A 227,575-nucleotide genomic window follows, 5' to 3' on the forward strand; every position below is an offset into this window, starting at 1 on the left:
TTTACAGTCCGTATAAAGAAACTGATTGAATTTTAAGAATAGAGTTTATGGGCTTATTTCGCAGTCATAGATAAACCTTTGTTCAGATGTACTTTATTTTCGGCACTGAGGTTTCACTGGACAGGTTTACATTATGTTTGAAGTTGGAAAACTTATGTTGCTTTCTTACTTTCTGCTGTGTGGTAGAACTTTCTCTGCTCTCTGTAGTTTACAGTGGAAACTGATGAAGACCAACAGGGAAATTGTGAGTGACAGAGTGGCCCTGTGGACTAGTTACTGACCAAATGGAGAAACAGAGGAACCACGAATTGCACTCTGCAACTGAACACGTGTGAGGCTGTGGGTGTAAACCGGTGGCACTAATGGTATTCCAATACTACACCTCACTAGACCATAATGTCCTAAGTGGAGTTTAAAAGTGTCTTTCAGTCACACCGACACAGACACACAGTCTGACACTATTATTACAGCTGATTATTGTCTGTTATTTTAAAAAATAACATGTTCATTCACAAAATTACTGATAATATTTTTATTAAAAGTCACAAAGAGTGATGCATTGACGTAACCCACAGTGTGATTTATGCAACTTACATGAGGCCACACATGAGGATTGGTCATATGGCAGGTTTTGAACTTGGCAGCAGTTTTACCAGCCATTATTCATCCAACTAAAGTCCTTTACAGGAACTAATTGTTCAGTCTGAGGCCAAACTATTAAGTCACCACTACTGTTGAATGACTGCCCTGAGTGTGATCTTCTTTACAGTGAGTCAAAGAACAGTCACTTGATCCATGTGACCACACTCACATTCATGTTTCTAGAGATTCATACAAATGTATGTGTGTTTGTAGCAGCAAAGAGCATCTGGGGAAGGTGGGGCTCATTTTAGCTACATTTACAGTTGGCTACTTTTCTTGAAGTTGTTGCCAGCCTGCGCCACAGTGTCACTGGATAAAACGAGGGACTTGCTAGATGACTAACGGGATCGGAACAAAGTAAAACACTGTTCTGCTACATACATGCCAATTCGTTTTTCACACTTTTATCTTATCTTTGACCTTTTTTGTAGAATTTCTTGTTAAGATGAAAGAGTAAATTTCTTTTTGACACAACTTGTAATTATTCATAGACGTCTGAAACACGGGGTTTGAAATCATTGATTTCTGCCAATCAAACGCTTGTTGCAGGTCGAATTTTTCCCCCCATTTTGGACTGGTCTTGTTTTTGCCAGACCATTTTTTCATACGGAATGCTCTGCTGAAACATGCTATCATTCTGCTGTAGGTGAAAATGCCCTGGCTTTTTTTGTATTTCTTTAAAACAATCACAGTATTCACGAGTAGGGCTAAATGAAGTATGCGGCTTTGATGTTCCCTCAAAATAGTGATGGGCTGAATTGTTGTGGTGGAACATTTTCAAGCAGGGTTTCGAGAACTGGGAATAAAATTTCCAAAGCACCGACAAAGACAAACAAAAAGCAACAAACTGTGCTGGATTACTGCATTAACCAAATCCTCTGAAAAAGTTGAAATTTTCAGTTGGTATATTGTTGCTTGGAGGTCGTTGTTTCCTGTCGTGAAGGGGACTTTGAAAACGGTAACACACACAAAGTGGAAGAAGAGGAAGAAGCCCGTTGATGGTAGTAACCATTGGCAGTCTACATCTGGTGAGTCTGACTAATTTTGAACATTCACTAGCCAGCTCCAGTCCATCACATCTTATGGGTGGTGGTGGGCCAGGTTGCTGCCATGGAGGTCCCCAGTGTCGTTCTACTTCCTCTCTCACATCAGCTGGAAACTCCACCTCCACCATCTTGGACTGCTGCTGGTGACAACGGTTGGCTGTCTCAACACAGGAAGAGTTTAAGGCATTCTCCTTGTGTTCTACAGGCTCAGTGAACTTGCCAAAGCAGCACATGAACCAGTTCTTCTTCTTCTGCTGTAGGTTAGGGTTAGAGCGGCCCTCCAGCTTGCAGCACATCCTCTGGAGAGCAGGACTACCGCTGCAGTCCAAGATGGTGGAATCCGTCTACATTAGGAATCACCTAAATGACATCAAGGGCCGCCATGACAGGGATCTGACAGGTAGACAGACACAAGACAGGATGGGACAAAGGAGCTAGTTACCTGTACCTAGACTTTCAAATTAAAATACTTACACGTAGCACCCTTAAAAAGACATGTTTTGATTCAATGAATGGGCCATTTCCACTTGATAACGTAATATTAGCCAGCCTGGTATGCACCAACAAACTATTAACAAAAACTCAGCTCTCACTATAATGATTCTGTTAAGCTCAATCTCAACAATCTTATCACATGAAACGAGTAAAACTGATCTGTATAGGGATGTTTTGACTCTGTAGATAAGACCAACCTGTGCACAAACAAGCTGTTCCTGAAGTGCGACTGTGTGTTCCAGTTTGACCAACTCTTTACTACTGAGACCAAACTAATCAACAAAATTATAGTTGAAGAAACCAATAAATTTGCCAGCTGGGAAAACTTAAGGTGGTCGATGGCACAGAGCCGCGTCAGTGTGGCAGAGCTCAAAGGTGAATAAACTGTTTACTCAACTATTCCGAAGCTTGAAATGATGTGGTTGAAGAGTGAGCTTAGTCTATATGGCAGCCTTTCTAAAATGATGGGCCGGCAACCAAAATGGGTCACTGGCATGTTTCAGTGGATCCCCACATGCCAAGAATACTAATATGCTTTAATGAGTGAATGTTCCAGCCTCACTCAGTATTTGCTCAGTTTAGCTCCTTGGCTGGAGAAGTTTGAAATCCCTGCTGTAGCTGCACCGGAGGCACACTCAGTTCAGCTATGAAACAATAAATCGCACTTACACTATAGAAAAGTGCACTTGAAAGGGAAAAAAACATGTTCTAATATTGTTGGTGCTCTTACATGCAGGACCACGGTCAGATTTAACAGGCTGCATGCTATGTGTTTGCAGCTGTACTGCACTCTGCTGGACATATAATATATTGCAATACAGATTCCATATATTTGGGTCAGACTGAGAAGGTATAATAATGTTACAGAGGTGAGATGTCAGTTTTCTTAGAAGAAAACTGTAAACCATTGGGTAAAACTTCATAGAAATTGAATGAGGATTGTATTTGTTTCCAGCATTATTATGAGGCTGTGATAATCCAAAGGTCTGCTGTGTATTTCGGAGTTGAGCCAAAATGACATACTTTAATTTCACTCTTTAAAAAGAGACCCCAAATGTTACTCTTAAGATCTAAAGTTTGCTCAGTAATGCCGGTTTTGGCAAAGGATTACAAAACATTTCCTCCCATTTAAACCATAGAAAGAAAGAACCAGGATCTAGTGGTTTTACACTCCTCTTCATTTTCTCCTTTTCCTCTTCTTTGTTCCTCTCGCTGCTCCTCTTCTCGTCTGTCAGCCTTCCTGGGTGGTTTGTGAGTGTGCTCAGCTCACGTACTGTATGAATGTGTGTTTATTTAGTCTGTATAGGGGGAACAGAGCTATGGCCTCTGCCAATTTTCTTTACACTGAGAAAATATGCTTTTGGACAGATGGAAAAAGGGGAACAGTTAAACAGACTCAAGGCCAATAGATACAAGACGCCCTCCTTGCTCAAATCAACCAACGCCGCTACCAACCATCCAGAATGAGAAACCAGCACCTCGCGATGCTGCTGCTTTTAACTGCAGTCTTCACACAGTATGGTGACCATGGAGACTTACTGGATGTTTAAATGAGAAGGTTTGAAATCAAAAAAAGCTATTTTTCAATCTGGTGAAGCATTTTTCAGCCATATTTGAATCCCTCAATCAATATGATCAAACATATGTGACAAAGCTATCTGTGTGCTGACAGAGTTTATTGTGGGAAGGCTATGCAATATGTTTACAAAGTCAAATAGAACATCTCAGTGTCTTGACTGCAGACTCTGAACAACATAAACTGCGAAAGTATAAAGCAGCTGCTACTACTGTATGAATGATACAATAATGGAACTAATGGTGAAAGAAATATGCAGATCCTTTACTTCAGTAAAACCTCCAATACAGCAAAAAACAAAAACTGCAATGCAAGTAAAAGTCTGGCATTAAAAATCCTACACCTGTTAAAGCACAAAAGTGTCTGAATTTATATGTGGGTAGAGTATTAAAATGAGTTCTCTATTTCTCCCTCTGACTGATATAAGACATCATTAGATTATTAATACTGAGGCATCAGAGTGTCAGCAGCCACTGAACCGTGTTTGGAAATGGTTTTGTACAAAAGGTCATCAGATAAGTTTCAAGTCTTGTGAGGTGATTAATGAAAGAGGAAAGAAGTCTGTTTTCAGTTATTGAACTTTTTCTCTAATCTTTGATTTTTGGTGACGTTGGCTAACTTGAACATTTATTAAGATGAAATCATGTGAGTTTGGAGGGACAACTGAGTATTTGGTGGAGCTGTTAACAACTTATAAACATCTGAAATGTGACCCCGACTACATGTTACATTTCGTAAGATGTCAGAACCTAAAAAGTTGAAAACCACTGGTTTAAGCTTGATACCATATCCACTGTGAAAAAAAATGTTAGTCTTAAAAGTAACTAATGCCATCAGATAAATGCAGTGGCAGAGAAAGTACGGCATAAGTAAAGTACAAGCATGTCAAAACTGATCTTAACTAGAGTACTTGAGTAAAAGTACTTAGTTACCTCCCACCATCGACTGAAACACATGAACGTAGCACAAATGAATAAATTAGCATTTTTAACATGATTTTAGCAGATTGGATCAGTTAATCTTTTGTTAACTGATATTCAAAACAAGAAAAATATTTTCTTTTATAGATCTCGCTTTTATGTACGAGTCTGTGATGAGATAAAGACCACCAGAACTCAGCTCAGATTTGAGACAGATATACACATGGAAACGCTTAAATGACTGACTTGAAACCAATAAAGCTATCGTTGTATTTCATGTTTCACTTTGTTGTCTGTAATTTAAAGCAGAAGGTTGGATTTTTTTTACTCCCAGATTTAATTGGACATGATTTCAAAAATATATACAAAAGAGGAATAGACTATGCTGAAAACCTGAGTGAGGAGAGAAATTTGATAACACCTGAGAAAAATTGGGTGTTTATGTGTTGTTTGCAATGATCCAGTGCTTTGAATGCAATAAATCACTCCTCATGATAGCATTTTATAACTTTAAAGGGGAACTTCGTTTTTTTTCAACCTTGAGTCTGTTTTCATATGTCATTTCATACATGTGAGCGATGGAGAAATGAATTTTCGACATAGCTCCAGTATTTAGTCAGGCAGGCAGCTTAGCAGCTCAGCTAGCGAAAAGTATGGGGCACCTTGCCCCCCTGCGTCAAAGTCCGCCCTAACGTGCTTTTTTTCCCCCCACACTGACCGGCTCGGATAGTCTCAACGAGTGTCCCACAACATACTAGAGATGAGAAGTGAACGAAAACCTCCACATTACTTGGTGATCACTTCTCATCTCTAGTATGTTGTGGGACACTCGTTGAGACTATCCCAGTCTGTGTGGGAAAAAAAAGCACGTTAGGGCGGACTTTGACACGGGGGGGGCAAGTTGCCCCATACTTTTCGCTAGCTGAGCTGCTAGCTGAGCTGCTAAGCTGCCTGCCTGGCTAAATACTGGAGCTATGTCAAAAATTCATTTCTCCATCACTCACATGTATGAAATGACATATGAAAACAGACCCTAGGTTGAAAAAAAACGAAGTTCCCCTTTAAGTGAATGATGGGAGCATACTGAGTGACTATGTGCTGTTACTTTAAATAATGTCATTATGTGTCATACAAGAACGCAGAAAAACCCTCGCAGACAGGATCAAGTAAACACACAGGCAAGATTTTTTTTTCTTTTTTGAATGCAGCAGACAGAAGTTGAACATTTTTTTGTTGCTTACTCAATCTACTCATGTCAACTGGGGAAGTGTTGAGCTCAGGACTAATGCTGTGAGAATAGATGGACTGACTGACTGACTGACTGACTGACTGACTGAGGGGAGGAACAGGAGGGACAAGGAGTGCTTGGAGTGGAGAGCACTGAATGGGAGAGGAGGGTTTGAGGGAGAGAGGGGAGGAGGGTGTTGGAGTTTGGGGGATGAGAGGAAAAGAAGGAGGAGGGGAATACCACCCACTAAGCCAGTTGTGGAGAGGTTCTGGGGGTTGGGCTGCCCACAGGAAACAGTTGTGGCTCCATCCCAGGCCTCACACCAAGCAGCCCTGGGCCACCCAGTCATTGACAGACAGACCTACCAAATGGCCTGGACGGCCAACCGACAGGGATTTGTTTATTTTTCATCCTTTGGCGGTGGGGGGAAAATTGTTCAGCACAAGCTGTTTATTAGACCTTTGATTTGTCATGTGTCAGCGTTTGCTTGCGGGGAATGTGTATACATTAGTTGAGCTTGTGTATAGTTAGGAGGTTTGGAGGCTGAGAGGGTGTGGGCACGTCGAGAGGAGGCTGGGGGGCAAAAAGAAAAGAGGAAAAATGGGAAGCCTCCCACGCTGAAGGCAAGCCTGAACTGCATTATGGGTCATTCTCCAGCTGTCCCTGATTGTTGATGTCATGGGGGACTGAACTGTTGTGCCTGGTTTGCAGTGGGTGTGGGAAGAGACAGAGCATGTGGACAAACACAGGAATCCTGTGGTCACATGGATGAAATGCAGTGGGCTAAATGGATCAGCATTTAGTGGAAAATGGGAATAAGTATCTGAAGCCACAGATCGACATATCTAAATACGTGGTGTCAACAGTCTTCTCATATCATGGCATTGATAAATCAGACAGAAACCTTTGGCTGACTAAAATGAGAACATCTGCCAGGCATTCCACATACATGGTTTGGATGTCTACTTGAGCCATGAGACATGTTAACAGAAGCGAGAGGGGTGTCATAAACAGAATAATTTTGAATAAATATACCAAAAAATAATCATTATTATGAAAAGAAAAACAAAAGGAAAATCTGGTCTTAATTTTAGATAATTAATAATTGTCCATATTTTCTGTTATTTAACAAGCAAATCTATGTAACATGACTGAGCCAAAACTTTTTTTTCTGTTCACTAAGTGTATCACAATACAGGCATTTATTAAACAATGAAGGAAATATTTGTATTTATGTGTACAAAATGTGTCTTTTCAAGTGAAAAAAAAAATTTAAAAAAATGAAAACTCGACTGCTATTTAAAGTGACATGTTTTTTTAATGTTATCTTACATTTGTCACACAAATTTCCAGTCTCTTTTTTGTTTTTTTTTAATCATGTTTTTTGTACAGCTTCTCGGATCTAAAAACTGTGTACCTCAAAATATTTCATACAGGTAGATTTTTCCACCAAAAAAAGACATTATTTACATGTAAAGTAATATTTGGTGCCACTGCTATTTCTTCTGAATCTTAAGCATGAGAAGCTGCATTGTCATAGGTGCTCAAATATATTGTATGAAGTGTAGTAACTATGCTGCGACTGGTGTGAATTCTTATTCCTGCATATTTATTTATTTATTTATTTATTAGTATTTTTTTACTGTGACCTCAGTTGTGCTTTTGCATTCGGCAAAATAGTCAGGAAAACATCAAAGTGGTGTGTGTTGAAATGAGAGTTTTCTTATTTTTGAAATGCAGAATTGTGGTGCAAGAACGTTATGGGTCCCAGCGGTCAATGCGGCGTCTCCTCTTTATATATGTCTATGGTTGTTTCAAACTGATCCAGGCGGTGGCGGTATGAGCCCAGTTTGGATTTCCTCATGTAACCGTAGACGAAGAACGCTCTGCATCATAAGACGAGGACCAATCAGATTCATAGACACTCGGAAATAACGCAAGTTTGAATCTTGGGCGCTGTTGAGTTTGGCACATTGGTAAGTTTGATTTTTTACCTTTGATCAGTGACAGACTGGAGAAGTAAACAAACGAAAAGACCTGTACGATGGCAGTTTGATTATATATTAGTTAATTTATCGACGAAAAGCGGATAAGGTTTTACAACGACATCAACATATTTGCTAATTAGCGAGTTAGCTTGTTAATGCGCTAAAGTTGCTTTTGGATTTCTTCCGTACAGTTGTGAGAAAATGGAGAGTAACCTGTCCAGACTTGTTGGACTTTCTGTACAGATAAGTCGCAGTGATGGTGAGTTAATTTTACTTTTTATTCTAGTTCTCAATTGTCGAAACTAACGATTCGTCGTCAGCTTGACTTTGTTTTGCTATCTGTTTGTGAATCAGGTCGTGTGCATTTGGCCACGGTGAAATCCGTTGATACCGTCAAGTCCACGGTTATGGCGGAGTGGTATGAGAGGAAAATTTGCCGAGGGAAGGAGGTGAGAAAGTTCAGAAACACAGAAAAGACGTTTGTAACGTCTGTGATAATAAAATCCAGTCATCTACTAATGTCCATTATGACAACCGTTTGAAATATCCTGTACAATAAAACAAGCTTCAAGGAAAACGCAACTTGATCGAAGTTAAGAGTACTGCTTTTCTCCTCTTCCTTGGGCGTGCTTATGTTTTTAGGTTGAAGTGAGTGAGTTATGTACCCTCAATCCAGAGCTCTTGGGCCTTATAAACGCTGTCACCAACACAGCTACTGGCCAGCCCACACCTGCTGCAGACAAGGTGAGTGCGAGAAGATATTTTCACTTGACAAGGAAACAGGACATCCTGCTGTTAGTCAACAGGTGGAGCATTTTCACTTAATCTCACAGTCACAAAAAAAGACTAAGCTGAGCTGTTTATTGTTTAGTCTCCTTGCAATCAGGTTCACTTGTGTTCTCTGTATTAGGCAGAGGAATGTTTATTTAAAGTGAATGTCAGAGATTATTACACTGCCATCCTGTGAATTCAGCACAGGCTTCGGGCTATAATATATCAGACATGATTAAAACATGTATTTTTACTGATCCTTCGGACTGGGAAACCTAAAGCTGTATGTATGCAGAATGATGCTACAATAACATTATGGACAACCACACCCAGCTTCTCATAAAGCACCAAAGTGACTGATCATTTAAGCTATTTCTCATATTCTTTATGTGTATCTCTTCTGCAGAAATATGAGGGGCGACTGCGTTCATCCAGAATTCCTGGCCCTATCTCGTGTAAGTGTATAAAGTGGACTACTGGTCTTAGAGTTTGCTATGTTCATTTTCATCTCCTAATGTATTGTTTCCCTCCAAAAGCCACTATTCCATCTACAGCAGCCGCCAAGGCTGAAGAGTCAGGTCAGCAAGGCATGCATGTTCTTCTCTCTGAAGCAAATAAGCCGTATTTTCTGATCACTCCAGTTGTTATAAGGGATCAGGGGGAAAGTGCGAATGATCACAATCCCATGAGACTTGAGCATCTGCTTGGACCTGATTATACTCACAACATTATCTGCATAGATGTGACACAGGGGTGCAAATCAGCACATTTTGGTGTTTGTATTTCTCGCTACACGAAGGGAAGAAAAAAGGAGTGCTGAGTGTCATCACTGGTAAATTAGATACCACATTTTTGCTGGAATGTATTATTTGTTTAAGAGAAAATAAATCCTGCTCAGATAATGCACTCCTTTTATTTTTTCTTGGAACTGACTGAAGCGAACTGTCAGGTTGATTTTTATAGTCAAACGTGATCAAATATTTAAATTTCTGCCGTGCTTGAGCTTTTATGTAAATGATTTTACTGCACCGGGGTTAATCACCGCAGTTTGCTGCTCTGCCACTTGGGATCTCTTGAAAGGTTTGTTCTATCTTTTGGCACTGATTTGACAGACTACAGGTTTAAATTGCATTTAATATCAGAAAGATTCATGTTACCAATACATACAGTCGTCACTTTAGGACACTGACCCTTGCGTTTATAACTGTTTGATTTGGATTTGTTTTACTTTCAGTTGCCACTCGGTCTCAGGTCCGGCAGACCTGCTTGTTCCAGGTCCCAGCACCTGTTTCAGTACCAGTCCCGACCACAGAGTCCACGATGGCAAACTCTGAGGCAGCCCAGCCTGATCTCCCCCCATCAACAGTCCTCACAAAATCTGGTTGGTAATAAACTTGCAATATCATGTTTGAAATATAATATCAACTATTAGGCCTGTGTAATATAGTCCTTCTACTACTTACGTTGTTTAGTATTTTTGAAATATGTCATTTTTACAAACTTGCCGCATTCTCCTTTTTTTACATTTTTTTTTTAAATGTTCAGCCATTCCTAATCAGCAACGCAGAAAGAATGATTCTAAACTGGCACCATTGTTGCCGATAGTCCGTGACGGCGTAAAAGAAAATGATGAACCTGAGAGATTGCCTTCATCTGCAAACAAAGGTCAGTAACCATACTTGCATCGATACATTGCATTAATCCACTGGGTTTCTTGGATCTAAAGATGGACTCTGTGGGAGCTCTACATATTGGTTCATGCATTATTTTTCTAATATTTTGAACTATTAAATAAAGAGATGTATATTATTTATTTGCACTTCAGGCAGAAGAAAATCTGTGGCTCCTCAGGAAATCAACAAAGGCAACAAAAGGCTGTCTTGTCTTGTAAAGCCCCCTGATATGCAGACCAAGAAGGGAAAGGTTATTTTTCTATTGTGCCGTTTATATCTTTCCCTTCTTTTAGTCAAGAAAAAAAGTTACTTGTCATATTTTATTTATATTGTTTATGTTTCCTTTTCCTTTTAGTTTGGAGAGGCTTCTCGGCCAAACCAGAAGTTTTATGAAATGATTCAGGACTTCAGAGAGACCTTGGAAATTACTCCTGTGTCAGCTAGTGACCTGGTAAGTTCCGACTCGGGAACCATGTGCCAGGTCTGAAGCTGTGTTGTGCAGTTTGTTGCTCACTCCCTCTTTTGCACATCTTATAATTTTACAGATTGAGCCCCACAGGATTTGTGTGTGTGTTCGGAAGCGGCCACTCAACAAGCAAGGTACGTTCAGAATGCTGTATATGTGCACTATACAGTATCGCCTGAGTAATTCATGAAAATATAACTCGCCGTTGCTCTGACTTTGCCATTTTTATGTGTTTCAGAGGTCATTAAGAAGGAGATCGATGTGGTGACTGTACCTGGCAAAGGTGCATTACTTGTCCATGAACCCAAACACAAGGTGGACCTCACCAAGTATTTGGACAACCAAGTCTTCCACTTTGACTACTCATTTGATGAGACTGCCACCAATGACCTGGTTTACAAGTAATTTCCACATTTGATGTTTTATTAGGCGTAAAAGTCGGTCTGATTGTAGGTTTTCTTCATAACACGGAGTGTGTACAAACTTGATTAGATTTCTTACTTTGATTTTCCTCACGTAATGCCCCATGAATATCACTTAAAAGCTCCCAATTAGTCATGCTGTAACGTTTTATTTCCCCTGAAGCCGTTAATAATCTGTATAGGAGAGTTTTTATTGTTATTTATGGAATATTGTTCAGTTTAGAGTTGGAAACTTAAGATATACTTTCCATACATGTTATTCTTCACCTCTCTCTCTCTTTCTCTTTCTTTCTTTCTCTTTTAATAAAATGTGATATGTTTTTTTTCTTTAGGTTCACAGCCAGGCCATTGGTGCAGTCCATTTTTGAAGGTGGGATGGCCACATGCTTTGCCTATGGCCAGACTGGAAGTGGTAAGACTCATGTAAGTATCTGCTCACTGTAACAGGACTGAATTGTCTTGAAGTACAGTTTTCCAAATGTAGAATTTATTTATGTACTTTCTTTCTAGACAATGGGAGGTGATTTCACAGGGAGGCATCAGAACAGCGCTAAAGGCATCTATGCCTTAGCAGGTATGACCACAGTCACCCCCAGATGTCTCAGTGGGAATCAATCTAAAGCAGTTTTTGTTTGTTTTGTCTGTATAATTTGTTCAAATTTGAGAGCTATTGTTATGTCTTTTTAAACCACAGAACATTAGTTTTTTTTAAACATGAAAACTACTTTTAGATTAACTCCCGAGTCTTTCCGTTCTAGCCCAGGATGTTTTCACCTACCTCAACCATCGGAAGTATGCTCATCTGGAGCTGTGTGCGTATGTCAGCTTCTTTGAGATTTACAATGGCAAGGTAAGGAAGAACTTTTTCTCTGCGAGTACATTTGGAAACACTTGACTGAATAATTCGATAATTCAAGTTCTCTTTATCATAAAATATACTTTAAAATCAAGGTATATGACCTGCTGAATAAGAAAGCCAAGCTCCGTGTTTTGGAGGATGACCGACAGCAGGTCCAGGTGGTGGGCCTGGAGGAGGTCTACGTGTCGACGGCAGAAGATGTCATCAAGATGATAGAGATGGGTAGTGCATGCAGGTACTTATGAGCTGCAGTCTCACTGGACATGCCTTTTTACCATTTGAGTTTTATTTGCTGTTTCTGAACAATGTGCCGACTCAAAGGGCACTAAAATGTTTTGGTCATGAGTTATTTTAACAAAGCAACCCAAAACTGAAATCCTAAAGTACTTTCTTGGTTTTACTTCAACATTCCATGCATTGCTTGTTCAACAAAAAACTATTCCTGTTTAAAACTGCTGGCGGTTATGAAGAGATACCGTGTACTGGAACATTTAGGAATCAGATAATAGTTTTTTGTATTTCAGTTTCTTTTTTCTGTTTGAGTCATATGTTCTGTTGTTTACTATTTTACTGTCTTTCCAGGACATCAGGTCAGACCTCGGCAAACGCCAACTCCTCTCGCTCTCATGCAATCCTCCAGATTGTGCTGCGGCGCAACGACCGCACAGCCATGCTGCACGGCAAATTTTCGTTGGTCGATTTGGCCGGCAATGAGCGCGGCACAGATGTCAGCAGCAATGACCGCAGCACTTTGGTTGAAACGGCCGAGATAAACCGCAGCCTCCTGGCTCTGAAGGTAGACTATGGCTGATGTGGAGGCATGCAGATAATAAATAACTGTCAGTGACTGCAGAGATGCAAATAGTCCATTTTCTGTCATGTCGCTCATCTAGTGTGCAGACAAAGTAGTCGTGGCTCTCTAAATTGAGTCTGTAAAGAAGAATGGTCAGACTTAACAAACCGTGTGCAGGTGCAGCATCTGCAGGGATTGAATGGTTTAAAGTTCTCTGAAGGTTAAATAATTTTGGTCCTGCATTTTAGATTCAAAATGGATAATTACTAGTCAGCATTTTTTATTGATAAACCCTTAGTTCACAAGTGCTAGCTCAGTAATGCATACGACTGTGCTACTTTAAAAAAAAAAAAAAGAAATTAAGTGGCTATTTGTTTTGTTTTCATATCTTGGTCATGGTCTTTTTGTACTAATTCAGTAATCATTTAACAGCAGTGGGCCTATTTTGTGGCATATGCTGTTTAGAGATGTTTAAAAGATAACAGTGAATATCTTTTGTGGCTTTGGAAATTGTGCTTGCACTTGGATGCAATTATCAGACTTTTCTCAGTGTTCCAACTGAAAAACGGTGAATATATGGTGCATTTTATGCTGTTTGGACCTTCTGATTTAGGTGTTCTTGTCTGTATGAAATGGGTCGCCATACATGCCACAGACTATCTATCTGTTGTTGCAGCCTAGGATTACATTTAGAAACTCGGGTGAATCAGGAAGTGGACTGTGTACAGCAGTGGTCTTTGCTTTAAGGTGTGAGGATGTTGAAATTGCACCAAACACACCCATGTGTCCACTCTTACGTCCTTTAGGAGTGTATCCGTTCACTGGGAATGAACAGTGATCACATTCCTTTCCGGATGAGCACTTTGACCAAAGTTCTCAGGGATTCCTTCATTGGAGAGAAGTCCAGGACCTGCATGGTATGTGAAAACACCAACTTTTACTGTTCTTGGTGTGTCATATGGTGTATTGTGGTCTGATTGAAGTGTAGTGGATGATGCTGATACACACTAAGCATGAGTGTATTTTTCCCCTCCTCCTTCCATAGATTGCTATGGTGTCTCCGGGCATGTCATCATGTGAATATACAATGAACACACTACGTTATGCTGACAGGTGCGCATGAAGCTTTTACTTGATGGCAAATGTTTTTTCTCCTTCTATAAAATGCTGATGTTTCATTCTGAAATTGGTATCATGTCTGTGACAATAAAGCTTGAAATATTTCCCACTGTTTGTCAGAGTGAAGGAGCTGAATGGCCATTCCAAGGGGAGCAGAGCCCCAAAGGCACAAGAGCCAATAAATAGCTCGTCAGAGGAGGTAAGCACAGCATCAATCAAAATTACTGAACATTATACCCTGTATGCGATTGTTAAAATGTGGTTTATCGCTTTCTTTGTGGTGTAGGAATCTGTTGAGGATACCAGTGTCTACGATGCCATATCTCAGGTGGCTGAACTGGAGGAAAAAGTGTATTCAGAGCTCAAGGTAGAATTTTCTTAACTTGTATTTATTGCATAGAAGTCATGATGCCATTTTTATAAAGTTCTTTCATAAATTCTCAAACCTTTTTTTCAAAAAATGTTTTGTTCTCAAGAGGGCTGGTGAGCTTGTAAATGCAATGGACCAAATCTCGTACAACATCGAGGCCGGGCTTCCTGACCTGATGGATCATTCCCGGAAGTTGCTGAGTTTGTACAAACTACTACTTTAATTGAGGGTTTAGTAGTATACTTCATCTTATTTAACCTTTTTAGATTATTGTTGAGTATTGCACAGCTTCTGTTTAAAGACATCCTTTTAGATAGTGGAGCTTTTGCATTTGTGAAAGACCTGACTCTTAACCAAAAACATCTTTCTGTCATAATTTTAATTGGTGCCCAACTAGACACTAAGAACCAACATCTGTGTGTGTGTTTCCGCAGACACAGTCCTGGCTTTGCAGTCTGCTGTGGATCAGGAGCGAATGGCGAGACTGAACCACTGAAACTGACCAAAAACTCACCCAGAAGAGCTAATTGTTTATTGAAAGTTTTGTCTGTTTCTTCGATTTTATTGTTTTGATCACTCTGTTTCGAAATAAAATGTATGAACACTATTGCATAAATGTCATCAATCAGTCTTGTATGACTTTAAAATTAAGTACTTTATGGATCTGAGAGTGTGAGGTGAGCTCTTGCCTGCACTCCAGATTGTAGGAAGACTTCATCTGTAATGCAGACAGACTATTTAACTGAACCGTGTGATCATGGGGGGTAAATTTCAGGTACAAGTTAGATGGAGAATACATCTGCTTCAAAGAATTATATTGGCAGTAAGCTCGATAATAACCCTTTAGGTCGTACACCAGTGGAACATGAGGTGAATGCATTTCCCAACAATTAAAAAAAAAAGTCATCCCCTACAGCACCGAAAGAAGTTAACGATTTAGAGGTGAAAATACAGATAAGCTCAGATTTTAAGTCTGTTTATCAAAGTGTTTTTGTGGGTCACTGTGCACTAGTAATGTACAACTTTAATATTTACTATTGTTTTTGGGGGGTGGGACAATTGGGAACGTGTATGAATATTTGATTTGGCTATGGGCAGATGATTTGCCACTAGAAACTAGCATTGAATTGCTCAATTTGAATAATTGTAAATAAAATTTAAAATTCCATCATTTGAAATTGAATTTTGTTTTCAGTTCATTTTCAGAACTAAAATTCTGCTCTTGTAATTCAAATTCAATTTACTACTTTGACACATTCATGTAATTTAGGAAGAGATTAACTGCAGCTCAGTGCACATTTTTAAAAAAAACAGTTGCAAAAGTTGAGTAATTCACATTGTGTGATTCAAATAAATTCATTTCCATGCTCTACAATTGAAAAGTAATTTTTAAATCCAATTCTTCAGTTTGAGTAGTCTTGCTTTGCCATAATGTAAATTAAACAAGACAAATTAAAAGTGAGTAAAATTCAGTTTCAATCTCATGAGTTGGACTGTAAACTGAGTAATCAACATTCAGTTTCTAAATTCAAGCATTCAAACTGGATAGTCTTGTCTGTTTAAAAGTTGACTTAAATGAGCCACCAAAATATTCACGGTATGTACTGTGCTATTTAGTTGAACATCCACGCCGGTAGGAGGCGCTAATGGTGGTGGCGGCCGTGTGTAAAAACTCAGTTTGAAGCGAGAGGAAAAGGAGGGACCAACCAGTGAGGAAGTGTACAGATTAACCTGCCGCTGTACGACCGAGTGAGTAAACTAACCCCGGAACGGATGGCGATGAAGTGGCTTCGGTTTTCGCTCCTCGCTTTGGGGGTTTTCTCGCTGTGCTGCGCCACGTCTGGTGACAGCAGTGGCGTGAAGAAGATGAAGATGCAGTTTGCGACGGGACCCCTGCTCAAGTTTCAGATTTGGTAGGCAAACAGGCGAAAAATCTGGCGAGTCATTGCACGCTAAACTCCCCGGCTAACAGCGTCGTAGGCCGAAAATCGATATAAGCTAGCTAGCGGTGGGTCGGTTTACGTTAACAAATCTCGGGGAAGAAACTTGCTCCTTGAATTTATCGGGAAATTTAATAAACTGACGCCAAAACTCACAGAGAGAAGACATTTCCTGGAATTTGGTGATATTTGCCAGTTTTCGTAAACATTTCGTCGAAATATAGCTTCACTTCCGCTGTCAAACATGCGGATGATATTAAAGCGTCGAGGAGCGTCCGTAAATTAGATTAACGTGTTGGTTGTGTCGTACTGACGAGCGGATTATTTCAGATCCCTGCAAAGGATATCACTGAATGCTGTTTGAACACTTGGCCTTTGGTTTTGTAGTTTAGTCTGGTGCCTTGCCAGAATGAAATTATCCTCATAACTGTGTTATCTTATCCGCTTCGTGTCTTACATTAAATCCAAACCAGTTTATTTTATCAGTTGTAATTGTTTACAGGGACCAATTCAACTCAGATAATGCAGGTTTACATCTGAAAAAGCCTTGTAACCATTGTATTGCAAGTGAAATCTTATTTATACATCATAATTACTATATTTCAATCTTGAGGGTCATAATTTAAAGATTGTATCCCCTAGTCTGATTGCAGAAGAGATCATTTCTTTATTTTATAGATGAAACCCTACCTTTAAAAAAGTTAATTGCAAATTTACCAAACACACACAGTCTAAACACTGGAAGCAATGCTATATTTTGACTGTATTCATCCTAAATGCTATGCCTCATTACACTGTAAACTCCAGACATTTCTATGTTTACTATTATTTGGTTATTGGAAAAGACAAAGTGTGTTTGGACGTTGTAACTCTTTGATCCTGATAACAACAGCTGTAGATGTGTATAAACCGGAAATGCCTGATGCGGCTCTCAGTCTGGTCTTTTGAATCCCAACATAGCTACTCGAAAATGTTGACAAGATCAGGCATTCTTCTTTAATGTGTTTTGCAAATAGTGATGTCTTATGGTTGTACAATGTAATTAGCTGGTAAATATGACTGAGATAAACAATAACATGACATTTTCTATCTAAATTTGCTTTTCTTTGAAGCAAACTTATGCATGTTGGAGTACAAAGTATTGAAATTGCTGCAGCTAAATGGAATTTCACACCTGTCAGCGAGCGGTCTGCAGATAAGTTTGGAATTCAGATCTCAAGGTTACGTTGTCAGACGCTGTGCTTTTGTGACTTGTTTTTTTTTTCCTTGCAACTGTACGCTGTGTATATCTTCCTAACATTGTTTTTGTCCTCACGCAGCATTTCCTGAGGGTACAAGCGGGTGTTTGAGGAGTACACGCAGGCCTTGTACCAGCGGTACCCAGACATCCGCATTGAAGGGGAGAACTATCTTCCGATACCCATCTATCGGTAAGAGGGAGAGATTGTCTGCCTTGTTACAAGTGGATTATGTCCGGCTTTATTAAAGCAGCCTGAAATCTCCCTGGGATTAGCTGTGATTTGACCAAAGAAGTGGAATTCTCTTTCCACAGGCTTTTCTGCCCTCTGGTCTTTAGTAGTTAGCAGATAATAATAATCAATATTTGCATGCTTTGAAGTGAAATATTTGAGCTACCACCAATTTCCTTTCCATATTTTGATTTGATATCATGTAGTGAGGGGTTTGCCAGTTTATTAGGTATGCCTAGTTAAAACTTAGTGCTGTACAGCAGTAGTACTGCCGCAAAATTTACCTTTGTTGTATTAACGAGCAACTGTTAAAGTAATTTTTAATAATTTAGGAAACGCAGCATTTCATAGATGTTGCTGGATGCAGCTTCGATCATGTCTTAGATGTATTTGGTTTTAGGACTTTTACTTTGAAAATATCCTGACTGAAGTTTCTTCCTGGGTTATGGGAAGCTGTGATTGATATTTCACCTATCTGGCGTTTTTTTTAGACACAAGCAATCAACACAATGAGTGATTATAAAAAGACTATATATCTGTTAAAAACTATTCTTCAGTGTATTTCTCACCCCAGTCTGGAATTGTCCATTAACTGTTTCTGTTTTGTGCGCTGTTCATGATCATTTGGATCCTTATTAAACCGTAATTGTCTCATTTTTGTCTCATAACATCAGTCAGGTTGTTAATCCTAATTGCCCTGGGAATTAGGATGTATTTGCATCACCAGCCTCTGGTTTGTGCAGCAGTCCCAGGTGTCATTAAAGGAGGGGCATTACAGCGACTCTCAGGTCCTCATCTTGTGAACGCTTAATGAATACACCAGAGATTAGCCCCATTCAAGGCAGGAGACAGTATCGCACCCCGGGTTTCAAATTCTTCAGCCCGTGTTATGCTTGAAATCTTGCAATGTTTGTTTCTTGCTCAGTCGCTGGCCCAATAAAAATATGTCCACTGATGGGTTGCAGCGGCCTGTTCCACATGTTTCACACAGGAGTAAATAGAATGTAGGCCCTGTTGGTCATATTAAAAAAAATACATGTTAAAATGAAGCTAAATTTTATTATGACATTGTACATGTGAAAATCGAATTTATTTTTAAAGCTCAAATAAAATGCACATTTTGATCCCCAAACATTACATGTTAACCTAAATAAACTGTGTGCAGGCTTTAACTGTGCCATGATCATTTTACCATTTCTGGACCGTTTTGACATCTATAACAAGTGTTGTCTGTTTCAAAAGTTTTTTTCTGTTTTCTTTCTTCAGACACATTGCTTCCTTCCTGTCTGTCTTCAAACTACTTGTGATTGGGCTGATTATTATCGGCAGGGACCCTTTCGCACTCTTTGGTATGCAAGCCCCAGGTATCTGGGAGTGGGGCCAGGGAAATAAGGTAAGGTTTCCTGGAATTAAAAATGTTTTCAAGCTTTGATCCGGAGTTTCCACTGTAGGGTTCACATGTAACGGTGTGTTAGAGGCCGGAGCCAGGATTGTCCGTACGCTGCTGGTGCTCATTTGTTTTTGCAGGTTATCACAGATACCACACAAAAGCATGGGTAGAATACAGAAATGGAGGAAGGTGGGCTGTACTTGGGTTGTTTTTGACACATTTGCGTGCGCACGTACATGTACACGCTGCCCAGAACAAGACGAACCCACAGGATTTCATTAGGTGCTCATTCACAGGCTTAAGGATGTGTTGGGAAGTATTGTTTGGCTTGGATCCGCTATTCCCAGGGTTACAAACCTGCTAAAGACTCAGAGGGAGAAAGGCCGTTGACTTCAGACCACAAATATTGGCAAATACACTCCTTCATTAATGGATATTCTTGTGTTTTAACAAAAGCTCAAGAAGATGCTCATAAGTAATGTTTTGTGGCAAACTGATAATTAACAGAAAACCTTGCGTTTGTGTACAGACTAGATAAAGATTCAGCATTTGGCTGTGTTTTTCTAGTAAATGTACTGTTTGTAAAATATTACCTAAGCAGCATCTGACTGATAATAGAGAGCCTGACGGTCTCCAGCAGTGTGTGTGTGCTTAAACCTGCAGTAGTTCTATCTGTGGTAATGATAAATTCTTTCTATATTGACTTCTATCAGTAAATCAAAACCCTTAAAATAAGACATCTGGTTTCACTGTCTGCACCAGTGACTTAAATTTACTAGTGTGTAATCGTACTACGTTAATCTTCTCACCCAGTAAGGACAGCTCGGTATAAGAGGATGTCCCTGTGTCACACATGAACAATTCTTCACAAGCAAAGTGCAGAGAGAAAGACGCCTAACACAGGCACTAAAAACCTGTTTATAAGTGACTTAGTTTATTTACTCATTCATCAAAATTGACACAGGTCAGTTGGTTAACCAGTGTCTGGTAACAGAAGTGTTGCTGCAGTAATGTCTAATCTGTGTGAAGAAAACAGTTTGAACAAATAAAGCCCTAGCAGCAGGCCTTATTTTCGGTAGATGTCTGTAGAAAGGTAGTGTCTACAGATACGGACCCGTACCACAGGCTATGGGTACGGGTGACCAGATCTCGCGTATCTGATTGGCAAATGGCAAGTGCCGTATCCGTAGTCCACAGACTACGGGTACGGGTCTGTACCTCTAGCAACAACCTAAGAGAAAAGACAACAATCTGATAACGGTGTGTGTAAACATTCTCATAGTAGTCACCTGTTGCTAAACCAGCTAGGCTCCAATAACAGCTTAGCTGTGGTTGTGGAACTGTGACGATGCATGTGACTGCCGAATGGATTTACCAGATTTGTGTATTAACTAAAATGCATGTAGTGTGTCAGCTAACCTAATTAGCAGCTGTTTCCCCAACATTCCACCTGCCAGAAGTGCTCTACATTTATCCTGCAGGATTTTGTCCTCTTTGTTGCATGGAAACATTAATGACTGTAAAAAAAAAAAAAAAGGGTGCAGAACACCTGATTCAAATTTCTGTCATTCTTCTTGCAGATATATGCCTGCATGATGGTGTTCTTCCTCAGTAATATGATTGAAAACCAGTTAATGTCAACAGGAGCATTTGAAATCACATTAAACGGTGAGTCTGGTTCGGGAGCACGGACGTACTAACTGAACTCAGTGGTTTTGGCGTCAGATTCGGCTGCAGCTTTTAGAACACAAATGATGGAAATGTTTTGATGAATAGTGCTTTTTTTCTCTCTGTAGTTACAGTATTCAGAACAACCTGTAGTATTTTATTACATCATAACGAAAAAAAAAGTCCTTGTAATGTTAATAAAATTGAGAGGCATTGGAAGATAATCCAGTTACTTAAGTGGAAGTATTGTCTTTTTTAATAGATGTGCCAGTGTGGTCAAAGCTGGAATCAGGTCACCTGCCCTCCATGCAGCAGCTTGTGCAAATCCTGGACAACGAGATGAAGATGAACGTTCACATGAACACAAGACCACACCACCACTCTTAACCCTATTATTCTATTCCTGGCTGGAGCTAGAAGTCCCTCCATGTAAGTGCAGTACTGTTCAAAGCACTGGCTTCACCAAATCAGAAACCAGATACACCAGAGATACTTTTTTTCTCTTACTTTGAAGATGTTCTACCCAGTGTAAATGTTAATGCTGTTTAATGTGGTCTAGGTTTGAGGTGGGTTTCTCACTGGGCTGTGAAGTGATGTTTATGAACGTCTGCGCTGAAGGCAGGAAGACTGCTAGCACAGACTGGATGCCCTCATCACTCTTCACCACGCCACTTAGAGATGTCCTGCCCCCGACGCCAGAGTGGGATCCATGGCAACAGTGCTGGCCATTCTGTCATTTTCTTGTACTATTCATACTACTGCAGATTTCATCCAGGTGATATTAGTGGTCCCATGACAAGAGATTTAACATTGATTCTTGTAGTCTTTAACTTGTTGCATATAATTGAGCTGTGTGAATTTTTAAAAAAAAAGTGTCATTTGTACCACTGAGCCATATGTAAAATTTTGAGTTTATTGTTCCAAAAGTAGTTCATCATGTAGAAAAATGCAACACTTAAAATCTGTCATCACTGTTGTGGAAATTACTGTTGGGAAAGTGTGTCTTGGTATGATTTCTGAATAATTTTTATATTTACATACCTTGGAGGAAGCTAAGAAGATTAATAAAACATATTGTAACTATTTTACTGTGAAGCTGCTGTGTGTTTGTGAGCTTTCCTGACTGAGGTTGTGGAGGAAGTTGATCAGCAGAAAGTTATGCTGCTACAAACTGAATCTGAATTGCTGGATTTAAATAATTATGATTTGAATTTAACTCGTAATTTATTTAACTGATACTATTATCCAATGACGTTGAAACTGAATGTAATATTTTGAAATTGAATTCAGTTGCTGTGAAATTCTATTTGATCCTCATAAAGTCAGCACTCGGTGTTTAGTTTTTACAATTCATATTCAGTTACCGCGCACAACATCGAAGTCATTAGGAAGAGTAGTCGGTAGCAGAGCCTCGAAAAGGATCTGCCTGATTCTCTGGCACCTTCACAGAAGTGAAGCTGAACTCTCCTGGATCCAGTTGCTGTAGTATGGAGTAATTCGCTGAGACTGAAGGATCATCGCAGTTTTTTGGGTGAGTTCTGTGAGCTGATCAGTTACAGAATTATGTAAACTGAATGTAGAGAGTTGTATTTCTGTGAGAATCAAACATCTGAATTCAGTTTCAAAATGTGTTCAATTTCAATCTAATAAATTCAAATTGTAAGATTAAAATTGAGCAAATTTCTGCCTATAGTTTATAGCTGTTATCCGCTGTTTTCAACAAGGCTGCAGTCTCTTTAGATAAAAAAAACCTAAACAGACAGCAGTCAAGACAGTGCATGTCTTTTGCCATCTGTTCAGCCTAATGTCATGAAGAAGTCTTCGGGTTCTACACTGATCTGATTAGATGAAGCAACATTGCTGAGATATGAGTACAATGCAGCTAAAATATACAGCTTGAACAACATGTTTGAGTTTTGTATACACCTCACAATGAAAAAGGTCACATTTCATTAGGAGTTTTTATATAATACCCACATTTGATAGTTTAATTCTTCACCAAGACCAAAGCTACACTTGAGGAATTGGCTTCAGTGCTGGTTGCCTGTCAGCAGGATTGCACAAAATCTACTCAGCCAAGTTCCATCAGACTGGGTCAACAGGTGGTTAAAGGTCACAGAAAGCATCAGTTAACTTTGGGCATCGCATTATTTAAAGCTCCTGCTTTGTCTGAGTGCATTTTTAATTGGTAAAATCAGACACTGTACAAGAAGAGTTTGATGCTGCCTTTGTGTCAGTAATCTTTATTGCAGGCACAGTAAACAATCTTTAATAAGCACTTATGGATGAAGGCTCGATCACTGTCACTCATCACTACATCAGCGCTGTTGTCCAGAATCCTTTGGGCAGCTGCTTGGAGTTGAAGGGAAATTGTGGTGTTTGGTGGTTGGTGGTGAGACGACTTCATCAGGTTCTGGTGAAGATCCTGAATGGCGAGGTTGATCCTTATCTTGGCTGCAGACACCAACAGCTCCTCTTTTGATGCTGATGATCTTGAAGTAGGTGTCTTGTATTCACACTAAAAAAAAAAGAGTTTTTGCTCACATTAAATAAGCACTTTATGCTATTTTAGATTTTTATATGATTAAATGTTGGCTTTCATTTGTGTCAAGATGCCATAGTTTCTAGAGATAGCAAATGTAAAATGTCAACCATAAAACCTCTCTCATGTAATGCATCATAAGAAACAGCATTTCAGACTTTATTGTTACAGCAAATATAAATATAAGCAAGCTAAAGTGAGGTATCTCAACATGCAGACATTAACTGGCACTAGTAAGAACATATATTTAAGAAGTTTAAGGCACATTGCCTACATATTCCTCTGTGGAAACCATAAAAAAGAATAAAAAGGATTGCTGTTTGTACTGCAGAGATGGAAGTTCTTTCATCTGATAAGGACATGGACAGAAAAAAAATAAACCAAGTGCTTGTGAAGATACACAAGAACAATCACTCGGGGTTTATTATTTCTATTCTGTTTTGAAGAAATATGTTGGTTAAAAATAGGAAACAATGCTTCAGTTTCACCTGAGCACAGCAGGCACCCACACTGAACTTGGCCTGTTGGCCTCTAGCCAAGAAGGAGACAAACACTTGTTTGTTTCCAAGGACTCGGACTCCGATGGTTTTGTTGAGGGACAGGATGAGGGGGTGCAGGGGGTGGGAGTCACACTCAGACTGGCCCAGCTCCATCGACAAGTCCTGGCACCTGCATCATTTAAACACTGGCCACCTGATTTGTTTACGACCAACCTGCAACGTGAACACATACTCACATATACACATAATAGCGCTTTGTCACTGATTTTCAGGACCAGGCTGTGGATATATGAAATTATTATATTTCAGCCCCTTTATCTTTAAACCATACATGAGCATGCTGCTATTAATATGGAGACATTTGTTAGCCAGATTGACATGTCAGGATTAACTAATAAATTATCTCTACTAAAAAGTATTTATCACAAGTAGAAAAATAATGACTAGAATAATTATTAATTTAATCTTTGATAAACACATTGTTTTTTCTTTACCATATGTTTCCATTGCTGTGATAGCACGCCGCCCTGCCATCAGACTGGAACACGGCTCTGATTGGCTGTTTGGGAGCACTGCTGTCATCATACACAATGCAGACTCTTCCATTTCGTTCAGTCACCACAACAATGAGAGCCAAGTGGCCTGAGGGGTAACTGTAACCATGACGATAAGGATGGGAACACCCACTGTAGAGTTCATGTTGCATTTCTCATGCAGTGTGAATAAACTGTACTGTACTATTATTGGTCTCCATGTTAAAAGTCTAGAGAAAATCTCATCACATGATAAAAATCCATTCACAATAAATTCCATGTGAGTGGATACAAGACCTCAGCAGAGCCATCAGGGAACACGGTGAGAAATCTCACACCATCGGCATAGTACTTCTGTAGAAATCCACTCTTCTTCTGTGAATGCACAGGAGAGTAATAAAGTAAAAAAATGTTGACGAAATGAATTTAACTGTATTTATGCATCTCATGTTGCATGTTGCAAGGATGCCCAACAACTGTGCAAATCACTCATTACAACCACTATGCAGTCTGAAAAATGCTTTTATAATGTTTTCTTGGGGTGTGAAGTCAGAAAAATACCCTTGATGATCAGCAATTTTCATAACTCTGTCTCCTTAATGCACTGATGTGGGTTTTTATGAGGAACAGACTAGGAAACACTATTTTTGAGAGTTGCATTATGGAAATTGCAGGCTCTACATTTAGATAATTTTAGGGCCTGATGTATAAATGAGACCAAACATGACCTCTGCTGTGTTGTTCTTTAAAGTGTCTCCTGCCACCTAACCTGTCCTCCTCCACTCTGCTTTAATCACAGTCTTAAATCAGTGAAGTAACATTTCAGTTGCAGTATTATAACCATCATCATTTTACCAATATTTAGCAAAAATCTTACATTTGCTAAGTGAAATCAAGGTTTTATGCATTAATTACACACAGTGTGACCACATGGTGGCACTATATATACTTGTACAAAGATTAAGACACAGTATGATGCAGATTTCTGTGGTGTCTACAATAATAATTTCCATACTGTATATCATACAGTGTTCCTTGGCAAAAAACAAAACAAAACAACTATTCAGATATTTGTAGTCTAGTGAAATAAAACAACAAAAACAGAAGCAGTCATTTGTGGGTACCTGATGATGACATATTCCAAAGTGAATTGGCTTGTGATCACAAAAGGGGAACGACGCCTGCTCCTCTTCCTCCTTTATTTTCAAGCAGTTTTCAGTCGTGCTACTAGAATGTACTGTCCAGAATCCTTTTGCTGGAGCACAAGAGAGCTGGAAAATGAGGGCTTGTGATGATAAGGAAACCAAAAAAAAAAGCACAGAACAAACCAATCATTGTCACAAAGCCATTTAAAGTCAAAATACTGTTTTTACAAATTAGTTGAACAGAAACACAAAAGTAGCAAAGACTTGTTGTGTGACAGATTTCCAGATTTAATGATGTCGGTGAATTTGTTGCTTGCTGAGTAGTTACTCACAGGTTGCTGCTGCCTGTAGATTAATAGAGTAATCCTTGTAGGTTCTCTGTTCTGGTTGTCTTCTGTTAAAAATACAGACATTAACATCAATGCTGCTCTCACGTTTCTACTTATCATGTTTCAATGCATTTCGATCATTCAGTCTTCATAAATACAAACATTTTAAAATGCAAATATGTACCCAAGCCCACTTGATAAGTCCATTTTGAAGTTGTTGTGATCTTTCAACTCCCTGCCTTGCACGAGCACCTCCTCTGTCTGTTTTGCTGGTTTGTCTTTCACTGATGTCTGATTTCTGAGCGTGCATCTCCCCTCAAACAAAATTCTCTGTTTCAGCATCGTCTCACAAAGCTGCTGCCGCTGGGAACAACAGAAGGTTGGAGTCTTCTACAATGAATACAAAACAGGATGCAAGGAGGTCACTCGTGCAAGAGCCACATGTGGGGAATTTGGTTTTGAATATTTACTATCCGCCTCACCTCAAGCTCCTGTAGCCATGTTGTATCCAGTGAAGGTGTGGCCTGTTCCCCACAGTGCTCACATTTGCCTGGGAATTCAACTGGAGGCTGGGACTGGACAACATTAGACTAATCAGTAACATAATGCAGTTGTAGATGGAAATTTTAAACCATAGGTAAACATTTGATCTTGGTACCACTGGGAGAATGGTTGTTAGATTCATCTTGTGGTTGTCAGACTCGCGATTGTACGTCAGAACTCCTGCAGCTACGGTACAATAGGTGGGTGGGTCACTGACACACAGTGGAGGATATTTCTCTTGTTCACTCTTACCAGAGAGAAAAATACATATAAAGGAAATAAGTCAATATTGGAAGATCTGAGTGGGAATGAGACATTATTTGATGAAAACAGATTCATTTTCTGTCCACTACATCATCTGTCTTACATGGTCACCCAGGATACACAACAGATTGTTTTTCAGTGGAGCAGCAGCATCTAATGTCAAACAAAAGTCAGTGATTTGAGTCATTGTAGGTCTAAACAAGAGAAAGCTTTGAAGGTCAAATTGCCATTTCATATATTTACTTTTTCAAAGCATTTTGATTGGGCTTGAAACCCACTCACAGGAAAAGCTGGACTTCCTCTTTATGTCCATCCCGTTGATCGTAGTGTGTGTTCAGTGTATTTGTCCCGGGATGAAACAGCATAGTCACCGCTGTAGGCTCTCAGCTTCTGCTGCTTAATAAATGTATAAAGCACAGAGAATGGACAGCACAGTCTATCACACACAATTGCAGTCAAGTTGAATTGATTTAGTGCAGCATGGTGAAGAAATAAGGTTAATAAATGACTGTAATTTTAATTTGACTGGAATATATTATCATGAAAATGGCATATTTACAAAAACACAAGCTAATACACTCACCAGAGCAGCAGTCACATATTTAGCAGTGCTTCACACTTGCTGGTGTTGTTGGTAACCAAGGAGATAAAACAGTTGTATGGCAATGTGCAAACATAATAGCCTGCCTAATTTTATGCTGCCGGCCGACTAGTTATAATGCACACTAACCTCATGAAACACATTTCCAATACTCGTACAATATTGTACACACTTGACACCAGGATTGAATATCCTAAAATCTGATGTACATGTTGTCAAGGCTCCAGTATTTGAAAAAAAAAAATACAATTTCAAATTGTCAAACCCTGACAGACTAAATCTGGTCTTATTTTTGAATATTTCTGAACTCTTTTAATATGTGCATTTGTTAATTCAGCAGTTCTTGTATAAATAGCCTAAATGATGCAAAAGATGTAAACGCCAAAGAGTTTGTGAAATTTGGAAACAAGAAATAAACCATGACATTGACAACAGTCTCACCTTCAGGTTTTCTGGAGCCTCATCAGCAGATGGAGTTTGCCCAGTTGTCATGGAATTGTTAATGTTCGAATTTGAAACATTTTCTGAGCTCCAAAGTTCATTCCTGACTTTGGAAATAGCAGTTGCCAAAACAACCGTCCTTTAAGGCCCATTTTGTAGCTGTTATTGGGTTTTCATGGGTAAGGAATACACACTGATGTAATGATTACCCTAAATACAGTGTAAAATTCATAGCATAAAAGTGTTGTAGTCATCTGTATATTAAACTTGTATGTCTTTTTAAACCAATTATTTTACTCATTTTTGCTGTCCAGTATTATGTTCGAATACTGTTTCTCAATGAGATGGCCTAGTGCTTGTGGATTCTTTTATGTGGTTATCTGGGTCATGAACGTCTCTGATGGCCTGCTTTGATCATTTAATAAAGATAAGCTTCAGTATTTAGTCAGAAACAGGTTTGGATATTTTTTTTTTTAATTACCCATGAAATGAATCTTGTTCTGAATTGAACAACTCCTACAGTGACAGTAAAATCTTCCTGCTGTGTCTCCTGTCACCTTTCAATTTTGCCCAGCTGTCACCAATCCCAGGTCATTAGAGAACTATCAGCTACTCTACCTGCTGCCTCTTCTGATTGGTTGTTGCAGTACCTGATTTAATTGCTGCCAGACAACTTCACAACATAAATAGCCTCAACTGATCAGCAGTTCATAGCTTTTAACCTTTCCAGGGGCCAGTTTCACCAAGCAGATTCAAGAAACTGAGTTTAATCCTCAACTCTGAGTTGATCTTATATGTATAACCTGTTCATCTGGTTGCATGCTGCCTCTTGACCAGGTCATTATCAAAAATGAGAACTAGCTCTCAAGTAACTTACCTGGGAAAATTAAAAAAAAAAGAAATTACATGGCCTCTGATTTCAGCTGTTATAAATGGGCCTCTTCCCAAAGGACCATGTCTCTGGAGCTACAACTGAAACCTGAGCAAAACAGTTGCCCAGATGGCTGCAGACAATGTAGGAAGTGTGTGTGAGAACATGTCTAACTTTGAGTGATCTCTTTCCACAGATATATTGTCAAATTCACAGCACAGCTTTTGCATGGGGAATTTTCCAAGTGAGTTGTAAAATTAGTTACCAGTGCACAGTCATCCACTAAATTTCTTTGTTGGTTCAATCACTGGTCCCACCACACACACTAAAGTGTCCTTGAGCAAGACTGAACCCCAAATAGCTCCCAATGGCAGGTCTGTCACAACTGGTGTGTGACTACAACTAGATAGAAATGTGCCTTTTAAATCCTTTTACAAGCAACCATATTGGCAGATTGTTACAAGTCCATCCATCCATCCTCTATACACTGCTCCATCCTCACTAGGTTTGTGAGGGGGTGCTGGAACCTCTCTCAGCTGAGATTGTTACAAGTGAAAATGTTAAATCAAAACCAAACAACCAGAAAAGATACATGTAGCTGTGGTGAGTTTCCTTTTGTCTTCAAGTTGTTTTGACCTTCACACTGAGAAAGCAAGGAAAAATACCAAAGTTGCTCACTTTAAAATTGTACTTTATTTTAGTTTGAGAACAGAATATTGCCTCATGTAGATCATTTACCTCTGCTACAGTCACCTTCATTGCTTTGTAAAGTCAAAAGTGCCAACATCTGTTTTTAACAGCTAAACTTGAAGAACTTCACCTGACATGGTCACTTATCTTCTTTAAACCATTTCATCAGACGAGCATTAAGGAAGGGGGATTTGCTCCAATTGAATGTGGTCGCCATGTAAATGGTGTTTGTGACCATGTGGAGGAAAGTGTGGATGGCCATGAGGAGGATAGTGTGGAAGATGGTGTAGAAGATAGTGTGGATGGCTATGAGGAGGATAGTGTGGATGGCTATGAGGAGTCACCGTGGTGGTCGTTGGTGCGGTCACATATGGCACAGGATGTTTTGGATACTGTGGATGGTGAAAGGGAGAAACATAAGGCAGCACATGATGATAGGGCACCTGTGGTTTGGTTGTGTCAGTATGGTCAGACTCATGGTAATGCCAGAGATAATGTGGAGGGACATGTTGATAGAGGGGTAAAGCAAACAAATGGGAATGAGCATAGTGATGCTCACTTTCAGTGCTTGGCAAAGTAGTTTTTGGAGGGTCAGGCAGGTAGTAATGATGGGGAAGCAAATGGTGGTATAGTGGGTATTTGGGCAATTCTGGCTTGTGTGCATGGTCTGGTAGAACTGGGTACTTTGGATATGGAAACAAATAGAAGGGGGGGAATTTGAGGTTGGGGTGTTTTGCAAGGTGAGCAGGTACAGTGTAATGTGGGGCAGGAGTTGTATGAGCAGGTTTGGGACACACGAGGGAGATTGGATATCCTTTGAAGCTCAGTGGCACCACATAACTTCCACCCTTGGGACAAGAACATAAAAAAAAAATAATAATCAGAACAAGGCCTCATGAAGCAAAAGTTACACTAGGTCACATTTAAAATGACTATCCAGTTGCTGTGTTAATTAGGTCAATAGTTATGTAAGATTTAAATGTTTTGTCTGGTCATATCCAAAGAGTCCAAAAACAGAGGCTCTATAATTCCAGACAAAAGCATAAAATTCTCCTCCAGCCGATGTTTGACATTTTGATCAAACAACTGCATCAGTCATTTGATTTTGAGAAGTCATTTGCAATCAGATCTTGGCTGCATGACAATCTTCAAATGCACAACCAATTACCAGATTTTTACTCTTCCCATCACTCCAAAGTGCTGCATTCCTGTAACTAAAGTTACCTTTTGATACACGTTGCAGCCATTATAAGGGACCAACATATGAAGTGCCATGGAGTTCTTCTGCACTTTGTAGCCACAGCTCGGAGGGATGTGGGACAGTGGTAGTGGTGACCTATATCCTGTGGGTTTGGGAGAGAAATTTCTCAGTCACAATGCAAACACTGGTGTAAATGCATTATAAAGAGTGTAGTATTGCTTTACCTCGTTCCAACAAAAGGTGTGAAACTGCTGGACCAACAACTCTAAACTTCATCTGATCCTTCAGACACTGCAGGGTAGGTGACAAGTGCTTCCATTCTGCTTCTCCAGAACTAATATCATGCATATACCCTTTTTCCCAGCCTGACAAGAAACCATGAGTACCAATCACCATCCATATTGTTGCATTGGTCTCTTTGCATTAACTGTAATTGTTACAACAATGCTTGCTGCTCTCAGTCATAATGCTCTTCAAAAAAAATAAAAAAAAATAAAAAAAGTTTGAGAACATTTGAGATAGATTTTAGACTTACCGACAGAGTCTGCTTGATAAGAAGTTTCATCCTCCACAGAGCCATTTGAAGACGTCCTCCTGGTCCCATCACTGATGTGTGACTCAAGGCCTGACCCTATCTGAAAAGCTTTCCCAAAAACAATTGTCCCCTCCAGAACACCTGTCGTTGTGGCTGCAACGGCTTCGTGCCGCTTCTCTGTTTTCTTCAGTCGATAACAGTCTGTCGTTTGGATTAAACAACAAGTCAGAAGAACACCTGCAGCTAAGCAAACAGTAACACTCTTCCTTTTTTCTTTACACATGTTGTTATTTTGTGTGACTCCTGGAATGGTTAAAAGCTATGAACTGCTGATCAGTCGAGGCTATTTATGTTGTGAAGTTGTCTGGCAGCAATTAAATCAGGTACTGCAACAACCAATCAGAAGGGGCAGCAGGTAGAGTAGCTGACAGTTCTCTAATGACCTGGGATTGGTGACAGCTGGGCAAAATTGAAAGGTGACAGGAGACACAGCAGGAAGATTTTACTGTCACTGGAGGAGTTGTTCAATTCAGAACAAGACTAATTTCATGGGTAATTTTTGAATAAAGAAAAGATATCCAAACCTGTTTCTGACTAAATACTGAAGCTTGTCTTTATTAAATGATCAAAGCAGCCCTTCAGAGACGTTCATCATGACCCAGATAACCACATAAAAGAATCCGCAAGCACTAGGCCATCTCATTGAGAAACAGTATTAGAACATAATACTGGACAGTATTTAGGGTAATCATTACATCAAAGTGTATTCTTTACCCATGAAAACCCAATAACAGCTACAAAATGGGCCTTAAAGGACGGTTGTTTCGGCAACTGCTATTTCCAAAGTCAGGAATGAACTTTTGAGCTCAGAAAATGTTTCAAATTCGAACATTAACAATTCCATGACAACTGGGCAAACTCCATCTGCTGATGAGGCTCCAGAAAACCTGAAGGTGAGACTGTTGTCAATGTCATGGTTTATTTCTTGTTTCCAAATTTCACAAACTCTTTGGCGTTTACATCTTTTGCATCATTTAGGCTATTTATACAAGAACTGCTGAATTAACAAATGCACATATTAAAAGAGTTCAGAAATATTCAAAAATAAGACCAGATTTAGTCTGTCAGGGTTTGACAATTTGAAATTGTATCTTTTTTTCAAATACTGGAGCCTTGACATAACATGTACATCAGATTTTAGGATATTCAATCCTGGTGTCAAGTCTGTACAATACTGTACGAGTATTGGAAATGTGTTTCATGATGTTTGTGTGCATTATAACTAGTCGGCCGGCAGCATAGAATTAGGCAGGCTATTATGTTTGCACATTGCCATACAACTGTTTTATCTCCTTGGTTACCAACAACACCAGCAAGTGTGAAGCACTGCTAAATATGTGACTGCTGCTCTGGTGAGTGTATTAGCTTGTGTTTTTTGTAAATATGCCATTTTCATGATAATATATTCCAGTCAAATTAAAATTACAGTCATTTATTAACCTTATTTCTTCACCATGCTGCACTAAATCAATTCAACTTGACTGCAATTGTGTGTGATAGACTGTGCTGTCCATTCTCTGTGCTTTATACATTTATTAAGCAGCAGAAGCTGAGAGCCTACAGCGGTGACTATGCTGTTTCATCCCGGGACAAATACACTGAACACACACTACGATCAACGGGATGGACATAAAGAGGAAGTCCAGCTTTTCCTGTGAGTGGGTTTCAAGCCCAATCAAAATGCTTTGAAAAAGTAAATATATGAAATGGCAATTTGACCTTCAAAGCTTTCTCTTGTTTAGACCTACAATGACTCAAATCACTGACTTTTGTTTGACATTAGATGCTGCTGCTCCACTGAAACACAATCTGTTGTGTATCCTGGGTGACCATGTAAGACAGATGATGTAGTGGACAGAAAATGAATCTGTTTTCATCAAATAATGTTTCATTCTCACTCAGATCTTCCAATATTGACTTATTTCCTTTATATGTATTTTTCTCTGAACAAGAGAAATATCCTCCACTGTGTGTCAGTGACCCACCCACCTATTGTACCGTAGCTACAGGAGTTCTGACGTACAATCGCGAGTCTGACAACCACAAGATGAATCTAACAACCATTCTCCCAGTGGTACCAAGATCAAATGTTTACCTATGGTTTAAAATTTCCATCTACAACTGCATTATGTTACTGATTAGTCTAATGTTGTCCAGTCCCAGCCTCCAGTTGAATTCCCAGGCAAATGTGAGCACTGTGGGGAACAGGCCACACCTTCACTGGATACAACATGGCTACAGGAGCTTGAGGTGAGGCGGATAGTAAATATTCAAAACCAAATTCCCCACATGTGGCTCTTGCACGAGTGACCTCCTTGCATCCTGTTTTGTATTCATTGTAGAAGACTCCAACCTTCTGTTGTTCCCAGCGGCAGCAGCTGTGTGAGACGATGCTAAAATTCAATTCACTTTGGAATATGTCATCATCAGGTACAAATCTGTCACACAACAAGTCTTTGCTACTTTTGTGTTTCTGTTCAACTAATTTGTAAAAACAGTATTTTGACTTTAAATGGCTTTGTGACAATGATTAGTTTGTTCTGTGCTTTTTTTTTTTTGGTTTCCTTATCATCACAAGCCCTCATTTTCCAGCTCTCTTGTGCTCCAGCAAAAGGATTCTGGACAGTACATTCAAGTAGTACGACTGAAAACAGCTTGAAAATAAAGAAGGAAGAGGAGCAGGCGTCGTTCCCCTTTTGCGATCACAAGCCAATTCACTTTGGAATATGTCATCATCAGGTACCCACAAATGACTGCTTCTGTTTTTGTTGTTTTATTTCACTAGACTACAAATATCTGAATAGTTTTTTTCTTGCCAAGGTCCACTCTATCATATACAGTTTGGAAATTATTATTGTAGAAGCCACAGAAATCTGCATCATACTGTGTCTTAATCTTTGTACAAGTATATATAGTGCCACCATGTGGTCACACTGTGTGTAATTAATGCATAAAACCTTGATTTCACTTAGCAAATGTAAGATTTTTGTTAAATATCGGCAAAATGGTCATGGTTATAATACTGCAACGAAATGTTAGTTCACTGATTTAAGACTGTGCTTAAAGCAGAGTGGAGGAGGACAGGTTAGGTGTCAGAAGACACTTTAACCCTCGTGTTGTCCTTACCAAAAATTGTTGCCTTGTCTGAAAAAAGTCCAAAAATTAAGAAAAAAATTCCCCAAATTTATAAAAATTTGCTAAATCTTCAGGAAGAAAATTCCTGAAAATTTTCCCTCGAAAGTTTTATTTTTTTAAACAAAAAATCCCCAAATTTGACAGCGAAATTCACTGGATTGTGGTTGATTTTTTTTTCTGAATGTTCTTAAACATTTTTTTAAGAAATCTTCCTGCTGTGTCTCCTGTCACCTTTCAATTTTGCCCAGCTGTCACCAATCCCAGGTCATTAGAGAACTGTCAGCTACTCTACCTGCTGCCCCTTCTGATTGGTTGTTGCAGTACCTGATTTAATTGCTGCCAGACAACTTCACAACATAAATAGCCTCGACTGATCAGCAGTTCATAGCTTTTTAACCATTCCAGGAGTCACACAAAATAACAACATGTGTAAAGGAAAAAGGAAGAGTGTTACTGTTTGCTTAGCTGCAGGTGTTCTTCTGACTTGTTGTTTAATCCAAACGACAGACTGTTATCGACTGAAGAAAACAGAGAAGCGGCACGAAGCTGATGCAGCCACAACGACAGGTGTTCTGGAGGGGACAATTGTGTTTGGGAAAGCTTTTCAGATAGGGTCAGGCCTTGAGTCACACATCAGTGATGGGACCAGGAGGACGTCTTCAAATGGCTCTGTGGAGGATGAAACTTCTTATCAAGCAGACTCTGTCGGTAAGTCTAAAATCTATCTCAAATGTTCTCAAACTTTTTTTATTTTTTTTTATTTTTTTTGAAGAGCATTATGACTGAGAGCAGCAAGCATTGTTGTAACAATTACAGTTAATGCAAAGAGACCAATGCAACAATATGGATGGTGATTGGTACTCATGGTTTCTTGTCAGGCTGGGAAAAAGGGTATATGCATGATATTAGTTCTGGAGAAGCAGAATGGAAGCACTTGTCACCTACCCTGCAGTGTCTGAAGGATCAGATGAAGTTTAGAGTTGTTGGTCCAGCAGTTTCACACCTTTTGTTGGAACGAGGTAAAGCAATACTACACTCTTTATAATGCATTTACACCAGTGTTTGCATTGTGACTGAGAAATTTCTCTCCCAAACCCACAGGATATAGGTCACCACTACCACTGTCCCACATCCCTCCGAGCTGTGGCTACAAAGTGCAGAAGAACTCCATGGCACTTCATATGTTGGTCCCTTATAATGGCTGCAACGTGTATCAAAAGGTAACTTTAGTTACAGGAATGCAGCACTTTGGAGTGATGGGAAGAGTAAAAATCTGGTAATTGGTTGTGCATTTGAAGATTGTCATGCAGCCAAGATCTGATTGCAAATCACTTCTCAAAATCAAATGACTGATGCAGTTGTTTGATCAAAATGTCAAACATCGGCTGGAGGAGAATTTTATGCTTTTGTCTGGAATTATAGAGCCTCTGTTTTTGGACTCTTTGGATATGACCAGACAAAACATTTAAATCTTACATAACTATTGACCTAATTAACACAGCAACTGGATAGTCATTTTAAATGTGACCTAGTGTAACTTTTGCTTCATGAGGCCTTGTTCTGATTTTTTTTTTTTATGTTCTTGTCCCAAGGGTGGAAGTTATGTGGTGCCACTGAGCTTCAAAGGATATCCAATCTCCCTCGTGTGTCCCAAACCTGCTCATACAACTCCTGGCCCACATTACACTGTACCTGCTCACCTTGCAAAACACCCCAACCTCAAATTCCCCCCCTTCTATTTGTTTCCATATCCAAAGTATCCAGTTCTGCCAGACCATGCACACAAGCCAGAATTGCCCAAATACCCACTATACCACCATTTGCTTCCCCATCATTACTACCTGCCTGACCCTCCAAAAACTACTTTGCCAAGCACTGAAAGTGAGCATCACTTTGCTCATTCCCATTTGTTTGCTTTACCCCTCTATCAACATGTCCCTCCACATTATCTCTGGCATTACCATGAGTCTGACCATACTGACACAACCAAACCACAGGTGCCCTATCATCATGTGCTGCCTTATGTTTCTCCCTTTCACCATCCACAGTATCCAAAACATCCTGTGCCATATGTGACCGCACCAACGACCACCACGGTGACTCCTCATAGCCATCCACACTATCCTCCTCATAGCCATCCACACTATCTTCTACACCATCTTCCACACTATCCTCCTCACAGCCATCCACACTTTCCTCCACATGGTCACAAACACCCTTCACATGGTGACCACATTCAATTGGAGCAAATCCCCCTTCCTTAATGCTCGTCTGATGAAATGGTTTAAAGAAGATAAGTGACCATGTCAGGTGAAGTTCTTCAAGTTTGGCTGTTAAAAACAGATGTTGGCACTTTTGACTTTACAAAGCAATGAAGGTGACTGTAGCAGAGGTAAATTATCTACATGAGGCAATATTCTGTTCTCAAACTAAAATAAAGTATAATTTTAAAGTGAGCAACTTTGGTATTTTTCCTTGCTTTCTCAGTGTAAAGGTCAAAACAACTTGAAGACAAAGGGAAACTCACCACAGCTACATGTGTCTTTTCTGGTTGTTTGGTTTTGATTTAACATTTTCACTTGATCTCAGCTGAGAGAGGCTCCAGCACCCCCCACAAGCCTAGTGAGGATGAAGCAGTGTGTAGAGGATGGATGGACTTGTAACAATCTGCCAATATGGTTGCTTGTAAAAGGATTTAAAAGGCACATTTCTATCTAGTTGTACTGGGTGTGTTGTATTCACACACCAGTTGTGACAGACCTGCCATTGGGAGCTATTTGGGGTTCAGTCTTGCTCAAGGACACTTCAGCGTGTGGTGGGACAGTGATTGAACCAACAAAGAAATTTAGTGGATGACTGTGCACTGCTAACTAATTTTACAACTCACTTGGCAAACTCCCCATGCAAAAGCTGTGACTTTGACAATATATCTGTGGAAAGAGATCACTCAAAGTTAGACATGTTCTCACACACTTCCTACACACGTGGACAAAATTGTTGGTACCCCTCAGTTAAAGAAGGAAAAACCCACAATTCTCACTGAAATCACTTGAAACTCACAAAAGTAACAAATTTATTGAAAATTAAATAATCAAAATCAGCCATCACTTTTGAATTGTTGATTAACATAATTATTTAAAAAAACAAACTAATGAAATAGGGCTGGACAAAAATGATGGTACCCATAACTTAATATTTTGTTGCACAACCTTTTGAGGCAATCACTGCAATTAAACAATTTCTGTATTTGTCAATGAGCGTTCTGCAGCTGTCAACAGGTATTTTGGCCCACTCCTCATGAGCAAACAGCTCCAGTTGTCTCAGGTTTGATGGGTGTCTTCTCCAAATGGCATGTTTCAGCTCCTTCCACATATGTTCAATGGGATTCAGATCTGGGCTCATAGAAGGCCACTTTAGAATAGTCCCACGCTTTTCTCTCAGCCATTCTTGGGTGTTTTTGGCTGTGTGTTTTGGATCGTTGTCCTGTTGGAAGACCCATGACCTGCGACTGAGACCAAGCTTTCTGACACTAGGCAGCACATTTCTCTCCAGAATGCCTTGATAGTCTTCAGATTTCATCGTACCTTGCACACTTTCAAGACACCCTGTGCCAGATGCAGCAAAGCAGCCCCAAAACATTACTGAGCCTCCTCCATGTTTCACCGTAGGGACAGTGTTCTTTTCTTCGTATGCTTGCTTTTTGAGTCTATGAACATAGAGTTGATGTGCCTTACCAAAAAGCTCCAGTTTGGTCTCATCTGTCCAAAAGACATTCTCCCAGAAGCTTTGTGGCTTGTCAACATGCATTTTTGCAAATTCCAGTCTGGCTTTTTTATGAGTTTTTTTCAGCAGTGGTGTCCTCCTTGGTCGTCTCCCATGAAGTCCACTTTGGCTCAAACAACGACGAATGGTGCGATCTGACACTGATATACCTTGGCCTTGGAGTTCACCTTTAATTTCTTTGGAGGTTGCTCTGGGCTCTTTGGATACAATTCCAACGATCCGTCTCTTCAATTTGTCATCAATTTTCCTCTTGCGGCCACGTCCAGGGAGGTTGGCTACTGTCCCGTGGGTCTTGAACTTCTGAATAATATGAGCCACTGTTGTCACAGGAACTTCAAGCTGTTTAGAGATGGTCTTATAGCCTTTACCTTTAAGATGTTTGTCTATAATTTTTTTTCGGATGTCCTGGGACAATTCTCTCCTTCGCTTTCTGTTGTCCATGTTCAGTGTGGTACACACCTTTTCACCAAACAGCAGGGTGACTACTTGTCTCCCTTTAAATAGGCAGACTGACTGATTATGAGTTTGGAAACACCTGTGATGTCAATTAAATGACACACCTGAGTTAATCATGTCACTCTGGTCAAATAGTTTTCAATCTTTTATAGAGGTACCATCATTTTTGTCCAGGCCTGTTTCATTAGTTTGTTTTTTTAAATAATTATGTTAATCAACAATTCAAAAGTAATGGCTGTTTTTGATTATTTAATTTTCAATAAATTTTTATTTATTGTTACTTTTGTGAGTTTCAAGTGATTTCAGTGAGAATTGTGGGTTTTTCCTTCTTTAACTGAGGGGTACCAACAATTTTGTCCACGTGTGTATATTGTCTGCAGCCATCTGGGCAACTGTTTTGCTCAGTTGTCGCTGCAGAAACACGGTCCTCTGGGAAGAGGCCCATTTATAACAGAGCTGAAATCAGAGGCCATGTTAATTTTTTATTTTTTTTTTTAATTTTCCCAGGTAAGTTAGTTGAGAGCTAGTTCTCATTTTTGATAATGACCTGGTCAAGAGACAGCATGCAACCAGATCAACAGGTTATATATATACACACGTGGACAAAATTGTTGGTACCCCTCAGTTATAGAAGGAAAAACCCACAATTCTCGCTGAAATCACTTGAAACTCACAAAAGTAACAATAAATAAAAATTTATTGAAAATTAAATAATCAAAAACAGCCATTACTTTTGAATTGTTGATTAACATAATTATTTAAAAAAACAAACTAATGAAACAGGCCTGGACAAAAATGATGGTACCTCTATAAAAGATTGAAAACTATTTGACCAGAGTGACATGATTAACTCAGGTGTGTCATTTAATTGACATCACAGGTGTTTCCAAACTCATAATCAGTCAGTCTGCCTATTTAAAGGGAGACAAGTAGTCACCCTGCTGTTTGGTGAAAAGGTGTGTACCACACTGAACATGGACAACAGAAAGCGAAGGAGAGAATTGTCCCAGGACATCCGAAAAAAAATGATAGACAAACATCTTAAAGGTAAAGGCTATAAGACCATCTCTAAACAGCTTGAAGTTCCTGTGACAACAGTGGCTCATATTATTCAGAAGTTCAAGACCCACGGGACAGTAGCCAACCTCCCTGGATGTGGCCGCAAGAGGAAAATCGATGACAAATTGAAGAGACGGATCGTTCGAATTGTATCCAAAGAGCCCAGAGCAACCTCCAAAGAAATTAGAGGTGAACTCCAAGGCCAAGGTACATCAGTGTCAGATCGCACCATTCGTCGTTGTTTGAGCCAAAGTGGACTTCATGGGAGACGACCAAGGAGGACACCACTGCTGAAAAAAACTCATAAAAAAGCGAGACTGGAATTTGCAAAAATGCATGTTGACAAGCCACAAAGCTTGTGGGAGAATGTCCTTTGGACAGATGAGACCAAACTGGAGCTTTTTGGTAAGGCACATCAACTCTATGTTCATAGACTCAAAAACCAAGCATACGAAGAAAAGAACACTGTCCCTACGGTGAAACATGGAGGAGGCTCAGTAATGTTTTGGGGCTGCTTTGCTGCATCTGGCACAGGGTGTCTTGAAAGTGTGCAAGGTACGATGAAATCTGAAGACTATCAAGGCATTCTGGAGAGAAATGTGCTGCCTAGTGTCAGAAAGCTTGGTCTCAGTCGCAGGTCATGGGTCTTCCAACAGGACAACGATCCAAAACACACAGCCAAAAACACCCAAGAATGGCTGAGAGAAAAGCGTTGGACTATTCTAAAGTGGCCTTCTATGAGCCCAGATCTGAATCCCATTGAACATATGTGGAAGGAGCTGAAACATGCCATTTGGAGAAGACACCCATCAAACCTGAGACAACTGGAGCTGTTTGCTCATGAGGAGTGGGCCAAAATACCTGTTGACAGCTGCAGAACGCTCATTGACAAATACAGAAATCGTTTAATTGCAGTGATTGCCTCAAAAGGTTGTGCAACAAAATATTAAGTTATGGGTACCATCATTTTTGTCCAGCCCTATTTCATTAGTTTGTTTTTTAAAATAATTATGTTAATCAACAATTCAAAAGTGATGGCTGATTTTGATTATTTAATTTTCAATAAATTTTTATTTATTGTTACTTTTGTGAGTTTCAAGTGATTTCAGTGAGAATTGTGGGTTTTTCCTTCTTTAACTGAGGGGTACCAACAATTTTGTCCACGTGTGTATATCAAATAAACTGTCTTTGCTGTATATTAAGCTGTAACATTGAAACTTGCACTATTTGTTACAAAGGGGTATGATATGGAAGCTTTAGCAGTTTGTGCTATGGACAAACTGTGTATATCTCTGTGCATAGCTCAGGTGGGTCTTTATTATTCTCGTTTGTAGGTTCTGCTGCTGACGAGCAACCAACCAAGCACTTATCAAAACAAAACTTGACAGCAAAAAGAGCATGTGCATTGTTTAATGCCATGTGATAGATGTTCAGAGTGTACTGATTCTGCTTGAGTTCAACCCTGGAATGAGAGGATTTCAATGAGCTCACCTGTTGTTACCCTATAACACATGTGCATGCAGTAGCTGAAGTGCCAGGATTAAAAGCTGTGATTCAGTTGCTCTGTGCCACAGCACAGTGCTTTCCATCTGGTTCAAGTGAGCATCTCCATTACGGGATGCAAGACTGGAGGGAGACGTAGAGCATCTCACATTGTGGCAGTCATTTTGCTCCTGTGCTCCTTAGTCACAAGTTTGACTTGTCTTCACTTGCAAGTGTTGAGCAAAGCAGTTAAAGAAGACAAGGGAGATAATGAAGCACCAGCAATTGATGTAAAGACAGGAAGCATTGGCTTTAATGGGAAAGAGCTTAACTTCCAGTCAGAATCTGCTTCTGCTCCAGGAAATGAGCTGCTACGTGTTGACTTGTATCAATCAGACAGCACAGGTAAGACTTGTTTGTTATCTGCTTAATTGATATGTACAGTATGGTATAAAACTCAAGGGTGTTGCAATTGACTTTATTGGAACATCTTTATTCTGAAAGAGATGTTGGAGCTGGAGAATGACTTGTCTAACAAAGCAGAATGGAGGTGTTTGTACTCTTCACTACACTGTGGTCTTGACAAGATGAAGCTAATGTTCACGGGACTTGGTGCTGCTAACTTACAACTGGACATGGGCAGAAAAATCTAGCATAACTTCAAAGTCCAACTATGTAATATTGTTCTGTCAGCGCATGACTGTCACTGAATATTGGAATTTTTGTTGCCCTCTCAGGCAATGCACTCTTGCCTCTGATGCAGGTGCTGGAAGCTTGTGGCTACTTGATGCAGCAGAATGAGCTAGGAATTGATTTAACTTTTCCTTACGATGGCTGCAACGTGATGCTTTTATCATGTTTTCTTGGGGTGTGAAGTCAGAAAAAGTAATCTTGATGATCGGCAATTTTCATAACTCTCCTTAATGCACTGATGTGGGTGTTTGAGGAACAAACTAGGAAACGCTATTTTTGAGAGTTGCATTATGGAAATTGCAGGCACTACATTTCAATAATTTTATGGCCTGATGTATAAATGGGACTAAACATGACCTCTGCTGTGTTGTTCTTTAACCCTCCTGTCGTCCTGCAGGTCAAATTGACCCGTTTTAAAAATGTGGAATATATACATATGTATATATATATATATATATTCACAGTGAAAACCTCCACATTCTAAATTTTTTTTAGGAAATTTTTGAACATTTTTTGGTGGGAAAAAAAACAAATAAAAAAATGTTTAAGAACATTCAGAAAAAAAAATCAACCAAAATCCAGTGAATTTTGCTGTCAAATTTGGAGATTTTTTATTTTAAAAAAAATAAAACTTTTGAGGGAATTTTTTCAGGAATTTTCTTACTGGAGATTTTGCAAATTTGGGGAAATTTTTTCTTAATTTTTGGACTTTTTTCAGACAAGGCAACAAAATTTTTTTGGTAAGGACAACACGAGGGTTAAAGTGTCTCCTGCCACCTAACCTGTCCTCCTCCACTCTGCTTTAATCACAGTCTTAAATCAGTGAACTAACATTTCGATGCAGTATTATAACCATCATCATTTTGCCAATATTTAACAAAAATCTTACATTTGCTAAGTGAAATCAAGGTTTTATGCATTAATTACACGCAGTGTGACCACATGGTGGCACTATATATACTTGTACAAAGATTAAGACACAGTATGATGCAGATTTCTGTGGCTTCAACAATAATAATTTCCATACTGTATATCATACAGTGTTCCTTGGCAAAAAAAAAACAACTATTCAGATATTTGTAGTCTAGTGAAATAAAACAACAAAAACAGAAGCAGTCATTTGTGGGTACCTGATGATTACATATTCCAAAGTGAATTGGCTTGTGATCGCAAAATGGGAACGACGCCTGCTCCTTTTCCTTCTTTATTTTCAAGCTGTTTTCAGTCGTGCTACTAGAATGTACTGTCCAGAATCCTTTTGCTGGAGCACAAGAGAGCTGGAAAATGAGGGCTTGTGATGATAAGGAAACCAAAAAAAAAAAGCACAGAACAAACTAATCATTGTCACAAAGCCATTTAAAGTCAAAATACTGTTTTTACAAATTAGTTGAACAGAAACACAAAAGTAGCAAAGATTTGTTGTGTGACAGATTTAATGATGTCAGTGAATTTGTTGCTTGCTGAGTAGTTACTCACAGGTTGCTGCAGCCTGTAGATTAATAGAGTAATCCTTGTAGGATTAAAGAAGATTAAAGAATCCTTGTAAAGAATACACATTGATGTCATGATTATCCTAAACACAGTGTAAAATTCATAGAATAAAAGTGTTGTAGTTGTCTGTATATTAAACTTGTATGTCTTTTTAAACCAATTTATTTTACACTCATTTTTGCTGTCCAGTATTATGGACTGTTTCTCAATGAGATGGCATAGTGGTTGTGCATACTTTTATGTGGTTATCTGTGTCATGATGAACGTCTCTGAAGGGCTGCTTTGATCATTTAATAAAGACAAGGTTCAGTATTTAGTCAGAAACAGGTTTGGATGTCTTTTATTTTTCAAAAATTACCCATGAAATTAGTCTTGTTCTGAAGTGAAAAACTCCTCCAGTGACAGTAAAATCTTCCTGCTGTGTCCCTCATAGATATACACAAACACTCGATGGCTCGTGAGCGCTGTCAGCCTATGGGGAGCAACGTCGCCACATGGCGGCCATCTTGGGACAGGGCTGCTCAATCACTCATAACATTAATGGAGCATGGATTTTAAAATCACTGTAGATTTCTCAGTTTTCAACCGATTTCAGAACAGCTTGGTTTGTTATAAACATCAGAGATGTACTTCTTTTACTGCTTACTTATGAATAATTAAAACCATTCAATTCATATAAAAATTATATGAATTAGATAGGTAATAAAGAAATAGCTATACACATACAGATATTATACTGTCAATCTTTAATATTTACAATATTCAAATAGACAAAATAAATAAATGATGATGACTAAATTAGAAAAAGTAATGCTAAAATTAAAAAAAACAAACAAATAATGACATTTGAACAAAAAATAAATAATGAATAAAGAAAAATAATAACAAGGTTCCCACTCTTTTCAATAAATCATTTTCCAGGATTTTTGCAATGTCCCAGAACCAACTGAAGTTACAACAATGGAGTGGGCAATTTTTAAGTTAATCTAGCTTTCTTAAAATAAAAACAAGATTAAAGGTTGATGACCAATATCTCTAACTAGCTGCACAGTATCATGTTAAGCTTTTGAATTTATTTATTTCTAAATCTCGGGCATGAACATTGTCTGCTAGCTGTCTTTTTAGTCAAAGGTTATTTATTGTCTTACTATTCTTAATTTATGGTTTATACTTATATTGTAATCTTCAGAATTTTATCTTGCTGGTTTGAGGATTGCAGCAAGGACCTTCCGCTTCTCTAAACTTCAGGCTGCCATTGCCAAAAAAAAAACAATGAACACAGAGATCATCTTTTTTTTAGCATAAATGGATGTAAATGTAATTTTAATATTTAGCATTGTACTTTTTTATTACTTTCAGCTTTCTAATGCACAGATAAAAACAAAGCTCAACCAAAATTAATGCACAACAAACAGAGAGGTCTTTTTTTCATGAACCTGGTGCCTACATTACCCACAATGCATTTCGGCTGCAGGCTAACTAATCCAGGCTTAGATGTACACAAACAATAAGTCTAAGGTCTCAATCAAAGTATCTTAACAAGCAAATAAATACAACCACAAAGAACGTAATTTCGCCTGAAGAGTAGGTTCTCAAAAAGCGTTGGTCTCAGGAAAACCTAATAATTGAAAATCAGATTGTGTTCTCAGCCTTGAGTAGCCAGGCAGAAAAGACACACAACTATGCCGCATTTTTCAAAACCAAAAGCTGCGATTTCAATATTTAGCCTGAATCATAACCACTTTAATAAGGTTTGTAATAAACTAAACCGTTTGTAAATCAATCAAGAATTGAACGAGTTATGAGTGTTAAAGTGAGGAAATCATCCACCTTACCATTGACTACAGTACAGTGCGCCAGAGCAGTCCCCTGTCCTAAGATGGCCGCCAAGTGACCACACTGCCGACTCCACCTTGAGACATCAAGGCTGAATCCCAAACCGCCCCCTACACACTCCCCCTCCACTACCAAGTGTCACTCCAAAAGAAGTCACACTCGCAGCTGTGGAGGGCACTTTAATTGAAGGGGGAGGGTATAAATACGATCGTCAGGAATGGGACACCCTGTCGCCTCACCGGAAGACGTCATCGCCATGGTAACACAAAGATGCCTGCTGTGCATGGCTGTAGCGCTGTGGCACAGGTTGCAACTAACAAGGATCGCTGCTGCTTCCAGAAGACGAAAGCATCCCATTTTTTTTAACTCACATGTTTTCCAATCCTATTATCTGGCATTTCAAATTCAACAAATGAATAAATGAATAAATGAATTCTGTCAGTTGTGTTCAAATTTTAAGGTGTCAGGGGGTGCACAATTAAATCAAACATCAGCAGAGAAGAAGATTTGTTTCTTTTGATTTATCTTTTTACACCACTCTTTTTGTGATGTTCTGTCAGTGTGAAAAAGGCGTGGGAGAAATAAAGGACGCATGTGAAACTCATATCAATATGTTTGTTTCCTCCTCCATTTCGACGTTGCACTTCCTGAAAAAGTTGTCCAGAGTGAGCATAGATGCAGGCTCGCTATTTAAGGGCTGAACAGTCCACTCCCCCTCCGCACTATGCGGTTTGGGACAGCCCTTAATATGGAGGACCCTCCACGGGAACGCGCAAACGGAGGGATAGTGTGTAGGGATAGTGTGTAGGGGGCGGTTTGGAATTCAGCCCGAGTGTTTGTATATATCTATGGTATCTCCTGTCACCTTTCAATTTTGCCCAGCTGTCACCAATCCCAGGTCATTAGAGAACTGTCAGCTACTCTACCTGCTGCCCCTTCTGATTGGTTGTTGCAGTACCTGATTTAATTGCTGCCAGACAACTTCACAACATAAATAGCCTCGACTGATCAGTAGTTCATAGCTCTTAGCGTTTCCAGGAGTCACACAGAACAAAAAGATGTGTAAAGAAAAAAGGAAGAGTGTTACTGTTTGCTTAGCTGCAGGTGTTCTTCTGACTTGTTGTTTAATCCAAACGACAGACTGTTATCGACTGAAGAAAACAGAGAAGCGGCACGAAGCCAATGCAGCCACAACGACAGGTGTTCTGGAGGGGACGATTGTGTTTGGGAAAGCTTTTCAGATAGGGTCAGGCCTTGAGTCCCACATCAGTGATGGGACCAGGAGGACGTCTTCAAATGGCTCTGTGGAGGATGAAACTTCTTATCAAGCAGACTCCGTCGGTAAGTCTAAAATCTATATCAAATGTCCTCAAGTTTTTTATTTTTTTTATGCTTTATGTAGACTTGAAAAATGTTTCAAGAGCAATATGACTGAGAGCAGCAAGCATTGTTGTAACAATTATAAATGATGCAAAGAGATCAATGCAACAATATGGATGGTGATTGGTACTCATGGTTTCTTGTCAGGCTGGGAAAAAGGGTATATGCGCGATATCAGTTCCGGAGAAGCAGAATGGAAGCAGTCGTCATCTACCCTGCAGTGTCTAAAGGATCAGATGAAGTTTAGAGTTGTTGGCCCAGCAGTTTCGCACCTTTTGTTGGAACGAGGTAAAGCAACACTACACTTTTGATAATGCGTTTTCCACCAATGCTTGCATTGTGACTGAGAAATTTCTCTCCCAAACCCACAGGATATGGGCCACCAATAACACTGTCCCACATCCCTCCCAGCTGTGGCTACAATGTGCAGAAGAACTCCATGGCACTTCATATGTTGGTCCCTTATAATGGCTGCAATGTGTATCAAAAGGTAACTTTAGTTACAGGAATGCAGCATTTTGCACTTCGGAGTGATGAAGAGTAAAAATCTGATAATTGGATGTGCATTTGAAGATCTGATTACAAATGACTTCTCAAAATCAAATGACTGATCCAATTGTTTGATCAAAATGCCAAACATCGACTGGAGGAGAATTTTATGTTTTGTTGTCTTTGTTTTTTTTTTTATTGTCTGGAATTATAGAGCCTCTGTTTTAGGACTCTTTGGATATGACCAAACAAAACATTTAAATCTTACATAACTATTGACCTAATTAACACAGCAACTGGTTAGTCATTTTAAATGTGACCTAGTGTAACTTTTGCTTCATGAGGCCTTGTTCTGATTATTTTTTTTTTATGTTCTTGTCCCAAGGGTGGAAGTTATGTGGTGCCACTGAGCTTCAAAGGATATCCAATCTCCCTCGTGTGTCCCAAACCTGCTCATACAACTCCTGCCCCACATTACACTGTACCTGCTCACCTTGCAAAACACCCCAACCTCAAATTCCCCCCCTTCTATTTGTTTCCATATCCAAAGTATCCAGTTCTGCCAGACCATGCACACAAGCCAGAATTGCCTAAATACCCACTATACCACTATTTGCTTCCCCATCATTACTACCTGCCTCACCCTCCAAAAACTACTTTGCCAAGCACTGAAAGTGAGCATCACTTTGCTCATTCCCATTTGTTTGCTTTACCTTTCTATCAACATGTCCCTCCACATTATCTCTGGCATTACCATGAGTCTGACCATACTCACACAACCAAACCACAGGTGCCCTATCCTCATGTGCTGCCTCATTTTCCTCCCTTTTACCATCCACAGTATCCAAAACATCCTGTGCCGTATGTGACCACAACAACTGAGGCCCCAACGACCACCACGGTGACTCCTCTTCATGGCCATCCACACTATCCTCCTCATGGCCATCCACACTATCCACACCACAATCTACGCTATCCTCCTCACGGCCATCCACACTATCCTCCTCACGGCCACAAGCACCCTTCACATGGCGGCCACGTTCAATTGGAGCAAATCCCCCTTCCTTAATGCCAGTCTGCTGAAACTGTTGTAATAAATGGTTTAAATAAGATAAGTGACCGTGTCAGTTGAAGTTCTTTGAGGTTGGCACTTTTGACTTTACAAAGCAGTGAAGGTGACTGTAGCAGAGGTAAATGATGTATGTGAGGCAATATTCTGTTCTCAAACTAAAGTATAATTTTAAAGCGGGCAACTTTGGTATTTTTCCTTGCTTTCTCAGTGTAAAGGTCAAGAAAAAGGGGAAACTCATCACAGCTACATGTGTCTTTTCTGGTTGTCTGGTTTAACATTTTTATTTGTAGTAATCTGCCAATACGGTTGCTTTTAAAAGGCACGTTTCTACCTAGTACTTGGTGTGTTGCATTCACACACCACTTGACAGACCTGCCATTGGAGCAATTTGAGGTTTATTCTCGTTTGTAGGTTCTGCTGCTGACAAGGAGTAACCAACCAAGCACTAAATTAAAACCAAACTTGACAGCAAAAAGAGCATGTGCATTGTTTAATGCCATATGATGTTCAGAGTGTACTGATTTTTGCTTGAGTACAACCCTGGAATGAGATGACAAAGGATCTTAACAAGCTCACCTGTTGTGACATGTGCATGCAGTAGCTGAAGTGCCAGGATTAAAAGCTGTGATTCAGTTGCTCTGTGCCACAGCACAGTGCTTTCCATCTGGTTCAAGTGAGCATCTCCATTACGGGATGCAAGACTGGAGGGAGACGTAGAGCATCTCACATTGTGGCAGTCATTTTGCTCCTGTGCTCCTTAGTCACAAGTTTGACTTGTCTTCACTTGCAAGTGTTGAGCAAAGCAGTTAAAGAAGACAAGGGAGATAATGAAGCACCAGCAATTGATGTAAAGACAGGAAGCATTGGCTTTAATGGGAAAGAGCTTAACTTCCAGTCAGGATCTGCTTCTGCTCCAGGAAATGAGCTGCTACGTGTTGACTTGTATCAATCAGACAGCACAGGTAAGACTTGTTTGGTTATCTGCTTATTTGATAGGTTATGTATGGTATAAAACTCAAGGATGTTGTAATTGACTATGTTGGAACATCTTTATTCTGAAAGAGATGGAGCTGGAGAATGACTTGTCTAACAAAGCAGAATGGAGGTGTTTGAACTCTTCACTACACTGTGGTCTTGACAAGATGAAGCTAATGTTCACGGGACTTGGTGCCGCTAACTTACAACTGGACATGGGTAGAAAAATCTAGCATAACTCCAAAGTCCAACTATGTAAGATTGTATTAATTCTGTCAGCACATGACTGTTTGTCACTGAATATTGGTATTTTTGTTGCCCTCTCAGGCAATGCACCTCCCTTGCCTCTGATGCAGGTGCTGGTAGCTTGTGGCTACTCGATGCAGCAGACTGAGCTAGGAATTGATTTACTGTTCCTTACGATGGCTGCAACGTGATTCAAGAGGTATGTCTTTGCTTCTAATAAAAGAACTGGGTAAAGGGAGTTTCAGGAAAGCAAATCCATTAGAATTCTGAAGGTAATCTTTTTCATGGTAGCTTAAAACTTTGTCTTGTCAAAGTCAGAAATGTTTAGAACCAGGTTCAAATCATGGTATAACCAGCTTGGCTGCTTGTTCAATCTTGTTTCAGAATGGACGATACATGTTGCAAATGAGATGGCAAGAGACTCCAGTTAAATTTTCCTGCCCCATGTTGCCAAGTCCTGATTCAACACCTGATTCAATTGCCTCTGAGCCTTTGCAACAGCCCTGGGAAGTTCCTTTTTCTCCCAAGTCCAATAGGCGTCATCGTTCTAAACGACATAAAGGACGGCCTCACATCTATGACCATCATTATCTGTCATATTATTCTTTTCCGTATTACATATATTTGACACAACTCTCAAACCCCAACACTCCTGCGCCTCCTCCCTACTAACTGTACAACCCAATAGCCCCAACTACCCCTACAACCCTTTTGCAAAACCACGGGCCCTTGGCCAGCCTACCAGTACCACAGCTTCCCCCACTACAGCTAGAAAGTGCTCCTGTGGAAAAACCGCCATTACTGAGTATCCAGGCCAAATTAGGAAAGACACTTCTTTTCACAAGCATCTCTTTCCTGTACTAATATCACATTTTCAGAGGACTGGCAAATTCCTCGAGAACCAGATCTATATGCCTGAATCTGGATTCCAGGATCCAGTACTTTCAGGCTTTCACTGGGAGTCTGTTCCCTGGCTTCCTCAGTCAGCAGATCAAGGTGATCATCAATTTAACTAAAAACATCCACTACCTGATGTCTAACCTCAAGTGATAAGGATCGCCTGTTCACTGTAAATGGTTAAACTGATATGACGTGTAAAGTTTGTAAACCATACCTGTCTTTCTTTCAAGTGTCCTGTGGTATTGAACACAAAATAAACATTTTCATTTAGAATTCAGCCTCCTTTTTAGCTTCCTCTGTTATACAAATGCTTATCTTGGATCTGTTGTCAAGCAGGAAACTGGGGATTTCATAAAATTTATGCCCTTTGATGACTCCTTTTACTACTGGTTGCCTCATTCTCTAATTAATTTTTAAGCTTTCCTTTTTCTACCATCTTGAAATGAGCTCTATACCATTTACTCATGAAGAGGAGTCTTCAATTTGGCTTTTCTGGAAAAAAGTGACCCATATCTCAATTTGTCTTTTTTACAACCTCCGCTTCTATACACATTTTCTTATTCTCCTACTTTTGTATACACTTGTCCAATGCATGCAAATACATACACCCCATTCTGTCTGTTCCTGTATTTCCACATGGCGCGCTCTCTCACCCCTGGGCACCCTGCGATGATGCGCTTGTGCACAAACGGATCTACACACATCACTGAAACTCTGCCGCACGTGACAACCGAGAGACACGTAATGCTGCTCTCTCTGGAACAAGAGATGCTTGTCTATATTTTTGCCCTGTTCATTTACTATTCTGGACTGTCACTTGGACTGGCTGGATTTTTCAGGGCTCTGAGCTCCAAAGATTTTCTTTACGATGGCAGGACATCCTAAAATTTACCTTTCATGCAACGTAGTACTGTTGTCTGTTTTGTAACACTTGCTATTTTTAATTTTTATTCCATCTTAAGGACCAGTTGCACCTTTACAGTAAAGGTGAGTCTTATTTATACGTGTGGTAGATAAGATTTGACCTTTTGATTTACAGATGACGGCATTTAGGATGTTAGGCTGATGTTCGTATAGGAGCATGGTATCTACATGTGAAATATTATGACAAAGAATGTTGCAGTGATTTCATGTGCCCTCCTTTTTAAAAAAATTAAACCTCTTTCTTTCATCCATGCTATCACAGGTATCATAAGGATGCCATGTAAACTAAACAGACTGGAACAACCGTCATTCAGGCAGCCGATTTTGCAGAGATCTGTATCCTACCTCTGTCTATCTCTGCCTGGCCATATTCCCAGCCAGAGCACTTAGCCCCTCCTCCATCCCTGGCATTTCCTTCGCCCACCACCGTTTGTCCTTATGGAGGACTATGATGTGGACATGGATGACGAAGAGGAGGGAGTAGTATTGAGCAGAAAGGCCACAACAGGCCACTGGTGGGAGGACTGCGATGGCAGCTGTGACATACAACGACAGAAAATAGGAAGAGGCTGCATGGTCAACAGCCGCAGTTGGGCCGAGGAGCTCCAGGATATCTTTGTACCACAACCAGAAGACTGTTGCAGGGGAGGACGGACCAGGCTGTCCAGCATCTCAGTGAGTGGTTGAGTTTCTCTCTTGTTTCAACTGTACAGTAATTGAATGAGCACATTATTTTTGCCGATGATTTCCGCTAAATCTTTTAAAGGTCTCATATTACACTCAGTTTTAACAGGTTAGTGTAAGTCTCACATGACTCCAGAAGGAGCATTTCAAGTTCCAGCTTGAAATATTTTACTGATTTTTAATTCTAACATGTCTATAAAACTCTATAAAACTAGCCCTGTTCTCGATTGGCTGTTTCAGTGTCTGTAGCTTTAAATCAAACTGAGCTGCTGCTGTCTCCTCTTTCAGGAGTAGGTCAGTAGGCACACCTCTTTGTATATACTCTGTTCGGTGATTGGCAGAGAGCAGCCTATAGGAGGAGGAGTCAGATGGGAGCAGTGCTTATCCAGTTGTGACATCACAACAGGCTGAAAACCTCAACACCAAGTTCAGACACTTTCTGATCTTTGGAAAAAGAATAGATACAAGCAGTGGCGGCTGGCCAATAGAGGGCCCCCCCCCCGGGGGTTTTGATTTTTGATTTTTAAAATAAATATTTTTTTAAATAAACAAGAATCACTTATTTTTAGCAGCATGCGTGTTTAAGTTCGCAATTACATGTCGTGTACAAAATATTAAATAGAATTTTCGGGGAAAATAGTTTCCTGCTCACCTCTGCTGAGCTGCTGGGGCAGGGGAGAAATCGCCCCTCCAGTGCGGCAGAGCAGCCAATTACCGACAAGAGATTCGACATAGCAACAGAAATTTATCCAATCAGCGTTGTCGAATCTGATGCCCAGAGGGGCAAACTCGATTTCGCCCCAAGCCAAGTGAGCATGCGTGAGTGCGGTGGATGGCTCTGTCACAGACACAGTGACAAGAGGAAGGCTTAGCTACCTGGATGTAGTCATGCAAATGCTTTATATTGCTTCCCGTGTTTGCTCTATAAAACGGCTGGGACAGACACGGCATGGACTGTTTCAGGAGTAAGAGATATGAAACATTTATCCGAGAAAATAAAGAAACACGAGAGTCGAAAGGCACACATGGAGAACAGCGTTAAGCTAACGATGCTAGGCAAGGCTAACATCGCGACGCAGCTAGATGAAGAGATGAAGAGTGACACACAGTTACACACTGAACTGTTCTGAAGTGGCCTCCAATGAGCCCTGATCTGAATTCTACTGAACATCTGTGGAAGGAGCTGAAACATGCAGTCTGGAGAAGGACAGCCTTCACATCTGAGACAGCTGGAGCAGTTTGCTCACCAGGAGTCAACACGTGCAGAAGTCTCACTGAGAGTTACAGAAATCACCTGACTGCAGTGACTGGTTTAAAAGGTTGTACAACAAAACATTAAGTTAAGGGTACCATCATTTTTGTCCAGGCCTGTTTCATATTCATACAATGTAATCTTCAACAGAAGAGTACTGTCTGTATACACACACACATTTATTCCCTTGACCAGATTTTTCTTCGTATAAAGTTGACTTTAGCACAACACGTCATCCAGCAATGTATTGCACTGAGTATTTTTTTTTTTGATATTTTGTCTAAATAGTGTTTGCTTATGTAATCTGCTCATCATTTTCTGGCTTGTTCACTGAAATGTTGAAATCATCAAAATTGTTGCAGATTGTATTTGTCTTTGTCTGCTAATTGAAAAATCACTGATCAGTTAGTAACATTTAGCTTCATCATAAATTACTGTACAGTATTTTTCTGTTCTAGTATTAATTTCTTAATATACTTAACACTTAACATAATACTGGAGTCGTCAATTCAACAGTAATGCACTGTTTCATGTGCACAGCTGTATATATAATTTATTGCCAAAATTGTGGTTATGCAATATGTTGTGCATGTTTTGTGCAAAAATGCCTCAAGTTATTAATATTGGCATCAAATAATTATTATTTCACAGAGCACCGATGTCCTGCCGTTTCTGTTCAGTTGTATCGGGATGATTACTGAAACTGACTTGATATGGCACAGCCCCACCTAGAATATTTTTCACCAGCCGCCACTGGATACAAGGATTTGATCTTTTCTCATATGATCTGGGTCTATAGACACACTGCGGCTCGCAATTAACGAAAAAAATATTTAGCATATTAAGGGCCCTTGAACCACAATAAAACAGTGGAGAAGAATCAAATGATCCCTTTAGACAAAGACTATAAGCATGAATTCAAACTGTTCATTAATTATTTAGCGCAGGGATTTATTGAACAGTCATTCCCCTTTTGAGGTTTTTGTCCTTCCTGCTTTTTCAGTTTCCACATGTTTCTATCTGTAAGATATCAAGTACGACCACATCTCTTTATTTTCTGGCACAGGCATAATGGTTAATTAGTGGAAGAAGGAACTGCTACTTACCCACCCATATCTTTCTCCTGGTCTGAAGGGTTCATAACCTGAAGTTTATGAGCCATGAGCCTCCTTGTGGGAACATTTAGGCATTTGGATTTGTGCCGTTCAACACAAATCCCAGTTTTATGAACAAATGAAGGCAAAAAAAGGCATCTGAAGTTCAAGCGTAGGCAGGAGTCAAGAGCAAAAACAAAAAAAAAAAAACTGAATTCAAAGAAGAACAAAGCTGTTAATAAATAACAGAGCGCACACAACAGCGTTTGCAATCTTTGGCTACGATATACTGTAGCTGTTTTAAAATATTGTTAGATACGGTAAGTGATTATTGGCCTTGAGAGAAATTCCTGGCATGGAAAGGCTGAGTGTATTTGTCCGGATGCTGATGATGATGAAGGATGATGACTCAAAATATAGTGTTGTTTAATCAGCGCGTTGCTGTATTGTACACGGCACTGTGGGAACTAACGGCGAGCATGTGTGCTTGTATTTACGTGCGTGTGTTTGCGTATGCATTGTGGGCACATGCACCATGTGCTTCCTCGCCTCTCTTACGGCTCATCACACTGAAATCTGTGATGTGGAATGAGGCTGGGGGAGACTCCTTTAGGAGACAAAACAAATAGAAAATGTGTAATTAAGAATTCCCGTCACTGCTTAAGGACCAGATGCAGATGCCGTGTCATGCTGCCTACAAGTGCTGACATTTTTTAGAGGAGATTTTACAAACAGCCCTACCCTAGTTGAGTGTTTTATATTCTGGTGTTGCATTCTCATTCATTTGGCTCCATTTGGTGTGGCCTTATTGCTCACCTTGCCTTTTCCTCTTATTCATGTAATACATAACATCTGTCTACTACTATCAGAGAAAGATTTATAGCATTTGCTCCTTTACCTCCAACAAACTAAAGACGAAGAGGAGAAGCCAAGAGACAGAAAGCCTTTGAGGAAGATGGAGGAACAGATAACAGATCAGGGAAGCAGTGGCAGCACTGAGCAGCTCTCTCTGCCCTCCCTCCATCGTTCCTCTCTCCTCCCGCTTCCGTCTCTTCCCACTCTTTCCTCTCCTGCTCCCACATTCTCCCTCCCTCCCTCTCTCTCTCTCCATTTATCTACTGCTGCCTCTCCCCTCCTCCCCCTGCCTGCTCTCTCCTCCCTCCCTCCCACCCTCGCTCTCCTGCACGGAGCTGCGGTATATGAGAGGGTCTCCTGGGTCTAGCTTCACTGCAGTGTAGAGGAGGGCAGGACGGCTGTTTTACTACGATGCGCTGAAGGATGGTGCACCAGGAGAAACGCGTTTACCAGGTGTGTGGATTTGTGTTTCTCGTTGCTGTCACGGTGCTCTGAGGGAATATGCAGTGTGATGTTGGCAGGTATGCGTGATAGGTGTCCATCATGGGTGTGCTGTAGTAGACAAATCAGCCATACTGGATGAGAGGATGTGTGATTGTAAAGGGAGTGGGTGTGTTCCTATGCGATTCCTACTCTCTGTTCCTTCACATATCTTCAGTGAAATTTGAAATAATTTATTATCTCATACGGTTAATATCCATATAATCGTATAATGTGCTGTTTCGATTTTCGAAAATTAAATCACTCCAGATCACTTGCAGCGACTGTGATCTGCATTTGCTGTACCACATGCTTAAAACAGGTTTTGTGTTAATTTGTGTGTGTGTGTGTGTGTGTGTAGACCGTCTGCACATAAGGAGGGCATCCGGTTGTCTGAAGTGGGGTAGCAGGAGGCAGAGTGTTGTTTTAAAGATTGAAGGCAATCAACTGATTTATGCTCTTACATCACAGCGTCATCTACTGATGCGTCACAAAAAAGAGGGTGTGTGTGTGTGCGTGGCTATTTAGAGCAAGAACAGTGACACATAAGAGAAACATGCCTAATTTAGGAGGTTGTTAATGCTGACAACACACAAACGTAAGCAGCCTTAGGAGACAAGAGTGTTTAGCACCATCTCATCATGTAAAAATGCTTTCTGAATCATGCCAGAGTACAAAATCATCCTGGGTTGAAGCGTTTTGTTTGAGATTTTTTCTAGAATAAGAGCACCCCAGACAGACGAAACGAGATGTAAAGGTAGCTACAGAGAGGAAGCTCAGATAAAGTGACAAAAGGATAGATGACAGAGGGAAGGATGTTAACTGACAAGAAAAAAAGAGGGAAGAGAATGGGGAAAATTGGACAAAAAATGCTGAGACAAAGAACACAATATCTTTTGATCAAACAGTAATGAATACAGAGAAAATGTCAGTCAGGAGACAGTAGCCATCTATGGATAGTTGTGAGACACCAATGCAGAATGACGTGGCATTTTAAAGCAGCAGCACTATAAGGGATGGAATGGGATCTTTAACCATTTCAGATATTAGCAGTCATAATGATGGAATATAAAACGACACAATAGCAAAAGAAGGACATTACTGATGATGCTTAGCCATTAAAGTCCTCTAGGCTGTGCAGACTAGAGTAAATAAAAGAAAAAGTTCTTAAATAAAGATGCAATTGCTACTGTCTGTGGTATGGACCTAAAAGGTCAAAAACAAAAAAACCTGCTTTGTTCTTTCCCTCCATGTTGAAACACAGTGTTACCTGGGTACTGCTCATGAGGATAGATGCTGCAGATTTGTTCACACATCCATTTTGTATTCTCTTAGGGGCTGTAATCTATCCCAGAATGCATCAGGTGCCATCCAGGACAGGTTGTCAGCAGGCAGTCGGTCTATAACACATAGACAGAATAAATGTATTAATACTCACATTCATACATGGGAGAAAATATGTCTCTGAACTGTGAGAGGAAATCAGAGCACCTGAATCTCCCAGATCTGCCTTCTTCTCTGATTTGTGAACCAGAGAGAGCCCTCATTTTTGAGCCAGTTCAACTATTTATGGCTCTAATTTGAATACCAGTCCACACACTCAGCTTGATCATTCTTTTTACGAACATGAGACTGCACTTCTATTAATGTTCTTTGTGTTCACGTATTTTTTTTTCTTGTTTTCTGGCAGGCCCAGAGGAATGAGAGAGAGTCCATCAGGCAGAAACTTGCCCTTGGCAGTTTCTATGACGACGAGCCAGTCATCTACACCAGCTGCAGCAAGAACGGCTCGTCCTCCCGGTGGGTCTCAATATGTGTGTGAGAGGGTTTGATCAATGTAGCCTTTTGAAGGCTGACATCAATATTATGGTGTTGTAGCTGCTGACAGCTGGCACTTTAGGTCTTTATATCTATTCTCTGATTTTACTCTTTGATGAGTAGCAGCGAAACATTGATATGCCCTAGATTCAAGCAATTATTGTTCCATGCAAAGCAGTTGTATTTTTAAATTCCATTATAAAACTGAAAAGCAAAGTCTAAATATAGGTGTTGTAGACTTGATCTGATGCCTACAAGATGACTGGAGGATATATATAAATAAAATACATTTAAACTAAATCCATTCCCATCATAGTGTCAAGCCAATGTATCAAGATCAGTTTAATTTTGACAATCTGTGGAGCAAATTTATTTGATGATTTTGGATTTTTCAGACAAACTTTATGGCTTTTGTGTCTTTTTAGGGTCAAGGAAATTTTCATTTTCAAAAAAAAAACATGGATTATTTAAAAATGCTCAGCTCTCACAAAACTCACGACTAAAGCCTAAATATAGGTCCTCTGGACTTTAACTGCTGCCTGTAAGACCACTGGAAAATATCAGTTTGACATTGATAATCTGTGGGGCAAAGTTGTTTGGTGATTTTAGATATTTCAGACAAAAAAGTTTTGTTGGTTAGTGAAATTTGGTTCTTTTTAAACTGTGAAAATTTTATAAAAGTAAACCAGCTGGTTTATCTGAAAAATGCTCAGTTCTCACTAAGCTGAAAATGGACTGTGTTTATTAGATAGAGATGTTCTCCAGGTAATGAACACTTTTAGATCCCAAATGAAAACAGTCACCTCAAGGATGGGAAGTTAAGACATTATTAGCCAGGAGACGGTGCAGTTTTGCAGTTTACATTATCTATTAGCTAAGAAATGTGAACTGTAACTTTAAACAAACACATTTATGAAGACGAACTGTTGTTTTTTGTTGGCTCATAGGTGTCGAATGCAACTGACAGTAAATGACTGCAGGTCCTTTGGGGAAGTTTATTTAGAGACAGTGACTCACAAATTCTGCACGGTGCACTAAAAGAGGGTCAAGTAAATAAGTAAAATTATCATGGGTCCTGTGTTGTTGTGGCTACAACCAGAGGAAGACAATGAGTCATTTCAATCACAGACATGCAGAAAGAAAGAGAAAGGTTTCCCGAAAAGACACAGTCATGTTTACAGTCAGACGTTGGACTGAATACTAGCTTATACTGTCAGCAGCAGAACCAAATATGTATGGAAAGAGTAGGCACAAAGGATGATGCACCGTGGTTAACCTGTTTCATGACAAGTTGCTAAGACAGAAACTTAGCTTCATGAGTCAGACAAATTTGGGGAATGTCTTATAAATCCCATTTACAGCTGTGGCACCAGACTGCTTAGAAAAGCATTAAGTGTTAATATAATGTACAACTTCTGATCTCCAAATGTTTGATTTGTTTTTTTAAACTCTCATTGTAGACTGTGCCTTAAAATATGTGGGTTATTATGTCCCCTTTTGTCACCTTTTCTAATTACCTAACCTAATATAAAAGTGGCAATACAAGTAAAGAAAGAAAAGGAAAAAAAATGAGCTAAATTTTTACTTAAGTTTTTTTAAAATCTGAAAAACAATTATACAAAAATTGCTATACGTATGTATGTATACATACTGGTATTCAAATTATATATATAAATATATACACACACACACACACACGGGGGAATACGTCACACAGGTTTGACATACAGACTAAAGGAAATACATGTTCCCATGAAAGTGATATTTCATATTTGTCAGTATAGTTTTGTTTTGTTGTAATACAACAGAATTGCATTACATCAGACACAAGATGGTTAACCACAGCCACTCCACCTTCAACTCTGCACATCTCTCTTGTTATGACAGCATTGACCTTCACTAGCTTTCTGGCTCTCTGACATTTTCCAATTAAAACCCTTTACCTTAGATCAAAGTATGGGGCTGCCCCCTCACTACTGGCTGCTGTTTGAGGAAGTGCAGTTCTGTGGGCTCCTGAAAAGAGAAGTGATGCCTTTTATGAGTCCACAGCTGTGACTGGTGAATGTGAGTCACATGACTGCCACCGGAGGTAAAGGTGCACCCTCTGGGGTTTAGTTTGGGGGTGGAAATTCCGCCACCGCTGTGTCCAGTTACCGAGATGTTTTTCAAGTAATAATTGTTCTCTTAGCGTGCAGTGGGAGTGCACTTTGGGCAGTTAGGTTCTTTCAGTCATGATCTGGAATTGAATGAATGGCGTTTTGAGCTTTTGGAAATCTGAGGTTAAGGTTTCTCCTAAACTGCTGTGAGGAGCCTGATAATGTTGACTTGAATTGTTCCATTTTAAAGTTTCAGCTTGTGGTGTTACTGACATTACTGGCATACTGGCTACAGACACTTAAACAGAACACCCAGAGTAATTTCTTAACATGTGATTTTGAAACTAAAGTCATTAGTTTATTGCTTTCTTTCTTCTCAGAAGGCTATTTATAAGATTTTGTAACCTCTTTGCAGAGAAAGGAACAACAGTGTGGTTAATTTAGATGGTGTTAAGGTCACTTCTCTGTGCTGGCCAGTCAGGTTCTTAATCACCAACTCACAAGACCTTTTATTAAGAACCTGAACAGGGAAAAGTCTTCCCCATAGAGGTTAAAACTTGGAAAGTTGGGAGCACATCATGGCACCATGACATAATCATGTGAAATGCAACAGCATTAAAATTTCCTTAACCGGCAACATTATTTTGCTGTGGAAAAAACACCAGTGCTTTTCCTGTGCTCTGATGTAAAAATCCAGTTGATTGCCCAGAGAACCTGACACATGATGTTTAATCCACTACAGGCAGCCTTCAAACTTTCTGACAATAGTTGTGCGTTTTTGTGGGAATTACATAAATTACCTGATTTAAAGTTACAAGTCACTATGAGAATTTGGCAAATACTTGAACTCCTCATCCAAATGTTTCCTGGCATTTCCGCTTCTGTCTGCTTTTTACATTATGGAACTGTACAGTTATTTAAAGTGTCTTTCTTGGATCGTCTTGCTGAGGATATAATGACTAAAATTCCTGCACGTTGTAACTTCTTTCACTTAGGTGCAAAGAAAACACCACACAACACAATAGAATATATTGTGTTGCAATGCAAGAAGTAATTTCCCTTTTCTCTGCACAGGTTTCATTTTGACAAAAAAGACACTTTCAACGCCTCTAAACGCCACATTTTTTTCTCTCAGGCTGCAGAGTGGGGTGAACCTGCAGGTGTGTTTCGTTAATGACAGCAACAGCGACAAAGACAGTGATGCTGAGGACAGCAGGACGGAGACCAGTCTGGACACACCGCTGTCCCCTGTGGTATGCATCCTGACTCAGTCTCTGTGTGTTGCTGTGCAGGTGTTTTATGTGTGTTTCTGTTATGTCCCACTGTTCTCATGTGTAACCATCACATGAGAGAACCACAGTGGCTGTTGCATCATAACAATTGCACTTCACTTCCTCTCCAGAGCAAACAGAGCTCATCGCTATCAGACCGGGACACTGCAGAGGAGGACTCGGATCCGTTAGATGACTGCGGTGGGTTTTGGCGGGTGCAGCGAAGGTTGCAGGAGGAGGCCCGGGTGGCGCTGGCTCTGGCTCGACCCATGGCCCGAATGCAGGTGGAGGTGGAGAGACAAATCCAACTGCACAGACGGTCCCCTGTGGCTGACCTGGTTAGTCAGAGAGACAGAACAGGGGGGGTTACTGTGTGAAGCTCTTTATTCTTCCTTTCATAAGGAAATGCAATTTAAGAGAGGATTCAGGAGAATAAAATATCAAAGCGTGAAGGAAAAACACAGAGCACAAAGACTGAAAGTCAATGTTACAGTAACCACAAAACAATAAACATTACGTAAGAGACGTGTCGTGACTGAAGGTCAGTGGTCACATTTTTGTGTGTTCATGTATGAGACCATGAAAAAGCCCCTGAAACTGGTAAACAGAAGCATCGCACGTTTGTCCCACTGTTCCGGCACAACCAGCAACTGCAAATCCACACAGACAGATCCAGTTCACTTTGATCAACGTTGAGAAAAAACACTATTTTAGTCCTTCAATCACATTCAGAGATGCTTTGCAGATTTTGACATGCAGCAATTTCCTGTCTGTGTGTGTTTGTACATGCAGCTTCCACATCTGCCCCACATCAGCGAAGGCTTAATGAAGAGGAATCTGAGGCAAGGAGACATGAGAGACATGAGTCTGGGACAGCTGCAAGTCATCACGAATGATTTACACTCACAGATTCAGAGTGAGTAAATCATGTACGCACACGTAAGACACAAACATCAATGCAAGTATTTGAAAAATGCAAAAAAAAAAGAAAACAAAATTTCTGGTGGTCCAGTAGAATTCTGATATCCTCCCAGTTTAATGGCAAAGGAATCAAGATAAACTGTGGTTTTAAACACAATTTAACGTATCCAAAATATTTCCAAAATAGTTAAATCCAAGGATCAAGGCCTACATGAATCAAATAAATGTGTTTTTAAATTAATTATGCTGATAATGCTCCTCAAGAATCATCTCATGGTGTGCTCTGGTTGTCACACGTTTAAACTCTAAGTTGGACATTCTGAAATATCAAGCGAAAGTCATAGTTCAAAATAGAAGAATTTTCTAGCCATTTTTTTTACAGATCAAGCACATACATTCACCTCTTCCAGAACCCCTCAGCAGCGTATCCCATCTCTAATCTAATACAGGTCTAAATGAGGAGCTGGTGCAGTTGCTGCTGATGAGGGATGAGCTGCATGTGGAGCAGGACGCGATGCTAGTGGACATAGAGGACCTCACCAGGTGAATCTCCATTCTCTCCCACCGTTTTCTATCCGCAATGTGTGTCAGATTTATCTCAAATGCTGTCAAAGAGGAGCAGTGAATGTAGGCTGCATTTGGAGCTGGACAGTATGCCCTGTGCTCACTCTGATGCGCTTCTTGTCTCTGTTGTGACAGGCATGCACAAAGCCATCAGCGGCACCAGGCAGAGAAGGCCATGTCTAAATAAACACCCCGTCTACACGTGTTTCTGTCTGCACGCCGTCCAACCTCCCACACCACAGACTGTCACTAGTGTTGCTAACGAAACTCCATCTGTGGTGACTGTTTCCGGGGAAATGAACACAGCATTTAGTATCAACACGCACATATTATATTGCACCACCACGAGGCTGTCCGAGAGGACGGCGAAAAGTAAAAGATCACAGATTTCAGTGTGGACACAGTTGAGTTTGTGCAGGTCTTTCACTTTCTCTTTCTATGATTAAAGCTGTGTGTCACAGAATTAGGGGAATCCTCTTGACTTTATTTCACCCCTGATCTGTTTCAACTTCCATGTGATTTTGCTGGTTTGGAGAGAGCACCAGCTCGCCTTGTTTTTCCTTCGAATCACAAAGGGGTAAAGTTGTCTAAAAAGAACGAGCCACACCTGAATGAGATCCATAAACAGTTAACTTTTGTTTGTTTCTATAATATCAAGAGGGTATCTCAGTTCACCTGCATATCATTTATTTCACTAAGAGCACCGTGTCCTTGTCGGTATTCACTATCACACGTACTGGCTGTTGCAATAGTAAATGGCAAATATGCTGCAGCGGCTTCACAGAAATCTCATAAAAAAATCATTTAGGCAGAATTGGTTCGAACTACATAGCTGTTACAGTTTCCACCTGCTTTAAAGATATATTTAGAGATTTACTGGGCAAGATTTTGAACTTTATTCTGACAGATTTGTGTTATCAAGTGTATTACAGTACACAAAATGATGTAAGTTCGTACAGATTTTGGGGTTAACACAAAGGCAGAAAAAGAAAATGTTGAGGCATCGTGACATGAACAGCCTCTAAACAGGAATATGCAATGTCATTTATGTTATGCTTAATTTACTAATGCTGACAAACAGAGAAAATCTAACACAAATATATGAGTAAATCACAGCCTGAGCATATATCTATTTTATCTGTTTCAAAGGTTTATGGACATACAGTATGTAAATGTGAGAAGATACTTTATTAAAAGGGAGAGGAATATGCCTTGTTATGTTTCAGTGTTTTCACTCACGGCTTTTTAAGAATGTTATTTAACACAGGGTTAAAGTTGGTTTTTCTATTGTTTTGCTTTGTTGATAAATGTACTGTAAAATGATTGTTAAAAAAAAAAAAAGATCCAGTAATAAATGTTTCAAGTGTGTCAGCTTGTCTGTATTCGGCTTTGATTTCATTTGCATTTTTTCTTCAGAATCTGCTAAAATGTACACGTTGTGCGTAAGTCTCTATGAAGTGATGTCACTTACTTGGAAACCAAACAACCGAGCTCTGTCTTATTAACATATTAATTTTTTTGTGTCGTAAAAGGCACATTTGAGTTTCTCTGCTCATTCACACATTCAGGCTCTCATTGACACTTACGTAACTTCAGTTTTGTCGAGGACTGCCACTAGCGAGGGGGAAACGACTCTGAGCGTGGGGAAAAAATAACAGGTATCAGATTTCAGAACTGGTAGTGGAACCAAAGGGGGGGAAAAATCAGATAATTCTGATTAAAATGTACATTTTAAACATACTTCTATGAATTAGTAAAATCAATAAATAATATCCAATGGTGCCTCTGAAGTTTTAAATAATTTCCCTTTGAAGGTTACACAATAAATGAGATTATATAACACAATAAAAATACATCCGAGGAAAGAGAAAACATAACTAGAAACCAAAATCCTGCACAAACCTGGGAAACAATCTAGATGAATTAAATAGGAAACATTTCAATTGTTTTTTTCCTTGGTGTATAATACAAGATTTAAAGATTTTTTTTAAATCCTTACAGATAAATAAAACTGAACCTGTTTGTCTTTATCAGTGTTGCACAGAATCAGAGTTATAACCTAACCTAAAAGCTTTCATTTTTGCCTCTTTGGAAATATCAACAATGAACAGTTATTGATGTGACGCTCCACAGTAACCTCAGGATCAACATGTAGGTCTTTACCTTTACCATGCCTGTGTTAATTCCAGTTTCACCAAAGCATTCTGTGATATCGCGGGGAAGAAAAGGAAATTACTCAACCTTGAGTGTGCACTTTCAGTTTACAGTTAGTTATCAACGCATTGCTGCATTGTGAGGGAAATCCCTGCATCAGTTTGGGTATAAAACACTTAAGGATGTCTGAGTTCAGACAGAAGAATCTGAATCAGCCGTGATATCCAAGATGCCACTGGTCAAGCTCTGTAAGTATAATGTAACATATTGACTGACTTATGTGATGATTCTGTGAAGCTATTTGGTAGAGGAAACTGAAGCTATGTGTTTTCTTTCTTCTTTTTTTTTGTCAGACTCTACTCCTGCACTGCTGCTCCTGGTGCTCACCTGCTCTGTATGGCAGCTCAGCCAGTCTCTGCCAGTGAAGGGCAAAGAACCGATAACGGACTCTTGTGTTTTACACGCACAAACGCTTCTACGGAGCATCACTGAAGTGCTACGCAACAGTACTGACGCACAGGTAAGAATACAAAACTAAATGAGGGTTAACGGATATATCTTTACCGATAGAATGTTTTCGAGTTTACATTTTTTTTAATACATTCTCTTGCTTTGTGACAGAGAAACCTGTTCAGTGGAATCGACTGTATGGCACAGAACATGGTGCTGAACATGGAGACCAACACACCATCTGTGTGTTCTCCAGAGGTAAGCGCTGAAAGTGTTTCAACCAGATGTGTTTCAAATATTCTGAAAGGACTATCATAAATTAAAGTGCTAAAACAAATGAACAGTACAGCGTTCTAATGTGTCATTGTCTTATTTTATGTTCACACACACTGAATATTCTATTTATTGAAGCTGTGCAACTAATTACTAAACTGTGTTCGTCCTGCAGGGATCAACATGCTCTGGAATCACTAAACTTGAATTTGATCAGGTAAGTTTTGTTGCTTCAATTTCAAGAACAGTTCATGTACAGTTGTACATTTGAAATGTGTTTTTAACGTCACAGAAAGAACATGTCAGGCCAAACTGCGTGTCTTGAAAGCAACATCTGATACACTTTTTTCCCCCATCAAGGATTCATGCATGACAGACATGAAGAAGGACCTGAACCACTACTACAAATTCCTTGCAGCTCATTCAGACAGTTTGCTCGGTCAGACTGTTCTGCCCAGCCTCAGAGAACTCATGGAGGTAAGTCACAGCTGTCTCCAGTGTTATTTTCGTACAATTTACACAAGTATTATTAAAATGAACGCCAGCTTTTTAATAAAATTACACTCTACAGGCTTAGATTTCTGCTGAAAACATGTTAAACTTGTACAGTTATCTGTAATATATTTTAAAAGGTGAATTAATTCCATCTTTTGCTACATCCTGTGCTGAGCTAAATTATTAATGAAAAACAAAATGCTTCTTTCTCTTAACAGAACTGCTTCCAGTTACCTCTGCCGGGAGACATAAAGGAGGTAAGAGATCTACTAAAGTCTACATTATTTTTTGTGATTTTTGAGGTCTGACTTCACAGTAGTACACAAAGATCAACAAATATGCTCCTCATAACAATTTTCAAAGAAAGAAACAACGTTCAGATTGTCAGAGAAGCAAAACTAGGAGAGATAATTAAACAGATTTGCCTGTGTGTTTTTGAAAGGCTGCCGCAGACCGTGCAAGCACCTACGACGAGAGACTGAATCTGTGCAAGGTGCTGAAGGGCTTCCAAGTCCGAACCATCACCATCAACCGAGTCATTGGATACATGAAGTCTGACGAACACACTAAATGAATCAACACTGAGCTCAAGCGCAACGATTTTCAATAATCTTCTGAAAGCTCTACAGAACCACTTTACATACAAATGACAAAAACTACAGTGACACTTCATGCTACGTTCAAAAAATCTACTTTTGACAAAAAAAAAAAACACTTCAATCTGCTTTTTAATTATTTAAGAGTGCATATTTATTATCTTTATGTCTCTGTTTAAATTAATATTTAACATCCAGTGGATGTGTAAAAATACATTTTTTAGAAGGGTATTCAAATATGCCATTTATTTATTTGTTCTGTTCTGGACTATTTATTTTCAAGTATTTATTTGTGATATGTGATGTAATTTACTTGGTTCTAAGAATCATCAAATAAACATTTTCCTTGCATAATACTTGCTGCTTTATCTGTTATTTGTTCAAAGCTGTTTACTTTTTTCACTTTAAGAAAAAAACACTATCAGATGGTTTGAAGTAACTTTCCAAGATGCAATTCATAGCAACAGCAAGTACAATGACATTACACAGTATGTGATTTACAGGAAAAACTCTGAATTATCTGAATTAAACGTGTGCAAAGTGGTCAATACAGACTGTGTTCACACTTCATTTGGAAAGTCCACTATAGTACTCGGCTGACCATGATAATGTCAATAAAAGAGTTCTGACATTCAGAAGGATGTGAAAGTCAGTCAGAAAATGTTTGTCAGGTTCAGGTATGACTCTTTGGCTCTAGAGTCATAGAAACACAGCACATAGTCACTCTGCTGAACTCACGCTGAATTGTAGGTTTACAGCCTGCAAGGAATTAATAGAGGAATGTCCAGGGGTGAAGGAAATGCTCACGTCCTTTACTTTAGCGAGTAGTGATACTGCACTGTAAAAGTACTCTGTTACAAGTAAAAGCCCTGCAACTAAAAATAGAACCAAAGTCAAAGCATGTGTAAGTATTGTCACAAAAATGTGCTTTAAGTGTTAGAAGAATTCAATGCAGACAAAATACTCTCAGCAACTGTAAAACTGTGAAATATTACATCATGAAGTTCCGGTATTCCTGTTAAACCAGCATTTTACTGCGCTGTAACTGATTTTAAGTGCACATTGTTGAGTTGAAACTAATTTAAAAGTACTTTGCATCCAACTGCAACAAGTAATTCTTACCATAATTAACTATTTTTTTTCCAGATGTTCGGCTGATTGTTTGTTTTGTAAAAAAAAAAGAAAAAAAATTTAAATGAAAAAATTACAGTGAGAAAGGCTGTTGGAAGTGCCCTGAGATGTTATTTTATTTAGTAAGTTCTTCAAATGCTTTTTCTGTGCAGAATCTTTAATTGTAAAACTACCTGATAAATGTAGTGAAGTAAATAGCAGTTTTCTCTTTGAGGTGTAGTGGAATTAAAGCATCCTATATTGAAAAGACTGAAGTAAAGTACACGTAGCATTCATTTCTACGTATGTACAATACATTCCACCTTTAGGAATGTCCAGATAAAGTTTTCTTACTCATGACTCTGCAAGTGCACCTTATCACATTTTTTAACTCTTATCTGAGTTTCAAGCACATACAGTATAGCATGTTTACATGCAGCATGAGGTCCCTGGTTATTCAGATATGTCACCTGTCTGAATTTCTTACCATATCAGCCACAGTGTTCTTTACAAACAAATCGGAAACCTGAATGAAGTGCTTAGAAGCCATGGCATTCCCATTTTTGTTTATATGATGACATGTGCAAGTCATAACCACGATATCTAAAAAGTACCCATAATAACCAGGATACTGTTGAGCCTGTAAACACATTCTTTTACACTGAGCAAACTCATTTGTGTCACCTTCAACTCTCTTCGTGCCCCGCAGTGCCAGGTGAATGTTTCATGGGTAATGATGTCCTGAAAGGTCAGGTAAACCGTCCTGTTTGGTCATACAACCGCACTGAAAGTGAAATTTAGCTTTTTGTTTCAGTTTGCTTCCCTTCCTGTTTGCTGGAAATGGCACAACTGACATTTGTGGCTGCTGAGGTTGAGAAAAACCAGCGACTTCACAGAAAAACATCTCAGACCGTTTACTGCAAAAATGGACCAGAAACAAATACAAGAAAGAAGGCGACGGAGACCTAAATAACATGGGAAAACAAACCGTTTAAACAAAGAAAGAATTATACATGAGGATCTGTGGGCACAAACCATTCAAGCCACCATGAATACAAAGATGTGTTAATATTATCAATATCTTCATGTGCTGTTATTAAAAGGAAACTCACGTTTTCATATGGCCTTTGAATTTCTGTATTTTTACATTTTGTTCAACTCATTCATACTTTTTACTCTACTCTATCACTTCATTTTTCTATTATTGTCTCACTTTGCTATTCAGTATTTTCACATATCATACCTCCGGTGTTTCCTCATTGCAGTTCTTTATTTATGCGAGTGCTTTCTCAGTTCCTCAGTCTCTGCTGTTATTGAGTTCTTCATTTATAAAGTAATGTCTGCAGGAGTGGAAGTGGGGGTAGGTCGGGAGTGCAGTGTTGTTTATATAGTTTTTTTTAATTATTATTTTGTTCTGTGAAGCACTTTGTGCTACTTTTCATTTGCATGAAAAAGCAACATTCATTAGTAGAGATCTGGTCGTGTTTATGATAGAAACCTGAAAGTAGCCTGAGAGATGAAATAGAAAGAAACGCTTGCAAAAGATTCTGCCTTTATATCACTTATACATCACTTTTCAAGACACTCAAAGACCCTTTACAAAGTAGGCAAGAATGCAATAGATAAATAAATCAAGGAGGAAAAATTTCCCCCTGCGGGTTCAATAAAGGTTTACTCTGTCTGTCTGTCTGTCTGTCTGTCTGTCTAGAATATAAAAAAATTGATTGATTACATTTACTTAAAACATTTCATTTTTTTCATAATGTTATTAAACCAAAAGGTTCCACCTAAATGTAATGACTAAATATAGGTGCCGAAGCTGTGATTCTCACGAACGTCAAAACAAAAATGAACCCATACATCTAACCTACGGATGTGTCATTAACAAACTAAAACTGTTCACTGGAACTACTTCATCCAGTTCACTTACTGAAGTCATGCAGCTGTAGTGCCACCTAGAGGGAGATTTAATATGGAAAACCAAAAATAATCAAACTAAAACAAATGAAGTTACTATCTAATGTTGTTAATTAAATACGTGAACTAAAAGCAGCTCGGCACTTCTTTGTGGACACATTTCCAGGTAACAAACCGACAGGCTCAGAGGAACAGCTGCTATCATCCAAACTCTGAGCTCAGGTGTGTTGGACCTTCAATCACTCTCAGCTGTGTGATATTTCCAGCAGCTGGAGGATCTCCTCACTCCTTCCAAACCTGCGACAAGAATGGACCGGCAACGAATCGCTCCTCGGTGGATTATCTTCTATGTGTTTTGCTCTGTTTTCACACTTACAGACAGCCGGGTGGTTTACAACCTGCAGTCAACAAACTCCTTCGGGATTTCTGGTGTCACCAGGCCTCAGCTGACGGCGTTGAAACAGCAGCCGAGCGCGCAGGTCAGTGCGCGTCGTCGGTCTGTGGAGGTCCGGTGCCATCCTGATTCCATGGAGGTGGTGGTGCAGGCTGACATGTTTTACATAGGCCTCCGGGTGGACGGAGGACATCTGCGGCTGGGCTCAGATCCTCTGAGTGGTGGGAGTGAATGTAGAGCTGTTCAATCGGGGGAGGCAGAGTTCACCATCCAGGCCCAGCTCAGCGACTGTGGGACCGAACTCTCAGTAAGCGTGGGGCCGTTTTAGAGGGGTGCTTTGTTAAAAGTTGGTGAAACTGATTGTAGACTAATTTTTTTTTTTCAGTCGACAGAGGAGAAGATAATTTATTCCAATGTTCTAGTCTACTCACCTGAGCCATCGACTGATGGTCTGCTCAGACTGGATGGAGCCACTGTTCCAGTTGAATGTCATTATGAAAAGTAGGTTCTGGACACTTAAAATGGCTTGTATGGTGCACTGTGCTTTAAAAAATCTGTAATTTTACTGATTTTCTCATGTTTTTTTAATTTAAAAATAATCAAATTTTTTTTTTTAAATGTGACAATATCTGAGATGATAAAAATACAGTAGAATTATGTTCATTTAAAGCAACTGAACTGGATTACCAGTTTAAGTTATTTAAAGTAATACTAAAAATGTAAGAATTTACTTTCTTCAGTTGATGATTTTGACATTAAAAGACTGCTATAATATGTTTGCAAATTTGTCACAGCACAAGTTTCCCTATTTTTTTTTTAAAATCTAATAAATAAGACTTAATTTCAACTCATTTACTGTAAATTCAAGCCTTACCCCACAATTGGATTTGATAATTGGGAGAAGAGGTTCTATTATTTTACATTTGTTTGCTACATGATACCTTCTATAATTCTGAAAGTTTTCACAACACAAGTGTTGAAGGATTGTGTTTTCATCAGTGCACACTACCAGTCAAAAGTTTAGACACCTTCTCATTTAATGTTTTTTTTTTCTTTATTTTCATGACTATTTACACTGTAGATTCTCACTGAAGGCGTCAAAACTATGAATGAATACATATGGAGTTATGTAGTTGGCAAAAAAGTGTGAAATTATACAAATGTTTTGTATTTTAGATTCTTCAAAATGGCCACTCTTTGATTTGATTACTTCTTTGCACACTCTTGTGATTCTCTTAATGAGCTTCACGAGTTGTCACCTGAAATGGTTTTCACTTCACAGGTGTGCCTTGTCAAGGTCAATGTGTGTGTGTAATTTCCTTCCTTCTTAATGCTGTTGGGTCCATCAGTTGTGTTGTGCAAAAGTCAGGTTGGTACACAGTTGACAGCCTTATTTGACAACTGTTAGAATCCATATTAAAGCAAGAACCAATCGGCTAAGGAAAGAAAGGACAGTTCATCATTACAGTACTTGGAAAATTGCTGTTATTTTACAATAATGTTGATTTTACTTTTGAGACAGACTATTTTTTTCTTAAGTGTGTAAATGTGACATTATTTTTCCTATTGTCCTATTTGCATTAATGCTCTTTGCATATCAGTGCTAAGAATTGATGAGAGCTGGTTTAACAGCCTGGTTTGTGTTTTCAGGAAGTACTCTGTCGACGGCATGTCCGTGCATCCCACCTGGGTTCCTTTCGTCTCCATGACGGCAGCAGAAGATCAGATTGACTTCAGTCTGCTGCTCATGACTGGTAATAAAACTATGGCATCGATGAAGCTGCTTATTCTGTTATCATGCAGCTTCAGAAGAGCGACATACATTACTGGGTGATGCACATCAGAAGATTATTTTTTGCTTTCATTTAATGGTTAGAGGTTTTATTTTTGTCATGTTTGCAGATGATTGGCGGTTTGAGAGGGGATCTCATATATATTTCCTGGGTGACCCCATTCATTTGGAAGTCTCTGCCATTCTTGGTAACCACATGCCCTTGCGAGTGTTTGTTGACCACTGTGTTGCCACAGCAACTCCCGATGCAGAGGCAACATTAAGATACGACTTTATTGAGAATCATGGGTGAGCTGCACAATCAAATCTTCCATCCTGCAACAATCATAAAAAGAAAACTGATGTGAAGTCATAGCTCTTGCTTTTTAACTCACAGAAACTGCTCTGTCAATGTTTTTCTTTAACAGATGTCTTGCTGATGCTTACCTGACAAACTCCAACTCGCGTTTCCTACCAAGAGTGGAGGAACACAAGCTGAGATTCCAGCTTGATGCCTTCAGGTTCTACCAAGAGCCCAGCAATGAGGTTGTCTTTTAGTTTCATTTTAAGCTTCTATGCAAAATACCCTGTAAAAGATGAAAATTTTAAACGGCTTTAAGTGGAATTCTCTGAAACTCTATTTTTGGCAAATGATAATTTGTTCTTTAGCAATATTTTACTGCTAAATTACTCTATTGTTTATTTAAATCAAAACATGTTTTACTGACATTAAAATCAAAAGATTGAAAGATTTATTTATTTTTTGCAGATTTTACCTGTTACGTTAAATTACAGACAAAAAGCATAACACTAGATGTTGGTCATTAAGCAAAAACTTAAAATTAGATTGGTTTGCTATTAAACATCTAACAAATCTTACTGTTTTATAGATGTTTGCAGTTATTTTTGCTGTTTGTAATAGCTTTTAAATGTTGCATTCCACTCTTTAATTAATTTTATCTGACATTCTTGCTGCTAGATTTCCTATTCTTTAGGGATTTTTTTTTTCTAGTGTACGTTCCATTGTGATTCTGTTAAATATATGTATGAAACCAGAAATGGTCATATGCTTGTTTCACCCGATTATATTTTTGCCACAGGTCTATATAACCTGCTACGTGAAGGCTGTTCCAGTCAAGCTGGCTGTCAGCTCTCAAAACAGAGCCTGCTCTTTGATTGACAACAGGTATTACACTAATGATGCAGCAAACTTATATTCAGTGATGCTCAGTTTTTCCAAGTATTAGTTGGTAAGGCATTTGAAGGGGATGTCATTTCTCTTCTTGGATAACAAAAACGCATCCAAGCAAAGCCCAAAATGTTCACACAATGCTGACTCGCATTACCTCGAAGTTGCAATAACATTTTCAAGATAACATTTTAATGTAATGTTCAGATATTTCTCATTTCAAATAATGTTCTTAAGTTAAAAGTAAATTAAGACTAAGCTTTCATTGGAGCATTCAGAGGATGTCATGAGGATGATGGATGATAAAAAAAAAAGTTTTCAAGATGTCATGGCATCAAATGTTTTTTTTTTTATATTAAAAAGGGAAAAAAATTTGTCTGCAATGTTGTGTTTGGAGAATGTTTATGAAGTAATACTTTAATCTGTACAACATTCCCAAAATGTTTAACAACAACAAGTTGTCTTCAATTCAGCAAATGGTTTAAGAAATATTTTTAGATTTTCCTTGGAGAATTTTATCCTGGCTTTAAGTAAGCTATTCTAGAAACTGAAAAACTTCATTCAAAAAGCTTCTCAGAACTTTCCCAATGTTTTAGAATAAAAATAAGTCAAGCTGGAATTTCTCTTCAGTCATCCCCTGGTTTTTCCAGCTGGACTTTCCTCTCTGCTTAAAAATGGTAAATCTTCTACTAGTTAATGTCATCAGAACATGAAAAACTTTTGACTCATGTCATCTAAAATTGTTTGTCTAGTATAAAATCTTATTTAAAATATAACCCATTTCACAGAAGGGATTTCCATTTAATAGTTTATTTTAAATGCCTTGTTATCCAGATGGCGGTCAATCGATGGGAAAGACGAGGCTTGTAGAAACTGTGATCTGTCTTATCGGAATGAGGAGCCTCCATCCACACAGCCTCCGAAAACTACCAGGAGTACCAGAGCACGGCCCACCACCACTTCACAAGAACATTTAGTTCAGAAGAGAGCCGAGCATGGTCCAGCCACATATATCCATTTCCGTCCAGGGACGTTCCAGAGCCGACACAGCAGGCCTAAACTAATGAAGAGAGGAGCAGACCACGAAACGGGTTAGCACAATATAAACTGACTGGATGCTGCAGTTCATCATATCCTAGCGGGAGGGGTTTTGTATTATTTGACCTTTATGCTACTAAAGGACACCTTTCATGTTCTTAATTGAGGTATGCGACTTGTTTTTACAGAGCAAATTGTCCAACTGGGTCCCCTCATTGTGCTGCCATCCGGTAAACCTGTCACGACAGAAGCTTCCAAAATGCTACTTTCACCAAAGAACAACAGGTCCTGAGAGCTAGGATACTAGAGTGGCGAGGATGAGGGGAAAAACCAAAACTCTGCTGCCACATACAGACCAAACATGCAATGGACACGGCAGACAACCCTGTGAATGCAGAGATTAACTTCCTCTTTCAGATACCATCTTGTTTGAAATAAAGCTTTTCCTGCTAACTTTATCAACTCTCTTTTAAAGCAAAAAATGTCATTCACTCAGTTTTGTTACAGCCTAGTTCTTGCATTTTCTGTGTAAGTGGCAAATCTTTCCTCCAATAAATATTTTACAACATTAAACTTGCTTTTTAGCATCATTTCAGCTGCTCCATACAAAAAACATGAAAACCCAGCATCCTGTATTCTTGCTCCAAGAATCTGATATGGCTTTCGTGAGAAATTTAATTAGCATTGGGTTTTCATGCACTCAAACTCATTAGAGCCAAGCAGCAGAAGTGGATGTCAAGAGGATGCATGGTTTGTGTACTTTGAAACAAACACACAATGCATCCTTTTGACAGCTGTAAAGATTCAGATAACATAATACCAGTTATTTTCAATTCAGATCTGCAGACATGCTATTAGGGAGCACTTCCTTCCATTACAACCCACAACCTACTCATGTAATCATTTTATTGATTATCTGTGTGAAGGGTGCATGGTGCAATATAAAATGTTGGCTTTGCCTGCCACTTCCAGTAAACTGATTAGTCACAGCTCTCTAGTAAACTCACTATGGCATATTTGAACGTTTTTAGTGATTTAACACAGATTAAAGCAGTTTCATAGCTTATGCTGGCTACTGTCGGTACACAAAGTTGTGCTTCTTCAGCATGTCTTTGACTTTTGGCAAAACTCCCTGTTGACAGGGGCAGCACTTTGCACTTATGGCATCACATACACAGATCAGCCTAAATGGACGTCTACAGAACCATCGAAGCCTTTTAAGGGATGACCTCATTTGACCCGTGAATGTACACGAAGCAGCATTAATATTGCAAATAGAGATTCTGTGCTCTTGCCAGCTACAGAAATGATTCCAAGTTATTTGGGTTTGGTTGTGTCAGCACCTCGGACAGCTCCCTGCGTTGTTTTGGGGCGTGTTGAGCTCTGTCCATGGTGCTGAAACAACCAATCGACTTCCTCTGGTCACCTGTATTAAGAACCTCTCCTACCCTCAGGGTTAAGGGTGAGAGGGGTCATTTCTCAGTGTTTCCAACAGGACTTGTCGATTTCTCGGGCGCCTGTTTGCTTTCATACCAAATGAATAAGCAGTTGTAATACTGTGTTTAGGAGTCGCATCAATATAGCCATTAAGTGCATAATAAATCAGGGGTTCACTCGAGTTAATGCCAAGTTTATTATATTCAGAGGCTGTACATGCACATCCAGCTGCACGATCATCTCCAGCTGGTGAGCGTTTCTCCGCAAACATATGGACTTCTGATTGCTGGTTTTCACTTCTTTTTTATCCACAGTTCTTGTTTGGGCTCTGGGCATGCAGTGCCCTGATGATGGCTCTGCGTCAGTGCCTCAAACCAGGCATCTCCCAGCGCATTAACCACGCGTGAATCGTCTCGCCTACATCCTGTTTTCCCCTCCACGTTCACTGGATCATTTCATCCACAACAACAGCAACCATGTTTTCTCACAGATGCCAAGCGCTCACTGTGTTCGCTATTTGCCTCCTTGCGCGCACAGCTGTTTATTCCATACGGAGATGCGGACAGGACCTTTGCCGGGATGACCAGATCTGCTGCGCGCAAGCAAACAACACCGTCGCCCTCACCTGTTGCCGGCAGGTCGTGGATAATGCTTACTACAACATCGCCATGATCACCCGGAAACTTTCCGGGGTGCTTATCATGCTGCTCCTCTTCGCTGCGGGATACTTTGTGCACAGGCTGTTGTGCTCCAGATCCAGGCAGCGCACCCCGCCGTCCAACGGACAGCCGACTGTTACCGCATCGCAGGAGCTGCTCGTGGAGAGCTGCACCCCGGACAGCTCGGTGGATGCTGCTCCTCGGCTGCCCACGTACGACGAATGCACACGGCTGCCGACATATGAAGGGACAGTCAGGGATTGGAGGCCCAAGTCTCCAGTGGCGCAATCTACATGACAGCATTTGGATAAAGTGGAGCTTTACGCGCTATGGATTTGTAGCTGTGTTTTAGAAAAGAAAAACCTGCACATACCGCACTGGACGTGTTTTCTCCGCAGCCTCGTGGTTTCACCCACTGCTTTAACGCTTTATTGCTCCAGTTGTTCCAAGAAATGTGTGTCCAAGCGAGTGTTCAAGTTTGGTTCCTTCCTCTCATAAAGGCATCTTGTCATCATGGCTTCGCTAATGTTAACAAATCTAATGCTTTATAGATCCGTCAAAAAACAATACGGAGAGTTCCTTTGGCTAGTGTATGTTTTACTCCAGCATGACCTTTGCTTTGTGTTTTAACTCCTTACTAAATTAAAAATATAATAATAAAAGACACCAATTTATTATCAAACCCTATACATGTAGACGTCATGTATTTTAATATGCAAATCAAGTACAAGTAAATGAGCATGTATTAAAAGAGTATCAACATTTATAACTTCTTTACAACCAAAGATCGCTGCCGTTTTATTGCTCATCTCTCTGATACTGTGGGATTCATCTATGAACCCTGGAGTCATATTTGTCATGTGACACAATTCAGTTTTATAACGAAAAGAAGGTACGATTATTCAAACCAGTAAAGTTACCACACAGGAAGCAATGGTTTTGAAGCACACTTGCATCTTTATCCATCACTAATATAGCTTCAGCTGAGACAATACGTGCTCACAAGAATCACTAAATTTATCCAAAAGTTGGATCTCTTTAAATAGTTGAACAAACATTTTTGAAAATTCATTCATCATATTGGAAAAAGGCTCGAAAGTTAATATGTTTCTTTGAAATAAATTTTACTATTTGGTCTTTCTGAAGTGGTGCACTGTGTCCTTGATATTGTCCTTCACTGCTCCAGGCTCTGATGGCAGTCTGACCATCTGCGCCACTTGTTTGAAGGCCTCCTCGATTCCAAATCCAACAGTTGCGGAACAAGGCTGAACGAACCAGTCCCGCCCTGCGCAAATCTTTCTCATGTTGAATCGGTCCTTGAGGTCGGTGGCTGTCAGCGCGCCGTTCACGTCCTGTTTGTTGGCGAGCAGAACCAACGGTCGACCACGCAGCTGGATGCTCTTCAGGGTGTTCTCCAGCTCCTTGCGCGCCTCCTTCAGACGATCCCGGTCGGAGCTGTCCACGACGAACACGATCGCCGCGGTGTCCTGGTGGAACTTCTGCCAGTGTTCGCGCATCTTCCCCTGACCGCCGACGTCCCACACGGTTAAGGAGATGTTCTTCCCGTTCCTTCTCACGTCAATCATTTCCACATTGAAGCCGATGGTGGGGACGGTGCTGACGCTCATGTCGTGTTTCAGTTTGTAGAGCAGAGTGGATTTTCCAGCGTTGTCCAGACCCAGAAGGAGGACTCGGACTTCTGGTTGAGATGCACGATGTCCCATAGCGACGAAAAATAGAGGAAGTCTCACCTCAGGTGGCCCAGTCACATCTTTCACACAGCAAGCCACCTTCTCGGCACAGTGTTTGTTTAGTGCCTTGCCCGCGAGTTTAATAGATAAACCATTAGCTCCATGCTGACAGTAACGCAGTGTTGACCGATAAGGCTCCACATCAGGGGGCAAAGTTTGTGCCTGAGGCTCTCCCTTGTACAACACTTTTATTGCCACCATAAAGCTATTTGTCTATTTCATTCCACACTGAGGTGCACCTTTCTTATCATTCATGTAATCCTCAGATATTTCACTGACAAAAGAATACATTCTGCTATAATTCATGTATTTTAAGTACTGGATCTGAATGTTACTATCATTTACATGAAATAACATTTCTTCAATCAATTAAAAACAACGTGCTATTTCATTTTTTAAAATTATTTTGTGTTACTTAAGTCCATGGTACATTATGCAACAGATACAGATGAGATGACAGTGATAAGCTGGCAAGAAAATTGGATCACATATTCCATTAAGGCCGCAATAAATACGTATATGTGACAGTCAGTGCTTAAACAAGATGTACAGTAATGAACACCAGCCAAGAAATGTAGTTTCTCACTGAACCAAAGACAACAAAATTCCTGGATGATTTTCACTTTTGCCCACAAACAGTCCTTGTACTCACAGGGGCGGATCCAGATTAAATTTTTTGGGGGGCCGTGGGGTGGGGTGGGGGGGGTGGGGGGGTCACAGAGGGGTACTCTCCGGCATCAGGAAAGATCTTCAGAGCTTCTTCAAATCCAAACAATATACAACCAAAACATCAAACTAACGTCATTGGTGCATTCAGGTGCAGTCGGACAACCAAGTTGCGTTCAAGAGCGTTGGAAATCGGAAGATCAGTAACGTAAATTTCCAAACGAAAATTTTGAGGGGGCACACGGGGTGGCCAATCAGATCCCGCGCCCTCACGGAAGATCCACCACTGTGTACTGAGTTCATCACTTGTCAGCAATGTTGCTATCAGGCAGTGGCGGCCCGTGACCAAAATTACCGAGGAAGCCAGTGTGAACAACAAATTAGATTCGGTGTTTCTTGTAAACAAATCAGCCTACTGTTACAGTACCTTTATTCTACCGACTTCTCATTCATTTCAGTGAAAAAAAAAAGAGGTTAATTGCTTCAGGGGTTGTTCAGGGAGTCGGTAGACCTGTCAAATAGGAGACATGGCCAGCAGAAAAGTGGGTTAAGCTTGGCACTTCCCGTTAGCCACTCGTTTCTGGCATAGTTAGCTTCACAAAAAGAGCGAGTTTTCCATTAGCTCTACACTTAGTTAGATTGAGCTTTGGAGTTGGCCTACCGTCCCTTTTGACTTGTAGTTGAACTTCAAAAGGAAGTTTTGTGAAGTCATTTTTTACAAGAAACTCAAGGTCCCTGTCACCATCCATTCTCTGGCTAGCTTGATGGCTATACTTGCTGTGTGGGCCTGGCGGGACAGCTGCATTAGTGTGGGTATTGTTCATCACAGTTTGTGATTGGTTGGAAGCCAGATTTGATCTGGCCTCCCTTATGTTTTTTTTAATGATGCATCGATCATTAAGCGATGAGCATTGCTTCAATCTGATTGGCTAATACGGGCTGTTTTTTTCTCTAAGGGAGGCAAGGCGAAGCTGGCCTCTGAACAGACAGACAGCGCAGAGGGCATGAGAGACGTAGTGTAATGCACAAAAAGAGCTTGACAAGAGGGGCGCTGTTTTGCTCCTCACAAAGCAGAAATGCCTGATGTAGTGTTTTGACAACAAGGAATGACAAAAATATAAAACATAAAATACATAGTGGTGAAGATTATTTATATTTTTTCTTTCTTGCATATTTTTTTGGGGAAGCTAGGCTTCCCTTGGCCTCCCTGAAAAACCGCCACTGCTATCAGGTGGATGTTACGCATGTGACACGCACCAGTGTTTTCCTCTCATAGCTTTCTGAATGTTTCCACAGCTTCTCAAAAATAAAAGGAGCCATAAACACACTGCAGCTATGACCAGGCGTGAACTAACCGTGACATCACCTGTTGGTTTCAACGCTGAGAAAATGAAGCCCGGATTTTGCTACTTCCTGGTCGCCATTTTGGATTTTTTGGAGCCAGTGATGTAAAAGCTTCATCAAACAGGCTGGAGAGCAACTAGGGGCAGGACCAGTCTATGGGCGGGCCAGACTTAGAGCTGAAGACTCTCTTATCCCGCCCACATTTTACCGCAGAGGCTTCTCTGCCCTAAAGGATCTGTCAATCATTCCAGACAAGACTGTCTATCAAGTATAGCCACGCCCCCTGTCTCCGCCAACTTTAACATTTATTTAAAATTCAGTATTGATTTATTTTAAGATCAGCCACCTGATCTCTCATGTTGACCATGAAAACTAACAGGGAAAAAATCTTGAACTGTAGAAAATCAGTCTATCAAATTTTATTTTTTCTGGTGATGAATTGGGGTCTATGGAGCAAAAGCTTTTTGGAGCCAACCCGAGCGGACGGCGTGATATTGCAAGTTTTTTGACATTTCCGGGTGGGCTTCATTTTTGGAGCCAGATGCTACGTCCATCTTTATATACAGTCTATGGCTATGACACACTTCACAGACATTCGGGACGTTCAGTCCTGATCTTAAAGATGGATCAACAGTCATTCCCAGTATCACATTCAAACCAACATGATTTTATTTTATAGTATCACATATATTATGAAGTCACTGAAAAGAGACCTCTTAGAAAACTCAGAGTTAAGATTTTAAGAAGATCGTTTATTAACATATATTATAATACACAAAAATATTAACAAAAACATTTCTAGAAATTATGAAAAGTCAAATTAAAAGAACGGAAAAATAAATCACGGTTGGTCAGCCATTGACAGATTTTACCTTGGCACCTGTCACCAAACTCCTTCATTCCTGCTGACTGAGTCCAAGCTCCCTTCTTTTATTTGAGCGATCAATCATTCTTTAAAAGACACTCTTAAAACTTACTCAAACATTCAGAATTGTTTACAATCAATTTGGAAACAATTCGATGCCTCGGTGTTTTCAAAGAAACCAAAATCTCAATGCGCTCCAAGCGACTCTTCACCTTCGCTCGCCATCTTCTCTCAGTCTAACACTGAATGTCTCATATGAAAGAAACTTAATTAATTCCAGTGGTCAGTCCAGCCAACTCCTCAACGTCGCGGAAATCCTTTAAATCCACTTCAGCTCCAGACGCTGCTGTGTGGATACGCCTTGGTATACGCGCATCTTAGCGCCCCAACCCAAACCGGTGTCATCTGCTGCTCCGGAGACACCAAAGGTGAAGGGCACGGAAAGCATCCAGTCAAAGGATGCTTGAATGATTCCACAGCTTAAATCGGTTGCACATCGCATCAAAAAATCATTTTGCATCAAGATCTGCACCATTTCTCTCCGGGCTTCACCCACACGCCGCCGGTTGGGTTATCCATCACGTATACCAGTCCCTCCTCGTCATAGCGACTTTGTGGCCATGAGTGGGGTGTTGACTTCTCCGTTGCCCGGGCGGAGGAGTGAAGACGGGGCGACGAGTTGGACACCTTCTTCTGAATGCGGACAACTGAGGCTGGAGTGGAGCATGGATCGGATTTTTGACACACATCCACTGCGCCAACACGCTGGAAAACCACCCGGGCTTCAATAGAAGATTTGGAGCCGTGCTGTCCCATGTTGCTTACAACTTCAAAATATTCCTTTAAAAGATCCGAGGGTGTTCAAATAAAAGCAGAAGAGTTATATTCTTGTGTATTTCTAAGTTGGCTGGATGGCACGTTTTTTCCCCCACTGTTGTCTACACGCACTTGTCTCCCTTATAAAGTGCCAAATCCTCATTAAACAGGGTGCTGTGTTCCCGTAAGGCTGAAGGGTGACGCACTTGATGTTATGGTCACTAGAGACTAAAATGTTACAGTACTGGTCTTAAGAATTCGGACCAGCTCATGTTGGAGCTATTCTGAGTCTGTCCACCTGGTGCAGACTGTCACGAAACTGAGCGTCACCCAGAGACTGCGCGCTCCCAGCGAAGGCTGCGGCGGGGCGCAGAAAGCAGCGCAGACTTATGGCACGGAGAAGAGCTATTTGTGGAGCTCTGGAGGCGTCCCAGGAACACTTTGAGGTGTTACGTGTTTCCCCCCAATCTCACGGTGATCTCACCACCCCGAACTTTTTGCGATTTTGGTGATTTACAGCAAGTAGTTTGCGCACAAGAGTACAACTCGAATTCCTGGAGAGGTGATAAAGAAGGCAGCACGGGAGAGCATTACCAGCTGCTTACCACCTTCGCATGCATCTGTTTTTGTTGTGCCCTTGAGCAAGGCATTTAAGACTGAAATACACTATGGGAACTGCACAACGGGATCAGCAACAGGTGCGGATGTAGCTAAAAATGCATTTGGTATTTAATATATAAAAAGTGTGGAAACATATAATCTATATATAGATCTGCTATGTATCAGTGACCCTTACAGTGAGGTGATTTAGTACCTCTGTTAAGCTGTTGGGGGACATTTTGCTGGCATGGCTTGGGTCCACTTGACCCCTTTAGATGGAAGAGTCACTGGAAATGAATGCCAAGTTCTTCTGATTGATCTCTTTCATCCCGTGATGAAACATTTCTATCCTGATGCCAGTGTTCTCTTTCAGGGTGACAATGCACCCGTTCACGGGGCACGTGAGGTTGCAGAATGGTTTGTCGGGTATGAAAATGATGTGAATCATATGCTATGGCCTTGGCGGTAACCCGATCGCAATCCAACTAAACACCCTTGGAGGATTTAGGACCAACATGTGCGCTCTCTACTGCCATCATCCAAACACCAAATGAGGGAATATCTTACAGAGTGTTGTACCAAGCCAAAAGCACAGTTCAGAAGCTTCAGAATCAATGCCAAGGTGCATGGAAAGTCTTCTAGCAGCACATGGTGACCCAACTTCTCACTGAGACACTTTATGTTGGGTTTTCCTTTAATTTGTCATTCCTTCATAAGTCCTAGCTGAGTAAATATTTCAATAAGAAACCTTGGAAATAAATGGTAGATGTTTGTTGCAATGATCTACAGTAACTGCTGCACAGTTAATGCAGGCCAAAATGAATCAGGCCTTCTCAGACAATAAAGACTAAAAGGGGATATACATTTCAGATGAAAGAGTTTGTTTAATACTTGTAGTTTACATACAGCAAGTTGTTTTTTTTACACTGAGCATCCACTGAACCTGCGTGAATCATGGACTGCTTCCCACAGTAAAGTGATGGGTATTTATTTTATTGTAAACTTCTGCTCATGTACAGAAGGACAAAAAAAAAAAGAATATACAGTATACTGATTTGGCAATTTGCCGGAGACATCCAAAAACTCAATAATAAATAAGGCATTAGGTTAAAACAAACAAACAAAAAGAAATCTCATTTCCCTCAACTCATCACAGATAATGTTACACAGTGGTAAAAGCTGAACTAAAAGCAGTTGTAAATCAAGTACGGTTTACTGTAACTTTCCTTGACAGGTTGTTGCCGTCGATGACGCCAGTTGCATTGCTTCAGGAGCAGATCATGTTTCTAATTACTCGTATTCTTCCTGCAGCTGTACAGTTGGCGTTGAGTCATCTTTTAGTCTGTTTATCATGGCAGAAGTGTGTCTGTTGTCGGTTGCACGTCCTATATTTGTGTGCTTCCCAGGTCAAAGGCAGCCTTCAGTGTCCATTAACACACACTGCAAGTACTTTGTTCATGAACATGGATAAGCCAAAGCACATGCCCTGATACAGATGGTGTAAACCACTTTGACGGAACAGTTCACATTAGCTCCATAAACTTGAGTGAATGTCTGGTTCCAAATTATGTTCTACGGACTTAAAACCACCCTCTTGCATTACATTGGCTGATATGTAAGAATTCATCATTCCGAAAAATAAACATTTCAAAAGTGCATTTTTTTCAGAACTATGCGTGTTTGTGTGCATTTATACGCGTGTGTTGTAAGTTTGAGTAGCATTCCACCCTTAATTTCCTTTCTGAGTATGACAAACCTTCTGCAGACTTGAAAGACAGCTTTAAAAATAGGAAGATTTGGCCTTCAAAATAAAGTCTGGATGATGAAGACTAAGGATTTGTGTAGCGAGTGAAACAAAAATATCCACAGAAAACTCTCAAATTGTTCTGGTAGACATCTTTCACTGATAAATCCTACAATGGTATCAGTTTGCATGCAGCTCTCACATTTAAGACAGCCAACAAGTCCCAATTTACTCCTAATAAGTATTGTAAATGTATGTTTTTGTTATTTCATTGGCTTATGTTAATGAGAAATATCCATGTTCTCACACTAATATAACATTTACACGTACTTTATTTTAGGATTTACTTTATGAAGACAGTTTCTTTTCATTTAATTTAAAGATGTATAAAAAGCCTGCCAATTGAAACTATTACAAGCTGACAGAGCAGCAATGACAGTTCTGATTGGTCAAACTCCAGTGGCATGACAGCAGGCCAATCAGAGCTCCTGCTCTTTGACTCCTGTAATAACTTTTACAATCCATTGTACCTGCATGAACTGAAGCCTAACTCAGCTGAGATATGAAACTACGAATCCTTCACAGGCACCTCTCAAGACTGCAGGGGTTGAGTGTTTTATACTCAGAAGGTAGATTTGGGTGTTGCATCACTTAATGTAAATAAAGGTATGGATCCACTGGGGTCTTCTCATATTTGACAAATTATCATTCCAGGTCGAAAAATGTAATAGACGCAGACAATACTTTAGAGCATCATCAAAATGCAGCAAGCTTGGTGGTGTTTTTGCAATTGCATTTTCAGAAACATCCTGTAGTTGCACAGTAATTGTTGAGTAGGCACTAGTTGAAGCCTCCCCTGAAGAAGCCGCCAGTGGAGCTGTACCATTCGTGTGCATGTACAGTAAACAGTAGTAAAGCAATCACAGTCTAGTGTGTGCTGGTTAAGAGAAAATCCCCCAATGTGTGGTAGCCTTGAACTTCTGGAATTTCATGTATTCATCTTTCTTCTAGCAGATGGTTATAATATCCGCATTGTGTTTAAATGCCCTTTTCTCAATTAAATAGAATAAAACAGATCCTCACTTTTACATGTGTTTGCATGTGTGTACATATGTCTGTATGTGTGTGCAGTTCTCAGTGCCCATACTTTAATTTCCCTTCGTCCTCCTGTGATTTGTACTTTACCCAGAACATGGGGAAATCATACTGACCACATTGTGGGCTCTAACTCTGACCCTCACCTACTCCCCTGACTTGCTGCTCCCTCCAGCTCCACTTTTAAACTTCACCACCATGACGGTGATGTTATCGGGGCAGCCGCGGTAGAAAGACTGGAGGACGATGCTCTTGGCGCCGAAGTGAGGCTCGTCCAGACGCTCACGGACGAACCGCACCGCCTCTTCGTTACTGAAGGCGTCCCACAGGCCGTCGGACGCCAAGATCATGAACTCTGGCTGCAGTTTGTCCAGGTCAAAGGTCATAATATCGGGATCGGGTATGACAACGTTGAGGTTTTTCAGTGGGTAGTCCCCCAGAGAGCGGGACATTGCTAGGATTCCCTGAACTCTCCACGATCCGTTAAAACTGATGAAACCTCCTGGAAGTGAAGACAAGTTGTGCATTAATTTCAGAATAAAAGCACAACCTGAAAGTCTACTAATGCAACCAAACAAACAAACAAACTGTCTATTAGTCCAAATCATGATAGATTTTGCATCTTTATTTGGCCCAAGATATCAACTTCTGACACTGTACAAGGTTGAACATGGTGCTATTCCAGTATACACCAACAGATGGCAACCAAGGACCCCAAATTCAGGAGGTGTAGTGCAGGTACAGTTTAATATAAAACAATGTTGTGGTTCTCATCCTGTACCTGCCCTCTTGATCCTCTTGCGCTCTTTAAGCTGATACGGCTTGTGGTCATGTGATAGCGCGACAGCATTCCCATCTTTGTCACACAGAACACCACGTGAGTCTCCAACGTTGGCCACTGTGAGCTCTCTATCTGACAGCAGCGCCACCAGACACGTTGTTCCTGTATTTCAAAGAGAACCGCAAAAAACCAGACGGGGATGACAACAGTTTCAGTGAATGTTCTGAACAAGCCCATGCTACTCACTGATAATCTTTTTTTTTTTTTTTTTTTTACCCAACTGGGAGTAACATAAGCTCAGGATTTATAGACCCCAACACTTTTAACAGCCTACGATGGCACACAAAACATTGTGTTAACTGCTTTCCTGTGCACAAACATGCTTTTCCTGTTATCCTGTCCTGTGATGCCAAACCATGACAGGCATTTGCAAGCAGTACTTGTGCCAGATTTACAGCATTACATGAAACAACCGTTAAACTGCAGCTGCTTTTTTTTTAAAGATTCTTTTTGGGCATTGTGCCTTTGTTATATAGAGGTGAGAAAAAAAGTGGATTGGGCCGGAATCAAACTTGGGACGGTGTGTTTGGAACTAGGTGTGCAGGCTCTAACAGGTGAGCTACTGAGACACTCCCTAACTTTGGGAGCTGTTAAGAAAATACAAAAGAAAGAATGTTAATGTCTGGTTAACGTGATGTTTATCTTTGATAATGAAAGACTAACTTTCTTGCAGCTTCTTGGGAAAAGTCAAAAAAACACCTCTTCTCTCTGGTATGATAACATCTGAAACCATGTTAATAGAGTGATTCATACGGTTTGAGTTTGCCTGGTCCCCACAGCTAAAAGTACATGTATGATGACATATAGAAATGCTTGATCTTTAGATTTTTTGAAGAACATTAGATCAAGGTTAGGTTTTCCGTAATAACATGGTTGAACTGTAGGGAAGTAGGGAAGGAACAGAATGTCTGTGTCTGTGGGTGATCTTCTATTGTGCTGACACAGTAACAGAGTGTCACTAAACAAATCAATAATGAAAAATAATAGTAGGTCAAATGCAGGGGGGGGTTCTTTTCGGATAAATGTGTCAAATGCCACCAACCAATCAATCTGAGCATTTCTCTGAAATTTATCTGCAGCATAATGTTACAGCATAGTAGTCGCACTCTCCTCAGTCAGCGTTTCCAGTGGGTTGTACTAAAAGAGCCCATCGAGAAGGTAAATGTCAGCTAAGAAGAGCTGGGCTGGGAGGATATTAGACAGGAAATTGTGGGATTTTACTAGATAGGCAGGGTGCTGTGATGCTTCCTTTAAGAAGCGGAGAGCAGAATGAAAGGGTACTCAAAGGCATCATTTAACATGTACACTTCGACTGAGGCTAAAGTGCTGCATTATTTATGCAACTGTTGAGCTGCAGATTAAAATGCATGTGCTAACATTTCACTATACATCTAACCTGGTTACTTTAATGTCGCAAAATTCTCATCCAGCTTTCCAACAAGTGTTCAAAGTCTGTATTTCAAACTCCTCTTTTTCTCCCTCTTTCCTCACACGCCTCATTCCTCCCTCTCCTGACCTGCTTCATCGTGGTTGGCAGAGAGTTTGTCCAGCATCTCACGATCCACAGCCAGGATGCGCTGCTCGAGGATGCTGCCGTACGACAGAGCGCTCTCTCTCTTCTCCCTCTCAAAGGCTTGCAGCTGCTGCTTCAGGGTCTCGGGCAGGTGGGCCTTCACATAGTCAGCTGCAGCCTGGGACAGGAAGACACAGAGAGAAGATTAAACAGAGGACAGAGGGTAAGTGAAGGTGGCACAGAGCTTTCTTTGCCATCACTGAAAACGGTATGTAAAGTCGGAAACATCAAGTCCTGCTCGTTTATGTCAGAAATACACAGGCACATGCGAAAGAAAAACAAGATTAGTTTTGGCAGATTTTGCTAAACTAGAATTTTCTGAAAAGTTTGCTTGATGTACAGTAATTCCAAAGCAGCATTAGTCACTGTTATTATTTTAACAACATATTCAGTGTCGATGAGTCGTGAAAAAATGGTGCTTGTTGTGATGAAATATTCCCTGAATCTACATTTCTCCTCAACGGAAAACCGTTTAAAAGCCTTTCAGCTCACTATTTCAGTTTTTAATCATACATTCTCAGTGAAAATGTTTAATAAACCCACTGGATGTTCTGTGTAAGGCACAAAATTACAGAATTTATGCAGTAAGGTGTCAGACATTTCCCTAAAAACAGAGCAAAAAGGAGAGTGATTTTTGGCAAGTGTTTGAAAACGGAACTTCAGATAAATACTAATGTTGCTCGCTGTCTACTATTAAGCCAGTCCAGTTACATTTCATCATATTACTCATGCATATGTATGTTGAAAAGCTTTGCTCTACACTATAACAAAGGATTGACTATGACAGTAATGATGGTGCAAGTATTGAACTTCTGTTTTTGCTTTGTCTAATGATTTTAGAGGATGTAATTTGATATGGTTATACAAGGGTGCGGCGTGGCAACCTGGGAGCTCACACATCTCATCCAAGCATGCATGAAGGTCACTGACAATAAATAACATCGTTATCTTTAGTATTTATATAAAACATCTGCTCAGAGAGACACAGACGATCCTGACTGATAAAACACATCCTGAATCCAGAACTTGATCCAAGAGTAAACTGCTAAAATTCACTGGCAACAAGTATGAGAAAATCATGATTTTGTCAGTATCAGACACTATGATTTAAGTATTTATTATAGTATTTGGCTACATATGTTTTTCCCTCCTCTGCAGAAATGACTGTCTTCTTCTTACTTCTTATTTTACAGAATCTGGTTGGTTAAATCTGATTTTTTAAAGAATTGAAACTATTTTCTTTGCATTTTTTTGCATGAATTATTGCATAATGTGTGCTGTATGATGCTGTGGGTTCAATCCCTAAACAAGTTAAACAAAGTACATCTCTACACTAATATATGTGCATATACTATATGTCTGTTTTTCTGCAGTTATTTTTTATTTTTGGTGACATTACTTTCTACAAAACATGCAGTTGTTATCCATAAAACTGCTCGTACTACATTACTGTTGAAAAATGAATTTCATTACACTCTCGCATTAATTATCCTCAGTTTGACAGGTTTAAAAAGACAGAATAAAAAATGTTTTTTACTTTCCGTGAAGTGCTGTTGCCAGGCAATGTGATCCGATACAACTCTAATTTAGAGGAGTGCTTTTTTGGTTACATACAGCAGGTGTTCTGCGCTGAATTATTGAACATCCTCCTCATCCTCCAGCTCTCCTCCTCCTCCCGGCTTTACTTATCTGCTTCTTCCCTCATTTTCTCTGCCAAGATTTCCATTACGCTAATGCCGCCGAATCAAATCTAAAAGTGGGGAAATTCTATGCCATTTTAATGTCACAGAATACATATTTCATATTCGCAGTTCCTATGGAAGTTAAGACACTGGGCCATTCGGTGCACGTGCTTTACTGATCTGCTGATGCGCTTTAGCAGCTTTACAGGCACCACTATTAGAAAATACGTGAGTCCAAGTTGAGTAAATTTAAAATTCTGACATGTTTTCACAGGTTTGATCATACATTTCATCTTTAATGTCTAGGAAAATAAGCCAAAAACCAGATAAGCATTAATCATTGAACGTGTGGTTTGTTCCTAAATCTCTGCCATATTTTCATCATAATAGCTGCTGCCTTCAAATCAATAATGCCATTTTTTAACCAACACAGACGACATTTATTTAAACTGACGACCACTATAATTACCCTCAAAATCTTTATCACAAAGTACACGGAATTGGGAATTACATGCAGTGAAGGAATACGAGCTGGAAGTGAGGTATTAGGCGAGGTTATAACATTCGTAATTATCAGGAAAAGCATCTCCTCCTCCTGCTGCTGCCGCCCCCTCTCCTCCTTTATTTGCTTTCAGCTGGACAAGAGTCCTCCATCATTTATTTAATTGGAGAGAGAGGCACTCAGGGAGCCGGAATCAGGAAAGGAGCTCCTAGTGTGAATTTCCATTTGTAGAAAAAGGCAGAAAATGCCAGAGTGAGTGCAGCTACAAGCCTCTAAAATGACCCACATGTTGTACTGTCTTGACATACATTAAGTGGATGCAAAATATGGGACCAAGCTTATTAAAAATGGATTCAAATGTAATCTGAATGACTTATTGATATTGCTGCTTTACCAAATCCCATTTCCACCCCGACCCAGACTCTGCGTGTAACTAAATTCAGTCTGATAAAGCAAAGCCTGTTTTGGTTGCGAACTATTCAAAGTTCCTGCTTCAACAGCAAATAAGTCACAATAAATCAAGCTAAAAGAGGAGCAGCAGCAGCTTGTCCTGACTTTTATAAGTCAGGGCCATAACTCACTGCCTCGATATAAACTACAAAAAAAGAACAGAGAGGCATTTGAAAAAACTTGCTGCATATTTTCAGAGCCAGGTCGAACTGCACTGAGAGGTAGTCTGTTCGGTTTGCCCATATTTGGCTTGGCAGGATCGCTTCGTTTAATATTGGTGATGTGTGTACGTGTGTGTGTAATTGTGCCAAACTGCATAAAAATGCAGCAGCAAATAAATGTCCTTGGATATCCGTGCAATTTTCCTGACACATCATTAGCGCTGACGGCTTTGACAAATGACCCTCGACTCGTTTCTCATTCAGCTAAAATGCACTTCCAGTTCGGACCTTCTTTTTAAACGGGGAATTGCGTTCGTGCTAGTGAGTGTTTTTCCATGTTGCAGAATGACGTCTGTTTACTGATGCTAATGACCCTATAATAGTCGGGACAGATGCCAGCGTGATCCACTCCATGTCAGAACTCCAAACGGGACAATAAGTGAAGAATATATAAAAGTAGAGGACAAACAAGTAAACACAAACACATCATGAGAAATACAAATTTGCAAGGAGAAAGAGATGCATCAGAGAATAGAAGGAGAGTGAGTGAAAAGTAGGAAGAACCAGAGAGAGATATCAGCATGGAGGGGAAGGATAAATATTTGTTTACAGGACAGAAATAGACAGAGCGGTCCAGATGGGTCAACACCCTCTACTCTGTGTTTGTCTCAGTGAACACAACCCAATGGCAGCTCTTGCATCTAATCTCATTTTTAAAGAGTGAATGGGCAGTGTGACTTTGTATATTTCTTGAATTTTACAAAAATGCACATCATGTCACAGCAGCTCTGTTCAGGTTCACGATGAGCAGGAGAACATTTACTTTGGGTTCCCAGCAGTTGCAACATCTTTGGACAGCAAACTAAACTAATCCCTCTTTACTTAAGACAGCAAGTCAATTTCCTGTGTTTAATGAAAACCTTAGAATAGAGCTTAAAAGATTAAAATCAATCAGTGACTGTTTGGATTAATTGCTTTAGTTGATTTTAGGCAACAAAAAAAGCCAAAACCTCACTGCTTACGCTCTATTAAATGGCGGTTTTCTCTGCCTGTCAGTTATTGTAATCTGGATATTTGAGGGGGGCTGAAGTGCAGCTTGAACAAAACAAGCAATTTGAAGGAATCTGATTAAAAGCTGATGGACATTTTTCAATATTTCCCCACATTTTATAAACCAAATAAGTATTACACTAGTTGAGGAAATAGCTGGCCTTTCTGCCAGAGCTTCGAGAAGCTATCATTTGGAATCTCCTTTTAATAACATTTCCGACTTAAGCTCCACAATTATGACTTAATCTGCATTTCTGTTTTCCTTTACAACAACCGCAGACGACATTCTCAAAAATTAGAATATATATATAGACAATCTGCTCTGTCTTTTCTCGAAATTCATTGCTCATCTTTTCATAGCTGCACAGCATTTGTTCAAGGGTCTCCAGGCTTCAAATCTAAGCATATTCTAAAATAACAACAAAACACGTGAAACAGAATTCACAACCAAAAACGTAACCGCTGTCATTCAGTGCTGCGTGTTGTCTAATGGAACTCGTGGGGGACAGCGGTGATGGCGTGACAGATGGTGTCCGAGACAAGTGGTCTTCAGGCAGCAATGAGAAACCAGTGACCCCTGACAGCAGGCAGTGGAGGAGAAAGAAACAGACAAAAAGCACACACTGCAAACCGCTGTGCATGCACACACACACACAAACACACACATAAAGCTCTTTGTGATGACTCCCAAGTCAAGTCTCTGATTGGCAGTGGGTTTGGTGGAGATGCTCACACAAGAGAACACAATGCCAGCATGGGGAGGGGGAAGTGCTCTGTTTGAGAATGCAGCGAGCATGAAGCGAGAAACACAGGTGATGTGTGTTTGTGCCACTCAAAAAGGCCACTTCAGCTCCTCCAGAGACCTGACATCTCTATGGAAAGTTTAGAACAGCCTCATCCTAAGTGTTCTCATCGTAAACCTTCAATAATATCTGTATGTCGACTCTCATTCACCCAGGTTATGGTAGTATCTTTAGTAAAAAGAAAGAGGACTCTCCCTCTTGCAGATGTCTGGAATTCCCCGTTATTCAGGTAGACATAAAGATGATCTAAAAGAACCTACAGTTGCTTCATAGTGAAGCTACAGGGTCCTAATAACATCAGTTCACTTATAATTTTGTTTCATGCCCAAAATGTTTTTACCAATTGCTATAACTTGGAGCGTTTTCATGACACAGCACCTGCATACATTCCAATATTAAAATGCGGATTTCTGTGCATGTTAAAATGTGCCTCATCTACAAAAATTTCCAGTCCTGCTTTCCTGTCTCCTGATCTGATGTGATGCTGACAACTGCAGCAGCAGCTCTGGATGAATCCAAACTAATCGCACTGCTCCAGCACTGGGCCTGTGGAAGCTTTCGGCCAGCCTACCTCTCCTCCGTGACCGTCAAATATCCCGAATATGGACGGGTGGCTCTTGTTGGTGATGTCGGTGAGCACTTCGAAGCGGTCCTCCATGTGGTCCCTCCTGCCCTGTATGGAGTACACGGCTACGTTGTTGTTCTTGAACTCCCAGGTTTTGGAGAACTCCGCATCCAGGACGCTGAGGCCTCCCAGCCGGTCGTTCTGCATCATCTCCGCCACTTTCCCCTTCACCATCTTCACGGCATCCCGGCTCGACTTGACGATGGTTTTCACCTCGTCGGTGTGGAAGAAGTAACTCCACAGCGCCAGACTGATGCAGAGCAGGAACAATGTCTCCGGCCTGAGGAGAAAATAGCGCATGATCCGACCCAGAAGAGACAAGAGCGTCATTGTGTCTCCTATCATCACACGCAACCAAACTGCGGTCTGTCTCTCTCTCCTTTTGCACAATTCACTCCATCCGCTCAGCGGAACTACGAGGAAATCGATTCACTACCGCGCTGTCAGACAAAGCCTGAATTTCAACATTGAGAGAGCTTTTCGTTTGCTCCGAGCGTCTTTACGCACAGTGCGCGGCAGGCTGCCAGACGCCGGCCACAGCAGCACAGGACAAAAGCGAACAGGCCACAGTCATTGAGTCGCCCCGATGTCTCCGTCCTATCCTCGGCTCTGGGAACAGCTGCAAGAGGTTTCTCCGAGTTCACCCGATCTCCCACAGCCCATTGTAGAGTGACGGATTTTTTGGGTTAGACCCACCCAAGAGACAGACATGGGAGTCACCCGGGGGCGAGAGTCGACGATGTGACTCGGAGGTGTCCTCCTTTTCCGTCGCTGACCCCGTTTCTTGTGTCGGATATGTGTCTATTCAGTCTCCGCATCCACATAGCATTTTTCACACACACACGCCTCCATTCTTGAGAATTGTCAAAACACAAAACGGGGACTGAGAGCAAGATCGGAAGAGTGATGGTTGGCCTAATAAAGCAAAAACAGCGCCAAGAATTACACTGATCCACCAGTTACGCTTTTCAACTGAGGGCTTTATTTTGAAAGGCTGCAGCGGAAACACTTGTTATTAGCGGTAGCTCGACACAGACTTCAAACGTAGTCGGCGCTGACGAGACTGCGCAGCTGCAAACTCACACCATGGACAAGCAAAGCACTGGACCAATGGCGGGGGCTGCGGAATCAAATGATGTCATCCATAATACATCATAGACACATTCTCACTCCAGACGTCTTCTGCTCACTTTTTAAGCAACCGGATATTAATTAGTATACCAGAATAATGCAACGCAAAATAATATCCACACATAAACACAAAGTAGCTGCACTGCATATGCAACTAAATTTAAATCTAAATTTCATGTCGCAATAATATCTAATTATAGACTGCAACATGCTCTACTTTTGCCAAATAATTCATAGCAGGAAAGGTCTTTGTTCATATGTTCAACACACCATCTACTGCACTGAGCAAATGCTGCCTCCTGGTGGCTCTGTGGGGTAACATACCATCCATCGTGTGCATATCCAGCATCACAACAATAACTCTCAATAGCTATAAATGATATTATCAAGCATGTAAAAAGTAGAGTTGTACTATCTGTCAGATGAATGACCTTTTTCTTCTAATTCGCAGTTCATTTCAGTAATGAGCTTGGTACAGGAAACCGGTCTTTTCAGGTTCAGACTTGTATGAACAAGTATTGCCAGTTTGACCACAATTAAGGTTGTTGAACTGTTGAGCAATGGTCACAGTAATTGCATCACGTCGAAGTTGAACAATAGGGTGTTTGTTGCTATGAATAATGGAAAATTAACAGTTAAAATGTACAACTGGCAAGCTCCAAACCAGAAATGTAATGCAGCTAAAGTCAGTGAATGTTTATTGCCGAGATTTGAATCTTTTACACTTTTCGGTGCTTTATATGTTTGCTTTTATTTTTAATCCTCCTAGGCAAGTAGGGCACCAGAAGTGCATGCATTTTTGGATAAATGTTCTGCCATTTCTCCGAGACTATTTTTTTCTTTTCTTTTTTTCCCTTTTTTGCTGGTCTTTGCTAGAGGGGTTGTCTTGCTCTATTTTTCTCTTTAAAATTCTCCAGTGGTGTTCTATTGGATTCAGATCAGACGACATGAGCCATAAGTTTCACTATTTTTTTTTTTTTTGACACTCTTGTGTAATTTAGGGAGTACGCTTTGGAATGCTGTCAAACTGGAATATTTCTCTTCTGCGACACTTTTGCGGTTTATCTTATCAGCCAGTGTTCTGGTATATCCGCAGGTATATCTGGTTCCAGCTATAAATGTCACCTTACCAACACCTTTGCATTCATGCAGCCCCACATCATCATACTCCCAGCTTTGTGCTTCAATTTTGGGACTATACATGGAGTGTGTTTGTTCTGGCCAGGTATGTGACACACATGCTGGACCCCATATGAGCCAAAAACAATGATATATTTCAGTCTTATCTGATCAAAGAATGTACTCTCAATAATAATGAGGCTTCTTTTCATGCTCTTTAGCAAAATTTCATCTGGCAGTTTGGTGCCAAAGCCCAAGCAAGGTTCTTTTGTTTTTCTTGAACACTGTCCATAGAGCTTGATGTTAAGCAATGTCCCATGAAAATGCTGTAAATAATCCCACTACAGTAATGACCTGAGTGACACTCCAACACTGGAACAACAAGTAGTACAGTTGTGGTTGTAGTCTATCGCTCCACTCATACTGAGTGTAATTAATTTGCCAAAAAGACACTCGCTGTACATTAAACAAACTTGAGATTAATTCAAATGAAAGCTTTTTTTTTTTTTTTTACAAATTTTCTATTGATAATGCAATAATAGTAATAATTTAAATTCTTTTCACCACAATAATAAGGTAGTAACTTCAATCCATTAATGAAATGCAGTAATTTAATGATACTGAAACAGTATGACCATATCTACTTATAGCCAATTATATAAGGCTTTTTTCTGTTTTGAAAAGTGACACAATGCTCTATTCTAGCATATAAATAAAAAGGCTGCAGTTTGACTGAATGAGTTTGGTGGAAATTTTGAAGAATCATCTAAAGAATAATCTATTAATCACTTAGAGTTCATTATTGAAGCTATTCCATTTTCACTAAAAGCACCGATCAGAGTGGGAACATCCAAGTTCTACATTCAATTTAATGATCTGATTGCAAAAATAGCATTTATAATTTCAGTTACATGATTAGGAAATATTGTAAAATTACAGAGGATGATTAAGTGATAGTTCTGATATTGCTCTCATTTATATTTACCCCATTTATCAACAACAATTGCACAAAAAACATGCCATGATAAATAGTCACGTATCAATTCATTCAGTTTGCCAGGACATATCGACACGAATCCCCTCAAACTCTTCAAATAAAAACTGAAATCAGATTTTCTGTGGAATCTTGGAGTTAATGTCAAAGGTTGAAACTCCATCTAACACACATTCTGAGACATGTGAGGGTGCACTGGTGCCAGGTTTCCATGAGGTTTTACTGTATTTACTCTTTGGGTTTGTTAGATCAAGGAGGTGAATGATTGGATCAGTGTGGCCATGCCGCCTGTAACAGGACATTGATCCTTCTCCTACTGTGTGCATGGTGATCCATTTTCTGCTTTGAGGTACTGCCAGATGGTGTGATCACAACACGGCGTTGCACTTGGTAGCTCTCATATGGGACGTTATTCATTACCGACAATGTGTGAGATTGTGTGTATAAACACTGTGTGTATGTACACATGTTGGGTGAATGTGTGTCTGTCTTTGTAACTTTATATTTTTTTTTCCTGTTTGTGTACAAAGTAAGCATGTGTGTGAACAACACCTTAGCAGTGTAGAGACTCTTGGGCCCTGGATTCATATCCCATATCACAAAGAATAAAGTCTTGCCTTGTATACAACCTGCTTTATTTCATATCCCTCAGGAGTCACGTAATCTCTTCTTGCCAGCCCACCTACCTCCTAATAACCCCCACTGTTTGCTGTCCCTTGTTCTGTCATTGGCTTAGAGGTGCAGATCTTGGGCTACCAGGGCAATAAAAGGAAGGAGGTAAACATCATCAATCACTCGTTGGTGGGGATGGAGTGAAGAGTCAACACTGTCTACATCAACAGGTAAGTCGCACTCGTTGCTTTTTTCTACAATGTAAGCCCACTGTGTTGCAACAGCAATGACAAATGCTGCTCCTGTTTTGTCTGTATTCCTCTAAATTCCGTCAGATCATTGCGTCAAGCCTTCAGTATGTCGTCCGTTCACCTTGTCTTCCTGATGTTTGTGGCCCTGATGGCCATGCTGGCCTCTGGTGCCAGAACCACACGGTGGCCCAAACCACAGAGCACCAAGAAGCCCCCTCGAGCTGGGAGCAATGGTGGAGGTGGGGGTGGAGGATTTGTGCGGACCACCACCACCACAACCACATCCCCTTCCAGCAGCCTGCACACAGACGAAACAACCGAGATCATGATGGATGCATACTCCCTGTCGCCCACAGACAGCACCACGTACCCCAGCGACACTTACCCAACTGAGTTTCATACTGATGCCATAGCACCGCCTGGGAACACCCATGGAAACTATACTCTCGACTACAATGAATGCTTCTTCAACTTTTGCGAGTGCTGTCCGCCAGAAAGAGGTCCCGTAGGGCCCATGGGAGAGAGAGGGCCACCAGGGCCACAAGGAGAGAGGGGCCCTGTGGGTAAGATGGATTTTTGTTTCAAGGAAAATGCACTTTTTGTGGCCAAATTTGTCCTTCTTCCTACTCTTCTCTGTTTTTCAGGGTTGCCTGGAGAAAAGGGAGAAACGGGGCCCAGAGGACCTCCAGGACCAGCAGGATTACCTGGAGCCAATGGACTCAATGGCGACATAGGTACAACGGGGCTTATCACCAGGAGAGTTCTTGAATGTGTCTCGGTTTCTCTCTCTCTCTCCCTCTCTCCTTTTTTGCAAAACGCTGCTTTCTATAAGTTCGTTGTGGATGTCATTTTCTACGCTTTATTTATCAAAACTGCTACAGGTGAAAAAGGGGATCAAGGACCTGCGGGTCTACCTGGTACTCCTGGGATCCCGGGAAAACCTGGAGAAAAAGGTGTGTGGTTTTCTAATAAGAACATGGACAGAGATATGCATAGAATTAAACTGCATGAATGCACTCCATGAATAAACTGAATGGATCTTGTTTTTGAAAATCAAAGATGATTCTTCCTTTGTGAACATAACTTCTCCACGTACTAGGTGATCCGGGGCCCCGAGGAGATAAAGGTGAACGTGGCTTCAGTGGCCTGAAAGGGGACCCAGGAGAAAGAGGAGAGCCTGGTCTGAATGGGACTAAGGGCAGCACTGGGCGAGAGGGGCCTATGGGTCCCCCGGGGATTGCTGGGACAAAGGGTCAGAAAGGTGAACAAGGACTTACAGGCGAGTGTTTACCGGGTGAGAAAGGAGAGAAAGGTGACGTGGGTGAGCGAGGGCCCCCTGGTCTGAGAGGGGAGATGGGCCCGACTGGAGTAAATGGAACTGGTGGTGCAAGGGGAGAGAGGGGGGAGCCAGGGCCTCCAGGAGGGAAGGGGGATACTGGGGCTAGAGGTCCCCCAGGACCACCAGGTGGGAGGGGCATGGCAGGGGTGAGGGGGGAGAGGGGAGCAAAAGGTGGACGTGGGCCTCGTGGTCCGAAAGGCCCTCCAGGTGAGAGTGTGGAGCAGGTCCGCTCTGCTTTCAGTGTGGGTTTGTTCCCCAGCAGGTCCTTCCCCCCGCCCGGCCTGCCTGTGAAGTTTGATAAAGTGTTTTACAACGGGGAGGGACACTGGGATCCGGCACTCAATAAGTTCAACGTCACGTACCCGGGGGTCTACTTATTCAGTTATCACATCACTGTGCGCAACCGGCCCGTGCGTGCTGCCCTGGTGGTTAATGGGATACGGAAGCTGCGGACAAGAGACTCTCTGTACGGCCAGGACATCGATCAGGCGTCCAACCTCGCTCTGCTGCAGCTCAGCGAAGGCGACCAGGTGTGGCTGGAGACACTGAGAGACTGGAACGGAGTTTACTCCAGCAGCGAGGATGACAGCACTTTCTCTGGCTTCCTGCTTTACCCGGACTCAAAGAACAAACCTGCCCCCATGGAAAACCTGTGACTGCAACCTCTTGACCTTGAGTGAGCTCTTCTTCTACTCCCTGTAGACTCTGCACAGCTTTCAGCCCTGTACTGCACTGCTCTGTCAAATTAATGTGATTCAGCTCAGTCTTGCTGCTCAGTATCTGCTTGGCTTCTGTTGTGCTAATCAAACCAACTGCTTTGCTTGCCTTGCTGTATTTGGAGATGGATGAGGCTTGAATTTATTGCTGTATGCAACATTTCAGTTCTTTGTAACACTGCATTAAAAATGACTCTGCTTGAAATTAATGACCTTTGAGATTCATTTACTTAGAAACTAAGCTATAAGCTAATTTATGAATCATTTGTCATTGCAGTGAGGATAGATAAGCTCTGTGTCAGTGAGCCACATGCAAGTTTGGTTCCAATTGAAGTAAATGTTATATAATTGCGTGAGTATTCCACTAGAGGGCGTAAGATGTTCAAGTTTGCAAAGAAGCACTGAAGATAATGTTACACCCAGGCATTAGAAAATGATGGCAATTAAAAATGTTCTACACAAAAACTATGAATATGATATTTCCATCATCATGGTGGATAAATCCAAAAGAAAACAGGTTCAAAATGCAAGCACAAAAAATTCAAGATGTTCTTGTTCACACTTGGAAGGCAAAACAAGCCAAGGTGAATACTTAAGCCGTCAATGCAGATACCTTTCATGCAGTATACTGCAGAATTTGTGGTTCACTCTCGCACACTATTTTTTACACTCCTGCTTGTCATTCACCACAGCTCTGCCTCCGCTCCATTTAAAATGCAGAAATAGGTTCATGATGTGAATATGGTAATTTACTAGGCCTGTAGGCATGAGAGAAAAACAGCAAGAGCAGGAGTGTGATGCTTGTTGTTTCCTCTAATCAATAGCAAACATTATAAGCAGCAATGTAGGGGAGAAAGATCCACAGGAATGCCAAAGACTGATATGATTTTGTAAATCCATCACCCGAACTGACATAAAAACTAATGCCTGATTGATATTACACAGCCATAAGAGCAGATTAGCTGCCTCAGCTCTGAACAGGGAGGATAACCCTCTGCAGCAGAGCAAGGTGCACCATAAATTACACTCTAGTGTCCCCACATTGTACGATGAAAAATAGCATTGGCTTTTACGAATGCTATATCTCATTAGGCTCTAAACAGTCAAGACCTCTCACCAGATTACAACTGATAATAACTCATTTTCCTTTGCACAACAGCAATCCATTTATAAGATAAATTACATTTTGTATTTGTAATACTGAGAGGCTTTGAGGCATTTTTATGCTGTGACATTTTTGTTAAATGTAGGAATTAGTGGGACTGTGGTGCTTTGTATTAAACGCTTTTTAATGGTGCTCTGTAATTGTTACATTTTGGGGTTCATGAATAGTTTCTCATTACCAAATAAAAGCTTGTGTCTGTCAAACTTTACTAGAAATTCTGAGTAACTGGGACAGAAATATTTCATCACTAAAAATCTGCATCTTTTTACACATGAAGTGAGAAAACATGAGAGATACAGTAACTTATACCATTGTTGCCCTCCATTTTTATGCAATAATTTGGCTTTTATATCTCTTTACCTTTCTATTTGTATAACATTGCTTTTCATACTGATTTTGCACATTTTGTTTTTCACATAAAATGATCCTCAAATTCCATGACAGATGGATGAATGAGAAAATATGAGTAATTGGATCTTAACTGATAATGAAGTGTGTATTTAAGACATTAATTCTTCCTTTGTCCGTACATCTCTTCAAAAATGTAACAGGATATTAATTTACTCTTTTTTTAAAAATCAAAATTGAGTTTAATACCAATGCCAGATTATTATCATATCTTGACTGTTAAATTAAGACAAAGCAATAAACTAATCCTATATCAGGAAATTCCATGTTCTTTAATCAATGCTATCTACCACAGATTATTTAGGAAATAAAAATGCCACATTTCTTAATGTAAATCTGTATAAGACTTGGATTTTTATTAGTTGCTCTACCAAAAGAGCATTTTTTTCTCTGTTTTCCAGAGGGAGACACTATGAATTATTGTCATGTATCAGACATTTGAGAATGCTATTTTTTTGGCATGTAGAATTTAACACAATTAAAGACACCCTGGGCTTTTGCCCCTTATGCATTCATGAAAGAATAATAAAGAAACAGGATTTTTCCTTTCAAATCCATCACCTACCTAAATCTCTATGGGTCGCAAGAGATAAAATCAGAAGAGCAGAAATCTGCCATGCAATGATCATTGTATAATTGTAGTTAAATATGTTATGTGCAATTTGCAGTGTGCAAATATGGAATAAATTCTCAGATGAGGGGAGGTGATTACATTTGACATTTATTGTTTTTCATTACTTATTGCAGCATCGGAAAAAAAATGTTTTTCTTCTCCCAGCCGAGGTTGCATCTTTTAAGCTGAAACTCTCTCTCTACTGGAGAGGCTTCATTGATTGGAAAATTGATTGGAACATTCTGAATTAACTGAAAGTTAACTTTAATTAAGGGAACACAATATGTATAATTTAGCCAAGAATACTGAACAGACACATAACAATGAGACCTGTTAAAGAGGAAAGCCCAGAGTGACATCTCCATCTACTGGTGAAGGACATACATTTCTGCCACTTTATTTACACTTCCTTTTTTGGTGATGGTGATGTGTGTGTGTTTGTTAAAATGTTATTTTGCTTGTTTGTTTATAGGCCTATCTGTGGATATGTGTGCATGAGTGTGTGTGTGTGCATTTATGTATTTTCAACTACTCTGTGTGAAAATATAAATAACTACCTTGGCGGTGTGTGCAGTGTAATCTGTTCCCAGCAGGCTGGATTCCCACTGTGAGAAAGACAGTATATTGTTCCTGCAGCACCACAGATAACAACTCATTAGCATACTGAATCATTTGGCTGCAAGAGCCACTCTGCCACCCATCTGCACAGAGCTGATAAACACACACACACATGCCAGCTCACACACACACTGATCCATGCGGCGCACACACACATACACACACATGAGCTGCTCTCACAAACATGTACACTGACAGACACACACACACAGCCACAATCTTCCTCTCACTCCCTCCCTTTCAATCCCTCACATACACTCCCTGTATCCCTCTCTTTTGTGAGTCTGCGTCTTTTTGGAGAGTCAGGAACACTGAAGCAGGTAAATGTTTGGCAGGCATTAACCCGGAGAGCCCCTCAGTGGAGTCCAAGCACAGCCGGAGCAGAGCACAGGAAGAGGTCTCCGAACACCTGGATGTCTCTGATGCTCTCTGGAAGCAATTATAGCTTTTGGTAAATGTCTAAGTGTTCATTCTGTTGTAGTAGTGGTACTGGTGGCATTACCCACTGTGTAAAGTTATAGAATATAGGGAAGTGGACTTTAAAAAAAAGAAGCTGCGTTCATGCTTAAGCTACAACAATTTGGCTCAATGTATGTACATATATATATATATAAATATATAACATATCAGTGCCCACAAATGGGTGAACATAACTTTTCAATTGTGCAAGTGAATAACTTATGGGCGGAGGAGTCTCTGTAGGTAAGGCTGTTTCACAATGTGTACAGACACAACAGCGGGCAAGCGAGTGCAGTGGAGGCTGTCAAAACCACTTTCACAATGGCAGGATATCCTGCAGGTCACCGAGCCATGCTAACCTCCACGGGAAGTTGTCACTTGTTGGGGGGAAGTGAGGATTCCAGCGTCCATAGGAGGAGTTTCTCGGAGGAGGTTGTGGTTTTAGCTAAACACTAAGGTGGGAAACAGTTGCATGGCATGAGGCTGTCTGCCTCCATGGATTTGTCATTTAGGTTCCGCAGTTATGAAATACTGTTTAACAGGGAGGCAAATACTCGTATACGAAGAAATGAGGGCACAAGACTATTATATTGAACTGCATTGAACTTAACTGAACTGAATTCAAACCACAGCATGCTCAAGTGAGATCAAATACAAGACTTTTCCTCTGTGTGTTTTATTCAGGGGTTTTGTATAAAATTCATCAATTTAACATTGGATATATTTATAGATACAGCTATCATACAACAAATATGTCATTACCAAACGTACAATGTCCCTTTACTGCAATTCATAAAATACCATAGTTACCAAAGGTACCAATATAGGCTACTGGGTCCTGCTGAAAAAGCAGAAAAACCAACAACAGTGATTAATACTTAACTGTCTTTGCCAGAAAACTGCTGGTGTTGTTATGATATTAACACTGCGTGACAGTGGTGGTGTGTGTCCATGTATGCCTCGTGTTTTTATGTCTGTACGTGTGCATGTGAAATGCGGCAATGAAGGGATTTATTTGTGTACCTTACTAAACTACAACTGCATTACAGTTTTTAAAAAAAACAAACACTGAAACATTCATATCAAAAGGACTGCATGAGTCATTTCATGATTTCATTTGACCCATATTTTGTACACTTTAAGAACACTGCATGTCTTGTACCTCCACAGCAATTTCAAATAGATATATTCATTCCAGGCAGTGAAACTATCTGTTGCCATATTTGGTGTCATTTTCTCACCGCCAAAGTGTAACAGAAGTAAATGGTACCACATCTGATGCACTTCTGCTTTCCATTTTGAGTTTGCCTGATCTCTCCCCTCCCCTTTGTTCCTGTCTCCTAAAAGACACATTTTGTTAGTAAACCCATTGACAAACACACTATGGTACATCTTCAACCACATGACTTGAATTTGAGTCATCGTTATTACATTGTGCAGTGGAAATATAATGCTATTTACAATACATACTTAATCGCATTGGCACAATTTGAGTCCAGTCCATTTATTTACGGCCTCCAACTGAGGCAAACTTTCTTTTGTGTCATTACTCCAACACATCAAACTTGTTCGGCATGAATTTCCAGGTTTATTAGTGACATTTTAGAGTCATTTACTTGCAGCACTCTACAGGTAAAGTGGATCTATTCTGGCAGCACCATACTGTAATTAATAGTGCCATGTGAAACACTGATTCTCAATTTTACACAATCTTTGAGCTGAGTGTCTGTTTAAAGACTATTGTTTTGTTTCGTCTTTTGTTTTTGTTTGCGTCTTTGTGTGATCATTCTTTGACTTTTCTGTGGTTTTCTTGTATAGAATATCCAGTCTTTGGAGCTTTCAAAACATGTGAAATTATAATCCGCAGGTCAGTCAAAGACATGAGACATGCAGAATTTACAAGTCTTTTGCTGGATCAAATTCAACCAAGCTATTCATCAGTACTGCCTCAGGTGTTGCTTGGAGACAAGAATGCACTCATGATCCATTCTGGACACCAATATCTCACTATGTGGAGCTTGATTCTCCTTCCTACGCTGATGACTCAAAGCTAACAGGGTCCTGAGCATATCCATCTCTTTTCGTAGTCCCTCTCACTGCTTCCTTTCAGTCTCAGGTGTTCTGTCTGTGGTCTGTTGGCGTCAGCATCATCGGCGACTGGAGCCATCTAACGGGCGTCCATTGCGCCTCAGATCCCTAGCAGCTAGATGCAGTGGGGGCCCACGTGATGCTGTTAGAGTCCTCGGAGCCGGAGGTGAGTCCTGGTCCTCCATAAAGCTCTCTGGACTGCCTTCAGCATCGCCGTCAGGTAGACTTCCACAGCTGGAGCCTGGTGACATTGTCTCCAGAAGATCATCCCTGGCCAAGCCCACCACCGTGTCCGGATGTGGCCCACCCTGAGGCCCCCCTCGTGGGCCGCAACCCCAACCAGCAGCCCTGTTTCCCCATCAGTTGTGCTGCCAACATTCCTCCCACCATCCTGATCCTCCAGGAGGTTGGAGAGGAAACTAATGTACTTCATAGCAAGCCGCAGAATCTCATTTTTGCTCAGCTTCTTGTCTGGGGGGTGAGTGGGGATGAGTTTACGAAGCTCGGCGAACGCCCCGTTTACATTCTGCTGCCGCCAACGTTCACGACTGTTGGTGAAGATACGACGAACAATCTTTGGCTGGCCAGCTAGCAGAGGAAAAAGGAGGAAGAAAAGAGAGACACGGAGAGAGTAAGGAGGCAAAGCAAGGATGCCGACAGTAACACCAAACATGAAATGCTGAGCTGAAACCGAAAATGTGGTTTAGAAAAACGGTAGAGTAACACAATTACAAAAACAGCAGTGAAGGAAGTATCAGCGGGAGAAGAGATGCACAACGGTTTTGACAAAACAAAAATCTTGCGCTAAAACATCAAAGTTTACCAAACCTAAAGAATTAAGTCACAAAATTGTCCTCCGTGTAATCATGGATTTTAGATGGTGGAACAGAATCGCGCTTTACTCTGTCTGTGATGTGATACAAGAGAAATGGCTGGTTTGGCAATGCAAACCCCAGGAAAAAGGTGCTGGGGAGACTGTGCGCTTCCTATTCAGCATTCTATGCCCTTTTTATTTATTTAGTCATAATAAAATGCTCCACTGCAGGTAGGCACGTCCTCCCACCCCCAACAATGGTGTCTTCTAGGCTATTGTTGCCCTTGGAACACACCCAGTCTATCTTAATCCTTCAGCCCACTCTGCAGTAAAACCTTGGCATGGAGGCAGCAGCACCCCCATCCTCCACCCCTGTATATGGCAGTGAGTGGGCAGCAGTGGAAAGAATGTTTCAAATGAAATAAACCCCAAATCTGCCTGAAAAGGGAGCTTTTAATGGCATGCAGGTACATGTATTTGACATTCAGATTAGCAGCATGTGTTTATGCCATGAATTATGATGTGTTCATTCTTCAGGGGTTAAACACTGTGATTTTTTTTTTTGCTTTTTTTGCAAGGCATCTTCTGCAACAGACAGATTGGGTACAGTATAGATCCATGTCAGTGGATGAATGACAATGGAGATGAGGGAGGGACGTTCAGGGGACTAAATTGGCAGAAGGAGGACACAGCAGAAGTGCGTCTTACCATACTTATAAAGATCTAAAATGCGCCTACCCTCGTCGAGTTCAACCTCATAAGGCGCCGGGCGGCGCTTTACCCTGTTGCTGGGGTACATGCTGTACTGCTCCGACTCCCCTCCGAGACTACAGCAACAGAAAAGAGACAAGAGATGCACAGGTACATGGGAATACAGGAATACCATCATACATCATTTCCTTCATTGCTTCTAGCTTCTTATACCTTTGCACCAGGAATACACACACACACATACACACAGGCCAGGTTCTCTATGTCACACATGCACATCGTAAATCTTGTAAACACAATGTGACCTCAGATACACCACAACTATTTTCCTCTGCCCTGTTCTTGTGAGGCACAACAATGGCCATCAAACTTCTAACTTCCAATGGAGAACACTCACAATGATGCTGCATCTATGAAGCTACATTTTTTTTTTCCTGTTTCTGACTGCACCTTTACCTGTTGATGGCGGCAAGAGGCTGCGCCAGGTTGTAGAGCATCGCCCGGGCCGGGACAGGAAACGCGTTTGGGCTCAGTTGGACCATTCGAGCGTCGTCTCGTTGCGGCGGCGGCAGCGGCAGCGGTGGAGGTCTGCGAAGTTCCGTGATCGGCACCAAATGGCTCTCAGTCCTCTGCTCTACCGCTTTTATAGCGTCCCTCCTGGAGAGCTCGATCACCGGCACTTCCCTTTTCAGGTCAAGGGCGTTGTGAGAGGCAGTTTCCTTGGCAACGCCGTTGATGATGATGCTGATGCTGGTCCCGTTGCTCGAGTTCTGCAGAGGAACGTCATCCGTCTCCTCAACCCCCTTGAAGCTCCCTCCTCTTCCTCCTCCCCTCTCATCCTCCTCCTCACCCTCCTCCTCCCCCCTCCTCGGCTCCTCGTCCTCCTTGCATCCGTTCTGTCTGGAGATGATGGAGGAGTCCTCCCGCTTTCCAGGACCGGAGCCTGCGTCGGGACTTCCAGGACAAAGCTCCTGCTGCCGCTTTTCCATCATTTTTAGCCCGTCACCACTCGCTAGAGTCCACTGCGTCCTAGAGGAGATTTCCCTCGATTAATTTATCGCGCAGAGCATTATTTGTGGAAGTCACAAACCAGATATTACCACGCATTTGTGGTTCTTACAACAACCCATAATTTATCGTCAATATTCTTAGCTCGAGCTCTAATTGTTAATATTCTAAGAAATAATATTTTCTACTCAGGAATTTCTAGCAACGTAAATAATATGAAACAGCAAATTTAAAGGCAATTAGTTGCTGGTTACATGAATTGATTTTAAATTGATACATTTCGTTGGATTTTTAAAAATACAAGAAAAGCTCGCACACATTTAATACTAATGCGACTATTATATTTAATAAATATAGTTTAGTTTCACGGGATTCTGTGGGGATTTTGTGTAATATTTTAGGTGTATGCTATAATATATTCCCTACAGGATCATAGTGCATTTCTGAAATTGCCAGTTTCGCCATAAATTATGACGTTTAAATCTATAATATTTAAAATACTGTGGATTCTCAAGCGGTGCGTGTTTTGTTTTGTTGTTAGAAGAAGAAGCTCTTATCTAACGATTACTGGCCTTCAGCAGCCTACGGTTTATACGTTAAACTGCATTCACGCACACTGGAATATAAGAAAAGCGATTTTTTTTTGTCTGCTGTTGATTTTTTTCGGCGATTTTCTTGCAGAGAGATTGTGGATGTCAGCACTACGAAGAGGTAACGACAATTCTTCGTCGAAATAAAATTCCTCTTTGTTTCTTGCCTTCAAAGAAATTCAGTGAATCTTTTAAAAAAATACCTGGATCGGATCATTTTATTTCTATCTAGCCACAGAAGTCAGGAGTATTTTTTTTTAGTTTGATTGTGTTGAAGGCCATAACGCTGCTGCCGAACATCAAAGATTGGTCACAGAACACACCACACGCCAATGTCAGCTGTTTTACCGCTAATTAATTCGAGAAATGTCTCAGAAATAAGATTTTTTACCGAGAAGAAGGCGGTTATTTTTAAAACAAAAACGCACTAATTATGTTTTTTTTCTCTTTTCCTGGGAATTTCTCCAATAGGCCTCGCATCCGTTATTCCAGTCCGTATGCAGCTTCAACCAGCCCATTGGACAATAGCAGAAAAAAATATACATCGGCTAAACATTTCGCTCATTACAACGGTAAAACACACACGATGGCTGTCCGATTACAAGCGTCTGGAGCGACGAACGCGCCGATTTGAAATAAAGAGATGTTTTTTACGCACTTACCGTTTCCAGCCGTGTTGTTGATGTTACTGTGTAAGTGGAGCCATTTTGTGAGTGGGTCATCCATGTCTGAGGTTTTTTCTTTTTTTCTGCCAGTTGTGGAGCAGTGCGTGTGTATGTGTGTGCGCGCATGTCTGTGTGTGTGTGTGTGAGTTATTCCTCGCCGCATCCAGCGCGCTCCCTCAGTACGGGGAGCGGAACACAGGCCGCAATGTGGCCGAGCGAGATAAGCGCACGGCAGCGGCCTCTTCATTCCTGATAAGCGACTAAACCCATTATTTATGAAATGATTCATTATTATTTGGCTGTCGTGGGCTATATAGTCTTGTGGAGGGCAAAGCATTTTAAAAAAAGCAAACAGGCACAGCGCAACGGCTTGTAACAACGTGAGGTACTGTAGCTTGAGCTAGTTGAGGTGTTTTTTTTTTTAATTTTTTTGATGAAAGAAAACAAAGGTACAGGTTAAGCTTTTGACCTATTTAAATGTTCAACAGTTTTTTTCTTTTTTTCTTTTGCATTAAGCCCATTTATCCTACAATAAGATAACTCTTTTTTATCCTTAAAAAAAAAGGCATATCAATTAATCCATATCCATTTCTGCGCCTTGAGGATGCTACTGATACAATGGATACGCAAAAAAGAGGGGGTCTAATTATGATGGCGATTCCTTAATTGAATGTGAAACAGTTTCTTTATCGACAAATAAATAATATTAATAATGCTAATAAATGTGCGTTTGTGTGCGCCATTGTTTGTGCCTTGGCCCGCGGTTCTTCCTCCCTCGGGGGTCCGCTGGGGGAGTCATGGCTCAGGGAGATAAAAGCCTATCGGCTTCTGGTCGCATCAGATAAAAGAGCCGAGCATCAACGGTGACATGCTATCAGAGCCCGTTCAGGACAGCCTCAGTGGTAGCAGGTACATCCTAATAACGGATTTTAGACACAATTTGGAGTCAAGTCAGTTATGAAATGAAAGAATCTACCAATATTCAACAGAATAACACGGTAAGTTCTAGATAGATACACAGATAGATGGATAGATCTGCAAAATTAAGAGAGATCCAGTTTTAAGGTTACACAATCATCAGTCACGACCTTAAAACAAGCACTTTGAAGCAGAAGTCACGACCTACTTCCTGTGCTTGACAACAGACTTCCCCTGATTTAATCCCTCTCTCCTTTTTTTCAACAACTAAGCATCCTCCACTGAAACTGTGCCATTCAGCCCTAATTTTTGCCCAAATTCCTAGTTTAAAACGGGCAAATCAACAACCTTAATAAACCTCAGGGAATTAAGAAAAATAACTTATCTTGACTGTAAATTCAAATATGCTCATCTGAGTGCCTGTCATAATTGTAAGCTCTGAGTTGCCATAAATGTGAATAATTAAAAAATGGGTTGCATCCCAGGTGGAAAAGGTTGACAAAATAAAATATTTTTATTTAGAAGCAAACGGGCATCAATCATGTTCATGACAGAACAGGTGATACAGCACAGGCATACGCTGAAGGGACCGTGCAGACTGTGTTCCATCGAAAAAATACAAGATAAGTATTTGTTAATTTGAATTAGTGAGGAATGCACATGCTAAAATGTGGCCTACAGATCATCAATCGTCTGAAAAATATATAATATTAATGGATCTGTACACAGTTAAGTAGAATTTGGGATGCTGTGTGATATAATGAAAAAACAATGGAGTTGTATAAATCTGTCCCTATTCATCTAAATATAGTCCTAAAATACAAACCCATGCACAGAAACACATTGTGCTGGATTTAAATCATTCTACTCTTAACTACTGATTAGAATTATAATAAATAATCTGAGTTTCTAACTAGCATAGTCATTGGTGCTGCTGTATTTGTTTGGTTTTGTAGTTTTTGCTATTGCAGTCGTTGCAGTGGCACATTGTCTAGCATTGGTTTGCATTATGAGAAATTAACCTCTAACCCTGATATTCCATGTAAATGTATGTGAAGCTGCACCGTAATATACACGGACTATGTCACATCTATATGGTACAGTCAATCCGCTGTGTTTGTAGTGGTCAGTTACTGTCCAAGATCGGGGGCGATGTGCCATGTCTGTCCTGTCAGTCAGCGCTGAATGCGTCGGGCCGGCATGATCCGAAGGGAAGCAGTGCTTTCCCGGGTCATGAGCCGAGTCACTTGGTCCAGACTGAGTCCAGCCACTGCTTCTCCGTTCACCTGCAGAATTTCATCCCCAATGCCAAGGAGGCCGACGTACGGGCCTTCACCACTACCATCACCCACTTTTTCAACATACACGCCTACAGAAAGGAGACAGAAAGGAGGAAGGAAATGAAATGAAAAGAGAATCAGAATTCTATTCTATTCTATTCTCAGGACACAAACTAGAGTGGTCCCTCATCTATCGCGGGGGTTACGTTCCAGACCATCCCGTGTTAGATGAAAATCCGCGAAGTAGCGACCATATTGTAACCCTTAAATATTGGTTCACTCACCCGTCTCCAGGGCTGTGTGTCAGGCGGGTAACAATTATCTTGCGTTTGCATGCTCATATCTTTTGCTGTCTTCCATGCTAAACATCCCCAGCACCCCAGGACAGATTTCTGCAGGTTTTTTTCATCACTCAGCCCAACAAACACAGACCGTGCTCTTACCGACTCTCCCACGGTACCACAACTAAATCAGATGTATCAAAAACAATAAGAATGCAGAACCAGCATCTGGGGCACCGAGCAAGGCAATGAGCAAACACAGAACAATAAAACATCTGACCAAATAATCAACGAAATAAGATCCAAGGCACAACGTAAACAGCAAAGTAATAAACAAAATAAAGCAAATGCAAATGAACACAATCATACACAAATCCAATGCTACAATATTTATTTATTACTACTCTGCGAATGTGATGATCGGCGTACGTTTGTTTGTGAATCTGTCTGTCCTTGTGTAACGCTAATCAAAGACAGACGGATTTGGATGAAATTTTCAGGGAAGGTCAGAAATGACACAAGGACCAAGTGATTCGATTTTGGCAGTGATGCTTCTCATAGTCTGGATCCACAGATTTGTTAAAGATTTCCCATTGCAAGATATAGGTATGGCATCACTGTAACCATGACAACAAGTCAACGCTGTGTCAGCGGCCTGTTGATAATCACATGATTTCGGCACTGCTACAAATCCACAGTTGCCGACTTATTGGAAATGACACAAACACATTTGATTAAACTGTGGGGGTGTTTCTGAGTCCCATCAATTCCCACCACCTGCTACATATTTAGGTCAGGCGATTCGGTATCCGTACATAACAAACACATGCATAACACCCGCTTGTGCTCAGCGTAAGGTCAGGGAATGAACAGTTTTGGCGGAGCACTGTGCTCTCTGAGAGCTTTTCTTGATATATATTTTAAGGCTTTATAAACCCTCCCAACACAACGCACATCATCACAGAGCAACACTAAGCAGCGATCAGATGTCTATGTGAAACGGACAAGGCCAGATGCTGAATGCTGCTATACACAGGAGACAGTGGAGATACTACGGTCGCTGAGCCAATCAGCTGTACACTATGCATTCTAGTTCGATGAAATATTCTTTTAATATGGCTTTAAAAAATGTTATACATTTTTATATTGTTTTAAATTTTTTAGGCTAGAAAATGCTTATTTTACCGCAAAAATAATTAAAGTAATGTAGCGATGGCAGAGCTGGTTGCTATGACTGAACTGTTGTGCTGCAATGCACCATGGGAGATCGGGGTGCAGTGTTTAAATGTCATTATTGTGGTTTATGTTAGTGTTCCAGTGTTATTAGTGTTTGTGTTTTGTTGTGTTTTTGTGGTTTAGTCAGCCTAGTTAGTTTGGTTAAGTGTTACATTGTCAGGACCGTGAGTGTGAAGTGTCTTTGATGACTTCCTGCCACATTTTGAATATTGATGATGTTTCTGTGTCAAAACAAAAGCATCTGGCAGTTACATAATGCATACAAGGAAGATGTCTGTTCTCCAGCAACATGCTTCAACACAGCTCGCCAGAGCAATACATATAGAAAAATATCTATGTTGCAAAATTCTGCAATATAGCGAATCATCCATGACACCAAATGCAATTTAAAATCCGTAATACAGTGAGACCGCGAGAACTGAACCGCGATATGGCAAGGGACCACTGTATGCCATTGTCGAGTAGTTTTAACTGTTGCAGATTAAACCAACCCTATAATTGTAAAGTCAAACTCCAGATTTTAGACAATAAAAGCTAATATGGATTTTTTTTTTAAATTACCTGTGTCTGGTCGACCTTTTCCCCTTGAAATAACAAAACCAAAAGGACCATTTGGGGGTTTGATGAGCTCCAGGAGGAGAGTCCCATCAGGAAAAGCCTGTGTGACCCGACCCACAGGACGCACCATTCTAGAGGCAAGTACATCTTCAACACTCAGTGCTCTGTGGAGGTCGAGCTGAGGACTATCAGGGCTGTAGAGGGAAAAAAGTATTGTTTCAGCTAAAAGGTATGCAAATATATGTATTTTTTTTAAGCAAAACAATATGCACGTCAGTATTATTAATATATTAATCAGCATTTCTCCCTCTTGTTCTGTTTCTCTCTATTTTTATTGTTTTTGACACCCACCTGGGTGCCAGGCCATACGGTATCTGCACCTCTCCAAGTATTGTTGAACGCTCTGTTCTTCTCTCTAAACTCTGCACAGAGGAGGCTTTACGCAGCTGGGCCAGTGGCAGCACCTAGTGGCAAATGAATGGCACTGTAACGAATTGTCATACTGGCAAAATTCACCACAACAGCTTTTGGAACTGTAATGCTTTGTCTTTGCCACCCCTGTAAAACTATCAAGTGCCTGTTTGGCAGCACAAAAAGAACACAAGCACACACGCACAAGCACACACACATTATGCTAATGCAGGTTGTGATTGGCTGGAGCAGGAAGGGGTTTAATCCTGTTTAGTGTATTCTTAAGCTGAAAAGAGGACAGCAAAGTTGGCTTTGATACAAAGTGGAATATAACACATAATTTCAAATTTGTGCTCCAAGTGTCAGGCAGTAAGGTTGGTAACACTTAACAGCTTTGGTTAAGACTGTTGCAGTTAACTTTTTAAGCGTTTAACTTTCTTCAGGGAGAAGTGGAAGTTTAAAGACACTTGAATTACATGTGTTTTCCCAACTGCCTCCTTTTTTGTAGTAAAAAAAAAAATCACATTTATTTGATGTATGATGGAAGAGAATACAAAGACAATGGCAGTGCAGCACAGCAGTCACTCCTAAACAACACATAACATCAAAAATGTTGCTCACTGTGTGCAGGGTCTGCAGTGAGGGTGTCCTCTGTATGCGGATGGTGGGCTGAGGTCTGCGTGTGGGGCTCGGTGAAGCTGAACTCGCCCGGGGGGCTGTGGGGATACTGAGCTGTTCCATACTACTGGAGCGAGCTCCTTTCACAAGTCGACCAACGCTGTTCAGACCAATGGAGGAAAAGAAGCGACGCAGGAAGAGCTTAGGCCGTCCATCCATTTTTCTGTGAGAGAAAAATTTGAATTTTTTTTAACAAGACAGCAATACAGATTTAACATTTATTAATATAAAAGCAGTTCTATTCCAAACTAAACTACCATTCACCACATCGAGAGATGTTTTAGGAATAAGTGTTAAAATGATTACTTTGGTAATGATTTAAACTGCATTCTATCAACGGCTTTAATGACGATAACTTCTCATTACCAAAAGAGGGCAGGATTGTCTTTGTATTTGCAAAATATCTCCAGCAACAACAACGACCTGTGGACTGTGGGTTTCTGCTACCATGTAAGTCATCAAGGAACAGTCATGGAAGGGTAAAGATTTATAATCTAAGTTATGACTAGAACATTGTTATCTTGGCTTACCTAGACCCATCAGAGTTTTCCTCCCACATCGCCTCAGCTTTCAGATGTTCAGCTCTCAACAGTTCTGCTCTGAGATCTTCAGCACGAGACATCGCCAGGCCACGCAGAGCCCGAGAGTCTGAACCAGGACCCGCATCTCCACTTAGACCTGCTAATGGAAAATCAGGATGGCAATGATGTAACGAATATATTTACGTGAGTACTGCACTTAAGCACTGTTTACAGGTATCTGCACTTCACTTGAGAGCTCTAAAGTAAAATGACACTTCACTATTGGTCAGACAGACACTTAGTATTTTGAACTGGTCAAGCAGAACACCCCGGATGGTTTGAAATGGAATAACCCTATTGCTTTGCAGATTAAGGATGTTAAATTAGTCCATATCATCATCAGGTTATAAAAATCTGGCTTTATATTATTAATCAAAATACCACTTAGTAAAAAAATTAGCCAGACCTGGTTTTATCTCATAAACATAAATATGGTGACTGCATGTTAATCAAATAATACAGGCATAATGTGTGTAATATTACAACAATACTTTTGAAAAAAAAATATTGTGCTAATTATAATTAAGTACTTTCACTTAAGTAAACTTCTGATTGCAGGATTCCCTCTGGACTAATAAAGTACCTATCCATCTATCTATCCATCTATCTTGGAACAGGATATTTTGACATTTCATCATTACTTTTACAAAAGGACTGGAGTACTTTTCCCATTACTGTTTTTTCCACAATATCCATTTATTTGAAACTTTACTATCATTTCCATGAAACATAAAAAGTAGTGCTGTCAAACAAAGAAATTTTTATTCAGAATAATCACAGGTCGATTAATCAAGAAAAAATTCCATTCATTTTTAATCTATATTTATCACATTTAATTTTGTATGCACAAACAGACTCAAGAAAGAAGAGAATATATATGCACTTCAGGTGTTTATTAAACACCTTTAAAGGTTTGTGTTAGATTCCCCAACTAACGCATGCTTCGCGTTAATGTGGGACTGGAAGTGCTTAGGTGAAAAGAAAAATCCTTCCTGCAGAGTGTGCATATTATTGTATGCTGGTCGACTGTTCCGTCTGAGGCGTTTTTTGTCTTTAGATTTCCCACCGAGAGGGCCAACGTGCTGCTTAGTAGTGCTCAACCATATGGATTTTTTTGAGGCCGACGTCAATTTGAAAATTTGGCACAAAGAAATTCCAATAACTGATTAATCGATCAATTGACTTCAAAAATATATAATGAATAAAATAACTTCTTTTTTTGGTCCCTTAACGCTTATAACAACAAAAATATGAAGTGCAGGCAGAACATTTTACTATTTTACAATACTTTGTCCTTTAGTATATGTTTAATTTTATAACAGAGGGGAATTTTCAAGTACAAAACATGCAACAAAGCATAACAACTCTGGGAAATTACATAACCTTAAAAAAGCCTTATATTAATGTTCCTTCATAACAACAAACACAGTGAGTTGCTGTTACAGCCTGTGCTGCGTAATACTATATTCTGACAAAGTAAAACGAAGACTGACATGACATCATGACAGTTGCTGAAGACAGACAGTAATGTTAATCATTTGAACTTCAATTTTTTTCTCTTAACTGAAACGGAGACATATTGAGTCATTGCTAATTTTACAAGGTCGTTATAAACTTACCTGTCCGCTCAGCCTACTCCTGGAATGTTGCCTGGCTGTAGCTTACTCTTGTATGTTACTGACAAGACAGCTGCGAGGACTGAAGATTGAGTGGAGTCAGAGCTCCATGTATTGGACAAACGGCGTGAGGACATGATTCTGCGCGACTCCGACATTTAACAGCATTTACTGTTTTATGAGAAATTCGGCCTTTATCCGGAAAAACTCCGGCCGATAATGATTATTTTTTGAAAAGGATTACAATGACCGACGACAAATGAGTTGGACCCTAATGTGTTTGTATATATCTATGATGTTTACCATCTTCCATTTCCAGTTAGGTTCTGCAACTTCCGGATCAACTGCCCATTTGCGCATGCGCGACAGTACGCGCGACGGTAAGTCTACTTGGACAAATTTGCCAAAATGCGCTGCTGTTTCAGGGAGTTTTGAATCACTCTGCTCTGCAGTAGCATTGATTGCGTTAAAAAAATTTAATCTGATTAATCATTATGATGAATTACATCTGCATTGATTTGCTAATTTTGATAGCCCTATTAAAAAGCATAAATAAATAAATAAATAAAAATAGAAAAATACATACACTTAAGAGTTCTCTACACTATTTCCCAAAGGCAGTAGGAGCTATTCATGGCTGTGTTCAGTCCCTGTGGCCACTCACCTGTTCCATCTGGAGTGGCGTCCCACAGTTCAGCAGCTGGCAGGTCTGAGGGGAGTCTTGCTGTGGAGTACCTCAGAGTGGAAGGCCTGATACAGGGCACTGGGCTGCTAGTTGCAGGCACCCCCTGGATTGAAGACACCGGAGACTCCCGTCTTGTCTCTGGAGAGTCCAGGAGGGACTGAGATCCGCTCTCTCCACCCTGATTTGAGGTCACCTGGAACTGAACCGTGGAACCTGCCACAGAGCGATTTCTTGAGCTCGACTTCAGGGCTGATTTGATAGGCAGCGATGGAGGTGGTGATTCCCTTAGTCCACCTGATGCCTCCAGCAAACGAGGCTCCAAAGCAATAGGGCTCCCAGGAGCAAATGAAACAGCTCTACTCAGGTTGACCCTGTTCCTAGGATTAGAGTTACGCCGCTGAGCCCATGACGGACCATAGGGACCGTGTCCAGACTCTAACCGACTTTCTCCTTTCCTGCTCCTTCTCCTAAGTTTCCCAAACCCTGATGACTTCCACCCTGTGCTACTTTCTTTATTTTCACCCAGCACGTAAGCACCAGCAAAGGTGACAGTCAGAGGAGCTTTGGGACGAGTACTTGCTTCTGGTTTGTTTGATCGGGGAGTAGCTTTCCCTCGGGGTTCTTCAGGGTTTCCAGACAGCAGTGGCTCAGTATTTTGTGGATCTGATGGGGAGGAGACTGGCTGAGGTTCCCTGACTACAGAACCACATGCCTCACATTTCTTCACCAGCACTATTATCTCTTTAACGACTGTTGTGGTTTCGACACTAACACTCACATCTTCCTGCTTCTGTGAAGGTGGCATAGAGACACTTCTGTGGCTTCTGCTCCTCTCTGAGCCACTACTGCTAGAATCTGTGTTGCTTTCTTTACTCTTAGACTTGGGCATCCCAGGCCTTCCACGTTGCCTCACTCTATCCAAATAGCGAGACTCTGCATCTTTCTCTGATTCGTCCTCAAAACGTACACGAGTGGGCGAACAACCATACCGTCTAGATCGACCTCCGGAGTCACTAGGAGAAGTGTCTCTTTGAGTTGGGACCAGGAGGGGCCCAGATGCAGCTTGAGTCAGAAGGTCTTCTTTGGTTTGAACAGCTTTCTGCACTGTTGTGGGACTGGGAGATTCAACTTGCTGCTTCTTCCTGCAAGAAATAACAAACACATGCATATTACATACATTGTAATGCAGGAGAGATTATGTCACTTTGTGCACTTGTACATTTTGAAAGTGAAGTAAAATGAAAATAAAACAGAGCAAGAGAGAGAAGTCGAATCATAGTCATCTCTTAGCATCAAACTACACTGACACAGATTGCTGAACTGCTCTAGTCTCCATTTTTACATTCATTTTCTAATTTCACAGTAAAAGTACTTACATAATAAACTGTAATAAGACATACTGTACATGTAGTGACCACGTCTGTCACAGAGCGGGGTTGTTATGCAGTCATGAATGTAGGATCTATTGCAAATGCTCCTAATCCTAAATGAAGTGAAATCTTCCAGCTGGTGTAAGGGGATTTCAGGGACAAAACTGCATTATGCATAAACTATTACATAAACAGAATAAAGCAAACATTTTAGCCACATTGTCCACTATGTGCCTGTAATTACAAAGCACAGTCAGGTTCCGAAGCTTTAACTTATTGTCAGTTATGCAACATTAGCTTTGCCAAAACAGGGCAAGTGCAAGAGAATGATAGACAAAACAGACAGGAAGTTTTCTGAATAGCAAAGAGAGATGTGTGGGTGGAAGCAAAGTGGTAAACAAACACATGAAGCACACAGAAAACTGCAAAGGTAACTTTCTTTTATCACACCTCCAATTCATATCCAAGCGCATTTATGTAAAACAAATATAGTTCATAGTCTCTAAAATTTAACTTCTGGAAATTTTAAATAAGTTAAAGCACACATAGACATTTTCTTCAACTCACACAGTGGATCTCTGATCAGAATGAGAGCGTCTGCACGGTCGATCACCTCTAACATGACTGGAGCGAGCTTTGAGCCTTGCTCGCTCCAGAAGACGTTTGGCCTGCTCATGTCTTGGGCTTAGAGGTAGTTCATCACTGATTACAAGTAGTGACCTGATGATCAAGAAATAGAGAGAAAAAGATGCAAATGAGTACAGAGATAAAAATCTATCAGATGATGAAACAGCAAAGGGAATGGGTGTAGCTGAGTGCATTAGGCTACATCATCATCTGTTTCAGTAGACTGAATATTTGATAACGTGTTCAAAAATGTGTTGAGAAGTATCTGGCAACATCAGATTGACTTAACATAGAGTGAATCTAGCTGCGTCTTCCTAAGCTGTCTTATGTAATATCAATAGACTGGGGCGTGGGCGTGGCCATGGCGGTGAGCATCAGTGAGAAACGTCATCCATCCATCTCTCCTTATGCCCAGCAGCTAAGCTGCTCTGCATTGTGCTTCATCGTCTGTACTCGTCTTTATCCCCTGGCCCAGTGATAAAGATAGCATGATACACCAGTCATGTGGATTATCCTTGCAACGGACTGAGAGTGATTCATTCTTTCCAGCATGTCAAGATGAGAACATATTGTGTTTCAATAGATTACACTTTGTCAGTGTCTTGTTCCAGCAGTGACATACACAACATAATTAGGACACACTTTGGGTATGTCAGGTCCACCTGTTTCATTCTGCAGTTTGTAATAATGGTTAAAACAATACACCCTGTGAAAATAATTGCTGCAACCACTGCAGAAGATATTACAATGAGCCAAACTATGTGTTACAAAACTGAGAAATTTGTATTTGTATTGCTAGGTCTCAAAAACATTCAAATTTAAAGTATGTCGCCTTCAAGGATTTTCTTTTCTGCTTTCTCACCAACAATAATAAGGCTGCAAATCTCTCATAAAAGAGTTTCATTTTATGAGCTTATTTGGATAAAATATCAGCAATGTCATTATACTGTTATTAATATTTATATTTCTTATGAATATATTCTATTTTCTACCTACATTACCTTTCATCTCTCCCTGCTTTCACAATGTTTGTCTGACTGTACAGAAAATGGGTTCTTTGGCACTGAAGCTGCTTCCAAAACTGAGTCCAGATTCATACAAGTGAAGCTGTGAAAGTGAAATTTATGAGGTGAGGGTATAAATAGTCCATAGGGATAATATGTCACCGCCCTTGCCAAGCCGCTGCGTTGCTCACCTTAAATAGGGTTCAAGTTCCTGAGCAAGAATGACTGAGTCTGAGCTGTCCAGAACACCGTGGGCACCTGCAAACAGCATACAACAGGGAGGAAAAGTACAAATCTGAGCAGATCTGACATTTAATTCACATGAAAAGCTATTAAAAAAAGATATATTTTACCCCCATATAACAAGGATCTCTAGTCTTCATCTAGATATCGTGCTACATTAAATATTTATTCGCAGTGATGCCTGGTTCTTATTTAGTGCCTGCTTGGGGGCAAACACAGCTGCCAAGAGAGCCATCGGCAGTGGCATGACCTACAGGGACATCTGGGTGTTAAAGTAATTGGGTCCGTGTATGGTTGTAAGGATTTTCATAAACCTTCATACCATTAGATTCCGTGACATTCTCATAAGTTATCCACAACTGAGCCTTAATGTAACTCAGAAAAAAATAAAACAAAACACGGGTTATGCAACCACCAAGAGACAGATAAAAGCAGATTTCCCAGAGACAAGAGTGGGGGAAAATCACCTCATTATTACAGACTTACCTGCATGTCTTGCACTGAGTGTCAACCACACACTCAAAATACACACACGGCACATACATACAGTAATACAGATCTATTGCATACTTAATCTGTCATATTACCAGCATACAAAGTCATCTATTAACACACAGACAGAGATATAAAGGCTGGGACACTTCCCCCATGGCTCTGACTGCTAATAATAGCAACACCCTCATGCACATCTGCACATCTGACATCTGCTCGGCACTGGGAATCAGCCAGGTTACATGCTGCATTTCAATGCAACATCCTAAGGTAGACAGACAAAGGCTTGGATAAAGCATTATGAATGGCCACAGCAGCTGGGAAGCACTCTAAGCAGAGAATGTGGATACAATGTTAAAAGCTTGATGAAAATATGCAAATGCAAAAAACATTATGTCTTCTGTGTCCATTCAAAATACAGATACGCCACCCGAGCCTGTAAACTGCTGCACAAACTGTAGTTCCAGTAATATCCAGCTTACAGTAGTCTAATAAATTGCACAAGGACGTTACAAGAGATAATCAAGTGCTATAACTAAGCCACTTGAAGAAAAATAAATCAGCGTGTATGATGATGTGTCTTCTCGAGTTTATGTCCATGTGTTTTTGCTTGTTCCTTTTTTTTATAGAAACAAAGCTAAAAATCATAATGGTTATAATGCAGACTCAAAGTTGAGAGTTTCATGGCATGGTTGAAAGCTCTATCACACTTTCAGACACCTTCTATTTAATACAATCAGTTCATCAACAAACTAATACTAAAGCCACTTTACGAGTGTTTTTTTTAAGTTTTGACCTTTAAGTCAAACTTTTGTCTCATTTATGGTCTGTACATTTTACACTAAATACAAATGATTTCCCACAAGAGAGTTACCTTTATGCTCCGCTCTATAGGTTGTGTCTCCATAATAACCAGCACTCTCTCCTCCATGCTGTTCTCTCTCCTCTCTGCAGTTTTGTTGTCTTTCCCTTAACTTTGCATAAGCCCGTTCCTTCACCTTCAGTCTCTCATCAGCACTGGGTGCTCCACTTTGTGAACACATGCTTTCCCAGCTGTCTGAACTGCACAGCTCTTTGCTGGGATCAGCCATATCTGCCTCCTTCTGCTCACACCTGTCCAGGTAGCACTCCACGCTATCCGAGTGTTTAATTTCTGAGGATGCTTCGCAGTCATCCGCCACAGTTCCCATGTCATTCCTGTTGCCTGTTTCGGCCGCTTTAGCCTTCCTCTGAGGCTCTGCCAGTCTGTCGATCTGAGTGTAGTCCTTCAAAGGTAAAGTGGAGTGTATGTTGTGAGGGCCGACCCCATTGAGAAGCAGGGTTTCTGGACGTGCTACTCTCCAGAAGCCCTTTGGAGGGGCCCAGTGTCGGGTTGAGGATGAAGCCGTCGAGGAAGAAGTTGTAGGTGCTGTAGAAGTAGAGGTGGCAGCAGGAGTGCAGGAGAGCACAGGTGGAGGAGGAGGAGTGGATGGGTCATCCTTGCTACTGCTTGAGTTGTCAGACAGAAGACTCTCCAGACTGGTGCCCTCGTTAAGCCCACAAGGCTGCCCTGTCTGGAAACCGGCCTGGCCCTCATCTTTTTCCGACTTCTCTTCCTCTCCACCCGGCTCTGTTTGTGCTTCAGCCGGAGGACTGTGGATCTCCAACCTCACCAGCACTTCGACTTCCTCCTCTTCATCACTACTGCTTAAGACCTTTGCTGCACCCGATCGCCATGCAGAAGCAGGCAGAGGTAGCTGACCTTTAGCTCTGGGTCTCTGTCTGAGGAGGACTTCAGAGGAAATCTGCCCAACTGGACTGCTCACTGACACCTCTGGGTCCAACCTGTCTCTGTCCCTGTCCCTACCTCTTGCCCTCCTCTGTGTGAGCGACTTCACCTTGGTCTGTAGTGAATGCACGGCTGAACTCTGAGAGGGAGGGAGTGAGGTGTTTAAAGAGGGCGCTGGGAAAATGGGCTCAGGGACCGGGCCTGTGATGAGCCCCCAGTTGATGGGAATCCCGGTAGGTGAAGGGGAACTGGATTTCGTAGGGATATTTTCAGAGTCTTTCTCTTCCTCCATGAGCCGGTCATGCACAAAAGAGTCCAGACAGATTCTAAAAATAAAGAACAAATTGTTGCCAGTTTTGCACACAAGAAAGGTGAAATCATTTCCCTTATGCCTGATTTACATGTTTGTAACTTTATTTCTCATGTACCAGGTATGAGATATGTAATGGGGATTCAGTCACGTTGCCTTATCCACTGATTACTTTGCAAGGCACAGGATAATCCTCTAGAATGAGAATAAGCAACTGCTGTCTGCAACTGAGACTCTACACAAATAAGCAATACCATATCTGAATATATATTTCTGTCAAGCAAAATCAATATTAAACTATAATATTCACTGCAAATCTGTCATGCATTCTGCAGAAAAAAACAGAGAACATAATATGTACTAATTTAACATTAGTTTATAAAAAAATTTAAAATCCTCTGTTACATGCTATCAATAATTATTCAAAACACCTACATATAAGTCAGTTTAACATATATAATTCACGTTCTAAACAAATTAACTTGTCTACACTCTCACATGAGAGAGATTAGCCATCTATTATTATAAAGCTGACACATACAATACACACTGTACCTGGATATTTCGTGAGGACTTTAAAACACAATTCCAGTGTTGTCCATTATGAAAAAGTTGACATAAATTCTGGTTGAACTGCACAAATTAAAGTTGCCTTCCATGTTAAAAAAAACAAAAATAAAAAACCTGCACCAACCGTGCAGATATGGCTGCATGAATCAGGTCGGTTAACAACATAAGCAAGAACAACAAGCAACTGTCCCCACCGGATGATAAAAAAAATAATGAAATCAAACAAGATTCCTCCACATCCTAGGTTGTGTTCCCACTCAGAGGTCCCAGTCCGAGCAGTGTCAGGCGAGCCAGCGGTCTCTTAGTCATGATTGGTCCGGTAATCCCTTCAGAAATCAGTGGGATTAGACAAAAATGGAATACAAAAATGCCTGCTTTAATTTCGTCCTTTCCTCGCGAACCCGCTGCCGAGTGATGCTCGCTGTTGCGTAAGTACGGTGCACTCACACCGATTCCCTCCAACCAGTAATAAGCCAATGAAAAGAGGAAAAAATCAAACTAAAATAGATCTATGGGGTAACGCCTGATTGGAGTATTCCCATTTTTGTGCAAATCCTGTAATATTTCGATGATCCTGATGTATCTAAGCACACTGGTGTATTTCACAGCATACAGGCCTATATTGTCTCATGAAAACAACTGTCAGCTGGTTCTTATTTGTCAGTAGAGCTGATCCCTCCCTCTGTCTCCATGTATCCCGGCTCTCCCTTCTATCTCTCTCTCTGTGTTCATACACACGCGTACACGCACACGTGCACATGCGCTCGTGCACAATCAGCCTAATTGAGACAATGTTCTGATGTTGTCAACAGTCCCCAGATGTGCATAGACTCCGGCAGATGTTGCTCAGTTTATGTGCTGTGGCTGCACATGCGCTCTCCCACCAACAGAGGGCGTCATGAGCACACACACACGCGCGCGCGCCAACACACGCACATATACACACATCTTGCTCAGCTAGCTGTAACCGGCTAGCGAGTCTGTCGTCGAGTTGACACCCTCCCCAAACCTCGGCAGCAGCTAAGCTGCACAGTCGACATGGCAAGAAAATATCGCAACAGTTTCCTAAAGAAAGATGAAAAACTTCCAAGTCTTTTGGAATAAGTGAGTAGTAGCGATAAATATGATATATGTACCACGCGGGAGAGTAACACGAGAAGTTGCATGTTAAGTTTTAGTTACAATAATGACGCATAGCGATGGTTAGTTGTGGCTAAGCAAAGATAGCTAGCTAAGGAGCTAATGGCTACGGTAGGGAGGAGTAACGTTTGTTCGTTAGCATGTTAGCCTTCTGTGCTTATCCTGACGAGAAGAACGTTTGAGTTAGTTTCTTCTCTAAATATCACTAAAGCGACACTCTGCTGTGGTTCTGAAAATGTAATTGCTATTGCATTGAAATGAGTCTGCCAGGTGAACATAGTTATAGTTTGAAGGCAGATGGGGTTCTTGGTAGTTTCCAATGCTAGCGTTACATAATATCACTGCAAGTCAAACGGTTGTGTCTATGCTATACCTCGGAGGCATCGTTTCCTTGACCAATACTCGAGTTGATAGCTGCTGTTCTCGTTCGTGTAATGGATTCGTGACTGTGGCTATATTTAGAATAATATATGTGTGCTTGTCAGCCAACAATAGCCTTTGAATTATTAGGAAATTATTGTTTGTTCAGACGACGTTTGCTCGCTAACCAAGCTAGCAAACTAGCCACCCATAGCTTACATTGCTAAAAGTAAGCTAACGTTACCAACTATTAGCTGGCTAACGTATCGCTTCGTACGAGATATATAATTAATGGGTGTATGACGAAACATCGAGATGATTACAGACAGAATGGCACAGTCATTGATGAAAATAAAATAAATATTTTTACGTTAGCGTAATGTTACCCAGCTCTATTAGCAAACGTTAGCTTCATGTCAAGTTAGATAGCGCACAGGGACTTGGTTGTTAGCCTCTTCGGTACCCTTTGTCCATAGTCATAGTGGTAACCAGCACTTGTAAGTAGGCCACACAGCAATTGTTTTGATCCATCTTCTCGTATGTTTCGTTCGTATCATACAAAAGTGTGCTGTCAGCTCATAGCTCTTTTTAAATACTTTCGCTACGGCTGAACGATGTGTACCATCGAGAAGAGGGAGACATATTTTTAATGTGGAATCAGTTGTCTTTTTCAGAAATCTAATTTGTCATCCCACTGCCTGGAATGCATTTCTCAACAACAGATGTGCTCATACTCAGCTCAGCCATATTTTGAGAGTGTACCTAGATACAGTTGGGACAGAAATTAAAAAGCATTACAAAGACACATGTGTGCACAACTGTTTACAGTGGTTATTGTTTACCTAATTTTAATTTATCTTCCTCTTTTGCAGTATTCATCACGCGATGTGATCCAAAATCCACAATGTGTGAGGACATTTAAGAACGATTGAGTTCGGAAGAAAAAAAAATTTGATTCCAGTGGAATCTTCCATATATATATATAATTATTATATTTTTTCTCTGTGTTAAAGCTTACATACATTTATACACACCCATCCCATCAACATATAACCATGCCAGTGCAAGCACCACAATGGACAGAGTTCCTGCTGTGCCCAATCTGCACACAGACATTTGAAGAGACTGTTCGCCGGCCCATCAGCTTGGGCTGTGGACATACTGTCTGCAAGATGTGCCTGAACAAGTTGCACCGTAAGGCCTGTCCCTTTGACCAGACAGCAATCAGCACAGACATCGAGCAGCTACCTGTCAACACAGCCCTGTTGCAGCTAGTGGGAGGCCAGGTAAGACGTGTGTCTGTATGTGTTTGTCATAAATTGCACAACAACTGTACAGAGCTCCCAGTTCCATTATATCTCCAGAGCCCTTGTTGACACTAAGTTGTGATTAAGGACAACAGCTCATACATGTTTTTGAGTAGTGGAACTTTTTATGGCTTAGCAGAACCAGGCATCAGTCTGCTGTAATCACTGTTTGTGGATTGTATTAGATTGTTGCACTTTTGCTATTACATGATGCATATAGTTTGGGGATTCCTTTATGAGTCACACTCAAGTCATTGAGCAATGACTAATTTTTTTGGTTTACTGAGTGCTGCTGGCACAATCATTAAAGCTGTATTTGTCTGAAGTGGTGTTTGATCAACAGGGTGAGGCACAGCTAATGGTGTTTTGACTGTGTCGGCCAAGCTTGCAACATGAGACTGAAGTAATGGATAATGTCAGTGTATCTACTGTAACCCTGAACTGTCTGATATAGTCACAGCTGAGATGTTTTGTCTGTTTCATCTTTTACTGGTTTTACAGGCTTTCACAGGTTAATAGAGTACTATATCTGATCAAATTAATATGCCACAACAAAGATGGCAATAATAATCAGTACCAATGCAATGTAAATTTTGCAATTCTTTAAAACCAAAAAGGAATACCAGCCCAATGCATGTATTGCGTATTAATTATAGTAACAATAGTCTATAAACACTGTGAGCAGCATTCTATTCAGTCATAGGCACTCATTGTATTAACCTAAACAAGCTAATGTTGTCCTTTGTGGAGCAGTACTACAACAGATAATATTTCAGAGTATGAACATTCTGATGTAATGTTTCAATTATAAAGTTAACAACTGAAACTCACTCACCTTGAATTCAGTACACCAATTGTGATCCCCTGTTTTGTAGGGGCTTGGATAATTTTGCGTTGTTTTATTTTGTTCAGAATGGTCTGCGACATTGATTATATCCCATCTTTTGTCTGCAACTTGTCCTTCATCGTCTAACTCGAATGCAAAATATCTTTATACCCAACACTTGCTGTTGTTTTTATATTCTCTGGAAGAGTCATGACTGACCTTTTACTGTACCTACACTTACTTTTGCCTTTCTACATGTTATTGTCAAGTGTCTCCTTTTGTAACAAATCTAAGATAGCTTAGAAAAGCCAGTAGTCACATTTTCACAGTTTTTGTATCAACTTGATACCAAAGCATCTGTTTATGTGGCATCCCTAAGTACAATGAATCTGTACCGTCATTTGAAACAGTGCTTGTATCATATGAAATGCCCCCAAGATGGTTGCTCTGGTTGTTATTTATACAATAGATTAGCAAAAAAAATTGTTTGAAATTGTGGGTGCCAGTGTGTGGCCAGCATTTCCTTGTGTATGGCAATACAAACATGATATATGAACCATTTTCTCCACTGTCCTCCCTCCATTTTAAATTGTAGTTATTAGAATGGGAACAGTCCAGCAAGCCATGACATACATGCAGATATCTTAGCAAAAGCCTGTAATTCAATAACATGGTTATTTAACCATCAGATATGAAATTTCTTGTCAGCCATTTCCTTTCTTTGATAGTCTAAGTATGGTCTGGGAAAGCTAAATGGTTAGTGGACCTTACTTTGCTAATCATTACAGAAAATTCACAAGATTGTGGTCTAAAAAGATAAAGGATTCCTACAAAAATGTTTAAGACTCATTCTTACAATTGTATTGTACATTACAGATCGGTTCAAGTTAAGATTATGTTTAGTTTCAGTTAGTAAATGTGCGACGTAGAGGATGGCACTTGAACAGTTTTAATGGATATCACAAAGCCATCTTAGTCACTGAGAATGTATGCTAAAACTTTAGCACACATTAAAATGTATCTAATATAAATTTGTACTCTCAGCACTATTTAGCAGTTTTATCTACAGCATTAGAAAATGAAAAGAAAAAGATGACACTAAAGCCTCTACCACTTTGTTGAAACATAGTTATACTTAAAGATTTCAATTTTTGCTGTCAGTTATCCTAATTTTTTTCTCCTCCATGTTCTGCTCCAGGTTCCTAAGGCTCAGCCAGTTGCTTTGATAACCAGTCCTGAGGACTCGCAGCATTATGAGGAAGCCAGGCAGTGTGTGGAGGAACTGGCTCTCTACCTCAAACCCCTCAGCAACACCCGGGGTACTTGAAAACACACAAATACGTTCTCATTACCTCGATAGTTCTTTCTTCATTATGTTTTATCTTCATCTGTTGACATACTTACTGCCTTTGAGTTCAAAGCTGGAGGTTGATTGTAACCTGGAAAGTCCAATGTAAACACTCCATTGGTTTAAAATTTGAAAATGTTATAGGTAGGTCACTCTTAGTAGGCTTGTGTCTTTCTTGAAAGCAATATATATATAAGCTTGTTTTTTTTCGTGGTAATGTCATACAGGGAACAAAAAAAGAATAAAATGTTGTCAGCAATATCCAGAGAAACCCCCATTTGTAAAAATTTGCATATGTGAAAACTCATGAAATTGTAGCTGTCTGAAACTTCCATTGATCAAGTTGTTAATATGACATAACTAGGTTGTTATGGGGACTCTGTTGTCCACGGAATTAGGTTCTATTTGCGGCATTAGCTCATAGGGGATGTTGTGTGTGCACAGAAAAGGCACTCATGCTTTCATATATTAATGAGTATAAAAAAACATTGCATTTATGTTGATCTACTGCAAATATTTTAATATATACAGTGCTCCATTTTTCCACATTGTGCTAAATAATATAATGCATATATACAGTGCTCCATTGCTTAACGTTCTGTCAAATATCTAAAAAACAAATACCTATGACCGAGACTGTTTTTGGACTTCCCCAGAATGAGGCTTTTTGGGTCTATTGAAAGTATTTTTCAGTTTTTATGTGGGTATAGAGATCAAACTTTCAGTGTAAGAACTGAAGAAATCACATTCACGTTATCCATTTGCAGATACAGTCAGTGTTGACTAGCACCTATGTACTGTAGTAACCTTGAAAACCCAGCTGTGTTCAAACATGACTTTGTGAGAATCCTTACTGTCTAGGCTGCTTGCTTGTTTGCTAATAACTTAGTTCAAGAGTTGCATCTTCAAGATGAACAAATACCATAGATTATCTTAACAGAGTTAACTCAAATATGTCACCTTTGCACACATTTGTGCAGCGGTGTGCATAATACTGACCATTTGTGAACTCTTGATTGATTCTAATCAGGAATTTGGCAAAGCTATCCTTTCAGTGAGGAAAGGTCAACAAGAATTCTTCCTCCTGCACATGATCATGTGTTTATTGAGAGTAGTCATGGAGAGGAAGGACTATTCACAGAAGAGATTGTTGTGAGAGAAAATGAGTGAGAGGGTGACAAGGAGGGGTGAGCAAATCAGTGCTGCCCTGAAATGAAATTTAGTTCATTTTAAATAGGAAGAACAGTAGAAAAGTAATATTTCACTCTACTGTTGATATGGTGGTTAGTGCCACAAATACATTAATGTGTGGGAAACACCAAACTCTTCTAGTAAACACAGTTAAACACAATCTGTTTCATCATAAATATCATATTGCACATCCGTCAGCTGATTACATTTTTGCCAATTCAAATTGAAATTTTAGTAAACATTCTGACATACTCTTGGGCTGAACATCATGAAGGCTGTTCGCCATTGCCCTAAGCCAACTCAGTATTACCACAGTTGTCTAGAAAACCATGTGTGTCATGCCCACTTCAAACTAGTATCAGGATTCTTATAGCCACAAATGCTGAATGGATCCTCATTACAAGTCTCAGTGTTGAAAACATCCCAGTGTCCTAGGGTGCACATGTGATGCAAATCTGGCATGTTTTAAATGGATGTATGGTCAATTTACATTGTTAATGTCAAGTGAAAGATTATCAAATAGCCTTCTGCATTCACAGTAACTGTATTTGCCTTCATTTTAAAGTTTTTATAACCCCTAACTTTTTACTGTGAGTTGCTGCCGAGTCGTGCATGTCTGTAGCATGACTCAAGAATGAACACAGTGATGTCTGTGATTTCACATTTATAATACATATTTTTCCTGTTCAGTAGTTAGATTTGTACTCCTGATCATTTTAGAGAGCTGTCAATCAAATTTATAAACCTCTTTTGAAAGTTTGGAGACTTGATTTGGTGGCACTGTCAAAGAATGTTGGATTGTACTGAGAGGGTTTGTAAATTCAGATATCTTGTATTGATGTAAACATGGTACAGTGGTATAACGTAATTCTCTTGTTTCTTACCAGGTGTGGGTTTGAGCAGTACAGCCCAGAGCATGCTTAGTCGACCCATGCAGAGGAAACTGGTAACTCTGGTCCACTGCCAGCTGGTGGAAGAAGAGGGCCGTGTTAGAGCCATGAGAGCTGCCCGCTCTCTGGGTGAGCGAACTGTCACCGAGCTCATCTTGCAGCACCAGAATCCACAGCAGCTCTCTTCCAATCTGTGGGCTGCTGTCCGTGCACGAGGATGTCAGTTTCTTGGCCCAGGTAGGTAGTTGTCCATTACCATAAAAGTGAACCACAGAATCAGCCCATTTATTCTCATCTCAGCTTGGTTTTGATGGTTTATGTGTTTCCTTCCCTAGCAATGCAAGAGGAAGCTCTGAAGTTGGTCCTCCTTGCTCTAGAGGATGGTTCTGCTCTGTCCAGGAAAGTTTTGGTTCTCTTTGTAGTTCAGAGGCTTGAGCCACGCTTTCCACAGGCCTCTAAAACTAGCATAGGCCATGTGGTACAGCTCCTCTACAGGGCCTCCTGCTTTAAGGTATGTCTCTGGGTGCAAATCAAAAGAAATTTTCTGAGTTGTTTTGATGTTTGTGAGAAATATTGTAGGTTATATGGTGCTGCTTCATATTGGGGCCTACTACTGCGTATTATTACAACCCTGTCCATGTAAGAATTTGTGTGTTAAAAATGATTGTTTATGCAAGGCTGTGATGAGTATAAAACATTATAATGTTATTATCTTTGACAGGAAGTTTCTTTTAAGGCTAACTCATTCTTTTGTTCCTATGTAGGTCACCAAACGTGATGAAGATTCATCCCTGATGCAGCTGAAAGAGGAGTTCCGTACTTACGAGGCTCTGCGACGTGAGCATGACTCTCAGATTGTTCAGATTGCCATGGAGGGTGGACTGCGCATTGCACCTGACCAGTGGTCTTCTCTGTTGTATGGAGATCAATCTCACAAGTCACACATGCAGTCTATCATCGATAAGGTGTGTGAAATAATATTTTTTCTTCTGTGTCTAGTTGTACACATTATGGAGAATAACTTGCATGTTCAGCCACACAGTTCTGAGCTTGATATATCGGAACATGTTTGTACATACAAAAGCCTGTCTGCCACGAAAGTAATAAAGCATTTAATGGTTTTCTTTATTTTTATACCTGTGTCGTAGCTGCAGACCCCAGCATCTTTTGCTCAGAGTGTCCAGGAGCTGACGATTGCACTGCAAAGGACCGGAGACCCAGCCAACCTCAACAGGCTGCGGCCTCACCTGGAGCTATTGGCCAACATTGATCCCAGTCCTGGTAGGAAACAAACAAACTTCAGGGACTTGGATTTTGTATTGATGCAAGAGCTGAATATCAGTTGAAAATGCAGATTTCTGCCATGCACGGCTGCCGATTAACACTCAAAATCTGTGTGTAGTGTGGGTCAGTAGATATTCAATAAAAATGGCATATATGTATGCCCAGCTTTCCAGGCTGGATCTGCTAGCATTGTACTGGTAACGGACACCAACTAGTACACTGCCAAAAGATTGCAGGTTAAGTTTACACTTAAAAATTTTCTCTCTTGGAGCATAAGAATGTTTACAATAATAAACTTCTGACAGTTAATGTTTGGCTCATGAGGCATACTGAAATGAGGAAATTTCATACCAAAAGAAGAAGCACTGTGTGGTAACTGACTGCCTTACCCCCTGACCTCCCAGTTGAGACAAACTCGGTATTGCACACCAGACAAAAGCATTTATGTTCAGTGCTGTGTGCTGATGACTTTGTGACAGTGTCTATGTCAGTAATGGCGCTTTGGAACCCAGTGCAGATATACCTCACATCTTAGACAAAAAAGTACAGTAAATAACACTATTTTCTAAAAACAAAGGTTTTTCAATATCTTCATTTGTCTTTGTAGATGCTCCTCCACCTACATGGGAGCAGCTTGAGAAGGGTTTGGTAGCAGTGAAAACAGTGGTACATGGCCTGGTGGACTTCATTCAGAATCATAGCAAGAAAGGAGCGGATCCTCAACAGGTCAGTGTTTTCGTTGGACCACAAAAAGAGTTGGCAGTAAGAAAGGTTGCTGGTTCCTCCAGTCCCAAGACATTACCAAGACACCTGATGATGTTTTTCTGTATCTTTAACACACCTTTCGAATTTTGAGGTGTTTAGTAATTGATACTGATAGTTCCTTTTGTTGGTACAACCACTAGATTTATTTATTGTAATTATCAGAATAGTGTTAGACTGCTGGTTTTGACATTTAAAAAAAAAAAATCATACACATACGTTAAGTTCTCGGTCTCTCATCAGCCTCCTCAGCACAGCAAGTACAAGACATATATGTGTCGCGACATGAAACAGAAGGGAGGCTGTCCACGTGGAGCCAGCTGCACCTTTGCTCACTCTCAGGAAGAACTGGAGAAGTAAGTCTAATGGACATCAAGAAATGTCATATTTGAAAATCATTTGTCTGATTTCTTCCTTGCCTTCATCCACTGTCGCCATGGTGTTTCTTATGGATTTTGTATTGTGTTTTGTATTTGTCAGATATCGTAAGATGAATAAGCGTCTTGCAGCTCGTATCCCCGGTGCAGGAGGGCTCTTGTCAGATGAGGGCCTTCCTCTTGATGTAGCAGTGACCCGAAAGCCTTCACCCCTCACCAATGGGAACGTTGCACCCTCTTTGCCCCAGCTCATTGCTCGTGGCACAGATACAGTCTCATACGAACTATTGCGCAAACCTGTCAAGATGGATGGAGGGAATCCCAGTGCCCCAGGATCACCACCTGATGTGTACGTATAGTATTTCATGGAAATTAATTTAGTTGGCTGCTATAAAGCAATGTTGTGCCATGGAGACAGGTTTTTCTTCTGATTGACAAGTTGACTGCACTGATTTTCCTTCTCTACTTTGGCGTTCATGATGTTCACTGCAGTTACCTGCCATGTATGTACCAGAGCAGGATAGCATACATCCTTTTCATGCTGCAAAGTTTATTTAATACCATTTATGTTTGTAGCCTGGACCCTGTGCCCAAACCCGGTATGCCTCTGCCACCTCATGCCATGGCCCACTCAAGGATTGCAACAGATCACCTTTCTGGAGTGAAGCACATGCCTGTGGTAGCTAGAGGTTCACCAGTGTACCCCCAGCCTCAACTCTCTGAGATGTGCTATGACACTCGCCCACCACCTTCTGCCTCTCAGTATGAGCCCCCACAGTACCCTACAGGCAAGGATTAAACACTGAATAATACATAATTCTGTGTGTGAGACTAATGAAAATGTTGTACTTTGTAATTGGAATAAATAATTTGAAAAATTATTTTAATTAAATGTTGCTATTTTTTTCCTCAGGGTACCCCTACCAACAGCCACCACAGTATGTTCCTCGGGATTACATCCGTAACGCTCCTCCCCCCAGTGAGTCAGGACCCCCTTACCAGGACCCTTACTCTGGCTATGGCCCTCCTGAGCGTCCTTACCAGGCCCCTCACTCTGGCCCACCCTTCTCCTATCCTCACCCTCCACACTATGACAGAAGTCGCCATGGGACCTACGCTGGCCCACCACCTCCCCCACAGCCTTACCCTCAGAGGGATGGCTTGGTTAGAATGAGTCCAGCACCTTTGGATGTTCCCCCACCATCAGCAGCACAGGCTAACTCACTGTACCACCAGGAGCCCAGTTCCCGGGATAGATACCCACCAGATGCTTACTATCAACCAGGTGCCCAGCCTCCACCTATGAGGACTTATGTCAGGGTGAGTTTGATCATTTATGTATGTGTTGCCTTTTTACAGTTTTTGTGGTCATGCTAGATACAAACCACTAAAATAACAGCCAGCAGCTAAGCATTGATATTTCTGCGTATCACAGGGGGGGCCATCATATAGTGGTTCACAGCCCAGCCTGGACTACCTGCACCGCCGTCGGCAGGAGCTGTTATCCCAGCTAGAGGAGAGGAAGGTTATTTCCCCTCCACCGTTTGCTGCGTCACCCACTCTTTCACATCCCTTCCCCAGTGATTACCCTCCTGAGGTTAGCATGAAGTCAATTTCCTTTGTTTCTGATGCTGTTTAATTCCAGGTTTCAGAATGATTAAGTGACAAGATGGTATAGTAAGTCAAAGAAAGTTTTTATTGACTGCAAGTATATGAAAGTATTAATGATCACATGTTCTGTGTCTGCAGTATGGTGAGGAGAGCTCCAAAACTATAGTTAAATGCAGAGAGCCAGACTATGCAGGACAATACTCTCCCTGGTCTTGTGAAACTATCGGCTCGTACATTGGCACAAAGGATGCCAAACCCAAAGATGTTATGGTTCCTGGTGCCATGGAGATGATGGTAAGTTAAGATGGATAACTGTTCATAATTACATCAGTATTTCTCGCTGTAGACCTTGGAGGTGGAAAAATTGATAGACTGTATGATGAATGATTCAGGATGCATACATTCAATGTAACAGTGTAATATTAAGGGTGCTTTCACACATACGCCTTTTGGTCCGCTTAAAGCGGACTGGAGTCCGCAACACCAGCAAGTACGGTTCGTTTGGGCTGGTGTGAAAGCAGACCAGATGTTTTTGGTGCGGACTAAAGAACCGGACCGAGACCACCTTCGAGAGGTGGTCTCGGTCCGCTTCTATGTGAACTCCAGTTTGGTTCGCTCCTGGTGAGAACACAAACCTGTCTCCATTCGGACCGGCTTGATGGCGCAGCAGAGTCTACGGGAGCTACCGTAGCAACCTGCACGGGGAATTTTGGGATAACGATAACGTCTTGCAATGCATCTTCTCCATGCCAAAAACGACTGTGTAATGTTCTCGTACCGAATGTGAGCTTCATGCTGGAACAACAGCAGTATTTGAGCTTGCTGCATAAAGCAATGATACGAATATATGGCAACAAGAAGAAACAGGAGAACATAGTTCATTGTTTATGAATAAACCAGCCTGTTGTTTTCTTCTGGGATTTTTCCCTCTTCACATGCTGCACCAATCAGCGTTCACCTACGTCATTATTTTTGTGAACAGCGCCGCCAAACGACTAGGGGGAGATATAACATTCATCGTAGTTGGTTCAACTGCGAAAACACTGGTGTGAATGCGAACCGAAGCAGTTGAAATTAGCAACATTGTAACAACTTTTGGGTCCAAACGAACCACTCTAACGGACTAACAGGTGTGAAAGCACCCTAATAGAGTGTGCAATTGAGGTGATAATAACACAAGCTATTAATGCTATTTGACCTTATGTTCACCAGGCTGAATCAACCAGTACTGACAAGTGTTCTTTGTGTTCTACTTATAAATCTAGTGATTGTCAGTATATCAACTGAGAAAAGAACATGATGCTCACTCTGCCACTTCCTGAGATCTCCTTATATCAAAACCTTTCCTCTCTTTAATCTTCCGTCTTCCCTGCCAGAATGTGGAGGCTAAAGGTCTGAGGGAACCATCATTGGAGGCCCCTCGGAGGGGTGCAGAAGTAAAGGATGATGACCCTATTATTCCGTTTGGTCCCCAGCCTACTGTGTCACGCTTTGGTGCCATTTCCCGCACTTCAAAAACAGGCTACCAGACCACTGGTCCTGTGCAGGCTATGGCAGCCACTCCCCCGAACCCCAACTCTAAACACATGGCCATGCCAGGTAAAAGACCAAGTACAGGCACAATCACCTCTTAATGTCTGGTAGATATTGTCATACTTCTGTTTTATTTGGAAATTAGTATTTCCACATGATTTTTGCATATGGGAAGGCTAATGAAATAGTATTTGTTAATGCATTCTTAATATTTCTTTTTGACTGTGATGCATGTCTTGGTAATAGAATAACAAGTAGTGTGATATATTATCTCTCCTGATATGAACCTTACATACCTTTTCACAGCTGTATTATGGCACTACTTATTAAGGCTAAGCAATAATTCATATTATTGCTTTTGAGCTCTCCAAAGTACTTCACAATTCTGTTATCTGCTGTAGAATGATTCACACTTAAAAAATATCTTTCTATATGCTATAATTACTGAAAACTATTAAACACATACCCATACCTCTTACAGTGAATTTTGCAGCATGGTAATTTTGCATAATTGTGGTGTTAAAGCATTCCAGTTTGTCTCGAGCACACTTTGGTTTTTCATTTTGCTGCTATGCCTACTGCAGAGTACACATATGGAAGCCATGGAGGATGGGGTGGAGCTTCATACCCCTCCCACCAGACTGCCTCCTCCTCTCAGGGACACTTCACTGAGCGGTGAGCCCTTTGTTTTTTTTTGTTTTTTTTAGTGATAATGCTAATCACACTTTTAGGAAATAGCACACATAGACACATGAAAATGAAGGTTTGTGGCCTGGAGTGATTGCAAAGCAGTTCTTACTATATTTTTTTCTCCTCACAGCCTGCCTATGGCCGCCTCAGACAGAGAACAGTTAAAGATTGAGCTGCAGCAAGTCAACCAGCAGATCACTCAACAGACCCAGATGCACAGCATGGAGGTATGTATGATCTCAGAAACTAAAATGAGTATTTATGAAAGTACAAAATTGATTTGACAGATTTTACCATACCAAAGATTTAGAAATGTTTGTGTAAGTGTGAAGGATTGTTTAATTTCTGAGGCGATGATGTCATATTACATATTCATAGCTCCACTGTCTCTTCACATAAAAAGAAGAAAAGCGGTTGGCATGCAGCTTAGTCACTATTAAAATAAAATCAGCATTGAAACATAACCTCATTAATCAGGCTTTCCATTTTGTACTGTATTTCTTCTGATTATTGCCAACAATCTCCAGATTGCACACTCACCCCCTTCACTTCCTGTCTCACTATTACAGGCTGCCAGTAACTCTTTACTCCTGCAGAGGGAGGCCAGTGCATTGGCAGGTCAGCCTGTGCAGTCCAGCCAGGGCCAGGCAGCAGTAGCCTCGCAACAGCCCAAGTGGCCAGCAGGGGGAGCAAGTGCAACAGCTGTCTCCAGTGAACAGCTGAGCCTGGAGCTCCACCAGGTGGAGAGAGAGATTGGCAAGAGGACCCGTGAGATGGCTATGGTAGGAGGGGTGCCCTTTAAGCACCAGTAATGGTTGTTAAAGTGTTGCAGTGTGTGTTAAAAGAAATTTGGATAAGGGGGGATTTATTGATTACAGCTCCTGTGATGGTTGGTGGAGGAGAACATCCCACTGGGTCCCTCACAAAGTGCATAATATCATTTATTCTTGCGTGGCACTCGCACAAACAAGAATAATTGCAGGCACTCCTTATGCAATCTGTCATGCCACCACACAGCACATCAAATTTTGTAATAATGGTGCGAATGCATATAAGCACACAACAGTAACAACTGTGGTGAAATGTGCCTTGACTAAAGACTTAAAAAAATAACAGACAGTAGTCCAGTTGGATCAGATAGAGACATCATTTTGTCAGAAACGGATTATGTTGGTGGGGGGCATTCCATCAAGCAAACATATTTTGTCCATTTTGAAACCAGGAAAACCAAGTAGCTCATGATGTGCAGCAGTACAAGATGAAACCTGCAGAGAATGGACAGCCAGAGCACAAGACTCAGCTAGAAGAGATCTCCCTGGCTCTTGGGTGAGTAAGGACAAATATTACGACATAGTATAGATTCCCTGAATATGGATTGCATTATTAGTCTGACCTCTTTGTCAGTATTTCCTGTTGTGACTTGAGGTTTTTCCTGTGTTCTTAATTCAGCGAGGTGTCAAATGGCTCCAGCAGTCTGCAAGAAAGTGCAGTGGGCGGGTCCATGCTGTCACTGACGAATAAGACGTCTGCGCTGGGCCTGTGTTCTGACCCAGGTGCCACTGGTTCAGAAATGCAGAAGAATGGCGTTGTCCATTCCTGCTCTTAGGAAGTACACACTTACACACACCTGCGCGCCCGCGTACACACACATATACATGCACGCAAACACATAAAAACACACACACACAGGATGCTCAGTTGAAAAGCATGCACAGGCACACATACACCCATTCTATTTAGAAGATGAGCAGTATCTGCCGTGATGAATTTTCTTTCTTTTTGTTCTGTGAATGAGCTTTTTTTAATGACTTTCCTTGCCTGGAAACCAGGGCATATGATAACATTTCTTGTGCGTGTTATTTTAATTTTTTTTGTACTGGTATTAGATTAACAAGGCTCACAATAGATATATCAGGAGGATAAAATGGTGGTGATGTTGACAGTGTTATTATAACTTGATTCAAAAAAGGATAGACGCATTCCATCCTCAGTAAAAGTATGAGCAAGTATTTGATTCTCCCTTTTATAAGACTCTTGGTTTAGTTCTATAAGCATACATGTAATAGAGCAGTTGGAGCTGATTAGCAAGTACAGTTACATCACAGACACTCTGATAACTTCTATTAGGATCTCTGATTTATGAGGGTAATGTAGGAAACAGCAGAAGTGTGTCGCTTGGTACTCACCCCCAAAATCGTAAAAAAGAAAAAAAAGAGGTTGCCCAGATTTAGATGTCTGAGGAGGGAAAAACCGTGCAATCTTTAGCCAAAATGATCACGCAAGGTGTTGAGAAATGAGGTGTTGCAGCACATGCACTTCCTCACCTATCACAAGAAATATGATTTTTAATTATTGCATTTTCTGAACACGTCACATGTCTGTTTCATACTTGAAAGCAGTATATTATATATTTAATTGGAGCATTCTGTTTTAAAGATTGCAACAAGTCTTTTTGATAATGAGCTTTCCATGTTTTCTATAAGGGAATCTACTATGTGCTACTCTGGGTTGTGATGTGACCCTGATGTGGTTTTGTTGCGATGCCTTTTGCCTGTGCTCCTTAATGTGCTGCATTCAGTACCGAGCCAATTGTTATGAAATTTTTCAACATTCACAAAAGAGGGTAGATTTTTTTTTTTGTTGTTGTTTTGTGTTTTTTGGGGGGATGATGGGTGAATGCACCTTAACCGGCTGAGAGAGAGAGAGAGTACATGTTTCTGCTTCAGGAGTCAGGTGAATACGTGTACACTTGACTTTATGACATCAGGGCAAATAAAGATTTCCCTCCTCAGAGCTTCTCATCTGGCCACACAAAAGGCCTCCCCATTGGGATTATCTTGTCATTTGTTCTCCTAACTTCTATGAAGTTGCCTTCCCTTGTGTCTTTTTTGTTTGATTCTGTTTTATTTTTTCTTGCTTTACATTGTTACGATTTTGGGCGGTGAAGCTTACCTTGTGAAGGCTTTGTAGCCCTTAGTGGATGACTTGCCCTCCTCTTTTTCACGAGATGGTTGAATTATGTGCAGAAGCCAGGTTTAACATTTGTAGTAGAAGGGTTACTGTTGTAGTGTTTTCAGCTACACAGTCAATTTGAAACTGTTTACAGCAGAAGACAGCAGTATTAATTCCTGAGGAGTAAACAAAGCAAGCTTTCAAAAACACCTCTCCTTGAATCATATTCGTTATGTTCATTTATATTGCATTGAGTATATTTAAGCATCTTTATTGATGCCTGGTACAATATTCATTTCTGTTCACTGTTATGTTCATAACTTGCTGTCATCATCACCATCATTACTACTGTTATTGCTCTTTCTCCATCATATAAATTGTTTACTGCTGATGCTCCTGGAGCTCTTTGCCTTCTGTAAACAATTAGCATGATTGGCAACGGTTTAACAGCGCTGCTGAGAGCGAGTGAGTCCTTGTGCTTGAACGGTTGAAGGATAGAGGAGACGCTCTGGGTCAAGTTGTTTTAGTTCAATGTTGAGCCTTGGTTTTGGTCAGACGAGGTGTACTAAGAAACTGACAGTTGATAACTGATGAGTCACTGAACGGCACAAATGTTTTTGTGTCCGACACCCTCTGAATAGTTTGATGTGCATCTCTTCCAGCTTGTCAGCGCCACGATAGTGAATGCTAATTTGGATTTGTCCCCCCCCCCCAACCCACACTTAAGGCCTTTGGCTGCTCCTTGCTACATTTATTGTTTAGGTACACAGCTCACTTATACATATGAGTATGTATACATACATTAATATACTAAAGCACTATTAACGTGCCACCTCTTATTCTACTCGCTCAGCATTTATATTAAATGATCTCTACTTAGAATCAGCAAAATGTTTTTTTTTTTATTTGTTCTCTGTCCACTGGTTGCCAACACAGACTTTATCCTTTCCCAGACGAAGGACTTCTGTGTGCATTGATGTGTGTTCACTTAATCTTTTGTGTTCAAACAAAGATGTTCTTTATAGACTATGCTTCCGAAGAAGACAAAATCTGTAACTTTGGAAAATTTATGGAGATGTTTTGTGTGTGCTAGATTGTATTGTAGAAAATGTACCCTGACTAAGTTTATTTTTTTTCTTTTCCTCTCCCTCAAAGTGTGCTGTACTGGGTGGTAGTGTTCAGGTATTAGAAAAGTGTTGGGGGTTTTTGCCCACTATTGCCCCCGAAGAATTGGCAGGAAGTCTCTGATGAAAGGTTAGCCTTAAATCCTCTTGTAATGCTCCTTTACATTGTCTGTTTTCGGAGCAGGAAATGTTTTCGGAGCAGGAAATGATCTCAAAAAAGAAAAAAAACAACAACTAATTAACACTGAATTGGCATGATTTAGTGTCAGACAGATGGACTCTAGCGGACTCCACCCCTTGACACCCTTTTAAAACTGTCATATAAAACGGCAACAATGCAATAATGCAAATCTCTGAAGATTTGAGTTAAAAATGTATATTTTTATTTTTTAAAGGTAATGTTGTTGACCTAGCTGGGTTTGTAGTTTTTGCTTTCCTTTTTTTTGTTTCTGCAGTAGTTGAGTGAATTTACTGACCTGCAAGTCTTAGTCTTTGATGCATCATCTGACCTGATGTGTAGTCAACAGCTTTAAGCGTATCAAAGTGACTTTCACACAAGTATTTTTTCTTCTTTCACAACTATTTACAAGAATTTGGCCCGCCAGCTAAGAAATTCAGTATAAAGTTAAAAAGAGGGAATGATGATTTAGCCATAAATTGACAACATTTGATGATGTTAATTCAATATGTTGTTTTTCACTCTTCTAAATGCAAGACAACCAAAACTACCACAATGCTGATTCTACCTGATAGGTCACTGCAGGACTGAATGAGCCTAAAACGCCTTTAGCTTAGCAGAACTGGCATACAATGACGTATGTGGTGGTTTACTATATAGTGAATAGCATATATGTTGATTTCAATCTCCTGTGTGTTTTGTTTCTGAGTGGAACTGCTGCCTATACCCCTCATTTAACCAGTTAATATCTCCACTCCCACCCTTGACCACTGAACTCTGTTACTGCTGTTTGAGGCTCACATTTTATTCCCGGACTTTCTGGGGAAATTCGCAAATGGATTTTTTATATGATTACTCCCTTGTAAAATATCTCTTAAATTAAGGTACAGGTTTGATTTCAGCAAGAAAAAAAGTTTTTATATGTATATTATACTCCATTAAGGAATGTCTAGAATTATCTTCCTCCAATGTGGATGTAGCCATTATTACGCCATTTTATGACTTTGTAAGAGAATTCACTGTGTGAAAATTGGTTTGCATTTTTGTATAATACAATCTGCTTTTTTTTTGTTTGATACGAGAGGGAGGTCAAACTGGAAGTTTGAAGAGAGGGAAAAAAAGTACCTGTGAAATTGAGAAAACAAAACGTAACTTATGTACAACAGTGATTCTAAGCTGAGGGGGAAAGATTAAATGATATTGCTAACTCCGAATGTTTGTCATGGTTTCTTTTGTTTTTAAAAATGTCATTCAGTAGTTCTGAGTTTAAGAGCACTGTGCCATGTTTTGTGAAAGTTTGTTTTAATTGTGACATCTGATGATGAAGTTGTGATCCTCCTACAATGGTGGAAAGTGAATTCAAGGTGTGGTTGCAGCCACAACCAATGCCGATCTTTACTCTGGTCTCTTCCATTTAAATTAAGAGTGGAGTCTGCAATTCTGGAGCAAGATACTTAATTTCGCTACTTAGTATATTTAGAGATAGCATGTACCAGATTTCCCATGCCTCTCACTCCCACTGCCTCTTTCTTCCCCATCTTCCACCCTGTCACGTACAGGTCTCACTGGAATAGTGCTCGATCTGAGCCACTTTGTTTCCCATTAGTAGAACTAGACCAGTGTAGGAACATTGTTCTGCTTTCAGCAAACACGCACAGAACAAACATCCAGTGAAATATGATAAAACATAAACTGAATTTGGCAAAAAAAAAAATCCTGGACTGAAATCACTGACTTCACCTTTAATGAGTACATTTGCACATTTTTACCACTTTAGAAAACACCACATGGTATACTCCACAGTGGCATTTGGACATTTAGCTTAAGATAGCAGAAAAACACAATGTTTACCGACGAGGATACTTGCTTTCCGAGTATAGTGTGTGATTAATCCAGAGGCTTTTTACGTACAGTCCGCCTTAAATCTTTTTTTTAAAACCAAGAGCTGTGCTTTTTCTCAATAATATTCAAATGCTAAAAATCAGTATCTGAAGGTGCTGTTATTTAGAACAGACGATCTTTGAATTGGACATTTCTGTCCACTTGAATCATTCATTAACAGAGACTGAGAGAATGAAAATCTGCCTTTGAAAGATTAATGATTAAGCCCTTTCAGCTTATATTGGACAGTTGACTGAAGAAACAGACGGGCAATATTAGTCACAGACGAGACTCAAATGTGGACTGTGCAATCATGAGCACCATTTGGCTATCGATGTGTTTCAATCTATGGAAAAAAAAAGAGGTTATTACATGTAGTGATACTGAGTAGGGGGTGGTCAAGACACAAGAATCTCTGGAGTTCCTCTGTAAATGATAAGTTGGATTTGTTAAGAGGGTTTCACGTGCCACCTTTTGTCAAGTTAAGTCCTGAGCTAGCTCTACTTCATATCCTGAAAATTTGAACACACAAACGACAGCTGTATTTCTGCAAAGGCAAATATTGAGATTTTTATTCATTACTATCATCCGTTATGTTTGCTTTACAGACCCTATAAAGCAGCGTTTCAACACTGAATCATGGGCAATTTAACTAATTTACACAAATAGTCTTTCATGTCAAAGTGAAAACAAATTTGTATAATAAGTGCATAAGTATTCACCCTCTTTAAAGTGACTCACATAATGCAACACAGGCGTAGCCATAGTAGTCCATAAAGCAGTAGATAATAGTACAAAGCTGCTTATATCTGAAAGCTCCAGTCATGAGTGGATCAATATTCCTGCCAACAACTACAAGCAACTCCATGAACAGATTATTGAAAAGCATAAGTCAGTGGATGGACAAAAGAAAGTTTGCAAATCACTGAATTTAACCTCCAGTACAGTTAATTCTATGTGTGTAAATCTGCCTCGAGCTGGACGTCCTAAAAAAACTGAAGGGCCATGCTAAAAAGGGAGTGGATAAGGCCACCAACACACCTGACTCCTCTGAATGGTTCTGGTCCCTGTGTGTTTGTGTGTACACATGGATTTATCCTTTTCAGAGGAGGTCACTGAGATGAATAAACTTCACATCATGGAGTCTCCTCGGAGAAGAGTTTCATACAAAGAAAATGGACGAATTAAAATCCATGAAAATGTATGTCAGGAAGTTCTTCAACCAGCTGTTATGGATAAAACTGGTTCCTGGTTAAACACACCTCACGTGTTCCCACATACTGTTACTCCACGTTTGTTGGATCCCAGGAAACACGTCTTCCATCATGCAAACTTGTTAAAGCAGCCATGTCATCGTCCTCCAGCTGGAACCCAAACACCTGTGTGTGGAGGAGGAAGCAGTGGGTGAACTAAGCAAATGAATAAGTGTCACGACAAGTTACCTTCTAATGGCAACTTTGACTTGTTAGGTCTAACTCAGAAAACACAAAGTCAATGATCTTACATTGTACTGGAAATTACAATACAGCCAATATTTTTTCATGGATTTTTTTTTTAAGATTGACACTCATAATAGTGTTGCCTTTGTAATGTGTTTTTTAACCTCATACATAGTTATCTATCGTGACATCTGGGTGATTTCTGCCAACCAAGGCAGCAGGGTTTAGACTGAACCATAGTTTCAGATGACACAGCGTTGACCAGGTTTAAACAGGTTTTAAAGACAATCATCAGTTTTCCATTTGGAGTCTACTTGTGGTTTTAGTTCACACATAATATATAATATTCTGCTTCACTGCTAAAAAAAGTATTTTGGGGTCAGTGTAGTAACTTTATAACTTTTTATGACTAATAACTACATTCTATGTCACTATGCTTGGTCTGTCACAGCATCATCTTTCTTAAATTTGAGAAGTTTGAGTGCTTAAAAGCTTTCTGAGGGTTGAAAAGACTTAATGACAGACTTAAAACTTACTTCACTGTTTTCTTGTACTCTGTTCTTTTTGATGGATTTAGGTATTGTCACAACTCCATTCTGAGGAAAATTTAGAAAACAATACAATTGCAGTTTTATTAAGAAATACAAAGAAACTTAAGTCTCAAAAAAATAATGTGAACAACGTGAAAACCTGAATACTCCAGCGGATGCAGATCTGAGCAGGTGTCCGTTGGTGCTTTTCTGCTATCTGACAAACTATGGGGCTGCTTATGACTTGACCCTTGGCCAGAGGACTGAACCCTTCAAACACAATCCCCTCCCGACGACAGTAATCCATCAGCTGACTGGGCTGCTGGAAAGGATGGTACTCCACCTGATGGGTCAAATGAGTACATCAAACAATAATATTTGGAAACATGTTAAAGATATAATTCACCCCTGATTATAAAAAGGTCCTCTTTGGGGACTGTAGAAAAATTACTGTTGGGATAAGAGAACACAAGATCATGAATACAAGGGGCAAAAATTTCTGTTCTCCAGCAGGTGTCTTAGTTCAGTCTAGAGTTGAACCGCTGTTCCTCCACATCAAAAGAGGTCAGTTGAGGTTGTTCAGACATCTGTAAAACATGGCTCCTGCTCGCCCTACATGAGATGTGTTTTGGGGGTGTCCAACCAGGAGGAGATCCAGATCAGGATATACTGGAGATTTTAAATCTCTTGTCTGGCTTGGTAACATCTCTGCATCCCCGCAGGAACAGCTTGCAGCTCTTCTTAATGCAGCTGCCCTTGCGACTCAGACCCAGAAAGGCAGTAGAAAATAGATGGATGATGGAAATAATCTCACACTGCAGTAAATCTGACCAATGAAGAATGACATGGCATTTAAATCAGGAATGATTAAGTAATAAAAGATCGTCTCTTGTTCTTAAAATACAAAAAACTCCCTCTGTTATTCCCCATTCCACTTCCCTAATAATGTCCATACAGCCCCTAACTGCATTATTGGTATGATGAGATGAAGTAGTAATCATATTTGTGACTAAAACTACAGTCAGTGGCAGACCTTATCATCATTTATACAGTTGTGCTCATAAGTTTACATACCCTGGCCAAATTTGTGAAATATTGTCCTTTATTTTTTTTTTTAGCAAATATGTTTGTTAATGGAAACATTTTTCTTTCATTTAAGGCTGGTGTTCAGACAAAGCTATTTATTGTCATGGAATTGTATTTGCTCTGATCATTCATGTTTTCATTAAAGAATGGAGCACATTTTACAAATTCTGCCAGGGTATGTAAACTTATGAGCACAACTGTATGGAAACTATTTAGAAATACTGCCAGTGTGGGAACAGGGGCAGACCCTCAAGAAGAGGGTGATTCCTCCTCACTGCCATCTCTCATTAAGTATTTGCCTCTTCCTTTACGTATTTTAAACTATCTCTAAACTGAGCCATTCCTCTCCCAAACTTTGCCTGAACATTTCTATGTGTTTTCCAGCAAAATAAACACCTTCAACTGAATTGAAGTCTTTCACAAAAGAAAAAAAAAGCAAAAACCTGGTTAACATGTGGCACCACACTACAGTCTTCCTTCAACTGTTCCAGGTGGCGGATCACAAAGTTGCTCACCCCGATAGCACGGCACACCCCTGTAGTGACAAACAGAGATATTTACGCTCTATAAAATACTCCACTCTTTTATGACTATATCTACTGTTGTCACAAAGTCAGTGATTACATGACTAGTGATTCCCAGCTACCATATTAGATCTTGTCTTTTAATGCATTAAATCAAATGCTGGTCTGGCAATCTGTTGTCAACCTTGAGCTTACATTTGTTTTACTGGAAAAAAAAACAAGAAAGTTATAATGAAATCTACAATGACCTTCTTTGTACAGTTCCTCCAAAGCTCTCCAGGTCTCAGCTCTCATCTCCCTGTTGGAACAACCAGGTTTCTGTGGGTCTGGCCAGTGCATCAGGTAGAGATCTGAAAAAGGAAGCAGGTGAGGATTTAATGAAGCACATAAGAAAAGAAGAAAACCATCTGCACATAATGTTGGAGAATGAAGATGCTATTCTCGGAAAAAAGGGGAAAAGATCACTCATCACTCGAAAAAAGAACTTGGTACATCTGCCATCACAGGTTCAAAAGGACAGTACAGAAAACTCTGCTAGGTTTATGTTTAACAGCACTTTACCAAAATATTCAAGCCCCATCTCAGAGCAGGAGCCAAGGCAGGCCTTTTTTGCAGCTTTGTATCCGTAGTCCTCAGACCACACTTTATTGGTGATCCACAGATCACTTCTTGGTAATCCACTTTCTTTGATAGCTTTTCCAAGTTTTTCCTCACAGCCGTAGTACTTTGCTGTGTCAATGTGACGCACGCCACAGTGAGTGAGCGCATACACAACAGCATCATGACTGTATCCGCCTCTGTGGGATGTGCCTGACAGACAGAAATGATTAGACAAGATATAGTTAAAAACACGGTCAGAAAAGAATATAAATTCAGTTCAATCCATTTTTAAAAAAATGTAGTAACAGTGTTGCACTTTTACTGTTTGAATAGTGACATCAGTGGATATTAAATTCAGATCACTGTTAAGAAAGCAAATACAAATACATCATTAAAAATCAATAATCAAAAAAATATAATGAAATTCACAAATATACAATTGCCATGTCAGATTTTTTGCTTTCATAAACACACAAAATCTGCATTAAAAGAAAAAAGACAAAACATCGAATGTGTCAATGACTTTTTGATTAACTCTAATCTTCGTCATCAGAAATTTTAATTAATTTGATAAAGATCAGTTAACAGCCTGTTTAGATACTTGCTTTTTTATTACTTTTTGGAAAATGAATGGACTTTAAATAACCTTTGATTCATGCTGCACTATATAAAGCAGTACATATGTTTCTTTACAGATAATCTGAGGGTTATGTAATGCTTCTATGAACATTATGAGATCATACCACATGTTCAGCATTTACCAAAGTAAAACGCACCTAATCCCAGAATTGGAATGTGCAGACCATTAGACAGTGGGACTGTAGGACATTTCACTGCGGTTAAAGACATGTTCCTCCAACTGTGCAACACTGACCAACCTGAATGAAAAATAAGAGTTATTCTTAGTTTCCCTGCTGTAGCAATCAAAAATCTGTATTCTGTATTTTACCACTACTCACATCTCACATTACATTAACATTACTGTTGCTGAAACATAACATCAACTTACCTGAGCTTTTCTGTGTACAGTTATAGAAGACTGTTTTGCTTCTTTCCAACACAGCCGTGTTAACATCTCTGCTGAGGGTGAAGATGAGCCTCCAAAGATCAATCCAACCCTCACCTTTTATTCGTGAAGCCTAACAAAAAAGGCGTCGGTTTACCAATGATACGAACAATATGTCAGTAAAACATTTATGGGACCCTGTAGGCTACGAAATCAGATAAGTCACATTTCATTTTGAAGTAGTTGACAGTAGTTGTAGCTGTTTTTTCTTACCAACATGACAGGTAATTTCCACACTCTTACGGCGGATATTACATTGTCATTGTTATTTGCTTTGGAGTTAGCCAACATAGCGACTGTGAAGTGAGCGGTTTGTTTGCAGTGCCAAGAAACTGAGGCGAGTTCTGATTTATGGAGGAAAATTCAACTAGATATATTATGAGAGAGTTCGTTTAACTAAGGTTGCGGCGTTGTGTCTTTCGAAAGAAACCCCGAGCTAACATCACGACAAAGTTAGCAAATAATTGTTTAATGCAACAAGGCTGCTTTGAGGAATGTGTAACTGCTTTGTGTTACGTTAGCGTTACCTGGCTTAACGTTACACGGGAGACACAACGACACCAGTGCAATACGTAGCTGTTTATGTTTAATGCCAGCCTTCCGGTGCAACAATAATATGTGTTCGTGTGGGAACATCAGATATCACACGTATATTAGTTCAGCTTTATCCAACATTTCCCCTCATAAGTCAAAACCTTCCACCCATTTCAATATAAACATGGCTGTAAGCATTTTTTCTTTCTTTTAACCATTTGTATCAGAATACAACACATCCATAACAATGACCTGGACTGTTTCTTTCTTCACTTTTACACACTTCACTTTTTTAACAGCCCTTTTTGTTTTCTTATAGAATACAGTAGCAAACATCTTTTAATAAACAATAGCCTTACAGGTCTAAACGTTTAGGCGGACGGGTCACTCGTCCTGAAGCTGTCACATGAGGTGTGCCTGCCGTGTCCTGTGTGTTACTGCTGGGTGTGACTGATGTACTGCTTGTTTGTTAATTTGCTAAATTCATCTTTTCATATATGCAGACTTGTAGCTTTTCTCTTCCAAACATAGCCTCAAATTCCAATGCGCAAAAAAACCTTGGTGAAAGTGAGTCAACGGGCAATTTTTAAAAAACGTTAAGCTTAAAATTGTGATAATTCATCAAAATCATAGATTTTAACACATCTCAAAAAGTTGCCAAAAACAAAGGTTTTGCTTAAATCAAATTCCGCAGAAAACAAAAAAATTGTGTATCACTAGTACTTGGTTCAATAGTAACTGGTGTTTCAACAGGTGCTTGACATAAAGACCTCACATGTGCAATTTCATCTGATATGTCCCTCATCTGTGTGAATGACATACGATCGAGGTGGAGTTGCTCTTTCTGCAACAGTCCCTTCTTTATTCTGTCTCGGAATCCGCACATTTTGACCCGGTTGCAGCGGTGTAAGTGGACTGGCCCTACCCTCTGCCAGGGGCGCTGAGGTACTGGTGTTGTCATCATCGGTTCTTTGTGCTCAGCCCTGTGCTGTGAACATGTGTTTCAGTTGTCCACATATTGGCTCATCTGTATTGACAGTCCTGGCCACCAGATGTATTGGCGGGCTCTTGCTCTGCATTTGACGATGCCTTGGTGACCACTGTGGAGCAGGTCTAGAATTTCCTGTCCCATGCTTTGGGGAATAACCAGTCTTTGTCCTCATAACAGTAGCTATCCAGCCATAGTGATGTTTACCTTCTCAGGCCAGTATAATTCTAGTTTTGGAATTAACGCATGGTTCTCCGGCCACCCTGACTCGCAATATTGGATGAGTTTAGCGCTGAAGGGGACAGTGTGTTGTCTCTGCTGGATTTCTTTTAGTCTTTGTGCTGTAGCTGGTAGACACTGAATCACAGAGTCCACAAACACTTTGACCTCTGACTTGTGGTTCAGTTCATCCTGTGCCAGCGTGTGTTTTACTGGCATTCTTGAGAGTGTGTCTGCTGTGATTAAGCGCTTACCCGGAACATGCACAATGTTGAATGTGAACTTCATTAGTCTAAGGCGAAACCTCAGTAGTCTGGGTGGAAGCTTGTCCAATGCTTTTGTGCTTAGCAAAGGAACGAGAGGCTTGTGGTCTGTTTCCAACTTGAACCTCAGTCCATGAATGTAGGGTGCTAGTTGTTCGCATGCTCATGTGACTGTCAAAGCCTTTTTCTCTATTTGAGTACAGTGTTTCTCTGCTTCCGTTAAGCCTCTTGAGATGAACACTACTGGCCTCCACGTTCCATCCGGTTGTGTCTGTGAGGACAGCACCGAGCCCATACAATGAGACATCGGCTGCCACACGTGTCTCTGTTGTTAGTGAGAAGGGTGCAAGAACACGTTGTGAGCTCAGTTCAGTTTTCAGTTTCTGAAAAGCGTCTTTCTACGGGGCTCCCCAGTGTAACTTGTTCTTTTCACTGAGAAGGTCCTTTAATGGGTTTGTGTACAATGCGAGATGAGGGAGAAATTTTCCTAAGTAGTTGGCCATGCCCATAACTCCAGTCCAGTGATTATTTTGCTACTTAGTATATATAGAGAAAGCATGTACCAGATTTACCATCCCTCTCGATGCCTCTTTCTTCCCCATCTTCACCTCTTTCCACCTTGTCATGTGTAAGACTTGCTGGAATAGTGCTCGATCTGAGCCACTTTGCTTCCCATTAGTAGAACTAGACCAGTGTAGGAACATTGTTCTGCTTTCAGCAAACACGCACAGAACAAACTTCCAGTGAAACATGATAAAACATAAACTGAATTTGGCAAAAAAAAAAAAATCCTGGATTGAAATCATTGACTTCACCTTTAATGAGTACATTTGCACATTTTTACCACTTTAGCTTGGCCTGGGAAAACACCACATGGTATACTCCACAGTGGCATTTGGACATTTAGCTTAAGAAAGCAGAAAAACACAATGTTTACCGACGAGGATACTTGCTTTCCTAGTATAGTGTGTGATTAATCCAGAGGCTTTTTACATACAGTCCGCCTTAAATCTTTTTTTTTTAACCAAGAGCTGTGCTTTTTCCTCAATAATATTCAAATGCTAAAAATCAATATCTGAAGGTGCTGTTGTTTTGAGCAGATAGTCTTTGAATTGGACATTTCTGTCCACTTGAATCATTCATTAACAGACTGAGAGAATGAAAATCTGCCTTTGAAAGATTAATGATTAAGCCCTTTCAGCTTATATTGGACAGTTGACTGAAGAAACAGACGGGCAATATTAGTCACAGACGAGACTCAAATGTGGACTGTGCAATCATGAGCACCATTTGGCTAACAATGTGTTTCAATCTATGGAAAAAAAATGAGGTTATTACATGTAGTGATACTGAGTAGGGGGTGGTCAAGACACAAGAATCTCTGGATAATAAGTAATAAGTTGGATTTGTTAAGAGAGTTTCACGTGCCACCTTTTGTCAAGTTAAGTCCTCATCTAGCTCGACTTCATATCTGAACGTTGCAAGATACATCCTGAAAATTTGAACACACAAACGACAGCTGTATTTCTGCAAAGGCAAATATTGATTGAGATTTTTATTCATTACTATCATCTATTACTTATGTTTGCAATATCCAGTCTGTTTTGCTTTACAGAGCCTATAAAGCAGCGTTTCAACACTGAATCATGGGCAATTTAATTTACACAAATAGTCTTTCATGTCAAAGTGAAAACAAATTTGTATAATAAGTGCATAAGTATGCACCCTCTTTAAAGTGACTCACATAATGCAACACAGGCGTAGCCATAGTAGTCCATAAAGCAGTAGATAATAGTACAAAGCTGCTTATATCTGAAAGGTCCAGTCATGAGTGGATCAATATTCCTGCCAACAACTACAAGCAACTCCGTGAACAGATTATTGAAAAGCATAAGTCAGTGGACGGATAAAAGAAAGTTTCCAAATCACTGAATTTAACCTCCAGTACAGTTAATTCTATGTGTGTAAATCTGCCTCGAGCTGGACGTCCTAAAAAAACTGAAGGGCCATGCCAAAAAGGGAGTGGATAAGGCCACCAACACACCTGACTCCTCTGAATGGTTCTGGTCCCTGTGTGTTTGTGTGTACACATGGATTTATCCTTTTCAGAGGAGGTCACTGAGATGAATAAACTTCACATCATGGAGTCTCCTCGGAGAAGAGTTTCATACAAAGAAAATGGACGAATTAAAATCCATGAAAATGTATGTCAGGAAGTTCTTCAACCAGCTGTTATGGATAAAACTGGTTCCTGGTTAAACACACCTCACGTGTTCCCACATACTGTTACTCCACGTTTGTTGGATCCCAGGTAACATGTCTTCCATCATGCAAACTTGTTAAAGCAGCCATGTCATCGTCCTCCAGCTGGAACCCAAACACCTGTGTGTGGAGGAGGAAGCAGTGGGTGAACTAAGCAAATGAATAAGTGACACGACTAATGACAACTTAGAAAACACAATTTCAATGATCTTAGATTAAAACTGCACTGGAAATTACAATATATATAATATTTTTTCTTAGATTTTTTCTCAGATTGACACTCATAATAGTGTTGCCTCTGTAATGTGTTTTTTTTTAACCTCATACATAGTTATCTATCGTGACATCTGGGTGATTTCTGCCAACCAAAGCAGCAGGGTTTAGACTGAACCATAGTTTCAGATGACAGCGTTGACCAGGTTTAAACAGGTTTTAAAGACAATCATCAGTTTTCCATTTGGAGTCTAATTGTGGTTTTAGTTCACACATAATATATAATATTCTGCTTCACTGCTAAAAAAGTATTTTGGGGTCAGGGTAGTAACTTTATAACTTTTTATGACTAATAACTACATTCTATGTCACTATGCTTGGTCTGTCACAGCATCGTCTTTCTTAAATTTGAGAAGTTTGAGTGCTTAAAAGCTTTCTGAGGGTTGAAAAGACTTAATGACAGACTTAAAACTTACTTCACTGTTTTCTTGTACTCTGTTCTTTTTGATGGATTTAGGTATTGTCACAACTCCATTCTGAGGAAAATTTAGAAAACAATACAAATGCAGTTTTATTAAGAAATACAAAGAAACTTAAGTCTCAAAAAAATAATGTGAACAATGTGAAAACCTGAATACTCCAGCGGATGCAGATCTGAGCAGGTGTCTGTTGGTGCTTTTCTGCTATCTGACAAACTATGGGGTTGCTTATGACTTGACCCTTGGCCAGAGGACTGAACCCTTCAAACACAATCCCCTCCCGACGACAATAATCCATCAGCTGACTGGGCTGCTGGAAAGGATGGTACTCCACCTGATGGGTCAAATGAGTACATCAAACAATAATATTTGGAAACATGTTAAAGATATAATTCACCCCTGATTATAAAAAGGTCCTCTTTGGGGACTGTAGAAAAATTACTGTTGGGATAAGAGAACACAAGATCATGAATACAAGGGGCAAAAATTTCTGTTCTCCAGCAGGTGTCTTAGTTCAGTCTAACAGAGAAGGTGAGGAGTTGAACCGCTGTTCCTCCACATCAAAAGAGGTCAGTTGAGGTTGTTCAGACATCTGTAAAACATGGCTCCTGCTCGCCCTACATGAGAAGTGCTTTGGGTGTGTCCAACCAGGAGGAGATCCAGATCAGGATATACTGGAGATTTTAAATCTCTTGTCTGGCTTGGTAACATCTCCGTATTCCTGCGGGAACAGCTTGCGGCTCTGCTTAATGCAGCTGCCCTTGCAACCCAGACCCAGAAAGGCAGTAGAAAATGGATGGATGATGGAAATAATCTCACACTGCAGTAAATCTGACTAATGAAGAATGACATGGCATTTAAATCAGGAATGATTAAATAATAGAGACCTTTTCTTGTTCTTAAAATACAAAAAACTCCCTCTGTTATTCCCCATTCCACTTCCCTAATAATGTCCATACAGCCCCTAACTGCATTATTGGTATGATGAGATGAAGTAGTAATCATATTTGTGACTAAAACTACAGTCAGTGGCAGACCTTATCATCATATATATGGAAACTATTTAGAAATACTGCCAGTGTGGGTACATGGGCAGACCCTCAAGAAGAGGGTGATTCCTCCTCACTGCCATCTCTAAATAAGTATTTCCCTTTTCTTTTATATATTTGAAATTATCTCTAAACTGAGCCATTCCTCTCCCAAACTTTGCCTGAACATTTCTATGTGTTTTCCTGCATAATAAACACCTTCAACTGAATTGAAGTCTTTCACAAAAGAAAAAAAAAGCAAAAACCTGGTTAACATGTGGCACCACACTACAGTCTTCCTTCAACTGTTCCAGGTGACGGATCACAAAGTTGCTCACCCCGATAGCACGGCACACCCCTGTAGTGACAAACAGAGATATTTATGCTCTATAAAATACTCCACTCTTTTATGACTATATCTACTGTTGTCACAAAGTCAGTGATTACATGACTAGTGATTCCCAGCTACCATATTAGATCTTGTCTTTTAATGCATTAAATCAAATGCTGGTCTGGCAATCTGTTGTCAACCTTGAGCTTACATTTGTTTTACTGGAAAAAAAACCCCAAGAAAGTTATAATGAAATCTACAATGACCTTCTTTGTACAGTTCCTCCAAAGCTCTCCAGGTCTCAGCTCTCATCTCCCTGTTGGAACAACCAGGTTTCTGTGGGTCTGGCCAGTGCATCAGGTAGAGATCTGAAAAAGGAAGCAGGTGAGGATTTAATGAAGCACATAAGAAAAGAAGAAAACATCTGCACATAATGTTGGAGAATGAAGATGCTATTCTAGAAAAAAGGGCAAAGAATACCCATTACTAAAAAAAAACAACAACTTGGTACATCTGTCATCACAGGTTCAAAAGGACAGTACAGAAAACTCTGCTAGGTTTATGTTTAACGGCACTTTACCAAAATATTCAAGCCCCATCTCAGAGCAGGAGCCAAGGCAGGCCTTTTTTGCAGCTTTGTATCCATAGTCCCCAGGCCACAGTTTATTGGTGATCCACAGATCACTTCTTGGTAATCCACTTTCTTTGATAGCTTTTCCAAGTTTTTCCTCACAGCCGTAGTGCTTTGCTGTGTCAATGTGACGCACGCCACAGTGAGTGAGTGCATACACAACAGCATCATGACTGTATCCGCCTCTGTGGGATGTGCCTGACAGACAGAAATGATTAGACAAGATGCAGTTAAAAACACAGTCAGAAAAGAATATAAATTCAGTTCAATCCATTTTTTTTTTAAAAAAAGGTAGTAACACTGTTGCACTTTTACTGTTTGAATAGTGACATCAGTGGATATTAAATTCAGATCACTGTTAAAGTGAAAATAATCAAGAAAAAACACAATGAAATAAACAAATATACAATTGCCATGTCAGATTTGTTTGCTTAAAAAACACAAAATCTGCATTTAAATAAAGATGACTAAACATTAGTGTGAATGAGTTTGATTAACTCTAATCTTTGTCATCAGAATTTTTCATGAATTTGATAAAAATAAGTTACATGTTTAGATACTTGCTTATTTACAACTATTTGATAAATGAATGGATTTTAAATAACCTTTGATTTATGCTGCACAATATAAAGCAGTACATATGTTTCTTTACAGATAATCTGAGGGTTATGTAATGCTTCTATGAACATTATGAGGTCATACCACATGTTCAGCATTTACCAAAGTAAAACGCACCTAATCCCAGAATTGGAATGTGCAGACCATTAGACAGTGGGACTGTAGGACATTTCACTGCAGTTAAAGACATGTTCCTCCAACTGTACAACACTGACCAACCTGAATGAAAAATAAGAGTTATTCTTAGTTTCCCTGCTGTAGCAATCAAAAATCTGTATTCTGTACCACTACTCACATCTCACATTACATTAACATTACTGTTGCTGAAACATAACATCAACTTACCTGAGATTTGTTGTGTGCAGTTATAGAAGACTGTTTTTGCTTCTTTCCAACACAGCCGTGGTAACATCTCTGCTGAGGGTGAAGATGAGCCTCCAAAGATCAATCCAACCCTCCCTTTTGCGGAGCCGAACAAAAATGGCGTCGGTTTACCAATGATACGAACAATACTTAAGTAAAACATTTATGGGGCACTCTAATGTACAGAAGATAAGGGTACGAAATCAGATAAGTCACATTTTATTTTGAAGTAGTTGGCAACACTTGCAGTTGCTTTTTCCTACCGGCACGACAGGTAATTTCCACACTCACACTCACGGCGGATATTATCTTGTCGGCGCTCTTTACTTTTAGACTCTTTGCTTAAAGTCAGCCAACATGGCGACTTATGTGAAGTGAGCGGGTTGCTTGCAGTGCCAACAAAATGAGGTGAGTTCTGATTTATTGAGGGAATTATAGCATAGCATTCGCTGGGAAATGTTATAAACTCGATATATTATGAGATAGTTTGTTTAACTAAAGTTGTGGCGTTGTGTCTTTTGAAAGAAACCCCGAGCTAACATCACGACAAAGTTAGCAAATAATTGTTTGATGCAACAAGGCTGCTTTGACTAATGTATAACTACTTTGCACAACAAAGTTAGCGTGTGCTAGGAAAATAGCTGGGGTTTTGGGCCATATCCAAGAAAAGTATTGTCGAAATATTGATTCATGGCCTCTTCTGCTACATTTTTGCTCCTGTCCAGCTGTGGACCTCCTATATTTACCTACAGTTTCATTCACACGGATAACAAAGCAGTTTATGTGCTCCAGGCTTTCATCTTTGTTTGAACAGCCCAATATTTTCAGAATACCTCATCCATTGGGATTAACATGTTTTGTCAGAAGTTTTATATTTCCCTGCATCAGTATGTGTTCAGCACATTTTATTTAAATAATGGGGTTCAGATGGAAGGATGGGTTCTTGCTGCTAATCTGTGTGTTTTTCTGTAATTCAGGGTACCCCGTTGCTGTTTTGGGGTTAGACGAGCCTATCTGGTGTGGCCAATCCTGCTGATCCTCCTGGTTGGAGCAGCTTTGACAGCTCTGCTGCCACCTGCTGAGGACAAAGGAGCTGCTGGTGTCCTGGGAGTGCTACGCAGAGATACAGCATCGAAGGAGAATCCAGCACAGAGTCTGCACACTGACAGCTCAGAAGAGGAGAAATTCACTGTCATCATCCAAACTTACAACCGCACAGACGTTTTACTCAAACTCTTAAACCATTACCAAGCAGTGCCTCATCTTCAGAAGATTATCATTGTCTGGAACAACATTGGGGAGCAGACGCCCCTGAAGTTATGGAACTCTCTGGGGCCTCATCCAGTCCAGGTGGTGTTCAAGGAGCAGACTAGCAATCAAATGCGCAACAGACTACAGTCATTCTCTGAGATTGATACAGATGGTCAGTTTGTCCATCAGTTTGCACAATATTCACTTAAAAAAAAATGTAAAAACAGCATGCAAATCGCCTCTTTCTCTGACTTAGAGAAATTCCTGTTGTTTTGGTTAAAAACGGTTATATTTAGCCAGTTGTACACATTAAGTCACAGATGTCTGGCACAATATAATGCAAATGGTGGACACAGTCATCATTGGCTTATGATTTGTGGTCTTTGACCCCACTTTCCATCTGCCCACTATCATTTCCAATATAATCATGTTATTCCATGATGTCCATGCTGCTGTAAAGATGAAGTATGTTGGAACAACAAATACTTATTCCCTATCTGTTGAAAGTGATTGATAGCATTTAATAAAGTATCACATGCTGCATTTTTATTCTGTATAGATTCTTTGATTTAGTTATTGAAAGAGTTTTATACTGACATATATTTTGTTTGTGTAAACAAGTTTTAAGTATAGTTTGTTTTTCCCCTTATTTTTTTTTAGCTGTGTTGATGCTAGACGATGACACCCTCATCAGTGTTCCTGACATCAGTTTTGCTTTCTCAGTTTGGAGGGTAAGAATATTCAGTAACAATGAAAATATAAAACTGACATTTAAGCTTTATATGGTTCTTTAATTTCACTATACATAATGCTGCCGACACAACCATCGGTCATTTTTGGTTCCACAGCAATTTCCAGACCAAATTGTTGGATTTGTTCCACGGAAGCATGTCTCAACACCAGGAGGAGTGTACACTTACGGCAGCTTTGAGTTGCAGGATCCAGAAACAGCTGGTGGTGACAGGTAAGTTGATGTTTTCTTTTCTTCTGTCATAAATTTGTCCTCACACTCCATCTTACTTGCTAGGTTTGGTTTGATGTGAAAAGCCTTTTTTAAAATATTATTATTATTTTGATCCCCTCACTACAGATACTCCATGGTGTTAATTGGTGCTGCTTTCTTCCACCGCCGCTACCTGCAGCTCTTCCAGGAGCAACCTCAAGCAGTGCATGCTTTAGTGGACGAAACACAGAACTGTGATGATATCGCCATGAACTTTGCAGTAGCATTATATCTAAGGAAACACTCCAAGGCGACCAGGGTCAATAGACCCTCTGGGGTCTTTGTCAAACCCGTGGACCTCCGCAACCTGGAAAAGGATGCCAGCAGTGGATACCAAGGAATGTGGCATCGCCCCGCACACCTTCTCCAGAGGTCCTACTGCCTGAACAGACTGACACAGATCTACGGCTTCATGCCACTCTGCTTCTCCAATCTGATGGTCTCCCAGTTCGGCTTCCCCAGCTACGCCAATCACAAGAGTAGGGGCTGAGGAGGTGCCACTTTGCTGACTCTTTTGGATTGGAAGAAGACAGGTTCAAGTATGAGGCTGGTAAGTCTGTGTTTGGTTTACGTCACGTCACACATCCGGGCTGAGGATTAGTTTGAATGGAGTGCTTGAGTGATCTGTGGATGGCGCCCAGTCATTAGCATCTGACATCTTCAGCCGCTTTAATTGCAGAAAGCTCAGACAATCGCAAGGTAATAAAAACAGTTTGTCTGTTATTTGGGTGCATTTTACGATCCTCAGCGGTCTCATCATGACATCAGCGGGACAGTGATGGACTTTTCATTTGGAAGAATTTTCTGCACATGTTCCACTTTGATGAAACGTCCATATTTGATAAAGTAATCTGTATTGCTGCCAGAAGTGGCCTTTCCTTCAGCACGAACAAGTCCCTCAGTGGATTGTAGCGCATTCACTGTGAAGCCAGCTGGTGTCGGTCTTAACTCTAATCTCGCCTTGTTTGTAACTGTGATTTAAAGAACGTTTCCATTTTCTTTTGTTCCATTTAACTGACTTATCAGTGCAAGAAGATGTATTCTATAGTAATGTTTGGACATAAAAAAAACCTCCCCACCAGAGTTTGAATCTGGGAATAGAAACAAATGTAACTGAAAGTAATAGGTATATTTGAAAGCTACATTTAAATCCAGTACTGTGCATGCATGGACAATCATTTTATAAAAATGCATGCGTATGTTTGTAAGACTATCATGTTAATTAATTGAATAAAGTTGTCTGTTTTTTTTCTAAACAAAATCTGAGGATGAATTCATATACTGAGGAGCGAAGGAGAATTAAACCTGGAAACAGGTGAATAGAGGTCAAGACACTGACATACAGTGATTAAAGAATTATGTGAGGACTTCCTGGAAAACAAATCAACAGAAAATTTAGTCCCAATTTTAGGGCATGAAGGGATTCTAATTTCTAGTAGGTAGAAGTACACTCAACAAAAATATAAATGCAACACTTTTGTTTTTGCTCCCATTTTTTATGAGATGAACTCAAAGATCTAAAACTTTTTCCACATACACAATATCATCATTTCTCTGAAAGGTGCAGTTTTGTTTTATTGGGGGGGGAGGTGTCCACTCCTCTTCAATGGCTGTGTGAAGTTGCTGGATATTGGCGGGAACTGGTACACGCTGGCATTGTGCTGTGTGATAAAACTGCACATTTCAGAGTGGCCTTTTATTGTGGGCAGTCTAAGGCACACCTGTGCACTAATCATGGTGTCTAATCAGCATCTTGATATGGCACACCTGTGAGGTGGGATGGATTATCTCAGCAAAGGAGAAGTGCTCACTGTCACAGATTTAGACAGATTTGTGAGCAATATTTGAGAGAAATGGTGATATTGTGTATGTGGAAAAAGTTTTAGATCTTTGAATTCATCTCATAAAAAATGGGAGCAAAAACAAAAGTGTTACGTTTATATTTTTGAGTGTAGGAACAGCAGTTTTCCAAAATAATTAGATATGTTTTTGTAATAGATAATCCCTGCAATTTGTAAATATACTATAACCTCAGTTGTAATAATGAGAAAAGATCATCCTGTTAAAGTTGATTTAATTACTGAACTGGATCATCACTCTGGCATTTCCAACCAGTGACAGAGCAATGCAGTTCACTTTGATAATATAAACGGGATAACGCTGACATTATGTGTCTAGCTTAAACATCTGGGAGGTAGGAGAGTGGTATTTTCATTTTGTAAGTGGAACGGCTTTCAGGGAAACAGATGTCAGTCAACACAGTAAACATCTGGACAGTAAAATCTGATGTGAGGTCTGACCTATTTTTAAATTTCAAGTCTCTGCATGCCATTAAATCAGAAAATGCTCATTTCTAACTTTGGATGGAAAACTATATTTATTAATGAATAATAACAGCCCATTCCATCTCGGTGAATAAAAGTGTCCTTGCATACTCTGAGGTAATTGGAGTCCAGTTTTTTCTAAAAGGATTCCAGAGTCCTATTGTGGTCCGGATCCGCTACCGCCACCGCCACCAGGTCCACCTCCAGGCCTGGATCCTCTGCTGCCAGGGGAACGCATGTCGTGCCACAGCTTCACTAGGGGCTCCCTCTTCCTCCAAATTAGTTTGTGACCATATGCCACATACCATCTGCAGGATGAGATATATGCAGATGGTTAAAATTTACACACTTTTAAAGCCCAATAACATTCACATAAGACTGCTACTAAGATTTAGGCTGGTAATTGGATTTCCTACTAGGTGGTGTCAAAATATCCTCTACAGAAACATTTCAATAGCTAAAATGTATCATTGCAGCATACAGTATACTGTTTTCACCTGTTTATAAACTGATCTAAATATGAATAGGCTTTTAGAATTGACTTCTTTCCTCCTCAGCATTAATAATGTATTATAGTCAGATAAAGTAGTATTTAATTTTTCTATTGTTTTAATGCATAATGTACAAATTACTCGGGTAAAATCACCATAAATACCACATTAGGGTCTTTACCCTTAGATTTAAACTTGTTAGGTTAATTTGTAACACCAATCATATTCTTTATTTTATATTTTTGGTGGTTTAGTTGGGATGCAAAAAGACTAAAGCACAGAAGTTCAGTCTTGACCTTATAGTCATTCTGCAAAACAATCTTCGCTATACGCCTCAGTAGCTTTTTCCAGAGCTTTCAGCTGCATCTCAGACTTCATCAGGAGTTATATGATCAAACTTCCATAATTAGGACATGTGATGACAAGTAAAATATCATCTAATGGAGATACAGAAAACTGAGCAAAATCCATCTGAAACTGTGACATTTTTAAAAGCTCCAGAAAATGAAAGCAGATTTTGATTTAATTGTATTTTGTCAAATCTTTACTGTATTTTGTATCATTTAACCAGGAAATATATGTTAAGAACGGAGGCTAAAAATCAGTTGAGAGAACTCACAGTCCAAAGAGGGCACCGCCAAGGTGAGCTGCATGGTCAAACAACCGCCATCCCATCAAAAGCCCTGCTGCATCTACAGCCACAAGTGCTTTCAGAACCTAAAGGCAAACCAGTCACACAAACCTAGAGTTACACACAATGCACTAAAAACAGCTATTCTCTACCGTTCATTCAGACATGCGTACTTACACATTCACTCATTCATACACTTGTTCGTTTTGTTCATGCACAGATTTACATCTCTTGCCTGCAGCAAAAACACAACATGAGGACATCAACATGATTTTAAATGTCTGACTAAGCAAACAGTATGTTCAGATTATGTTCTAGAGCAGGGGTGTCAAACTCAGTTCCTGGAGGGCCACTATCCTGCATGTTTTAGATGTTTCCCTCTTCCAACACACCTGATTCAAATGATCAGCTTATCATCAAGGTCAGCAGAAGCCTGATAACGAGCCTGATCATTTGAATCAGGTGTGTTGGAAGAGGGAAACATCTAAAACATGCAGGATAGTGGCCCTCCAGGAACTGAGTTTGACACCCCTGTTCTAGAGGTACAAATCTAGATAGCGTGAAAACTTACTGTTGAAAACATGCATTTCGCATAGTCAGTACTGTGAATGCACACAAATACACTCAACAAAGATATAAATGCAGCTCTTTTGTTTTTGCTCCCATTTTTTATGAGATGAACTCAAAGATCTAAAACTTTTTCCACATACACAATATCACCATTTCTCTCAAATGTTGTTCACAAATCTGTTTAAATCTGTGATAGTGAGCACTTCTCCTTTGCTGAGATAATCCATCCCACCTTACAGGTGTGCCATATCAAGATGCTGATTAGACACCATGATTAGTGCACAGGCGTGCCTTACACTGCCCACAATAAAAGGCCACTCTGAAATGTGCAGTTTTATCACACAACACAATGCCACAGATGTGGCAAGATTTGAAGGAGCGTGCAATTGGCATGCTGACAGCAGGAATGTCATCCAGAGCTGTTGCTGGTGTATTGAATGTTCATTTCTCCACCAGGCGTTTCAGAGAATTTGGCAGTACATCCAACCAGCCTCACAACCGCAGACCACGTATAACCACACCAGCCCAGGACCTCCACATCCAGTATGTTCACCTCCAAGATCGTCTGAGACCAGCCACTCTGCTGAAACAGCTACTGAGACAATCGATTTGCATAAGCAAAGAATTTCGGCACAAACTGTCAGAAACTGCCTCAGGGAAGCTCATCTGAATGCTCGTCGTCCTCATCGGGGTCTCGACCTGACTCCAGTTCGTTGTCGTAACCGACTTGAGTGGGCAAATGCTCACATTGGATGGCGTCTGGCATGTTGGAGAGGTGTTCTCTTCACGGATGAATCCCAGTTTACACTGTTCAGGGCAGATGGCAGACAGCTTGTGTGGCGTCGTGTGGGTGAGCGGTTTTCTGATGTTAATGTTGTGGATGGAGTGGCCCATGGTGGCGGTGGGGTTATGGTATGGGCAGGCGTCTGTTATGGACGAAGGACACAGGTGCATGTTATTGATGGCATTTTGAATGCACAGAGATACCGTGACGAGATCCTGAGGCCCATTGTTGTGCCATACATCCAAGAACATCACCTCATGTTGCAGCAGGATAATGCACGGCCCCATGTTGCAAGGATCTGTACACAATTCTTGGAAGCTGAAAGCGTCCCAGTTCTTGCATGGCCAGCATACTCACCGGACATGTCACCCATTGAGCATGTTTGGGATGCTCTGGATCGGCGTATACGACAGCGTGTACCAGTTCCCGCCAATATCCAGCAACTTCGCACAGCCATTGAAGAGGAGTGGACCCCCTCCCCAATAAAACAAAACTGCACATTTCAGAGTGGTCTTTTATTGTGGGCAGTCTAAGGCACACCTGTGCACTAATCATGGTGTCTAATCAGCATCTTGATATGGCACACCTGTGAGGTGGGATGGATTATCTCAGCAAAGAAGTGCTCACTGTCACAGATTTAGACAGATTTGTGAACAATACTCGAGAGAAATGGTGACATTGTGTATGTGGAAAAAGTTTTGGATCTTTGAGTTCATCTCATAAAAAATGGGAGCAAAAACGAAAGTGTTGCGTTTATTTTTTTGTAGAGTATACAAACTCCATTTACAACCACAGTCTTAGACATGCATCACTTACATTTCCTGCCGTTATAGTGACCATAGGAAGGAAGATTATGCCGAGTTTGGCCTCTGGCACCTTTGCACACACTGCAGCAAGTACTGCCATGACGGCGCCTGACTGTAGAGCAAACAAAGTTACAAGTCAAAAATTGGTATTTTATTTGTGTCAAGCTTTAAAATGATTTTTTAAAAAACGATCTTACCGCCCCTAATGATGGATAGAGACGCCCAGTGGCTGTTTTGCACATGTAACTGACCATAGTGGAAATCACACCTGAAAATGCATAGAAATGACAATTAGGTATTGTTCTTTTTGCTTGCTTAAAAAGATATTCTGTGCCTTTTTTTTTTTTTTTTTTTTTACATCTTATGACCTATTTTCTCAGTCAACTTTCCAACCAAATGCATTACCAATGCAATAACAGTTGTTGTTTACTGTCTTAACAGGTGAAACAATCCTATAAATGGAAATTTCAGTCACATGTGAAGCAACAGAGATAGTTGAAGTGTCTGGAATGCTGAAAGCAGCTAAAATATCAGTTGAACTGCCATCGAAGAAGTTGAAAATTCAACTGAAGATAAAGCAGTGGGAGGTAGCTGATGTGTATGCAGCTGAAGTTACACTGAACACTGACAGTTTAAGCATAAGTGCAGAAAGAAATTAATTTCTTTGAGTCTTTGCTTCTCTTGAAGCAAAGAGTGGGGAGAAGTGGATGGAGACTTCATAGATCTACACATTCTAGAGTCACATCTAAGCAATTTTAGGGCAGGAGGGGGATATTTTCATTGAAAAGCTTCTAAATATGTGATATTGATGCACAGAGATTATTTTAAGGGGTTTAATAATAACTTAAGAGGGACTTTTTAAAATGTAGCATGTTAATAGATGTGTAATTGCTGAAATTGCTGTTTGGGAAATGCCAAACTGTTAAAATGTCGGTTGAGATGTAATGGGTGAGGAGCGATTAAATGAAGGCCTAAGAGATCATATCTAATTTGGTCTGAACTGAAATTAACGTGACAAGAGCAATTAAGTGGAAGCAATAAAAGCAGGCAAAAAGTTTTACAAGCACATTGTTATCTAGGCCTGTTAAGCACTCAGAGTATCTTCTTAAAAATTGGGGTTAATTTGCAATATGTGATCAGTAGAACATGCCGCTTTAGTCTTGTCAATGCCACTCTTAAATGCAATTTAGGAAAGCTTAAATGTTTTGAAGAAATTATAAATGGACTGACCATAACAGTTAAGGGTGTACGCTCAGTATAATATTTCAAACTTGTGTTACTTTAAATGACTGAACACAAGTCTTAAAATATTTGTAAAACCCATTCAGAGACGTAGCTGTTAGAAATTCAGCACTGATCAATACTGCATTAAGAAGTGATGAATGCCATCAGATGCTAGTCCTATTGTTTATTCCACTCACCAGCAGACATGTAGACTGCAAGAAACTGCTCTCTCCCTAACAGAGAGACAATTCCAGAGGAGAATGTCCATAGGACATACATGTTGGCCACCATGTGAATAACGGAGTAGTGGCTGAAGGAGGACAGCACCATTGGAAGGCACCGAGTTTCTGGTGAGGGAGAGAAACAAGGATTTGGACATTTGTGCTTTGGAAACACAAAGAGAACTAGATGAAAATCATGTTGAAAATCTCTCCTCATCCTCAATTAACTACTTATCACTCATTATTCATTCTAATTCTCAAAAAAACCCCACAGTGATACTCACTGGAGGCTGGGTTTGACGTGAAGTACTTAATCATCCTTCTCTGCATTGAAGGGATTCGCCAGCAGCACAGGACTGCAGCATTTACTGCAATAATACCTAGAAGCCATGAATAAGCAAAACGCCTGACTGTGAGGAAATTGTGGATTGTATTAAACACAAGCAAAGATGTTGACATTGGCCACATTTGAAGAACAACACGGACGAAATGAGTCCGCTGCTGAATAAGCTACCCGTGACGGTCTTCTGTCCCTCTGTGAGGCTGCTCCAGAAGTCATCCACCATGGACATCAGGAGGATGAGCTGTCGCTGGAAGCTGGACAGCTGGTTCCACCAGTTGTGCCAGTATGTCATGTCCTGGGAGCCCTGGTAACAAATGTGTCATTCATCAAGTCACTAGAAGAAGCTTCTTGGTTAAATTGGCAACACAAGTTGACGGCAGTGGAGGAAATGTGCATCGTTAAATCCTCACCTGCATTAATTTTTCGGCCTCCTCTTCATCTTTTGCCATCTGAACTCTTGCCTTCAGGGTCTCATATTGGAGAATGGCCGCCGCACCAAAGGAGCAGCCTGTAAACTGACATGGAATCAGAAGACCGAAACCATCCTACTTTTCTGAATATCATTATAGCATGCACTTTTCTCATTTTACGTAAAAAAAAGTCATCCTAGTAGAAAGCTGAGGGACCTACCCCCACTGTGAACATCAGCGGTGTGAACAGTGTTGGTCTGGGGACTTTGGGAGGTGGAGGTGGTGGAGGTGGCCCCGGTGTGGCAGCCTCAGAGGAGGAGGCGTTTGTTTCTTGGGTGACATTTCCTTTCTTTGTATCTGGCCTCTTGGCGTCCCGACGGAAACCGCACCTCTGCTGGTTGTAGGGGTTAAGTCTGTCAGAACAAACAGGACAGCATTTAAACCTACTTTATACATAGTCAGTTTCAAGAAAAATAAATATGCAGCATATAATATTAGATTAAATTCTATTTATTCTTTTTAACATAGGGGAATAAGTATTTATCGTTCCAACAGATGGCATTACTATGAGAGAACAGACATCATGAAACAACCAAGTGCGACTGTATTGGAAATGACAACAGGCAGATTGAGAGTGTTGTTGATGTGGAGCATTGTCCCACTCTTCTGAAGGGTTTGGTGAAGCTGGTTTACAAGTTCATGTTGACATTTAAAGCATCATGTGAAAGACTGTCTGTTGTGTCGTAGACAACAAATGGTGGAGGTGTGGACGATGTAGACACTAGTGGAAGGAGTGTCTGTGTACTGCTGAAGCTATCTGATCGCTGTCCTTTAAAGGCACTCCTCATTAGAGTGTAGATTAACTTAGTGGTCGCCAGTCTATTATCAGCTGAAGAGCTCAAAAATTTGTTCACAATTGTCTAAATTTAACCTTTTTGTGATCATAACAAAAGAAATGTAAGTAATTACTTTTCTGTAAGTCAGAGGCCATTTGCAAGCAGGATTTGTATTTTTGCTCAGTGTTGTATACATGGAATGACTCTACCAGCTGCGGTAAAAAGTAGCATAACAGACCTGCTTTGAAAACTGAGAACCTTGAATTGGTGTTTTTGTCATGATTTATAATACCGTTCATAGGGACACAATGCAATGTCAAAAAACAGCAAGAATTCCTGAAATTAATTGCTTTTTCTGACCTATAGTCTTAAATAAAACATATTTAGTTTTATACCACTTAAGACAATGATTTAATCCCTCTTAAGAGATAAGCTTGGATCAATGAATATGATTGATTTCTTTATTTTCGTGTCATGCCCAACCCTCATGGGTTTACAAGACACCAACATACTAGTATTGGAGCAATACATTCAAAACACAAATTATTCTGCTGCTCAGTTCTCCAACAAAATATGGTTCGTCATGAAAAAGATTCCCTTTCTAAAACATAACGAGTTTTTTACGGTCATCCAACCGAAAGAAATCAGCATAAACGGAGGACATTTTACTGAAAAGTACCTTTCTTACATCTTCATAAAGATGACAATAAAACATAAAATGGGCATAATTCTCAACTTCACTTAAATTACACACCAAACAAAGTCTCTCCTTTTCTAGAGTGGCATTAAAACTCCCAGTCTTTAATGCTAGTAGTAATGTTCCTGATCGCAACTGTGCACATCTGTGTTTTGCATAAATTACACTTCACATAAGATTCCCACTATATCTAACCTTTATGAGACAATACGTTTGTAATTTTGGTTTACACCAAATATCAACAAACCATTTTTCTTTAAACCTAAAAAACATGTTACTCCAAATAGCCTGAAGATCACAGAGTAACCTATTATGAAAAATAAATGCTGAAATAAAGATTTCAGCTCATTTGCCTGAGTGACCACTCGAGATATCCCAATTTAACATCTTTTTTGAGATATATTGTAATTTCTGCAACGAAAAAATGAGTTATTATATATTATAGTACATACAAAGCTACTGCTCTGACCAAACCCCTTGTTTCCTGATTATGCAAGCACCACCGACAAAATTTCATAAGATATAAGCTGTGTAATTGCAGGAGTGCAGCATGCCTGACCCTGGTTAGCCCCTTTGCTTTAAGCTCTGTAACATCAGCTGTACATTCAGCAGGGAACAAAACAGACAGTATCTAAAGAGGACATGCTGTTCCAACAGCTCAGCCTCATTTAAAAAAATACCACTACAGACAAATAACGCTGATGGTGGTGGTATTGCAAATGTTTCTTTTCTTTTTTCTGTAATAAACTAACACATAAAGCAGCTTCAGCTCCGTGGATCTGTGTACAATGACAGTGGGAACGGTTAGGTAACACACACTGCTGGTCGTGAAGCAAACACACACACCAGTCAGACTCATTTTGTTTGATCAGACCCTCCGACCTGAGCGACGCTGTATTTGCTCACCTGGAGCTTCGTGGAGTTGTGTTGTGGGGTCTGGTGATCTCTGTTTTGGCCCATTTGATTACAAATCCTCGCCACGCCATGTCTGTGATGACCTCGGGCCCGAGGCTCCTCCCACTGCCGCTCTGGAGTTGCTGCTGCGTTCACGGACGCGTCGAAAAGCTGCGATTTCTCGTGGTTACTTCACTGTTGCTCCTGCCCCGTACATTTGCACTACTTCTCACCCTGTATGCATGGTCTACTGTTTAGATCTTACCAACATATATAAAGTGTTTGATTATATTGTTGTTACCAGCTTGTTTTTCGGTGTGTTTGTAGAGAACTGCCTGAAACCAAAGACACTAAATTCATTGCATGCTTAAAATACACAGAGGTGCAGAAAAATAGGCCTCTTTTTCCAACAGTAGACAGCACTTCACTTCCCTCTAGTGGTGTATTATAGTAAAGATTTGTCTAGACAGTAAAATCACAGTGAGTGGTGGAAAGTAACTTAAGTACACTCAACAAAAATATAAACGCAACACTTTTGTTTTTGCTTCCATTTTTTATGAGATGAACTCAAAGATCTAAAACTTTTTCCACATACACAATATCACAATTTCTTTCAAATATTGTTCACAAATCTGTCTAAGTCTGTGATAGTGAGCACTTCTCCTTTGCTGAGATAATCCATCCCACCTCACAGGTGTGCCATATCAAGATGCTGATTAGACACCATGATTAGTGCACAGGTGTGCCTTAGACTTCCCACAATAAAAGGCCATTCTGAAAGGTGCAGTTTTATCACACAGCACAATGCCACAGATGTGGCAAGATTTGAGGGAGCATGCAATTGGCATGCTGACAGCAGGAATGTCAACCAGAGCTATTGCTGGTGTATTGAATGTTCATTTCTCCACCATAAGCCGTCTCCAAAGGCGTTTCAGAGAATTTGGCAGTACATCCAACCAGCCTCACAACCGCAGACCAGTCTCGGGTCCTGACTGGAAAAACTCCTCCTCCCTTTTGTTTTCATGTAAGCTCTGGAGAAGAGAGGGTCACAAAGTGCATATTGGTGCATGTAGCACTAAAAGCTCAGAAGTATAAAAAGGAGAGAGGCCACAAAGGGCAAGAAAAGTAATAATCAGTGAAACCCCTCCAAATCTTTCTGATAAAAAGTACACTGACAGTCATTAAAAACTTTGAGACCATATTTTTCAACATATTTTTTATTTTGAAGCCCAAAACTGGATTTTATTCATATGAATCATTTCTTTAGCATATTGGCATACAGAAACAAAAATCTAAAGTTTCAAGAATGATTTCAAAATAAAGAATTTCACAAAAGAAAACGGCACCTGCCAAACACAAAGTCACAACAGTCAATACCGAGTATGGCCTCCATTTGCTTGGATGCAGGCAGCAATCCTTCGGTGCATGCTTTGGACCAGGTTTCTGATTGTAGGTTGGGAACAGCCCATACGCCTGGCTACATCACTGTAGCTCAAACCGGCCTCCACCATACCCAGTGCCCGGAGACGTTGTTCATGTGATAGACGCAGCGTGATGCTGTTCACTGGATTAACAATGGTGGCCTTTTTTGGGCCTTTAAATAGGCCTTCAAAACCCATTCTCAAATTGTGCAGATACTCACTGAGTATTGCTTGGTGTGTATTTGGTTCACTTTTGCAAAGTGGCCAACAGACAAAATGACAACTCATCATTATCACAACTACCAGGGCACCAGATCATCAGTAAATCCACAATGAATAATTATAACCCCCCCTACAAGTAGAATTCTGCGTACATTTCTACCTCAAAGTTTCTATTGACTGTCAGTATAGGAAATGACCTTAGCCATTTGCGTTTGTAATGTTTATTCTAGCTCCTGAGTATTCGAAGGATGCAGGTTTACTGATGAGTGTAGTCCATTCAGAAAGTTCTGATGCTGCTGTGTTCTTTTAGTTTTGCAAAACAAATCTCGCTACAATAATGAAGCATGCATATATGAATCCAAACTGTGCTTTGGTGACACCTGGTGGATAAAGTATTTCGTCCCCAAGAACACAGAGGTGAGAGGAATCTGGCAGGGCCTGTTTTATCCACCCTTCGGGTTTCACCAGTACCTCCTTCCAAAACAGCACAACCACGCAGCATTCCCATATGACATGTGAAAAAGTGCCACTTGCCTCCTTACATTTCCATTACTTTTTATCTTGCATCAAGCCCATCCTAAATAATGTCAAAGGAGTGCAGTAGTGTCTATGTATAGTGTTATAAGATTAGGTATTACATGGATATTCTGCCATATCTCTTCCTAATATTGTGTCCTAATCTTAGGTTCTCACACTTCTCACTCATCAGTGCTGATGATGTTTTTGTACAACACTGGCACTGTACATTATGATGTAGTAACTCAAAGAACTTATATATCATATCAGCTCCCTCTGAACTACTGTTAAATTTAAACATGCTTCTTACTCCTTACACTACTCCTTAAAGGTACTTCTAGTATTCTGTCTCCTCTTTAAACTCAAACTGGTCAGCTAGCACCTGTAGAAGTGTTGTGTGTACGCCAGCTAAATGAACAGGGATTGTTCCTGCAGAAGAATATCTTTATGGTGAAAATTCCCCAGCATCTTATGCACCATAGTCCAAACCCACTCGAAATGCTTTATAATAAGGATTCCGTCTCAATGTATCTGCTATGCCTGTGAAAATGCCTACATGGATTTGAAATGAGCCATCATATGTGTGTCTATTTTTATCCAATCCAAGTGGGAATCATGTTCTGCCCCGTGCCCGGGAAGCTTGGCCATTTAAAAGAACGGATTAAATATTTCCATATATTGAATTTCCAGTACGGTGTAGGAGTACATCGCTTTATGAAGCTGTTCCTCTGCCTTTCCCCATTTCAGAGATAGTCTGATTATTTTGTTCGTTGTTGATTGATTATTCTGCTCACATATTATTATTACTCGTTAGGTATTAATGGCGCTAACATGTAGTTGGTTTTCTTTATAACCAAGGTAAAATCTAAGGTAGTTGTGCCTTTTTTTGTCATTTAGCTGTAATGTTATACTTCAGTTTGATTTTTCATTTGTACTTTTCACTCCAGTGTATCTAAATGACATCCAGTGACTATGCAAATCAGATGTCACATTTATGGCTTCTACCGTAATCAATTTGCACAATATATTCTACAAAGTAGGCCTTTCATGCAAAGGAGATATTTTGATACATCAATGTAAGAAATACACAGATGTATTATTAAAATTAATAATGAGTTAATTCCGTTTCGCTGCTTTGGCTTCAGGGTCCTCGTACTGTGCATGCTGACTCACTGTCACAATGTCATAGCGTACTGGAACACATAGTCACTGTTAATGCTATTAGTAACACCTTTGCTTTTCTATGATGACAAGTGAAACCTCTGACACGAGCAAGGCCTACTGTTACAGTTTCAACTACCAAACATCAGATAAAGCAGTCAAAATATAAATGCACTGACAGTAATAACCTATAACCACCCTGAAACTATGCGTAATTACTACTTTTAGCATTGTGAAAGTTGATGAAGGAATATTGAGAAAATGAGAACACATGTAAGAAAATCACCCACAAAATATGTATGAAAATATAATTAAAAGCAATTCTCCCTCTTCTTTTTTTCTACTTCTTATTGAAACCTTTAGGCAGGTGCACAAGAGTTTTTTTATGAAAACAAGTGAGAAATAGTGGACGCCTTGGGCAGTGTCTGAGCAGTATTGATGGCGCTAGGTGTTGCTATTGGCATCTGGACAAGTTCCACGAACTTCTCCCAGGCTTGCTAGTGAGTCCAGAAATAGGTGAAGAAGGTAGAATTTGCAGGGAGAAGGCTGCACTGCAGTGTCTGCAGAGTAGGGCTCTCCTCCAATGCAATATCTGCACTTAGTGGGCTGCTTTAGCTCTGACACAATATTGCACAGAGAACGGCTATAATAGAGCTGGGGGGAGAAAATTTCAGGAATAGGTACAGAAGTAATTTATCTTAACTAAAGCAGACAGTGCATCTTGTGGACGCATTATAATACAAACACTTCTGCAAGAAAATTACGTGGTCATACCGAGAAGAGAGGTTTTAGCTGTTTCAGCGCAAAGATACAGTGCACAAAGACAGCAGAGCAATATGCCTTTGCTACTGTATGGGGCAAGGACACACTGCCAAGTTAGATGATATCCTATGGGTGCAGGTCTGGGGCAGGGGAGGACACAGGGATGTGGGAGAGGAGTTAGAGGAGGAAGGGAGCAGAGGTGGGAATGACAGTGATAGGAGCGGGCACAGGATAAATCGAGGTGGGGAGGCCAAAGAGAACAGAAAGAGGGAAGAGAGTAGGAGGAAAGAGGCTGAGAATCATAAATTATTGAGTGGTCATTGACGTAAACTTAGGTTGAAGCTGTTGGTGTTTTTTTATTTTAATTAAAGAGACATATGATGCTGCAGCCCTGCTATGAAACAGCACGGCCCCACCACACACACATTCATCTCTCTCTGAATCTGTAGAGGACTTTAGGTTCCTTTCTGATCAGTGCAGTTCATTTTTTTCCCCAGTAGAGGTGTCCTCTTTCAGGTCCTCTCATCGATTCGCAGTGAACCGACGCCAGCCAGGATTCGCCTGTGTCGGCAACAGGGGCAGCAAAGGCCTCGGCCACGTGACAGGAAGTGGGATGCCTGAAATCAGAAGGACTTATCATTCATGTAGGGCAGGGATGTCAAGCTCATTCCACAAAGGACCGGTGTGGCTGCAGGTTTTTGTTCCAACTAAGCAGCATCACACCAGACCTGACTCATTTAATCAACCCATCTCAGTCTCCAGACAGGTGATTGGTCAGACTGTGTGCTCTAGGCTACAGCATTTAGTTCCAACATATCTACAGCACACAGTCTGACCAATCACCTGTCTGGAGACTGAGATGGGTTGATTAAATGAGTCAGGTCTGGTGTGATGCTGCTTAGTTGGAACAAAAACCTGCAGCCACACCGGCCCTTTGTGGAATGAGTTTGACATCCCTGATGTAGGGCAACCTCTCATCCTATACTGCAACTATATCCACACAGAGAAATTAATGGAGCATCTATGACATTCTCCTTCCACATTTGTGCTGTGATTTGGATCCATAGGCGGACGCATGATGCTGAACGTCATTCGGCCTTGAGGCTTCTATTTCAGCACAAAGGCTAGAACCATCTTATACCAGCAGCACAGTCTTTTTATACCATCAGAGGAAACTCTAGCTGTTGTCATAGCGTCCCATCAGGGTGCTGACAGAGCGCTTTCCAAGACACTGATCAATGGGCCAGTTAGGTAATACCACACTTGTTTTCTGTTTTTTTTTTTCTGCACGGTTTTTGACACTTGGTGGTCAGTGCATGATTGTGGTACTCTCTGGACGAACTGCTGGATGAACTGGACAGTGAGTGGGATTTCAGTCCTGATGTTTGTTTTGCCCAAAATACTGCAGAGGACAGCACACAACATGACGGCATCATCAGCCTCGCATTTCTCCAATTGATTAAGAGCATCACAACAAATGTGTTTATGCAAAGCTTATTTTTCAAATATGGGATGAACAAAGTCAGCACAGAACAAGAGAGGTACTTGAATAAATGTGAGAGCAGCACACTCTCTACCTTTGTGTGCATATCTGCCCTGGCAGTTCACACTGACACGATTTGATTACACAACACCGGCAACTTCCTCAGGAGCATTTTGTACCAGCCCATTACACTGGAACATCTCATTCTGAATGCACAGTCTTTGTATATACTGTACACAATATCTATCAGAATTATACTGCAGTATAATCAAATAACAGGCACAATAAAGCATCAAATGCTCAGGACACGGCTATTGATTGGAATCATTCATTAAATATTTATAGATCTCAGCAAAATATCATATGCCTTCGCTACCAGTAACGCAACATGGTGCACTATGTTGTCAGAAAGTGTGTGAAGGAGTTGTAGGGTGAAAGACAAACTTCATTACAGTTAATTTAGCAGAGAATGGTTAAAAATAAAGAATGCATGAAGGGTGGACTGGCGCTTTGAGAATGGTTGATAATTATCAGTCATGAAAGCAAGCTCTCACTGGCCTTAATGGGGGGCGGGGGGCGGGGGGGGGGGTGCTAAAGTCTCAGCTCAACATAACCTTGAAAAATTCAGTTGTGCAGGTTACTGTGGCTGTTTGCATTTGATGTTTCTAAGTTTGCTGAGTTCATTCTGAAAGCCTGGAAAAGAAGGTAATAGGTAGTGTTTTGTTTGTGTTTATCATATTTGTCCATCATTGCAGTTGTCAACAAAAGTTTACTGCACATGATCATGTAAAGACCATTTACTGTATGTCATGACAGTCCTGAGTTTCCAGTGACTCCTATAACTCTTAATTTTACATGATGCAATGACTGAAACACATTCATCTTTGTCACAAAAAACTATTTTGCATTTTGGTTCTGTCATATATTTATTGTAGGTCTTCTGGAAATGTGATAAAACCTGCTGTGTCAAAAACATACACAGAGCAATGCTAATATTTGGTTAATATTTGGTTTTTCACCTCATCTAGGCAGTTTTGGTAGCCCTCCACAAGCTTCTGGTTGTATGTTTGACGAGTACTCTTGACAGAATTTGGTGCAGCTCAACTTAATCTGCCGGCTTTCTGACACAATCTCTTTTCTTCAGCACAGTTCACAGGTTCTCGATGGAATTTCAATCAGGACTCTGGAGAGACCAGTCTGTAGCCATCATTCTGGCTTAATTTAACCATGTCTTTTGTATGTCTTTACTGCTTCAGATGTGTGATTGTCTTGTTGGAACACACAACTGCATCGAAGATCCAATTTACTGGCTGATGATTTTAGGTTGACCGGGAGAACGTGAAGGTAATCCATGCATTATTCCATTTATTTTGTATAAAACACCAGATCCACCAGCAGCAAAACAGCCACAGAGGATAATACTGCCACCACCATGCCTGATGGTAGGTTTGGTGTTCTTGGGATTAAAGGCATCACCTTGTCTCCTCCAAACATTCTGGTCATTGTAACTAAATAGTTCATTTTTTCTTTCATATGACTGCAGACATTTCCTTCAAAAGACCTTTTATTTGTCCAAGTTCAGCAGGAAACTTCAGTCAAGCCTTTAAGGTGCCACTTCTGGAGGAAGAACATGCTTCTTGTATGGCAGTCTCTATGAAGCCTCTACGCAGACTTGCTTTTTGGTGATTCTTGGTTGACTCTTGATCATTTGTAACAGCAGGTGAAAGCTTATGTTTTCTTCCTAATTGTGGCAGCAACACAACTGTGCTATACACATTTTACTCAAAAAATAATAGTTTGCAGAGATCATTTCTGGATCTGTAGCTGCTTTGAAGTGGATCCTTGTGTTTTATGTTTTCACAGTTTAATGCAGCATGAAAAAAAAGCGAAAATCATTCAAGTGAATGATTTGTTGAGCTCCTTACTTTCCCGCTGTAGTGTTTGTTGCAGACTCAGGCAAGTGTATCAAATGGAGCCTGTTTAAATTGTCTAAGAGGAGTCACCAGCTGCAGTCAATCATAATCACTGCTTAGAAATTAAGAGGCTACGCCCCTGAGACCATTTGATTAACACGGCTTTCTACACCACCAAAACTCATAATTCAGTTTGCTGCATGTGTGAGTTTTACCCAGCATATTTTGTCATATTTTCAGAAGACCTAAAATAAATTTTATGAAGGTACAAAAGACACAAGTGTTTGAGTAATCCCAACAGAGAAAATTAAGTCATAGGAGTCACTGGAAAACAAACAAATGCATGTAAACTTCTGAACACAATTGGATTTCTTCCAAGGTGTGAAGATCTCAAAAAAATCTGTCATGTTTTAACAAAATTCTTTTACATTCTATAAACAAACAAAAAAAGATCCTAGCCAAGTTTCTAAAGCCACACGCAGAAAGGCTGCACAAAATCCTGTCATCACAAGCATCAGGACGAAGTGAGGTCTCACTGCCAGTTAATTCCTCTGTGTTTCTGCAGCAAGACACAATGCACACCCTGCATCCGCTCACCCCTGCAAAACACACACACACGCACACGCACTCCCCCCCCCCCCCCCCCCACACACACACACACACAGTCCCACCCTTCCCTCACTCTTCTTTACCTGAGCTCTCGGTCCACCTTTCTCAGAAACTCTCAGAAACACCAAGGGGTAAACACGAGCTCCCTGAAGAGCTCTGCATCTCCGTCAGCTGAGGTCCCTTGCAGGATCTAATCGCAACAAATCACTTTAAAACAACCAATTTGCCTCCTTGTGCTCTTCTCAAGCAGAGAGCGCGCAGCGTGCAGACGCATCTCCTCCAGCCTACGTCGGCAGCGTCCAACTTCAGCACCTCCAGGGGACATGGGTGATAAAAACGCCGGTAAGAAACTTCCACGTGCTTGTTTGTGAATGCTCATTTTTTATGTTTTGGTTATTGCCTGGGCGCTGCGTTGCTTGTAAGTGGCGTGTGGATTCTTTAAGAACAGACTGCGGCGGCCCCAAAATAAAGGCTCATTCATAAGTTTCAGTTGCATGCAGCAAAAAAAACAAAAAAAACAAAACAAAAAAAAAACGCCACATGCAATAAAAGGAGGAGGAATGCACTAGAGTCTGTGCGGGAACTTGAGCCAGTGGATGCGTGTTGAGGAGTGTGTGCGTTAACTAACCACAGATCAGCACATGCTTCAGTGCTGCAGGGAGATGCTTGTGCTGCTGATGCTGCTGCTGTATCCCGGCTTCCTTGCACCGTCCCGCCGGGTAGTTTGTACACCTTTGCAGCACTGAACATCCCAACATCATTGTCACTCTTTAAGGAAGTCATCTGCAAATACAACTTGTGTAAATATCATTCATGCATGCCACTGTGTGCTCCACTGTGTTGCGCATGGTAAACGCTCCCCGTCTTTCCTTTTACTCCATCAGTGCTGTCAGCTGATTTACACAAAAACTGCTGGCTCTCCACTTTTTTTTCTTTTCTTTTTTTTTTCTTTCGGTGAGATGAATGTGCTGCTGTTCTCCTTACAGCGGCGGCCTCAACCATCAGCATGCGTGTTGTTGACAAAGCTTTTCAACTCTGCCAGTAAATGGGTACAGAGCCTGTCATTTATTTAGAACTATAGGATGCAGGAGTCTGCTGCATGAGAAACTCTGCTGCCTCTTTTAGTCACACACTGCTTAAGATATGCAGTCCTGCTCTGAAACACTGGCAGTGTGTGGCATTGCTGAGCACAGTATAGCTTTTTTTTAATTATTATTTTTTAAAAGCTGCATGGGGTTAAAGGACAAAACAAGCACATTCCCTGCATAAAATATATTTGGATGAGGGACAGAGTGCCCTTGTTTAAGTAGGGTAACCTTCTCGCATGGTCACCCTGTCCTGTTTTTACCTGTAAAGCAAAGTGTTACAGTGAAGCAGAATCCAAAGTCATGTGGGATATGCCATGGTAGCTGTGCAGAGGCCCCCTGTCTCCTGCACTGTTTACATTTCTGTTGCATCATTTAGGCTGAAGAGGTTCACCCTCCTGAAACCCTGTTCTAGGATCCGCACACTTTATGGCCTCGTTCGCTCATGCAAAATGAACCCTTCGCTGCACAGCAAATACAAGATGCTTTATGCTTCACGGTATATGTGTCTTTGCATTTCATGAGAGGCAGAGTAGTATTATGACTCATTCCCTATCATTTTGTTGTTGTTTTTTTCTTTTTGGTCGTCATTCTTCAACATAACTTTTTTTTCTCATGCCGCATTAAACTGTGGAAGCATAAGGCTGGTGGTGACAGTACAAATCAGTTTAATCTGTCTTATCAGTCATCAGGCTTATATCCACAATAAAAAAGCTTGTTACAGTGTCAGTCTGACCTTTTAAGGCTTCCTCCTACAGACCAAGAGCTTGCATTGTTTCCTCTCGGTCTATGAGATTGTGACAGACACCATTTTGCATTTCTGGCTGATATATTTACTCATTTAAATCATATTTATTTCATGCTCTCTGCAACATAATTTAAATGTATTACTTATTAACGGTGTTTGTTCACTGCATTGTGTGGCTGTATGTTTCCATTGTGTTGGTCTTACCGCATATTTTGTTATTTGTTATTGGTGCATGGCTGACTAAATTAGTTTCCCTTCTGAGGATCAATAGTTTTCCAACCCAAAGTACAGTGTCAGCGGTCTTAAAACGGGCCTTAAGGAGGGTCCTGCTTTGCTACATGACCACAAGGGTTTGAATATGTATTAAAAGCTTGTTTTAAGGTGATAATTTTGTTTGCATGGTGTGTTTCTCTGAATTTGTCTTGAGTAGAATTACAACACATCAGATGTGGGGTTAATTGTTGTAATTAAGTGGAAGAACAGGGAGTTCAAAAAGGACCTCGGGTAGATTAATCCAGCTCCAAGAGACAGACTATATGTACTTTTGGTTAAACACTGTTCCTTGATTTGTTACAACAAGCCCCATAAGGCTGTACACATCACATAACAGGCCAATGTAGAGCCCATTTCTGTCTGTGTTTTTGTGTTCTGTCGGTGGCATTTCTCCCTGACCCCTCTCTCTTTTGAGAAAGAAGGAAGAGCTCTTTACAAACAACTACAGAGGAGCATTTATAGCAGCTGCTGATTCATTTTTTTCTTACATCCATCTCCCCAGCCCTCACTCGCCTCACCTTCTAAATCCCCTCTTTCTTCGTCATGCTCACGACAGCAATCTCAGCCTCTCGTTTCCCTCGTGTTTGCAGTCTTGCCTATCCAAACACAAACGTGCCTCTCTCGCCATCATTTGCTTTCATTCTCTCATTCACTAAGATGTACACGACAAATTCTGACCAGTATAAATGCTGAGAGCTGCTATGTCAACATTTTCAAGTGCTTCTGAAGTTTTGCATCGGTGGGTGTTAATTTACTATAGATATTACTGGAATCTGAGGGATATGATCCTGTTTCTAAGCGTTTTAAACATTTTAAAGCCATTCTATTTTTCATTGGGATGCTGATGCGTTATCTGTGACAAGCATCTCATTGCTGTGTTGTTGTACTCGAGCCCCTAACCTCAAGTTTGCACACTTGTCACTTTCTAAAAGATTTTTGGCAGCATTAGTTGGCGCAACCATTAACAGTTTTGAAGTGTTGCTGATTTTTGCAACATGCCTTGCTTTAGCTTTGCAGAATATGAGAATGCTTTCTGACATTTCAGCAAATGGTAGTTACCATCAGCAGTGTGCTGTTGTACAACACTGTATATTTTACTCCCTTCTACTCATTCAGATCTCTTCTTCCTGTTCTTTTCTGCATAGGCTGCCATAGTTGAACTCTTTTCCCTCACAGGTAGAATAAATGTGAATCCTCAGTGTGAAGAATGTTACTGTGCCTGCAGGGCAACAACTATGGTTGATGTCAAAGCAGTTTAGAGGACCATATCTATGTTTTTTTCTTTAAACTTGAGCGTTGTGTCTTTGTGTCAGCTTCTGCTTTACGGTCTCAATACAGATGTAGGCGATATTTTTATTGACTATGAAAGTGCAATGCATCACCTTGTGTCAGCTGGAACATCCCCTCTACCACTCTCCGCAGAATAAAGCAGGTATAGCAAATGGATGGATGAATAAAAGTGCAAGGTAGAGAGATTGTTTTGAAAGATCTGCTATACATTAAAACACATAAGTAATGCCACTTTCACAAAAACAGTAACAGACATGATGCTTTGCACGATGGATTCTATGTCTCTCTGGAAAATTTCAAGATGATGGTCACATTTTTATTGTGCAGGAAAAGAAACTGGATTAACTTGTGTTGACCGGGATACTGATACCACAAAAATATCACAAAGTCCTGCCATTTACAGTGATACACCATTTTAGTATTGATGCTTTAAAACAGAAGCTGTAATTCATGTGGGTGGCCTCGCTGAGTGACATAGTGGACTTTTTTCTTCTTTTAATACATTTGATATTTCATGGTGTCACAACGAGGGGCATTCACGGACTGTCCGCAAGTCTGGCATTATTTTGCTTGCAGTCAACTGGCTGGGTGATTTATTTTTTTTTTTGTATGTTCAAGGAGATGGTTCGCAAATGTGATAATGCAATTATAACATGCACACCATATTTAGCGAAAAAGTAAACTTGCTTCATCATCACAGTTTGACAAAGCAATTCAAGGCAGTGATAACTATATTTGCTTTATCTTTTTAGCTAACTTCCCCATATGTCTCTGTATGAAAACACAGCATTTATACTGATAACTCACAATACTGCAAGATGCTAAAAGTCAGGTGGTCCCAAGTATGCAAATTAATAACACACCTTCTAAATAATTAACTGAATTTTTGCAGAAAGAGGGAAAGCGACTGTTTAAAACGTCAGCTAAAGCGCTGCTGCACTTATCTCTGCAAGGATTTCACCTTTTCTAAGCAGCAGTGTGACATGCGAAGGTGGAGGGCTATGGATGTGTAAAGAGCTGATTTAAACGAAGAGTCCCCCCAATTCTGGTTGGATATTAAAATGTATCAACACACACTATGAGTAGTAATTACCTCATGCTGTTTCATGTCTCCTTTTCGCTTCCTTCACTGCCATGCATTGGCATTTTCAAAAATATTTTCAGGTTTTCTTTTTTCATTGATAGCAAAACAACAATTTCATCTGTTTTTTCATTGCTTTTCTTGACGTTTAAGGGTTTTGCTGTTGCATCATTCAGTACTTGTGTCACATTATTTAAGCAGGGACTGTATTGATGTCTAAATTTTGGTCCTGCAGCAACACGAGCAACAATCAGTCTAGCACATAAAGCAGAAATAAAACACACGAAAAGAATATTGGAATTATAGAATTTTGCTCAGTGGGCTAAAACATGCAACAAAACCAGCAAGGTAGTATAGGGACACGAAGAAAAAGATGCCTCAGGGAATTTAATAATTATCTTTTAACAGAGTGGCTTCAACTTCATTGTTTACATTATTCTCATCTCTGTGTGCAGCGCATGTAGCAGAGTGCTGCAGAGTTACGTTATGTCTGCATGTTAAGGCAGTAGCTAATTTGCTAAACAAGAAGCCCTTCACTTTCTGTTTTGACAAAATTCCAATATATACATAAATAATACTGATATCAGAATATATGCCTGAAGTTGGTATTAGCATTAACTCCAAAAATCCAATATTTCGTCTTTCTAATCAGCTCTACAGTGAGAATATTCTACATAGCATAACTCTTTTGTACCAGGTATTAAATGAATGCCATTCTCTTTTCATTTGTTTGGTAGCTATCTGTTCCTCTCATGCACAATGACCCGCTGCAGGCAGATCTGCAGTAAACACTTATAAACAACTGAGTCATCGTCACTGTAATTTTATTCTTGAATTAGCTTTCACAGTGTGCTAACTAAGCACTGTGCCTAAATGTAATGTCAGTGTTTTAAAACTATCATAAATATATTTATTAATGTCTCTTAAATAATTTAGGGATGCTTTATGAAGTAGTTATAATCCATTAAACAACTTTTGGGCTACTAGATTATGGAAAACCTTGCTGCAGTTTTAGATATTTATGTCACCAAAGAGACCTTTTACTTTCTAGAAAATGCTGCAGGACATCTGTAAATAAATCCCTGAACAAAACTGCTAAATAACAACTTAGGGGTTAACAGCTTGCAAACTCATCTGCAACTGTTTCATTTGTTGTGTGAAACTAGAACGAGAGATGAATGTGGTAAATGTGAAATACTGATGATAGGAACAGTTTTTTCTTTCAAGTTTTTCATTTTTCAGTTCATAAGCTCAACATTAGTGCAACATTAACAAAGAATGCTGGTGAAAGGTTTTCTAATGAGGTTCGTCAGTCATTCGCAGTTTTCCAGCTTATGTTAATAAATCATGGACTTGCATTTGTTAATGTTAAGAAGAAGTCTATAAATTGATTTTGATCCAAATGCTATGCAGTCATATTCTAGGAAGTAAGAGACCGAAAAAATCTATTGAAGAAGTTTCTCTAATAAAATTAAGACATCGCTAAAAGCATAAGCTAAGTGTCAAGATGGAGTAAGACTGATATTATATTTTTCCACTAAACAGTAGTTTTGTGTCCAAAGCAAAACAGTCATGCTTCCTATTAATGGAAATAATATTAATTGAAAAAAACATTGTTGTTTATTTACGCAGGGAGTTTTATTAAGATGAAGATCCGAGAACAAATTACACATACAGAAAACAATAACAACAATAAAAATCTTGCACTAAAAATATCACACACATACAGTCATTAAATTAAAAAAAAATCTCAAATGTTGTTTGTAAATATATGCTTTTATATCTTTAAAATCTGTCTGAACAAGTGCCTCAAACTTAGTGCTATATGCTGAAGCTCATTCCAGTAGTGAGCTGCAGAGTACTGGAAACCAGTTTGCCCCTATCAGAGGTAGTCTGAGCAGAGGTCTATCTTTTCTGTGATCTGATGTCAAGGTTGTTAACTCTGAACTCAACTGAGGATGTTAAAGACCTCAGAAACTTAGAAAACGTGTATATACATTCCAACATTTCATGTAACTCACAGAGGTGCGTGCAACGGTCGTCTGCAGTTATGACCTGAATAGTATTGTGGCTGACAGCATCTAATGGTTTAAAGTGGAGGAAAAACAAGCTCTGTGTTGGTGTAGGAATGAGTGGTTTATGAAATGCATGCATTTATTTTCATTTTGAAGTTTAGACCTCCAAATTAAACACCAAGGTCTGCAGTGATCAGTGTAAAAATGGACATTACAGATCTGAGTTGGAGAATAACAAGCACCTTTGTACTTGAGAAAATAGCAGTGGACCTAATATTAATGCTTAAGAGAAACTTTATTAACCATCTTTGGGCTTGATTTCACACACTGCACTTTGTCAGATAGATTTGAACCAGCAGAAACATATCAATCCACAGATGTTGTAATCAGTAGTATCAAAACTACAGCACAGTGTTTTTGAAGTTGATTTAAAAAAAAAGCACTATAAAATGGAGTAGATCTTGTGCTATGATCAAGTGTAAAGCCAGCTATTGCTAGGAAGCAATGTAGCTTTGAACTGACAAATGTTTCTAGGATCCTAGATGGACAGAACAAGCTGATATCAGCTGATAGTTGTTAAACTCATGCCACCACCTTTATCTAACAGATACACCATGACATTCTTCGATACTGAGGGCATTTTTAACATCTGACCAAAGTACAACACATTCATATATGTTCCCTTTGATTGCAGTTTCAGTTAAAGCGCATATCTGTTTACAAGGTGAACATTTTAACCTTATTTCTGTTGACATATATAGGAAGGTGAAACGAGAGAGGGCTTGTCCAGCATTTTTCCATGGTGTCATCGCACACAGACCTGCGTTTGCTTAAATACGGACAGGATGTGACTTTTTATGGACGAGGTACAGTTACAACACATGTTGAAGGGTGGATACATATCACATGGAGTGATTGTAAGAAAGTAGTCCGAGATGTAAGTCCCAAATCTGTTATTTTAACATTGTGATTGCGTAGCAATTGAATGTAAGACTTATATGTATTTCATAGATATGTTCTTTGCTATTGGGAGTAAAGGATCCACCTTTTATGTTTTAGTTTGTAAATGAAACATGTATCCTGAACTTCATCAGTTAAATAAGATATGTTTTACCTCATCTATCTGTTCATAAAGCATTTTAAAATTCCTATTTTTTGCATTTTGCCTTAGTAGATCATCCGAGAACTGGAGGGAAGCTAATTTTATCCATGTGTAGTGCATGTCTCCTTTTTTTTCCATTCATTGTTAAGACTGTTTTAGCAGTTTAGAAAACAAACAAAATTTATTTGGGTGCAATGACTGATCAATTATCTGAGCTCTGAGAGGGCAATCTGCAGTTTTGAGAAGGGCATCGTGCTTTAACCATTCTGTCAGTGTGCAGTGTGTCATATTGATAGCATGAAGCAGAGCAGTGCTTACTCGCTTTGGTAATCGTCTGAATTTATTGAATGAGAAATAGACAAATTAACAAATGATCTTACCTTGGACCGGTATCTTTCTCTTAATCCTGATGTCTTTTGTCTACTTTCAATTAAAATGTATGCTTACAAAAAGGCAGCCTGAGTATTCTCTGGTCCAAATTCAAGTTTAGTTTGGATCACAGATCCTAAATGTTGCCTTATATTAGCGCTGCTTCGTTCCTTTGTGTGCCCTCTGTGTCATAGCCCCATTTCCCCTCCTCTCTCCTCTCTGATCGGCTCTGCAGTGGGACAGTAAAGTGGGAGTCCGATCCACAGTACAGCACCATCACCATATCTGTGACTGGGTCTGATGCCAGCTCCCTCCAGCCATTCTCTCTTTCTTCTTCTCTGACCTTTTCTTATTTGCATGGATGCTGTTGTTGAGGCATCTTGCTGACCTAATATGTCCTTTTATGTACATTGTATATATTATACACAGTGAGGGCATGTTCCCAGGGTAGTTGGTGCCATATAATTTGTTGTCTTTGTGGTGCAAGGTTATACAGCACAGGAATGGGAAAAAAAAAGATGTATTGTAAAATACTTGAGTTGCAGCAGTATGCTGAATTAGTGCTGCAGGAGAGGTTGTGCATTGTGGTTTTATTTGGCCTGGAGCCAAAAGAATTTTCTCTTTCTATGCATGTCAAATAGCTGTGTTATGTCTTGAGTAAATCTTGTTGATCGGATTTCTACGGAGCCAGATCCTTCTCTCTGTGACTTGGTCATATCTTTGTCTTTTTACAGCTTGTTTTCATTTGGGTGTTTTATGCTGTGGCTCCCTCTAGTGTGGAAAGTGGCACATAGTCCTGTTGGTCTTGCAGCTCCAGACTGTTGGTAATTGTAGGCCAAAATTCATGAAGAGATGTTGAACTTTGGGTTTTGGATCATGAGTCATAACTGAAATATGATCTTTAGAGCACATTATAAGTTAATTAGATCTTAAATAGAGCATTACTGGTGATATTTGTCAGGATAGCAAACATTTTTGAGTTGCTACAACTCCATGGTGACATTATTTCTAAATGTTTTATTCGGGTTAGCTCTGCACATCTGATACTGTATACATGTTGCCTGTGATTTGCTAAGAACCCTGAGCCCTAGAAATGTCCTAAATGTGATGAGCCATACAGCTGACTCGTCCTTTTCACATGATAACAACGCATACAGTTGCTGCTGTAGTAAAAACAAAGCTTTGTCTGCGTTCTGTTTTGTTGTTCTTGTTCGTGTCACTGTCCTGTCTTATTAATTAACCATGTTCCTTTTTTGTTTATTTTTTTACACCATGAAACACTAATGAACTCTTTTCTAACATAAAGTACTTGCCTCGTTGCTCAGAACGACTGTTGTACTTTCACTTTACGCAGTTGCACAACTAAACACTTGCACTTTACTTGAGGATTTGCATTTTAATGCTACCTTATACTTCTATTCCACAACAATCCAGGGGGAATTGCACATTTTGTTTACTCCACAATGTTTGTTGCACAGCCTTAGTTGGTTTTACAATTTTAACATTTGATGACAATTTATTGTTGCAACAACTCAACCATAGGCTATCCAAAAGAAAAACAAATCAAAACAAATTTTTAAAAAATCCCGTCAGATCCCTAACTTTATTATTGCATTTGGATATTCTCCATAATTAATACCACTGCAGCCTGTATATGTGTCATAGTCAGGTAAAATTGTATTTCTGGTAACTTTTGTAGGGTTTAGTTGGTAATATGTAAATTACCGGGGGGAAAACTGCACCATAAATTATACTGTAGGACTTTTACCTCACTATTTGACATATTAGGTTACTATGGTAATCATTTTTAATGGAGGACACTATGAGGTTTAGTAAAAATAAAAAAATGAAAAATATTTTTTTTCTGCTGTATTGCATTGAAAGGATCATATTTATTTGATTGAATTAGTTTTTACTATTTGTATTTGTATTGTTTTATTTTAAATAACTTTGTTTTCCCAAAGGTTCTTATTTTTCCTAATTATGATTACTGTTTAAAAAAAAACTATCTGACTTGCAGTATGACTAACTGCAACATTAAAATGCTGCTTAAACATGCATGAATCATATCTCTATGGTATAATAAAGGCACAGATGTGATGCTGGAAGGACACTGAAGTGTCTGACACCTGCTCTTCCATAACGCAGTGACTGAGCCATAAACTTTCTCCTGCGCGTTGAGAAAACACCGTTGACTTTAAAGCTGGTGGGCTGCAAGCTGACGTAGGCTTCTGCGTTGTCCTGCTGGTTCCCGATAGGTTTGGAGAAAAAGAGAAGAAACTATCGGCTCTTAGAAGGTTTCCAACATCTGTGCGGCCACATCGTGCAGCCTTCACTGTCATCTCCGCATTACCTCACTCGTGGCCGGCCTGCCACTTTTACCCCTGCAGTTTAACTTTGGCGTGCAACCTCCCTCCCTCTCCATTTCTCTCCCTTCCCTTCCCTTCCCCTCTCCTCTCCTGCTATTACGTCCGCAGCTGGTAAAGACGCGGAGGCAGGACGGGAGGGGGGCGGTGGGATGTACAGTTAAGAGCACATTGTAACGTCCTTGCGTTGCCTGCTGTGGCGGAAGAGGAGTGTGCCTTGAACGCGGATGACCGTCGGTGGACGAGAAGAGGATAGACAGAGAGAGATAGGGCTAGAGGAAGAAAGAGAGAGAGGGAGAGGGTGAGAGAGAGAAAGAGAGAGAGGGGGATCACTCAAGATGCCTCGTTTTAGCGTAATTTGTCCTGCAGACTGTGCCCTTCCGGCGTTTTGAGGGCTGCTGTGAAGCCTGTAGAGAGAGAGAGGCTGCTGGCTGGCTGGGCTACGCTATGCTGCCTGACCCTGCTGTGTTGTGATAGCGTTGTCCGATTGTTTGGATTGAGGAAGGCTCCCATCAACCCAAATCAATGAGGATTCTGAGGCCATTCCTTCAGAAAGGAGCGCATATGCTGCAGTGTTTCTGTGGACAACGATCGAAGTCGACCACTATCACCAACGGTGAGAGACAAAACACAGCAGCACCATAGCTGCCTTTTGCTTTGCATGCTTTCTCTCTTGAGTGATGAGGGAGAGGGGGGCGAGCGAGGTAGAAAAGAAAAAGATGTATAGGGAGAGGAGAGGATGGAGGAGGAGGAGAGAGGGGGGTGAGTGGTTTCATTAAACACTCGAGTGTGTGAGTAACATCTTTTCCGAGTCTGCAGTGGGAAAGAGAGAGCCTCTCCTTGTGCATCTGTCCCGAGTTTTGTGTGCAGTCTTGTTGCCTCAGCCGCCAAAGAAGAGCTGCCGGCAGTCAGGGAGAGGAGAGGAGGGATACTTTACCACACCGAGCTATATTTGCAGTGTTCAGTGCTGCATCTGAAGCGGGCCAAAAAAAATGGACAATGCAGGGATCAAGTCATTAAACTTCAGGGGCCTGGAGAGGCAGCGTTTTGGCTTTTAGGGCCCCAAACAACAGCAGGCAACGCGTTTCAGCACCACGGATAGCGCCATAGCTGGAGCACAGGGCCAAACTTTTCATGGCCTTTAGGAGATTTATATGAAACCCTAATTGACTGATTATGTTTTCTGCAAGAATCTCTTTTAACTTAGTTTAAAACTACCTGATACGAGTTGGAAAATAGTCCCCAACTTCACTGTGGCTGTAGTGCCTATCATAATATAGTCAGATAACCTGTCAGGCACGATCTCCATACTGGACTTACTTTCTAACAGTCCACGACAAACTATACTACACCTACAAATGCAAAAACTACATGACTTGCACACGCAGGCCGGCACACCGCCACCACTGACCAGCCTTTGGCAACCAGCCTAAGATCCCTGCCATGTCCTCTACTCATGTCTCAGGAAATTCACTGCATTGCCACTGCTGTTCACTCATAACACAACTCTGCTGTCTCCACAGGCGTTGAGAAAAAAAAGAATGTCATTTTACTGCGAGACAAAATGCAAAACACCTTCTCCTGGCCTCCTCTAGCAGCTAGCTGGAGCGGTTCTCAAATTCAGGGCAGACAATTAGAAACTCCATTAAGCACAGTTGATTCCTCTGAGGTGGTTGGACCAAAAGCAGCACGCACACTGGGATCTGTGGGGCTCGGATATAAAGTCCTATCAGTCCTTATCCTGCATCTCTGTTCACTGTTACATGAACCTTCTGACCTCAATCAAAACTTTATGAGTCAGCTCATAGGTGTTGACAAAAAATGATTTATAAAATGCATGCAAAGTGAGAATGCATCAGTTTAGCTGCTTTAAAATGAGGCTGTATCAAGCAGAAAGTTTGCTCAAAGTTTCTTTTTGTTCCAAAGCTTGCATTTACAAGTTCATTATGGCTGTTTGTCAAGAAGTCCTAAAGAAGAGTTGGAGGGATATGTTTCAACTAAGAGCTAAAATATGAAAGCATGCTTCTTGTATTTCAAGCAGACGTTGCCCCGTCAGCGATTACTTCACTGACTCTCTGATTCTACAAGAATATTCTCCATAACTGTGCACATTTTTAACAGACAGAGCAAATTACTGGTAAAACAAAGAGGTATCGGACACCTAACTGTCTAGAATAAGGAGCCCAAATCAGCATTCTGCATGCCAACATCATCTCCAGTATACTTTTGGCCAGTGCAGGTTCATGGAAAGCGGGAGGAGCAGAGAGTGTTTTGCTCTTCAGGTTCAGGCACTATGCCAGAATTACCTCCCTGGGATTTCCGGTGGAAGATGTTTTTGAGTAGGCTTAAATGTTTGCACCTGCTTTCCTTTGTAGTGGTAAGACTTGCACCTGACTTTCCTTGTATCACAGTTAACCCTCCGGGGTGTCTCCTGTTGTGGAAACGCACTGCCCGGGGCAACAAGTTTGAAGACAGCAAACACACCTAGTTGTTACAAATTCTGTTTTTGCCCTTTTAACTATTCATAATATCATGTGGCAACACAGCAGCATACATATTCAAGTAGACCAGGTGTTCTGAAAAATGATATGCTTGTATCTTCCTGTGCTGAATTTATACATTTTTAATATGGTAAGAAAATCCAAGGCACCAGCATAATGAAACCAGCGGTCAAGAGTACAGAGGGTCCCCAGTGCTGTAGCTGGGGTGTTTGAATTGCAGGATATTTATAGTTCGCTCTTTATTTTTAACCTTAACGGGTTCAAAATGCTATATACTGTATTTTCTCATTCACCTATTCACTCTCACATACTAATGATAGGTTGCATATAACATGAGTGGTTATACAGGTTACTTGTAATAGCAATATAATGTTTTATGGTTGTCATTTTGCCAGTTTTTGTGACTATTTACTTGATAAAACATCAGATTTCAGTTTGTGTACTTCTGGGACAACTTTAATTTAGAATTTTGTAAAATATCAGCTTGCATTGCTCTGCAAAATGAGCTTTAACATGCAGTAAATGCTGGTTTTGTGTCTGTTCCAACATTTGGAACCAGAGCGTCTTTGCCTCACCTTTTGCTGCATGAAATGTAGTTTAAATGGCATTCGGTTTGTTGTTTTTCACCCCACATTTTGGGCTTTACACTTTAAAAGCATATTCCTATCTCATTTCCACGATGATTTATGTTACAAGTGTAGTAATGAGCATTGTGAGCTATAGATCTGTCTCATTTCTGCTCTTTGCCTTCTGCAGACTTGGCAGAAGAGTTTAGCAGACAGCACACTATGAAAACTAGTTCCAGCTATTGTGAGTCAACAAATCTGTGAGGTATTTCAAGGACACACAGAAGTGACTGTCTTCAGAGGATGGAAACATCCACTAGTTTGTCCCCTGAACGTTCATTGATTCTCCACTTGGGGGCAGCAACCATAAAGAAGTTACTCTGAACAAGTCAGTGGTGGAACCTTTGGCAGGGCGACAGAGACACTGAGGCTTTGGTTTGTTTCAATTCATTCAGTTGTCATGCTATGCTGTGATATTTCTTCATTTAGCAAGAAACTATGGGATACAAGACTGTTTAATAGGATCAAAACAAACCGACGGTACAATTATTACATTGCACTCAACATACTTGCTTCATTTTATCTTATTTTTTACCCCCTCTTTCCCGTGAAAACAACATTGCAGAGCAAACACATTCAAAGAAATACACAAATCACGTTTGCTATCACTGAACCAGCCAACCTGCACAGTCAAAATCATTTCAGCTGACAATTTAAATAATTGCTTTATATTATCTGCAGTGCATTTCATAGCAGGAGTGTTTTATTGCTTGTGGATGTATCTCTACCGGAATGAAGTGAACATCAATTGTCTCTGGTAGCAGGAGGAAGCCTAGCAGATCCTCATTAGGGAATACTTTATCTTTTCCTGACTAAGATGTATGTCCATGTCTGTAGCGCGCTATACACCGCTACAAGGTCCCTCCCATTTCTGAGAAAACTCCCTTTATACTCCCAACCACAAGCTGATTTTTTTTTTCGAAGAAGCACACAGTACATCATGCTGCTGCATATCATTCAGAATGATTAATGTTTTATTGAAATTTTTATTGATATTTCTTTATACCGCAGTGGCATATTAATTTATACCACTCACTGGAAACTCAATGGGAATACAAAGCTGGATTAGAGGTTTTGATTTAGAATCTGACTGTTGGACCCACAGATTCCCACTATTTTTCTTCCCTGCTTGCCTGACTTACTTTGGGAAAACAATGGGCTTTATCTGCCCTCCATCTCTCTCTGTCTCCCTCCCATCCCTTTCTCTCTCTCTCTCTCACTCACACACACACACACACACACACACACACACACACACACACACACACACACACACACACACACACACACACACACACACACACACACACACACATGTTTGTTTTTCTATACCGGTGGGGACTTACCATTGACTCCCATTCATATCTAACTCCTAACCCTTACCCTAACCCTAACCTTGACCATCACCAAATCAATGCCTAACCCTAAACAAACGTTTTTGCACTTTTACATTTTTTATTAACAACAATATGGCCAAGAAAACGGTGTTGCCACCCGTGGGGACCTCATTTTAGGTCCCCACCGTAAGACAAGTCCCCACCTTTATAGCAAATAGTCAGGTCAAAGTCCCCACCGGTATAGCAGAAACAAGTACACACACACACACACACACACACACACACACACACACACACACACACACACACACACACACACACACACACACACACACACACACACACACACACACACACATTCAGAAACCAGCAAATAACTAACCAGGCTATCAGCACTTCACATTCAACTCCTTCATCCATTATATCCAAATCTTACATAAGGGAGATAGACAGTGGCAGTCAAAAGAAAATCTCTCTCTCTCTCCGTGTGTGTGTTACTCTCTCTCACTCGGCTTCTCTTGCTGTCTCTACGGATTCGGTTTGGAGAGAGAATGTCAAACCAAGTCCTAGAAAAAGCCTCTAAATGTTTCATGCTGTTTCATCATGGGGACGAGAAATGTTTGCTGCTTGTGTTCTTCCTCCCACTGTGTGATTGAATGTCGCGTGTGAGCTCTTTAATGCAACACCTGACACGAAACCAGAGGCACGCTACATGGAGGTGCATACAAATACATGTCTGCAGGCTTTCTCATTGATTTGCCTTTTCTTTGGCATAGTAATAACGTTAATTGGAATGAAGACATGGCAGTTGTAAAGTGTGAAACTGTGAAAAGAATCCGTTGGTTTGCATTGGTCCCCAATCAGATGTGAAATATAGAACAGACTTATGCTCTTGTGTTGTCTGTGCACATGAACCAAAGGGCAAAGAGGTGTAGTAAAGGCAGTGTTCCATGTTTTAGTTTTGCAGTGTTTCTTGTTGATGACATTTCGATATATTTCATTTCATTTCAATCATCATATCAACCCATCTTGTGTCACTGCCTCTATCTTCATTCCTGCTTCTACTCTGTGTGTACAAACTTGTTGCAGGTAATCTCTTTATCCGAACTTAATATGTTCTCCATAACACGTGTGTCTACGGGGTTTTACTAAATAAGAATGTGTGCAAATGCCCCTTAAGCATAAGCTGTGATGGTGAGAATATACACTGTGCAGCATAAGCTAAAGCTGATTAAGATTTATCTATTTTCCATGCAAGGAGGGGGCTTTCTGAACAGTTTAAGGCAGCCTTCTTGCTGAAGTGTAATTGAAACAGACAATTGAGAGATGACCCGCTCCATTTTAGATGTGCACCCAAAGAACTCACGTGCACAAACACCCATTTCTCCCCCACCCTTTGTAAAATCCAGCTGTTGCCTCCCCCCTTTTCGCTGGTGCTTTATATGCACAACTTTCCCCCCATAGAGATCGTGCATCTTCCCCTGAGAATTCCTAATACGAACCTCAATCACGTATGATTGCGTTAAAAGAGTTGGAGAGGGGGAGTTGGAGGGGTGGGAGCGAGAGAGAGGGAGGGAGGGAGACAGCAAGGGAGAGAGAGAAAGAGAGAGAGAGAGAGAGAGAGAGCGAGGGGGGGAGGCTATGGACCGCGACCATTCACTCGCAGCATCCATTCGGGACGCGCTGGAAATAATGCTCCGGCTACTTATTTGCGCGCTACAACAAAAAGCACTTTGGCGTGTGTCAACCTCAACTAATTGTTGCTTTCCAGACGAGAATCGCTCCCTGCGGACTTGAATTACATCTCTGCAGCATCCTTTTGCAGAGTGGCCTCTGCTGCCGATTCCATTTTTTTCTCTCCCTTTCCCCCCTTCCCATTGCATTTAAAGAGGGTGCCATCGACGGAACCGGAGACTGGGCTCACAGATCTGGACTCTCTCGTCCTGCACCAGCATCCTGGACTATAAACCAGAGGACGCTCTCATTCATAGATGGAGTAAATAATTAGAGGGGAGGGAGGGGAAAAAAAAGCAAAGTTCTCCAATTACGCACAAGCGGTTGTGTTTTTTCTTCTTCTATTTTACGCGTGTGTTCGGGCTGATTATTAGAAGGGATCCGGAGGGATAAAGCTGGTGTGCAGATGAGGAATACGAAGTCGTGCTCGTCAGACGCGGCGCTGTTCACCTGGAATACCTGAAGGCTCTCCAATGACACGCAGCTGCAGCAACTTATAAACACTGTTGCACGTTCCCAGGGCTGATTTCTCGGCCCCCCGTGGCCCTATAGCGTTCTAGATTTATGCTTCCTTTCACGTCGGAGCCTTCAGAAACTCGCAGCAGCTGAATTACATGTCCAGCACCACCATCACCACCACCACTACCCCTCCTCCTCCTCCTCCTCCTCCCCTGGATGAGGATGCTGCCTTGAAGCGCAATGATGCCCGGGACTCGAAGGATGTTCTGATCAGAATGACATTTGGTTGAAACACTCCGAAGCACAGACTAAACGCTCCTTTAAAAATATATATTATTATTGTTTTTTTTTTTTTTTTTTTTTTTTTACTATTCATTTCGCGCGCTGAGAGGCTGCATCAAGATCCGACCTCTGCCGAACCAGACTTTCGTTTTTTTTTTAGACTCGGTTCGGGGAGATGGCCGCGATCGCCAGCTCCCTGATCCGGCAGAAACGCCAGGCGAGGGAGTCCAACAGCGACCGAGTGTCGACTTCCAAACGCCGCCCCAGCCCCAGCAAAGACCCCCGCTCTCTGTGCGAGAGGCATTTCTTGGGGGTCTTCAGCAAAGTCCGTTTCTGCAGCGGCAAGAAAAGACCCGTTCGGCGGCGACCAGGTCAGTGCCGTACATTTTTTCCCCCTTTTTTTCTCCTCTCTTCCAACCCGATGTGTGTTGTGTGTGTATGGAAGCGGTTTCCCCCAGCTACCCCCACCCCTCAAACAACACCGCACCCCGCCCCTCTTTGGAGCATTATACTGCAGTCGAGGGCTTCAATCTGAACAACCGAGAGGAGAAGGTAGATTTTCCTCCGCGGTGCGTAAAAGGAAAGAAAAAAAATCCACCTGTTTCCATTAGGTCTTCTCGTTTTGTCTGTCGATCCACCACTGCACGACACAGCCCCCCCTCCCTCAATGTATAGGGGATAATGATGTATATGCTGTGACGTTACCCCCACCTCCTTCATTCTGATAGTGCTCTGATCAGAATAATCATTCACCCTGAGACAAAAAAAATGATGCCACTGTTTCCCCCAGTTGTTCTCCTGTTCCAACAGCCCCGTGTCATATATTTAAAGCCTTCGATTGTGCACACTTAATTTTTCACCCCCCCCCCCCTCCTTCTCCCTCCAAACACAAAATACACACGCAACTTGAATATACACTCAGGAGAAGAAGAAGAAAAAAGGCTGCCTTAAACTGCCTAATTCAATATTAATGCAGATTGGGGCTACTGAGGGGAGATACAGAAGTTGCACCGCAGTGCACCAAGGCTCTTTTGAGATTAAATGTTTTTAATGGTTAAATGTTTATTGCAGAGAGGGGAGCTTTTTTACTGCAGTGAAGGGAGGTATAGCTTTAGTGATTAAGGGCTACTCTTGGTCGTATTGATATATACACAGGGCTGTCTTTCCCTACTACACCTCATGGTATAGCACCCTATTTTTTATGTTTTTTTTTTTATTCTGCTGGTTGTGTCCCGGTGCACAGATAGCAAGTCAACAGTGCAAGTCAACCCCCTCCCTCCCTCCCCTGTCCATCCAGATAGGTACTGTCGTTGTAGGCGATGGACAGTCAGAGCCCCAAAGCCTGGCCAGACAGACAGACAGATGAGGAACGAGGCAAAGTCCAATATCAATTTTTTAAGGTAGAAAAGGACAGTCAGACAGTCACCCAGCTAGCCGGCCAGAAAGCCAGACGAAATAAAAAATAAAGCCTTTAAGAATCTTAGTTCTCACAAATTGTTTAAACAGAAGACATAAGCAGACAGACAGACAGACAGACAGACAGACAGACAGACAGACAGACAGGCAGGCAGGCAGACAGGCAGACAGGCAGGCAGGCAGGCAGACAGGCAGGCAGGCCTCCAGACACTGTTGGACAGGTAGGTACAGCCACCCCCCTCAAGACGGACCGAGCTGTATGTCCTCTAATTGATTCTATTTCCACTTGATGCCTTTGCCATATATTTGCTTATAAACAGCCGATACACTGGAGCATTGATGAGTTCTGCCTGTTTAAAAGACTGTTGTTTTTCCTTCTATCCTCCCCCCTTCGTAAGATGCACCCTCGAAACCTCCACAGGTGTCCCATAAGGGCTGCAGGCTAGGTCAGTAGCTCAGCCTCCATCCGTGTGTGCTGTGTTTCTTCTCGTCTCCACCCCATCTCGCGCCCATGTCGACTTTTACAAATCCCCCCGCCACCCCTCCCTCCTCCTCCTCCTACCCGGCCAGGGAGGGAGGGAGGGAGGGGAGGTGGGGAGGGACAGAGGGGGAGGGAGGGAGGGAGGGAGGGAGGGAGGGAGGGAGATAGGGGCTGGGGGCTTCAACACCTGTCTGACAGCCGACGACCACCCTCTCCCTTTTGCTGATCCTCTTCTTCTGTTTTTTTCTTTCTTTCTTTCTTTCTTTCTTTCTTTCTTTCTTTCTTTCTTTCTTTCTTTCTTTCTTTCTTTCTTTCTTTCTTTCATCCCCTCCTTCTGTGTGGCTTTTCTTGGATTTTTTTTTCTTTTCGGCTTAATTTTGTACCTGTCTCTCCCTCTAGCTCACCAAAGCTCTCCTCTAGCCAGTTGTCTGCTGCACATCTGTCTCTCTTTTTCTCTCTCTCTCTGCCTCTCCTTCATTTTTGTTTCTGCCTCATTCTCTTCGTCAGTCAATGTCGGATCAGTCCTTATCCTCGCTCCTCGTTCTATGTCTGTAAATCTGTGTAGTAGAGGTTCCTTTACTGTACAGTGTATCTTGATGTATTCTTCCCGTCCAACACTGTATCAGAACGGGTGATCATTCACCATCTCATGGTCATGACGCCATTTGTCAACGTACCTAAATGTTGTTGTCCTTCTGTATTGGTATGAAGTAAATCTATTGACGTTCTATAATGGCCCGTACACTCACAGGATGATCTCATATATGTTGCCAATGATTTTTTTTCTCCACGCACTAACACATGTTGCAAGCTCTGGAGTTTACCTTGTAGCCAAACACACACATGCAGACACACGCACACACACATAGTACACGCTCTCTGCTAAATGATTGGAACTGACGAGCCGTCAGCAATTGCTCGGCCTGTACATAAGCCTTAATTTATGTAAGTGTAGTTATCACATGTGATTTACTGATGTGTACACTCCCATGTGCTTTCACACAAACACACACAGACACTCAGGAACACACTCACATTCTCCTCACCCCTGCCCGTGATGGATGATGAAGGGCCTGTCCCAGGAATTGATGGCAGTAACCCAGGGGTAGGTGAGTTGGGGATTGATGGTCAGGATGATGTACAGTTGAGTAGACGTGAACCCACTCTCACTGGGGGTCACTACTTAGCTTAGTCTCTTTGTCAGCTCTCGTCTCAGCGCTCTTGTCTGCGTACAATATAAATAGAGCTCATGCTGTAATTATTGGAGTAATCAGCTTTCAAGCAAAGACTTAACATCTGTTATTACTGTTGAAGACAGATCTAAAACTATCTCTCTCTCCTGATACCGACTTGGAAAATGTTTCTCTCCAACCAAATCATTTGTGGGTTTTTTTGTGCCTGACTGGACTGAAATGAATTGCTTGTCCTCCAAATCTTGTTATGACCTTGGAGAACAGTCAGCCTCACTCATGTTACTTTATTCCAATCACATACATGATTTATCAGAGCATGAATGCCTGTGAAGAAAGCATTTTTAGTCACTTAGTATTTGCTTAGGCACCTAAAATGAAACTAAGCATCAATTAAATTCTGACAAAATGCATAATTTGTTCCTTTTGTCAGACAAGCTGAGAATAAACAAAGATTTGTAACATCCAGCGTCTGTGCCGCTGTCGGCTTTCAATGGATCGCGTCTCAAAATCTCAGCCTTTGGAAAAAGGAAAAAACAACACATCAGAGTTTCATTATTCACAGTGAAACTTTAGAAAACAAGAGTGCATATATTTACTGTCTACCTTTTCTTTTATCTGCACTGGAAATGAGTTTCATTGATCTCAAAGTGGTTTTCAAGATACATCAAACAATACAGTTTATCCCTCAAGCGTTTTCTTGTTAAAAGCCGCAATCCAGGTCTGATTTTTACTCTCGGTGTCATCCAGTTCTGTCTTCTTCTGCCTGCTTTTGTATACAATCAAAAAAAACCGCTGGACATTTGACAGACCGTGGAGACTGTATGTACATTTGCCCTCAGATAAACATAGCTTTCCCAGGGATTGCCGGAGGGTGAGGAGCTTTCTCAGCCCTGAGCTAATCCTCGTTTCCACCTGCTTCCCTGAAATGTGGAGTGCTTTGAGCAGCACTCTGGCCAGGTGCCAGAAGTCACACCCTCCAAAAGTTGGAGGTCGCTTCAGGGTTATCGTAAAACTCCAAGAAACTTTAGGTCAGTTTAACCTGAGAAATACCAACAGGATCATTTGGAGTGAAGCATTTCAAAACCTGGCTGTTAAAGAGAGTGACTTCATTCAGTGTCAATCACATCATCTCCAAAATGCACAGTTGCTTCATACCAAATAAAGAAACCCCTGGCATGTCAGTGTGCATTAAATGTGATTCTAAAAGGGTCTCCAAATGGTGAAAACAGTCACATCCCTGTACTGGATACACTAATTCATTATGAAAGGGGACAGCATTCTCATCGATTTTCTGTTATGGTGTTCTCATTGTAAAAGCCTTCGGTCGAACAGCCCTTTTATGGGATTATGTGGTGCAATAGATGATTCATAACAATCTGTCCATCCTAGTACTATTGATATTCAGCAGCTGGTAAGAGTTAAGCAGAATACCGAAGTGTGTGTTTTATTTTTTATTTGTGGGCAAATGTGGAGGCTGGATTGAACCACGAGAATGATGAGACTGCTTCAAAAAATGATTCATTCTAATGAGTATTTACTCTTTTTTGTTTACAGACAAACTGTATGAATGATTATTGAACTCAATTTTGCAGTTTTAAAAATGTTGATATATATGGCAAAAAAACACATCAAGAAATGGTTTTGAATTCATTATTTTCAAAAGATTGCTCCCCTGGTACTCTCCATCTTCCACAGCCAAGATGCCACATTTTAATCAACTATACACAACATTGTATGTCTTTGTGGTTTAAGCATTTGAAATGGCTTGATGTAAACATCTGGGGGTATAGAAAAATATGGTGGTATGTGCTGAACTTTTATGTTCTTGTCATGATTATGAGACCGTTGTTCTGACATATTCTTGTTGGGGATGGGGCTGTGGTTTGGCCGACGGTCTGTGTGCATGTGTGCGTGTTTTCTGTGTGTGTGTGTGTGTGTGTACGTGTGTGCGTTTCAGAGCCACAGCTGAAAGGCATCGTGACACGACTGTTCAGCCAGCAGGGCTTCTACCTGCAGATGCAGCCGGATGGAACCATCGACGGCAGCAAGGACGAGAACAGCGACAACAGTGAGTGGAGCATTATGGAAGCTACAGCTTCCAGCATAAAACATTTAATGGCTCTGAGTCAGTTGGTTATATAATATATTACCACATTTCGTATGCTTTATCATTTTTAATTCTTATATAACCGATCCTATTTGGGCAGCCTAAAGCGCATCGAAATTAGTTTAAAACGCCCTCACTGAATTGGATTATCTATATAAAAAAATGTACAGTTTTTAAAGGAAACTGTTCAACAATTTCCACAAGGCAGAATGCCATCTCTTCTACATCTGGTTATGCAATAATATGTGAGGATATAAATGTGTGAAAACCTACTCAAATGGTTTATGTATTCTTAGTCTGGCTTCTCAACATTGTACACTGCAAATGCAATATTTATGGAGGTTCCGGTATCATAATTTGTACTCCTCGGTAAAATAAATTCCAGGATCCCTACCAAGGCCCAACTAAGTGAACCATTTCTACTGTGTACACTGCGTGATTCCAAGTGCAACATTGTGCTGATTGATACAGCAGCAAATCATATGTGATTATCACAGCAGATTTTCCTTCCTGGAAAAACCCATCGACTGAAACAACTGTATTCCCACGGCTTCACTCCTTGTTACAAAGATCCCTCCCTGAGCCACTACTTTGCTATATTTCGCCACCGATCGACTTTCCATGTTGGACTGCAGTGGATAAATAGTCTCCAGGGTACAGTCCCCTAAAGCTCACAGCCCCCCCCCAGGTCCACCCGTGCACGAACAGAAAAGGGTGAAAATCAGCAGAGTCTGAAACATATATGCTTTTGTGAGACTTTCCCATGAAGGTTCAAGGAAGAGATATATGTCAGCGGAGAATTGTCGTCAAAGCGATAATGATGACACTCAGAGACTGGAGTGAAGCCAGACAGGAAACCAATCATGACCTTTCTTCTCTGAAACATCCTGCCAATCTTAAAGGAAGCCAGAGCCAAAGCTGCTGGACCGTAGCAGTCATGCGGTGAAAAGAACGGCCTCTCCCTGTCACTCGTCGCTTTATATTTTAGCAGCAGATAGATCCTTACTGGGAACTACTTACAGCATCAAGAAGGGTCGTCAGGACAAAATGGATTACTCAATGAGGGGGAAAAAGTATGAAAACAAGATCCACGTAATGCCTTTTCCTCTGTGCACCTTGAGCAAATAGCTCTTGTTGGGGCCTCCATTGTGTACTAAAGGGGTTTTGGCTGGTGGGCTTTTTGTTGTATGTGAGGGTTTCCCCACCTCTAGGTAATCCTCTAGTTAAGCAGTCTCGCTGGCCAACTGATGGAGGAATGCAGTGAATAATTCAGCCACAGCAAACTAAAAATACCACCTTCTCCGTTTGTACCCAATGAATAATTCTTTATATGAGATGCCTCAAGCTTAGAGACAGTGCGAGGGAAGACACAGAGAGAGCAGGAGATGCTGCAAGAAGAATCTGAAGTGTTTCTGAGCTGAACATGGAGACAGAAAGAGTAAGGGGGGGTGATTAAGAGTGAGAGAAATGGATCAAGATTTGGTATTCAGGTCTTGCACAGAGCTATTGATTGTCTGGCGGGATTATTAGAATAATAGATTACCCCCACCCTTGAACCATGCCACCCTCTGACCTGCAGCATCCTCAGAAGCAGCAGCAGATGGAATACAGTCATTTATTTTCAAGGGGTGGTTCGCTGGAACCGATGGGAATGAGGAGCCTGATGCAGTCAGCATACTAGGTGTGACCTGAACCCAGAGAGCACGTGGATTCCATTTCTTATTATTTGCTCTATTTCTGCGTGGAGTGACAATAAGTGCTGGAACAGAGCAGAAAATATAGAGGGGAAATGCATAAAAAGAGATAATGGAATTCTACCTTAATCAAACCATGGCTTTTGGAGAGTGAGCCCTTATTAGATGTTCAGCAAAATGTGAGAAGCTCTGCATAGAATACAAGAGAAGGTTGCCGCTTCCAGCCTCGATATACGGTGCAAGCATGTAAAATCACTGAAGGGTGAGCATGACTGACTGGCAGAGCAACGCTGAACTAACCGCAAGGGCTGTGAAACACCATCCAATTAATTAACACCCATGTTCAAATTTGAACAGTTATTAATTTGATTGTCATCAGCTGATCGCCTGCAGTAATTACCTGCACACTCTGAGGCTGCAGAAAGATACTGCTGGTTATGAGACACCTGCAGTATCACACATTCACACTCTCTCCCTGGTGCTCTGAGCTTGATGGATGGGATGAAGAAAGACTTTTATTAACCGAAGCCACTAATTTCAAGCACTTTCAAGGAGGCGTGAGGGAAACATAATATTAAGTAATAAACTAATAAACACATGTAAGCACACTCTCTCAGCTTTAGATTTGTGAGACGTGCCCTTGGCATTTGAAATTTGGCTCGGCGTCTTTTAAAACCTTTCCTGCAGGGTTTATTTCCTGCTGCGCCAGTATTCCTCACATGAGATACGCTTCCTTTGGCCTACCTGCAGGATTTACTTGTAGCCGATTACACCACTGGAAGAGCTGCCGTGGAAGGATTTTGCTTTATTGGGTTGTTTGAACCCATTTCATCTGGCCGCTTTGACGATAGAAGATCCCTGCAAATCTTTTAACTCTCCCTGCACCGGCCGAGCTCCTGCCGTTTTCTCTGTGAGAGATAGGGTTGAGGTTATTACGGCTGAGGAATCGGCTTCAGAGTAGCCATCAGGTACTCCAACGGCAGTCAGTGCAGCTGTAATTACGGAATCTATCAAGTGCAGGAGCTGAAAATAGAAAAGCTGCACATTTAGATGGTTGCCGAATGACAGCTCTTGTCAGTTGTTTAATTTTTGGCAGGCAGATGAGATCATGGACAGCAGATTGTAATTATAGCAAAATAGTGTAGTAGGATGCCGTATTTAATTTTTTTTCCTCCCACTTCTCAGGCCAGGCTGAAGTGTGGATGGTGGATGACAGACATTGCCAATCATAGGAGAGGTAAAGGCGAAACAGCCATGAAAGTGAGGGAACAGAAACACAGAATCAGTGCTTCTAAAGGACTCATATTCTCATTATACCACAAATATCTGGACCTCAAGGGTATATATAAGAGTGGTCGGTGTGTATCAGACGCACCAGTGGCCCGAGGGCAGGGTTAAACCATTGGCAGGCGAAAGCAGCACGTCGATATTTATCGAGTGAAATTGAATCTGCTCGTAGGACAGACCCGTGTTGGCACGTCTCCTCTTTTCCCTGCCAGCTTTATCTGATAGTCCCCATCGGCACTTGCAGAACAATCATTCCAACAAAACAGGGAGTCCGCAGTACGTAACGCGTGTCCTGACATTCTCACCAAGACCAGAGCCAATGAAAGTCACAGTTCAGTCCTCAGATTCAGAAGAAGCTGCAGAGATACAGTATGATGATGATAGATGGGGGTCTTATGTGGAAACAGATTTCTGCAACAGCTTTGGTTGTTTCCCATCAGACATTTCTGTCTGTGCTGCTTTTATCGGCGCTCTTAGAAGGGCATATCTTGATGCACCATTCAGCAATAACTCTATCAAATCTGGTGACTGTGGGTTTGTTGTTATATTACAAGGCTACTTTCAGTGAAATCTGATCAAACCGCACTCACCCAGGAGCGATGAGGCAGATTAGCTGACTTATTCTCTTAATAAATATTGTCTATGTCTGTGTCTTCTGAACTTTAACATTGATTATTAATGTTTAATGAATATTTAATATTGCAGAGAGGGTTTAAAAACAGAAGACCAGCACTTTAGTAACTGTTGAACTATGTACTGCGAGTAAGCCTCACTTCTTACAAAGTCACATAAATGATAATTAGCATGTTGATTTTGCAAAATCTGCATAATCAATGAAAGTTGCATTCAACTATAGATGGCCGCATAAGGATGCACAGGACGTTCTGCCATCTTTTCTGTCATCATTTCACTTAGCTGTCAACACAAAATTTTGGATTTCTGCTTTAAAGTTAATGCTTCACTGTGAGGTGCGTCAGTGTTCCCTCTGTCCATGTCCTGTACTGTTCACTTTGCTGCTGACAGATAGCCAAAGAACAGAGATCAGAGGCTGTTATGTCTACAAGAGTTAAGTGAAAACTCAATTGTCCTATTCTGTCCTTTGTGTCTGACGTCTCTCTTTTGTCTCTGCCTCTTTGTAACTGTCTGTCTCTTCTCCTCTCCCTCTGCACTGTCTGCTCTGCAGCCCTGTTTAATCTTATCCCTGTGGGTCTGAGAGTGGTGGCCATCCAGGGGGTGAAGAGTGGCTTCTACATTGCCATGAATGGCGAGGGCATGCTCTACAGCTCGGTAAGACGCGAACCTCTCGCTGCAGTCGCGCTGTTGGGTGGGTTGCTTGTGCGTTTGCGCCGCCAGTGCGAGTTTGTTCATTTACACGTGTTGTGTTTTGTTCTGGCTGTTGTCTGTTTTAATATCCCACTGCAGTACAGACTCAGCTCTTCCAAAGCCTTTCATCTCTGCTCAATTCAAGAGCTCTTCAGATGTGCCTTTATGTTGCTGTGCAGCACTTATTGCCACCCCCCCCCCACAAACACACACACACACACACACACACACACACACACACACACACACACACACACACACACACACACACACACACACACACACACACACACTCCTTGTTGTTGAAGCAGCACTGTACATGTTTTACATTTAATTTGACATCAACTTCAGTACTCAGCCCTTTTTAAAAAATGCTTTTTCTTATTTTACTGGCTAACTGAGGCTCGTTATGTAGCTGCAAAAGTGCAATTGAATTTCATTCTTTTTTTTGTTTTGGGGGCTGTTGTTTTGTGTAACTCCCCTTTGTTTCATCTGTTGAGTATTCCTGCTGTCATGAAAGGATGCTACACTGCAAAAAGTGGCAATTTTACATGTAGCGTTTCATTTTTTCATATTAGACAAAGGTACTGCATGATCGCAGTCCTGCCAAAAAGTAGAATTATCCCATCCTATTAGCATTAATATTTAAAACTCAGGAGTAAACACTGAAGAATGATATTTTACTATTATATAGGCCACTGTGGGTGCGCATGTGAGCATGCAGCTAACATGGATGTCAGCTGGGAAAAGCAGGAACACATGCGTCTCAGGAAGATAAGTTGTGGAGGGAGAGAGTGTTTGTAAGAGAGAAAGAGAGAAATGGAATGGGAGCCTATCAGAGAAATAGAGGCAGGGAGATATCCCAGTTGGCATGGTTATATAACCTCAAGTCTTATGGTTCGCAATCCACTTGATAAGAAGAAGATAGTGTTACTGAAGAAAGAAGAAGCTGGGAGGACTGCATTAACCACAAAGCTCTGCTGTGGGACTCGGTGATGTCGGTCTGATTGCCAGACAGCCATGATGAATGACTGGCGAGAGTTGGAATTCACAAACTGCCCATCAAACTTTTTCTCTCTTAAAGCACTCATAAAATACTTGAAGGACACGGCGTGCTGGCGTCTGGTACATTTATTGATAAGAGAAGCGCTTTACTGTGAGGGAGATGATGACAACGGTTTGATGCGGGCCAGCTAAACGCGTTGCTTTATTTAAAATACGCAGTTAAATAATGTCGTCGTGTCAGAACAAGAAGCATTTCTCGCTCAGTACAACTTGAGCACAACTCTGTGCTTCGGCAGACGTATGAGCCATTCTCGGGTTCAGGGAAGGATGTACAGTAAATGCGCAGGCTGCTGTGACTCACCCAGGTGGACGGATTCATTCATAACCAAAGACTCATAAACAAGCACACAATCCACAGCCCTACTATGAAGCTTGTAATAACCCTCCACCCACCTATCTATGTCTAATTAAAGTTTAATAGTGCCCAGACAGGCAATCTTTCCATTTATCAAATTGAATTTAAGTTGGGGACGCTCAGTGACCCCCACATCCACACCCACAAGTTATGAAATCATCATTTACGTCAGAGTACGCGATTATTATTAATTACAAGTGATTTAGTAAGTCAGTGTCAAACGACAGCTTTCAACGTGACAAACATGACTCCCTGTTTGTCACTTTAACCATCATTTTTATGAGCGCTGGAGCAGGTTTTTGACCTGTCTATTACAGGGAGAGAGGTTGTTCCATAGAAGCAAAGACATTTCTGCAGTAATGGCTGAAAGAGCATTTTAATTAAAGCCACAAAGTCAGTGCACTCTCCAGCCATATGGAGGAGGTCCGGTTTTCTCAGATGTGAACTCGGGGAATTAGCATTGGTAAGCAGAATGTTGGTGGTAGGTTGGATTGCAGGGAGGTTCATAAGCCTTGGAGAGCCACAGACTTCTCAGAAACAGATGAAATTAGCATGCGAAGCGTTGGATGAGAGCACAGATTGCCTCTGTTTCTCTCTAATTCCCATTATTTATCTGTTTAATTTAACACCACAGATTATGCGTGTGATAGACAATATGAGTAAGTGTTTCAAAAGTGAGGATGGCCGAGGGGAGCATTTCTGTTCTTTATTCACACTTTTATGAGAGCTCTCATGGTGCAATCACAGCTATAAAAGTCCTTCACTTTCATTCCTCATATTCACATTTGCTTTTATTTATTTTTTAATCCAGATCTTTATCCCCAACCTCCTTTTTTTCATCCAATCTTGCTCCCTTCTCTCTCTCCTTCAAGGTCTCCATTCCACTCTTATGCCTTTCGAAGCTAAAAAAAAAAGTTTCTCGCTGCTTGTTTGGTTGTCTTGTTTTGTCTTCGTTACATCTGAGAGCAGAGATGCACAGCTCTCTCTTCCCCTCGCTCCCGTGGGAGATAATTACTGAGGGATATCCTCCTACCTCTCTAACGCTCCCTCCCTTTTCCTTTTTCTCTCCCTGCTTCTTTTCCACCGTCTTGTTAGTGAGGGAATGCGACAAGCTTCATCCGCTGCGTGTTAGTGATGATTCTGAGGAGTTGTGTTGCCACTCAGTGAAGCCTTTCTTTCATCGAGGTGTCAGGTATCTTAGAAGTCAATTTACTATCGCTGTTGATCAGTTAAGTGGTTACATATGTGCTGGTTGCTTTTTGGATTTTCTTGCTTGGAGTGCAGAGCTCAGTATTGATGCTGTTGCTGATTGGAAGCTGATGTAGCCGAGGGTGAGCAGGGTGATACTGCTTATGTGGAGTGTTTAGCGATAAAGTGCGTGGGGGCTGAGCATCTACAATGAAGAGTTCCCTTCCATTATTTATAACACTCAATATGACCTACTTTACAGCACAGCAGTAACCGCTGTTCTCTCTCTGTTTCTGACTGTTTCTAACTCACTCCAAATCCATCTATCCATCTATCTATCCCTCTATCCCTCTATCTGTCTGTCTGTCTGTCTATCAGTACAGGGGTGTCTGAGCTGTTCATATCCTTTCTCTCAGTCGACTACAAATTTCACTTCTTATTATTTATGTCACAGAAACAAATAATGAGTCACAGTAAAACCATCACCGAGGGCCCTGAGAGAGCAGTAAGAGAGAGAGAGAGAGAGAGAGAGAGAGAGAGAGAGAGGCGTGGAAGGTCAGGGAGAGGTTCAGATTTTGTTTGACAAACGACAATGAGCATTTGTAAGTAGGCTGTGCTTCTCTGCCAGGCTTTGCTCTTTTCCTGTCTCTTGAACAAAACCTCATCTGTGTGTATGTGTCGAAGTGCAATGTTGCTGCAACTAATTGGCAGATATTGCACTGAACAGAAATATAGAATAGGGCCTGCAATGGACGTTATTTTCTGCTTTGAAAAGGTAAAAATTCTCATTTCAGCTGCTCTGGTCAGAAAAGCTGTTCATCTACTGATAGATTCCCAACCACTGAGGTGATTTTCATCCTGGTCAGGTGTGGCTTTAAAGGACAGTGATCTGACAGCATGACCAGTACACAGACTCTCCTGTCAGCTTAAAGGGCTACCTTAAAATGCAGCTTTATTCAACTGAGACGCTGCCACAACAGCAAGAAAAAGATGGGAAAAGGCTGTTGGCGTACTGGATGCTGGTACGTCAGTTAGAGCCAATTAAAATATTTGCCCATGTATATAGATATTGTTTAATTGTTTACAAAAATGACAGAAAATTAAAAAATCCAGACTCCATTTCTAAAGCTAGTAACAGTTGGTGTTTGGTGTCTTTGCTTGATGAATGATTTAACTGCCAATTTATTTTGAGAGCCTGATGAATAATCGTCTGTCACTTTGCTAACTGATCACTTGACCAGCATTTTCGGTGCACGTTCACGCTGTAGTTGCATGCATGTATTGACTGTGTGACAGGTAACGGATTGTCAGTGTGTCTCTGGAATGAAAAAGAGAAAGAAATAGGAAAGTAGGAATATACAGTAAGAGTATAGAATATACCATTAATGTCTTCTTTGGAAGAAGTTAAGAAAGGACAGAAGAAAACCTTGTTCCAAAATGATTGACTTTCAGAGTGAGACAGAGAGAAAGATAAACAGGGAGGGGAGGGCAAAGATAGAAAAGTGAGAAAGAGAGTTTTTCTGTTTAAGTAATGTCTAGACAATCCCCGACCTGAATCTCTCGGAGAATAATAATAAGCACACCGGGAGTTCCATGGCAGGCCTGGGATTGTCACAGAGGCCAAATCTCTCAGATGCACCAGTGGCTCAGGCCCATATTTAAATTGAGGTTCTCCCCATTTCCTCCACATCTTTATCCAAAGTCAAAGGACGCCTGTCGGCAGCTCCTTAATGCAGAGCTGGAGAGCTACCTCCCTCCTCACATGGAGCCAGTAGCTAATTTGGATTCAGCATGCGTTCAGCTCAGTTCTGTTGGCAACCCAGTTTCATATCCATTACATCTTGTTCTCCTTCTTTGTGTTTCATTTTACATTTCCTACTCTTACACCAGCACGTTCTACAAACCCCCAACACACACATCGCCACACTTACATCTGTATGAATGTACACAATCACTGGTTGTAGTTGTTTGTTTTCTCGTGTTTGACATTTTGTAGCAGCTGGCTCCGAAATTAAATTAACTTGAAATTAAGAGAAACAGATGATACTCACCATTACAAAAATGATTGCCGACATTAAAATAAATCATGGTAGAAACAGCCAGCTAAAGGCTCCCTGTGGAGATGTTGAGCTCTGGTGACGCATTGGAGCTGTTTTTTTCTGTCAGAGTGGCCCCCATTTTGTTTATCTTGAGCAGACAAACAAGGACACACATGCACGTGCACATGCATGTGGGTGACACGATACACGGTCCAAGCAGCGATGTCACACAGCTCCTCTGATCAAGAGGCTACATGCAGAGCACATGCATAAATGCACCATCAAAGGCATGGAAGAAGAAGACTGCAAACTGCTACACATTTGATATACACTGGATTTATTTTTAAAAATTGGGTTTGCAAATATTTCATGAGGAAGGAAAGGAGCCTGATTTTGACAGATAGGACCATTTGCTGAAGAAACTGCCAGTTACCAAGATACCAGCTGATTTTAATGTGCAACGTCTACTGATTTTTAAATTACTAGCTAATCTTTTATGTTTTGATCCACTACCGTTTTGCATCTCTACACTGTGTAAATGCAGACAAAATGGGAACTCGGTCATCAAGTTATGGCCCCTTGGTTGGGCTGGCATTGCAATGTTTAATTTTCTAGCAATACAGACAGTGATATGAAAAAAAAAAAAGCATTTTTACCAGATGAGTCACATAACTGTGTTTGGAGAGAATAATGATTCAGGAGTGATTGGAATGATTTTTTTTTTTCCCGAGAGTGTTCCTGTATAGAAGATTAAAAAAAAAATTAGACAAAAAGCCGTCTGGAACCTTTTGCATGGTGTAACCAAAACAGTTATTTGTCTTGGATAGCATTCAGATCTGACTTTTCACTTATCATGCAGAGCTGTGCAGTGCTGTCCAGCAAATATGTTGACTCATGTAGAGGCAATAATTGCAAGACGCTGCAGACAGAATACCTCCTTCTGGTCAACATCATACTTTCTGAAGCTACAGCTGATGTTTCTTTTTGCACTCAAATCTTCCTTTCCAGTGTTTCCCTCTGTTCATTGCTCATTTTGCTGTCCGCAAGTCAACAAATTGGTGTCTTGTGAACTGCTTTGGGAAAAAAAAAATTGAGATCTTTATCCAAGAACCCTTAAATTGGAGTAAATTGTGTTCCATCACGCATGTATTTTTTGTAGCATTGCCCCTCCTGCAATGCGACGACTACCGATGTGCACAATAAAATGTCAGTGCTGAAACGATGCATTGTGCAGCCCAACCCCATTGCATCAGTGTTGATCAGAAACTGTAAAGACTACCTATAAATTATTTCTCCTGTGAATGACACCTGCCTCCTTTAAACTAGAAGCAGCAGTAAATTCAGATGGCACCTTTTTGTGAAAAAAAAGGTGTTAAGTGCGCTGAAACGGCCGAAACATTTATATTCAGTCCACAGTCTGTTGTTTATTTATCTTTAGCTTCATGCACAGACTCCTAATGGTGCCATGTCAGCTGTCTCACATGGCGATTTTCACAAACAAGTCCTTTGCTTTTCTCCTTCAAATCACGACAGAATACAAATAAGCAGCCCTGTAATTAGTTCACTATCACTAAGCATAGGCTATTAGCCCTGAAATGTGGCACGTCTTTGTTTTTCAATTTTTCTTTCCATTGTGGCGCTAACAACTGTGATTGATTATGTATTCCTGGCCGGGGAATTGACAAGGCGAACTTGTTGGCGTGCATTTTAATGTCTATGCCCATGTGTGTTGTGTTGAGTTTGTGTGCACATGGTCGCTAATGTGTTTTTTCGCATCTGTGTGGTTCTGTGGTTCGTGTCCATTAAGGAGATCTCATTAATCACACTAGTCTCTGACCCCGTCTCTTCACCTCATATTTCTACTCAGTCATCCACAAACAAGGTACTCTGTCAAAGACTTCAAAGTCACTTACATTCCACCCCTATCATTCCCAAGCCACAGCCAGGGTGCTTTCTAAACTACTCCAAGCCCTTACGTGGACAGTAACAGAGCGTCGTCCTTGTGAAGAAATTTGGAGGGGAATCTACAGCGTGTCAGCAAAGCAAATTGGCTGATTGTGAAGGGTAGGGTGGCAGAATGTACCTATATGTTTCTGTGGGGGTTAGTGTATGTGTGCGTGTGCTAACAGATGAAGAAGGGACCAATCCTGCTGGTGTGTAATGTATCACTGTCTGCCCCCTACCCACTCTAACACATATGTTGGCACACAAACACACACACACAGCCAGACAGCCACAACGTGACCCCCAGCGCCCCAATGGCGAGAGAGATGTCTGCTGGCTGACAGTGTGTCAGCAGGCCCAGATAAACTCAGCCACCAGCTCTTCACAAAGCTTGTCCTCCCTCCTGCTGACCAGCGAGACGTTTCCACACCGCTGACCGTGTGACCTCACCTTCCCCGAGTCCTTTACACAGCCTGCTAAGCACTGCTGTATCTTATAAATGAGCGGTCACAATTTGGTTGCTGAACCATGTTAGGAGATACACACACTCTTCAAAGTGCCCTGATTTTGACTGGGATGAATTTAAAGCTACTTTTTTCGTGGACAAAGTGCTCAAAGGGCTATGTATATTACAAAAGTGTCAGATGGAGAGCGAAACAGACCTAAAAAAGAGTGAATATTAGACTTGCATTTGTCAGGTGGCCAGAAACGGAGCTTCAGTTCAGGACAAATTTATAGTGTCTGTGAAAAGTATTCATCCACCTTTTGCTGCCCTGCATTGAATCATGACTATAATTTAAATGTATTGATTTATTTATTTTTTTTACAAAATTTACCATTCAGTAATGCAAATTAAATGAAATACATATACCATGAAATAACTGATTTTATAAGTATTCACTCCTTTAAACTGACTTATTTCATTTAACATAAAGGCACAGCCAGTTTGTACTAGAAGCCAGACTGTTAGTTAAATAATGCTCATCTGAGTGCAGTGAATATGTCTCAAGTGACTGCAGTATAAAGACGTGAGTATCGTAAAGGTCCAGTCCAGTGGTGAATCAATACTCCTGGCTGACAAAAGAATACTCCAAGCAACTCTATGAAAAGTTTCCTGAAAAGCAAAAATCAGAGGGTGAATACAAGAAAAATTCAAAATTGTTATTTATCCCTTGGAGAACAAATAAATCCATCGTTAAGAGATGGAAGGAATATGGCACGTGTAAATCACTGCCTCAAGCAATCCATCCTCAAAAATTAAGTGAATGTGCAAGAAAGAGACGAGTGAGTGAGGCCACCAAGACACCTATGACTCCTCTGAAGGAGTTACAAGCTTCAGCAGCTGTTATGAGAGAGATGCATACAGCAACTGTTGCCTGAATTCTCCACAAGGCAAAACGTTATGAGAGAATGACAGAAAAGTCACTGTTAAGAAAGCTTGTATTCAGTCTTTGACTGGGGCTCACCGGAAAGTCAACAGGAAGAAGGTTCTTGATGAGAACAAAATTGAGCTATTTGACCATCAGGCTACATGCTATGTTTGGCAGACACCAAATACTGCACGTTGTCACAAACACACCAGCTCTGAGGCATGGTGGTGGCAGCATCATGATGGATGTGGGGATACCTCTAGGCAGCAGTCCCTGGAAGGCTTGTACAAGTACAGAGTAACATGAATGCAGTAAAGTATTTGGAAGTCTTGGAGGAAAACCTGATATGGTCCACAAGAGAACTGTGACTTGGGGGAAGATTTGTTTTTCAGCAAGACAATAACCTAAAGCATACAGCCGAAGCTACACAGACATGGTTTATCGACAACAAGGTCAGAATCAGAGCCCAGACCTTAATCCAACTGAGAATTTGTAGCTTGACTTGAAAAGGGCTGTTCGCTTAGAATCCCCGTTTAACCTGACAGAGCTTGAGTAGTTTTTCAAAGCAGAATGGAGTGAAATGGAGGCGTACAGATGTGCTGATTAAAACCTATCCACACCAGCTCAATGCTGTAACTGCAGCAAAGGAGCAGCTAATATATACCAACTTATCATTATTCAGTCATTTATTTTGTTTCACATTTATTATTAATTGACATTCCTTTGTAAAACCCTGCTTTCATTTTGACATGAAAGAGTCATTTTTGTAAACCCTTGTCAAAAAAGCTTAAATTATACTGACTTTGATTAAATATTGAAAAGCAGTAAAAGGGCTAGGGTTCGTTGCATGCTTGCTGTCTGTGTAATTAAGCTACGAAATTTGTCTTAGCTATATATATATATATATGTCACGTGTATGTGGATTTACATATTATGCCATTGTTGTATTTTTACAGATTGCTGCACTGCCTCTAAGTGACCAGAAAAAATCAATTAACACTTACTTTCGATTTCTTTTCTGCATAATGTGGCTCCTGTAGCTTTTCAGGGTATTTTCAAATGCATTACAAAAACAAAACACACTATATTTGATGAGGAAAATGTATTTTCTCAAAAGAAATCCGTCTTTGAGACACTTGCCTCCTGTCCAATACAGTGGAAGTGAATGGATGTGCCCTAAGCACTGAAGATAATAATGAAAAAATCTACAGAAACAAGTCTTTTTTTAGTGGGAGTGCAACTCTTACTCGCTTTTCATGACTAATTCTTCAGTGGACACAACCTGAAAAATGCCAAGAGCACCTTTTGACATATTTTCTCCTAGCCTCTCCTTGGTTCTTTATTATTCACTACTTTATTTTCTCTCTCTCTTTCTTTCTCATGCACAAACACACACACACACCTACCTGCGTCCAGTCACCTCCAGCGGGAAGCAGAATTGGGCTGTCTGTCAAATCGACAACCTTAAAAGGGCACACAACCCTGTAGGAGATATTAATGAATGAAATACAGCACTGACACACACACACACACACACACACACACACACACACACACACACACACACACACACACACAGTGGAAAATCTGCCTTAACTGAGACGGCCCAGCATCCACCGAACCAGCTGTTCTGCATCACCTGCATCTATTTTGGACACACGCGACTTCCCCGCCCTTCAGACTGACTGTTAGTTTTTAATTTAGCCTCATGCACTCAGGAAGCGTTCAGATGAGGAGGGGAGCAGGGACGAGGAGTCAGGGTGATGAAGCTGGCATCCACCTTGTCAGCGCGTGTTAATCAGAGCACCTGCCTCAGTAAATATAGATTTTGCTTGAAAATGTGAACTACACATTGACTTTTCAGATTGTTAAAGCAGTGCCACCATTATCCTCATTAACATTTAACAGATTATCTCCATTACTGCGGCTTAGATGTGTAATGGATGAGAGAGTCAAGAGCATTGTTTCCTCTATTGCACTGTCATAGCAGAAAATCTGGCAGCGCACTTGGTCCTGACAGCGTATCCAGTGTCTGGTTCTTTCCATTTTTCCTGTCACTCCTCTCCTACTGTGTGTCCCCTTGACTTTATCCTTGACTTATTGCTTTGATAATGAAGCCGGGAGATAAAAATCTCCCATTGTTCACTGTTATTCTAATAAGGAGATGATTCTCATTACTTGGATTTTGTGTGTGTGTGTATGTGTGTGTGTGTGCGCGTGCGTGCGTGTGTTTGCATGCATACAGTATGTTTTCTGACCTTGGCAACATCCACATACTTCTCATGAGAGCCAACATTGGCAGAGTGAAACAGACACAGCTTTTCGTTTCTCTTTTTTTTTCTTCTCCAACAACACTTAATAAAAAAATAAATCGTCCGTCTGCTTCGCTGCTGTTTATTTGTGCATCTTCATATTGATGTGAATGCAAATGAGTTTTCTGTGTACACTAATTCTGTATGCAATCCCTTAATATTTGCATCCGTGTCCCAATCTTCTTTGCAGGAGATGTTCACGCCAGAGTGTAAGTTCAAAGAGTCGGTTTTCGAGAACTACTACGTGATCTACTCGTCCACTGTGTACCGGCAGCAGGAGTCAGGACGGGCCTGGTTCCTTGGCCTCACCAAGGAGGGACAAGTCATGAAGGGCAACCGGGTCAAGAAGACCAAGCCCTCCTCACACTTTGTGCCCAGGCCCATTGAAGGTATGAGAAAGTCTTGTAGAGATATTGTATTTGGCACAGCTATGGAAGAGATGTTTTTAATGCTTTGTTTGTTGTTGCCTTTCTTCGTTTATGAATATACTTCTCATTATACTAGAATTATATATATATATATATATATATATATATATATATATATATATATATATATTTACTTTGGAAATGTTCTATCCATTTAATGACAATATGGTCAGTGAGAACCAATACAAATGCCATTATGTATATTCTGTATGTAGGCATCTGTCTTAGTTTTAAAGCAGCTCTCCATCAGTACTAGTCCATCTGTAACACACACAAAAAAAGAAGTCTAAACTTGTCTTCTCCAGCTTTGGAGGAACTTCCCAAAGTTTAAAAAGATCAATTTTCCAAACTTTTTAATCGTCGTTGGCCTGAGACCTGAAAATTGTAATAAAAGATAATATTGAGTTGTATTATGAGAAAGTTGGCTCAAATGGGTTTGGAGCTTGACCCACGCTACAGAGTAAAGGCATCTGCTGTTTCATTTACAGCCATTGCTTTTCAAACGTGTCTCTTGCGAGTGTTCCAGCTTCATGGAGGTGCAATACCACACTGAACAAAAATATCAACGCAGCATGAACAACTTCAAAGCGTGACCAGTGCACAGACTTGGACCAGTGACGATAAAAGGTCACCTTAAAATGCGGTTTATTCAAATGACACGATGCCACAGATGACAAGAGAAAGACGAGAAGGATGCTGGCAGTCAGCTAGGGCCACAGCCAGACACTTGAATGTCCACAACTCCATTTGTCATCTAAGAAATAGTTTCAGACAGCACTGGATAGACATGTCCAACAATGCAATTCTGTCCCCTAAAATGTCTGCCAACTTCACCGAGTTCTTCAGGAAGAGTGGGACAACACTTCACAAGCCAACATCAGCAATGTCATCAAATCTGTTGCAGATGTTCGGGACTACACAATTCAAGTGGTGGCTACACGTGTAGGACTTGTGATTTCCAGTGTTTCTTTTTATTTCCAATATAGTGCATACTTGGTAGTTTCATAGTGTATGTTCTGTTTTCCAGATGCTGTGTAACAGAGCAAAAAATAAAAAAATCCTTAATTCTCTACATTTAAAAGGATGGATAGAATTTGATAAATTATTACATGCTGCGTTTATGTTTTTGTTCAGCATAAATCACTGAAGTACCTCTTGAAAAGCTGCATGAATTCTAAGGGATGAGGTTGCATTGAAATTTGATTCAATTATAGCATAGCATTCACAAGCGGCACTGAAAAACAAATCCATTAAAAACAGTGATAATATGGCAGCAAGATTCCAGAAAGAATGCATCAGAAAATGTGAAAAAATGTTTGGTTCAAAAGCACTATAAAAACAGTTACAATAGTAGCAAAAATAAAATACAAAAATCAGTATATTTAGCAGATATAAATACATAAAACTTTGTAATTTTGCAGTCTTACACTGTAAAAGACTGAATTTTTATCTGTTAAAATACAATTTTTTTGATGTAAACAGTAAACTATTTTTTCTGTGATTTTGCTACATATTATCTGTAATTTAACAACATGGAGGAAATCTGTAAAATAACAGTAAAATGTCTTTAAAAATCACATTTAAAAATGTTCATTTTTTTACAGTGTATATTCATTCATCCAACTCTGGTTTTCAAGTATCAGGCTTAGGAAGAATCTCTAACTTTTGTTTAGCCGTTGTGGCTACAGATCTATTTTTAACCTCCTGTATGTTTCTTGTGGGAGCAGACTAATATCCGATAGATATTATCTTGAAAACTTGTCCAGTAGTGTGATAAAAAAAAGTGCTGACATTGCCCTAATTCCCTTGTCTTATCCCTCTCAGCCTGGTATAATTGTCCCAGCCTCACTCCTGACCTTGTCTCTGTCTGCGCATCCACATCTCTTCAATCTGCTCTCCATTGTCCTCTTTCTGAGCTCCTCCTCTCTTTGTCCTCTCCTCTTCTCTCCCTCCGTCGCTTTCCCTCTCTTTGCATCTCTGCCCACACAGTTTGTATGTACAGGGAGCCGTCACTGCATGAGATAGAGGACAAGCACCGCTCCAGGAAGAGCTCAGGGACTCCCACCATGAACGGAGGGAAAGCTGTCAATCAGGACTCCACATAGCACCGGGGGGAGGGGCTTCCAGCGGGGGGGAGTGGCCTCATCCTGACTCAGGGGAGGGGGCCATAGGAAAACTCACCGCCCCCGCCCCCCAATATACGCACCACCATGCCCTCTGACAAAACCAGAGGGTGTTGCGACGACAACAAGGAGCTATTACTGTACACTCAAGACAACAAAAACTGAACTCTTGCCTGTGAAAACCTTTTAGATGAATTAATATGAAACCAGAGGATATATATGAAGAAAATCATTTTCAATCAGGACTTGACCAACATTTTATGCAAAAAAAGAGAAAAAGCTGTGATAAACAAACAAAGTAATGGTGGTCTCCCTTCACACAAATACGAATATCTGTCATTTTCAATTTATGCTGTGAAAAACAAGCTTTAATACGTGTTCAATTTTCATACACTGAGTTTTTTTTTTCTAAATGCTATTGCACTCTCATATGCTTTGTTGTGTTATTGTTGTCAGTAATAACTATACCACCATCATCAGCATCATTATAATCATCATTACTAATCCGTTTATCTTATCATCCCAGTTACTATCATGGTTATTCTGGCTTTCTTTTCGTTTTTGGGACTAAAAGAAAGTATTTTTTTAATTACTCATGTTTTTTCTCTCACAGTTTGATCTCGAATGCACTGTCACACCACTTTATTCTGGTGCGAGGGTAAAACAAATGAAAGTATCGATTGCTCTCTATGTTGGAGTCCAATGGAAACAGAGTGCTAAGGGTAGGATGTAATTTACTCAGGTGTGTACTGTAAGTTAGACTAATGTGACTAATAGGACACAAACTCCCCTATGTTGTCCTGCTACTGTGGCAGGACAGGACTGATACAAGCAATATAATAGAGAGCAGCCTAGCAAGTCTCTAAATAATACTAATAACAGCTGACAAGACATCGCCGTGGTCGGTGTGTTTGTCGGTAGAAAAGACTGACAAAGAAAGTTGCGTAAGTTGGTAAAAGTTGGAATCAAAGGAAACCTGTTTTGATATAGCTTCTGTATAATCTTAACATTTGCCAGGACTTTTAGGTTAAAAGTAAAGAGATGTCCACACTTGTCAAAAGTGACAAAGAAATAGTATTCTCTCCAGAAGCTGAGAGGAAGATAATGACCAGCATCAGCACTACGAGCCATGGCCGAAAACGGTCACCTCACGTTTGCACCTCAAGAAACACAGACCCCTTTCTCTGCTGTTAGCTATAACAACAACTCTCAAAATATAACTATATACCAGTATTCATGCTTTTGAACTATACGGACAAATCCTGAAATATTCTTTGATTGAGGACTTCTGCTGTTTTTCTAAGCGAGAGATAGAAATGGGCATTGTTTTGGCAGGCCTAGCAGCGGAGGGTTGTGTCGACTAATTTCCAAGAAGTTCTACTGTTTCTGTTACTTTTATTGTGAAATCATTAGTGGGTTTTCAACACTGGTGGACAGGGTGCCTGACTGTTTAATAAACCACTGACCTGACGTGGATACTTTCAATGTAAGGTCGCAATCATTTCAGCTTTCCCAGCACAATGGAAGCAGAATGTTTCATTGAGGAGCCAGTTCATCTGGATTTAGCCAGGTGTGAGGAGGATGCTTTACCAGTCTTGGTGAGGTAATCTCACGGTTTGTTTTTTCTGAAATGGTAACACATGCACTCTCCATCCCTCCTGGTTTTGTGACCCATGAAATGAGCCATTTAGCTGCATTGTGGAGGAAAGCTTCTCTTTCATAAATCAACATACTGACAGGGCTGTATAAACAAGGTTAATTGACTGGTACACCACATACGCTGTGTACGCTGCTGAGCTCATTCCTAATCCCCAATTAGTTTGTCTAACTCAGGAAGTCCTACAGTTGTTCCATGAATGGGGCCAGACATGAAGGCTGGTCCGCCCATTTGTCCAGCGCTTGTTGCACAAAGGCTGACACCGGTGTGGTGTTTAAGGATTGGGGTAGATGGTGTTTTTAATCATTAACGCGATACACAGCTAAGCCTAGCCAGCTGGCTGAAAAAGGAAGCAGGCGAGACAAAGCATGGCCATAGCATGACTGTAAGAGTTGATGTAAGTTTGATTTATGGTGAGATCTAATAAGAGAATTTGGGGAGAATAGGTCTAAAACTTTTATATGCAACGTTTTGATCAGTATTTTAGCGAGAGTTTATACACCTCTCCGATATCTGGCTGGAAACCACACGCTCGGTTGGTGGTATGTACAGTAAATAGCACACATTCAGTTGCACAGAGCAAAGCGCAGTGATATACCATCATGGATCTGGAAGGGTCTTCCACCTCTGGCCTGGGTCCACAGCTGATGCAAGTTATCTGCAAGAGCTAATGGTAGATTAGTTCAACTTCCACAGCACCTACTGCATAACAGTGATACATACAGTATATTAGACGTGACACTGAGAGTCAATAGGCAAGACCAGCATATAAATATCTTTTTACAGAGGTTTATATTGGTGCAAATGAGGTACATGTGGATTTAAAGCAATGCATGTAATTGGATGTACTCAATGTCAACTGTTGACAGCAAAATGGAAGGATTTGAGAAAGGAATGTATAAAGCGAGGTGGTAAAAATAGCTGATGTGAGACAGCAGTAACGCAAAGCACTTTTAACGTGGGTTTATTGATGTATGAAAGGTTGAGCGAAGGCTTCGGTTGTATGAGATATTAAATATAATTTAATATTTTTCTGTTTGCAGATGATTTCACTGCATTGGAACACGCTCATATATGCATTATGAATTGTGAGATGACATAAAAAATATGCATTGATAATAAAAATCAGAATGAAGTTAGTGATTGTTTAAGAATAAAGACTATGTTATCAAAAAAAACTTTTCACCTACGCAGTGATTGATTCAGTGTGTTGTGGATCACGGCTGACTTTTTAAAAAAATATATTATTAATGTTGCTCTTTACAACTTGAGAGGCAGCAGAATAAGCAGACAAACAAATCCATCAATGTGTGTTGTTCTGCGCTTCAAATTCGGAAAGCGCAATCCGTTTCCTCTATCATTCACCGGGAGTGATTTATCTCCTCACTAGCCCCTAAATCCGATGTGTCATTTTGGGATGGCGCTCCTTCGCCCTTAATTCTCCTGTTGTCATGGAAACAGACCTTCCGTGCCGTCTGCAAGGAGAATGAGGAGGAGGAAGAGGAGAGGAGGAGGATGAAGGCTCCCTTGACTTTCAGGACGTGGCTTGTATTCTCTCCTGCATGATGGCTGCAGCACAGAGCAGCAGGGTGTAGGGGGGATATTTGTTTATTTTAGTTTTTTCATTCTCTTCTATTTTGGTGTTTCCTTCAGTTACAGTAAACAGCTGACAAGAGTGCTGGCCTGTAACCTGGGGGACAATATGTACTCGCAATAAGATACAGACAAAAGAAAAAAACGATAGAGGGAAAGGAAGTTGAAGGCAAAAGAAACTACTACTACTTTCTCCATCTCCTGCATTGAACTAGGGATGTTATTTTTTTATTTTTCTTTCTCCCCTGACAAATCTACTGTGATACACACACTGTCTCACACACACCAGATATGTTTTCTCATACACATTTTGTCATTCCAGTCCTGGGTGTAATTTATCTAGTGTATTGATTCATCTTTACTTCAAAGAAAGCTCTGGCATATACAGTAATTGAAAATGTCTACAGTGGAAGAAGTCTTCAGCCATAGAGACTTCATGAGACTTTATTTGGGAACAGCAGTCCTTTGAGCTAAATGCTGATGTTTACATTAGGCTCCCATTGCCGATTCTTAGCCTGTATGTTTACCAGGTGCACTACCACAGTATGCTATATTGGTATGCACCAAAATGAAAATACAGCTGAGGCTGATCAGAATTACAAGTTTTGAAAAAAATATACAAATCAATATTTTGACTAGATGATGGATCGAGATGAACAGTTAAGTTGACATCTGAGCCAGTAGTTGCGGAAAAATTCAATGCAAAACCAGAAATGTCAGCATGGTGGTGCTCAGAAAAAGTCATTGGAAAGTCACTGGATGTCCAAGTCATTCAGTTTTATTTTGTGAGAATGATGCAAGTCTTGCGTCAATTCACCCTGTACAAACTGAGATATTTAAGATAATGGAAAACTTCACACGCCTGATGCCACAAAAAAAAATTGTAGAGGATCTGAACTCTGGCAAACTCATCCCCGGCATGAATCTTTGTCACCATTGAAGGACAAAGAAATTTCTTTTAAGTAACAAATATGCCGACCTGCTGGAGGTGCTAGTCAGCTGATTCATCAACTGGGTACGATAAAAATATGTACAAACCTTCATGACCTTCCATCCAATAAAAGTTTCACTTTTAAGTCTGGAAATCTTGCTGTCTATCCTGCTACCATGCGTCATGTAGCAATATTAGCTTCTCAGTACTGGCTAAGTGAGTCTGAAAGATGTAAACAACACTTCATTGAAATGATTCAAGCTGTCAAAATCTCAGGATAAGCTACGGTGGTTGTGTTCGGATTGTGTTTTTCTGTGAAAATGAGTAAATCAATTAGGTCTCCATTAGAAATACTTGTTAACTATTCCAAGCTAATGTAAGCTAGGCTAATGTTGACAAATCATTGCTGTTGGCCTGTACAGAAACCAATACATAATATCACTCATTTTATTTCCATCCAGATATGGGTTTAACCCTCAGAACAATGAGCTAAAACATCTCAGGTTTTATCATCTCTACTTCTACCCCGGTAATTAATTTTCACTAAGCGTAGAAGTCAGTCAAGGTCAGCTATTTAGACTCCTGTTTGGATACGCTTTAGAAGGCCGTGAACAGTAAACAGCTCGAAGGCCACTCTGCAGCTCTCCTCTCTTGCTGACCTCTGCTACTGTCCTCCCCCACCTCCCCCTTTCTTTCCTCCCGTGAAGAAGAGGCCACCTTCAACACAAATATCCTGCAGACAAGGATGGGAACATTGCAGCTTTAAAACAAAAATAACAAATGATTTAGTGCTGCATTGATATCAGCTTCAAACTTTATTCAAAGCAAGGCCTCGGCAACCTCCAAATATTATTTGTGATGGTGAGCTTGACAGTGCAAATGTTGCACAGAGTATATTCCTAAATCAAAATACCCTTTGTTTTCAAAGACAAACATCTGATCGCACAGCCAGGAATCATTTTAGCCAACAAACTGGCCTCTGCCCAAAGCTTCACAGCAACCTGGGCATTCAGGATAATTCAGGACACAATGTTTTGAAGGTTTTCTGAACTTGTCTACAAACATTTCTTAACCTTGAGTGAGATATGGAATATGTTAAGTTTACTTCCACCGATGCAGGCAACTGGTGTAAGCTCCCATCCCTTTTAATTGAACTGATCCAGTGTGAATGTGACTTGCACGTCATCCTGAGGAGGACATACACTACGAGTCAAACGGTTGGACACGCCCTCTCATTCAATGTTTTTTCTTTATTTTTTACTACTTTCTACATTGTAGACCCATACTGTTATGTAGAAATCACAACTATGAAGCAACATATATGGAATTATCTGGCAAACAATCAACGGTGAAATAAGTCTAAATATGTTTTAGATTTTAGATTCCCCAAAATAGCCACCCTTTGCTTTGATGACAGCTTTACGCACTTTTGGCCTTTTCTCAGTGAGCTTCATGAGGTAGTCACCTAATTGTCACTTCTCAGGTGAAGGAAGACACATTTCTACAGTAACTGTTAAGAGGAGACTGTGTGAACCAGGCCTTTATGGTGAAATAGCTGTTAAGAAACCACTGTTAAGGAAAAGCAACAAGCAGAAGAGATTTGCCTTGGTCAAGAAACACAAGGAATGGACATTAGACCAGTGGGAATCTGTGCAATCCAGATGGCCTGGGATGAGATGGACCTCAGAGTGAAGACAAAAGGTCCAACAAGTGCTCAACATCTCTGGGAACTCCTTCAAGACTGTCAGAAAACCATTCCAGGTGACTACCTCATGAAGCTCTTCCAGAGAATGCCATGAGTGTGCAAAGCAGTAATCAAAGCAAAGGGTGGCTATTTTGAAGAAGCTGAAATATATAACATGTTTTGATTAATTTCCCGTTTTTGTTTCCTACATAATTCCATATTTGTTCATTCAAAACTTTGATGCCTTCAGTGAGAATCTACAATGAAAATAAAGAAAAACCATTAAATGAGAAAGTGTGTCCAAACCTTTGACTGGTAGTGTAATTGTGTACACTGTATTTCACAGCAAATCCATTGAGCTGATGCCATATTTCAGCCTGGATCAAAGTTGTGATTCCTTGAAATGTAAAATCAATCTCTTCAGCTTTATCAGATCTTTTAATTTTAAACATCTTATATGTTTCTTGTACTGCCAACCTTAAGTGAGATTGTGTTGTATAAAAAAAATTCACATCTCGGTGACAGAAACAGCAGCCACGGCATTTAGTTAATTTCCCTGAGAACATTGCATAATAACATACTTTGATACTTGAATCAGCTGTTGTTCATTTAAGAGTAAAAGTTAATTCAGTCATTTACCAGTTAAATGTTTCCCCCCTGTAGCCTATTATCTAAATTTCTCATCCCATGGTGCCACGTAATTTTGTTTTCTCCTCTTTGCTCCGAAACCGTCTGCGTTAATGTGACAGATTTGTGGCAGGCACGTCAATGTACTTTAAAGGTCACAGCTGGCTCAGTTTACAACTTCTCCGTGATGCAGAAATCCCTTCTTCAGGATTATGTCAAGTTAAATTCTGTTACAGAAGCTACTTGTAAAAATCTGCTGTCAAATTCTTTTGACACCATACAAAACCATAACACTGGCATCCAGGTCATAACTGTTCAGTGCTTCAGTAGAAGGAAACTTGGCTACTTTTTGATATTTCACCTCTTAATCAAGAGTCTTCTTCAGGCCTAACTGGTGGGGAGGGCCTGGTATTTACTCAACAACCCAAAACTCTCATGATTTAAGGTGTAACTGATGGTAAGAATGTGAGCGGGAGGTGATCTAAGCAGGAAAAAGGTCTGTGACACCACTTATGACAGGCACTTATACAATTCTGAGATCACTTCCAGGGTAGTTTCAACATCACTCACACTTTGAGTCATGTGAGTTTACCTGGTATTCCCTACTAGTCAATCAGAACTGAAGGAAGACTCTTAGATAAGAGATAAAACATCCTTATAACCAAAAAGAAGTCCAGCTGTCTTCTACTGAAGCACTTGAATTATTGAATGACAGATCTGACTGCAGTAAGTGCATAGGTTCTGGATTAATCTGGGTTACTAACAGAGGCATCTATTTACAGCCTGTATCGTTGTTTATGCAGACCTGCTCATGAGATTGTTTGTCTTTTGCAGACTCATGAGTCCCCGAAGCAGAAACATTCTTTTAAGCGAGGCATTCTTCCTCTTCCATTTCGGTCTACTTCTTTTTGTCCTGTTGTTTTGATATGTGCCTGCTCCTCTGAGACTCCACTTGTTTCTCTTTTCGCATCCTCTCAGGGAGAGAATGAGGGAACTCCTACTCAGAAGTGGGACATTCAGTTCTGCTCATTAAAAATAATTGGTCTGTGTTCAATTAAGGCTCAGTGATGCTCCTTTGATCTTGCTGCCTTAGTATTTTTTATCTGATAGCCTGAGAGTGATAATAAAGGTCTGAATGAAGTGAGCTCTGACGGTTATGAAGTCCGCTGCGATGAGATGATACAAACAAACCGCTTTACCTTGTTTTCTGTGCCTCTTTTTCTCTGTGATTTGCTGCTTTTGGCTTCTCCTGTTTGCAGATCAATACTGCGAGGAATGCTGCAAACAAACACCAATACAGGAGGCAAAAGACACGCAGAAGTTCATGCACGCTGTACACATGCTCCCACACACATTGTAAACCCACTCACCCAGCTGCCTGCCCACACACTTTGTATTACTTACTCTCACACACTCTATTACTTTATTGAGGGAGCTCTGCAGCATGAGCATGTTAATGTGCTGGCAGTGGTTCCTGTTACACTGGAAAGCTGTTCTGTTGAATCCCAATAGCCCAGGGACAGAAGGCATACTAAGCCAAGCTTTGACTGCAGTTATGCTCCAACACTGTTACTTTAATAATTTTCTCTCTCATCCCCTTGCTCATCCTCTTTGAACCTTTCTCTTTCCCTGCCTTCCTCTGCTTTCTCACTTTCCTAATCTCTATTCCCTGACCGCCCTCCCTATCCAATTTGATACGTCTGCTCAATCTAGCCTAACCTTTTCAGCAAACTATGTCTATTCTATTTCTCACCTTTGTGTTCCACCCACAGTCTTCCTTACCTGGTTTATGAGTCGATGTAATTCTCATTGAATTCGCCCCAGTTTTACATGCATGCATGAGTCATACACAGTAAAGATCAATGCATTTTTGAACAGTAGGGCCTATAGGATATGCATTTCTGCTGGGCTACCTAAACGCATGATCATCAATGCAATAATAAATTATGTTACATCAGCACACATGTGTGTTTCTGGGAATATGTAAACGGCACACTCACGCAGAGATGCTGCACACGTGAGATCTTTTGTCTCAATGCAGATTCCTTACTGAGGCTACAGCGCTATACATAGGGAGAAGGTAATGATGTGCTTCCACTGCGTAGTGCAATCAATGGCTGCAACCACTGATGCTGATGATGTTGTTGTGATCAGTTATTTGTAGAGATGTAGAAGGTTGTCTGTAAAACTGGTTCAAAGCTCGGATTATTGCTGTGCTGTTCTACCAAACACCAAACACACTGCAGACATTTATTACATCTAAAGTCTATATGAATGTCTATATGGATGACAAAGAGCAGAACAGCCTCCTCTGCTGGAGCGAAAATAATGTGACACTAACAGAAGACGGACATTGTAGAAATATATACTGTTGTCCATTTGATCGATGAATAGCCGCCAGTAATCCTGATTGATTTGCAATACAACAGATGCAACATCGACTATAACACTTATTCCTATGGGTCAGTGGAGCGTGTTTTGGCATCAAGGAAGCCTGCAGAGATTTTTCAGCTTTCCTCAGGCCTCATTCAACAATGTTTCTTTCACAAGTGGGACAAACAAGGCTTTGTAGCAGCATTTCCACTGTGGCTGTTCATTTAATGAGCACTAAATATGCCAGACTGTCTACTTTAAATAATGCAGGCACAAAGGATCAAGGTCAGCTATTGGTCGAGTGACTGCAGGACTGCAAGTCTTGCTACATGTCTGAATAGTTTAGAAGCAACCGAGACATTGACATTTATCAAATTACATTGTCAACAGTTTCTGTAGCATAAGTAGAGAAGAGTCAAAATGTGAGCAGTGACTCAGTAATGTTACTTACAGCCACATCATCTGAAAGATTTCCAATATTAAGGCACAGGTCTGAAAAGAACAAGTCAGGCTGTAGCACCAAGAGTCCCGAGTACTGAACTGAGCACAAGCGTCTTTAAAAACTTATGAATTCAACTTTTTTTTGTAAGTTAAAAGAGGTGATAATTCTTGTTTCAGTCTCGCTTAAAAACAGCTGATTCATAGGAGGAATCTAAGTTCAAAGTATGCAAATTAATTTAATGCTCTCTTCACAAACAACATAAGGGGGTCAGAAAAAGAAAATTCCGTCCACGTAGTTCCTGAACTATTGTCATTCAAACATGGCCTAAGATTTCAATGTGCAACAAGATCGTGCTAAAAGGGGTCAAGGCCAAGTAAAAAAAACAAAAAAACTGATGAAAACACTTTCATCCAAGATTTTTGCTGTGGTCACTTAATTATGCAAGTAATTATGCAACTGTAACTGTATACTGCAAATATGCAAGATTTCTCTCATAATCTTTGTAAAATTACAGACCAATCCTTCTTTTTTTGTTTATTTTCACTAACTTTATCTAATTTTAGAAATATATTAAAATTAATGCACTTGATTTTAACATTCATCTATTAAATACAAAGGGTATCTTTATATTTTGTAATACATTTCAGTGTTTATGTCAAAAAATGTACATTTTCTAAAAAAAATACATTTTTCAGATTTTTCAGTCACATGCTTTTATTGGTATTTTAGATTAGACATGCAAATTCACAGTTTATTTTCTATCCATTTGCTTTATCTGTTTTTGTATTTGAAAAGTACACAAAAAGTCTATAAAATTATATTTTTTTGTGGGATTGTTGAAGATCATGCATTGAGCTGTGTCATATCCAAAGATAATATCAGTGCATATTATCAAGGAATCATCATTGAAATTAGCATGAAATAACCAAATACAGAGATCTGTTGGGATAGTGGCAGTTTTCTAGGCAAGCTGGATTATTTGCAGAAAGTCAAAATGTGAGTAGGCTACATATATACTTGCATAAAACCGCTAAAGAGTTTACTTTCAAGCATCTCCTCCAATAAATACAGTAACAGTCAACACTTCACTACGTTTCTCTGGCCTACCATGTTTTCCTTTGGTATTTTAAGTCAGTAATAACTGAAAGAACAAAACTAAATCTTAGCTATGAAAAGAAACGGATAGGATTCAGTTTATGATCTCTGTCACTTCAGTGAGAATGAAGTCAGCAGGCAGCCCAGGTTTTCCAGAAGAAGACGAAGCAGCTGGGCCGGCGAGTGGCAGTTCTGAAGCTGCTGCCCACTCCACGCCGATTCTTCTCCCGTTTCTCTGTGTCTTCAGGTTCATGGAGGATATTTTCATTCTCAGATTTGAAGATTTTGTAGAACAAGTCCAACAGGTTCTGTTTCTTTGTTGTGTCCTGTGGGGGTGGGGCATGTTAACATAAGAATTCTTGACATTTAAAAACTTCTAAATATCATTAAATGTGAAATTTTACACCACCACATCTATATAGTAGTGAAATGAGAAGACATTGCAGCATGTAAATCAGAATTTTAAATTTGTTGCTTATAGATAGAATGAGACTGTTTAAGCTCAATTTCATGGAGGTGCAATTACAAATTTTGTACTACCTTCTTAAGCTTGCAGGGTAACATTTGCAGGGCCAGATTTCAATCACTGGGAGAGGATTGGCCATTTGTGTACAACACATACACAAGGAACCCACATGGGCAAGGGCAACACAGAACAGAAACACATCTTACCTGTCTGTCCTCCAATTTGTCAAGCCGAGACAGTGGATCTTGCTGAAGTTGCCGGTTTTCAAATCCTTCCTCAATATTTGCATTTGCTGTTATAATACACAATGCAAAACATAGAAAAAAAGAAACGCATAACATACGGGCCATCTTGCCTTTCAAAAGTCTCTCCTTGCTGAAAGTTTTTCTTCTTTTTTTGGTGAGACGCTACAACATCCACTGCTGATGTGCACCTTAAATGCACAACACTGTGGGACATCTGTTTTATAAGTAGTACTTAAGCCCAATAAGGGAGGAGGAGTGTGCGGGTTATATGCGTCAGGACCAGCCTCAATTTTGTGTTGGCCCCCATCAGTGCACTGATGCATGTAGCCTGTAATTTATAGCAGTCATTAGCAATGAGACAAAGGGTCTAAATAAGGACATTTTCACCATCCTGGTCTTCCTTAGTGCCATAATATGCATAAACGTGCCGCAATTTGGTTGTAAAAGTGAAGGTCATCCTTATTCTGTCACTGGCGTTACTTTCGAATGCCCTCTTGTTTAAAGGAGGCATCTTAAAGCAAACCGCTGTAAATCAAGTGCTATGTGCACTCATGTGAAATACGACATTAACAGCAGTGACATGTTGGAAATAGTGATTTCATGAACCCTGCTGTGCCGGAAAAGTTGAATCAGCGACTGTGCAGAAGCTCTCGGACATCCAGAGGCCATAAAGGTCATTTTATCATTTGTTGCTCCCTGGTGGGCATATTCAGTGGATCTCTTTAATGAGATTTCTGCTCTGTTTAACTTTACAGTTCTTTTGCAGCTGAATTAAGGTGTCTGTGTCACTAACTGTAATGACTTTGCAGTGATACATGCTTTAAGTATGTCCCTGCATTACATGTACCGCATGTCCAATAGGTCTTTTATTTTGAAAGGGTTATTAGGCTGTAGTTTTTTATTTGGCTAAATCTAATGCTATAATTATAAATTGTAAATTTTGTGTGAATGTAAATGGAAAAATCAGTGTAGATATGGTCTGCTTGTCTTCTCGCTTTGCTACCAGCTGCAAACTTTATTCCAAACGATTTTTTGCAAGCATTCAAATCTACAATCTCCATCTATGACTTGAAATGAAATGATGACTTCAAGCCCATGTCAGGAATACGAAGAAGCATAAGGGTGTGTCCTTCTAAAGCAGGAGACAACCTTGAAGTGCATCAACCTTTCAACAAATCGCCATTCTAACCCAGTTATAGAGGTGTAGAAGCCTGATATAGCTGCCTAAACAATTAGTAAGTGCACTGTCGGGAGCAGAACAATCCTGTTAAGAAGGCTACAGAGAGCACTTTACAGCAAGAGTGTTTCTATCCGCCCTGACAACTGTCTGCACCAGGCCATGTAAGATTTGGATAATTCAAGGTGTCATTCAAGCGCTGCCCGCTTCTGGAATTTCATATGTGTTGAAATTGCAGTTGTCATAAGCTGAGATTTTCTTCCAAATATATTCCAAAAAAATTAATTAGTCAGCGTTACTTCATCACAGGTTTTTAATTCACGCAGGAGGGCTCAGTTCTTCTCCAGCTCGTACTTGTGCTAACTGGGTTTCTTACATAACCAGATGAGGCTGTTTGTTATTTCTGACTCTGGGCAATCAATATGTTGGAATATCTGTGTTCCAAAACGCAACCGTATTTTAAAAG

The 227,575-nt window shown here is 40.6% G+C and overlaps 18 protein-coding genes across 37 annotated transcripts; 10 read left to right on the plus strand and 8 right to left on the minus strand.

Annotated features, from left to right (window-relative positions):
* The first annotated feature begins 7,782 nt into the window (after window positions 1-7,782).
* On the plus strand, window positions 7,783-14,975 carry kif2c (kinesin family member 2C). 3 transcript variants are annotated; one of them, XM_022208270.2, is made up of 23 exons: window positions 7,783-7,883; window positions 8,087-8,154; window positions 8,250-8,344; window positions 8,538-8,639; window positions 9,073-9,121; window positions 9,203-9,244; window positions 9,901-10,047; window positions 10,212-10,331; window positions 10,492-10,589; window positions 10,695-10,790; window positions 10,885-10,939; window positions 11,044-11,206; window positions 11,560-11,650; window positions 11,738-11,801; window positions 11,986-12,077; window positions 12,179-12,321; window positions 12,669-12,882; window positions 13,686-13,796; window positions 13,925-13,992; window positions 14,119-14,197; window positions 14,285-14,365; window positions 14,475-14,568; window positions 14,803-14,975. In XM_022208270.2, the coding sequence occupies exons 2-23, from the start codon at window positions 8,097-8,099 to the stop codon at window positions 14,862-14,864; spliced, it is 2,124 nt and encodes a 707-aa protein (XP_022063962.1). In that variant the 5' UTR covers window positions 7,783-7,883; window positions 8,087-8,096; the 3' UTR covers window positions 14,865-14,975. The 3 variants fall into 3 exon arrangements, with proteins under 3 accessions (XP_022063962.1, XP_022063961.1, XP_022063963.1); XM_022208269.2 differs by having other exon boundaries at window positions 9,073-9,244; XM_022208271.2 differs by lacking the exon at window positions 9,203-9,244 and having other exon boundaries at window positions 7,784-7,883.
* Window positions 14,976-16,076: 1,101 nt separating this feature from the next.
* selenot1a (selenoprotein T, 1a) lies at window positions 16,077-21,918 on the plus strand. The gene is made up of 6 exons (XM_022208268.2): window positions 16,077-16,281; window positions 17,628-17,738; window positions 19,044-19,170; window positions 20,748-20,835; window positions 21,098-21,264; window positions 21,395-21,918. Exons 1-5 carry the CDS (start codon window positions 16,142-16,144, stop codon window positions 21,220-21,222), a joined length of 591 nt encoding a protein of 196 aa, XP_022063960.1. The 5' UTR covers window positions 16,077-16,141; the 3' UTR covers window positions 21,223-21,264; window positions 21,395-21,918.
* Window positions 21,919-23,050: 1,132 nt separating this feature from the next.
* LOC110960863 (uncharacterized) lies at window positions 23,051-27,354 on the minus strand. The gene is given in 10 exon segments (XM_051953564.1): window positions 23,051-23,353; window positions 23,866-23,993; window positions 23,996-24,090; window positions 24,372-24,530; window positions 24,703-24,785; window positions 25,535-25,695; window positions 25,888-25,949; window positions 26,367-26,459; window positions 26,974-27,084; window positions 27,275-27,354. Coding segments are annotated over 9 exon segments (1,149 nt in total). The 5' UTR covers window positions 27,057-27,084; window positions 27,275-27,354; the 3' UTR covers window positions 23,051-23,068.
* Window positions 27,355-29,278: 1,924 nt separating this feature from the next.
* LOC110960871 (histidine-rich glycoprotein-like) lies at window positions 29,279-31,167 on the minus strand. The gene is made up of 4 exons (XM_051953563.1): window positions 31,031-31,167; window positions 30,720-30,860; window positions 30,519-30,637; window positions 29,279-30,142 (listed from the first exon to the last, which is right to left on the minus strand). The coding sequence occupies exons 2-4, from the start codon at window positions 30,841-30,843 to the stop codon at window positions 29,471-29,473; spliced, it is 915 nt and encodes a 304-aa protein (XP_051809523.1). The 5' UTR covers window positions 30,844-30,860; window positions 31,031-31,167; the 3' UTR covers window positions 29,279-29,470.
* Window positions 31,168-32,358: 1,191 nt separating this feature from the next.
* Window positions 32,359-36,681, plus strand: LOC110960864 (putative uncharacterized protein DDB_G0291608). Of its 9 annotated transcripts, XM_051953569.1 has the most exons (10): window positions 32,363-32,442; window positions 32,634-32,744; window positions 32,874-32,923; window positions 33,043-33,164; window positions 33,248-33,340; window positions 33,433-33,520; window positions 34,733-34,933; window positions 35,104-35,244; window positions 35,327-35,445; window positions 35,818-36,681. In XM_051953569.1, the coding sequence occupies exons 4-10, from the start codon at window positions 33,138-33,140 to the stop codon at window positions 36,487-36,489; spliced, it is 1,341 nt and encodes a 446-aa protein (XP_051809529.1). In that variant the 5' UTR covers window positions 32,363-32,442; window positions 32,634-32,744; window positions 32,874-32,923; window positions 33,043-33,137; the 3' UTR covers window positions 36,490-36,681. The 9 variants fall into 9 exon arrangements, with proteins under 9 accessions (XP_051809526.1, XP_051809529.1, XP_051809528.1 ...); XM_051953568.1 differs by having other exon boundaries at window positions 32,634-32,923; XM_051953567.1 differs by having other exon boundaries at window positions 32,874-33,164.
* A 14,753-nt stretch (window positions 36,682-51,434) lies between these two features.
* On the plus strand, window positions 51,435-63,414 carry zgc:153615 (uncharacterized protein LOC777747 homolog). Of its 2 annotated transcripts, none has more exons than XM_051953487.1 (7): window positions 51,435-51,686; window positions 57,067-57,176; window positions 60,426-60,543; window positions 60,693-60,899; window positions 61,354-61,477; window positions 61,932-62,025; window positions 62,182-63,414. In XM_051953487.1, the coding sequence occupies exons 1-7, from the start codon at window positions 51,450-51,452 to the stop codon at window positions 62,231-62,233; spliced, it is 942 nt and encodes a 313-aa protein (XP_051809447.1). In that variant the 5' UTR covers window positions 51,435-51,449; the 3' UTR covers window positions 62,234-63,414. The 2 variants fall into 2 exon arrangements, with proteins under 2 accessions (XP_051809447.1, XP_022050649.1); XM_022194957.2 differs by lacking the exon at window positions 51,435-51,686 and adding an exon at window positions 55,206-55,349.
* Window positions 63,415-63,516: 102 nt separating this feature from the next.
* Window positions 63,517-66,326, plus strand: zmp:0000001127 (interleukin-12 subunit alpha). Its single transcript, XM_022223253.2, has 6 exons — window positions 63,517-64,720; window positions 64,822-64,908; window positions 65,099-65,140; window positions 65,284-65,400; window positions 65,637-65,675; window positions 65,861-66,326. The coding sequence occupies exons 1-6, from the start codon at window positions 64,523-64,525 to the stop codon at window positions 65,990-65,992; spliced, it is 615 nt and encodes a 204-aa protein (XP_022078945.1). The 5' UTR covers window positions 63,517-64,522; the 3' UTR covers window positions 65,993-66,326.
* A 3,023-nt stretch (window positions 66,327-69,349) lies between these two features.
* LOC110972678 (zona pellucida sperm-binding protein 3-like) lies at window positions 69,350-74,489 on the plus strand. Its single transcript, XM_051953677.1, has 8 exons — window positions 69,350-69,742; window positions 69,821-69,936; window positions 71,086-71,189; window positions 71,338-71,515; window positions 71,635-71,752; window positions 72,307-72,392; window positions 73,230-73,486; window positions 73,622-74,489. The coding sequence occupies exons 1-8, from the start codon at window positions 69,350-69,352 to the stop codon at window positions 73,723-73,725; spliced, it is 1,356 nt and encodes a 451-aa protein (XP_051809637.1). The 3' UTR covers window positions 73,726-74,489.
* A 1,682-nt stretch (window positions 74,490-76,171) lies between these two features.
* On the minus strand, window positions 76,172-77,526 carry LOC110951741 (ADP-ribosylation factor-like protein 14). The gene has a single exon (XM_022194958.2). It carries the CDS (start codon window positions 77,479-77,481, stop codon window positions 76,657-76,659), a length of 825 nt encoding a protein of 274 aa, XP_022050650.1. The 5' UTR covers window positions 77,482-77,526; the 3' UTR covers window positions 76,172-76,656.
* Window positions 77,527-82,431: 4,905 nt separating this feature from the next.
* Window positions 82,432-92,979, minus strand: ppm1la (protein phosphatase, Mg2+/Mn2+ dependent, 1La). Its single transcript, XM_022194968.2, has 4 exons — window positions 92,044-92,979; window positions 86,768-86,942; window positions 85,192-85,353; window positions 82,432-84,912 (listed from the first exon to the last, which is right to left on the minus strand). Exons 1-4 carry the CDS (start codon window positions 92,440-92,442, stop codon window positions 84,557-84,559), a joined length of 1,092 nt encoding a protein of 363 aa, XP_022050660.1. The 5' UTR covers window positions 92,443-92,979; the 3' UTR covers window positions 82,432-84,556.
* A 10-nt stretch (window positions 92,980-92,989) lies between these two features.
* Window positions 92,990-98,464, plus strand: otol1a (otolin 1a). Its single transcript, XM_022194963.2, has 6 exons — window positions 92,990-94,453; window positions 96,078-96,183; window positions 96,289-96,767; window positions 96,849-96,938; window positions 97,086-97,157; window positions 97,304-98,464. Exons 3-6 carry the CDS (start codon window positions 96,311-96,313, stop codon window positions 98,197-98,199), a joined length of 1,515 nt encoding a protein of 504 aa, XP_022050655.1. The 5' UTR covers window positions 92,990-94,453; window positions 96,078-96,183; window positions 96,289-96,310; the 3' UTR covers window positions 98,200-98,464.
* A 3,718-nt stretch (window positions 98,465-102,182) lies between these two features.
* tal1 (T-cell acute lymphocytic leukemia 1) lies at window positions 102,183-107,858 on the minus strand. The gene is given in 5 exon segments (XM_022194966.2): window positions 102,183-103,929; window positions 103,932-104,198; window positions 105,163-105,251; window positions 105,592-106,164; window positions 107,396-107,858. Coding segments are annotated over 4 exon segments (1,152 nt in total). The 5' UTR covers window positions 106,128-106,164; window positions 107,396-107,858; the 3' UTR covers window positions 102,183-103,669.
* A 948-nt stretch (window positions 107,859-108,806) lies between these two features.
* On the minus strand, window positions 108,807-122,839 carry si:ch211-13f8.1 (uncharacterized). Of its 2 annotated transcripts, none has more exons than XM_022194960.2 (10): window positions 122,012-122,839; window positions 120,253-121,472; window positions 118,835-118,901; window positions 117,580-117,732; window positions 115,622-116,784; window positions 113,291-113,438; window positions 112,704-112,923; window positions 112,023-112,135; window positions 111,675-111,865; window positions 108,807-109,685 (listed from the first exon to the last, which is right to left on the minus strand). In XM_022194960.2, exons 2-10 carry the CDS (start codon window positions 121,436-121,438, stop codon window positions 109,492-109,494), a joined length of 3,435 nt encoding a protein of 1,144 aa, XP_022050652.1. In that variant the 5' UTR covers window positions 121,439-121,472; window positions 122,012-122,839; the 3' UTR covers window positions 108,807-109,491. The 2 variants fall into 2 exon arrangements, with proteins under 2 accessions (XP_022050652.1, XP_022050651.1); XM_022194959.2 differs by having other exon boundaries at window positions 113,291-113,441.
* Window positions 122,840-122,952: 113 nt separating this feature from the next.
* On the plus strand, window positions 122,953-140,813 carry rc3h1b (ring finger and CCCH-type domains 1b). The gene is made up of 20 exons (XM_022194961.2): window positions 122,953-123,130; window positions 124,399-124,812; window positions 126,858-126,978; window positions 129,086-129,325; window positions 129,424-129,599; window positions 129,853-130,053; window positions 130,237-130,369; window positions 130,980-131,098; window positions 131,378-131,490; window positions 131,615-131,860; window positions 132,088-132,299; window positions 132,425-132,831; window positions 132,947-133,108; window positions 133,261-133,416; window positions 134,499-134,721; window positions 135,240-135,330; window positions 135,476-135,572; window positions 135,915-136,127; window positions 136,568-136,671; window positions 136,795-140,813. The coding sequence occupies exons 2-20, from the start codon at window positions 124,582-124,584 to the stop codon at window positions 136,949-136,951; spliced, it is 3,402 nt and encodes a 1,133-aa protein (XP_022050653.1). The 5' UTR covers window positions 122,953-123,130; window positions 124,399-124,581; the 3' UTR covers window positions 136,952-140,813.
* A 513-nt stretch (window positions 140,814-141,326) lies between these two features.
* zgc:110366 (uncharacterized protein LOC550476 homolog) lies at window positions 141,327-154,817 on the minus strand. Of its 3 annotated transcripts, none has more exons than XR_007944297.1 (9): window positions 154,637-154,817; window positions 154,409-154,510; window positions 153,623-153,871; window positions 153,309-153,410; window positions 152,978-153,069; window positions 151,835-152,017; window positions 151,681-151,740; window positions 150,729-151,111; window positions 141,327-142,475 (listed from the first exon to the last, which is right to left on the minus strand). XR_007944297.1 is itself a non-coding variant. In XM_051953479.1 (9 exons), the coding sequence occupies exons 3-9, from the start codon at window positions 146,506-146,508 to the stop codon at window positions 142,764-142,766; spliced, it is 855 nt and encodes a 284-aa protein (XP_051809439.1). In that variant the 5' UTR covers window positions 146,509-146,537; window positions 146,669-146,798; window positions 147,253-147,323; the 3' UTR covers window positions 141,327-142,763. The 3 variants fall into 3 exon arrangements, 2 of the variants coding, with proteins under 2 accessions (XP_051809439.1, XP_051809438.1); XM_051953479.1 differs by lacking the exons at window positions 150,729-151,111; window positions 151,681-151,740; window positions 151,835-152,017; ... (3 more) ...; window positions 154,409-154,510; window positions 154,637-154,817 and adding exons at window positions 143,456-143,515; window positions 143,610-143,792; window positions 144,979-145,070; ... (3 more) ...; window positions 146,669-146,798; window positions 147,253-147,323 and having other exon boundaries at window positions 141,327-142,859; XM_051953478.1 differs by lacking the exons at window positions 150,729-151,111; window positions 151,681-151,740; window positions 151,835-152,017; ... (2 more) ...; window positions 153,623-153,871; window positions 154,409-154,510 and adding exons at window positions 143,456-143,515; window positions 143,610-143,792; window positions 144,979-145,070; ... (1 more) ...; window positions 145,621-145,869; window positions 146,436-146,537 and having other exon boundaries at window positions 141,327-142,859; window positions 154,637-154,767.
* Window positions 154,818-154,946: 129 nt separating this feature from the next.
* extl2 (exostosin-like glycosyltransferase 2) lies at window positions 154,947-175,568 on the plus strand. 3 transcript variants are annotated; one of them, XR_007944299.1, is made up of 6 exons: window positions 154,947-155,062; window positions 155,632-156,077; window positions 156,566-156,636; window positions 156,754-156,869; window positions 156,996-157,458; window positions 175,477-175,568. XR_007944299.1 is itself a non-coding variant. In XM_022187967.2 (5 exons), the coding sequence occupies exons 1-5, from the start codon at window positions 155,058-155,060 to the stop codon at window positions 157,396-157,398; spliced, it is 1,041 nt and encodes a 346-aa protein (XP_022043659.1). In that variant the 5' UTR covers window positions 154,947-155,057; the 3' UTR covers window positions 157,399-159,019. The 3 variants fall into 3 exon arrangements, 1 of the variants encoding a protein (XP_022043659.1); XR_007944298.1 differs by lacking the exon at window positions 175,477-175,568 and adding an exon at window positions 161,381-162,501; XM_022187967.2 differs by lacking the exon at window positions 175,477-175,568 and having other exon boundaries at window positions 156,996-159,019.
* On the minus strand, window positions 159,267-167,293 carry parla (presenilin associated, rhomboid-like a). Its single transcript, XM_022194967.2, has 10 exons — window positions 167,152-167,293; window positions 164,933-165,125; window positions 164,713-164,817; window positions 164,474-164,606; window positions 164,244-164,339; window positions 163,936-164,085; window positions 162,712-162,782; window positions 162,525-162,626; window positions 160,343-160,440; window positions 159,267-159,540 (listed from the first exon to the last, which is right to left on the minus strand). Exons 1-10 carry the CDS (start codon window positions 167,229-167,231, stop codon window positions 159,390-159,392), a joined length of 1,179 nt encoding a protein of 392 aa, XP_022050659.1. The 5' UTR covers window positions 167,232-167,293; the 3' UTR covers window positions 159,267-159,389.
* Window positions 175,459-216,304, plus strand: fgf12a (fibroblast growth factor 12a). Of its 4 annotated transcripts, XM_051953480.1 has the most exons (6): window positions 191,651-192,865; window positions 194,309-194,356; window positions 197,542-197,652; window positions 201,856-201,959; window positions 212,459-212,657; window positions 214,686-216,304. In XM_051953480.1, exons 1-6 carry the CDS (start codon window positions 192,670-192,672, stop codon window positions 214,799-214,801), a joined length of 774 nt encoding a protein of 257 aa, XP_051809440.1. In that variant the 5' UTR covers window positions 191,651-192,669; the 3' UTR covers window positions 214,802-216,304. The 4 variants fall into 4 exon arrangements, with proteins under 4 accessions (XP_022050665.1, XP_022050663.1, XP_051809440.1 ...); XM_022194973.2 differs by lacking the exons at window positions 191,651-192,865; window positions 194,309-194,356 and adding an exon at window positions 175,459-175,568; XM_022194971.2 differs by lacking the exons at window positions 191,651-192,865; window positions 194,309-194,356 and adding an exon at window positions 185,486-186,171.
* Window positions 216,305-227,575: the final 11,271 nt, after the last annotated feature.

This window comes from Acanthochromis polyacanthus, chromosome 9 (genome assembly GCF_021347895.1).
Source record: "Acanthochromis polyacanthus isolate Apoly-LR-REF ecotype Palm Island chromosome 9, KAUST_Apoly_ChrSc, whole genome shotgun sequence".
NCBI lineage: Eukaryota > Metazoa > Chordata > Actinopteri > Pomacentridae > Acanthochromis > Acanthochromis polyacanthus.

Coding starts and splice junctions, on each gene's coding strand:
- LOC110960864 (XM_051953566.1), top strand. CDS start 32,952: ATGAATCTGTTTTCATCAAATAATGTTTCATTCTCACTCAGATCTTCC. Junction 33,341..33,432: donor CATGGCTACAGGAGCTTGAG/GTGAGGCGGATA, acceptor TATTCATTGTAG/AAGACTCCAACCTTCTGTTG. Junction 33,521..34,732: donor TTGGAATATGTCATCATCAG/GTACAAATCTGT, acceptor TCCAAACGACAG/ACTGTTATCGACTGAAGAAA.
- parla (XM_022194967.2), bottom strand. CDS start 167,231: ATGGCGTGGCGAGGATTTGTAATCAAATGGGCCAAAACAGAGATCACC. Junction 164,086..164,243: donor CACGTCAAACCCAGCCTCCA/GTGAGTATCACT, acceptor CTCCCTCACCAG/AAACTCGGTGCCTTCCAATG. Junction 162,627..162,711: donor TCTATCCATCATTAGGGGCG/GTAAGATCGTTT, acceptor TTTGCTCTACAG/TCAGGCGCCGTCATGGCAGT.
- extl2 (XM_022187967.2), top strand. Junction 156,078..156,565: donor CTCTGAGATTGATACAGATG/GTCAGTTTGTCC, acceptor ATTTTTTTTTAG/CTGTGTTGATGCTAGACGAT. Junction 156,637..156,753: donor TTGCTTTCTCAGTTTGGAGG/GTAAGAATATTC, acceptor TTGGTTCCACAG/CAATTTCCAGACCAAATTGT.
- rc3h1b (XM_022194961.2), top strand. CDS start 124,582: ATGCCAGTGCAAGCACCACAATGGACAGAGTTCCTGCTGTGCCCAATC. Junction 129,326..129,423: donor ATGTCAGTTTCTTGGCCCAG/GTAGGTAGTTGT, acceptor TTCCTTCCCTAG/CAATGCAAGAGGAAGCTCTG. Junction 135,573..135,914: donor CCCAGATGCACAGCATGGAG/GTATGTATGATC, acceptor TCACTATTACAG/GCTGCCAGTAACTCTTTACT.
- LOC110960871 (XM_051953563.1), bottom strand. CDS start 30,843: ATGCATGATATTAGTTCTGGAGAAGCAGAATGGAAGCACTTGTCACCT. Junction 30,638..30,719: donor ACACCTTTTGTTGGAACGAG/GTAAAGCAATAC, acceptor CCAAACCCACAG/GATATAGGTCACCACTACCA. Junction 30,143..30,518: donor GCTGCAACGTGTATCAAAAG/GTAACTTTAGTT, acceptor TCTTGTCCCAAG/GGTGGAAGTTATGTGGTGCC.
- LOC110972678 (XM_051953677.1), top strand. CDS start 69,350: ATGGACCGGCAACGAATCGCTCCTCGGTGGATTATCTTCTATGTGTTT. Junction 71,516..71,634: donor GACTTTATTGAGAATCATGG/GTGAGCTGCACA, acceptor TTTCTTTAACAG/ATGTCTTGCTGATGCTTACC. Junction 72,393..73,229: donor TGCTCTTTGATTGACAACAG/GTATTACACTAA, acceptor CTTGTTATCCAG/ATGGCGGTCAATCGATGGGA.
- LOC110951741 (XM_022194958.2), bottom strand. CDS start 77,481: ATGGTGGCAATAAAAGTGTTGTACAAGGGAGAGCCTCAGGCACAAACT.
- zgc:153615 (XM_051953487.1), top strand. CDS start 51,450: ATGGAGGACTATGATGTGGACATGGATGACGAAGAGGAGGGAGTAGTA. Junction 60,900..61,353: donor GGTCCCCTGTGGCTGACCTG/GTTAGTCAGAGA, acceptor TTGTACATGCAG/CTTCCACATCTGCCCCACAT. Junction 62,026..62,181: donor GACATAGAGGACCTCACCAG/GTGAATCTCCAT, acceptor CTGTTGTGACAG/GCATGCACAAAGCCATCAGC.
- si:ch211-13f8.1 (XM_022194959.2), bottom strand. CDS start 121,438: ATGGAGGAAGAGAAAGACTCTGAAAATATCCCTACGAAATCCAGTTCC. Junction 116,785..117,579: donor TCTGATCAGAGATCCACTGT/GTGAGTTGAAGA, acceptor TATTTCTTGCAG/GAAGAAGCAGCAAGTTGAAT. Junction 113,442..115,621: donor CGCCACTCCAGATGGAACAG/GTGAGTGGCCAC, acceptor ATTTTCCATTAG/CAGGTCTAAGTGGAGATGCG.
- ppm1la (XM_022194968.2), bottom strand. CDS start 92,442: ATGATAGGAGACACAATGACGCTCTTGTCTCTTCTGGGTCGGATCATG. Junction 85,354..86,767: donor TGCCAACCACGATGAAGCAG/GTCAGGAGAGGG, acceptor TTTGAAATACAG/GAACAACGTGTCTGGTGGCG. Junction 84,913..85,191: donor CAAGAGGATCAAGAGGGCAG/GTACAGGATGAG, acceptor CTTCACTTCCAG/GAGGTTTCATCAGTTTTAAC.
- fgf12a (XM_051953480.1), top strand. CDS start 192,670: ATGGCCGCGATCGCCAGCTCCCTGATCCGGCAGAAACGCCAGGCGAGG. Junction 201,960..212,458: donor AGGGCATGCTCTACAGCTCG/GTAAGACGCGAA, acceptor TCTTCTTTGCAG/GAGATGTTCACGCCAGAGTG. Junction 212,658..214,685: donor TGTGCCCAGGCCCATTGAAG/GTATGAGAAAGT, acceptor CTGCCCACACAG/TTTGTATGTACAGGGAGCCG.
- otol1a (XM_022194963.2), top strand. CDS start 96,311: ATGTCGTCCGTTCACCTTGTCTTCCTGATGTTTGTGGCCCTGATGGCC. Junction 96,768..96,848: donor AGGAGAGAGGGGCCCTGTGG/GTAAGATGGATT, acceptor TCTGTTTTTCAG/GGTTGCCTGGAGAAAAGGGA. Junction 97,158..97,303: donor GGGAAAACCTGGAGAAAAAG/GTGTGTGGTTTT, acceptor TCCACGTACTAG/GTGATCCGGGGCCCCGAGGA.
- zmp:0000001127 (XM_022223253.2), top strand. CDS start 64,523: ATGTGTTTTCTTTCTTCTTTTTTTTTGTCAGACTCTACTCCTGCACTG. Junction 64,721..64,821: donor GCAACAGTACTGACGCACAG/GTAAGAATACAA, acceptor GCTTTGTGACAG/AGAAACCTGTTCAGTGGAAT. Junction 65,141..65,283: donor CTAAACTTGAATTTGATCAG/GTAAGTTTTGTT, acceptor TCCCCCATCAAG/GATTCATGCATGACAGACAT.
- zgc:110366 (XM_051953478.1), bottom strand. CDS start 154,703: ATGTTACCACGGCTGTGTTGGAAAGAAGCAAAAACAGTCTTCTATAAC. Junction 143,793..144,978: donor TGGTGCCACATGTTAACCAG/GTTTTTGCTTTT, acceptor TTGACCCATCAG/GTGGAGTACCATCCTTTCCA. Junction 143,516..143,609: donor GCATCCGCTGGAGTATTCAG/GTTTTCACGTTG, acceptor AATTTTCCTCAG/AATGGAGTTGTGACAATACC.
- kif2c (XM_022208269.2), top strand. CDS start 8,097: ATGGAGAGTAACCTGTCCAGACTTGTTGGACTTTCTGTACAGATAAGT. Junction 10,791..10,884: donor CTGTGTCAGCTAGTGACCTG/GTAAGTTCCGAC, acceptor ATAATTTTACAG/ATTGAGCCCCACAGGATTTG. Junction 12,883..13,685: donor GCAGCCTCCTGGCTCTGAAG/GTAGACTATGGC, acceptor TACGTCCTTTAG/GAGTGTATCCGTTCACTGGG.